This window comes from Aulonocara sp. 'chitande type north' Nkhata Bay, linkage group LG19, assembly GCF_057382095.1.
Source record: "Aulonocara sp. 'chitande type north' Nkhata Bay isolate Kocher_YH1m ecotype deep benthic linkage group LG19, A_spYH_male_GT1.1, whole genome shotgun sequence".
Classification (NCBI taxonomy): domain Eukaryota; kingdom Metazoa; phylum Chordata; class Actinopteri; order Cichliformes; family Cichlidae; genus Aulonocara; species Aulonocara sp. 'chitande type north' Nkhata Bay.
The window spans coordinates 26,417,837-26,667,644 of NC_141362.1; the positions used below are offsets into that span (position 1 = coordinate 26,417,837).

A 249,808-nucleotide genomic window follows, 5' to 3' on the forward strand; every position below is an offset into this window, starting at 1 on the left:
AGCAGACGTTTTGGCAGTTTGCTCCCTGAGCCATTTCTATGTGTTAAAACAATGCCAAGGAGGAAAAACATGTGCAGTGATCTTAAGTAATCATTGTTGCCCATCAATCTGGGAACGTCATTTCCAAACAATTTAAAGTCCATCATTACAATCTTCCTAGCAAATTTAACCCAAGGTCACGCTGTGAAATGCCAAAAATAAAAGGAAAACACCTCCTCTCTCTTTTTCCAACACAGCATATCAGCACAAATGCCTCATCCCAACTGTCAAGCACAGTGGTGGAGGGGTTATCATTTGGGTTTATTTGGTACCCACAGGAGAAGATCGCTTTGCAGTCAGTGAGTTTGACGAGTCCATGTGACTTTTGAATACATGAAAAACATGTGAGGCCATCTGTCGAACAGCTAAAGCTTGGCTGAAATCGGGTCATGGAACAAGGCAAGGATCCCAAGCACATCAGTAACTCTACAATGTAATGGCTGAAAATAAGAGAATCAAGGTGTTTCGATAGTGCAGGGAAAGTCCAGACCTCAACTTGTCTCACGTGCTGTGGCAGGACTTAAGTTTCACTGAACTTATAATATTGTAAAGAAAATTCTTATTAAGCTTGCAAATCATGGGTGTACTTTTCACATAGTTTCTGTATTTTGGCTTATTTTTACTAAATAAATAGTGACACTGTGCAATAGTTTGTAGTTTATTTGAGATTGTATTTGCCTTATTTTAAGGCCTGTTAAAGACTACATTATTAGTAGTAGTAGTAGTATTATTATATCCTGATGCACAAAACCTTGCTTTCTTTTTACCAAAACTGTACTATTAAATCTAATATAACATGGACAAATATTATATTATCATCCATAGTAGCTGTCCATTATAGTGTATATTTACTTTCCTGTTGAAACAAGTGAAGAAAGGTACTGCCATGGCTCAGCCTTTCATGTCATTCAAACAGGCCCCCATCTCTTCTCCCTATTTTCCAATGAGCCAAGTGGTTTATGTCAAGTGAAGTCAAGCATGGGCCAGCATATGAATCAAAATTTGTCAAGTTTGTTTTTTCCCACTCTGCTGTATGAATTGATACAGCCTTACTTTTTAATATGAATCCCCGGAGAGCGCCATGTTGCTTTTAACTGACTGTAGGTTCAGCAGAGCAATCAAACCCTTTGTTTTTTCACACCATCCCACAATCCCACCTGCTTCGACGATACGATAGAGGGCCCTTTGAAAAGAACGAGGCGGCATGATTTATTATTCTAATTAGGTGAAGTGAGACTTTTGCAAAGCCACAATTACACTAAATCGCCAAAACAGTTTTCTGGTTGGCTGGCTCCTGTTCTGTTTAGATGTTAATCAGAGGCAGCTATTGAGTTGAGGTGCAAACTGCTTGTGAGTCACACTATTGCTTGGTAATATCTTCAACAAACACACAAACAATCAGATGTTTGGAGTCCTTTACTAAATTGCAAATAGGCTTTTTGTCTTATTAAATAAAATTGTGTAAACCAGGTATGCAAGCCTGCTTCCCAACCATGTCGCCATCTAACAGAAGGCTTAACATGCAATGATACCGAGTACTGCAGTGTTTAATTCCAGGTCATTTCATAATTTCTTTGATACTCACTCACATCTGCACATCTCTTTGCTCTCACTCACTGACAATCAAGCAGCTGCAAGCTGGCATGCTCACTAAATCCTCTGCTACTACACACGAGTCACACGCCAGACATATGCAGTCGCTCTCCGCATGCATATATGAGCACGACCTGCACTAGTGCCCATTATGGAGCATGCACACACTCATGCGCACAGGCCCTCATACATGTTTACGTGGATGTAAGCACTCAGGCACAAGCAAATCCAAGTGCAGGCACAACTGAGTACTGCACTCATGGAAAAAAAAAACACTATGCATATTATTAGAAATTAATGTGTTGGCAGAATGAACATATATACTTTTACAGACTCAGACTGACACGCAGGAGGAAATTAACCCACAACACAGAGTCCTTTTAGATCCAATCCATTCCTGTGGTTCTCATCTTCCACCCCTTCTCCCCTTTCCACTTCCTACATTCCCTACAACACCCTGAAAACACCCCAATCATCCTGCATCAACAGGCATGTGAACCTTGTGCTTGGTTCATCTCCTTCTATCGCTCTCTTTCTCCCTCACTCCCTCTCTCCGCTGCCTCCTCTATTTTCATCCGTGTGCTTCCACTCTCCTAGCTTTCGGGTAATTACCTGGCATTTGCATTGCAAAGTCCCCAATGCCGCCCTCAGCTCCTCCGCAGGTGATTGAGCTTCATTTCCCCAGCAGATAAGAGAGAGAAAGAGGAAGAGGGAGAGGAAAAGAGGATTGCGGCAGGGTGTGATGTTATTCTGGATTGCAGGATATAGGAACAATGCCCCAAATTCTTTGTTATTCTCATTGTCTGGTTCAGAGCGCACACAAAAAAATTTTTTTTAAGTTTCCGCACATAAATAATCACAGTCATTACTATCGCATCACCTGGTCTGGCTGTATTTGCAGTAAAACTCTGCTTTTTGACTGTTGCAGACTTGTAACTCTGAGTGACTTTTTTTAGACTAATAGTTTAAATAGTTTTGTGCCTTTGCCTTTTTCTGTGGGTTATAATTGCAAATCACACATCATATTAGTGCCAGTTAAAGACAGTGAAGGACACAATGATTGTTGTTGACTCCTGGGTGAACTTTCTCCCAAAGTAGGAGTTTTATCTGCCCAACAGTCCTAAACTAAAGATTTAGGACTTTTTGTTTAACAGACAAAACCAACAGGTTCTAGAGTAGAAATTCTGGCACAATTAATTAGTTGTCCTTAGTTATCCATCAGCTGACCAATACTTTCAACTTTTCTTTACCTCTTAGTCTCTGTCTCTTTTGTCTGTTTCACAAAACTGAAATTATGTTCAGCTTTCAATCCAAGGCATCAGCTTTCATTGCTAATGAGATGTCAGATGATTGATAAGTATGCCTTTCTTGAAGACTTCAGACTGGAATTTGCGCCTTTTTAGTCATCGAATCATCATGAATGATGTCTCCAGACATAATATACGTGCACTAGTTGGGATTTTACATTCCCTCATCCAAGCATTTGTAAGTACACATTCTTCATTCTACATATTCTTCCATATGATTTTTCTAAAGAAAAATATAGGTGTCAGGTTTATAAGGCGGAAATAACCAAGAAGACCTGTGTTGTCCTCGGGATTCCCATATACTTGTTTGCCATTCACCTAGGGGTCATTTTTGACCCGAGGACAACACAAGGGTTTAAAGGGCATGACTTTTTCGATATTTTAGGATCGTTTATGTGGTCAGAGTTGTGTCCACGAAAACGTGGCCCATCTTCGTTTGCATTTCATTTATCCTGCAGGGCTTAGAGCCATTTTGTTAGATATTAACTGCGAGCTCTTAATGCTGTTTCTCATCAACGTTAACCACAAACGAGCATTACTTTATATAAAATACCACAAAGGGGAAATAACCTTCCATACATCTATATTCCAACCCGCTCCACCAGTAGCACCTCCTACAGAATGAGCGCTGATTACTGGCGAGTGCTCATTTACATGCTGGACGCCGTGGATATTTATTTAAATTTAATTTCTTTCCCGCACACGGTGCTGTGCAGGCTTTTGTGCCAAAGTCATATTAACCCCTTGACTAGTTAATATGCAGTGCACGGCGTTGCCCACGCGCGATGAATATTCATATTGATGGCGTTTTCGACGACGTCTCTCCATCCCTTCCTCCCTCCCCTTTATCCCGCTATGTAACGGAACGACGTGGCGCTATGGAGGCATGCCGGAAGACTCGGGCAACCTCACATTTACGCCCTCAAACACAAACACAGATCGTGTGGCTCCTCGTAGTTTACGTGTGCTTCGCTGTCGCTGAAACAATGAGCGATAAAACATTTGATAAAACTCAGATGCCGAGCAAAGAGGCCGCGCTGAAAGGAAGGGAGGAGAAAATGGTCGTGGCAGGTAAATATCGCACGGTGGTGAGTTTGTACCAAGATAACAGTTGGCACGGGGGTGACACCTGGTGCTCCAGGTTACCTGTGGCACACGCACACGAGTGACATCAGAACAGCTCGTGTGAAAAATAGTGACAGAAAACAGCGTCGTTGTTAAGAAATTTTAAGTTCAGAGCAAGCAAAGTAAGATGTGCAGTTGGTACTGCTTTATAAACTAATTATTAAGTGTATAGATAGTTGAAGTACACAAGTAAGTAGCTGAAGTATACAAGGATTAAGGTGACAGCTTCCAAACAGTCGAAGCCTCTGCTCCATCTGCAGAATACCTACCAGCTGAGAAACTTGTTCTGCTGTTATTTTCCACTCTTGGTAGGAGGTGCTGATGCCCTGCATGACCACAGGTTTGAACTCGTTCCATTCTGCAGAAAAATAGGGGCAGCACAAATGAAAACAGTATTTTTCAGATTATAGTTATCAAGGAAAACCCAGGTTTCAAGTGGGTGTTAGGTTTCGTTATTTAATTTTTATTTCTTTTTTCACTTGTAAGTCCTTGACTTCATCTTGGCACAACGTAGGTGTTGGACGTTTTGTTCAGGGATCAATCCAGCCATATTAAAGGTTGAGACATATCACAACAGACACACTGGTTTGTGTTAACTGAAGTTATATCCCTGCGCACTGCAGTGTGTGCAACTGATGGTAAGGGCTTGTGACTGTTTATCCCGGACATTATGGCTGTCTTATGACAGAAATTGAAAATATGATCAGATCCAGAATCACGTGAAAGTCTGTCTTGGTGGATTTTCAACAAGTAAATCTTCCTCCACTTTTGTAACTGACCAGACCTGTTGTGTTGTCAAAACTCTGCAGCACAGTGAAAAATAGAAAGGCTTTCAAAAGTCAGGCAAAAGGAAGAGTAAATATATATATATATATATTTACTCTTCTTCTTCTTTGCATGCAACTTATTAATTTTGTGAAGCTATTAGTTACTGTTTGATGAACACTTACTTACAGAAATGAATGCCAACACATTGCAATAACCCCAAGGTGACACTGAACATAGTTTAGCAAACCGTGCTGGTAAACAACAATGGTAAATGTAACATACACGCAATGGTCATTTGCTTTAAGATAACCTACTACACACACACACACACACACACACACACACACACACACACACATATATATATATATATATCATTTGTAATGTTTTGAGTGTTAAGAAAGTATTTTACAGACGCTATATAGATGTTGATAATGGTGGCAGTTTATATAGCAAGAGTTAGGCACCAGACATACATACACTACGATCATTATAGTAAGAGAAGATTATCAGATTTCGGGTTGATTGGTAGTCAAGAAAATTACTTAGGTTCAGGAAAAGCTCGGGGTTTGAATTAAACCACTTTCACAATGTTAACCACGTCTTAAAAAGCCTTCAGAAACCCCTGAAAGCGTACTTCTCCTGAAACTATATTTTTAGCTCATCCTGCCTGTGAACTTATTCCATGGCGGGGCATTTACAGTTCGTCCGTCCATCTACAATTCCTCAAGAATCGCTACTCCTCCTACAGTATTGGTCAGAATTTAATCAAACTTGCACACGTTTATCACCTAATGGGTCCTCACCTAAATTGTGCTCAAGGTGAAGGTCATACTTGTCGTTTTACGGGCAATAACATGAATTGCGATGGATTGTGAGCCGGATGAATTACAGTGTCATTGACATTCTGGCTCCAGTCTTTTCTCCACCTGAGCTGTAAAACTCAGCACAGCATCCTGAACAGTCAGTTTTTCAGTGACGGTTTTGGAGCAGCATTAATTACGGTGGCGTAAGAACAACACCAACACATTGATTCATTCTCCATTTGGGTTTTTCCCATGGAAGCTCTAGTATACTACAACCCTTCCATCCAGGCAGACTATGTACCGCCATATATAGTTTTAGTTTTGTTTTCCAAGCATTGCACAGTAAGTGAAGAGGCCATTTTACGATGACTAGAATGGATGCAGTATTTGTTGCTTAATTTATGTTGAATTAAATGTGTTTGAGCTGCAGGTCAGAATTATTTACTCTTTAAATTACAGTTTTTATTGGGTGGAAATAAAAATGTTAGTATTTGCTGGACTTTTGACATCACACTATGGGTTGCTGATATGGATACGATGACTAAGTAAATTGTATCCACAGAACTCTTGTGTTAGCCTGACATTTTCACAACTGTGGAGATATAAATATGGAGGTTTGGAGCTTTTTTACCTGCCCTGACATTAACTTTTCAAACCAAGTACCTCAGGATACATTTGCTGTGATACTATTTAGTAGAGTTGGAAATAAAAGTTATTTAATGTCTTTTTTTTTTCTACAAAAATGATAATAATCAAGCATGCCAACACCTGCCTTAAATGTGTCCTGAAGACGGAGCCAGTCTGCTATCAGTCTGCGATTGAATGGGGTTAAGTTAGCAATTACATGCAACCTGTTTCTGCAGCAATTAACTGTGATAGGTCATAGAAAAATCACATAACTGTTGCTGTCTACATGGACAGAAACTAATATTTAACTATTACATTTGTGCTCAGCAACTTTCCCTTTGTTTGAGCGGTTTGGTCGAGTAACATTATCTCAAGATGGTGGTGCATGAGATCAGCCCTCGCGTTTGTTGTATTTCCATAGTAGTTTGATTTAATGAATAAAATGTCGATATTTGGTGTCACTGTACTGTATCTGTATTTTTCCCCTCACCCCTCTGTTTAGCCTGTTTAGTGAATTTGTGTGATGTAGTCTGTGGACAGTAATAAAATCTTTCAGTCAACAACAAAATCTGTAGTGGCAGCAAAAGCCTGTTGGGATATGTGGTGGGATTGTGTACAAATAGTTGTTGATTAAGTCAGGATAACACAAATCTGTTTGGATCAAGTCCTCAGCTCTGTTATAGCCATCCTGGCACAGAAAATGTCACATTTAAACAACTGAATGAAATCATTTTACTACTTTTTGCTGAACTGTTCGGAATATCATTCATTCTGTGAGTCAAACATCCCTGCCTCACCTCAGCTCGTCTTGTCGTTTCATTCACTTTTTCGTCTTATTAATTCGGGACCGCAAGGCCAGTATCAGTGTACCACCAAGGAGAATCGTGGTGTGATATGAACATAGATAGCTCTATCCACAAAGTGCATTGTGGGACCTGGGTGTGAGCGCATAGGATGAAGCCGTGCCGCAGCGTCCAGAGGTCCATCTGGGCATTATGCGCATGAAGGCTCCGCCCCGTCGTAAGTTCCTTCTCCGTCTGTTGAAGCAGCTCGGAGACACCGCATGGCAGAAATCTGTTCCTCCCCTTTCACCATGGGGGAGCAGTTTAGATGGGGTCGTTCAAGTGTGTGTATGTGTGTGTTGGAATAGCATGCTTCTGTGTTTGACGGTGTGAGCCATTAAGCATGAGTAATTTAAGGATTGCAAGAACGGTCTCCACATATGCCCTGTGCTGTCCCAGCCTCGTGTGTGTCCGAGTGCACGCACTCGCGTCCTGTCCACAATGAAGATCGCTAATTTTGAAAGCTACTTCTAGCCTTCCATTTAAAGAAGCACCCCGTTTCTTGTTCAGATGTCCTGTTGTCCTGTGTTCTCTCCCTTCCTTGCTCCAGTCTGTATAATGTACTCAGTGACCTTGGCGAGAATGATCCAGTGGCAGATTGCTACATGGTAGGGGCACAGTAGCTATTATTTTGAGTCAGTGCGGGATAGACTGCCAATATTTCTTCTAAACAGGATGGGGGAGGTCAGCTGACTAAAATCAATCTCTGCTACATGTTTCACTATAACTCTTAAAAGCAGCTTCATAGAGAAGATATATTTCTGGTGTTATACCTCTGTTGCTTCTCTTCCGTCTCTTGATGCCCTTGGGTTCCTAGTTTTGGAAAGAGCTTGGAGGGGGAGAAAGCATGCATGCGTTGAGTAAACATATAAATTAAGTATCCAAACAGAAGATAAATAAATGAGAGATTTGCTTATGGGCGGTCCTGCAGCTCACTGATTTTTACTAGAATGTCAGCGCAAGAACATAACCTGAAATCTGTCATTTGATTCTTGTATGGTTTCCATACCACAGTCAGTCAGTGAATTGGAGACCTTTACACTCTTCATGCATCTTGGTCAGTGCACTCTGGAGTTAAACCCCTCTGTGACACTAGCTGTATAGAAAATCATTGGATTTGCTCTCATATATGTGTAGGGGGAGAATGAGCATTTTTCTTGGGCCACTTGGAGACTGTTTTATTTTTTTCCCATCACACCGGCTTGTGTTAGATTTACGAGCAGGCCCAAACAGGATGCTCCTCCATCTTTGAGGAAGGGGAATAGTGGAGCTGATGTAATAATCGCAATCTTTTTCCAACCCAGAATAGTGACTGTGTGAGGTGTATGTATGCATCACAATAACAAGTTGGGTTAGTTGTTTACAGGCCACAGCAGCAAAGTTTTCATTACTTACCTTTTAATGGTATTTTTTTTTTATCCCCCCCTCCCCAATTTGTTCCACTCTTTCTCGCCCCTACCCACCCTCCCATTCAGCAGAGGAGTAGTTGGCAGCGGCATAAAGCATCAGCCTGCTCCGACGACTCGTGCCTGAGTCCCTGCCAACCTGTGTGAAGCTAGGAAGGGGAATAGGAAAGAGGGAGGGAAGGGGACGAAAGAGAGGAAAGCGATAGAATGGATTTTTTTTTTTGGAAGGAAGTAAACAGAGCAGCCTGGAAATCAACCTTCCAATGCCAGTTTTGGCATCCAGGGATAGAACCTCTCCCGGGTCCCTGTGAGGAGGCAGGAGCGCTTGGACTTCAGTTTTACGGGTGAGAAACACGGGATCACGGGTAGAAGCGGAGGTTAACAAAGACTAAATACCCACTAAAACAAGTCAAACTGGGCTTTATTGTCCGCTAAACAACAGACAGATTGTTGTCCCCTTGACTGGTGGTAAGCTTGATTCAAGCAGAGTGGCAGGGTGTCCGGGTTTGATTTTTCTGGTTCTGGTCCAGCCGCCTACAACCGACATCCTAAAAGCAACAAAAGGTGACCAACGTATTCCGCTTCTGTCCTGCTGCACTGTATAGAAGGTGCAGTGCTTTTCAGATATCCGAGAAAACAAAGACACGCAAAAAAATTACGCCCATATCTCATCCAAGTTGGGAAAAAAAGCCTTTTCATGAATCCTTCCCCCATATTCAGCCTGTTTTCTCCTTTTGTAAGCCCAGTCAGTCACCCTCCCTGCTTGTTTTTTTTTTTTTTTTTGTCGTCCTCTGTTCTTTCTTTTGCTGGCGTAGTGAGGGAGCGTAGTGAGGGTATTCAGTTCTTTCTCAGTGCCTGCGTGTGTTAGATGGGGTAATTCTGGCAGAGTGGGGTGTGGGCGCTGGTCTGGAGGGGGAGGGCGGGGGGTGCTGGACCAGGCACAGTGCAAGGAGCCAGCCTGGCACTGTCTGGACCTCTGCCAGATGCTCCCTGGGAGAAACACCCACTGCAGAGGTTGGTGTGCAGGTGATTGTGTGGCTGGTTGCGTGCATGCAGGCAGCCGCACACATGTTTAGCAAGAAGGGAGTGAGGGATGATGGGAAGGTGGTGCGAGGAAGAGAGTGTGAAGTGAAGATGGAGAGCAGCTGACAGAGATGAGAGGGCGGGGAGATTTGGCTCTGAGTTTCCTTCTTTGGACAGTGCTGTGTCGGCATATTCTTGGCTAACTTTGTTTTTACCTCTCTCTCTCTCTTTTTTGTTTGTTTATTTGTTTGTGTGTTTGCTTTCTCCGTGTTCTCTTGGATGAAGTGCTTGGTCTTTTTATATAGCGCCCAAAGGCATGGTGGTCCGAAAGCCAAAAAGAATCCTTCACTGCCTCTCTGCTACCCTCATCTGTTGCTTCTCACTGGCTATTTACGCCTTTTATTGTTTTGGCAAGCTTGATCTCTCCTCCTCCCACTTCTCCTCCTTCTCTATCGCACACTCTTCTCCCTCTCACTCTCTCAGTTTCGCGCTCTCTTTCTCTCTCAGTCGTTTGGCAGCTACAGTACTTTTTATCGTCGTGGCCAGAAACAAAGGACAAGAGGGTGAGAGTGAGCGGAGGATAGAAACAATGCAAATTCACAGGGAAAAAACGGAAGATATCTAATGTTCTCACACCTCCTCAAGTCACCTCCATCGGATGAGAATATTTTGCCCGTACAGGCACTCATATATTTTGACTGGAGTTAACTGTGCTCGTGAACATGACCTAGCACTGCCAAACAACCTGCTGCTGAAAGACAGCACTGTCGCACAACAGGAGGGCAAGAAGAGACCGCCTTAGGGTATCCAGGCCCCCGTGACATTTTACTTCTTTGTGCTTGTGCAGTGTGCTACTCCACAGTAAAAAACAAACAGTTTTTTGTCAAGTAACAGAAGTGCCTTAGCACGCCAAGAAAGTATTATCAGCTCAAGTGTACTCTTTTATTGTGTAGTCTTCCAAACACTTAATCTTAAGGGCCCAAGCATTCAGAAACTGTTTCTTTTCTGTGCTCTGCTGTCTGGGTTCGGAACGATTTCTGGAAGCCTAAACTGAAGGTAGCTGCTGTTCTTTGGCCTTTTGTCGCAGAGGGAGATCATCCCATCTAGGAAATGAACTATTATGTCCGTATCAGATTAGAGATTGTTTTTATTCAGGTCAGTGTTGCACATAACATTTCTGAGCAGCCAGAAAGTAATCGCACATTGAACTCAGCGCAAGCGTCCATTATTGGGATGTGCCTAAGCTCTTAGTGTACCCCGTGGCCTGTTTATCTGTAGACTAATATTAGTGGTTGCAGTACAAACCAGCCTTGCTTAGTGGAGATTTGCACGCTAAGTCACCTCAGTCTTCTTAAACCCTAATCCCCCTCACACATCTGCGAGCTACACACTCACACACACACTTCCTTTTTAGCACTCTAATTCCACTCAGCACAGTTGGCAGTAGAGTGCTACCTCTCAGCACTCCAGTTTGTTTTACTTATTGGGTATTTTTAACATGATGAAGATTAGGGTGGCATTGAGTCTACTTGCAGTGCTCTTCCCCACATGTGAGGTTATACAGGCTCACGCCCTTGAAGTGTAGTCATCTTTTTTGCTTTGTGGACGCCCAGTGGTGTCGAGCTGCACACTAAACACGCTTTCATTCCACATAAAGTGAAGTAAGAGGGAGAGAGATCAGACAGAACTGCTGCTTTGTGTTTAATTGTGTGTATTGAGGAGAGGACAGCAGGGATAGAATAGCAGTCAAAGCTGTGTAATCCCTTAAATGTCTTTCCTGCACAGAAGCCTCTGGCTTTGATTTGCTGGCCCGGGGCAGCCTGTAAAGACTTGTGAGGCCAAATCGAGGCACCTAATAGGCCTCTTTGCTCTCGTATTGTAATTTGTACTGTTGCAACACTGTGTTATGGTCTGAAGACATATTTGCACACTGTTTCTCTTCACAGACAAGCATGCAGTCAATGGGAATCCAACTGTGGAGCCTTTCCCAGAAGGGATGGAGACCATCATGTTTGGTGAGACTGCACAATCACACTTTTGAAAAATCAGAAATAAACCAATATGGCATCCTCTTTTACCAGTTTGTGGTTAGTAACACATTTTGGCGAGAAGCTGGTTTTACTGTAGCGCTGAAGCAGGGGCGATTCATGCATTTGTTTGTGCGCATCCAGGAATGGGCTGTTTCTGGGGAGCCGAGAAACTTTTCTGGCGACTTCCGGGAGTCTTCTCCACACAAGCGGGCTATGCAAGTGGCTTCACACCAAACCCCACTTACGAAGAGGTCTGCTCAGGTACTGCGCTTTTACGCATTTGTGTAATTATACCTGCACTTTGATTTATAATAACCGATCATGCTACCTTCCCCTGAGCAGGACATTTTACTGTTACATCTATGGCCAAAATAAAACAGATAAACAGCTGGAAAGGTTGCTTTAAGTAAAGCTATCTCTTCCTCTTGCTCCTTCCCTTCATCTGCAGTCAACTACTCAGAATGCACCGCTCCAGATGGGCTGCACCCACCCGTCCCCACCCCCCCATGACCTACTTGTAAGGATTGGGCTCTGTACTGTGCTGTACTGCGGCGTTTTTGCCAACAGAGGTTACTGTGTATGAAGTAGTGAGTTTGATTTGGCGAACGTGCCGGAGATGAAGGCATAAATCCTGAGTATTTGCAGTCGGAGGCTTTGAAAATGTTTGGCTACCTGTCTGAATCCCTCTAAATTAGTCTCTCAGCGGTCCTCATCATGACAGTCGAAAAGATTTATGTAGGCAGTTGATGTATATATTCAAGAGAATATGTTAGATTTTACTCTCCTTTTCCCTCCCTTGTGTTTTAGGAGATATGAGTGTTAGTTTGAGGCTTCTCCATCACTCCATACTGGCATAATGTCTAGGTGAAGGCACAGCATGTGTAAAGGAAGGGAAAGATGCTCTGGGCTTAGTTGGCAGATTTTCTGAGCAGAGCCCTTCATAGAATTTCTATGTTTCTATCTGTTCTCCTCCCAGTCCTGCTTTCTGTCAGTTTCCCAGCAACACAATGGTCAGCTATGGAGGAAGATGGAGATGGAGACAGATGACAGAAAAAGAGAGACTGAGTGACGAAGCAAGTGGGGAAATGGGTAAAATAAACTTTTGAGGAAAAAAAGTGTGAGAAAGAATGGTTACCTGTCCATCGGCTGAGAGAGTGCAGGCGTCGCTCCATTGGCCATGACGGAGCAGAACACTGCGACGGCATGAGACCGAGGAGCTGTCAACACAGCCAAGGCAGGACAGACAGACAGACAGAAAGAAGGGGTTGATGGAACTGTCAGAAGAGCCAGGGAGGGATAGAAGGACAGGCTGGATGCTCTGACAGACAGAAATAGAAGAGGTTGAGGTGCAGTCAGATTTGACAGACAGACAGACAGCTGGGAGTGATGAGAAAATGATGTTATTATCAATGAGCATATTTGAACTAATTTGTAAAACAGTCCATTGCACGAGATGTTTGCGATACAGAATCAAAGGCTAATGCTGATACCTTTCAGTTCTACCGTGCTGCATGAAGATGAATCCAGTCCTCCAACCATAACAGTCAGATAGACTGCTGATCATATCAATGGATTTTTAAAAATCTCTCATTAGTTTGTTATTTTCTGCCAAACCTTAGTAAACTAACAAGTGGTAAAATTGGTTACAAAAAAAGGTTGGTGATTGTTATTAGAACAAAAAAAACCCATAAATTCCAGACTCCAGTGTTTTGCTTATATCCTCACAGCGACACAGCACCACTACACGACTTCCATGTTTTCCACTTTAGTTCAGTTTATATCTTACAGATAGAGTTAATGGAGGCCATGTGTAGATCTCTAAGGTATAGGCCGTAAATTCTATTTCAGTGCAGGATCTGAACTATTAATATCACAACCACTATAATAAATAGGAGTGGAAGAAAGGAGAAAGACTGTGACTGTTTATATAGTCTTTCATACACTTTTGATTTGGGTTGGAAGGTCAGTTGTGTTTTGTGATTAAATATAGGACTTTTCTATAAGGAACCACTGTGATTATGTTGTGTCATTCACTGTGACTTGGAGCAGTGAGCAGAAAGTTTGCAGTAAATATGGCTTTGCTATAGGGCCATTACTGCAATAGAGAGTGTGTGTTTTATTGCTTCATGCTGTTTTGGCTCTGGATGATTGCTACTGGCATAAGAAACTTGTAAGACAAATGTCAGAAGGCAGTAGCCCCAATGTGAAGTTATATTTTTCAAGAATGCATTCTTCAGCACAGGCGTAGCTTCTGAGTGCATTCATATAGCCACTGTGGGTGAAATAACAATAATTATACTTAAGACTCTTGTTTGCTCACTGAAGGTAATTCCAAGTATTTCTGTGGATTTCCAAAGCTTTTTCACTCATTGCTGTTTATAACAGCAGATAACAATTAAACTAAAAAGGCCAACGGGATGCCATGTTGGGCTTTGAGGTATTTTTCACCCAGAGGGCTGTTCACCTTGCTGAAGGGTCCTTCAGCCAAAAATTGAATCTCTAGCAGCTTTAGTGTTGCTGGCCTTTTCCACTTTCACCCCTTTCATGTGCGACAACCCTGAAGAGTCATACCACAGTCATATTATTTCAGATCTTAACAGCTATTTTTGCTCCAGCTGAATTTCTACCATTTTTGTTGAGTTGCTCACAGCATGACTGCCAGTCTGCAACCACACTCACTGTTCTGTGTTTGCAGAATGTTTGCAATCCCACAGAGTTAGAGGTTTTATACAGGTAATACATATTAAATATGCCAAGTCCAGTATTATGCATAGTCTCGAGCCACCCCTCATTTCTTTATATTTTGCTAATATATTTAGCTAACTGTGTTACACCAGATAAATGACATCTGAAAGTGATGTCATTAAGAAATAATCCAGACCTGACCTAACACAGGACCCAAGAGATGCATCTGGCCCATCAGCTGATCCACCAGCTGTTCACTGAAGTCATAAGAAATGATTTCAGGGTGAGGGTGGCTGTTAAGAATTCAGTTCAATTCAATTCAGTTTTATTTATACAGCACCAAACCCCAACAACAGTCACCTCAAGGCACTTTATATAGTAACGTAGACCCTACAATAATACATACAGAGAAAAACCCAACAATGATAAGATCCCCAATGAGCAAGCACTTTGGCGACTGTGGGAAGGAAAAACTCCCTTTTAACAGGAAGAAACCTCCAGCAGAACCAGGCTCAGGGAGGGGAATCCTGCTGCAACAGAGAGTATTTAAAGCATTTTTTAAAGTATTTAAAGGTCTTTTGAGACGATTATTGCAAATTTGCAATTTTTGGTTTAAATTGTCGTGTAACTGAGATCCAACAGTTAGTGTCTTCAGCCATCTATAAAACACAGTGGAGGATCTGTCATAGTGGTGTTGAGGATCGTATCATAATTGATGGAATAATGAATGCAGAAAACTGCCATCAGATTTTTATCCACTATGCAGTGCCATCTGGAAAGCATCTGAAAGCAGTGGCTCCATTTTCCAGCATGATAATGATCCCAAACACACTGCCAATGCATTTAAAGCATACCTGGATAGAAAAACACACAGAAAGCTTGACTAAGAGAGTTCAGACTGTGTTGAAGAATAAAGGTGGTCATATGAAATACTGTCTTTCAAGCTCCTATATACTGTACTTCTATGAGTATTTGCACATTTCATTAAATAGCTCCACCTGTTTCCAATTTTCCTTGCAAAATATAAACACTTGAGGAGTTTTGCTGCACAATATGCTTATATATTACAATCTAAATCTAAAAATATGCTTAAAGTTTCTAGCATCACCTTTTTTTTCAGAAATTAGTTAATACACACTCCTTGACTTTGGTAACAACAGTTTAAATAAACAAACTCCTCCATTTTCATTTGGCACACCATGTTCCTCTGAGCATCATTTAGAAAAGAGAAAGTTGGTTTCAAACCAGATGCATGAATTTGGCAGACATTCATCTATTATCTGCAATGCACCTGATAAATCTTTCTGTGTGGGCATCTTTTGTGTGTGTGCTGTATACTGTACTTACAGTTTCTTCTGAAGCAGTTCCAAGCTGACACCTCTGTCTTTATGTTTAGAAGAAAAATGTGTTTGCAAAGGGGTGCTTGGCGTTTGAGATTACCTTTTCTGCTCTAAATGTGTTTCCCGTTGCGGATGCACCTACATGTGAGACTTAAAGCAGCTCCTACTTTGTGAATGCCTGCAGGCAGCTTGTTGAAGCTTCGGGGTCCTGGCAGCTGCAGACAGGAGTGAGTGCTTTTGGCAACCTCCACCATAAACCCCAACATTGACTGCTTTCTCTCTTGCTCTCTCTTTCTATCTGAATCTCTCTTTCTGCCACTTTCTCTCTCCCCATTGTGCCATGAGCAATGGCTGACTGTCTTCTACCTGTGGCACCTGAACTCACTGCACAAGCATCCCACTCATGAGCTCTCCTTTGCAGTTTTCAGTAGGCAATTGTTTTAAATTTAATCAGCTGTTACAGTATGTCCAGTGTTTGTGGTGAAATGTAGGAGAACAGAGTGAAATAAGGAGAACCTGGATCGAGTGGACATCATAAGAGGGGATGTCGTGTCACTTTACTTAGATTAATGCAAATTTGTGCTTCTCCACTAGGTCTGACAGGTCACACCGAGGTGGTGAGAGTGGTGTTCTCCCCCCAAGACATCAGCCTTGAAGAACTGCTTAAACACTTTTGGGAGAAGCACGATCCAACACAAGGTAGCAGCGCACACATACACTCACAGACAAACCCCAAAGTTGCCCTCAAATAAGTCCTCTCCCAAGGGGCACAGGGTGTATTAGAGCAGAAGGATGATGCCCAGACGTGTGCCTGTGTGTGTGTGTTGTGGTGGGGGGAGGTCTCATGGGTGTAAGTCAACGCCAGACAGTGTTAATGTGTCTGAGATCCAGCCATCCATGGAGAGACCCACCAGTGCGGTGCATGTTCAAGCTCCCGAAAACCTCACTGAGCATGTGCGTCTTTCTTACTTTATTATATGTATACCAGCCTTTTGTCGTTCACTACACATATTGGATTCTGGGTGACGCAATGATGATACTAAATTCGCTCATTTCTAGGTTGAATAACGTCTTTGGATTTTTATGTTATTGTGCTCACTTGTGCTTCATCCGTGGGTTTAGTCCCTTAACGACATATCTGAAGTAGTCAGTGACAGGAAGCTGGTGACTGTTCAGAAACTTTGGAGCGACGTCGTAACAGCTCGCTTAACTAATTCAGATGCTTCACTTGTGATCGCTATTCCATCGCACTTGCACAGCATCGACAAGGACCACATCCCCCAAAAGCCATATCTCTTCTTTTCTTCAAGTCTGTTGCTCTCTTGTTTTCTGTGCTCACTGGAGGAGGTGATGTAAGAACATTAATGCACCGGGAGGATATGTAGAGGGTGTGTGCATCTATGTGTGTGTGAGAGACAGAAAGGACAGGCAAAGAGGTACTGTGCTCACTTATATTGAATGTAGGGAGGGGCATGACAACTTGGGAAGAGATGGATCAAAGATTCATAGGCCCGACCTTCAGGCTTGTGTGCACGCACGCAACACTCACAGTAACGTTGCCCGTGACGGTTTTGTCATCCCTTTTGCATCTGTCATGATTGCTCTCTCATGATCGCTCCTGGTGTGACCTACATACACTGGAATGTCAGCCATGTTTGTGCGTCTACCGCAAATACCCAGATAAATACAAGCATAAGCTTTTCACTTCGGCTGTTCTACATGAGGCAGGATTTTGGAAGGATGCAGGGGAAGAAGAAGCTACTGAGCGCTGAAGATCATCCAAGAGCCCCATCCTCCTAATCAGAAGGGATTCTTCTCCTGTTGACCACAGCTGAGAGCAGAGACACGTCTTACTGGGGGCAAAGAGTCGAGCTGACACACCACGGTGAAAAAGCAGTGAGGCCAAAAGACTAGTCATGCATTTCCCTTGACTCGCTGCCTTGTCTCATCTCATGTTTTATTAATAGTGTGCAGCTTATTGTCTATGCACTATGTATTTTTATTTTTATTTTTTTGTCACAGGTAAGATCAGACGACATATTTTGGAATAACCACAAACTCAAATGTACTTTTTTCTCAGTCTCCCTGAGTGTTGCTCCTTTGCGCGTGACTTAAATGTGAATCCCGGCCGTTTCTCTCTTCTCAGATTCCGGGTTCACGTGTAGCAGAAATTCCTCTGATTTGACAAATGTAGCATGGAGTGGTGGAAAAGGGCCCGCTGGCTGTGCCTTCACGCATGCTTAAGCTCCAATTTATTCTGTCCACCTTAGAGCTGGGCTTAAAAGAGAATGGAGAAATTAAGGAAGTTCACTCTTTTCCCTTTTAACTGCACACATTCACTAGAGATCGTATATGAAGACGAGCCCGGGAGCATTACGAATTCTGTTTTCTCCTGGCACGTATCAAAACAGCAGAGGTTTGATAGATATAGATATATATCTATAAAAACATATGCGCGTGTGTGTGTGTCGGGGGGGCAATGCACAGGTGCATATTCAGTTGCATGTAATGCTTCCCTTTTAATGCGTTCATGTGGGTGTGTGCATGCACATATGTGTGTGCGCGCGTGTATGTGTTTTGATATCTGTGCCTCTCTGCTTTGCCTCAGTTCAAAAGGGTTTAGTCCCGACAACGTGATGTCGGGCTGCGTCAGCTCCACCAATCCCAGCCTGGATAGCAACATTAGCAGCCAATCAGAAACTCCCAGCAGCCTTTGCTGTGTGCCCCCTTTCCATATTCAGCAACACTTGTCTCAATCTGCTGGCTTCTTTGGGATGTTGCATAAAGCCACCCCCACACCCCCCCATTCCAACATGCTTCCATATTATAAGTTTCTCATGTCTACGTTCAGTCAACTCTTCAGGAGCACCCCTCCACGCCAGTGAATGACAAACTCTCAACAGTCGGGTGACATTGCATGTCAGAGGGCAGCAGCCATTTTGTTGCATCTTGAAAGCTGAAAACGTGATTTCGTTGAGGATGATCACCGCTGACTTGCGAGCCCATCCAGTTTTTCTTTCGCTTTAATGCGGACTCCGGCGCAGTAAAATTTGACCTTATGCACAAGTGCCCACTATGCCTACTTTAAGCTTTAATTAAGCTTTGCTTCATTTGAACATACACTTAAGAGCACACCCATGCATACTGTGCATGCAGAGAGTGTACACAGCAGCATAGGCTGCTTGTCAGTGTATTCACTGGACGAGTCCTTGTTACAGAGGCCTGTAGGCCCGGTTTCACTCTCTGTTTTTGCTATCTCCGCACTCCCTGTGGAAGATAGGAGCACCTAATCTGGTCATTTCTTTATCCTGCCAACCTTTCAGCGCAAACCCCACTGTTTCTCTCTGTTACTTCAATATTTGCCTTACCACCCTTTTTTTTTAATCCTTAACCCTTTTAAACAAGCACCCCCCCCCTTTTTTTTCTCTGATTTCTTATTCTGTTTTCTATCTTCTTTCCTCCAATTCTTTCCTCTGTGTTTGCACATTCTGTCCCAGTTTCCCCCTCTCCTCCTGTCTCATCCTATCACCCCCTCCGCCTTCCCACCCCACCCATTTCACCTGCACCCCCTACCCCTGTCCCTTTTGCAGTGAGTGGAGCGGAGGGGCAAGTGAGAGAGCAAACGGCCCGGAGCCCGTCAGTACATCCGCAGAGCAGCACAGTGAGTCGACCGCTCCCTGAGGCCATCCGCTCATCACACAAACACACTCACATTCACTCACTCCTCTTTTATCTCTTAGTCACTCTCTCCTCCCTGCTCCTCATCCCCCCCCTCCCCCCCCCGCTCTCCTCATCTCTTCCTCCGTTCCCCTTGTCCCCCACCCTCTCCGCCGCCCTTCATCTTAACAAGCGAGGCTTTTCCCCTCCTCATTGTTTCCTCCCCATCTCTTTTTCCCCTTCTTTGCTTCCTCTTCCCTCATTCCCTCCATCCTCTCTATTTTTTGAGGCCATGCAGTATTTATGTTGTGGGCTGCTGATGCTGCGTCAGTGAACAGACATCACAGGCGTACGCCGATAGACACAAAAACACAAGTGTACAACTAAAATGGCCGACGCATCTGTCCTCATTTGATAGCGTCTGCACCATACATGCATGCTAACCTTTGTAGGTTAGATACTTTAAATAGTTTAGTTAAAAAGAAGAAAAGAAAAAAATGATTGTGAGGGGTTTTTTACATTTGAGCTTGGGGGTTTTTTTTTGTTCTAAAATCTATATTTTACAATATGAATGTAAGTTGCACAGCATTGTTGCTGCATTACATTCTATATGACAAGCTGTATTTAAATGGCTTATTGCCTATCACACATAAACATGATCTATTTGAGTCACCCTAGCAGCGGTTACTTTCTGACAATTGCAATGAGCATGAATATTCCTTTATGTAATATCTTCACCCCAGCTGGCGGCGACACACGTCAATTCCCTGTTGGGGTACCCCCATGTCCCCCCCGTGTCACCACATCCCTCAATTTCAGGGGTGCCCGTGCACATCCAAAGCCAAAATCCCACAGGAGATGACCTTGACATATAACCCATGACCTCTGCAACCCCCCACACTTCTAATCCAACCCTGTTTCTCTCCTGTGGTTGGCTGAGGTTGGCGGGCTCATTACCAGGTGTCGGTTATTACACCCTCACACATGCTGACGGCCTTAATTTATGGAGATTGAGGCACGTGTTTTCACAGCGTGGGGGTTGAGTTCTGCATGTCCATTTGAATATGTTAAAGTTTTCTAACATTTTCATACGTCAATATTTCGATGTATTTTTTTCAATTTACAAATTTGCAACCTTTCTTTCTGTGGGTTTTTGTGAACGTATTCATATTTCGTGGTAATAACCCAACACTGATGACAACTGGACTGAAAAAATATATTTAAAACAAACAGAGCTAGACATGAGATTTGGGGTTCCAAAGGTAAGTGTGGTTTCTTCTTTCAAAATTAAAGTCTAAACTAAAGTGTTTTTCAGAATAAAGAGTGATAGTGTCCTAAACATTTTAAGTTTTTTGACTGCCTGTCGTACATTTAATTTGACAGCACACAAAATGAGATCAAATTTATTAAAAGAAAAATAAGATGTGCAGCATTTGAAAAATCAATATTTAAAAAAACATATTCCCTCCAGGGAAGAGAAACTGCATGTACTTAATTCTGGACAGAAACTCAAAGAAGTTAGAGTGTTATTATTGTAACTGTTAATTTGGAGCAGTCAGGGTTTTTTTTTTTTATATTTCTGTTTACTTCATTTTTACATAATTATATAATATGTAAATTTGATCCCAGTAGGAGGTTTGGGTTTGCTGAAACTGCTGACCTGAACTCTGTCTAAAGTAGAGAGGGATATAACTCGAGGAATCCAACTTATGCTCTCAGTATGGACTGACTGGAGTACAATGGTAGAGCTCGCTTCACTGTTGGAGCAGCTAAAAATAAACAGCTCAGGGTTAGAGTCACAGTGGTCTGACAACATGCCCAGAACTATGAAGTGATCATGTTAGAGAGCACTGCTCCTGTATGGAGAAATTAAAAACAGTAAGATGAGGCAGCTTTTCAAAAGAGGTAACTGCAGCTATCTACCTCATGCATTGTCACATAAACAGATGTAGTCGCGGTAACATCCCTGAGAGTCACAGCTCTGATTTAAAACTACCTCCTTTCAGTGTTGTGTCACTACCTCACAGCAAGCTTTGCAATGGCTTATTTTTTTCCTTTGAATGGTTATGTTATATATGCATACAGTACATCTGTCCGTATGTGTGCGAATGCGTTTGCACGTGCAGGAGAGAGTGTGTGTCCGCTGGGGATGCTCTCCTCATCCCATCTCCGTACTCTGCCTCTGTCTCCAGCGCATCAGGAGCGTCTTACATAAGAACAGGGCAAAAATAGCATCTGAGAGTGGAGAGGAGGAGAGAGCTCTGCTGGCACGCACAGTCGTAACAGGACCGCGGGGCACGGCACAACCCTGAGTACTATCACACACACACAAATGCACAGGGAAGACTGCAGTTATCAGTCATTATACATCTTTTTGTGTTTCCGTGCGTGCGTGTGTGTACTTTTCTGACAGAATAGTAGAAATGAGGACTCCGCGAACACCGAATAATTCCCGATGATCTTTCAGCATGGGCACAGGGCTGTGTTAAACCTCCTCCGTAACCAGAGTTGTGTATGCATCGCACTAAACGGAGGTAGAGAGTAAGGAATCAAGAGTTGAAAAATAAAAAAGAAACTACATTAGTTCATTAGTTTTCACTGTGCTGCAGTGTAATTGGTATGTGCTGCCAAGTGCAGTAGTTCTGAATTCACTTCACATGTTTTTCCCGCCGTGTTCAGAAGCATGCAGAAAGTCACCAATTATGCAGAAGCGTTTCTTAATTGCAGACACCTACAGAAGCTTGACTGCTGAAATGTTTGTTGTTCTTTCTTCTAATGATTTTTTTGTGCCTCATTTTCTTGTTTTACATCTATTTAAGTGTCAACTGCGCGTTTGAAATACAGGGATGGTAGAGCAGCCGATGAAGACCGAAGGGGAGGTGGGAACGGTACGGGAAGCGGTGGAGTGCTACCAGATGAAGGATCACGGATAAAAAAAATAAGCCCCCACTTCCGTAGGATGGCGGGAAAGTGGAGCATGTTTAAAGTGTGCCACTCGCTCTTCCCTGGCTTGTAATTTCTACCTTCATCACTTGTTCGTCTCCTCCCTCCCTACCAGTTTGTCACAACACCAGCCTTCATTTTAATCTGATTACTTTCTTACTATTTCATCTCTTTTCTTGGCCTGCAAATAATTTTTTTTTTAATTCACAAGTCTGGCTACTCGCTGGTGCCAGAACACGCCCCTCTCTGCATCCTTTCAGCACAAAAAACATATATGTGCATATGGCAAAGAAAGCAAGGAAAGAAATCTGGAAACAAATTAGTAAGTGGGCAATGAGGCAAGAGCTAGAGAAAGAAAGTGAAAAAGCCCAGAGTGCTGAAGGAAGGAGGGAAAGTGAAGTTGGGAGTGGGAGAAATGGCGTGCTTTTATCCCCAACAGCCAGAAGGGACAAGCTGAGTGGAGCCTTTTTGTATGTGTGTGTGTGTGCAAGGACAAACATTGGAAGAAATTGTATAGAGTTGCAAGAAATCTCAGCAGGTTTAAACGCAACAAGACCCAGAAGAGTTTGCTTCTGCATACGCTGGTTTGTGTGCAAGCGTCTCTTGAAGAGAGTAGCTACTCCCTGTGAGACTTCCGCCCTCCCTCTTTTTCTCACTGTGGCTTCCATTTGTGTTAAAAGATACACTTTAAAGGTTCTCATTTGGTCAGGGAGGGGGGTTGGAGGTATACATCAGTAACCCAGAGAGGCAGTGTTCATATCTATCCATTCACTTCCGTTTATCCTTTCCAGGGTCGAGGGAGGTGCTGGATTCTATCCCAGCTCTCATAGGGCAAGAGGCAGGGTACACCCTAACACATAGAGACACAGACAACCATTCGCACTCACATTGACACCTATGGGCAATTTAGATTAACTGCAGGTTTTTGGAGTGTGGGAGGAGTACCTGGGGAGAACCCACACAAACACAGGGAGAACATGCAAAGTCCACACAGAAAGACCCCTGCCTGATGGTGCCTGATGGTGGAATTGAACTCAGGACCTTCTTGCTGTGCGGCAACAGTGCTAACCACCGTGCCAACGTGCTGCCCTATAGATATATATCTATATATACATATATATGTGGATGAGTGTGTTTGTGTGTGTGTACATGTGTCACCTGTAGCCCCTCCTCTTCTGTCCACCCCCATTACCCTCTGCTTTCAGAGGCAAGGCTCTCATGCATAATGCAGAGTGAACAGGGAGGCTCTCATTAATAATTACTGCTGCCTTTGATGGATGGAGAAAATAACGAAGGGGGCTGTTAAAAATGGAGAGACTGAGAGAGACGATGGAGGCAGGAGGGGAGAATCAAGAGTTTTTGGGGTGTTTCCCCCCCTCCTGTTTTTTTTTTTTTTGCCATCATAGTTGAGGGCTGAATGCTTATGGGGATGGATTTGGAGTTAGTATAATCAAAGGCTAGGCTCATATTTTGGATGGTGTTAATATTTTGATTAGGGAGTGACTCCTTCTGATGGTGGATGGATCTCAGAACTTAATTGTGTTGGAAGCTGCAATTACCACTCCAGGGTGTTTGTCTCTTGGCTTTTCTCTGATATTCCATATCGTCTACCACTTCTTTGTGATGAGAAGCCTTTTTCATCTTTACTTTTTTATGTGAGATATTAAGCTTCCACTGTTTCTGTAAGGTGGAAAATTAATTATGTTCAGCTGTATAAGAAAAAAAAAAAGCTTTAATCAAATTAAAGCGGAGTAAATTTCGAGATATTTGATGGTGTTCCCTGGCATAATTAATATATGTGTTGCTGCATACGACACCATGCACGTGCATATGCAAGCGGTGCTCTGTGTGTGGTCAGCATGCTCAGGACCACAGGTCAGCAGGATAGGTCAGAGGGAAGCGCCAAGCTGCAAAACCCCTTCGAGTTAACCAATCAGAGGAAAGACTCTGAGTGAGAAGCCAATGGAAGATTGAGTTGGTAGCCTTTGATAGAGGGGCAACCATTTACACTGAACAGCAGTGCTGGAGGGTGGGGGGTGCACAATGCAGGTTTACGGAAGATGGAGTTTGAGGGTATAGATGCAGTAAATGCTAAATTAAAGATATAAAAAGGTAAAATTAGAAAATATTACAAAATTGCAGAATATTTGTATTTGAGTTCCAAGCTGGTGGATCATAGAGAACATACACACTGATTCCAAGCAACAGGGTGACATTTTGAAACTTAATTACTATTAGTTGGTTTTTACTGAAGGTCAGAGCAGTTATGTGTTCATTTTATTTCACTCACTATCCAAGTTACTCCAAGTATGCACTGTCGTAAAATTTACCTGTATATCACTTTTACTTAGGATTGCCGATTTCAAATGTATTTATTTTAGTGCTGTCAATAGATTAAAAAAAATTAACTAACTAATCTCACAATTTTCTGTTATTAATTGCGATTAATCTCAATTACTTTATTAATAGCCTGGCTCCAATTACATTTTTTTATTCTTTATATTTTAAGTAATTATCGTTGTTCACCGAAGTCCAGTGGTCTCCGGTGAGAGCGACATTCCTTACTTGCACAAGCTTGCTGGACTGCTGAGCCCTCTGGTCCCCATACAAAGTGTGCAGTCTCGACACAATGGTTCCTCTCGAGGGCAGATTGTAACACTCATCTCCTGATGCAGCACGAATGACTTCTCTCAGTCCATCATCTTCTACTATGCTAACTGGTCGGCAGTTTTTAGCTATCCAAACAACCAAGGAATTGGTTACCTTTTCTCTCACATTTTTTGTTATTCGTCCACAAGCACCATACTCCTGAAGCGTAGACTGGCGAGGTCCCGTAGAGGTGGATTCAGTTGGGTGTTTTGCTCTCAGGTGATACGCCAGTGATGAACTGCTTCTGTGGTACTTGAATTCAGCGTTGCAAATTGTGCATCTTACTCTCGTTTTGTCCAACAAGCCATCAGGCAACTTCTTAAAGAGAAACTTTCCACCCAAAAGTCCGCCCTCGTCCATGCTTGCGTGTGTTAGCTAGTGTTAGCTAGATAGTAGCATGGTGTCACTTCTTCTTCTTCTTCTAATCATTTCTGTCAGGCCAAACGCCAGCATAGCACACTGTTGCCCCCTCCTCCAGAGGTGCTCATGAATTTAAAGGTCTTAGATTACAGGAAATTAATAAAAAAACAAAATCAGCGTTAAATTTTTTTAATGCATTAAACATTTCGCGTTGATCTTAACAATTAACGCGATAATTTTGACAGCACTAATTTATTTGTATTGCATTTATGATATGTATGCCTTCTTTGTTTTTAGATCATGTTTTAAGTGTACGAGCATTTGATATTGTTCCAGAAATATTCAGTGAAGCAAATTCCTCAAGGCAGCAACATTAGTAACAGTGAGTTTATTCAACGTGTGTCGGAGAGCAGTCAATGCCTGCTTGTCTGCTCTGATTTGAATGAAGACCAGATGAATACTTATAGCCATTATGCCTGAACAGACTGTGTCACAGATAGGTTGTGACACTCTATGATGTAAGGTAGCATTTAGTCTAAAGAGAACACGATATGCAGATCACTGTGTCAGGGAGATATCTTGTCCGTACAGTGAGTGGAAATTGTTATTCTGCCACAGTATAGATTGAACACCCACATCTGAGATGTAACAACAGACATCGCTTACAGTGTGTTGTTTTACCTTACACGTACAACAAACCTTACATTTAGTGACGTAAATATTTGAAGTATGACACGTTTTTTTGTCGTTTTGCCATTTTCATACATAGTTCCACATAATAGGCTGAAAAAGAAATTGGACAGTTGACTTACAAGAAGCTCTGTGACCAGGTGAGACCTGTACCTTTGTTTTTCCATGATAAATTAAGCGGATAATAGATCTGGAGTTGCTTTAAAATGTGGAATTTACATTTTCTATCTGTTTACTGGAGCTGTCAGCTCCAGGTCCAAAGAGCTATTGATGCAAGTGAAGAAGGCCATCATTAGGCTGAAAAGTTAAACCTATCGGGGAGATAGGAAATCTTTAGGAGAGGGGAAATTGAAAGTCTGATGCACTTTTAAAAAGAAGCGCTGCACTGACCAGCTCAGCAAACCAATCCCCCCCCCCCCCCCAAAAAAAAACACCTAAAGACAACTGAAGCCACCATTATTCAAACTCACAAGGCTGTAACCATTATTTTTACGTTAACAATTGGTTTGAGGAACACTTGTAATGAGAGCAGTTTCATTCTTAGTGACGAACTAGCCCTTATCATCTCTTTACCATCTTTCAGCTCATTGTTTTGGTTTGAACAAACAACACAAATGTACAATATGGGAATTTTGTTATTGTTGATGTCTGTAACGTAACTTCAAAAGCAAGACCATTCTCACCTTTGTTGGTTGCTTTTACAACTTGTGATTTTAGGGGTAAATCAGATTTTGAAGGTGGTTTACTTTTTGCGAGAGTATATCACCATGGTAACTTGTGCTGCAGACCTAACCTCCTCTGGAACAGGTAATGTTCAACATTAGAGATCTGCAGCTATGAAATCACCACATAAAGATCAAGCAGATCTATGGAAAATAGCTTTACCATTGCATTCATGGATCCAGAGATAGAAGGAGAAGCTGAATTTTTTAAGAGCGTCCAAAGTCTTTGCTTTTCCCTCCTGAGCCTTAGTGATAAATATAGATTCTTAATGCACTTTTATTCCTTTATGCTTTTTCCCTGTTGGCTGTAAACTATTTTACAACAGTTGTTTTGTTCTATAAGCATTAATATACAAATTTAAAACAGGACAGCTATTTGTACTTGTGGATCTTACACTAAATTTTTGAATGTGAAAAAAAAATCCTAAAACTTACTTACTTACATTAAAAATGTTAAAGGAATTTAACAGAATATTGAAATCAAGTTTTCTCCCACGTCTTCCATTTTAAAACTGTGATATCAATAATTCTCGTACCTCACACAGTCTGTATTTTTTCCGGCTTTTCTTCCCAGCTTCAAATAGGCTAGACTTTATTAATGTGGGAGGTGTTTTCCAGTCTTACTGACAAAAGTGCTTAAAGTGCTCACACATTCATACAGGGCTTTTAATACTAAACTACTGTTCAGCACTTTTCCTCTCACACACACACTCTCATACTAGCACACATTGTCTGTGGCAGTCGGTTTTATATGTGTTTATTCTCTAAATATTTTTCTAATATCATTGTATTATCTTTCTTTGTAAGATCAGTTGCTCTTCTGTCAGTAGACCTGCCCACATTTGCAATGCCTTTCATGTGAACACACTCGTAGCTAGATTTGGAAGTCCCGGGTTGACTTACTGAGTCGGATTGCCTTGCTTTGGTACAGGGCCCAGCACAGTTTCAAAATACAACACAAATGAGCAAAACTGTTGTTTCAAAATGTTGTGTGACTTTTTTCAAGAGTTGCTTCTTGCCAGATGTCTGAAGAGGCAGATGTTTGCCAAAATGTTCACGCCAGTTTGATCCCATGCTGCTGCTTTCTGGCCATGTAGGATATGGTGCCCCAGAAAAATCTGTGTTAAAACAAGAAAAAGAGAAAGGGAAGGAGACACAAAAGCATATTACCTCTACATGACAAAGACACAGCAAAATGTTCTGAATATGGTGACAGAAACATGACAAGCTTTAAAATGTAAGAATGAACCATTTGTTTTGCTTGCCAATCGCTGACCAGTAGCCAAAAGTGCAGTAAAATGAGAGTGGCTGGAAGGAGCAGTAAACGTGTTGTCCACATGAACTAATCCACCATCAAAATCAGGCTGAAAGGCATATCTGACAGGCCTCTAAACAAGAACACATGTATCAGTGATTCAAGCCCATAACAAAACGCCAATGACTGAAAAAGACAAGGATTTAGAAAGATAGAAGAAGACAAGAATGACACACTTCAGTAAAGAAAGGAAACAAATGCAGAGTGGGAGATGTGTCCACGGATGTCTGAGCTGCTCAGGAGTTTAGCATTTGAAAAGCATAGAAAGGATGGCAGCTGTTTGGCCCCCTAATCAAGTTACAGTATACCTGGATATCCTCCCAAACACTCTGACGTAAAGCTGATGAAAATGTTTGACACTGTCACATAGATGACAAAGAAGAGGAAAATGTGTCCACCTTCATTTGCCCATACACCTACACGACTCAGGCCTTCCTAATGAAAGCCTGAATCTGCTGTGAACTTTGAATTCATTCGGCCTCATGAATTCAAGACGCAGGATGATGACATAATTATGAAAGCCTTTTGCATGCAAATCACATTGTGTCTGCTCTGATTGTGGTGCTTCATGCATTTTTGTGGGGTGTCTTATTTTTCCTTTGTGTGTGTGTGTGTGTGTGTGTGTGTGTGTGTGTGTGTGTGTGTGTGTGTGTGTGTGTGTATGTGTGTTTTATGTAGGTATGAAGCAGCACAATGACCAAGGTACTCAGTATCGTTCAGCCATTTACACATCCAACCCCACTCAGCAGGAGATTGCGCTGAAGAGTAAAGTGGCCTTCCAGCAGGTATGATACCCCCTCACACACATCAGGAGGTTTTATTATTATATTTACTCAAGTATGGGATTGCATATAACCAAACTATAAGCCAAGTAAAGCAGTAGCCACGGAGCGACTCTTGAAAAATGTGAAGAAAGTCTCACACACCTTTCCAGTTAAAAGACTAACGTAATGCATGTATATAAATATGACTGAGTCATCATATATAGGTTTTATCAGTATATAGGAACCTTTTTGAGTGTTGCAGCAGTCTAAGTGGTAGTTTGGAGCTTTCTTTATTATTTGAATGGCAATTAAAAATTAGTGTCTGGAGTAGCAACCTCTTATGCAGTTTAGTCAAGCAAAACCATCTTTTTAGGTGATATGCATCTAAACCGTCTTTCTTAAACCGAAAGAGAGGAAGGGGGTCAAAAGGCCATCTTAACTGATTTCTAAAGCTCTCCCTTTCAGTGGCGCACGCGTGCTTCTTTTGTTCGTTCTATTGTTCTGCCCATCAGCCTGCCGATCCGTCCGTTGTTCCTGGCATCACCCTCTTCGCTCCTCCAAATGGTATTCATGGATGAGCTGGCAGGGGGCAGAGGGGAGCAAATTATGATCGTTAGGGTTACTTGGGGCTCCCGGGGTCAGCAGCCAGGCGCTGCGGGCCTGTTTTGTTGCCGTGGCAACAACCTCCCAACCTTGGCTTTGGGCTTGGGTCAGAGGTTAGAGAGGAGTGGCAGCTGGGACCATAAAGGTGGGGGAGGAAGAACATGAAAAGTACGAGAGAGCCAGTTAGATCAGAGAGTCATCGCTGACAGGTTATCAACTGAAGATGACCCTGCCCTTTGGCTGTCAACTGACCACGACCTCATCACACCCACACGCACACAAGCACACATACCACCAAGATACACCCTTGAAGTATTTTTTAAAAAGCTAAAGAGCATGGGGCAAATGGATGAAGCCTGTAACAGTCAACAAAGAAACAGGGAGAGAAATGCACAGATGGCACACATGCATTACCATCTGCATAGTAAGAGACAGGAGGAAATTACATGTGTATATTTTGAGTTTAAAAGTTCATCTTTGAACTTAGAAACGGCATTCGACCAAACAATCTTACCTGTGATCTGTTTGGCAGCTCTTTGGAGTTCACCCGGTTCACTGTAGGGCCTCAAATGCAAGTGAAAGTGAAAACTTTTAGGAGACCCAGAATAATCAGTAGTTGCGAAGTGCTTACATTGAATTTTCTTGTTACCTGGGACCAATAGCAAGTAGTTTCAATGACCCATTTTCACCTGGAATTTGAGCGTGCGGCACCCTCAACCTCTGGATGCTTGCAGTTGCAAGGACTGCACAGTTCACCTGGTGGGAGACAGCCTGTCTCATTTCAACCTTAACTGGCAAGAGTCAGTCTCGAACAGATTGGAGAAAGGCCTGCAACTAATTGCTATTCAATTTATAAAGGCAGACAGATTGGCATGTGCTCCTTCAAATAATGAAACACACAAACCTGAGTGACTAAGGTTTGTGGCAGGCAATTAACTGTAAATTATGCTTTTTACACCAAAAGCATGTCTTATTTTGTGGCTGATATGTGTGTGTGATAATTGCCTCTAGGAGTGTTTATTTATTTGGAAAGACGGGGGAGATGTTATCAGAATGAGTGTGTAATTGGCATGACTGGATGGCTCAAAGCTGTGAGCACAGTGCTAAAACTTTGGCTCTGTCCTGTCGCTCTTTATTCAGTCCCCGCTCTGAGTGTTTAGAGACGAGCCACATATTCCTGCTCCACAGTAATACTGGGATTTTATTGAAGCAGAGCAGAACTGAACTGAACTTAATGGAGCGATGGAGGGAGGGGAGGAGGAGTATCCTTGTATGCAAGGCACATACAAGGATACATCTTGCTTTCCTTTTTACAGTGAGCAGAGCCGGTTCCAGTGTTTCAGACATTTCTACACAGACGTCAGGACATAATTCAATCATCTCTCCATGGCTTTTTTTCCAGGGTTCTGTTGCCTTTATCCCATTTATCAATGCTCCCCGTCTAGCCCAAACTCAAATATATGTCAAAGGTAGCATCATGATGGTGTAAAATCTTTATAAGATCAAACAAAAACATCAAGAATGAGATTTCCATACCAGATCGGTTGGGGCCCGAGTTAAAAATGACCTCCTCCGGTGCTGTTTGCCAACAAGGTGCTGGTGGAAACTGATCTATTGTTGGCTAAAGACAAAGAAAGCAGAGATATGGAAGTTGTGTTTGGACTCAGTGAGAGAGAAGGATGATCTGTACATGAGAGTAAGAAGCAGGTGAAAGAGAGGTGGAGGCATGCTCTGGAGACAAGAGGAGTGAAAGTCTGTAGAAACAAGGCACAATACATGCGTGTGAATGAGAGGGAGACAGGTATGACAGTGAAGCTGCAGGTAGTGAAGGTATATTAGTTTGAATACCTGGGATCAACCATCCAGAGCAACGGAAAGGGCACAAGAGAGGTGAAGAAGAGAATGTAGGCAGCGTGAAGTGGGAGGAGATGAGTGTCAGGGTAACTTGTCACAGAAGGACAGCAGCATGAGTGAAAGGAAAGGATGTATTGTTTGGAGATGGTGGAACTGAGAAAAAGACCAGAGGAGGAGCTGAAGACAGCAGAGATTTTTTTGGGACTGACCAGACAAGATTAAAAATGAGTCCATCAGAGCTTAGCTGAGGTTGACCAGTTTGGAGAGAAAGTTAGAGAAGCAAGGCTGAGATTGTTTGGACATGTGCAGAGGAGGGATAGTGGATATATTGGGCATGTTAAATACGGAAGCTGCCAGAGAGGAGGAAAGGGATAGTGTGAGACGGAGGCAACCGCTAAAGGGAGAACCTGAAAGAAGAAAACCCAGACCAATGCACGCATTTGGTACAGTAACAATATCCTCATTAACACGTGGATCTTATATAGCGCTTGTCTACTGTAAGTACTCACAGTGCTTTACACAACATGGCTCAATCACCCATTCACGCTCCTTCATACAGGGACTCTTTTCTATACTAAACATCTGATATGGACGGCAACAAACATCCACAGATTTGTGATTTATCACAGTTAATCTCTGTTTTATTGCAAACACATTGCATGTAAGTGCCAACTTGACCCAATTCAAAGGAAAAATCAACAGCACGCCGACTGCCTCTTATTGCCGTTTTGTCCCTGTTTTATCGCCTTCTTGACACACCAAAGTTGCTTTGAAGATGGCAACTGACTGAGTAGTCTCAGATCTGGTCCCCGTCTTTGATGTGATCATTTCAAACATTGATGGTACACAGTCATAATAACTTCGGTCACATACGACTAAGACTTTAGATGAACGAAATCAGGCAGATATAAAAGGTTGCTTTGGCGTTTTTTTCTCCTTAAGTTCATTGTTAAATATCTCTTTTTTATTAGCGAGGATAGCAGCCATGCTAAATCTTTGCGTTATTGTCCAGCTGTTGTGTTTCCTTATCATTACTCAACACAAAACGTTAGTTTTAAATGGTAACTTGCTACTTAAGAGGACATGTTATGTCTGTATATTTGAAACTTTTCACATGTCATTACATTATTCATTCATTCATTTGTTACCAACTATGAGCAGGGAAATTATATCATCTATTTATTGCCCCTCCACTTTGAAATAATTCAGCCATCCTGAATCTCCTGTAGAACTTTCAGTCATTTTAAACATTATTTTGTACACCGAAAAGGCATAACATTATGATCACGTGCCTAATATTGTGCTGTTGCCTAAACAGCCCTGACCTGTCGAAGCGTGGACTACATGAAGGTAGAAGGTGTGCTATTTTATCTTGCAGATCCTTTTAAGTCCTGTAAGATGCGAGATGTTGGGTTTGTTTGTCCAGCACATCCCACAAATGCTTGATCAGTTGAGATCTGGGGAATTTGGAAGTCAAGTCAACACCTCAAACTTGTTGTTGTTCTCCTCAAACCTTTCCTGAACCTATTTTTCTTTGTGGCAGGGTGCATTATCCTCTCCATTAAGGGTGTACATGGTGTACAACAATGCTTAGATAGGTGGTACGTGTCAAAGTTTCCTAGAAGAACATTGCCCAAAGCATCACACTGCCTTCACCGGCTTGCCTTCTTCCCCTAGTGCATCCTGGTGTTTCCCAGATGAGTGACGCGCACTTACCCCATCATCTATGTGATACCCCAGACCAGGCTACCTTCTTCCATAGCTTCTATTGATCCATTGGTCTAGCCATCACAGTTTGGCCCCATTTGGCTCTGGTCCAACTCAAATCCTTATTTTTCCTGCTTCTAAAACAACGTTGAGGACAAAATGTTCACTTGCTCCCTAATGTATCCCACACAGTAACAGGCCCCATGACCACCTGTCAGTGGTCAAAATGTTATGCCTGATCGATGTATGATCCCCAGCAGGTCAGCAGATTAGGGTCATCTTTTCCAGGCAGCTCTAGACTAGAGAGGTTTTGTACATTGTACTCATTCAAAGAATATCAATATCACCCTTAAATATGTCATTGCATGATATGATATGTTATTGTAATATTATTAAATGATTTTCTATTATGAATTTGAGATTTTTTAAGACAAGATGAGATGTTTTTCTTTTTTTTAATAATTAAAATAGCCAGAAAAATTAAATGTAATTATTTACAAGTAGATGAATGTTAAACAAACAAACTGAGTTTGTATCACAGCACAGAAAAGGCTGTTATTGTCACAACGGGACTGAACGGACTCACGCGCAGGCTCTAGGTCTTGAAAGCACAAGAGTCTTTATTATGATGCACCAGGTGATTATTTACAAAAGTGAGGGGAAAGCCGGGCTCCGGGGGTCCACACACGAACGGGAAAGACACGCACACTCTCCGTCCACTCCTCTTCACACTCGCACACTCTCCGTCCACTCCTCCTCACACTCCACTCACTCGGGTAACACAGGGGTAGGTCCAGGGAATCTGTACACAGAGACACGAATGGGTAGTTAGGTAAATCGCTATGAAACACTTCTGAAGTCATTGAGCTGGGGTTACACTGACGAGGGTCGGCAACGGTCCAGCGACGAGAAACACAGGGCTGCCGTCTTATAAAGGAGCTGGATCACTCGTGATGAGCCACAGGTGCGTGGGCCAAGGGCAGGAGCCCGCAGGTGAGCTCCGCCCAGGCAGAGGGAGGAGGGAAAGAGGGGAAAGGAGAGAGCAGGAAAAAAATAAAAAAAGGAATACAAAACATATGTAGCCGTACTGAGCCGACCGGGTAGGCACAGGGACCCTGACAGTACCCCCCCCTCAACGGGAGCCACCCGGCGACCCACCGGGCTTACCAGGGTGCCGGCGATGGAAGTCACGGAGCAGGCGCCGACACAAAACAGCCGAGCGAGGCACCCAGGAGCGCTCTTCCGGCCCGTAGCCCTCCCAATCGACCAAATACTGGACCCCCCGCCCCCGGCGCCGAGAGTCCATAATGCGGGAGACCCCATACGCCGGCAGCCCATCAACGATCCGGGCGGGAGGCGGGGGCCCGGAAGGAGGGCACAAAGGACTGGAGAGCACGGGCTTAATCTGGGAGACATGGAAAACGTCGTGGACACGCATGTTGCGCGGAAGGTTCAACCGAACAGACACAGGGTTCACAAGCGCACCGATTTCGAATGGCCCAATAAAAGTAGGAGACAGTTTCTTGGACTCCGCCCGGAGGGGCACATAGCGGGTGGACAGCCATACCTTTTGTCCGACCGCATACTCAGGAGCCGGTGTCCGATGGCGGTCTGCGAGCTGTTTGTTACGTGCCGTCGTCCGGAGGAGGGCAGCTCGGGTGGCTCTCCACACCCGGCGACATCTATGCAGGTGGTGTTGGACGGATGGCACAGAGAGGTCACCCTCAACGGCCGGAAAGAGTGGAGGCTGAAATCCTAATGACGCCTCAAAAGGTGAAACTCCAGTGGCTGAGGAAGTCAGGCAATTGTGGGCGTACTCAATCCATGGCAGCTGGTCACTCCAGGTAGTTTGATTTGTGGACACCACACACCGCAGAGCAGCCTCCAGTTCTTGGTTCGCCCGCTCAGCCTGCCCGTTGGTCTGAGGGTGGAAGCCAGAGGACAGACCTTAGCGCCGAGGGCGGAGCAAAACTCCCTCCAGACCCGTGAAGTGAACTGGGGGCCACGGTCTGACACAATGTCCTCCGGAATTCCATGGAGGCGGAATACATGCGTGGTGAGGAGGTGAGCGGTTTCCAGGGCCGTAGGCAGCTTGGGCAAGGCAACGAAATGGACAGCTTTAGAAAACCTGTCCACAACGGTTAGAATGACTGTGTTACCTTTTGAAGCCGGTAATCCGGTGACGAAATCCAAGGCTATGTGGGACCAAGGCCGTCCCGGAGTGGGCAGCGGTTGTAGCAAACCGGAGGGAGGTTGGTTGGACGACTTGTTACGGGCGCAGGTCGTGCAGGCGGCGACGTATTCCCGTGCATCCCGAGCCAAAGTGGGCCACCAGAAGTAACGCTGGAGGAATCGTATGGTGCGGTGTACTCCCGGGTGACAGGTGAACCGGGCGGCGTGTGCCCATTGCAGTACCTGAGAACGAACAGAGGAGGGCACAAACAACTGACCTGGGGCCCCGGTCCCGGGATCTGGTTCTGTTTTCTGAGCTTCTTTAATCTGAGATTCGATTTCCCAGGTCACCGTGCCGATGGAGCTTCAGAGGAGTCATACAGTCGGGAGAGGGCGTCTGGCTTCACATTGCGGCTCCCGGGCCTGTACGTAATTGAAAAGTTGAATCTCATGAAAAAGAGAGCCCACCTCGCTTGCCGGGGATTGAGTCGCTTTGCGGCTCGGAGATACTCAAGGTTTCTGTGGTCTGTCCACACAATGAATGGTTGAGTGGCTCCCTCTAGCCAATGTCTCCATTCCTCCAGTGCTAACTTGATAGCCAGAAGTTCCCGGTCTCCAACATCATAATTGCGCTCTGCTGGGGAGAGACGGTGAGAGAAAAAGGCACATGGGTGGAGCTTACCCTCCCTCCGTTGGGACAACACCGCCCCGACCCCGGAATCCGATGCGTCCACTTCAACGACGAACTGTTGCTGGAGGTCGGGTTGGCAGAGGATAGGTGCTGTAGCGAACCGTTCTTTGAGACGTAGGAAGGCCTCCTGCGCGGATTGGTCCCACTGAAAAGACACTTTAGGAGAAGTGAGTCTGGTTAAAGGCAGAGCGAGTTTACTGAAATCTCGGATGAAGCGGCGGTAGAAGTTGGCAAAGCCTAAAAAGCGCTGGAGCTGTCGACGGTTTGGGGGTTCGGGCCAGGTAAGCACTGTTTGGACCTTCGCCGGGTCAGGTTTCAGATCACCCCGCTCTATTATGTATCCGAGAAAGGCCACGGAGTCCACGTGAAAGTCACACTTTTCGCTTTTCACAAACAGTCTGTTTTCCAGCAAACGCTGCAGAATCTGTCTGACGTGTGTCTCGTGCTCCGCCACTGTTTTAGAGAAGATAAGGATATCATCCAAGTAGACAAATGCGCACCGATTGATAAAGTCCCGGAGGACGTCATACACGAGGGCCTGGAAAACTGCTGGGGCGTTAGTCAGCCCAAAGGGCATCACCAGGTACTCAAAATGCCCCAGATGGGTGTTAAAAGCTGTTTTCCATTCGTCGCCTTCCCTGATCCGAACTAGATGGTAGGCATTGCGGAGGTCTAATTTACTGAAGATCGTTGTCTCGTGCAGAAGTTCAAAAGCCGAGGAAAGGAGCGGTAGGGGGTATTTGTTCTTAACCGTAATGTTATTAAGGCCGCGGTAATCAATGCAAGGCCGGAGAGACTTGTCCTTCTTTTCTACAAAGAAGAAGCCGGCTGCCACAGGGGAAGAGGACGGCCGGATTATGCCTGCTGCCAGTGAGTCCGTGATGTATTTCTCCATAGACGCTCTCTCAGGTTGGGAGAGACTATAAAGGCGACAGGTGGGGAGTGTGGCGCCTGGGAGAAGATCAATGGCGCAGTCATACGGCCGATGAGGTGGTAACGATTGTGCATGATCTTTACGAAAAACTTCAGCCAAGTCGTGATACACAGGTGGAACAGAGGTGAGATCCGGAGGCTCAGACAGGTTATTTGGAGGAGACGCGGAGGGCGGAGTTGCAGCCCAGAGGCAATTCATGTGACAATCCACTCCCCAGCCCACCACGCATTCAGATTTCCAGTCGATATGAGGGTTATGCTGTCGCAACCAGGGGTGACCTAAGACAAGCGGTGTTTGAGGAGCTTTAAACACGAATAGGCTTAGAACCTCGGTGTGGTTGCCGGAGAGTGTGAGTGACACGGGCTCTGAGACATGGGTTATATCAGGCAGCCGCTGCCCAGATAAGGCGGTGACATGTAAACGATGAGGTAGAGGGTCAGACCCAACCCCTAATTTTTCCGCGAGGGCTGAATCGATAAAGCTCTGTTCCGCGCCAGAGTCAATTAACGCCATCACAGAATGGGTTTTTGTGTGAACTGTTAACTTGGCCGGTAACATTAAGCGCGGAAGGGAGCTTTTACTAGACAGGTCGCCCACCAGTACTCCCTTAACTACGGGCGGGCGCCCCCTTTTGGTCGAGATGGACAGGTGGCAATGAAGTGGCCCTTACGGCCGCAGTACAGGCACTCACCAGAGACCATGCGTTGCTGACGTTCCGCGGGTGTTAGCCGTGAGCGACCCAGCTGCATGGGCTGCTCGCCTTCCTCGCTTAGCTCGCCACTGTGGGCAGCACTGGGTTTAGCCCTCCATTCCCCCGCTGGTGGGCCCAAGAGCGCCCGTGGCTCCTGAAAGGCCCGCCCCCGGAGGTCTCTGCGAGCCTGAAGGCGATCATCTAACTTAATGCACAGAGTCATTAGAGAGTCAAGAGAGGCAGGCAGGTCATGCATTATTAGTTCGCCTTTTAATTCATCACAGATGTTATTAAGCAAGGCACTCTTTAGCGCCTCCTTCCCCCACCCCGTTTGCTCAGCCAAAACCCAGAAATTGACAGAATAATCCGACATCCTGCGTCTACCTTGTTTAAGATTTAACAGGCGTTGAGCGGCGGCGGCAGCCTCGGATCCTTTGTCAAAAACGCTCTTAAACTTAGACAAAAACTCGGGGTAGGAGATGTCGGGGTGGGATCGTAGCACTGCCTGGGCCCACTGTAGAGCGCGATCACGTAACAGTTGCACAAAGAAGGAAATCTTATCTCCATTGCCAGGGTACCAGTGAATTTGCTGACGAAAAAAATAAGTGAGTTGTGTGAGAAATCCTGCACACTTATCCAACTCACCATGAAACAGTTCAGGAGAGGGAGGCTGATGCCCGACGACCACAGGTGTGGGGGGTTCGTGCCCGGGATGGGTTCGTCTGCCGGAGAGGCTGGCGGGGGCGGAGAGTCAGTCAACGGGGTCCGCTGGGCGAGAGCCAGAGACAAAGCGGCAACGTCTCCACTGAGCCGCATCAACATATGCTCGTGTCGCTGCAACAGCTCATCCAACGAGACCGGGGCTGGGGCGGGTGACGCCGAGCCTGCTGAGTCCATTGTGGCTGGACCGTTCTGTCACAACGGGACTGAACGGACTCACGCGCAGGCTCTAGGTCTTGAAAGCACAAGAGTCTTTATTATGATGCACCAGGTGATTATTTACAAAAGTGAGGGGAAAGCCGGGCTCCGGGGGTCCACACACGAACGGGAAAGACACGCACACTCTCTGTCCACTCCTCTTCACACTCGCACACTCTCCGTCCACTCCTCCTCACACTCCACTCACTCGGGTAACACAGGGGTAGGTCCAGGGAATCTGTACACAGAGACACGAATGGGTAGTTAGGTAAATCGCTATGAAACACTTCTGAAGTCATTGAGCTGGGGTTACACTGACGAGGGTCGGCAACGGTCCAGCGACGAGAAACGCAGGGCTGCCGTCTTATAAAGGAGCTGGATCACTCGTGATGAGCCACAGGTGCGTGGGCCAAGGGCAGGAGCCCGCAGGTGAGCTCCGCCCAGGCAGAGGGAGGAGGGAAAGAGGGGAAAGGAGAGAGCAGGAAAAAAATAAAAAAAGGAATACAAAACATATGTAGCCGTACTGAGCCGACCGGGTAGGCACAGGGACCCTGACAGTTATAGTGAGCATTATATCATCACCTGCCTGAGAAGGGCTGAGAATAAATAACCAGTCCATAGAAGACCCTTCAAAACACACACACTCACATTTGCAAACTTCTAGAATAGAAACAGTATTCACTCAATCTCCCCGACTCTCTGGAACGCTGCTGACTCCACCAATCTGTCAGCCACTTCAGTGGCACCCCAGTTCCATCTGAGGGCCACTGGGACCACTGGGATACGTGTCTTCCCAAAGCAGCTGACACACTCTGAACCAAAATGGCAGCTTCCTGCCCTGAAATGGTTGCCTCGCCACATTGATGCTGAGTCTCAAGAACGTCTGGCTTGAAAACAGCATCTCTACGGAGGAAGAGCTTGCTGTGTGTGTGTATGCGCTTGTGAGGTTGTATGTGAGTGTGTATTTTATCCTGAAAGCCCAATGCTGTCTGGGAGAGCATCAGGAGAAGTGAATGCATGTTCAAGAAGAGTGACAAGAGAGAGTGGGTGGAGGCGATCTAAGACAACCAGAGATAAGGCATCACAAAATCCCTATTCCACCCCACTGCCAGCACATGACTCACCCACACTCGCGTGTACATACAGACGCACACAGACATACATTTGGCACATACAGGCACAGCCCAATGAATAATTAACCCATACGAAGAGTCTCTTCTGCAGGGCTTTCAGTTTCTTAACTTCAGCATTGAGAGAGTGGGGGGGTGCATGGAGGCTTGGGAGAGTGAGGCAGAAAAGCTTGTTTAAGCGCGAGAGCAGAGAGGGAGGGGGGAGGGGGTGGGTGAGGGAGAGGAGGGGAGGGGAGGAGAAGGGGGTTCTCTATAATGAAATTTGAAATTTGCAGAACATCAAAGGCTTCTGTAGCCAAGCTGCTGTGGCAGCAGAGCAGAGAGGAGGAGTGCATCACTTTCTCTCCCTCTGTCTTCCCCCATCCCTCTTTTCCCCCCCATCTCTTTTTCTTTCTATCCCTCCCTCTCTGCTAAAATGTGTCTCCCTTGAGCTAGGGTGAGGGGCGTGGGGGTGAGTGGAGGGTGAGAGAGAGAAGGGATGGGAAGAGTTGATTAGGAGAGTCGGGGGGTGGGGGTGGCTTAGAGATGGGTTAGGGGAGAGAAAAATGGATGAACGGGGGGTTCTATATATATATACACGTGTGTGTGTGTGTGTGTGTGTGTGTGCATGTATGAACAATAGGTTTTATCAAGCCAGCTTGAATACTGTGTGCGTGTGTATGCGCACATGCATGTGTGCAGGGCCTTGGAGGGGTGAGTGTGCCCTCTGATAAAGCATCCTAACTTAATGAGCTTGAAATGGGTGGGGGGTGGAGGGTGTAGGGGTGGTGCGCAGGGGTTCGGATGATGGCTGGGAAAAAAAAAGGAGGAGATCATTTGAGGCTGGAAGTCTTGAGGAGAAGCCCGGGGGCTGTTAAAACAGGGCACAACATCAGCAGGTTTCAGAATCACGCTTCTCGTCGCACAAGCTCACGTTCCACATTTTGGAAAGTCGTCAGAAAGTGAGATTTACCCTTCCAGTGATTCCCCGGCTCTAGCGTTCTCAACCCAGTCTGTGCTGCACATTTTTTTTTAAAAATTGTTTAAATTTAGCTGCACGCCGAACTGATCAATATTAAAACAGCATTATCGGCTTAGATGAATTAATAAGTAGAAAAATTTTAGTGGAATATTGTTCACAGGCAACTTCTTTTTTTTAAGTCGCCGCCTGCGAGTGAGATGTTGCCGATCGCCTTGCAGCTGCGATGTTCGAAGGCGATCGCTTTTCACGGGAACGTCGAGCTGATCTTCTGCATTTGGGGTCTTCTGATAGCGAGCTACTTGTTGTCTGCCCTGGGAAAAAGAAAAAAATGCAGGAGCGTGCACCACCTTGCTCCGAGACTGAAGAGCGTGCATCCTCTCTCTCCCGCTCGAAATGTAGGAGTGTTTTTTTCTGCTCACAAAATGTAGGAGCCCTCGCTTAAGAAGCCCAGCTAAAATGGATGCCTGACCCATGATGACAGAGGGAAAGAGAGATGAGCAGAGCAGGCAAAAAAAAAGAAAAAGAAAAATCACAGTTGCACACATACAGATGCAGCGATGTGCATGATGAGTTTTACACTCATTGCATTTCACAAAACCTCACATGAACAATACAATATCCTTTTTTTCTGTTATTGTGTATGACCACACTCTGGTCACTGATCTTCACTCCATTTCTTCAAAAGTCGCTCTTTTGCTCCATTTTTTTCTCTTTTTGTATTTCCCTTAGAGTCCTTCCATCACTCCCACTCTGCCTCTCTCCCCGAGGTCACTGAGGGCAAGCATGGTGCCGTGGACTGGAGCATGAATATCACGTCGGGCTTTTTCGTGTATTTGCAGGCAGAGCCGCAGCCCGGCATTTCGCCACAGAGCAGGTTTGCCGTCCGTAGTACTCAGAGTGTATTTACATTTTTAAGATGTTGAAGAGCTTTTTGTGCTCCAGAGTTCATGTTTGCAGCTGCAGTCAGTGCCGTGCTGGCTTTTAGATCTGAGCGAAAGGAGATGGATAGCGGGTAGGAACGCGCAAATCTTATTTTGTCTTTGCGCAAACATGCGAACAACTGCTTTGCTCGAGTATTAACATTTTATGCTTCTTTATATTTCCATTTCTTTTGCCTTTTAGCTGTTACATTCAGTACATTTACACGATAAAACATTAATTCAGTATTATAGAATATATACTACCCAACGCTTCGTAAAAGAGTCAAAACTCGCCTGATTACGCAACTTTAAAGTCTGATTACACAGTAAGTCATCAACACAGACAGGCAAAGCACGATGAATAATTAACCCATACGAAGAGTGTTTTCTGCAGGGCTGCAATTTTGCTTAAGGTCTCAGTACTTTTTCATCCACAGTTAAACTATCAGATTTACATTGTAAATATACTGAAATTTATGGCAACACTGTACTTAATTATGATAATGGCAATAAAGCTAATTGGAATTAGCGACCAAGACGGAGGTGAGAGCTCAAAAGAAAAATGGAGAGACCCAAATAGCAGCAGTGACACACCGGTGAAAGTATAGCAGACTAAGTCATGATTACATAAATCACCGAATTGAGGTCATATCCCTCTTTCAAATGTCTTCACCATGAGTCACTGAGTGTCACAAACTCTATGTCAGTGCCTGACTCTTCCCCACCACTCTGCAGCCGTAGGCCTTCCGAGGGAAGACGACACAGAGAGACAAGGCAGTGGGGTAAGGAAGAGAGAGAGGGAGAGAGTACATTTTTCCTCCTCCACCTCAACCCTCTCTCGGGGTGTCACGTCCTATTTGTGTCCCGGGGCCGCCTCTCTAGCGATGGCGATGGTGCGAGGGGCTCTCTCGCTTGGATGGCGAACGGGGAGGACTTGGTAGCACGAAGCAAAGTCCTCTGTGCTCACATGGGAGAAAGAGCGAGAGAATCGGCAATGGAGGGAGATGCAGAGAGAGAGAGAGAAACAGACATGCACCCATTCAGCCATGTCTTTGACATGGGAGTCTTTCCGACAGGCGTGAAGAAAGGAAGGGCTGACTGGGCTGAGTGAGCTCAGCCCTGGACACACACACAAACATGTTTTTGTCACTTAAGAGGACATTGCATTGACTTGCGTTCATTAGCTTCAAATTTAATCCAGCGTTAACTGCGAGCCATGACTAGCCGCAATGCTAACTATGATCTTTGCTAAATAAAAACATATTAACCCTAAAATGCTTCGCTTTTTGGGGATCAGGTCCCCATGATGTGGATTTGTGACAAGATATCTGACTCCACAAATTGACTAACAGCACACACACCTTTTGCATCAGCCGTCTCACACTCATATACATATTTGCACATGCAAACACGCTTCTGCCTGTCTCTCGGTAACCATCATTTGAACGTCATCAACTTTTTCCTATCTAGAATTTTCTCCCCCTCATCTTTACATCCTTTCCTACCCTCCATATTCTTCCTTCCATGCCTTTGCTGCTGCCGCCGCTGCTGCAGTGAGAGAGAGAGAAAGCAAAGCCACATAAGGTTATACACAGTGGCATGACGCCATGCATTTTGATTTATAGATCTAAAATGGCCGCCGTGTTGTGACTGCTGTACAAGGCTGGATGGAGAGCGAGGGAGTGGTGTGGGGGTGTCAGGGTGGAGGTGTATGTATACTCAGAATAGCAGACCTTTGCTTGGACGTGGCGCTCCCTTCACACGGAGCATCCTCTGCCCCGGAGGGTTCTCTGCTACTGTGGTTTGGTGGTGATGGCGGATTAATTAGGCCATGATGTACAAAGCTCTTTGCTTGTGCCGGCTGGCTAACCACAGTGCTGGTGGATACAAGCAGGAAAATTGGTTCTTCTTTAGCAGACTGCTCACAGTTTGCCTTTTTAAAAGGTAAATACGTCTGTGCTCCTGAGGCTCGGGCTCTGTGTTAAGGACTGCATTGTGTTGTAGTTTGGATTGTGGACACTGGGTCCTTCCTGCAGGAAGCCCTCACATTGTAGCGGCAACCACTGAGGAGTTAGAGGTCAGCTGCTGCCTCAGCCTCTCTGTGGGATGCAGAGCTTTGATTTACTGACTCCACTGCATCACCTCCAGCAAACCCGAGCACACACGGTTAGTACCACACTGCCTCCATGTGGGCAACATCACACACTACCCTGCTGCTTTTCACTGACATTAGTCTCAGTTAGAAATGATATTTTTTTCTGATATTGTCTCACTCTCTCATCACACAATTACTGATGACCAAAGGTATGAGGTTAGCTTGTTGAACTCTCACAGCTAAATAGCTCTAGGCAGTGAAAAACAGCATACCGCTGCTTCATTGTGAGTTTTTATTGTTTCTCTTTTCCAACAGACTCATCAGCTCAGTTATAATTAGTAATTTAATCAAAGAAATTGTAACAGTTTTGATGATGGACTGACTGATTTAACAAGCAAAATCTGGTCATGTGGGTTTTTTACTAAGTATAGTCACTGTCTACTTCATTGGCTGGAGCTATTCAAGTGTTTGTTAATACAAATATCTAATCAGCCAATCACATGACAGCAACTGTATGTATTTAGGCATATAGACATGGTCAAGATGATGTGCTGAAGATATAACTGAATATCAGAATGGGGAAGAAAAGTGGTTTAAGCTGCACAGCCGTCCCTTGGGTTTAGCAGCAGTTCTCTGAATGACAATGCCTTGTTGATGCCAGAGGTCAAAGGAGAATGGCCAGATTTCTTCGAGCTGACAGGAGGGCAACAGTAACACTATAACAACTTGACACAACCAAGGTATGCAGACCTTCTGTCAGCTTAGAACAGTAACGTGAGGCTACAGTTCACAAAATCTGACAACATAGAAAATTGGAAAATGCTGCCTGGTCTGATGAGTCTCGATTTCTGCTGAGACATCAAAATTTGCCATAAATTCCTGAAAACACAAATCCTTGCCGCTGGTGGATGTTTAATGGTGTTTCGTGGCACACTTTAGGTCCCTTAGGACCATTTGTACATGGTTGCTAACCATGTACATCCGTTTATGACTGCAGTCAATATGGAGCAAAATCCCTGATTATGTTTCCATTGGCGTGAAGAATTAAGGAAAAAGGGATCCAGCCTAGTGCTGGCAATATGTACCCTATCCCTAACCCTAAAGTGACCGGCGAGTGTATAAAAATGTCAACTTACAGTTTTTTCTGATTGCTTAAGCACATTTTTTGTAACTATTGGCTAATTTTGCAAAACTCTTCACACAAATAAGAAAACCTGTCACCCAATCATCAAAACATTGTAGTTCTCTTGCAAAAGCGAACACAGCTAGATTAACTCTTCACACCTTTGTAAAAATGGTGTTTCCGTATCAAACAGTACACACAAGCCATCATCTACTAAGCACACAATGCGCCAACTGCACACTGATGGTATGAATACAAAACACATCTGGCTTTTGCTTTCTCTGTGCACAAGGTAGGCTATGTCAGTTTGAGCTCATACTTCTGTCATAGATCCATAAGCATAGAGGGATCCAAACTTCAAGTACTGGTGTTTATTCAAACACATCAAAACAAACACAAGTGTTTATTTCCAAGTATAGGATTATTTGCAATCGCCATAATGACTATATGGGTTACTTGGTCTGCAGTGAACATGCTTCCTCTGCCCCCAGCATCTGGTCATCTAGCAATTCTGTAAAGTAACAATTTCAGTATTTTTACATCAATGGTATTGTTGTGTTTCTCATTGGCATATGGCAGTGCTACAAATCTTTGTGCGAAGTGACTGTACTAACCGATTCTCATTTCAAGATGTCCTTATGATGCTTGCTACAGTGTAGCGGCTCGAGTTAGGCTGGACCCGTTGGCCAGTTTCCCTCAGGGTCATTCCACGGTTGATTACATGGTCCACTATTGTAGCTCTGATGTCATCAGCAATTCTATTTCTTACTCTTCCTACCCTTCCTCTCCCCCCTCCTCATCTTCCTCTCCCCCCTCCTCGTCTTCCTCTTGCTCCTCCTTGTCCTTGTCGTCCTCTTCATCCTACTTCTTCACCTCCACGTCCTCTTCCTCGGCCTCCTCTACTTCTCACTCTTTCTGCTCCCTCCATTGTACTCCGCACACACAGCTTACCTGTATTATAGTGCTTAGGCTGATTGCAAAGTGAACTAATTATCTAAAAAAGTTTTCACATGTGAAAGTGTGCCAGACAGTTGGCAAGTTAGTGTTAATGATAGCCATACATGTGTATACTTTTGCTAGGAGTGTGTTGGAAATTTGGTAATTGAGTGTTGTGCAGTGAATTGTGCCTACCGTTTTGCAAAGTGTGTGTTACAAAATTGCAAACTGAGTGCAAAGCAGTTTTTGTGCTTTTAGTTTTGCAAACTCAGTGAGTGGTTTTGCTATAAGTCTGAATAGTTTTAGAGATTGTGCTACAGGAATCACAGTTAGGGTTTAAGCATTCAGAAAAAACTGTAATCCATATTTTGTTTGTTGAAAATTGATTAGTTACTGTTACAGTTTTTTCTGATTGCTTAAGCACATTTTTTGTAACTATTGGCTAATTTTGCAAAACTCTTCACACAAATAAGAAAACCTGTCACCCAATCATCAAAACATTGTAGTTCTCTTGCAAAAGCGAACACAGCTAGATTAACTCTTCACACCTTTGTAAAAATGGTGTTTCCGTATCAAACAGTACACACAAGCCATCATCTACTAAGCACACAATGCGCCAACTGCACACTGATGGTATGAATACAAAACACATCTGGCTTTTGCTTTCTCTGTGCACAAGGTAGGCTATGTCAGTTTGAGCTCATACTTCTGTCATAGATCCATAAGCATAGAGGGATCCAAACTTCAAGTACTGGTGTTTATTCAAACACATCAAAACAAACACAAGTGTTTATTTCCAAGTATAGGATTATTTGCAATCGCCATAATGACTATATGGGTTACTTGGTCTGCAGTGAACATGCTTCCTCTGCCCCCAGCATCTGGTCATCTAGCAATTCTGTAAAGTAACAATTTCAGTATTTTTACATCAATGGTATTGGTGTGTTTCTCATTGGCATACGGCAGTGCTACAAATCTTTGTGCGAAGTGACTGTACTAACCGATTCTCAAAATGTCCTTATGATACTTGCTACAGTGTAGCGGCTCGAGTTAGGCTGAACCCGTTGGCCAGTTTCCCTCAGGGTCATTCCACGGTTGATTACATGGTCCACTATTGTAGCTCTGATGTCATCAGCAATTCTATTTCTTACTCTTCCTACCCTTCCTCTCCCCCCTCCTCGTCTTCCTCTTGCTCCTCCTTGTCCTTGTCGTCCTCTTCATCCTACTTCTTCACCTCCACGTCCTCTTCCTCGGCCTCCTCTACTTCTCACTCTTTCTGCTCCCTCCATTGTACTCCGCACACACAGCTTACCTGTATTATAGTGCTTAGGCTGATTGCAAAGTGAACTAATTATCTAAAAAAGTTTTCACATGTGAAAGTGTGCCAGACAGTTGGCAAATTAGTGTTAATGATAGCCATACATGTGTATACTTTTGCTAGGAGTGTGTTGGAAATTTGATAATTGAGTGTTGTGCAGTGAATTGTGCCTACAGTTTTGCAAAGTGTGTGTTACAAAATTGCAAACTGAGTGCAAAGCAGTTTTTGTGCTTTTAGTTTTGCAAACTCAGTGAGTGGTTTTGCTGTAAGTCTGAATAGTTTTAGAGATTGTGCTACAGGAATCACAGTTAGGGTTTAAGCATTCAGAAAAAACTGTAATCTAGCTGTGTTCGCTTTTGCAAGAGAACTACAATGCTTTGATTATTGGGTGACAGGTTTTCTTATTTGTGTGAAGAGTTTTGCAAAATTAGCCAATAGTTACAAAAAATGTGCTTAAGCAATCAGAAAAAACTGTAATTAACCCCAACCCTGATTACCAGCGGTGCTGGTTAATAAAAATGAAGCAGAAGAGCTCTCATAAAACCAAAGTGATGAGCCAAAACCTGCTCAGAAGGAGTGTAAAGTTTAGGGATAGATCTTTGAGGTTTGTACAATCACAACCTTCTACACAATACTCTTATCGGATATAAACAACATACTTAATGACTTACATGCAGAAGGTAAGAACATGCTCATCCTTCTTGAGCACATTCAGCTCTTGTTTTGTTGTACTTTCTGAGCCCATCTCACGCCCCCACAAAGCAAAGCACCTCAGTGCTGCAAACTGCTCTCTCTGAGGTGTAGCAATCTGTTGTACACACAAGCTACTTGTTGCCCACAGACAGTCCCAGTGCAGCTCAGACTTGTTGTTTGTCAGCTCTCAGGAGCACTGATCTAGAGAGGCCTGAGTGCTTGTATTATTAGATAGAGAAAACCACTCAGCACAGCAGGTAAACCTTTGATATATCTGTCAGAGGTGTTTTTCAAGGCGTTATGAGTGTCTATGTGAACGAGCGTGCTGCTTTAGTGGGTTTGAAGCCTTCTCTCAAGGTGTTTAGAAAAGGCTAAGTGTGAAAATGTCTTAAAGAGGCCTCAAAGAGAGCGGATACTCTTTGATGCTTTGTCCCACAGAGAGAGCCACAGAAGCACGCTGCACTACAAAACAAAAGATGTTCCTTTCTTCTGTCACTCAATCACCCTGCTTTCTAGTTGAGGAGCAGAAACCCTTTACTGTATGAGGGAGATGTATTGGAAGTTCACACGCAATACACTACAGAATTTGAAAAAAAAAACATTTAAGAGGTGTGTTCATTTGAGGAAGCTAAGGGAGTTGGAGAAAGCAATGCTGAATATATTTCATGAGTGTGGTAATGAAAGCAGTGTGGAGGATACAAACCCACAACGTAATGACAATGACTAACCTCAGTCAATGGCATCACTGTGCTGAGCATCAGCTGAATAACAAACAGTGTACACTATGAACAGGTGCTTTTTTTTCTTTTCTTTTTATTTCTCAGTTTGCATTCAGTTTTAACTAAAGTGGTGAATGTTTGTGTTTTGTCTCTAGGAGCTGGAGAAAAAAGGATATGGTCCCATTACAACTGAGATTCTGGTTGGGCAGCAGTTTTACTACGCTGAGGACTATCACCAGCAGTACCTGAAGAAGGTACCTAAAGGCTACTGTGGCCTCAAAGGCACCGGGATTTCCTGTCCCATCGGCGCCAGAAAGGATGAACTGTGAGCCACGTGTGGTGAGAGAGGGAAAATACTCAGCTCGCAGAATATGCTTCAAGGCACTAATTTCATTGTTCGCAGTCCATGCATCTAATTTATTTTCTTTTTCTTATAAATGGACTGTATCTACAATGCATCTGTCCGTATTTGTAAGATAATAACACATTAGTCAACATCATTACTGAGCCTCATATCTGTTATAAGCTTCAGTAATTCCTGGCTGCCTTCCAGCTATGGAGAACACAAACATGTGTAAAACATTTTTGAGAGATTTTCTAAATAAAACAAAACAAAAAAAACCTTGAAAAACTTGGAGAGCAATGACACAAAATAAATGTTTAAAAGCTGCATAAAAATTAATTTGAAACATGATTGAATTTTGTATTGCAGTGCTCTTTTTGACTGCAGTAACTAACAGCTTCCAGAGGGTGGCGAGATTTCACAAAAGAAATCCATACGTTATGTATAAATATACATATAATGTGGGATGAGTGTATAAACATTGTCTTGGTAAACTGGAAGATGAAACGGTTTTCTAACCTGATCCGTGTAATCCGTCTCACCTCCAACACTGCCACAGCACTGTGACAAAGCTCAGTTTCTTATACTTCTTAGCAGGCAAAGACACCAATACTAGCTTGATTTTAATGCTGTTTTTCTTTAGTTTTTAACTTTTCTAAACACTGCAATTTAATTCCTTTTATTACTTGTTGCCTTTCTTATTATTACACTGGAAATAAAAATGTTTCTCCTCCTACCTTATGTTTAGTGTGCAGGTGTTTGTGTATATATATCAGTATGTGTTAATTTATGCATATGTCTGCCCACAAAGCTCTGTATATATACACACACAGATATCTATATTTATAAAATAAAGAAAAACCACTGCGTAAAGTATTTTGTCCCCTTTTCAGCCCCATTTGAGAAGGGACGTACCACTGGGGGGACAAATGGGTGACTCACTGTGATAAACAGATGCACATTCAAAGGCCATTCATTCTGAATCACACAATGACACACTTGAATACCCGTGCATTCAATATGATACACGGTTTGCTTAAACTTTCACTCTACGCTACGTAGCCCATAATTAGGAATGAAAGGCTCATTATTTGACATACTTAAAAGAATTGAATTTCCGATTCTGCCTTGTGTGCAGAATTTCTTGTGTGTTTTTTATAATTAAACACATCAACATGAAAGTCTGTTTAAAAATGAAAATCACACACATGGTTACACTCCAAAATACAGAGATGATATCTAGAAAAAGCTTTCTGGTCGACCGCAGTAGTGTGATTCACCCCGCTCTTGTTCTTCCCCCTCCCTCTCTGCTATCTCTCTCTGTCTGTGTGTATGTGTCACATCCTGACACCTGTGTGTAGGTGTGGACCAGGGCACAGGTGCAGGTGCAACCTCTGTGGGCCTATTTTAGTATTGGGACAGATATTTTTGCATGTGTCTGCATGCAGCAGCTCTGTATGTGTGTGCGTGTGTGTCGAGGCATGTGAAGCTGTGGCTTGCTTGATCGAACCGCGCTGAGTGGTGTGTGGTTGGGCCAGCTTGCTGTTTTCCAGTGCCTGCTTATATTTTTGCATTCTGCTTTGCGTCTCAAGTGTGTGAGAGGAGATAACCTTTTAATGAAGCGAGCTTCATTTCCCCCGTCTTTGACGAAGAGGGTGGCATTAAAGCCTTAATCGCGCTGTGACATCAAGTTTTCCGCCATTTGTGATGATTTCTGACTGAAACAAGAGATGCCTGAGTGAGCCACGGTATGATTCTCCCACAAAGCAGAGACGCCGTTATCACTAACTCAGGTTATGAGTTGATAATACGTAGGGAGAGATTTTTGTGTGGAAAATTACCGGCTTTAACACAGACATGTAAAAACGAGTGCCATTTAGAGTGTAGCTGCGTGAGTAAATGTGTTTTCTCTGTATTCCTTTGTAATAGATTAAAATGGGGCTTGGAAATGCTTGGTACTCTCATGTACGCATCCATACACAAACACAGTGAGGCAGAACAGGACAGGAACCAGGCTGTGTGCGCCCTTCAGACAGAGCCTATTGTCTGCAGATGGGCCTTTAATGGCCCCACAGCTGGCCACAAAGGGCTCACCGCTCCAGCGTGCTGCTTTGCCTCTCACTGGCCTATACTCCAAGAGAGGGGGCAGCTCGCATCCATACCAGCATCACGCATTTGATATATTCTTTTTTTCTGTCACAAGAAATCTTTTTTGTGTATTACCCATCCGTTTTTAAACAACTGTGCTCATGAAAATCGTTGCCAGATGATTTGAAGAAAGCTTTTGCAAAGACCTGTGGCACTGTGGAACAGTGGGCTGAAGCTGGTGCTGGTTGTTTATGAGAGGTACTCTGCACTCTTACCCACACGTGTACACTCAACCCTCACAAACACAAGTCCCAACCGCTACCTCGAACTCCGTCCTGTACTGCCGCCTAATGCAAAAGGCAGCGCCCACGCAAAAGAAGCAAACACACCAAAAAGACACCTTGCAGAGACGTGCACCCACACAAATTCTTGCACTCTGATATGCTCTCTAAGGTGTCCTCCTTTCATAGCTTTTCATGTATCTTCCCTTTAAGAGCTTCAATCGAGCTAACTTTATTTATATACCATACCCTATGTGCATACACCATTGGAGAGAGCATTGTTTTATACCATTTCCTGTTTTAGATACCATGTGGTGACATAATCTATTGTTTTAGACACCAACACAGCTTTTCTTGGAGAGCTATATATAAAGAACAATAGCACAGAGCGGTGTATACTGGTGCTGTCCTACCAGCTGGAGGATTGTTGTGCCTTCTTGTCCTGCTCCTCACATAATTATGAGAATTTGGAGCGAGGCAACCATTTGGTTGTGTGGGGGTGCGTATCGTCTTCCGCACGTGTGATAGCGAAGGGACGGGAGCGCTTTGCTTTTCTATAGGGCCTGTACATTACTCCGTGATGATATGAGAAGTTGTGTGCGGGTTTTGCAGATGCCAGATGTGTTTGCATCCCCTCTGTTGCTCTCTCTTCCCCTCCCTCTGGTTCCTGCATGGGCGCAGGGTCTCAATCAGAGCATCAGGGCTCCAGGAACCAGAGCACAGCAGTCTCTCTGTGCTGCCCAGAGAAGTGCAGCCTTGTCTGGGTCGATGCATCTGTGGCCTGGGGGCGAGCTGGGGGAAGAGGGCAAACCCTGGTGCCCCTGCATGCCGGTTTCACTCGAGGTCGGCTCTGTTAGTGCAGCCTGACCCTTTAACTCTGAGAGAGAAACACGAGCATATTACCAAATACGGCAGATCAGCTACAGCATGCCAGTCATTGACAAAGCAGTGATGTTGTGTTTAAAAAATGTACTCTCAAACAGGTTACTTTGGTGCAGCAGAAACGCAGGCTCACACATGTTCACATACACATGTGTTTTCCCAAAAAAGACAGAATGTTATAACTTTGTTCTTCTTTGCCACTGGGAATAGCACTGGGGGGGTGGAGGCCAGCACGTGCTGCAGGGCCCTGTTGGCTGCTAACTGGCCCACAGGCTTTCTGGCTGACAGCCCACTCCGTGACACTCTGCACCTGGGAGCCTGTGTGTTGTCAGCCATGCTAGCTAGCTCAAGCTACCACCACATGACACACAGGAAACACAGAAATAACTGCTGAGTGTCTTCAGCACAGTTATCACGTACTGGGAGTGTGCTGCTGACAGAAAATGGTTGAGAGGAGCTCTTAAAAGAAAGCAGAAAGATGTAGGAGTAATGGCTGGAATTGGACTGAGTAATAGCAGTATGGAGCAAGAAGAGAGAAAAGTGAAAAGAAAATTGAAACACCAAGATGCTTAGGCTCTTGCACCTGTGCCTCTTTGTGTTAGAAGAAGATTCCACTGGCCTTGATTCAAACACTGCTGAACATTTCTCTGACACATGCAATGCATCCTGTTTATCATGTCATTTTTATAATCAAGCCACTACAGAGATGATTGTGTAACAATCAAAAGATTGACATTTTGCAGCTGGGGCGCCCATATAACAGATACATTTCCAAACCATCTCTCTTTTATGTAGTGTGTGTGTGTGTGTGTGTGTGTGTGTGTGTGTGTGTGTGTGTGTGTGTGTGTGTGTGTGTGTGTGTGTGTTTTTTTTATAGCTTTATCTGCTCTGTCCATCAACTGCTTGAGTCATTGCAGCTTCACATCGCGCAGGTGCGCAAGTTAAGTAAACTCTTAAAATTGCTAGCAAGCTCTCAATTAGAGCTCAGTGCAGGAAAGTATTGAGTAACGTTTGGGCTTTCAGGTGGCAATGTGCTGATGTGTAACCATTCTAAGGAAAGAGGGCAGAAACAGGACACACACACACACAGTCTTTGCATTGCAACATGCGCAAACTGTTTTCCGTGTGCTTGCCACAGCCAACTAATTTCTGTCAACGGTGCAGATTGAATCTTGGGTTCAGTTTCCTGATGAGACTCATCATAAAGATGGTGGCATGATGATGTTGCCTATTTGCAACTAAATATATGTTTCTGTCTAGGAAGTGGCGACAACAAAGGAAGATTAGAAATAAATGTGTAGGAAATGAGTAGATGGTGGGAGAGAAAAAGAAAAGGGAGGAGAGATGGTGCTCGCTGCACCAGGAGGAAGCTGGGTCTGATGCCACTCCATGCAGCTGCTCCCAAACACCCACACTCTTCCTGTTGGAGTGTGTGCATATGTGTGTGTGTGTGTGCGTCTATGTTTAGTTTCTTTGTATAGAAATTTACTTCCAACAGGTTCCAACACAGAATTATGTCATTCTGTGAAACATTTCAGTTGATGCACGCAAAAAGAAAATTATAACCTCCATGGTGTATGAAAGAGAAAGGGTTCAGCAGTGAGGCACGAAGACTCTTGGTATCCTACTGAAGACATAATTTTCTCCTGTGCGGCTGAGGCCCTCTGTGTCTTTTCAAAGAAATACTGGCCTCAAAAAACATCCGCTGGTGGAAACGCTGGCCTGTCAGTCAGTGAATGGAAAAGTTTGAGGTGAGAATGTGGCCACATTGAGGTGTCAGGGTGTGCAATTGTGTATGTGTCAATATATGAGTTTGGCGGTCTCTCTAAGTTTCCAATACAATAAAATGCAAAGAGTTTTCGTTAGCCACATTGCACTTGTGCTTTACACTGCACATTTGTCTCTGATCACACTGACCTCTGACATATACATAGTAACATGCACCATGTGCATCATTTCCTATTTATAGACCTCTGTGGGAGAAAAAAAAAATATCAATACCTCAGAACGTTCAGCATATACATGATAAGTAACTATGACATATTAGACTATTAATGGCTTTGCATTTTTCTCATTTAACTGAATATTAAAAGTAGCAAAGCTGCTTCACAAAGACTGACGAAAAAAGAAAAGGCAAAAAAGGTTAAATTTATGCAACTTAATGCGTATTTATCAGTGAGACACCATCAGGGCTGTTACTTTAGATGCAGCCATAATGTCCTATTGTGTCAGCTGATCAAATATTGTCCTATAACGTGCTATTAAATTGGACTGGGTCAGTCGGATGATTAGAGACTTGTGCTACTGATTTTTGTTGTTTTATTGCTTTTTTTTTTGCAAATCTCCTTAATTGTTCATGATGATCCGAGTACTGTGTAATAGTCTATAGTAGACTATTACACAGTACTGCAAGTTGGTGTGTGGTTCTTATTGAAGAGAATCAGATTTTAATCAATTAATAGCATAATATGTATGCCACAATTTAACATACATATGTTTTTATTTTCGATCCCTAAGACTGACTGTAACCATGCTCCAAAAACATTGTGTAGCAGCCTCAGATACGAGAAGTGGACTTAGCCTAGTCCAAGGCTAAAAATGCTTACAGGGCAACAAAAAATTGTCATTTAGTTTAGACTAGTTTTAACCAATGTCTACGAAATTGGCTATAAGGAAATAAAAACTAATGCATGAGGACAAAAAGTGTGAGGAAATGAACTGACGCTCACTGTGCATGAATAAAAACATCTCTGCAGAGATGAGATCCAATCAGAACTACTTAATTGCGTAGAAACATGGGACGAGTTTGGAAGTGTGCAGTAAGATTAGATGCGCACATTTGAGCTGCCCCGGGGAAAGGGTAGAGCTTTGTTTATTCTGGTAAAATGCTTTTTAAACTGTGTAAACTGTTACACTTTATATTTTATTCAAATGACTCAAGTTTAGATCTAAATTTAGTCTAATATAATCTCACGATATGCAGTCGACTAAAGCAGAGTAAAAAGAATTTAGATGACTAAATTACGGTTGAATAAAACTGACGTTTTAAATAAAAAACTATGACTAAACCTGCTTCTTTAGTCATTTAACCATGCATTTTATACACCTAAAGGACTTTGTCTGCTTACCTCACCTCCGTGGCCAATAGATGTGCATGTGTTTGGACTGTAGGAGGAAGCCCTAACTGGCACAGGAAGAAAGTGCAAGCTCCACGCAGAAAGGCCCCAGCTGGGGTTCAATTCAGGAACCTTCTTGCTGTGAGACGATAGCACTAACCCCTGTATCACCAGGCCACCCGTATATGGTAGCCTAGAAGACGCTTAGGTTTTAGGAAATCATGACTGGTGGGACTATATATGCTTTTTTTGCTTAAGAAGTAATCTTCTTCACTGTTGTATGAAACAACATGTATTGGCTCCCTTCCCAAGACCTCGTTCTGTGAGACATTTTATGAGAAGTGCAGTACTTTTGAGAAGAAACACACCAGCACCAGTACAAATGGAGGCCATCAAATACGAATTAGGCCAGCGGTGCATACTGATTTGTCGGGTATTTTCTAAAATCTCCTGTAGTGTGCAAACCTTTTGATGACAAATTTATTTTCCTCCACCTCATCAACTCGTTCTTTATCTTATCTGTATTTTCTGATCTGTCTTTCTCTTGTTCACTGGCTTCTCAGTCTGTCACACACTTTTTCCCCTTCTTCTGTTGGGGCCATGTGAGATGAGTACAAGACAGAGGAGAGTGTGAGCTGTGGTGAGCCACAGACCAAAATAACTGGTACTTTTTTCTTTTCTTTTTTTTGTTATAAAAACACATGTGCATCCACCCACACGTAAAGTCACACATGCGTGCGCTGTCCCACGCATAAGCACAGTCACAAAGAGGTCCCTTTTACTTTAGGATCCCTGGAGAGGGGTGTCACTGGATGTATGTTTGGCTCTGTCAGTGGAGATGCAAGTATTGGAAATGAACCCCCGTGAGGTGACACTGTTTGGTAGAGCAGCGGAAAGTCTTTTCGGCTGTCTCGACTTAATATTAGAAGGTACCATTTGGAAATAAAGCAATTATTTCATTCTTTCGGTTTCCTCGTTTTGTGCGAGATACTGCTCACTCAGTCGGGCTTGCTTTCTCTCTCGGTCTCCGTTGCCGTCTCTTGTGACAGATCCTGCAGCCTCCCTGTCAAGCTGGCATAGTGGCATCATTCTAAAACTGGTATTAGGCATTTCCTGCTGCGTCCGTTGGCGGGTGTAAGGGTGTGTGTGTGTGTGTGTGTGTGTGTGTGTGTGTGTGTGTGTGTGTGTGTGTGTGTCGGGGCGGAACGCACCTGGTCCGCGCAGCTGTGGGGATCCTAGCAGGGGGGAGAGAGAGAAAGAGAGATATAGAGGAAGGAGAGAAAGAGAGATGGATGGGAGGAGACGAAAAGGGGGCCCTGTGTGCTTTATCGGGGACCCAACAAGTTCAAATAGAAAGAAAGAAAGATGCGGGTAGAAAAAGGGGAGTTTTTTTTTTTTTTCAGTCTGTTGCCGTGGCTTGTCGCGCAGGTCTTACACCGTATTCATTCCACAAGCTTCGAACTTTGTGAAACTGCCCTCTTAGATTGAGGTTTTCGGGCTGTTGAAGACAGATTTGTGTGTCAAAGTTTCTCCGTCAGCCAGATGCAACTGTGATCAGCCAGATGCAACTGCGACGGAAATCTGTACGCTCTGTTTCTTCTCTCCTGGAATGGTTTGACAATCATCCCAAACACCCCACTTTTTCTAATAAATTGTTCCTGTGTGTATTTGAGAGTCATTTAAGTGAGACCCGTCCAAATGGCATTATGCATATCTCCACGAGGAAAGGAAAGGAAAGGAAAAAGCAAATATTAAATACTAGGTAGTGCGTCATCTATTTGGTTAACATGTAAAACTTAACAATATTAGGAAGTAAATGCAGCTCCTCTTTCGTTTGCCTACTCCCAAATGCCTTACTGTAAGTTGTGTCAGTCTGCGCAAATGCAGTTCCTCTGGTCCTCTGCAGAGGGGGCAAGGAATCTAGGGGGAAAAAACCTATGGAAGAACAACGATAATAGTAAAGATTCTAGCATGCAGATTTAGAGTGAGCAAATAGGCCAATCGCAGGAGGAAACCACGTAGGAACCCACACTGTGAGAAAACAAACAGATGTGTTTATGAGGCTTTTTCATTTAAAGAGCACAGAACTTCTTCAGGATGTAACCAAAGCGCAGATGTGCACAGTCTGTTTTACAGCTGGATGACCAAGGACGGGTCAACACTGGAAAGGTCAAGTGACCAGGCCGGAGGTCACGCTACAGAGAACCGCAACTCAGGAAAGATGAGCACAAAGGAATCTAGTGCACAATACACACTCACACCCTCTCGCACACATTCACTCAAGCCATCATTAAAACTGTTGCAACTCTTGACCCTTTGCTCCACATGGGTAGAGAAAGCGGATAGTCTCAGTCTGCATTCTGACGGCAGACACACACACACACATCACCACCCCCTTCATTAGGTCATTTGATTAGAAGCCACTGGGATGACATGGGTCAACATCAAAGCAGCATCTCAGCAGAACAGATGCAAATAAAGTTAACTTCATTCTCTGGAGATTAGATTGTTACAGTCAAACTCGTGCAATAAAATATGGAACATACGGGGAAATGTTAGGCTTTATGAGAAGAAGGTTGCAGATATCTGGTGAGCTCTTTCTAACTCAAAACTACCAGCTTTCCTTCACTTCCAGACATATTGTCACTTATAACAGCAGAAAAACAACCAAATGCTACCTTACTCACAACATCTGATCTAACCCATTTTAACATTGCTGCAGAACTTACACTTGTGCCCCTGGTACACCATGTTTTACCATTTACTCTTTCCTTAATGTCCCTTAATGTTACTTGTAGCTATAGTTACTACTGTTGAGCAGAACCTAAACTGTCTCCTTTTAACTAGTGTGCAAGTATTTGCAAACTATTAACTGTGACCTTTTTTTACATTCTCACACAACCTCGAAAAAGCTGCTTTTTAATGATATTCAGGAGATGTCGGGTCACAGCAGGTGAAATGAAATGTCGTAATTACATAGAGGTGACTGGACTAATGCATTACAAATTGTGGTACTACTAAGTGTTCTAATTAGAGCAAAATGGATTTAGCAGCTATTTCAATTTGCCTAATTGCTACCTAATTTGACCTTTCAGTAGTTAGACTTTTGTATGTATGTGTGAGTTACTTTTTGGCGTTTCTTCATGTGGGCGGTTAATGCTGGCCATCTATTTTGAGAAGGATGCAAAATTAAATTAGAGAGCATTTGTGGCCTCTTATATGCGTACAACATCCAAAACATCAGGGGGGGAAATTTCCTGAGATGGGAACAAACGCTGGTTGTGATTGTTATTGTCCAGTTACATGCATGAATGTATATACTTTGTGTTTGCATGGTTTGTTTAATTGCAAGCTACTTCCAATTTAAAACCTCTTGTTCTATAAACAGCAGTGAAACAATTGTGGTTATTATCACAGCAACGTGTGAAAAATGCCTTTGATGGTCTGTGAATGTCATTTCCCGTGACACCTTAAACCACTTAACTGTAGTCATTCCTTATTATGGCTACCTTGGGTTCTGTTTGCTGTTTTACTTTAAATTACCTGCAATACACACAACCACGCGTGCACACACACACACACACACACACACACATGCACACAATCTTATCAGTAGATATGCTAAGTAACACGGTCAGTGATGCGCGTTAGTGACCCTGAGTTCAATTAGCCTTGGCATGCAGCCTAATTTCACAGTGTGACCCCTGCCGATGCACAGACACACTCGCTCAGCGAAACCAGTACGACTCTCTTAAACTGTCTATCCACTGATGATCAATGTGCGCTTTGAAGGAAGCACTGGAGCGGGGGAACGAAGGAGGGGTGAGCAGTTGCAGGAACCATGGATGACAGTGTTGAGGAGGAGGAGGAGAGGTGCATTATGGGACAAGAGGTGAGGAAGGTGACATTGGGTCCACTTTGATGAATGGCCATTCGCATGCAGAGATAGTAACTTTAGAGGCTAAGTGTCCTTTGACCCAGCCAGTAAAGTGTTACGTGAAGATAACAGTTTTAGCATTTGTTTTAAAGCTAAGAGAGAGGGAGGGATTGTGTGTGTCTGAGGTGTGTGTGTGTGTGTGTCTGTGTGTGTGTGTGTGTGGGGGGGGGGGGGGGGGGTGTAAAGGACGCTAGGTTGTAACATCGTCCAATGCACTGAACTTCCATCAGTCTTTTCCTTACAATGCTCTTTTACTTTTCACATATAATCCTATGAAACTTGCCTTTTAAAAAGAAAAAAAAATATTTTATTTCTGCACCTACTGGCCAAAAATGTTGCTTATACTTAATTATTGTAAATACTACATGTAGCAAGCTGTAGTCCTAAACTATAAAGATGTGTCAATGGGCACTGATACTTTATTAGGTTGTACTAAATAAAACCTGTCATGAATAATGTCAGACAATAAATTGCATACTTTTGTTTGGTTATAAGGTGTATCAGAACTACAGCAAACTGTTATGTACAACTTTGTGAAGTTTTAGTCAAAAATATCTAGTTTTTAATCTGTTAAATGTTGTTTTAGCAAATCAATGCAACAATGAAACGTAAAATAAAAATAGACAAAACTGAAGAAAAAACAGCAAATGAGGACAAAGAAAATTGCTAATGCAAATGTTTTTTTGAAAGACGGAATTTTTTGTTGTTGTAGTGTTTTTATAATGAGAATTAAAACTGTGCAGAAGTCAAATTTCTTCATGATCATAAAATTGCACACAAAGGACAAAAGACACACACAAAAGTCCTCCCTAAAAAAAAAAGCTAACATTTTAAAGATCAAATAAGATCTGGCTTATAGTGAGGTGAATGACAGTAGAAGAGGTTATGAGAGCCAGTCTCTCAACATCTGGACTGTTGGTACAGCACAGCTGGAAAAATGGATAAGAGCAGGCGATTTAAGAAAAGAAGAAAAAGAACAGTAAGATATGATGGTGACAAAAGAAATATAATGTAAATTAGAAATATAGACTGAAGGGGAAAAATAAGATGATTAAATTATTTTCCAGAAAAGCCAAAACATCATAGCCATCCCTCCAATATTCATTTTAACATTTAGGTCTCATTCACTTTATAACAGAATAAAAGACCAACAGAAAATGAAGAAAGGGATAAAGAATCACAAGTAAGAGAGATTATTTTAATAATAAATTGTACATAAAAAAATAAACAAAAGGTATATAAGTAAAACTATGCAGCAGTTAATAACTCAAAAATGTAAATGTAACAAACACATTTTTCTTTCTGTTAAAATCATTTTTTACTAATTGAGTAACTGAACCAAATTACATGTTATTTATACCTGCAACTCTTAATATTTTAAGCATTTTTAATAGAGATTACAAAATGATCATTGCTGGTCAAAATGATGAAGTTAATTTCTATCTTTATTAACAATCAGTTTATGATTAATGAGCACAACCTCTAAATTGGAAAAGAAGGACTGAAGCGATTTAAAAGTCGGCCCATAGATTGTTGACAGTTCAAGATAATCTCATCATCAGGTTTATGTTTATTACTCTCAGTTACTGAAGAACGTGTCATTTACATGAAAAGTAAAAAGAACAAACCTCAGTACTGAGTCTTCTTGGACGCCCTTTGCAGTTTGCACAAATTCAACTGTAAGGGTTCCCATAATCAGACAATGCTGCCTGCCAAGAGATCACCTATATCAAATCTGAGAAGATCCCTGAAAAGAGGCGCAAAGTGTTTTTTTCTATTCAAAACACGAATGGTGTCAAAGAGCAGCAGTAATGACTAACAGTAACTCAACCGGTGTGTAAAATGTGCTGAGAGGAATAATGATGGAAATTCTATTATATCGCTAAGTGCGATAACTTCCACTGCCCTCATGTAACGAGACATTAGGGCACTTTATCCAGCCTTGGAAACTGATTGGTTAAAAATATATGGTTTGTAGCTGAATGGAGCAGATGACTCTATCAAAGGGTTGCCAAGCTTATCTTCACCACTGGAGTTCTTTAAATCTGCTTTGCTTTTGCATATTATATACACAATATTATATGTATATCTATCCATCTATCTATGTGTGTGTGTGTGTGTGTGTGTGTGTGTGTGTGCGTGCGTGCGTGCGTGTGTGTGTGTGTGTGTGTGTGTGTGTGTGTGTGTGTGTGTGTGAGAGAGAGAGAGAGAGAGAGAGTGTGAGAAACACAGATGCATAATCAAGCTTAACCATAACTCTGTTTGTGCTCTTGCATCTGTGTTTGTGGCAGGTGTGAGTGTGTGAGTGTGTGTGTGCTGATGATTTTCCAGTGATCATGTTCAATGCACAGCAGAGAGTGCATGAACACTGGTTAGCTTGTGTGGCGAAACACTGAGTGTGGCAGGAAACAGAAGAACCTGTGATCTCTGCAAAAACGCTAATGGAAAACCTCACTCAGAAAACGTCAGCGTGTGTCCATAAAGACTAAGTGTGCGTTCGCGTGTGTGCATTCCAGCACAGAACGTCTTGCAAAGTTTTCTAATTTCACAATTATTCTCAAAACTAAGCAAACCAAAGGTTATGTCAGGCTCTCCAGAAGAAGAAGAAGTGCAACGTACAGCTGCGCTTGCAGCAATTAACTTGAGAACCACAGACCTTCCTTTACAGATAACAAGTGAGACTTCCCTCACTTTGTACAAACAAAACAGACGCGATCACAAACCCTAACCTTTAAATAACATTTAACAAAAGCTTTTTTTAACAACAAAGATTTCAAAGATACTGACTTGTTTTTGACATTTAAGCTGCAGCTTAGTTTAATAACTAATTTTAGATAAGAGTTTTTAAAAAACTCTTATCTGTTGAAAGTGTGCTCTTTTTCATTCTCTGCTCATTAATCTGGCTTATACTGTGATTACTAATGGCATTTAGGTATATTGGTGACAATTTATATATGATAATTTTATGAAAACACTTGGCCCTGTTTTCCTGTAAACAGGTTGCTAAAGGTATTATCCCTGAGTTGTTTGAATAGAGGCACAGTAATCTGCTAATCTAGATATTCCCCTGGACTAAAGACCTCAGATGGCAGTGCTCAGTGACTGATCTGAGTGTCATGCTTTTGAACTTTAACTACTAACAATGACCTGAAAGTTGCTCTTTGAGTGGCGCTTGCCCTGAGAATTGAAAGTAAGCGTCCCATGGTCGTGTTCCAGCTTTGAATAACTCTCGATTCAGCGTGGAAGTTAAAAAGAGATTTAACTGGGTCACCAGCAGAAAAATCTGCATGCACCCACATTTACAGGTCTACCAATGTGAGAGGTGGTGATATGTGCGAATGTGTGTGCGTTGTGTGCAAGGGTGGGAGGTCACAGGGATGTTCTTGACTGTGTCATCTCCAGCAGCTGTTTCCCTCAAACCCTGCCTCGCCCACTCCACCCCCCTCCCACCCCATCTTCTCACAATGAGACCAATACAAAGGAACAGGAAGTGCCTCCCGTTAAATGGGGCCCAATCAAAGCCATCATTATTCCCGTGTCAGAATTTTTACAGGAAATAGCTTCTCAGAAAATATGCCAGCTGTGCAGGGAGTGTGGTATTATTGTCTTATAGGTCTTGTCTGTTTTCGCTTTCTTTTCCCCCCCCCCCCTTTTTTTTTCGTTCATCAGTCACTGCTAACAAAAGGGCACATAGACTCATCTCGACCACGTGCGCGGCACACTGTCACTGTTGTGCGTTCACTAGGCAAGCCAGGCACTGTGTTCTCTGGGGCTGGGTGGTTATTGTGCACTCTGTGAAAAGGGCATTCCTGCTGTGCCTGCTCCGGCTTCTTGGATTCCCATCCTGAACTGAGCGATTGTCTTTTAAAACCATGCGAGCAGAGCTGAGCCCAGAGAGTGCGCAGATGTGAGAGTTCATATATGATCACACGCTCTCACACACACTCACAGCCAGCTTTGCCTATTGAAGCCACATCTGTAAGAGCGCTGCTCAGATTACAGCATAAACGGTGGGTTCAGGTGAAGCCTAACGTTTGCCAGATGCTGCGATTAAGTCACCAGGAGGTTAGCCTAACACTGGAGTGTTGTTGTTGGTCGGGAGGGTGGAATCATCAGCCTCCTTAACAAGAGGGGCGCACATCTGGCGTGAAGCAAAGTAATTTATGAGCATTATCTTAAACAAGCGTGAATAACTGCACTGATGCTCTGGTTTATCTTCATTATTTAACCAGCACAATGGATCAGTAATCTCGGGATTGATTTGAAAAGAAAGGTAGCTTCTCCTGTTTATCTAATCCTCGGCTTGTAATCTCTCGGCCTCTGAGGCCCTGCAGACGTCTGGAGGACAATAATTAACTCAGTCCCTCAACACGTTGACACAGGTGAGCACTGCTCGAGTGGTTAAACACTCATTATGAGGTTGTTGTTACGTGAATGAACACATATGCACACTCACACACTCTGATCAGCTAACTTTGTCTTAGCTTGTCTGTCACGTCAGACTTTGGCCTAATCAGCTACAAAATGCCACTGCTGACTGTAGTAACACCGATTAGATAAGCTCCACACCTCCATCCTCTGCTAACCTTTAAAATATAACCCACAGGAAACCGAACATGTTGCACCCCTTGGATTTTATGAAAACAATGCAGAGCTGCAAAACTTAACGCTAACCTCTTAGAAACTGTTTCTTTCTTGAAACTGAGATGTTGCTTTGTGTCCTATAAAGTATTTGAAGTGTCGTATTTATGTGAGATCACGTGTTTCAAGTCATGCAATGTAATCTAACAAGTGAAAGATCCCTGGTTCAGTTCAGAGGTTGTGTCACGAAGGGCTTCTGGTATGAAAATATGCCAATTTAGACATAGCAAGCTGCCCAATGTGGTGAAAGTAGCATATGTGTGTTGAGCTCATCTTTCTTAGGCAGTGGTCTTTATCAATGTAGTTAATATACATCTCTCACTTCTGTCTTTTCAAATATTTGACTAAAAAAGAAAAAGATCTCAAAATCTGAGCAAATAAATCATCACCGATCACAAATGCTGAATCCCATACAGGAGTTGAGGGAAATAATCCTTTTATGTATCTCATATTATGCATTGATATTTATTGTATTCAAATTAACACATATATATTACATGTGTCAATTTTATTATGAATTTCAAAGTCTTTTTTTAAGTGCTTCAAGTTCATGAGAACTTTCTCGCAAAGGCCATATTCCTCTTTTGGCCATCCTAGGGGTTTGGAGGAAGCAACATTTTTAGAAATCTTCAGTGGCGTTGACCCTCCACTTTTGGTCAGACTCTTAACTTAGTGGTGTGAGGATATTTTCAGTAATTACAGAGTAACCAGGGAATGCTCAGCAGGAAATGTCCATAATACAATACACACACAGACCAGGCACGGCTAAACAGATATAGCAGTTTCCTGGTAGTGTATGTCTCCTCTGGAGTGAGTCATGCTTCTATTACTTCACCTTTTACTCAGAAGTAATACTTTGTACAGATTTCTAAGCTTTTCTCGGGGGGGGGGGGTGCTGTTTGTAAGCGGTAAAAAAACAACGGGTCACAGAGCCAGGATGGACTCACGGGGCCTAAAATGATTCACAGACAGAACACGAATAACAAAACACACTGGACCATTATATGAGCTGAGAGAGGTGACCTTTCAGCGATGGTGCCTGAACATGGCAATGCAATGATAACCAGCTGGTGCAGTATCCATTTTCCCCAAGTCTTTATGTCCATCCCGTGGTGGCGTTCACATCACAGCACCCCAATTAAAACCACTCGGGATAAAAAACATGTCTTTTTGGACTGATTAGATCTGAGCAGAAAATTCACAAAAACCTATGAAATATTTCTGATCACTGTACACATAAGTGGACAAGTATAAAACAACCAGAAAGTATTAGAAAAAGTCCAGTAGCTTGCCCAGGACGTGTGTCATTTGCTTGCTTGTGGAGATCACTAGTTTGTGTAAGAGCCTTTAATCAGGTCACTGAGAGCCCAGGCCTCTCTGCTCCCACTCTACGCCCTCCGTCTGGAGGGCTCCGCCAGGGGTGACCAAGAGGGGCACCGCTGACCCAGATTAGGAAAGGGTAAGTGTGTGTGTGTGTGTGTGTGTGTGTGTGTGTGTGTGTGTGTGTGTGTGTGTGTGTGTGTGTGTAAGAGTGGGGGAATCAGCTGTGCATCATGTCTCAGTCTGCACCGTTCCAATTCATTAGCAGCACAAGGAGCAGACAAGAGAAATGAGGAGGGGTGGATTGTGTGCGTGTATTTGTATATGCATGCATGTGGAGTGGGTGGGGGGGCAGAGAAAGGAAGAATACAATGTCAGTGACAGAAGGAGAAAGTCACTGCTGCGGTTCATCTTAGATTATCAGGCACCCACTTGACCTAGAAACACATGACACACAGGTGCAGAGATACCCACCAGGGACCTAATGGCCTCTGTATGTGTGTCTCTGTGAAGCCTGACCAGCTGAACCCCTGCAGCATCCGCCACAGCGTCAGACCCCTCTACAGCTTTCTTTCTCTCAATTCCTCTCTTTCTTTCACAGTCTGAGTGTCTCTTTCTCCTTTCTGTCACTCGCCCTCAAGTGTTTTCCTCAGACATTTTCCACACCAATTTTCTCTGCCCCTCTCAGCTCGCTCCCTTCATTGGACTGCTTTCTCATCACCCAAGAAAATTTCCTGTTTGTATTTCTCTATTATGTTTCCCGGTCCATGTGTTCTTCATACAAAACCACATGTATTAACTTCCGTGGGGTCTGTGAGGAAGTTGGACAGCCATATTTGACCCTGAACGCCTCAGCTAGTAGATACAAGTAGATGTCAGAATTTTCAACCAAACTCTTTTGTCTTAAAACTTCGTACCAATACCATTACATCATGTAATTGGTCACAAATGTTGGAATTAGTTTATTTCCATCTCGATGGTAGCTTGCAACCGCAACATGCCGGCTAGCACTACAGCAAGATAGATCAGTATAACAGACTTGGACCCCGACTCTTAAACTCTCCTCGTGGTACTGGCCACACTGTGTGGGTATGTCACAAGCGTGGATCAAGACAATCTTTAAATGCAAGGTCAGAACTCTAGTTCAAGTGAGTTTATAGTGCACCACAAATACCCCCTTTGCAAAAACTGCGAGAGGAACAGCTATTACACGAGAGCATTTGTATCAAAAATAATTATATAGTCATCATCTGGTAGTAATCAGCAAATAGTTGCCTGGATTGATTCTGGTTAAATGTTAAGATTGTAGCTCCACAATGGTGAGACCAAATGAAAACTGTGGATCAGACTCATTCTTTCCTAGCATTGTGGAGACAACTAGCAGACACAGCCAATTTGTGCTGTCTACAGAAGTGCATATTTTGCAACATTGAAAGCAGAGATTTGGGCCCAAAGACCTTCCATTAATGGCCAACCAGCTGTACAGTAAGCTCAGTGTCTGATGGAAGAGTGACTGTTGATGAATTTCTTGATTAAAGAAAAAGAATAAACCTACAGAATTCAAGTCCAAGCCCTTTTTTGTTTACAGTTGAAGACCAGTGGAAGGTGTTGTGACTAATCAGACCAAGTCAGACACCAGGTGGAGTTGGTGTAGATCCTAGCCACAATCACCAGGTCTGAGTTGTGCGCGGAAAGCCAGATGTTTATCCTCATTGAATGGCTAGAGAATAAACCAACTGTTCCAGTCTGTTGATGAAAATGACAAAACAGTAGTGTGACCAACACCTGGTCTCCACCCGCCAAGCCGCACTCAACATTATACTCAGCTTGTTTTGGACCAGTGTGGTGATCATGGATTTAAATGGCCTTCTGTGGCTTGTCTCCCACCTTCTATACAGTTCCACTGCCTGGATGGGTTCTTGCATCTAGAGAGCATTATTCATACCCAAGGACATCAACAGGGCCACCTGTCAACATAGTTATGACAACTACCCTGTTCCCGCAGCGAGCAGCACAATATTTCCTTACATTACCGACTTCTGGATTTTTTTTTAAACATAAACAGCAGCTCTACATGCTGTACTTCTGATGTATGTTTAATGGGACACATGCTGCTTAATCATTTGGCGCCCTCAGTGCTGGACAACGGAGATTAATTCTCTATTCAGTAGCAACAAAGACCCAGAACCCCTGTTCACACACTCCATTCGGATATTCAGCAAAACAACAGAAAAAGGCACATAGTGGGCGAGTGTGTGACTCAGTGAATGACGTATGGGTAAGTTTATCTTCTGACATATTATGTACCCTCTCATCTACAAATCCAGCAGGATCATTATGCGCAAGCTTGAACAAGAGACTCTAACATAGATAACAAGTGGCCAATACAAAACAACAATGTGCATAAAATGTCATGTCACTGCCTGGGTCACTAAGGCGAAAAGCTTGGGATCTGTAGGCTGCTCAAAGCTGATGGAGAAGACTGAGGCGTCTTTGATGAAGGACAGAGTGAAAACACACCAACAGTGCATGGCGTGTACTTGCACACACACACACAGACACACTTGGGATATAAAGAATTAAGTTTCACTGAGTTTCTTGCCACTTAATTATCCTCTCAAGATGAGTCTGCACTTGCAGATGAAAAAGATACCCTTCTGTATACAGAGCTACCTCTCCACGGGACAGTATAGAGGTTTATCTTTGCTGTCTTGTTCTGTTTCATCTCATTACCCTACACCCTGTTTTCGTGCAAAAGGAGGCACTTTGTTTATGTTAACACAAGGTGCTTTGAGAGATAAAGACGAGTGGGAGTGAGATCCTGCATGTGAAAACTGATTTTTTTTTTCATAGAAGAAGAACTGATGTTAATATCAGACTGTATTTTTGCTTCCTTGATAGTAATTGAATTTTTTTTTTTTTAAGTGAATTCAAATATCAGAGAGAAGAGAAAGAGAGAAGGGAGAAGAAGGGGGTGCTGCTAATTATGCGTGGCGATTGTTGATGGCTTGATTGTCTGCGTCCAGCTGCATGGAGGAGCAGGGAGAGGGAGGGCGGTGAGAGAGGCAGACTCACTGACGCCGGGCTCGGAATTCTCCCATCCATTGAAAGAGAGACCCGATTGTGTCCGGGGCCTTTCCGACAAGCACCTGATCCCTGCCCAGACACACTAGTGCGTGTGTGTGCGTTTTCACAGATTTACGCACTAGGAACTCTGGAATCTACAGGCCCCTGGCAATGAGTACCACAGGAAAATGCTATACTACAATTTTTAACAAGACAGAAATGGCTCCTTGCTCTCTAAAATGACTAAGAAAGTCATTTCTGTCAGATTAACAAACGCCAAATCTTTACCCAGACCCTGTCATGACAGCTGGCTCGGTCAGCAAACGCAAACAATTATTTTCCCACCAAGCCTGGGAATTTCAAAGCAATATTTGTCCTTCCCTTCAGCAAATTTAAGAAAGATACTTTAGGTCAAAGTCTTGTTTAGATACTCAGCGCTGCTCACACAATATGATTTTAAAATAGTCTGGATCGAAGTCCCGTCTCACGGTTCAATGTGGTTTGCGCTAAAGTGAGGTCTCTGAATGACTCCTAATACAGGGTCAACTGCCGTGAGGAGGAGGGGGGTGCCACAAGGAAAGCAGCGAGTGGAACATCTGTTGAACCTCTGGGCAGATGGGACATCTCTGGGAGCATGTTTGTGCACAGATTTATAAGATTATGAAGTTTTTGTATTACCCAGCTATTTTAATCAGCTACTCCTGTAGCATGCGGAGCGATGTTTTTTTTTTGGGGGGGGGGGGGGGGGGGGGGGGGGTTCAAATTGTTGCCACCTTCGCTACAGTTAAAAAGAGCCTATGATAAGTTTTAGTTCTCTGTGGTGGAGACTTTCAGAGTGGTTGCAAAATATCGCATACAGGCTACTTTTGTGGCACCCACAGACCACTGGGCAACACTATTGTTCAAATCATTTTTTTCTCTTCACACTGAAATGTTACATTTGGACTTCTTCATTAGGAACAGAAATAGAGAATCTACAGTGCTGTGCTGTAACTTTTCATGATTCATCTCTAGCTACAGTTGCGTATATCCAGCATTGCAAAAGCTGTGGATATTTAGAAATACTTTCCCTTCGACTTCTGTCTCGAGTCCATCTGTAGACCCAAGCAGAGAAGCGTGGACGCACAGAGTCCGGTTAATGAGTGATAGAAGCGCTCAGCCAATCCGATCTCCGAGCGCCTCTGCTTCCCTCCCTCCCCATGGTTCACGGGGGAGGGCGGGCCGTCTGCCAAAGAGGGGAGTGCGCGTCGGGGTGAATGGATGACGTCGGGAGGCTGGCGCCAGCATGTCTGGGACTGGCGCGTTAGATCAACACAGCTGGGCCGGGATAGGACACACAGCTGGCTCAGGCCTGCATTCCTCCACAAAACAGGATTGTGAGAAAAGAGGAAAATAAGACCCAAATAGGAGCAGAACGGGGCGTGCTTTGATGTAAACCAAAATGGAGCGACATTCTACATGGTTAAAATATAACTTTTATAAAGAGTCTCGCCCAAAAGAAGCCCGATTTTTACATTAAAGGACATCTTAAGCACACAAGGCTTCAATAATAGGAGTGATTTTTCGTTATTCATGGCACACAGTGAGACTAAACAGTAGGCTGTGAACTATCACTGTACCCTAAATGGACAGCCGGGGAATAAGTGGATGAGCCTGTGATTCTTGGAAACTAATTTCCTCTGACCTTTTGCCTGTAATCGGATATAAATTTCCAATATATTTGTATCTTTGTTAGGGAGTGTGTATCTAAAAATGTGGAAGTTCATAAGATTTAATATAGAGCTTTTTTGTAGGGCCGTACTGATGTGCTGAAGCGATTCAGAAGCCTGTGAGAGAGGTGTTTCCAGGGGCTGGACATAGACACATTTCCTGAAGGGCCAGTGATCACGGATAACAAAGTGTGATGAAAGAAGTAAAAGTCCAACTCTAAACCACGTTCCTTGCTATTATTCACAAGGCAGAACCCCATAGGTAATAGAAGCCCTCATTTACACGGTATTCTTCAAAGTGACCTACTTTAAAACCTTTCATCTGTTTAAAATAAAGAGCAATATCAGAAAACGATAGCTTAAAAAATCGATTGACAATTCCCTTCAGGCATCCCTACCTTATTTCCTCATACCTTCCAAACGCTTCCCCAATTCCGTATCAGCCAATGGGATTAGGTTTATTCTTTACATTGGCCAATCACGAGAAAGGGGGCGTCTGCAAGCGTGTGCCTTATAAAAACCAAAGTGTACGCCGCTGTCACTGCACTGTAGCTGTTCAGGACACTGATCGAAAAGACCTCAGCAGGAAATCTTACAAGCCGAGTGAATCGCTCTAGTTTCACCTGCGTTTTCACCATGAAAGCCATCAGTCCCGTCCGCTCGGTGAGGAGCTGCTACAAGGCCGTGTGCTGCATTTCGGAGCAGAACCTCGCCATCAGCCGGAATAAACACTCCTGTCTGGATGAGCCGGTGAGCGCCCTGTGCGACATGAACGACTGCTACTCCAAGCTGAAGGAGCTGGTTCCGAGCATCCCGCAGAACAAGTCGGTCAGCCAGGTGGAGATCCTGCAACACGTTATTGACTACATCTTCGACCTGCAGATCGCGCTGGAAGCAGAGGACACGGCCACGCCGGAGATGGTTTTGTCAATAAAGGTGAGGGGAGATGCGGGCTGATGCTGGGTCGCTTTCCGACATCCTCAGTCACTCGTCACGATCACTGGCAGGAATTTGCCTGCTGGTTATTTGCACTGCATGAATCTGGACTGCAGAGTCATTTAAAGTTCAAGGCCGTCCGCTGTGAATTTTCCAAAGTTTGTTCGCATGCGTACGTGCGCGCATCGCGCTGCTGTTCTGCTGTAGACCGCAGTCACACAGCAGCAGATGGTGCTCTGCGATGTCACACCTCTGCTCAGGCATTTATTATATACTTCTGTTATTGCCAGCTTCTGAAACTTGCTTCTCTTCTCTGTCCTCTCCATTCAGACTGCGGACATTAGTCGCAATTTCTCCAAAGAAGAAGGGCGGTTGTGCCATTAAGATGGAGATGGCATGTTATGGTACGTATATATTCCTAATTGATACATATATATATGTAAATATATATAATAATATAATAAATATATATATGAGGCAAATGTGCCCTGAAGCAAATCATCATATCTTGAATTACTCCTTTTTACTTAAGTTCAAATAAATCTATAAATGCCAGAGAGAATAATGTAAGTACTGATATGCTTAAAAGTGAAAGTCTTCACTCCTCCACTTTCATTATGCTCGCCAATTAGACAGGCCAGTGATTGTGTAGTGGATTCATTGCTATCTGCCTGGGGTTAATGAAAGTTCCATGCTAGGCGCCAGTCTGTCTGCTCCCCTCTGCAGGGAGGGAGAGAGGGAGGGTGAGAGATCTGACTTCACTTTTCTTCCTTTCTCTCCACGCAGGTGCAGGGAAACACATGTCTCCACTTCACTCCGGGCAAGAGGACAAGAGGGGCAGAACGGGTGGGATAGGTATTTGGGAGAGAAGGAGAAGAAGGAGGAGGGCTTGAAGAAAGAAAGAGGAAAAAGTGGACTGTTTCCTAGATGAGTGGGGATCAACAGTATTGCATGAGCAAGAAAACAGAGACTCATTCTTTGGCCCGTGGACAGACAAATCAACACACCAAAGTAGAAGCCAGGATTGGAAAGTGAAAGCTACCAGCTTTGTATGCCTTCCTCTTAAAAAAAAACAACCTGGGATTCCTTATAGATAGTCGGAGGAATTGTTCTTCTTTTCTTTTCTTTTCTTTTCTTTTTGTATTGCATTCCAAACAAAAGTTTTTGTGGACACACAACCTGAACTTTGTATCCAAGTCTCATATCACCTCACACAATTATCACCCCCCCCCCCTTTCCCCCTTCCCCAAAAGCAAAACACATGTTTTCTAATAATCTTGAGAACTAATCAAACTTCTTAAGAAGGTGTACATATCTGCTGGGGGTGTGAAATGTGAATCAATATGGATGTTTCTTTTTCTTTTGTTTTTTTGGGGGGATTGGGAGTTCGCGTGTCTTAGGTATAATCAGAACTCTATACTAGAGTCAATTGTAAATGTTTGCAGGGATTGTGTTATTTCTACAGACAATGTGCTGTGAGTTTCATAAACTCTTTATTATAAAGTTTGCTTTGTATGTACATGTATGTTTTTATGTAATGAAATAAAAAAAAAGAATGTGAAACCGTTTTCCTGGTGTGGTGTGTTTGGTCTAGAAAAATGAATGAGTTTGAACTAGTCGTATTCTTCTGAAGACGATGGGGATGCTGACGTGACTTTCTGGCTTTGGATGACAGTGAAATGCTGATACAACAGGATGTATTTAGATGAATCTTGAGGTTGAGTGGTTGGAAATCAAACAAAGGGAGTTTCCTCTCAGTGTTTCTATTTTTCCAAAGAAACCAGTTCATAGCGATTGAATTTCCTAAATGGTGTAAAAGAGAGAGGATGTTATGTGATTGTAAAACTGTGCATCTGATCATTCATAAATCCTGTTAAAATGTCACCTTCATGACACCAGTGTATAGAGGTACAGTATGCTGCCTAGCTAAAGCTACCACTCTTGAGGTAGCACTATACAATTTTTAAAAAAGAAGATAGGAAGATGTTTCCATGGTTTTTACAGAGAAGCTTTCCTTATGGAATCATATTAGAGAGTGAAACAATGCATGGGAAGTATGACTGTAGACAACTGATTTCCAAAAGCTGAACAAACGCTTGGATCTGTGTGGAATTTCAGGAATTAGATGTTGACACACACTACCGGTATCTCTCTAGAACAATAGTTACACTGAACGGAAGCTTTGTACTTTTGCACTTTTCTTTCTTTCTTTGTTTTTATTTATTTATTTATCTGAAAATAGAAGAAAGCTAACAACAACAAAACAACAAGGGAGAAGAGTTAAACATGATGACCCAATTCTAACCTTCCTCGTACAGCTAATAATGAAATAGCAACGCCATCTAGTGGTGCAAATGCGTTATTGGCTTTTCTCGCCGTAGGAAGTTATCACGGTGGAGAATATTTTGTGATACAAAATATAATTATTACTACCTATATGGACTTCATATTTAATATTATATATGTTCTATACTTTTAAAATGCTCATGTACGTTATTATTAATAGTAACAGCACCACAGCCTGAAGTTCAGGACAACAAGGTTACATGACAGCTTAACTGCTATCAGACTAATAAGTGGACAGTATGCGTCATAATAAATAGATAATACATGGATACAGTGCAATAGCTGAGCACACCTCAGCTGTAGATTCTATTTTGTACATATTATTTTTCTTCATTTTGTTTTCTTTGACTGAACGACAGTCTTTTTAAACCCTGTCTTGTTTTTATTGTGACGTTCTTGTTTTTCTCTGTGCATATAATTTTGTTCAGCAATATATCAGTGATGTAGTGCTGAACGATAATACAGGAATCAATAAAGGAATGCATTTTAAAATAACAGTGTTAGGATGGCTCATAGCAGGTGGCTTAAAATAGGAGGCTTGTGGTAGAGATGAGGTGCAGACCACCCACGTGTTTGTTCACCAAAGTCAAAAAATAAAAAATAAAAGCCAAAACATTACAAAAAATAAAACCACGTAGACAGTGGTGGGACCTGGTTCCAGCAGGATGTTAACTGGCAGCAGTTAACCCAATTAACTGTTGCTAATTGGGTCTCAAGCCATAGGAGACATACATGCTAAAGTAAAATAATAAACTGCACACAAATCTTTTCTAATAATGTTTCTTAACATCAAATCAATACTGTAAAAATAATTACAACTATTATTATGAAATATTTTCCCACTTGGCCTACCACCTAAAATCTACAATAAAACTATTATGGCTGTTCATTCCCCTGTTCAATCACTAGGTGCTGCCTGGAACCTTTAAAAAGCACTTAGGAAGTCTTGGGACTCTTTTGACTGGCAAAAACATTGGGAGAAAACACAAGTAGGACACAATCTTGTCATCAAAATAGTCACTTGGGATATAAATTGGCTCTCCTACCCATTAGAATACACACCAGGTAAATATCAAACCAGTATTTTCCACCAGTAAATTTACGCACATATTAACCAGTGCCAGCTGAAAGATTGCCAACAAGAAAAACCTACAGACAAATAACCACTAAAAAACACGTCAAACTTTTTTGTACTTATTCTTTAACACCAATGTTAAACATTAATCATGTATGTTAATCTGGTTAAGTAATGAAGAAGACTATTGCAAGCAGCAAACAACATGAAGATCAGCTGCCAGTCCACACTAGATGGGGCTGTTGGATGAGGATGGAGCCTCCTGACATCAAGAACTGTTGCTTTCAGTGTCAAAATGAAGCAGCCAACCTCAAAATGTAGGATTGCACAAGAATTAGAAAATGATCTTTCTTCTTTACAGCAGCACAGTGGACAAATGACTGACAAGCTGTCTCATGGCCAAGTAAGCCCAGTTCTCTTCTTATTTTGTGACAAATTCAGAAGGTGAAAAATCTGGAGTGGATTCCAATTGTTGAACTTGCTGGTGAAAGGTGCAAATCAGTAGTCTAGTATATTCTTAAAAATAATGAATACCCTGACAGGCTCAATAACATAGAAATGCCCAAAAGACTGAACTAGTGCATGATTATAGGATAACCTTCTTTGTTCAGAAAACGCTGAAGACACGTTGAAAACATTCTCAAACAGGTGGGTGTATCACTCTCAAGGTCTGTTATTAAATACAGAGGGTTTATAACTAACTACTGGTGTCCCTCCAGAACAATGAGGAGAGATTAGTCTATGCCAGGAAACAGCTCAAAGAGTTTGTACAGTACTGGGGGGAAAAAATGTTGGACAGATGAAACCAAGATTAACTTGTACCAGAATGATGGGAAGAGAAAAGCATGGAGAAAGAAAGGAATGGCTCACGATGGTGATAAATAAACTGGTATTATATCATGCTTTTCTACTTGGAGCACTCAAAACACTTTTTACTGTCATTCACCCAATCAAACACATTATTACAAGGGCTTTTTTTCTGTATACCTAAGCACCACGAACATTTGCTCTAACGTTGATTGACACAGCGGGGGTTCTCGCCCGAGGATACTTCGATACAGAGTGGAGTAGTCTGGGATCGAAGCACTGACTTTCCGAGTAGGCAATCTGCTCAACCTCAGCTGCAGCCACCCATGACCAGAAGCATACCACATTGCCAAACATGGTAGAGGGGATGTTATGGGATGAGCATGTACAACAATTAGGCATAACATTATGACTGCCTGCCTGATATTCTGTTGACCATCCTTTTTGCTGCCAAAATAGCCCTGATCCATGGAGGCATGGACTCCACTAGACCCCTAAAGATGTGCTGTGATAACTGGCACTAAGATGTTAGCAACAGATCCTTTAAGCCCTGTAAGTTGTGAGGTGGGGCCTCCGTGGATTGGACTTGTTTGCTCAGCATATCTCACAGATGCTTGATTGGATTGAGATCTGGGGAACCATTTTTGCTTTGTGGCACAGCGCATTATCCTGCTGAAAGAGGCCACACCCATCAGAGAATATAATTTCCATCAAAGGGTGTACATGTCTGTAACAATGCTTAGGTATTTGGTACGTGTCAAAATAACATCCACATGATGGCAGAACCCAAGTTTTCCCAGCAGAATGTTCCCCAAAACCTCACACTACCTCCACTGGCTTGGCTTCTTCCTGTAGTGGATCTTGGTGCTCGCTGTTGTGCCAGGTGAGTGACACCACGTAGTGGGCTATCCATGTGATGTAAAAGAAAACATGCTTCATCAGATGAGGCAATTTTCTCCTCCAGTTCTGATGCGCACTTGACCATTGTTGATGCTTTCGGTAGTGGACACAAGTCAGCAAGAGCCCCCTGTCTGACACCTTTCTATCAGAACCAGCATCAACTTTTTCAACAGTTTGAGCTACAGTAGCTCGTCTGTTGCATTGGATCACACAGATCTTCAGTCCCCACGTGCTTCGGTGAGCCTTAGCTGCCCATGACCCTGTCACTGGTTTACCACTGTTTCTTCCTTGGACCACTTTTAAAAAATATGATCACTGCAGAACAGGAACACCCCACAAGAGCTGCAATTTTGGAGTTCTAGCCTTCACAATTTCGCCCTCGTCAAGCTTGCTTTAATCTTTGTCCATATTTTCTGTTTTTGTCAGCTTTGCGGACAAAAATGTTCACTTGCTTCTTAAAATATCCCACTCAAAAACAGGTGTAATGATGAGGAGATAACCAGTGTTATTGACTTCACCTGTCAGTGGTCATATTGTTATGCCTGCTTGGTGTATGGCTCTAAGTGGAACTAGATCACTAGTGTTTATCGATTATATGAATGCCGATATAAGCAGCATGAATTCTGAAATGTGCATTACTATACTCTCTGCTCAGATTCAGTCAGATGCTGCAAAACAGATGAATGATGACCCAAAAGCATACAGCAAAAGGTACCCAAGATTTTCTCAAGACAATGAGATATCAAGGGCTAAGTTGGTCACCTGACTGGCAACCCCATCTAGCATGCACTTAGTTCACTAAGTACAAAAACAAATGCAGAAAGACCCATAAACAAGCAGCAGCTGACATTTCTGCAGTAAAGGCCTAGCAGAGTGTCTCAAGGGAGGAAAAACAGCATTTAGTGATGTTTTCTGGTTCTACTTCAGTCATCACTTGCGCCGTTACTGAAAATAGAGGACTCTGTATACAAATGGCTATAAATAGCACAGCCATTTGGGGGTGTAGGCAGCAAAGCTACAATAAATGTGTAACTGTCCAGACACTCATTTAACTCCACGTGAGTTTCATAAAACAAATTCACAGTTTGATACACTGAACACATTTTGAAGCATCACAAATTTTGATGTGACAGAGAGAAACATCACTAGTGATTTAAAAAAACAAAAGAAACAAACAACAAAGTTAAAAGTACAAAATGTACATCACTAGAATGCTGTGAGATGTTGCATGTCATGCAGTTGGGATGAAACATGAATCTGAATTTCCAGTATTGCTAGTTATGCAAGAACACCTACAAATTGTGCAGGATTTTGTGTGAAAGAGGAAGAAACATGAGGGTGGGGATAATATACGTTGCACTCTGTGGGCATCCAGTGCAGTAACAAAGCAAATTTCTTTCATCTGACAATTAAGAATTATCTCCTGATCTCTAATCCGGTGTAATAAGGAGGCAACTGTGTCAGCTTTTTTCTTCACCCTCGGTTTTTTAAAGGCACAGATGCACAACAAACAATCATTTTTGTTGTGCATTCAAACCACTTTCAACTTTGATTATTTCATTCAAAATGCAGTTCAGATTGACGCTGGACAATGGGGCTGCTTTGGTGGAGAGTCTACTTTGTCTTGGCCAAGGGGGTCAAGTCATATGGCTTGGGTTTGGTTGCTGCTAATGGGGGAGGGGGTGTTTTCTTTCAATACCTCCTCTGAGCCAATAAGCAGGAGTGGTACTGAGTGAATCCAATTATCATCTATAAATCTCCTTGTAACAGAGAACAATACACTTTGATCACATGGAATACAATAAAGCAAAATTGTCTTTATTGTTTACAAAAAACATACAGTGTATATTTAATTATATTTAAAAAATAAAACTTGTGAAAAAAACTTTCCAATCCTTTCTTGCCCTCTGATTTCTAATACACATATTTTATTATGTCCTGATTACCCAGAGAGCAATTCGGCACTATTTGAACATACTGTACATGATTGCACCGTTTGCAGAATCAGACTTCATTTTAAAACACTACAAATTTCATATAAACATATGAAGTTAATGTTTAACCGTTTTTGTAATCTTTGACTGTCAAGGAACTGAACTGGGATGCTGTAAAATGCAAGTAAGTGGTTACAAGTGGAGTTAAAAAGGTAATAAAAAGTGCTCCAACAACAATAATGCGCCTCTAACGTGTGATTATAAAGTCTGGGCTGGTCATTGTCTCCATATCCAGCCTGGCAATGAAAGAACACCATGTCTTGATGTGTGCTCCTGTCCCTTTAAGCAGATCACTCCCATCCCCGTACAACTGTTTTATGCAAATTAGACAAGCTGAACGTGTCATGAGCCAATCAGAAGCGGCTTTCAGCCGCGGGAGATCCGAATTTCGCGGGATGAAGTTTGGCGGTAAAAAGACTGTTCTGCCCCATCTCTTGCCCCCTTGTATGGAGAGAGGAGCTCTGAGGTGGACGGACAGGAGTGGCATACTGGGTCGGATTCAGCACCAGAGGGAGTCACAATCATTTGTTAATCTCCAGCTGGAACCGGATCTCAGTGAGACCTGAAAGCCTTGGAGAGTTAAGCTTTAAAGTTCTGGACGTTTGAAATAGTTTATTTATTCAGGAAGCTATTCTTTATAACTGGTAAGGCAAGTTTCCTCTACACTGTTACAGGACAAAGGATAACAACACCGACCAGCCTGTTAAATGTACTAAGGATAAACGTCACATTATAACATATAAGCCTGTACTGCATGTGTAATTCATGCGGCTTGCAGCTAATTCGGCAGTTTACGCTGTGAAAGTTGCTTTTGTTTTGTTTCTGTGTGTTACAGTATTGGCAGTTAATATATTCATAGAGGTCCCGCAGTAAGTGAAGCTTGCTGAGCGATTCAGTGTGCTCAAGTACAGGCACACTTCTGCCTTCGCCTCACCGGTCCGGTTAAATTTAGTCTACTCAGGAAAATGATGCGGATGCCTAAAGGCGTCTCGCCGGCATCGGCTCGGCAGGCAGTGGGGCTGCCTTGCTCTCAGCAGAAGATGAAGCTTTTGTCCACCGGTGGAGTGAAGACCGACTTCTTCCTCACCGGACTGTCCAGTCCGCAGATGAACACGGTACCGGCCGGATATTTCACCCAGATCTGCAACACCAGCGTGGCCGAACAAAGAGCCAACAGCCTGTATTCAACCCCCCATGGACCCGAGGTTAAACCCATCAGATCATCCTCCGGGCGACTGCCGGTAAATAATCACACAAATACAAGCCTGGGGTCGTGTTTCCTTACTGTTTAATATCCAGCGAATGATATGCATATGTCCGGGGGAGGAATATTTAACTTTTTTCATTGCTATGCATGTTTGAGAAGGGTGCATTCAGATATGTTTTGACGTGATAAGCCACAGAGGGGCCACTGTGGCTGCTCCTGCTGATGTGCATGACTGGTGTCTTCTCTCTTTCTTTCTTTTTTTTCCTTATCCATGCCAGGCTGTGTGACATCTTCTCCCGCAGTCCAGCTGTAGCTAAGACAAGGCCAGACGCCTTGTTCTGTGTTTGATGGTTTTGATGAGCCAGTAGGGGTGCTTAGAGAGAGGCCCCACTCTCTTGTGCCCAAATAACGAGTGTCCCCCCTCCTTGGTGCAGCAGAGCTAGTTTTTTTTTTTTAATACAAGCAAACAATGCAGGGGCTCGACCAAGCTGCAGGAAAGACACTTAAGGCAAATCCATAGCTTCCCAACACTTGTAATGGGAGATAACACACACAACAGATGCTCCACCCTCACTTCCCATTATGTCAAAACAGGGTCTGTGTTGGACTGTGGGAAGGAAGCATAGGTCAGAGGTCATAACCACAGAACAAGTGTATTTTCTGGAGTGTGAAAGTATTACTATCGGAAGCCCTAAAGCATCACCAATAAGTAAAGGATTAACCTGTTTTGTAAAACACATACACAGTTGGCTTTAATGATGTTAAGTAATGTCGTTCATTTTAAACTCGAATGCTGAAGATTATTTGAAAATCCTGATCTGAGAAGATTGGATGACACTCAGCAGCTTTTTAGTGCTCTACACCTGTTGTTGTTTGTTGTATTTGGTGTCTTTATTCCAGCTGACTCGTCAGCCCCGGAGTCTTTTTTTAGATTTAATGAATTGCAGTAACGCTAAAGGGGTTAGAGTGCGTACAGGGTTTTCAAATCTCATGTCAAATCCCCAGCCCTAATAGGCCCTTCAAGAGGATTAGATGGATATAAGTAAAGTGAGAAATAGGGTACCACCTGGCATATCATGTGCCAATGTGAACCTAACTGCTGTCAAAGTGTGTATTAGGGCTGCCACGATTAGTCGACTAGTCACGATTACGTCGACTATCAAAACCGTCGACGACTGATTTAATAGTCGACGCGTCGTTTGAAGCTTTGTAAGATCACAAAAGACGCAGGAATAAGTGGCAGGATTTAAGAGTGTAATAACGGACTGAAACAGAAGATGGCAGCATTGCATGTACAAGGATGTCAGCTACCGTTAAACCCCGAAGAAGAAGAAGCAGCTGTGTCCCAGAATTCATAGCGCGGCCCAGCGCAGTTTCCAACAATGGCGGCAGCTAGTTAGTTTTAATGTTACTCTTATTATTCTTTCTGGGTCACAAAATAAACGTTTAACATATTTTCAGGCGAGAATGTAGCTGTGTAAACCTCAAATATCTGCTCAGTTTATCAGGACACCACATATTTTCAAAAGTGCTCCGACGTTTTCGGAGACGTCTGTTACCCACTAGCTCGATAGCTAGCCGGGGGCTAGGTCACTAGCGCCGTGAGAACACCGGACTCCCGGCAAATTGTTTTCAAACCCACCGCCGTCTTTCACTACTCAGGTTAAATATATATGAGTCACTTAGATAAATTAAAAATGTTATTGTTTGGCTTTTTTTTAGTATTTTATTTGTTCCTGAGTAAATCAGTTTGTCTGAGATTAAAGTTATAGTTTTTACACAGCTGAATAAACGTCAAGCAGACAACTGATTATCAGAAGTGTGAGATGCTCCAGAATATACTCCAGTGTCCTGTTATATTTTAGATAGCAAGGAGTTTATTAAACTCCACCGAAACAATCTGAAAACTTCATTAAAATTTAATAAACTATCATCTTGTCTTTATTTTTAGTTAGCACAGACCTTAAACACTTAAAGCTGTAAGCTAATGATAGTTATATAAGAGCAGATGCTGCTGGTGCAATAAGCTGTAGTTTTACGTCTAATGGATGATGATCTGATTAGTCGACTAATCGCAAAAATAATCGGTGACTAGTCGACTATCAAAATAATCGTTTGTGGCAGCCCTAGTGTGTATGCATTGTTGGTTTCTAGAAATATTACGTGCATTCACGCTTGATAACCTGGTTTTCCCCTTGAAATCCAACCTTAAAGTTTGGCCATATAAGTGGTCCATACTGGATTTGATGTGGTTCAGTAGGCTTTATGACACGACCCCCGTGTACGCAGTCATGTCGCCTGTGTTTTTGTGCATGCACACTGTGACCACGGTAACTTCTGTTTTCAAGGGATTTGAATATTTTCAGTTGTTGCACATTGTCACAGGTGCACGTTTCAATTTACCAGAAAAACAGGAGCCTAGTTCGGGTTGACAGAAGTGACGGCACGGTTGAAAATACGGATGAGGTTTCAAAAAGCTCTCTGATTAAGAAACTTCCTCTGGATCACTTCAGTAATTTGGGTAAACTTAATCAAAGGGAGTGAACCCACCTTAAAGTTTCTGTTTTTAAACTTATCATTTTAAGTGATTTGATTCCCGTGTCTAGAAATAAGTGGTACAGTGGGCTTTAATGATGTTTGAGCGTATTCCTTCTATTATACGTTAGTTTTGTTGCACTAATATATATTTATGATTTTGACACAAGGATGTCATTATCATTATGTTTGGGTTTGAATGACTAAAAGTCACGACATTTGAGTTGCTCTTGTATGTGTTGCGATGGCTGGTGGTAGCTATCTTGCAGGATACATTTGATGTGATGATATTATGAAGTTTTATTGACGACAGTAAAGAAGCTGAAGATAATAATGTGTTGCTGACACAGCTGTTTCAGTGCATGTTCAGTCATGACTTCTCTGTTTACAGGAAGTGTGGCCTTTTCATGTACTTACGGCTCACTTCCTTTAACCTATACAACATTATAACCACAGCTTTTTTCTTTAATCTTTCCTTTTTTAAACTTTGACTGGGAAACCAGATTTTAAAGCTTAGCATTTATTTATTTTAAGTACAAACAATCTAAGCACATACAAAGTCCCACACGTTTGTAGGCACCTACCTACAAAAAAAAATAAAAAAAGGTTAATATTTGACTGATTTTAGTAAACTTCAGCTGCAGAGATCCAGTCTTTACTTATTAATCTTACCAACTCTAGAAAAAGGCAACGTATCAGCTATTGGCATGTGAATTTTAACCAGGGTGTGTAAACTGTTGATAAACTGTTGTCTCTGCTTCCTTTCAGCTCGATAGGGATGTAAATGTGTTACAGTATTCAGACCTACAGCCAAAGTCCAGGGAAGCCCTTTTCTCTTATTGGACTGCAGATGAATGAATTTGTCAGTTTAGGCAAAGTTCAGTACAGTCAAACAGCGGTATGGCAACAGGATGCATCTCCATAATATTCACCAGGAACAATGTCCCATTTATTCCCTGTTTATGTGACGTACTCGGAGTTTCACCACAACTGAGTGATTACGGATGTCAGCTAATGCCTTAGTCTTTCTCCTTTGGTAATTTTTAGGAACACACACGTCTCCTGCAACCGACCTTCAGCTCTGGTTTGACCTTCTTTTAGCCCCTAGGGTTAACAACCCATTCAGGCTAATGCTTTGGTGGGATATTGGACACAGTACCAACTGTATGCATTCTCTCTATTATCTGTTTTGTTGGTGTGTTTTCCATTTAACCCCAGCTTCAGGCAAATACCAGCCCTACAGGGCAATGCTCTCTATAGGGGGAGTTTTGCATTTCAAAGCAGCTTACCCTCATCAGGCAGGCAAGCCACAGTGGGGACGGATCCACACCTCTGTTTAACCGCTTAAGAGGCTGTTGTAGGGCAACTTTTGTTTTTCCTTTATGTCCAAGGGTGTGGTAGTGAAGGGGCTCGGTACAGAGCGGTAGGTACTTGTAGGCATACTGAAACTTGCCCTTTGCCTGGATGGAATCTAAGTCTGGTGCAGCCTGACTAGCAAGATCTGTTTGTTTGAGGAGAGGCCCGACTGCAGAAGCCCTTCACGTGATTATGATTACATGCGTGGAGTTTACAGCACAGCAGCAGAGACGGCGGGAACCGGCCAAATAATATACAGCAAACAGAAGGGGCCGCGTGCAGTAGATGGGCGTAACTGGGCAATCAGGCAGGGTGAGGTTATAGCAAACGTGAGTGGCGTGATACTGCCAGTCTTTGAGATAACGTGCTAATAAGGAGGCCAGCTGACTCGGGCCTCTCCCATCGTCTCTTATAGCTGCACCATACGTATGCGAGAGCTAGTTTTAGGGTGTGAAAGCTTTTGGATTCAGATTTTCACAATGTTGTGTTCTAACACCTTAAAAGTGATGTGTGCTAGGCGGCATACCTGTGCACTTTCTGTAAAATGTAACCATTTCTCAATAGCTGCACTTCTTCTTTCAGTGGTCTGTTAGTCTGTTAAGTGAGGAATTTAAAAAATAAAAGGTCTTTCCTCTAAATGACTTTGGGTTTGCGTAATATGGTTGAATCACCAGAGAAAGCACTCATGCAAATGAAGGAGCACCCAAGCCCTCACTCTGATGTACAGCTGCAGGGGGAAACCGCTGGTTCCATTCTTACAAGTCATCATGCATCAGGCTATGACTCAAATTGTACACGTGCATTAAAAAGTTTGACTTGACACACGTTGACCTGCTCGTTTTAAGTCATAGAAATGACAAGTCTTCAGCCTTATTTGGTCAAAAAATGCGACGTTTTTTTCTTTGTGCTGGGACACTGAGTCAATGGAAAGCTGTGGCAGTTTTTCTCTGGTTAAACCACAGCTGTCACGGCTGTAGGCAGTCCAACTGGTATCATCTGCTTCCTTTCTGCGACTCCAAGTGTTTGATAGCGACTTTCACGACCATCGGCCAATGAAAACTCAAAGTTTGAATCGTGCAAGAGGTCGTTTTAGAGGCAACAGTGAGCATTTTGTTCTTCGGTAGCTGTTCACCGTCCTGTTGCGGGTGTCTCTGTATGCCTGACTGTGTGTTTTAGGGATTAAAATCTAGCCTGCCAACAGCACGGGGCTGCTCCAGATGTCACGAGACAACAGGTGGACGTGTTAGGGAGAACACTGGGGGACAATGGCAGCCTTCATTATCCCTTTACTCGCACATGCGTAGGCACATCCACACGCGGTAACGTGAACTCCCTGCTTTTCCCATCTCTGAAAAAGCAATTTCCCTAAACCTGTTAACTAAAACAGTTCACTGGCCGCATGTACGCTGTCGTGGCAAAAGGGATTATTCGTGAGGAGACACGGTGAAAGGAGTTTGTGAGATCTAGCCATGCACTACAAATTACCCAGCAGCCAGAGTGTGCGGAGGTGAAATTGCCTCACTAGCTCAGTCATTGTGTTTTTGTGTGGGCAGTTGTTGGATTTCCAACTGACAGCAAACGTTCTCGTCCACCGTGAACTTTTGATGATGACAGCATATCTGCACGTGGGGTGTGGTGGTAATTTCCTAATCCTTAAGAGAGTAGCGCTTTCACTTCAGCTAAGTAGGCCAGTGGATGGCGGGAAAAAAAAGCAATGGTCATTTGAAGATTTTATATTGGGTTACAAAGGTTGTTCATGTGCTTTTGATTGTATGATGCATCGCTGTTATGGTCAGATAATGTTCTGCTTGTGTGCGCGCGTGTGTCTCTGTGAGGAGCCTGTGTGCTAAGCACAGAAGGAAGAGGGTTGAGAGGGGGGAGGAGAGGTCATTGAGTGATTCCAGGGACTTCCTGACGTATGTCAGGCAACGAGTCGGGCCTATAGACCTCCCGCTTCTGTTGACTGCAGACAAACAAAATCAGCCCCTGTTGAAGTGCTTGGGAAAGTGTGCGTGTGGGGGGTGCTTTGTTCCTGCACTTGAGGGTTGTTGGCACATTTACGACATGGTACTTTTAAACAAGCCCCTATTTAGCCGTCTAGCATTCATGCTACTGTTCTACAAAAGGTCTGGACTTGCCCTACAAACTATTTGATTCTTTCAGCTTTTTAACTAGCCATTATTTAAAGTCAGTAGGATGAGTTAAACACTTCCATAATGTGCTTTTGTTCAGCCTACACTGAGATTGGAAGGATTTCAGTCTTATACACCCTTTATATTTTCTTATGTAGTGAAACGGCAGTTAATACAGAGGAAGTAGTAGAGCTGTAAGTCACACCTGCTTTGTAACATTTGCATCTTTTTGTTAATCTTTGATAAATGTCTTCCCTTTAGGCCAAGAGGAAGCTGGATTTAGAAGACCCTCTGTATCTGCCAGAGTTTCGTACGCCAAAAGGAAAATGTAGCATTGCAGCACGGATACCAAGCCCAAGGAGTGAGTAGACTGTACATCTCTTGTTGTGTTTGTGTACAGCCCTTCGTGTCTGCTGTGACGGTGTTGAAAGTGCTCTATGAATAAAGTTGGTGTGGTGTGGTACACATCAGTGGGTGGAAAATATTTTTTGTACTATGCAAAGGGAAGAAGCAGTTCAACATTAAAAGAAAAGAATAAGAGCAAACAATGAAAAGAAGTTGATTGTACGGTACTCTTTAGCATTAATCTGAACCCAGGCAGGGTGGGTAATGCCAGGTTTGCATGACACGACCTCAGCCTGATTGCGTCCTGAACCTTTGGGTTGTGAGCAGACACGAACAGACCTGTTTGCTATGGGTCAAACTGACATGGCAGGAAGACTACTGCTGAAGTATTCCGCAATAGTTTCCTCACTTTCTGCGAAGTTCACCCATATGAGCACAGAGTGCGGTACCAGCAGCTCAGTTGCGTACAGCTTTACACATAACAGATTAAAAAAAAAAAGCAATGGTGTAGCCAGGAGTAGAGAGCCAGTATCATAAACTGGCTTGTTGACATTCTTTTCCTAGAATACACAAGCTAGCGCCTCCTTCCCAACGACATCTCAAATCTCACAGCTCAGCGGGAATGACGGATCAGGGAGGAATGTGCGGTCTGCCGTGTCTCTCAGTTATGAAATTGCAATGTCTTATGATTGTTTGATGGACAATTCTCTGGAATTAAGGAGCCCTGAGAATATGTTATTACTAAGATTATCAGACCTATTGATCCATTTTCTATCACCAGTGTGGTTATATGTCATTGAGTCACGGGGAGAGCACAGTAAGCAGAGATGCCAGGACCTCTTTCACAGTATTCTGGGAGAATACTTTAGTGTTCCCAAGACAACAGAGGGCCATAATCTCCGATGTGCCCCGAGTCTTACACAAAGATTCCCACCAGCTGGAGCTGCCTAAACCACCTAAACTTGCTCTTTGATGCAGAGGAGCAGAGACGTCCAACTAATCAAGACTGATTATTAAACCTGTAGCAGATTAAAGCAATATGAAGACACAGTCATCGGAGACAGATGCTGTTTCTGGTTTACAATACCGTACCCATAGCTCTTATTTTCATATTTTCCGTGCGAGGAAGAAATATTTCTGCTTGGAGGATTATTTGTAATTTCGAACATGATATCAAACATAGAAAGTAAAACATAAAGGCAGAAATAAATCTAGTTGACACATTCCAATAACTGTTTTCATGTTTCACTGTTGTCAACAGCTTGTATGACTAATACAGTAAATATTTGAATCAGTGATCTCTCCGCCAGCTCATCAGCCAAATAAAACACTTGAATGAATTAGTAAAAATCAGAGTTGTGTAACTCAAGCACATTTCTAGTCTTATGCGCTACTTTTCTGTGTGTTTCCTCGCAGCTCCAAAATCTCCGGGTGAGCGGACGCGGTACGACACGTCATTGGGCCTGCTGACCAAGAAATTTGTGGGTCTCATTGCTGAGTCTCCTGATGGAGTCCTTGATCTGAACTGGGCCACTGAGGTCCTGGAGGTCCAGAAAAGACGCATTTATGACATCACCAATGTTCTAGAGGGAGTCCAGCTTATCAGGAAGAAGTCAAAAAACAACATCCAGTGGCTGTAAGTAGAAATGCAGAAGAAGGTTAAGTAGCAGGAATAGTGGGAGGTTTATCAACTGCGTGTAGCTCACAGAAGCAAACCAGGGACTGCGTAACTGTTAAGTGAAGCCTTGGCATTTAGGGTTCCTTACAGACTTTCACAATAATGTTGGGCAAAGCATGGGCAGGACTGTTGACAGCAGCAATTTGGCCTTATTAACAAAGCTGTGTAACATAGTGCAATGCAGCTTGGTTCTTTTTGCTCGTGTCAAACAGCTGAGACAAGATATTAATATCTTATAAAAGTTTGCTTTTATAACATATTTACTCTAGATTTTTATAATGATTTTACAAAGTAGTGTTTTTATGCTGCACACTTTCTGGACTAATTAGTAAAAAAGATAGATGTATAGACATTTGCAAAAAACCTACCGATTGTTTTTGAGTCTATTTATACTGGTCTTTGATTGCATTCTAAAAATGTCTCCATTGCTTTTATTCTTCATGAAGTATTAAAAGGAAGAAAAACTTCATACTGGTACTCGCTTGTCTGCCCCCTAGTGGCAGTCAGCAGACATTGCAGTGCCAGTTGTAGACACTACCTAAACGTGTGGAGTTGTTTTGACTGTTACAGACTTTTATTATTCATAGACGTGTTTATTGTGTGTATGTGTGTGTTTCTCCAGGGTTGGAGACGTGTTTGAAGGTGGAGCGGGTGGAGGGGAGAAGGCCCGTGCCCTGAGGAAAGAGCTTGGAGACCTAGAGAGAGCAGAGAGATCTCTGGATGAACAGATTCAGTCCAGCACCACACAGCTCAAACAACTCACTGAATATAAAGAGAGTCAGAGATATCCTTTACATAGAGCACCGTGGTTATCCACGTCATTCTTTCATGATCTCCGTTTCCGCTTGTTGGCATGTTCCGCTGTAGCTTGCTTGGTTGAGTAGGTAACGCATATGCTAAAAGGCAGCAGGGGCGTTCGTCTTTCCCTACTTTACTATCAGATTCCTACTAATATCTTGCCAGATATAGCCAAAAAATAATAAAAGAGAAAAAAAGACAAGCACACACGCACGTGTATTTAAATTCCACTGTTGTTACCCTTAACCTCATGATCCACATTGGGCTATGTGACGTATCAAGACATCCGCTCCATCGGCAGCCTTCAAGACCAGACAGTCATTGCTGTTAAAGCCCCTGCAGAGACCAAGCTTGAGGTGCCAGACACAGCAGGGGTGAGATTTGGTTTATGTTTCAGTTTGTCCCCTTAACCCCTCCTTCCTTTAAATTGTGCATTTGTCCTGATGTCAGATTGTTTTGATAATTAATTGCTTCTTCTCTTGTTTCCTTACAGCAGGGGTCTTTGCAGATCTATTTAAAGAGTAGAAATGGTCCCATAGAAGTCTACCTATGTCCTGATGAGGGTCTTGAAGAAGCTAGTCCTGTTAAGAGTGTTGTCACTCCCAAAAAGGAATTCCCTCAAACGCAAGACCCTCCCGCTGCAACCCCAATAGGACCACCGAGTTACAGCGTCAAAGAGGAACCTGTTGACTGTAAGCTTTGAGTTTTGAACAGAATACCACCTTTATTTGAGCTACCCTTACTTTGATCGTACCCGTGCACTAGTCATAGACTGCATCTAGTTTTGCAACTAGCATTAATTTAGTTTTACAAGTTTTACAAAGTGATTTTATCCCAAGGCTTCCAGAACATTAAAAATGAATTGCACCTCTTCAGCTGGAGCCAGTCCAAAGGTCAAATAGCACCATTAAAGCAGAAAGGTCACACTTCTTTTTGGCGGTTTCATGCGATGCCATGATAAATCGGTGACAAATTAAACAAATGGCATGTTATTTAATCTGCTTTAGTTTTGCTTGTTTGGTTGTTGTATTTGTTTTGCATTCTGCAAAAAAATCTTGAACTGTTCCTTTAACTTTTTCATTATTTAACCCCTCAGCTGAAAGCATAAAAAACAACAAAAAACTTGTGCACAAGAGTAGAATAAAAATAGAACTTGTATGAGGATAAAAGATGTAAAAACTATTCCAATTTAGGAAGCTAAAAAGAAAAGTGTAGAAGTACACCACCTCTCTAAATGTTTTTTTAATGCAGTGCCCTTAGCACAAAATTAATTTCCAACGCTTTCTTCAACACAGCCAACATTTCCGCAGCAGCTCCAGCCGCCTCCTCAGCTGTGACCTCCACGTCCTCTCTGCTTGACGTAGAGGGTCTGCTGGGTTTGCCCCCGAGCCTGCTTCAGATAACCGAGGACCAGCTTCCTGGCACCTCCTTCACGTCAGACCCCAACACCCCCTTTGTCAGTTTTTCTCCACCTTTGGACCACGATGACTACCTCTGGAGCCTGGAGGACAGCGAGGGAGTGTCAGACTTCTTCGACACTTACGATCTCGGAGATTTGTTGAAAAGCTGAGGCTTAGATGAAGGGATGGGGCGGAGAAAATTCAGGGAGAAGAAGGGTAATATTTAATCGAATGCCTTCTTGGGACAAACTATTACACTATGAAGCCATCTGTTTTAATGTCCGATGGAGGAATCAACTTCTTTGTTTAAATTATAAAGTGAAAATATTTGTATATATAGTAAATTTGGGCAGTAAGTCGAGTAAGTCTCATAGAAAGCAGGAGTTATTGTTTATGTCGTATTGTCAGCGAAAGAACTGATGATGCATTTGTTTATCAGTCATTGTTTAGTGTGACCAACTCAGGAATTTTTTTTTTTACCCCTCGTTTCCAAAGTCTAAATAATTGTTTGTACCACTCTTTGGCCCATAGGGGGCAGCATTGTATAATGTCAGCTTTAACTGCCATGCAGCGTTACAGGATTCAATCACTGGATCAAAGTAAGCTAAAGCCATGAAGAGCCATACACACAGGGTCTGTTTGCAGTGTTTTCACCACTGATCAAATTAAGCTGTGAATGAACTTCAGTGTCGACATGCATCTACAGCTCGAGAATACACATCAGGTGAGATCTCAGCATAGATTTTAGACATTAAAACTGGTTTTCAAAGGTGCTCATGTTGCTTCTTTCATGCCTTAAGCTTTGTGTCAAGCCTTGTGTGCCTGAATGTGCAGGCTGTGACCCAGAGTCGAGTCAGAGGTCATGACAAATGGTGGCTATTTTTTTTTTCTTTTTATCTCTTTGAACATGTACAATCTTTGAGCGACGCCTTGTAGGTTTGGCAGCTTTGTTTCAGTTGTTGCTCTGTTGAGTTTAATAGTTGTCTTTAACTGAGTGGTTTTAATTTATTAGTGTAAAGCTACTATTGTATTTCTTAGGAAATAACCCAAAACGAATTAAATGCAGCATCTGTGTTGCAAGGGGGGTGAAGAGGGGTGGGTGATGGGGGAGAGGAGGGGGTTAATTGATGTAAATGAGGTGTAATTAGAGGAGCAATTTCTTTTTCCGCTAGTTTTAAAATGAATGAACTCTGTTACTTCAGCAGAAACAGAAACAATGAGAAATTTGTCTTTGCTGTTCAGGTTTTAGGCCCACAAATACTTTCCCTGCCTGCTGCGGCGTAACACTTTTACATGTCAGAGATGTACTCCTGAGGATGGAGTAGCTCTGACTTTAATCTGTTTGTTTGTTTTTAAAAAGTGTTTTTGAAGTGTTCTAGAAATATAAAATTTGGTATATTTTTGGCTTTCCCTCTACACTGCAGAGATAAGCTAACTGTCCTGTCCTATCAAAACTTGAAATTGAGTGTTGTGGTGCGTATTTGACAGCTTGGGAAATGGTTGTTGTGCGTTTGTGCGTGCAGTTTTTTTTACAATGTAGATTAGAGAATTGTGAATTCAGATTTTGTAGTGTGTGTGTGTGTTTTTTTTTCAATGAGCATTATTGTTTTTGGTATTTGTACATAACTTGTTTTGTATTTATACCTATTTTTTTCTAAAAAATTTTGGACTGTTGTAAGTCATTCAGCACTTAATGATTTGTAATATTGTGAAGTTATTAAATAAAATATACTGCAGCCATTGTTTACACATGAATTTGAGTTCCTCTTTTTTAATCATGTCAGAAAAAGCGGAATGCGTATGAATTGCTTTGTATGACGTGACTCTTGGTTTGATATTCTGATGTATCGCTAATTCTTCGACATCTGTGGAAGCCATATGAAAGTTTAAACAGTGCAGGCACTGATCTAATATATAGTGACATTTCCTAAAGAGTGACAATAAGTCTGCATCAATAGTTACAACGAAACTGAAACAGCTATAAACACATTCAGACAGGTGCACAAAGGCACCCATCATTCTTCACAAGCTTGTTGCTTTGGAAACCGCTCACAAAAGGGAGCAAGCAATCAGCAGGTCAAAGTTCAGTGGGTCACGCTGCAATGGTGTGTTGGGGGTGAAAAATCTGCAAGGAAAAACGATGTCATTAATTTTAGTCAAAGCACATTGCTGCAAGTTAGAAATGCAACTACAAGTTTCTTCAGAGATCGGTTTGTGAACACTTCTTTAGGAATAACTAAGCTCGCATGGAACTCCAAGGAGCATCCACGTGACTTTTATGATCAACACGAAGTTTATAAAGCTTTATACTCCTTACAATGTAGAGAGAGGGTGCTGGTTCTCTGCAAACTGTCTGTTAACGGAAACTACAGAACAGCTCGTGTTCTGAACAAGAGATCTTAAACAAGCATGTCAGGCATCACATGACAGCCCTGGCTGCAGGGTTTGCATGCTATCTAAAGAGCAAGCTACCTTGTTTCTGTTACTGCTACAGCAGCAATCAGCTGAAGTAAATCTTGTCAGCTGGATCGTTTAATTGCAGAAACTATAAATACCTCTTTCTGACTAATGTTCACCAGTTTGCAGCACATACCCACACAGTCCTTTAAAACACTACATGTTGTTATTTACGGCTCCAGGATGAGGAGCGGTTCTGCTTGGTTGGGAAACTTTGGGTGGACTTATAACCTATTAGTTACATGGATAGTATCACTCGTACGACTCAGATGACACTATGACACGCAATTAACATCGATATGAATCACAAACAAGTCTGTCTACCTGTTCCCACTCTGCAAAACCTTTTGTTACCATACCAACTGTAATAACAGGTACACTGGCATTGGCATCTGTTTGAGGGTGGAGTAAACATTGTTGCCTGCCCAGAAGCCAGACCACGGAGAACCTGCATGGAATGGCCCTGGACTGACAGTGCTCAGTCAGTAAGTCACAGATGATGTATTTTTCCAAAGCAGCAGCTGTCACTTAACGTCAGAGCTATTATTTATTTATTTATTTTTTTACATCAAAGCTGCTCTTCAATGCAGGTTCTTGAGGCAAATTAGTTTCAATGGAGCTCCAGTCCTATTCAATACACCTCATATGCCTATTCCAGTGGGAAACTAAAGCCCTGTGTTTTGCAATAAATCAACTTTACTTTGTCTCCCCAGTCCCCCAATTTTCAGTCATCCATGTCAACCAGAAGAGGGGGTATTTTACGGTAAGCCCAGGCCCCCCTTGTCCTGACAGGGGTAGTAAATTGATAGCAGTGCTAGTGGAGCTGAGTCAACAAGCAGCAAGATGAGGGAGATATTTTTTAGGGGGGGAGGGTGGCTGGAGGCCTTATCCTGCTCCTCTGGGCTGCTGGGAAGCAAGAAGGGAAATCCGGGCAACTGGAAGATGTTGCTGTAACCTCCAACGCCGTGTGTGCGTCACAGAGAAAGAGAAGCTGTATTCGATGTACATCACTTCCTCACTGCCAAAGTTTCCCTGCTCGCAGTCTCTGAGAGGAGTTTGCTCTAACACAAGAAATGATGTGGCATGAAAGGGAAGCAACCAGTTAAATCACCCTTAAGAGGGGAAGAAGAGAGTTTCTTAATATTTAAAAAGAAAAGGGCGGTAAAGGGTGGAGACAAGGAGGGAAAACATTAAGTGAGTCACATTTCCAATAAAGCTTTGATCTTTTTCTGCATTCCTGTGTTATTCCACCTTTGTCGACCTTCCTGCACACAAATTCTCACTGCTAAACTCCAAACATCACTGAACAAAAAGGAAAACAATTTTCCCCTGTCAATTTTTCATCTCTTCTCTCCTGCCCACCCTGGCCTTGGACTTGGGTTCTTCACTACATGTTAGTTCATTGCCTGAGTAGACCGGTTTGCTCAGTTTTACAATAGGACCCGGGCTCAAAGGCTGGCTGGCATACAAAGGCTCTGCTTCTTTACTGAGTGCTGCAAAGAAACTGAAGGAGGGTATTGTTTGAACACTGCAAGCCCCTGCATTACATCAGCTAGAAGTGCATTAAAAAAAAATGAGTGCATGCACAGTGAGCATGAAATCACACACGCTGCACATATGTCACATTAATAGATGCCAGCATGTATCCATGCAAGTTGCAAATATACAATATCTGTTTTCTGTCTTTCCCTGCTTAGCTTCCTCACACTTGGAGCCATGCAACAAACAATGACTGAATGAGGCCCTGCTAAAGTGGGTCGCCAACCCTATTTATGTGATGTGTGCCCTCACTTCCTTTCAAGAGTGCACATTTTTTCACAATGATTGAAAGGTTAAAGAGTGGGGTTTTACAGCTTTTCCTCTAGAGACTTTGGTCCACATTTTAAATTGTGTTGCGCCTTATCTCATAAGGAAAAACCAGAGATATGTTTGTTTGGACTCCAGAGGAACTTTTTTTCCCCCATAGCCCCCCCTTTGAGCTTTCAGTTTAAGCTCTGTGTGTGAGTGAGCGTGTGTGCCTGTGGGTGGGTGTGTGTGCAACACAACAATGATATCTTGTACTGCTATGCATGTACATTTTGGCCTGTCTGTGTTTTGGCTTAATAACACGACATGCAATTCAAAAGGAGCTTGTCTATCTTTGTGACTGCACACACAGTACCACTGTGAGCGCCCACATTTAAGACACTGCATCCATTCTGTGCTTGTTCACTGAGCGGCAGTAATAAGCGGGAAAAGAGAACAGATAAAATCCTTTAAACAAAAAGTAATCCTATTTTTGCTGATTGAATATGATAGAGATAATCAGTTACCTGTTGAATTGGCAGTAATTCAGTTTTTCCCTTCATGTATCTAATGTAGGCAAATATGTGGTTTTGTGGTAACGCTAAAGGGAGCGACTAAAATCAGCCATCTGCACTTCATAGTGTATTTTATCGCTGCTCAGCCTGAGGCAATGTTCACTGATACAACTCCTTTTTTCAAGTTGACAGGCTTAACAATAGCAGGCATGCAGGACTTATGTTAGACACACAACCCTTGCCTTTCCCCCCCACCTCTCTGATGCACTAGGTCTTCTTTTCTTTTCCCTTTTTTCCCTTTCTTTTCTCCCCAAACGACTACAGGAAATGTCAGTGAGGAGGGATATCAAAAATCCTCCCCTTTGAGAAATATCTTTTCATTAGATGAAAAGGAAGATGAAGGAGGCTTTGGAGCCTCAGCCAAGAGGATCAAGGTGCAAAGACGCAATGAGCCATATAATTAAAGAGCAGCGCACATAAAAACCCGAATCCTTTTCTCGGGTTTAAAGAAATACCTTTTCCTCCTTCCAGTGTTTTGGTAAAACTGCAAAGTGCAGTTTTGAAAGACAGCATTCAGTGACAGTCGATAAACTGTCCTATCATCCCATCCATTGAAATTCTTCTCCTTAAGTTAAGTCTGTGAAGGAGGAATTCTGCATCCATGGCGACCGGACTATAGTTTGCATAGAAATGAGAAGTATTAATGAAAGAGGTGGTGACAAGAACACACACACACACACACACACACACACACGCTTTTCTCTCTGTTTCTGGTTTGCCAGAAAGCACAAACATTCCCACGTGACGGTGGAGTTTGCTCCCTCCCTCACTGAATGCGCTCAGTAGCGCGCTGGTGCACCTTCACGCGCACACGTCCTCGGAGTCGCTCGGGACTTGCAAAGTCTAGTTTGACTCAACTTTCCACCTTAAAGACTTTGTTCAAAGGAACTCAAACTCAGATGAATACGGTGTTTTTTTTATTATATATTTTTTCAGTTTCCGCAAAGGAAGGAGGGAGTGACCGTACTGTTGCCCTTCTTCTTCTTCTTCCACTTCAAATGGGACTTACATGCGCGCGTGTAACTTTGCCTCACTTTTCTCTTCACTGACTGTCGGACCCGCTTCGCCCGAAACATGCCGGAGCGAATAAGCGTTTCGGACTTTGTGATCCTGACAAACGAGGATTTGTCTTCTCCGGGGACTTCAACGTTTCAGTCTAAAATGAGCGACTGTCGGAGCACAGTTTCAGCCGTGGAGGAGGTGAGAGTTGTGGAAGGGGGAGGTGTGTGCAGAAGACATACACCTTTGTTGTTTACCTGACGTTTTACCCCTACCTGTAGCTTGTGTTTTTTTTTTTTTTTTTTTTTTTTTTAAACTCAAGCTTTAATTTTCTTTTTGTAACACAGTTTGCACGTGAGCACAGGTTTCAGCAGTAAACTTGCGGTGTTTCACGGACCGGTAATTTATTTCCAAAAGGTATAGAACCTACAAATGCAAAGTGCTGTGGCTTTGTGTCGGAAAAAGCGGGACTGTCAGTGTATTCATTTTGGAATTTCATGGTTCCCAGTTTAGAACATGGGAGTAGGTTATGTTTTCTGAAATGTGCAAATTGATGGGTGCTGCACTTGTACAGCGTATATGAGTGCGTATATGATCTGTTCAGTATAAACCCCAGTGTCTGATTCAGCAAATAAGTGAAGGTTACATGAGGTTACAGTGTTTATGTCGTCGGTCTAGTGGGAGTCAGAGTGGTGGGACACTAACAGAACACACACGACACAGAAACATGCCTGAGTCACACAGAGTGATGGATTGTGTTTGTAAGGGTAAGCATGCACACATGCCCATAGCTGCAAGCAAGTCTGTCTGCATGCCCCTCTTCATAACTAGTACTTTGAAGACTTGTTTAAGGCTTCTCTGTGTGCACATTGGTGTTTTGTTTGAAATCTCTTCTCTCAAAGCTCCTCGCGCAAACGAGGAAGCAGAGGGAGCCCACTATGAACTTGGCCATAAAACAAATATTCCAAATGTGCATGTCAATACTTCCTTGTCTGTATTCTTTGTGACTAAACTTTGTGGATCAGGGTTCTGCTGCGGTCCATATGGATTTGTGTTTTTGGTTAGAGTCACATCAGTCTGAGTCACTGCTCCTAGCCTGGATATCTTGATGCCCACCTCTAATAAGAGGAAACCTCACCATAGCCTGAGAGAGATGAAGGATCTTCTTTAGGAGTTCCTTGGCTTGAAAGTGAGACTAAGTGGAGACTTTAGAATAAAGAAGAGCATTTTAAACAGCTGTGTGATGCATTTAACTTGGGCTCATGTCCTTATTTATCAGCATGACACGCTGGAAAATACATGGCTGGAATTGCTGTTTAGGGAGGGTCACGCTGGAATTCTACACATGTGAACACAACCAGATGTAAGGGCAGTTATTTATTTTCATAGATGCTCAGATTATAGTTATCATGTTCAGTCAGCTCATCCAGGACTAGGTTGATTAGTGGCAGGAGTAAACCACAAGAAGAAAAGCAGAAGTAAACAGTTTCACTTTCTTTAGCAATAGGCAACAGTAGGTCATGTCATTCCCAGACATGCTTTTAAGAATCAATCTAATCTTGATCAATTAGTTGATGTGTTGAAATGTTAACACTTTGTAACAGATCATATATCAGTCAAGTCATCCAATGTTAAAGTCTACTCACACACCCGTACAGTGGGAATACACAGCCATAGATAATGAAGCAAAGTAACTGTAAGTGACACTATCAACATGAGTACACATGCATTGTTAGTCTATTTCAGCTGAATGGTGGGTTGTCTCTAAAGTTTTTGCGCGCTCTTTCTCACATTTAGTTCATCAAAAGCAACCTGTTTCACTGACCTGCCTCAGCTTGTTTCCACTGTTTATTGCCATCTGCCAACCAACTCACCAGAGGAAACTCCAGCAACTCCCATCTCCAGTCTCCTCTAAATCACTTTCCCACTTCTTGACTATGGCGTCACATAACGGAACACACCCGCACTGCCTTTTAATTAATCAACTAACATTTAGGGAGTGGACCCGACCGGGAAGGCCTGTGGTTTGTAAACAACACCGTCCGATGAGGCAGAGTGTCTGTTAAGTCTAGATTGCTGGCTCATTAAAGCTATTTCTGGTGACGTGTAGGTGGAGTGTCGTAAGTGTAGTTCATTTAAACCAGGGCCCGCGAGAGGAGCATAAACAATATGTAGCTTCAAATAGTTTGGGCTTTGAAGAGTTATTGTTCAAATACAATGAAGGCATTTTAATGTCTGTTTCATGTCTTTGTTATGCAATGTTTTTTTTTTTAGTCTCACAGTGAAAACCTGTTGTTTCAACGCAGACAGTGACAGGTGAAATGCATATTGTGACATCATTTGGGACTGTACACGACAGTGAAACGCAGACTATCATATGCTGAGTGAAGGCTTACTCATCTGTTTTGGCTTTGTCACACATCGTGAGAAAATTAAACCAACACAGTTTCTCAATGTATTTTCTGAAAAGTGTACCAATACACTTGCTGGCACTTTATTAGATACACCTTTCTAGCATTAGATTGAATCCCATTCAGAAGTGTCTTAATTCATTGTGGCATCGATTCTACAAGTTACTGGAAACATTCCTCAGAGATTTTGTCTATATTACCACCACAACATCATAGTTGTTTTTACAGATTTGTTGGCTGCATGTCCACGGTGTTAATCTCTGTTTTACCACACCTTGAAGTTGCTCTGTGGGATTAAGATCTGGTGACTGCGGAGGCCCTTTAAGCGTCACAATCAAAAAAGCAGTTTGATATGATTTGAGTATTGTGAGGTGGCACGCTATCCTGCTGGAAGCAGGCATCAGAAGATGGATACACTGTGGTGATAAAGGAATGGACATGGTCAGCATTGCTGAGCATTGTTTAAATGCCAAAGGATACTTTGGCATTTAAACAATGCTCAGTTGGTAGTAAGGGGGAGAATATAGGTCAAAAAAATATCTACCACACCGTTACACTGCCAAAGACTTGAAGTGTTGATACAAGACAGGATGGATCCATGCTTGCATGTTCAGACCCCACTATTCACATTTCATAGCCAAAATCAAGACTCATCAGACCAGGAAATTTTTTTTCCAGTCTTGTGTTGTCCGGTTTTGATGAAACCGTGCGAAATTGTAACCTCAGTTTGCTGTTCTTAGCTGACAGGAGTGGCACCCGGTGTGGTCTTCTGCTGTTGTAGCCCATCTGTTTCAAGATTCAACATGCTGGGCATTCTTGGATGCTCTTCTGCTTACTTGGCTAAACTTGGTTATTTGAATGAAATTTGCCTTCCTATCTCATTGAAGCAGTCAGTCTGACATCAACGAGGCATTTTCACCCAGAGAACAGCTGCTCATTGGATGTTGGTTGGTGATGATTGTCGTATGGGTGGGAAAATCACAGTAGATCAACAGTTTTGAATTATCCAGACCAGGCACCAGCAATTAAGCAAAGTTCACATGAACTTAAATCAGTTTTCTTCCCCATTCTGGTGCTCAGTTTGAACTTAAGCAGGTCATGTTAATGATGTCTACATCCCTAAATGGACTAGGTTGCTGCCATGTAATTTTCGGTTTTAGATATGTGTATAGACAAGGAGACGAACTGGCGTAGCAAACAAACTGATGTAACGGAGAATTCAGTAAGCATACTTTTTGCTGTAAATGTTGAGTTACTGCAAGTGCAAACATCCTTATCTCTTCCTGATTTCTCTTTCTTTGCAGTCTCTGGAGACAGACCACATAGCCCTACAGAGGATGAAGAAAACAATCAAAGCTATACACACTTCTGGAATCTGTAAGTGCCAGCGTGTCACATGCAATTCTCATTCACTCAGTAGATTATGAGTTAAAGAAAACAATTCTACCTGCACTTATTACTTAGAAAAGTCCCCTTAGTTCTCTTTTTTTTGTACATGAAAAAGGTGATACCGGAGAAAATGCAACAGAAGCACAATAAATTAGCTTACACAAGCTGTAGTTGCACATAAGTTTGTATTTAAAGTGCTACAGTGCAAAAGGGAGCAACAGAAATGGGAAGAAAGTAGGGTAATTTAAAAACAAAATCCCCAGATAATGATTTCCATCTATACAGAAAGTAAAATAGCCCATCTCTCGCTAGCCAGCTGTCAAGTAAAGGTCAACCTCTATTTTGACTGTATGATCTGCTTTGTGCATAGGGGAGCCTTCAGTTCAATTCAGTTTTATTTATGCAGCGCCACGACAACAGCCACAACAACATTTCCTTACGTTGTAAGGTAAAAACCCTACAATATTAGAAAGAAACCCCAACAAACACGTGATCCCTTAAGGGTGAGCACCTGGCGACAGTGGGAAGGAAAAACTCCCCTTTAACAGGAAGAAAACTTCCAATAGAGCAAGGCTCAGTGAGGGGCAGGTATCTACCACAAGCAGCTGGGGGGCGAAGGGGAAAAAGAAAAGAGCAGTGACACACTATGAGAGAAAGAACCAGAGTTTAATAATTACTAATGACCCTTAACATAATTTCTGCTATGGATGACATCATCCGACTTGTGTTTAAGAGTGAGGCCCCCTATTCTGGCACCCAGGGATGATGTTTATTTAAACAACACACTCTATTGTTATGGACTGTGTATGCGTTGGATTCTGTGTTTAAAGTAAATGGCTTTGGTGGTTTCGGCAACTACAAGGCGCCCTCTTCATTGACCTCAGTATCCACAAGGTCACCAAGTGAGTGCTTTCTGAGTTTGTGTGTGTGTGTTGTGTAGATTTATGTCACTGTAGCTTGCCGCAGAGCTGTCAGATGTGGGCATGAATAACACATTAATGCTCACCTCAAAAATGTGTTGGAGAAACAGAGAAAATGCTTAACATGTCCCGAGTTTGTTTTTCTAAAGTTGCTTGCAAGCCTTGCTTCCCATTTTAAGGCATCGGCTTGTACTTTTTAGTAAAATGAGTCAGCAGGCTAGCTGCACAGAGTTAGGCAACCAGATGTATTCAGCTGTGCTATAGCATCTATAAAGAAATATTTTATTATTGTTTGCTTTGTCTAGTTTTTGTCTCTCTAAGTGGAATCATTACGGTTAGTTCCAGTAATCCGAGGCTGGGAGGCCCTTCCCTTTCACTCATTATGCTATTGAACCTATTTAACAGTCCTGATGTTAGTTGTGGACCAACAGTGTGACTCACAATGATAAAAGGCCTGACTCCCACCCCTCCCCCGTGCTGGTTTGATGCTCTGTTACTGTGTCACGTATTTGCAAATTAAGAGATTCTTTTATTTCTTTCTCTATTCCCATAAGTACTCAGCACTTGTTTATGCCAAGATGCTGTGGCCTGTGAGTCTGTGTGTGTTCTAGTAGAGCAGTGAAAAAGCAGAGTTGCCCCGGTGGTATCTGGCAGTTAAAGGTCAGCTGTAACGTCATCCTTTGAGCTATGCAGCGACTCAGCTGTTTGTTATTTAATAGTTGCACGTATGTTTATTGTAATAATTTTTCTTTTCAGCGGCCATGCAGCCACAACCTCTGCAGTTTTCATGCAAACCCCTAGATCTCATCTCCTCCATCCCGCAGTTTGTCTGCATTCCTTCCTTAATTCACAATTTTTCTGTCAGACAAAATGTTCCATTTCTGCTTTTCAGCCAGTGTTAGCCTGTCTCCCATCTGCAGTCAGTTTACCATTTTATATTTGTCTTGAAGTGGAAGTGGAGCAGAAACTTGCTGTGCTTCCTCCCCATGTCTACTTCTGTCTGTTTAGTCAGCTCTGGGTGCCTCTACAGATGTCAGGTCCACGTTATAAGGAGCCCATATTTGTTGATTTACATCCAAGATTTCCTAGCTTGCATTATAACGTGTGTTTGTTCATCCTCTTTCAAAAAAACCTGTAGAATGAAACCTTGTTTTATACTACGTAAGCAAAAGTCGTGCCCAGATTCTTCTCCATCAGCACTTGTTCATAAATATTCAACAGACCGAGAGTTTACAAAAGTTAAGAAAGGGACCTATAAGCCTCTTGGACAAACATGAATTTCCATATGTTCTACTCCTCCTCCTCCACTGGGTGTAAACCAGTGCTAATTTGTCCCACATGCTCGCCTTGTTAAACTATTCCCAAGACAACAAGTCAGTCTGCCTTTGTCAGATTTTCTGTGCCTGTAAATTACTCTGAGTCACTCCTTACGGTCTGTATCAATACTTACTATGTGTGTTGTTTTTCAGCACATGTGGACAGCAAGGAGCAGTATATTGAGCTGCTGGAGAACTTGGGAAATAGCCACCTGACTCAGGACAACAATGAAGTCTCCACAGGGTTCCTCAACTTGGCTGTGTTCACCAGAGAGGTCACATCCCTCTTCAAAAATCTGGTGGGTTAAAAAGGACAAAAGATGGGAATACAAGGGAAAGGAGACATTTGCTTAAATTCTGCTGCTCTTACTAGAGTTGAAATCATTTACACTAGTTGCATAGAACTAGGACTAAGGAAGACATGGCTCTAATATACACAAATATTTATATAATCAGAGAATTTTCAAAGGAAATGTGCCAAATTTCCTTTGTTGTTCCCCATAAGCACATATGTGTGCTCACATACTTACATGCTGCATGAACGAAGGTGGTTTTTAACAGCTGAATACTTGGGCTTTTTGTTTGAGGCAGTCCAGAACCCTCCCTCTGATAGTTTCTTTGGTGATGATAATTCATCCCAGACCTCTACGTGTGAGTCAGCACACACACACACACACACACACACACACACACACACACACACACACACACACACACACACACACACACACACACACACACTTAACATGTGTTTGTCAGGGCCTCACAGGGGCGACTACAGCTTACAGATGTTAAAGGAAGTGGGCCCAAAGGAGGGTGATTTAAGGAGTCGTACTGCAAAAAACTGCCTGAGCATGTCCCTTAATGCCTCGTTTGAGTGTTAGTGTACGTGCCCCACTGTCTCAGTGTGGGTATAAACATGAATCCATTGATCCATGTCATCTGTCCATTTGTTGACATTGGAAGCCGGAATTTCCCTGTGTAAGAACTCTATGTGTTATCTATTGGTTACCCCAGTGTTCGGCTGCCAACCAAAACAAACTTGCCACTCTTCAGGCTGCTGTGTCAATATATCAAGGTTAGCTCTACAGTCGGCTCAAGGATGTGGTTGGACATTAGTTATGTTAAGAGCAGGGTTCGGCTTGGTTGTAATTCACCAGAAGCCATAAAAATAAAATCTAGATGATAATTATCTGGGGATGTGTATCGGTGAGTCATGATGAATGTATGTTGCCATGCATGCCAAAATACTCATGTGATGTACTTAGATGGAGGAACTGGTTGTATTACAGTAAAAGCGACTTGTTGGGGTTATACAGGTTGTTTTGTGATTCATTCTTCCCAAATCCACAATGGCGTTAATCTAAACCTCATCCAAATCTCAAATGAATCTCACTTTACTTTATACAAACACTTCATCCAGAGTCATTGCATCATCCTCCAACTTGGATTCGAGCATTGTAGTGGTGCAGTGTTTTGTTTTTGATGACTCGTTAGTTCAGAATAACAATATCACCGTGCTTGTGAGTTATCAATTTCTCATTCCCAGAAATGCTCGTACAGACAGTCAGAGTGCGTAAAACTCAATGTGGGTGCATCTGTTTCTGCTTATACTACAGCAGCTAAAGGTCATCTGTGGCATTTTACGAAATATTTTTCCATTGTTTTTTTCCATTTTTCCATTCTTCACTGATTTTTTATTTTTTTTTTGTTCTCTTACATGCTTCAGGTACAAAACCTTAACAACATCATGGCGTTTCCTCTGGAAAATGTGCTGAAGTCTGAGCTTCGAGACAGCAGATTGGTGAGTCTGGATTTTATTACTTACGGTATAAATGAAATTCTCATTTAAATACTGCAACCTAAACTGGTTCACATGTGATAAAGTTTTATCGTTATTGTTTACCTAGCAACAGATATGTGGATTGTAATCCCTTTTTTGAAAAAAGAAATGCAGATTTTTGTCAAATATGTGAGGATAGCTCAATATTATAAAATAGAAAAAGATGTTTAGATGTTACAGTTCACACAGAAATCTTCAGATGAGCCAACCGAAAGCCTCGTGATGACTTTATATAGTCAAGATGCAGTGCTTTGTATGTGAGGAGGTTCTGTTTGTGTATGGGATATCACTGTCTGGAAGAATGATTCAACTATTGCAGTGTAAACTTTATTTTAGGGCAGATTTCCTCTGGCAGAAGTTGTATTCACTTAAATGTTGACCCCACTAAAGTATTCTTTAATATAAGATTATTTATCCAAATGAAATAGTAAGAGTTTGCTACGTTCCAGCACAGAACTTACCCGTCTTGCCAAGTATTTAACCTTTTGATTTGCCATGCTAACACACTAGTGAATAATAACTAGCCAGTGCTTCTGCAATCTCCCATCTCTGCCCTGTCTTTTAAACAGCTGACTCTGCAACTGAATATTGCTTCATTATAACTGTGAAAGAAGGCACAATGCCCCTGAAATCCTGTTCATCCAGATAGCAGACTAGCCGACTAATTGCATCACAGTGTGTTACCTGTCTCGCTCCACCCGCTTGAGCAATAACCAGGAAGAGCTGTAAAGTACAGTTATTACTGTGTGTAATGCAATGGGGATATATTATTAATCGTTTTCTCTCCTCTCCCCTCAAACAGGAGCTCAAGAAACACATGGAGAAGAGCTGGAAGGATTATGATGTAAAAATGTAATTATCCATACTCTGTCCATACTGTTACTTCACATTCATCTGTAAGAGTCAGACTGCAGTAGAGTTCTTCATCATTGGCTCATTGTTTTCCTGAGAGTAAACAACCTTTTAAAAGCTGCACTGTAGATATGATGTAGTAATGCCATAGCCTCATGTGACATTTTGATTTGTGCGATGATAACGGCGCCGTGAAATGAAAATGTTTGTATGTCAGAGGCTGTAATTGTATCTGGCTTGCAAGCCGGTAATCTTGGAGTGCAGCCTCATGCCTTTTTAATAGGATGGCTAATCCACGTATAGCCCTCTGTGTCCTTGTCCTCTGCATTGCAGCAACTTCAGCAAAAGTAACGTTTGTTTCACATTAATTAACTCCAGCTCTATTGCCTCTTCATATGCAGTTTTAGTTGCCATTGTCTGATGTTAGCAGATAAACACGATATATACACTCATTTCCAGCAAGTGTTTTTCTAGTGAATTTGCAAAATAATGCAGACACGAGGGTTCACAAAGTGTAAATGCTCATAAATTCATAGCCACTTGCACAGGCCTCACATTGATGCATGACAGAAATATAGATGAAGATGGTGACGAATGTGTTTGTTTCAAAAGCTTCATGTATTATATTTCCTTCTCATGTGGGGTTTAGGAATTTGTGTGGCAGCACAAGTTAATAAGATAATGATTCATATCCCAAGGTCATTTCCAGTTACTTTAAAAAGAAATCAAGCCCAAGCATTTGCACTTTACAGCCGTTATTTGATTTCAATCCAGCTCTGGTTCAAAGTGTTTTATAATGCTGTAAGGAGATTACATTTCATCCAACTTCCTCGCTCGACATGAGAAAGGGAAGCATGATGGTGGAGTTTGTGATGGAGTAAAAGCTGCACATGTTCATACAGATGGAGCTGATCAGATTTAGCTTTTGTGACAAACATCGTGTGTGCAAGTAAAGACAGAAAACCTTCTTTATGTCTTCTTTTCATTCTTTCTTCCATTCCCTTCCCCCCTCCAGAGTGAAGCTAGAGAAGGAGAGGAGGGAAAAGAACAGGCAGCTGGGACTGATCAGGACAGAGGGATCAGATGGAGCAGAGGACATGGAGAGAGAGAGACGGATCTTCCAGCTGCAAATGTGTGAGGTGGGGAATTGGTGCCAGTCAAAATACCATACTCCAGACTCCGTTGGCATATCTGAGCTGGGCTTCATTTACTTTACCAGGGTGGTCTGCTTATGTGGATTACATATTCTATTCATGGTGGACACTGGTGGTCACTCCTTTTTGTGTCTCTTCAATCCAATTCCTTTGATGGAAAAATATATTTCATTAGACTTAAACATGAGCATAGTTATTGAGTCTCAAAACTGAATTTCAGAATAGGTGGTGTCCTATAGATTAGCATACAAAGAAAATTCAGAAGCAGGTAATTGTGCATCATCATGCATAATCAGTCACCAGATTGGGGGAAATGGGTGAAAAATGCACTTGTGGTGTAGTCCTAACTGAGTTTGGTGGTGCACATGCAGCTGGAGAAAAGCCTGAGGAAAAGAAATAGTCTTATCTTGACTGAGACCAGCTGTGGAGACAAAGAGGAGAGGCAGGGGAAGATGAAATTTTCACTTGTTGCAGCTTACCCTAAACCCTCTGTCTATTAATCTTTCTTTCCACCTACATATATGTAAACTCAGTAAATCACACAAAATGTCACATGAATGAGCAACACAGAGCTGTTTCAGGTAGACTGTGATGGACGAATCCAGATGAAGGTTTTATGGGGCAAAGACTCGAGTACAATGTAGTCATTCAATCCACACAGAGCTAAAACCCCATCACTCAAAGTCTCTCTCTCTCTTTTTTTACATTTCATCATTACATACTGTGAATTTGTGTGTTTTTGTTTATCAATAAAGACTCTTTACATTCGAGCTGTACAGTTAAAATATGCAGTAAACACATTAAAGGTGTGCACTCAAGGGTGGAATTTAAGCTACTGAAAAACGGTAGCGTCATGCTTCGCTGCATGTTTTTACAGACCCATCGGTCCTTTCTATGGAGAGTGGTTTCAGAGGTGTTTTTAACTGTCTGTTTTTATTCTTTTAGTACCTTTTGAAGATCCAGGAGCTGAAGGTGCGTCAGGGTCCTGATCTTCTCCAGAGCCTCATCAAATATTTCCAGGCTCAGCTGAGGTCAGTATCTCAGCTGGCATCTACTTTCACAGATATGTTGAGTTTTAAGGGATTCTGCACAGCAGTCGGTCTTTTTGCAAAGCCTGTTGCGGTTCTTGTTAACCATTTACACTTTTTATTCCTACCTAGGCTTTTTTTTTTTTTTAATGTGGGAGTGAAACTGTTGTTACAGTTACAGCATGTGGTGTTTTAGTTGGTGTGAAATCAGATGTTTAAACTAAAGTAGCTTGTCTCAGCATTTGTTCTTTTTCTGATCTCAGTTTCTTTCAGGATGGGCTGAAGGCTGCAGAGAATCTCTCTCCCTTTATCGAGAAGCTTGCTTCATCTATTCACACGGTACACATGAAAGCTGCTCTTGTGTTTTTCACTCCTCCTGGATTATATGCATGTTTTTTCTTACCCAGTGTTGCTGTAATTTTAAAAGAATATTTGATTGCACTAAGAAGTCAAAATATGCACATACCCCACATATTGATGCTATCATTCTAACAGACTACTTTTCTTCATTCATTTATGTTTGGGAGGAAAATACTGTGCACATATAGAATTTTACAGTAAAACCCTGTGTTATGTTTCAGCATTTACTTTTTCAATGTTGGTCTTTCGCAACAGCCAACCCCCTCTTCACTGAATCCACAAGCAGCGACTGTTTAAAGGAGTCTCTTCCCAGAAATGCTTGCCCTGGTTTCCAATAGATGGAAATGAATGTATCATTCATTTTCATACTTTCCTTAGTACACATCTATTTCTCCAACCGCTTTAACTGGGTTTCTGCCTGCGCACTATTTGCCGTGCTCCATTTTTCTGGTTGGAGCTGCTGGAAACAGACTGTTAACTGTGATACTGGAAACGTTAGAGGTTTTTCTGGTTCTTCATGGGCAGAACACAGAGCCGTTCAGACATGCCAGACCTCAGTCTCGGGAAGGAAATTCAGATAGAATCTGTGTCATGGTTCTCCAGGAAAACAAAATACTTAAACTTCCCAGTTAAACTGGCCTGTGTTGCTTGTGAGTGTGGTCATTCTGCTTCTTAATTCAAAATGAAAAACCTCAGAAGACTACACACCCAAATACTGAACTCTGTTCTAGATCATTTAGATCGTTACACAAAGCTGTGTGTTGTCTTTCCACACCCAGAACAAATGAAAAAAGAAAAACATGTATGTGATCAAGTGAACATATTCTCTTCTTCCAACTTTTTTCTTCTTTTTTTAGTAAAAATATTTTCATGGTGTGTTTTGTAGGTTCGCCTAGACCAAGATGAAGAGGTAAAACAACTCACACAGTTGAGGGATTCTCTTAGATCACTTCTACAAGTGGAGGGCAAAGAGGTATGTTTATTTATGTTAGTCTTTATTTATGTCTGGTAAGTTAGCTTACTGTAGACCTTTTAATTTGTCTGTGTAAAACCAATATCAGCGCTATAAAAAGCCCAGGTGCACTGGCTTTAAGTTTCCTGCTGATTACAACAGTAGTGTTTTGCCACCGTTGTTATTGTATTGCTTTGAATTTTTATAATCTGGACAACTGGTTTGAAGCTTTAAAGTTAAATCCTTAAATCACTGTTTATATTCCAGGAGTACCTCAACAGGAAAAACTCTGGCAATGGGTATAGCATTCACCAACCGCAGGGAAACAAGAAGTACGGAACGGAGAAATCCGGTTTCCTGCTTAAGAAGAGTGACGGGTGTGTAAAGGCATTAGCTGGTGTCATGTATGAAGTTGGAACACAAGCATTTTGCAGGAATCGCAAGTACATACAGAATAAGAAGAATGGGGTAAACGGTGCTCACTAACATTGTAAAAGACAGAAATGATCTCAGCTGGGTGAAAATTAAGTAAGTATGGCACAGAGAAAGAAAGGCTAATGCAAACTTCATCTGCCCCAGCTGGTCTTCATTATTGTGAGATGAACATTCAAGCAGGGGCCCCTCCTGTGGAACTTATTGGCAGACTGGCTAGCTAGCTGATCCAACATTTGCGTCATGCGCATGCACGAACAGACACACACACACAGTCCTAGATTAGTGTGTGATAAAGAGAGGGGATGTGGTTCAGTAGGGCAAATAGGAGGCTTTGGGGGAGTAAACTTTTCTCAGGCCACTGACAAAAAACAGAACATGTGCTTTAGCAGTTTTACCTGATTCAATCAAGATGACGAAAACTGTACTGTGAATAGGAATAATCTGGGCCAGCAGCGTGTATCTAATGGTATCTGTTAACACGGCTTTCACTTAATGCACTGCACACATCATACAGAGAGTTAATAAATATATTCATGTATTTGATTGTTTTTTTTTTTAATAATAATTGGCCTTTTTCTTCTTCATTTGTGTTTCATCTCAAAGGATAAGGAAGGTTTGGCAGAAGAGAAAGTGTGGAGTCAAATTCGGCTGCCTGACTATTTCCCACAGTACGGTGAGGACTCATGATTGATACTGTGCTTTTAGACAATAAATGCCACATGAGGTAAACTGTCAGCAGTGAATACAGCAAATATGTGAGCAAATACATACTGATACAAATGTGTTTGTCTTCAGATCAATCGACCCCCAGCCAAGCTGAACCTGCTGACCTGCCAGGTGCGACCGAACCCCGAGGACAGGAGGACCTTTGACCTTGTCACTCGTAGGTTTATTTTTAACTTTTGACCTTCAAGCTTTCCCCTCAACATATGATCATTACAGACTGTAAACAGTCATCTGCAGCACAGATGACTTGGAAACTTGCCTCTTTGGTCCTCACATTTGAAATCAGGATCTGAGACATTTAATTTTGGTGTAAATGGCAGACATTCCCAGTGATTAATATGAAGTGCTGCGCGGTAAAACAGAGGTGGTTGTGTGCTTCACGCTTGTTTTATGCCATGTCTAGTTGCGCAAGCTTTATATTGACTGTTGTCTTTCAAGCCTCTCTGCTCCAATTTCTACTGTGTAATTTAGTTTTCAAGATAATATTTAACTTTTGTTTTTTCCCTCTCGATAGATAACCGGACATATCATTTCCAGGCAGAAGACGAGCAGGAATGTTTGATGTAAGCTTTGAAAGTCCTGTAGGCTGCATGCTGGCATTTTTGTCTGTTTTCTCATTATAAAGCAAGTTGTTGCATGCCATACCCTTTTTATGTCAGTGGAGTTATGTATAAGAAAGAATCTTTACAATGTACACATGAACAGCCAGGACTCCAGTCAGAGACAATAAATCGTTCCTGTAAGGAAAGGGTTAAACATGTTTTCATGAAACAAGAAACGCTATAATTTGACGGCTCATGCAGTAAAGAACAAGCTGAGCTGACAATTTACAAAAAGTAAGACAAACTAAATGATGCAGAAAGACTGTTTGAGTCTGACAGAAACCTAGTCTCTTCTGGGTGGGAATTTTCTTGGTAGCCACAGGCAGCAAGCAGGGGAACTTTGTGTGTTCTGATGTGGTTTTGGATGGGATTGCAAGTGGGGTTCTTCGTCCGCTGTCCTTCCCTTCTGTGTGGGCCTCCAGGCAGTTTCTTTGATGTGATGAGCTATGTAAGTTTAGGGGTGCAATAACAAATGGTTTAAATGGAAAAGTACCCGAGCTTCAGAAATGATAGATGTGAGAATCACTAACTCATATTTCTATATTACTCATAATTCAACAACAAAAAACATGCATAAAAAATAGTTTAGCATTTTTTGATGTTTTAGTGAAAGAGTCTTCTCGTTTCCCATGGTGTCGCTGACTCTCTGTGGTTTAAACTTCAAAATGAATTGTTACAATATATGAAATTTAATAACAATGTTCTAAATGTATATCGTTTGCACTTTAGTTGGGTGTCCGTGCTGCAGAACAGTAAGGAGGAGGCCCTGAACACAGCGCTGGGTGGGGATCAGCTTCACCTGCAGGACAGTGGGCTTCAGGAACTTTCCAAAGCCATTATTGCTGAGCTTCGACACATGCCTGGCAATGAGGCCTGCGCAGACTGTGGAGCTCCAGGTTGGCCAGTCATTCTTATATATGGTTACAGAAGTACAAGCATGCAATTACATTTGTTTTATGAGCATAATGAATAATCACCAGCTGTGTCTCGCAGATCCAACATGGCTGTCGACCAATCTGGGCATCCTGACGTGTATTGAGTGCTCCGGCATCCACAGAGAGCTAGGGGTCCACTACTCCAGGATCCAGTCCCTCACTCTGGACCTACTGAGCACCTCCGAACTACTGGTACTAAATAGACACATGGGAACAGACAGACATTATGCAACAATGTGCTATTCTTTGAAATGTCTTCATGTCACATATTTGTGGATGTATTGTGTGTCACTCCAGCTGGCCGTCAGTATTGGCAACACTCGATTCAATGACATCATGGAGGCAGGGCTTCCAAATGACTCTGTCAAACCATTTCCACAAAGTGACATGTGAGTCTGATTTATAATTTAAGTGATCATGAAAATGAGTTATAAATACACACTTCCTTTGACATTAAGAATGGCTTCAACAATGCCAGCTTATTAGTTTATATTATTGAATTGCATTTGCTTAACAACCAGGAATGCCAGGAAGGAATACATTGTGGCAAAGTACGCTGAGCGTCGCTACGTCCTACGCAGAGAAGAAGCAAATCCTAGCCTGCTTTATGAAGCCGTGAGGAGCCGTGACCTCGCTTTGCTTCTGCAGCTCTATGCTGAGAGAGCAGATCTGGCCAAACCACTCACACTCCCCGAAGGACAGGTAAAGATAACTTAAAGCCACAAGTGGATTACCACACATTCATTTCCTCCAGAAAGCTGCCCTGTTAGGGTGGGGAAAGCTTGTAATAAACCTTTATTACGCAGTGACAGATTTAAACTTTTGACATTCCTGCAAATGATGTGCGTTTAGTTTGAATGACAGCTACATCCTGACCGGGTCGTCCATCCAGTTTGTTTACAGGTTTAAAGGGAGAGGTTTTAAAATGCTGCTTTGTTGTTTTTACTTTAGAAAAGTTGACAGAAATAAAGACAGAAATCCACCTAATGTTTACAAAAATATATCATATGACACAGTGCTCATATAATGCAAGTAAACAGTTGCAGTATTTGAAATATATTTATGGGTGGGTCATGAGAGGCCCGCCCATCTCTTTTGACCTTTAATTTAGTCTTTACCCTCCTCTGTTGTCTCTCTCCAACGCCTCGCCTTCAAGTCTTTAATCATATTCTGCCCTCCTGTTATGGACTTCCTAGTCAGCGCATGTGCGCGCGTGCATGTGTGTGTGCTTGTTTGTGTTGGTTGGCTTTCATTTATTATTTCAGCTCTTAGTTCAGAGCTCATGTCTCTGGAGAACAAATAAGCCAGGCTCATTGAATTATGCAGGCTCTTCTGTCTTTCTTCTGCCCCTCCTGTTTGCCCTTCATATAAACAGATAAGGCCTGAAGCTTTTAGCAGTTTTTAACACAACAACATGAAACAGTTGTTGCATGGTCAACCTCTGACTTAAGCTTTAGTGTTATCATATTTGTAAGACTGATTTTTAACATAATGTGCAGCCACTTCAGGTGATTGACTGAAGTAGCTATGCAAAAAAATATGAAAACAATATGTAGTACAGATGGAAGATCTCTTTAAATGTCACCAATTTGACTTTATCTTTGCTTTCCACTAAGGGACTCAAGGAGACAGCGCTCCATCTTGCTGTGCGTCTGGAGGAAAAAAGCTCTCTGGCACTTGTGGATTTCCTTTGTCAGAACAGGTCAGACATTGATATGTAGCATGTTTTACTTACTTTGCATGGACAGTTTGGTTTTTGCTTTAGTACAGTTTTATGCCAGCTATCAAATCTATACATTCATCTTACAGTAACTGTCTGGAGAAGAGAACCGCAGAGGGGAACACGGCCCTTCACTACAGCGTCTTGTATCATAAGCCTGAATCTCTTAAGTTACTCCTCAAAGCGAAGGCAGCGCTTCAAACGGGTACATTTTACTCTGTTAATTGTATTTCTCTTTTGCATAGTGTCACAAGTAGAAAGCCGCTATTTTTTCTTTCTCCTGTAGTGAACTCGGCAGGAGAGACGGCCTTGGATACTGCCAGGAGATTGCAGCATAAACAGTGTGTCGAGCTGGTGAGATCTCACTTCCCCTTTAGCTTTTAAAGTTTTTAATTCATAATACTCAGAACACACACTGGCAGGAAGTAAGTTCAGCTGAGGAATCAAGTGGCAACATTATAATACCTACCAGAAATCCAACTCCAGAAGCAAAATGACCCAATTTCCACAGCTGGAAACACTACCTTGAAATAACTCCCTGTGCAGCAGAGCTCAGCTAGGGAACCCTATCCTCATTGGATCCCAGTGTGTATCATTCATAAACTGGTTTTATTTTCTTACCGGCCATCTGCCCTGCTGAATCAGACCTGCCTTGAGTAACATCCTGTTTGATTGTGAGAAATCTTAGAAAAGAATCCTTTGTGGAACAATTAAAAAAAAAAAAAAAAAAAAGTTAGACGAGTAAACTACAAAATTCTTGCGTTGCATAATCGGCTGTACAACTTTTAGCTTGCAATGACACACGACTGTTTATGTGGAAGGATGTAGACAGACTCTTTGGACTTTTGGTTTCACTTTGGTGAAAAATGTTGACCCAAGAGTCAAACTTCCCCTTCATGCCTTTTTTCCTGCTAGCTGTATTTTTTGTCTTTAACATAACAGCTAACAAAAGATTGCAACGTTTACTATTATTAGTAGTAAAAACAAACAAACAAAACTACATTACAGCAAAACGTTAACAAGCAAAATAAAGAGAAGACGACAATCAAGTCAGCATAGGAGTGAAATAAATTAGGTTTGATATGACAAAGTTAACCGATCAAATAAAGTCGTGTGTACTAATGTAGATAGTTAAATATTCTTTTTGTGCTCTTTTGTGTTTTTTAGTTGGAGCTGGCGCAGAGTGGGACGTTTAACTCTCAGATACACGTAGAGTTCATGTGGGAGACGCAGTCTCAGGAATTCTATGACAGTGAAGATGACCTGGATGAGAGGGTAAATGCCACACACACTAACCACAGTCATTACTGACTTTACCTTTAAGTCAAAGCTTGGCCTTTTTCCTTTCATTTTACATTATCCATTTTGGAAAGTTTATAAATAAAATTTAATGAAGAAAGATGAGGCGGCGCTATAGAAATTAATGTTTTGTTTATTATCTTCTAACTCCAGGTGAGCCCATTACCCAAAAGCCGGTCTCCTCTGTCATCAAATGGAGGTGGTGGACACTGGAGTGTCAGTTCTTCCGCTGCTAGTACAAGTAGCAGACCTTGTCAGGCTTACGAGAATATAGAATTTCTATATAAAAATCCACCAGTCAATAGCGCCCCCTCTGGAGCTTCAATGCCTCCGCCACTGCCAGCTAAATCCATCCAAAGAGGTAAACTACGTTATACAGATTCTCTAGATTAAAAATAAATGAATGAGTTATTTAAGCCAATGCTAGTTTTATCAATTTACATTGTTGCTCTTGTTCTTCTTTTTTTGCCCTCCACAGGCCGCTCAGACCCACAGATCTCAGCCACATCGCATGAAGGAAACCAAATTCCACGACGCTGCTCGAACCCGTCCTATCACTCATCCAGTCCCCAGATGCAGGCACGACAGAGTCCTCCTTCAGGAAATACAGAAAACCAAGGCCAAGGTGGGAGACCCCCTAGGTCTCCAAATGGACAAGCAAGCCTGCTCAGGGCACATAGGCAGACATGGGATGGTCATCTTGGTTTGAGTTCTGGATCTCAAAGTGGTGCCACATCAGGTTTTTCTCAGAATCACATAGGGCCTGTCAGGTGAGGAAGAAGAATGTGAATCTAGCTCCTGTTGTTTTAATACTACACAGTTTAGTATAATTTGATCTTGTTATTTCTGGGTTATTTTTCCAGTTCGGAGAAGACCACGTCATACCGCCGCACGAGCAGTGGAGGAGGCAGCCAGGGAAAGTGTAGCGTTTTGTCTTCGGCCTGTGTGGGCAGCCAGGAGGATCTGTACTCCACCCCAGGAGGGAATAGTAAAGCCCTTACCCCAGCTACTGCTCCAGTCCCCGCCCCTTCGTCCTCACCTGATTTGACCTGTATCCCACGACCTCGCAGGAATGCTATGGTACAAATGACAAAGACACCTTTTTGTATTATTTTTAAATAAGTTCAAGTTCTCTATGTCACACGCTTCCATTTCAGGAGTTTTTCACTGGGGAAAAAACGCTTAAGAGATTTCACAGTCAGTGTATGAATTTGCTGGTGGCACACTGAGAAGCATAGCTTACAGAAGCATATGTCTTTTCCAGGTTTCTAACAGCAGGCCACATCAGAAGCGCGTCAAGGCTTTGGTGGACTGCCGAGCTGTCAGTTCTGAGCAGCTCGCCTTTTTCAAAGATGAAATTATTGTGGTCACAGCCACTAATGACCCCCACTGGTGGGTAAGTGTAACTACAGATTCATTACAACCTATTTCCCACTCAGTAGCAGCTTTCTGCATGAAGGCCCAGCCATCAGTCTAAGATAACCTTGTTTATTCACCCACTACATACTTTTTCTGTCAGTAGTTTACTCAGGAGTCAATCCAACAGTTATTACTATTTGGCATTTTTGTGGATTTGTATATTTATAAACTCAGAGTAAAGTACAGTAAAATTAATTACCAAAGTTATAAAAGTTAAAATAAATTGACTGGAAATAGTACATAGAGGGATTTGATTGACAGACATATATTTTTCCTAACAGACTGGTCACATAGAGGGGGATCCATCCAGGAGTGGGGCCTTTCCTGTAAACTATGTACACAAACTAACAGACTGAAGAGGGAACACAGTATTCTTCAAAATGGCAAAATCAACCATTTGATCCTTGGAAGTTGATCATCACAAGTTGGAATTTATCCAGGAGTGGACTGTATTATTTTTCTTGGATACAACTGGAACTGACAACATTCCCACATAACGATTTCTTGGCAAAGGGATATGTGAACATTGCGACTTTAGGATTTTAAACATTTAGTCATCCCTAGAAGGCAATAACAAGAACTGAAAGCTTTCATGCCACCCTTTCTAAAACCCTAAACAGCTATTAAAAGGAACGTGTTGTGCATTTATTGTCCAATGTTCATTTGACCATTAATTATATATTTGTATAGCAAATGCTGAAGTTGCTTATGCTGATCTAGGACTTGTACATAGAGGCAATATTTACTTGTAGGGCAGAAACCCTGTAAGGCACTTTAAACTCTGAAGGAATCTTCAGAAAAGCTGGCACAGCTGTAAGTGTGTACATAGCCAGCTACTGAATCGGGATGTAGCTTCCCCCCCTTTTCCTTTGTTCTTAATGGAAACCGTTGAACTGTTTGGAATCGCAGTATACTGTGACTTGGATATAAGGTTCAAACCTGCTCAGTGTCTCAGTGCCGCCTTCCCGGGAACCTGCCAGCCAGTCTGCCTCCTGCAGGCGTCTGGACACCCCAAGGAGAGATCAGAAACTTTAGCCCAGCCGTGTTGACTCTCTGCATAGCTCTCTGGCGGCATGGAGAGCAGAGGATCCGGTTTCTTTTGGCTGTAGGCACTATTCTCTGGAGAACATGAAATAACGATGGTGTTAAGAAAAAAAAAAAAAAAAAGACTTCTGTATTACCAGAAAATGGCACTTTAAGAGGGCTTGTTAAGAATAGCATCCTACTGCAGTAATTTGTTCAGTGAACACTTCTTTTCATACACACACAGTGGCCTTCAGGATCCTTTAGGAAAGAAAGGATAGGAAAGCAGAGAATGGGAGAGCTTTCACTGCCAGACGTAAATCTTCAAATCTAACACATTTCACAGAATTTAACCCACAACTTCTTGTACATACGTGTCTGAAATGTCTATATATGTGCACTCATCCAGAGTATATAACACCATTTTTACATTTTATGTATCATAAATGATTATATCATTACAGATAATCTTACTTCATGTCACGAATTTGATGTCCTCTCATTTGACATATTTTGTCTTCTGGTGTTTTGTTAGTTGTTAAATGACTGTGGATGGGAGCGGATGGACACAGATGCATAATATATTCATAAAAGCATTCTTTCTCATTAAACTAAAAACTTGTCACAGTTTCTTCTGGCAAATAAATCATGGGAGAAGCAGGTTATCAAAGATGACAACAGTTTACTGCAGCTGTAAGTAGGAACTAGCAGATTAGCTAATTTCATTGCGTGTATTTGACACATACTCATTAAACTTCTTTAACTCCTGTGATGTCTTTTATACTTTTACATAAGGTCAGATATTTTGGTACCAGGGATGTCATCTACTAATCATAAGGTTGGTGGTTCGATCCCTGGCTGATTGAGTTATTGTGCCAAACTGTTACTGGGCGAGATTCTGAAGCCCGATTCGCTCTGGATGTGTTAATCGGTGTGCAAGTGATATAAGACATGAGTTGCATAAAGTACTTTGAGTGCTTAAGTGAAGTAGGGAAGTGCTATATACAAACCAGTCCATTTATTTCAGCACATTATTAAAAGTTGGTGGAATGGTAACTCGAGACAGCAATCAGGGAGATTAAAATGCACTTTACTGTCTTGTCTCCAGCTGCCTGTGGCTGCGACACAGTATAATCTAGGCTCAACACTGCCAGATTATGAAATGTGTGACTTATAATACTTAAGAATACACTAATCCCTAATAGTCCATATTCTGAAAACCTGAACTCATTTAAGATCTTTAGAGTCTAATATAAGACCTGCAAAAAATTACTTTGTTCTAATCAACAGGTTAAAACCTCTTTTTTAAAAAAAAGAATAAATTGAATTTTAATTTTGACATTTGCTTTTCCACCTTTTTCTTTTTCCGATATTACCCCCCATTTTATTCTTAAATGACTTCCTACAGCTAAATCTCTTCAGCCGTCTCTCTTGGCTGTATTCTCTACAGTTCTGTGTTATTCCAGCTTCACTTACTCTCCATCCAGATGTTGCTTATCCCCAACCCTCTGTCCCAGAGCCAGGATGACCAAATTCCAACCTGTCACTTACATAACACTTAACTAACAGCCAGGATAATAACTCACTCTACCACATACTAGTCTGTTCTGCTGGCTGAGCAGCCCTTGTGTAAACCCATATCCGTTGTCCTGTCTGGCTGTACTAGTACACCCAGAGTATATAAATGTCAGCTGTAAAATATTATTTTCTGAAAACCTTTAAATAACAAACATCCGTTCGCTAATAGGCTTATCTATTTTATCATTACATACACGAATACAAGAATGCACAAATATAATTTAATGTAATACACTGAAATATTATAGGCATCTATAAAATGTGGAGTAAAATTAATGATTCCAAAGCAATTTTTTGTAAATATAATAGGTTTGAATATAAATTTGCAAACTCTTAAAATTAATAAAATGTAATGGAGATTATACTAACTTCCTAATACTCAAGATAGTGAAATCTGTGTAAAACCCATACACATGCTTCTTATTAACTGAGAAGCAGTAAAATCACTGGCTTAAAGTGATATAAGACATACTTGTTTGCAATAATGAGCACTTAGAAGTGGGATATATTTGAGTAATTATGCAATTTCCCTGAACAGAGGGTTATCAAGCTTCCACTTAACTGCATAATGAGCTAAGAAAGGACTCTAATGGACAAGCAAATGGCTAAATGGCACACTCACTGGTAAGACATGCTAAATGTATTTGCTGGATGATGCTTTCACAGTTTGTTCCTTTCTGGCCTGCAGCAGTTACGTCAAAAAAGCAGTTTTCTGCTGACCTGGGCCTACACTGCTGTGAGCTACTGCAAGCTGCTGCTGCAAGGTGACCCTAATAGTTCTTAAACCTCCCACGCAACGAGAACACAGATTAAATTTAGAGATTCCATCTGAAATTTGAGCACTTTATATTAGCAGGTTCTGGGGAAGGAGGAAAAAAAGCAGCCCATTTCTGCAGCATTTGAATCATTAAGTCCATTTATTCTAATAATTCAGGCTATTTTACAAAAAAAAAAAAACCACCCCTATAATGCTTAAAATGAAATCATACTAGCCTTGCACAATGTGGCTCTGTGCCTCAAGTTTGTAACAGTGTCAAGAGAGCAAAAAGAAGTAGTAGCAAATTCAAGCAAAATAAGAAAACAGGGCAGAACATTCAGTATTTCACTTTCCAGCAAAAACCACAAGCCTGTTTTTCAAAAGTACATCAGTTACATCAAGGTTCAGGAGATAATTAACTTCCATTTCAGCTCAATTTTTAACACTGAGAGAAAATCAGTGGCCACAACCCTGCAGTTAAGCATATAACATTGACTAAAATCTGATTTAACATTCATACTATAGTAGAATATACAGCTCTCAATCAGTAAAAATATCATACTGTGAATATTCGACACCTGATTTACCGGAAATGAAAAGCTTACAACATAAATATATTTATATATATATATGTTATACCACATCACACAGTAACAAACACAAAATATTAAAAACGTTCTAAGGATGAATAGCAATCAGAAAAGTAGTTTTGGATCTGTGGTCGGCCAGCGTCTGAGTCTGTAAAGGGCTGTAAAGAGATGCAATTGTGGTAATAGTTTCCACATCTTCAAAAAGAGTTAAAATCCCTCGTATCAAAAGTTTAAGTAATTCCAGCAGTACAGAATGAACACAAGAGCATTTTTCTGTTTTGTTTTTTGCAAACCACAGGTCCAAAAAAGATACATGTACGGTAATTATTATATTGGAAGAAAAAAGATAACAAACAGCAAAAAAAAAAAAAAAAAAAAATAGCAATAAACATTACATTCATTCTGCAAGTGGGCCCAGAGATCTTTGGGAAACATAGTTGTTGTTATTTTCATTCATAGAAAACACAAAAGGTGCAGTCCCACAGCAGTGCATGACTAGTGTGGGTTTTTTCCTGTTCAGACAAAGATGCTTCAGGATGAGGTCTATGATGGCCATGAGTTAACCTGTTCATATATCATTACCATCGGTATAGGAACTGCCAATGCACACATACTGAATAAGGCATATTGAAAGCAATCTACAGTATAGGTCAGCTGGATGATCAGTTATAACTCAAGCTATATACATAGGACCATGAATACACGTTTAAGGCCTATGAGACCGTTTTGTTCTGCAAAGCATTTTGCTATCAACTAGCAGAGCTGAATATCGTTTGGTATATGTGCACAAGCAAGCAGTAGATAAATACCTTAGTCATGTGGAATGCTTAAATAGAGTTAGTCAACATTCAGTGATAAGGTCGGTTGCTCAGCGGTAACACTGAAGATGCCGTTTCCTTTGCTTGAAGGGGTACTCCAGTGATTCTGTAAGGTAACAAAGTTGAGGAGCTTTCTTGATAGACCTCTTTGTCTTCCAAATCAGATTTTTGAATAATCTCTCCAATTTGCATCAGTTTTCACAGTCCTAGTGGTTTTCTATTTACAAGCGAGCTGAAATTTATGTGTAAAATTCATGGAGTACCCCCTTTATATTGTGCTGAAAAGAAACTTAGACAAACAGACCATTTAAGCCTTTAAAATGAAAGTTAGAAAATACCCCAACTATTTCTCTCACTGCTTTCAATCCTATAAAATTTAAGCTTATGCTTTAGTTGTCACATCTACTTTAACATGCATCTTGTTTTTTTTGCTTGTTTTTTTTCCTCACATTGACTGCATGATTCTGAAACTGAACGCTTTACGAGTTTCTTTTGAAATTCCTTACTTTACAGAGTCACAGACTCTGTGATGCATCATCTCTGAAACATTTACAACAGGAATGCCTAAACTCACGGGATTTTGTAGAAACCTACAGAAAGCAATGACACCGTCACATGACGAGCCTGTTTTGTAAGCAGCCCTGCTCCTTTGTTCTTCAGAGAGGTCGTTTATAATAGGAGAGCAAACAAAGCACCATCAGGGATTGTGAAAACCCTTTTTTGATTCTTTTGAAAAGTAGCACACGTAGATGGAAACCAGCACGAACTCACAGCTCTATACATGCTTTTTTTCAACATATGCTGCACTGAAATTGAGTTCTTGCTTCTTTGCTATAACCTTCAAATGCCGGAAATAGATGTCCCCGGAGTACTGGCTGTGAATTCTGGACACTCAGACCTAGCTGAAGCAAGGGATTGGTGGATCAGGTGAATACAAGAGATACTTTGTCATTGTTAATCCAAAGACAAAAGAAATGGGTGGAATGAAATGAAGAACTGGGGCAAAAAAATGAGAGCAATCTATATGTAAAAATTAGGTCACCTTCTGCACATGGGACAATGCTTTGCAGTGCATTAAGGATTACAATGTAATTACAGGTTGATCGCTTAATATAACGAGACAAATATATATATTCTGGATGTTCATACACATCTCACAAATAAACCCTGAATGTGAACTACTTATCTAACTTAAGAGTGCAATCACAGGGGGAGCCGCTGCAACTCTTACAGTCACATGCAGCACCAAGACACAATCAGCAAATGGTGATGCTCTAGTTTTCTAAATGATAGATACATGGGTGTAGCCCCAAATCATAAACCGTGTTAGCCACAAGCTTTTATCAATAGTATTTCCTCCTACGCAGGCAGTTCTAGTAGATTTTTAAATAAGTAGAATTATTAGCGCCTAAATCCTTCAGTAGATCTCTAAAGCCAAATCATAGTGTTGTAGTTACAGCTCTCTGCTGGATACATTCTGTATGTTTGCGCAAGAGGATTTAGGATAGAGAGACAACTGGTTGCTAGGTGACTGGATAAAAAGAGGCCACAGGTGGAACTCTTCCAGCCCGAATTTCTTTCCTGCTGTCTTTCCTTGTTTATGCTGCCAGAAGCAGATGCTGTGGTAGTGGACGAGTGGTCTCAGAGAAGCCAAGGCACGTTTACTTTGTAGGTAAAAGCCATCTAAGTTCTAGATTTGTTCCTTTTCTATTTTTCTGGTTCTTACATCTCCTGTTCCTGCATACTTGGTTTTACATAACACTGCAGCAATCTTTAGCTTGCTCTTTCACTGCCCTTCACTTCCCTCACAACGAGCCCGAAAACGCAGATGCTTTCATCCTTTCTTCATCTTTTTTTTTCGTAAATCAATTCACAGAGTTGTTTCTTTTCCATTTTGTGAATGGGTAAATATTACATAATTCTCATAGCCGTATAACTTAAGCCATATACACGGAAGCTCTCGGTACCTCACAGTCTAAACCTCTCCTTGCACATCACCTGAAATATGACTCATCCATGCACCACAGATAGATTCTATCTGAATCTCTCCTGTGCAACTCCAGCCTCACAACAAACTGCAAGCAGCAAACTGTGTGCGGAAAAAATAGAGAACTAATGACATCCTGTACACATTGCACTGGTACTGGCTTGATTAGTTTCCTAATCAAAAAAATTCCTCAGTAATACACTGAAAGGAAAGCTCTTTACTAGCAACTGTGATTATTGTAGGCACTCTAAAGCCCCCCGAGGACCAGCCTCAGGAAACAAGAAAAGAAAAGGTGGAAACTAGAGAGCAGCCGTGTCAATGAGTGATAGCTAAAGAACGGAAGTCTGTCTTCCCAGTTATTTAAAGCACATTTCTAAAGTTATGGATGAAATGTTAGCTATTTTAGCTTCATAGACCAGGGGAGGCACGTGCGAAGTCCAAGCATAGAGGAAAAAACGATGGTAGGCCGATGCTTCTTGAACTTCAGGCCTTTCTTGAGCCGTTGGCTGTTCTCCGCCACGTACAGCTCCCCCTGCTGGGCTGCACTTGATATCCGCGACACCAGTTCCCCGTGAAGCACCACCTCCTGCTCGGAGCGCACAAACACTTCCCTGAGCTCTTCCAGTCGCTTTTCCATCTCTCTGATGACACGTTGGCGCTCCTCTACCTCCAGGAGGCGTCGCCGAGCTGCCTCGAACTCCATGCTGGAGCTGGGGGTGACAAGTTTGGAGGAGGGGGCCGTGGCAGAGGTGGACGGGGGTTCCGAACCTGCTAGCAGAGCCCCTGTCACCCTCCGGAAGTCTCCCATGGAAATGGAGCGCCTGGTGGCTGGAGATGCAAGAGCCAGGAGAGCTGAGGCAGATCCAGAAGGTGGCATGGCTAACGGAGGAAGAGGGGGGGAAGATGATGATGATGATGACGATGGAGAATCCGGTGGCTCAAGATCAGGCTCTGAATCCGGGCTTTTAATGGCTTCCGTCATGTACTCAGTTGTGTCTTCATTGTGGGTTTCTGTGTTCTTTTGTCGTCTCTTCATAGCCAGTTTTTGACTCTTCCTGTGCTGCTGCTGTCCTTTTTGTCACTGTTGATGTTTTCTCCCAGTTTTCCTGTGTCAGTTGAGAGAGCAGCCGAGCAGGGAGTGCAGAGGTGTGCTGTGATGCAGCCTGGGAACGGCTCCATTCATTAATAAGAGATCTGAGCCAGGCTTGTGCCGTCTCTGCGTCTGAGTGGTTGTGCGGCATTTCATTGGCTGCTGAACTCATGAGCATGTCAGCTGATGATTGGGCAGCCTCCCGCTCTACTGCTGATGTTGGCAGGCTGTCTCGTCCTCTGCTTGACTATTTTGCTTCGTCGTCGTCATCATCATCTGGAGCACAGCTTTGATCAGCTCTGCTCACTCAAGCGAGAGATGCAGTAGTATCAGGTCGCTCTCTTTTTTTCTGCACTCTTTCACTTGCTTCCTATTCTCCCAGCCTCTCTGCTGCCATCCCTCTTACAAGCTGGTCTCTCCATTTTCCTTTTTTTCCTTTCTTGCTCGGATGGTTACCCCTAGCAACACCGCCTTGACATAAAATAGCAAAAACAGGGGGGTGGGGGTTATGTTTCAGTTTCTCCCTTCTTTTATTGCCTGCTGCTCAGTATCACTTCTCCCTCACACCCTGACGCTTGTTTTACTCATATGTGAATGTGCAGTCTTTCCAGCAAATTGCATAACTTTGTCTGTTAAATTGCTTCACCTTCATGTCTGTAAAAGATGAATTTGAGAACAAACACTTTTGTGAATTTTACCACTTATAGGTCTCCTTCAAAGATTTAATGCAGTAATTGACAGAAAACACAATGAATCACTATGATACAGCACTGAAAAGTAGTTGCTTCCTTTCTAATTTCTTCGTTTTTTGCACATTGGTTGCACGTGGATGTTTTAGATCATCAAACACATTTTAATATAATACAAAGATAACCCCAGTAAACCTCTGAGTTCAATTTCAGTGGCCGCACCCAGGCCTGATTAGTGCCAGAACTGTTGAACCAAGAAATCATGCCAGAGTCATTAACATCCATCAGTCTGAAAAGGGTTACAAAGCCATTCGTTAGGCTTTGGAGCGCCAATGAACCACAAGGAGAGTCATTATCCACAAATGGAAAAAAAAACTTGGAACAGAGTGACCAGCCTACCAAAAATATTCTGTGACCATCAACTACATCCAACAGTATCATCATGGAGATCACAAAAGAACTCTTCATTCTTTTGAACTGGAAATTATTTTTAACATTTTTATTGTGTTTATTTCTTAACTTAAATTTGTCATATCGGTCGCTTTTATCATTGTTGAGGACTTTGTAACTTTTTTTAAAGGTGCTTTATAAACACAAAGGTAAAAAAATTTAACTAGGAAAACAAAGAGAACTGAAAGCCAGCATCTAACATTCAGAGTGCCAGTGTCTTCTTATTTTTTTGTATTTAAGATAAGATAAGATAAGATAACCTTTATTAGTCCCACACGTGGGAAATTTGTTTTGTCACAGCAGGAAGTGGACAGTGCAAAAGTTATGAGGCAAAAATTAGAATACAATAAGAATAAATACAGTACACAACTGTACAGAATAGAATAAAATACTATATACAGTAGAATACAATAAAATAAATATACAATAAGATAAAAATAGAATACAAATACAAATACTATATACAACTGAGTAAAAATACAACGATGACAGAAAGGATTATTGCACTTAGTATTATTGCATATGTATGGATGTGTGTGCTTGATCAGTTAAAGTCTTTATTATGGAGTCTGACAGCAGTGGGGAGGAAAGACCTGCGAAATCTCTCCGTCCCACACCGTGGGTGCCGCAGTCTCCCACTGAAGGAGCTGCTCAGTGCTGTCACAGTCTGCTGCATGGGGTGGGAGACGTTGTCCAACAGGGATGACAGCTTAGCCGCCGTTCTCCTGTCACTCACCACCTCCACTGGGTCCAGAGGGCATCCTAGAACAGAGCTGGCCCTTCGGATCACCCTGTTCAGTCTCTTCCTGTCCCCAGCAGAGATGCTGCCGCCCCAGCAGACCACACCATAAAAGATAGCAGAAGCCACAACAGAGTCATAGAAGGTCTTCAGGAGTGGGCCCTCCACTCCAAACGACCTGAGTCTCCGCAGCAGGTACAGCCTGCTCTGCCCTTTCCTGTAGAGGGCGTCTGAGTTATGAGTCCAGTCCAGTCTATTGTTCAGATGAACACCAAGGTACCTGTAGCTGTCCACAGCCTCAATGTCCATACCTTGGATGTTCAGTGGTTGCAGTGGAGAATGCTTGTGCCTGCGGAAGTCTACCACCAGTTCCTTGGTTTTACTGGCGTTGATCTGGAGGTAGTTCAGCTGGCACCAGTCCACAAAGTCTTGGGTCAGACCTCTGTACTCCTTGTCGTCCCCATCAGTGATGAGGCCGACTATTGCAGAGTCATCAGAGAACTTCTGCAGGAAGCACTGGGTGGAATTATGGGAGAAGTCTGCAGTGTAGATGGTGAAGAGGAACGGAGCCAGAACCGTTCCCTGTGGGGCCCCCGTACTGCAGACGACCCTGTCCGACACACAGCCCTGAGTCCTCACATACTGTGGTCGGTCGGTGAGGTAGTCCAGGATCCAGGTAGTGAGGTGATGGTCCACTCCAGAGTTCACCAGCTTGTCCTTTAGAACCGAGGGAAGAATAGCGTTGAAGGCACTGGAGAAATCAAAGAACATGATTCTCACAGTGCTTCCAGCGGTCTCCAGGTGAGCGAGGGAACGAGGTAGGAGGTGAATGACGGCATCATCCGCTCCAATGCCAGGCTGGTAGGCAAACTGAAGTGGGTCCAGTGATGAGCTTATTAGGCGCCGAAGCTGAGCCAGGACCAACCGCTCCAGGGTCTTCATCAGGTGGGATGTCAGAGCCACCGGCCTGTAGCTGTTGAGGTCCTTGGGGCGTGAAGTCTTTGGCACTGGTACAACACAGGAGGTTTTCCAGAGCTGTGGGACTCTTCCCAACCTCAGGCTCAGGTTGAAGAGGTGCTCCATCACCCCACACAGTTGGTCCGCGCAGGACCTGACGACCCTCGAGCTGATGCCATCTGGACCCGCTGCCTTCTTGCCATTAATCCTCCTCAGTTCCCTCCTAACCTGGGTGGTTGAGAGAGACAGGCTGGAGCCTTGTGTTGAGTGTGTATTGGATGCTGCAGTTGGGGGTGGGGGGGAGTGAGCAGGGTGAATAGAGGAGGTGTGAAGTGTCTGAGGTGGAACAGCAGCAGTGGGGGTGGGTGAGTCTGCAGCCGATGTTGCAGACTGCCTCATGGCTGAATCAAATCTGTCGAAGAAATGATTCAGTTCATTTGCCCACCTCACATCCCTCCCAGGCAGAGAGTTCTGCTGTTTGTGGCCCGAGATGGTTCTGAGGCCTCTCCAGACTTCACCAACGTTGTTTTGTTGAAGCTGGTTCTCCATCTTCTGCCTGTAGCTCTCCTTCCCATTCCTTATCAGTCCCCTCAGCTCTCTCTGCACCCTTTTCAACTCCTCTTTGTCTCTGGATTTGAAGGCCCTCCTCTTCTGCTTGAGGACGGTTTTAATTTCTGGGGTAATCCAAGGTTTGTTGTTGGAGAAACACCGTACAGTCCTGGTAGGTACAGTGTTATCCACACAGAAGTTTATATAGTCAGTAATGCATGTAGTAAGGCTGTCGATGTCCTCTCCGTGGTCATCACAAATCACCTCCCACACAGTCGACTCAAAACAATCCTTAAGAGCCTCCTCGCTCTCCTCTGACCATCTCTGTACTGTGCGGGTGGCTGGTGGCTCCCTGCGCACTAAGGGCTCATACACAGGGACAAGGTGCACCAGGTTGTGATCAGATCTGCCCAGGGGAGGGAGAGGTGATGAACTGTATGCCTCTTCTGCATTGGCATACAGTAAGTCCAGTGTTTTATTGACTCTGGTTGGGCAGGTCACATACTGGGTGAAGGTGGGCAGTGTGGAGTCCAGTGAGGCATGATTGAAGTCCCCTGATATTATGAGAAGGGCTCTCGGTGATTGTGTTTGCAGTCTGCTGACCACAGAGTGGAGAGAGTCACAGGCTGCATCCGCGTTGGCCGAGGGGGGGACATACGCTGTTATCGCGATAACATGCGAGAACTCCCGGGGCAGGTAGTACGGACGCATGCTAACGGCTAACAGCTCAATGTCTCTGCTGCAGAGTTGCTCTTTAAACTAAACTATTGCTGCAGTGTTGTAATCCTCATTTTAAACACGTCATTCTTATTAAATTCATATTAAACAAATATGTAGGACTGCTTTCTTCCATTTGTGCAATATCTTAAAAATTAGAAATATCCTCTCTCAGAGTAACGCTGAAAAACTAGTTCATCCATTTAATACTTCCAGGCTGGACTACTGTAATTCATTATTATCAGGATGTCCTAAAAAGCCTTCAGCTAATCCAAAATGCTGCAGCAAGAGTACTGACAGGGACTATCTATCGCGCCTCCCTGAGCCTGGTTCTGCCGGAGGTTTCTTTCTGTCAAAAGGGAGTTTTTCCTTCCCACTGTTGCCAAAGCGCTTGCTCATAGGGGGTCATATGATTGTTGGGTTTTTCTCTGCAGGTATTATCGTAGGGTCTACCTTACAATATAAAGCGCCTCGATGCAGTTGTGATTTGGTGCTGTATAAATAAAATTGAATTGAACATCAATTCTGCAAACCGAGCACATTGAATTGGATTGAATTGAACTTTCTACACGTTTCACCTTTTTACTGCAATGCAGCAACATTAAATACTGAAAAATACTCTCATGTTTCCGAGCTGTATTGTATGTAAACTAATGACTAGTCTAACCATTTTAGTCAGTATGATCTGGTTACATCATCGTGATAGAGTACCCTGACTTTTCACCCCGTCTTGCTGTGATCCCTAGTGCACACCCTCTCTGTCTAGACAAGTATTGACTCCTTCATCCTGTGGTTGCAAGTGATATGATCAGTGTATATGTAAAGTAAGACACAGGGTGAGTTCACTCAAACACACCTGAAAGGACACGCATACTTAGACAGTTTGAAAGGGTAACACTGCTGCATTCAGAGCCTTACAGTAAGAAGTGATGCTTTAAATAACTGCCCTCTGCTAGATTGAATCAACAACTGAAGCTTTTAGCAGGTCAGAGGTTGACTTGTATTTCTGCGAGCATCTACGTGCATGCATATTTCAGTGTTCACTCTGCTCTTTGCTTTTATCTGAGGATTGACAATGCATTAGCAGTAACACCAACTGCTCTCTTCCTGCTCTTAGCTTTACTCATCTCCAGAGAGAAGACAGAGCAGGATCCAACACAGAAAATTACACAGATAATGAAGCAAACAAGAAGCGAGAGTGGAGGCAGGATTATAAGTGCTTATAGGAAGATTAAATGCCAAAAAACCCCAAAGATGCTCTTCAGGCTTTTATCCTGCTATTTAAAAAAAGATCTGAAACAACAACATGACAGAGATTGCAGTTCTGAAGAAGACATTGTGATTTTCGGGAAGAGATGAAAGGGCTGAGAGAAATTTAAAGGCTCAGGATAAAACTTTGTTATTATGGAAATGTTGCATGGTGTTAAAGTGTCTACATGAAACACCATATGGAGCTAATACATGCTTTACAATTTCTTTTAGATATACATAAAAGAAATATATATACAATAAGCACGATGGCTTGTGTGAGTAAATCCTTTAGGGATCAAGGGAAAGATTCCTCAGTGGAGTTTTCTTATTTTTTCTCCAACATGATTTCCATTTTTGGAAGACTCTACTGGTTGTGTAACATTCCACAGTTAAAAACCACTCACTCCACTCCAATCCCGAATGTTGAATACACAGCTGTACGCGCGCTTTGCCATCATCACTGGCGAACAATTTGACTGGCAAGACGGGGCCTGTCTGAGAAGAAGAGGAAGCTTCTTTTTTTTTTTTTTTTTAAAAAAGCCTCATGTACTCACACATTTTTCACACTCAGAAAAACAAGTCATTCTGTCACAGAATATACAGAATTAATTGAGTCTAAGTGCAAAATCCTTCTCAGAAACAATTATCTTTCACCCCATTTCACCAATGTCTCTCCTCTACCCGCGAAACTAAAATTGTGATTAACGTCCGTTCTCAATCTCTGTTCCAGATTACTTTAATCTGTGTGCTGTGTTTGTATTTGATGCGTGCACGTGTGAGGAGTTAGAGGATCTGTGTGCCTTCTGATTGCTGAATCTATTTGGGTCAAATTAACTAGTATTAGAATTGTATAACAGTATTGTGAGCTTCTTTTTGCGGTTTGTCTTAAGGACAAGTTATCTGTAGTGGGGTATGTAGCAGTATGGATCCTAAGGATATGGAAAATATTATAAGGCAAAAATGTTGGATATGGTTATACATGGAACACAGATTTGAAGTACTGGATTCTCAGTTTTATTTATTTTTATATTTAACTACTGTAATGGTGACTCTTAGGTCTCTACAACTGCAGTAGTGGTGGTTAGTTCCTTTATAGCTGGAGCACTCATTGTCACAGACATTATTGGACACTTTATTAGGTACACCTGTTCAGCTGCTTGTTAAAACAAATATCGAATCTACTAATTGGCAGCAATTGAATGCATTTAGGCATGTAGACATAATCAAGATGACCTGCGGAGGTTCAAACTGAGCAGCCATGGCATGGTTGTTGTTGCCAGACATGCTGGTCAGTAATTCAAATAACTACTCGTTACAGCCAAGGAAAGCAAAAGAGTATTTTGGGAGATTAAATAGGTTGCAGCAGAAGAACACACCAAGTGCTGAGGCTGCAGTTTGCACAAGCTCACTAAAACTGGACAACAGAATATAGAAAGAAAAAAGTCTTACTCCCAATTTCTGCTGCGAAACTTGGATGGTAAATGGCCTGTATTTATATAGCGCTTTACTAGTCCCTAAGGACCCCTAAGCGCTTTACATATCCAGTCATCCACCCATTCACACACACACACACACATTCACACACTGGTGAAGGCAAGCTACATTGTAGCCACAGCCACCCTGGGGCGCACTGACAGAGGTGAGGCTGCCGGACACTGGCGCCACCGGGCCCTCTGACCACCACCAGTAGGCAGTGGGTGAAGTGTCTTGCCCAAGGACACAACGACCGAGACTGTCCAAGCCGGGGCTCGAACCGGCAACCTTCCGATTACAAGGCGAACTCCCAACTCTTGAGCCACGATCGCCCGGCTCAAGGGTTAGATTTGACATGACCATGTCCATTCCTTTATGATGAAAGTGTACGCATCATTTACCCATCATAATATACCAAATCATAAAACTCAAGTCATTTCAGATTGGCTCCTTGAACATGTACTCAATCACTGTACTTCTGTTATTGATAAGTCACTGAGACGAGACATACCGCCATCGTTCCACACCAACACATTTGTGTTTTTATCTATATGTGGAGGTAAGAACTAATTATAAATGTGGTTATTTTGTTGCAATAAAATTTTAAATTCACGCTGGAGGCTGCTGTGTAGGATAGAAAAGACAAGATTAAGATTCAATAATAGATTTTGTATTTATTTTAACAGAACCTCTGGAGATGCTCGAAGCAGCACTTCACAACCAACTCACATCAGACAGAATAAAACAAAAACACAGCCAGAAAGACATCCAAAAATAGCGAGGAATTTCACCTAAAATATTCATCCATACAGAGTGTCCTCTTTTACAGCTCAGATCAGACAAGAATGCACCATCACATACACCCACAGACACTTCCACTGTTGTAAAAACCCAGGAAAATTCAGCATCTAAGAAGAGCCACTCCAGCTGACAGCTGCTGTAAACTAAGGAGACAGGATGGGGATAAAAAACAGCACCACTTTATTCTCTACTGAGATGGGAAACAGATGATGGTTTTCTGTTTTTTTGTAATCAATATCAGTGACTTCTTTCTGCTGCCGCAGGCTGAGTCAGTCAGTCTGTCTGTGTGTGCGTGTGCGTGTGTGTAAGTGTAAAAGAGCAGGAAGTCATTCGTCGCAGTGTGACTTACTGGTAAGATGACGTCAAACACAGACCAGTGGGAATATATCACACTATGTATGTGTGTCTGTAAATAAATAGCTGCATTTGTCTCTGACATGATGGTGCACACCGTGTCAGCATAAATCATCCTCCCCCACAACCGCTGAGCAGCAGTGGCTGTTATGTAAGTGATTGCATCTGTGCATACAGAAGCAGGTAACATCAAGTACAACCATGAGGCGATACTAAGAGCTGATACTAATAAAGCTGAATCTGCCATATTGCTGAAGGAGGGAAAGCTGGGACACGACAGTTAAAATGCTACAAGCAAGAGCAGATGGAGAGAGGCTGCAGAAGAAAGTCGTTCACACACTGATATTGTCTCCAAGCGAATGCATAAATATGAATCACAATATTTAATGTGGCTTTAATTTGGTCTACCAACTGATGCTTTTCATCACAGGGAAAAAGTGACAGCAGCAGTTTTAAACATGAGGTTTGAATAATTAAACATAGTGGAATAATAAAAAAAATAAAGAAGTACAGTATTCATGTTGACAAGCCTTGACCTTTGCCTCAATCTATCTACTTATGCAGGCATGGATTGATTTAACCTATGTTTGTATGTTTGCACTTTATCTCCCTCCAGTGACCATCTGTGGAAATACACCAGGCTTTGGTCTGCTGAGACAGGAAGTGAAGGTCATTAAAGGCACACATCAATGCACCAACCCAGCCCAATCGAGTCAAGTTTTTCACAAGCAGGGACAACATCCTTAATTAGATTCACAACAATCAAGCAGATGGTGACAGAGGGAAGAAAGAACCCCTTTGAACAGGAAGAGCCATTGGCAGAAAAATGCTCAGAGAGTGGGGAGCAGCCATTTGTCATAGTCACTCGGGGTATGAGGATAAAGAGAAGAGGGGGAAAAGGCCGCGAGGGCCGGTGTCCTGCAGGTTTTAGATGTGTTCTTTATCCAGCACAGCTGATTTAAATGGCTAAATTACCTCCTCAACATATCTTGAAGTTCTCCAGAAACCTGGAAATGAACTAATTATTTGATTCAGGTGTGTTGACCTAGCATATCTAAAACCTCTAGGACACCAGCCCTCGAGGCCTGGAGTTAGACACCCCTGGCTATTCAATTTTATTTGTAAGGCGCACCAATCACATCAGTCTCCTCAATGTGCTTTATATGGTAAGCAATGTTCCCTCTAATTTTTCATGTGTCTGAGCGAACACACAAACACTGACCCACGTTAACATATGGACTGAACATACACACACCCACAATGGACAACTGTACCCTCAAACACACAATAATAACATGGACTGAACCACCACTCACAACCACTAGCACTTTATATAGCCTCTGTAGAAACTATCTACACCCTCACTTATCTTAACTGCACTACTGTATAGCTCTGTGTAAATAATCATTCTGTACATTCGATAATCTTTAATTCTACAACTGTTTACAACTTGCATAGTTCACATTTCTGTATAGCTGTATATCTCAGATTTCTGTAAAGTTATTTATTTCATATTCTGTATAGTTTTTCATATTTATATCCTGTTCATAGCCTGTACATAGCTTGTACTCACTACAGCCTGTACATACTTATAGTTATAGCATATTCACAACATACTTCATACCGTGTACATTATAACATACCATAATAGACCCATTTCTGTAATATACTTACATATCTATACTATTGCTAATATATATTGTAATATATCTATATCACTAAAGCACTTCTGGATGGATGCAAACTGCATTTCGTTGCCCTGTACCTGTGCATGTGCAATGACAATAAAGTTGAATTCTATTCTATTCTATTCTAAACTCCCTGAGCGGTCCCTTGGACCTCTGTGAGCAACAGCAGACGTGTGCACTGTGGTCACGCCAGCATCGAATCCATCCAAGTCACATGGTTTATTAAAATAATCCAATTACAGCATTTACATTTATGTTAGACTACTTTTAATTAACTGCTTTAGCCCACTTACAATGAAAACTTTAAAAAATCTTCTTCATGACCTGTGTATGTTAACACTATTGGAAGTAAAAATATCTTGAGCTCCAAATTTGAAAACACAACTTTTTTTCTTTTCTTTTTTAAAAATAAATAAATAAATAAATAAATAAATAAAGCTCTGACTTGTATTATGAGTCTGTGGTCTGGGAGAGAGTCCTGTAACTCTGTCTGCAAAATACAGTAAATAATGACCAATGTTGGGCAGTTAATTATATCATTACGTCTTCAAAAAGGTAACTGAGTTATGCAAACAACAAAGTTTTTTGCAGCTGTTTACCTAAAAATGCAGCCAAGTTTTTTTTAAATAAACATTTCAAACTATTTACAGAACAATCAGCTGTTCTGCATCAAATTTGATGCCATGTAAATTATTTGTGACACTCCAAAAATAATTTATGTCCACTATGAGATAAAAGAGAACAACAGCCTGACAACAGCAGATTTATCACTCCTGTAACATTCAGTAGTCGCCTCATTGTTCTGACACACACAAGAAAACTATTGACTACACTACACACCAACTACACAAGATTTGCGCTGAACATCGCAAATATCTCACATCTCAAAACACTGCCGTCACTCCTAAAACTTCCCCCTTCCTAAACAACTAAATGCCATGTTGCCATATCATTTTTTGATTGGTCGACATGGTAGATTTTTCCACCAATAGGAAAGGGTGGGGTTTTCTTTGGGTTTTGGGCACAGGCGGAGAGTGCTTTCGAAACATTGCATTTTTTTTTTTTTATCATAACTCTGGTTTTACACAATTTAAAAACTGGTATAAAGTCCACACTTTTCCCGTCAATTGTTCCGTCTGTCCTGCTCACGTCTCCAATGGTTGTACACATTGTCATTAACGTGGCTTCACTCCACATCAGCCACGCCGCTTTGCTAAAACACCGGTGTCGGCACATAAGGACGCTGTCATAGCCTGTCAACAACGTTGATTAGCTGCATATATACGAATGTGAATCGCATCATTGGCTGGACTATGGGATAAAGTGGCATCGTTCTAATCCCATACGGGAGCAGCCAGTCACTTACTGACTAACACTGCAAAACAGAATTATTAAAGTATTAATTTTAATTTCAATTCAGGTTAGATTTTTTTTTCCTGTGCGCAGAGACCGTGCCAGCCGTGCGCAATTGCGCACGCGCGCAGCTTAGAGGGAACGTTGATTGGTATCTATAACATTAGAAAGAACCCCCCAACAATCACATAACCCCCTGTGAATAAAGCACGTGATGACAATGAAAACTCCCTTTTAACAGGAAGAAACCTCTGGCAGAGCAAGGCTCATGGAAGGTCCGGCCGTCTAGCGCGACCAGATGGGGGTGAGGGAAATGAGAAAGGAACAGAGGGAGACAGGACAAAAGGCGAACTATAGGAGAGAGTCAGACTTTAATAGTTACTAATAATTAAATGCAAAATGGTGGATAAACACACAGTGTGGAAAGAGATCAGTGAAGAGGAAACACTCAGTGCATCATGGGAGCCTCCCGGCACACATTATGAGAGAGATGACATTTTAATTGGGTGCAGTTTTCTTGTGTAAACAACTGGGGAGTGAGAAGACGGGAGTGGAGAAGTACTCAGTGTAAGGAAGTCAGCAGCCTGAGCCAACAGCAGCATAACCAAGTGATGGGTCCAGCACCAATACTTGTTTGTGGATGAAAAACAGCTACTCACAAAAAACTGTATGCATAAAGAATTATTAGTTATAAGAAGTACTACTGCTCTTACAGTATTATGTGTTCTTTGTAGGTTTCAAAATGTGATATTTTTTCATATTTCTATATCTGGGAATTGTGTTTTTTTTATACACTTGAATGTCACTTGAAGTTAAAAAAAAACAATAAAGCAAGACAGACACTTTGTCATAGCAACTCGATTTTTAATATTGTAAGATATAAAAATCTTCATCTTTATCATACAATAACATCTTACCATAAATTTTGACAAAGGAGGGAGATTTTTTGCCACCAAACAAGAATTATAATATAACTTTGATTTCTTTTGAGGTAAGACAGCTGCTTCATAGATTCTTAAGCCACACGGGTCTTTTCTTCTACACATGCACAGCATCTTCTTATCCTTACGGTGTGCTTTCCATGCAAGACATTCCGCCTCACCTGTAGGCCTAGGCACTGAGCTAAAAGCAGGACCTACTCCGTGGAGAAGCTTACACTGAGACACCTTTAACTCTAGGCCTCGTATTCAGTGTCAATAAAATACCAATGAGTCAGATAATCAACAAATGGAATTCCAATATAATGAATGAAAAAAAGATAATCCACAATAAGGGCAAGTATGTGTGACATTATAACCAGTGATTTGACAGAGATTTTAACAAGTGCTTATTTCCGTAAAGACAGCAGCCAGCCCTGACTTATTAAACAGAAGAAGAGACCTGTGCGGCATCAAGTCCACAGGCTGCGATGTGCTCAGCATGTCTTTCACTATTTTAAATCACTACTTTCTTTGGATAAAGAGAAAAAAACAAAACAATCGACAGCAAAAACAACCAACACAGGAAACAGTATTCAATAGGCATTATCCAAGAAACACAGTGAAAACAACTAAAAAAAAAGAAAGAAAACAATGCAAATATAGAATTTTTAACATGCCACATTGTTCCTTGGGCAGGGTTTCTTTCACAGAAAGCCATCTATGTTACTAGTTTTTATAGTAATAAAAATAACAGACATCTCAAATGGTTGCCAGCAGATTGACCAAGCAGAGAAGAGGAATAGGAGCGAAACGAGAAAGCCACATCACCGGACCATGCACATGACTCTGCAGCATCCCGCGAGACAGTACAGACACACACTGCAAGTCATGCAACTGACACACACGCCCACACACACACGCACGCGTCCGCACACACTCTCCATAAAACAAAACGCAAGCATAGATTGACACTAACCAAAACATCAGCAACTGACATTTTCTAGAATGCACATATTCTGGCTGTACCAAAGCCAAAGAGGCATTTATGGCAGAAATGTTTTAATATTCATATCAATAACGTTCTCTGAGAAACATTTAACAGCAGTTTGGACAGTACTGTGGTTTTGTGCTGTCAGCACAGGTTGAATTGGCAGCACAACCGCTAATACGAAGCTCAAAAACCCTACAAAAAGAACGGACAGACGGCAAAAAAACCCAAAAAACAGGCAGATGGATAGGCGTGCAGCGAGAATGACAACCAATTACAGCAAAGATGAGAAGAGAAAACTTTCATTGTCACCATCAAAAACAGGGCTGCATCGACTCTGTAGCGGGTCATGCACAAACACGCTCACACACTCGCACAAACACCCACACGGCGCCAGAACATCTGCCAAAAAACCTGCACCCATTTTTTTTTACATTTTTTTTTTTTCGCCCTCATTGCCCCCATCCATCGTCATGATATTTTGATAGGCAAAAGGAGATCGGCTAACAGCTGCAGCTGGCGAGCCCACACAAGGAGGATGATAGCTAGAGTGGGACAACTGATGTCACAAGATGGGGGCAGGACCACAGTCAGTGTTCCTTGGCTGGTATTGGCGGGTCGACACCAAGTCCCCGAGCAAGCTGACGGGGTGGTTTGGAGCCAGGAGGTGTGGTTTTGATCAGACTCCTGTGACCTGTTTGGCTATTCAGAGTCTCTACAGAGATGTGGAGGGAAGTTTCTTAACACGCCTCTGAGCAAGGAAGGAGCTCTCAATGGGCTTGAGCTCTGGAGTAGGTTGTGAGTTCTTCAGGGCGGAGTAGGTGGCTGCCATTGCACCCTGTGCATAAAGAGCAACATCATGATTGAAGCCCAGATGAGAGTATGAATTACTGATATGTTGTCTGATTTACTGCAATGCAAAAAACCCGCTCGTCTTGTGTTTTCTAATCGACAATGCAACACACGATGCGAGTATATTGCAGTGTACAATCATATTGGTATTTTGGTGACACTAAAAGGAACTGATATGATATAAAAATCATTCTACATGTTGAGTTTCAACTACTAAAACTTCAATGAATCAATGAATTCCTTTAACCTGATTCCAGGCAGTTTTGTTACCTTGACCAGCTTGGGGTCCTGGTGTGGGAGCTGGCTGTTGGGCAGCTTGTCTCTGCGGACAATCCATGGGTGTTTGAGAACCTGCTTAGCAGTCAGTCTCTGATGGGGGTCAACGTGAAGCATCTTGGACACCAGGTCCTAGAAAAAGCCAAATAATAATATTATGGAAAACTTGTAGGTTGACGCAAATACAACAAAAAATTCTTTCTAGGGAGTAAAAGAGTTGTCTAACAAATATTGACTCCTACCTTGGCGGCATCAGACACAGAGTCCCAGTTACCACCAGTCAGACTGAAGTGGCCGTGGCCTATCCTGTTCAGGATTTCATTTGGAGTGTCTTCAGGTCCGTTGGCAAATGGAGTGAAACTGGTGAGAACAAAAGTAGACAGACGGTAAGGTTAATGCAAAGAATAATGAGAGAGAACAAAGTTCAAAGAATGATTTCAAGTGTTCCTACTAACCCAGCCAGCATGGTGTACAGCAAAACCCCGAGACTCCAGATGTCACATCCCTCATCATAGCCCTGACGCTTCAGCACCTATAGCAGAGTCAGAAGGAATCACATATTACTATATATCACAATGACTGGGGGAACCTTGACTTTTGTGAGTATGTCTTGCGAGCGCACTCGTCACTTGCTCACCTCAGGAGCTACAAAGTTAGCAGTATAGCACGGGGTCATTAGCAGGCCATTGTTGGCACGCAGTTGCTTAGCAAAGCCGAAGTCACAGATTCTGATTGACTCGGGATTCCCCGACTCGTCGACATAGAGGATGTTGCTGGGCTTCAGGTCTCTGTGCACTACCTGAAACACAAGAGGGCAAGAGTGGAATGGAGGGAGAAAATTAGGATTGAAAGTGTCAGTAAACACTCTTGGGTGGAATTCTTTCCCATTTTTATCTGCTTTAAAAATGTCTTCTATAAATTATTTTCAATTTTATTCTAATCAGAAGTTGAATTATTTACCGAGGTGCTTCAAGTGATTATTCCCCTATGTGCTGTTACTAAACCAAAATAATTAAAAGGATGAACACAGTTTGACATCTTCAAGCTAGAAATTCATAAAAAGTAAACAAAAGTAGACATGTGTTGTAAGTTTTTAAACATCAGGAAACATAAAAAAGTAAAAAGAAAAAGAAAAGTAAAGACTTTAGCCTGGTTTTCAAAGGCACTACTATTCAACAGTTTTCTTAAAAAAGCAAAATGAACATCAAATAACTAAACTCTAATAGCACCTTAACTAATATTTCTAAAAGACAGAGCTATTTCACAGCAGTTATTTTGATAAAACACTATTGCTCAAATACAGCTCCAGAAAATAATTTTAAAAAACCCCATTGTGTGCTTCACAGGTTTGCCATTTCAGAATAAAAGAACCGGTTCAATAGATGCCATTTGACCTCAAAGTCACATGATAGGGTGGGGCTAGGTTTCACAGCGGGTTCACCCGAAACCTTGGCTGATTGTGACCTACACCCATTTTCACACCTTGGCTCGTGCGTTTAGGTAGAGGATCAACAAGGGGGTTCATGACCCTCTTCGGGGGACACTCCCCGAGGACTTCAATCTGGGACTCTCCACCATTTGACCTTAGAACTGAGAAGCTTCTCAGGTGAGGTGAAACGTCTTCAAGGAACTCAAAGAAGTCCAAAAGGCTTTTCTTTTCAAGCTCCTTAGACAAAACATACATATAAAACAGGACTAAAAGTCCTAGTGGTCTTAGTGGTCCTCACCCCTTGTGAGTGGAGGTACTCAGCAGTCTTGGTGATAGTGTGTAGCACAGCGCTGGCCTCTCGCTCCGAAAAGAACTTCTGCTTGAGGATCCGATCCAGCAGCTCTCCTCCACGCATCAGCTCCGTCACCATGAACACCTGCTTACCGTTGTCGTACACCTGCGACAGAAAGACAAACAAACATCAGCGAGTCTTATTACACTCAACACCCAAGGCGAACAAAAGTTGTCAGACAGAGTGCGTGTTTAGACCCACATCCTTGAGTGTTATGATGTTAGGGTGCTGTCCGTATCTAAGCAGAATCTCTATTTCCTCAGAGGGGTCTGTGCTAGTCTTGTCAATCATCTGGAAATCAAAAGCACAACAACGGCATTAGGATCATGTTTTTGAAAGGCTGCATATTTTCCTCCTTCTTTTACTGAAGAACTACTGAAAAACATATTTGTTAGATTTTGCTGTCCTGTATTCACAAGCTAACTTTTCCCTGTGTGTGTGTTTATGTGTTCATACCTTGACAGCGTATTCAGTGTTGGTGGCTTTGTGGATACAACGTTTACAGACGGAGAAAGAGCCCATCCCTATATCTTCCTTCAGTACGTAGCCATCGCTGAAAAGGACGTTTTTCCCGTGTAGTTGCTGCAGAGGAAGATTTGAAATTGTGATGAGCGTTGGAGGAGTGACGGACTGACAAGAGCTCATGTGGGGGGAGGTTGATGATGTTGGGGAAGGGGCTGAAATCTATTTCTGGAGTCAATTTCTTCCTCTTTGTCAAAGTGTCTCTTCAAATCTACCACACACGCAGTAGAAAAACTGCTTTTGCCAGGCATTACACAAGATTTGAAGCCGTGTACCTCATCTGAGTCGTTTCTTTCTAATCGTGTTCCTGTCTGCCTTTCGCACACCGTACACACAGAATCTGTCTCTATTTCATGCCATCAGCAGTCAGAACTCGACAGAAATATAACACACTGAAATAACTTTGTCCACACCTTTAGATTACAGTACATGGGCATATTCACCGACTACTTCATCAGGTACTAATTACTAGGCTCACTTCCCTTTTACTTTCAGAAATGCTTTAGTTCTTCATAGCATAGAATCAACAAGGAACTGAAAACATTCGTCAGCGGTTTTAGTTCATAGTGACATGATTTAATCTCACAGCTGCTGCGCATTTTCCAGCTGCACACCCATGTTGCAAATTTTCGAGTGCACAGATGCTCTATTGGGTTGAGATCTGATGACAGTGGAGGCCATTTGAGTACAATGAACTCACTGTCATGTTCAGAAAACCAGTTTGAGATGATTTGAGCCTTGTGATGTGGTCTGTTTTCCTGCTGATAACAGCCATCAGAAGATGGATACAATGTGAGAATAACTAAGGGGCCTGAAGTGTGCCAAACCCTACTATTCGAATTCACACTCATCACACCAGCCAATATTATTATAATCTTCCATTGTTCAGTTTTAGTGTGTCGAGTTACTGTTGATCATGTTGCGGGCAGCACAGTGTGTGGTGGTTGGCACGGCTGCCTCACCACCATCTAGCCGGGGAATTTCTGTGTGGTGTTTGCAATTTCTTCCCATGTCATGAGTTTGTTCTTTCCAGGTATTCCGACTTTCTCCCAGGGTCCAAAGACATGCACTTAGTTGACTGGACACTCTAAATGACCAGTTAACCTAACTTCCTCCCATCACCTCCAACCAGTCGCAGCAGATGGCTGCCCCTCCCTAAACCCGGTTCTGTTGGAGGCTTCTTCCTGTTAGAAGGGAGTTTTTTCCCCTCCCACTGTTGCCAAAGGAGTCATAGGGGAAATTTCTCGGTTTTCTTTGTGTCCTGCCAGAACAGGCTCCAGTATCCAGTATTTATCTATCCCAAGAGTGAATAGCTACTGACCTGAACCACTGGATGTGGTGGGGCCTGCACTGGCTCTGATGAACCATCCTCCTCTAACAGAGTTGATGCAACAAAGCTGAAGCCTCTGAAGAGCTGGTGAGCTCCAGCACTGGGGGGTACACCAGGGGAGTCTGCAGGATAATAAATAAAAATAAAGGCTTCGGAAAAACAGACAGGTTTATTGCAGTAATGTTAGAAAACAAAAAAGGCACTGCTATAAAAACTTCACATTGAGGTATTATTGACAAGCACAGCTAATCACAAATATGTTAGTGCATCCCAATGTTGCTGTGTCTCCTTTAAATAAAAAAAATGTGTATTGATTTTTGATTTTCGACCTTTAGGTGTGCGGGAGGTGAATTCGGAGTCGAAGTAGAAAGTGTCATCCGGACGTGCGACCGCTGGTCTGAACGGAGGCTTTGCTTCTTTTCGGAAGAGTTTCTAAAAAGGAATAAAGAAGCTTAACTCACGCTGTGCAGTTGAAGTTCTGAATGCCACCTGTGATGGTTGCTATAAATTCAAACACATATGTAATCACACAGAACTCACATTCCAGTCTATGGTTGAGAAGAAACCGTGCCGCTTAATCTCCTCAGCGCCATCGGCATTAGATCCTGCAAAACATCAAATAGAATCAATCACAATAGAAAACTACAAACCAATGTAAAGCACAGCCTTTCCCTGTGAAATCAGATAGAGTGTGTACCGTCATTTGTCAAAGTCATGTTCCAGAGCTGATACTAACCCAGTCTGTTGGCAGGGTTCCTTTTGAACAAAGCCCTGAGCAAAGATTGGGCCTCTGCACTCAGGAACTGAGGCATTCCAAGACGAGCCCTGCACAAACACACAAAGAGGGCTTCCAGCTTTAATTATTGCACCGGATATAGAATGAGGCAGTTGGAATATGTTGGAATAAGTACATTTGGCAACAGGTTTTTGTGTTGAATTGAGTTTTTCCGTGTTCTCCATGTGCCTGCAAATTTACTCTCCGGGTTAGTTCTTAAGCTGAGAGCCTGTTTAGGACGTCATACCCCACCTGACCGCCTATGCAGGTTGGGCATGGACAATCTGGGAAAACAACTGAATTAAAATAAGTTGGTAAAAGGGATTCCTGAGCGAGGGAGAAAAAAAAACAAAAAAAAAAAAAACTTTTTTCAGCCTACAAATGGGGGGCGTGCCACAAAACGTTTGAGAGCTACTTAGCTGGTCATTGTAAATTGACTTCAGATGTAGTTGTGAATGTGCCTGCTCAGCTGTCTAACTGTGTTAGCCCTGTAATTTACCGGCTTCCTGTCCAAGGTGTAGCCCACATCTCTCACCCAAAGTGAGGTGGAATAGGCTCTAGTCCACTCACACGCTTTTGCTGATGGACATGAGTAAGTAGTTAAAAGAAAAGAAAAAATGAGTGATGTTCTTGAATCCAGGTGGTACTCACTTCAGAATGAGATTCATGGTTTCTTTGCGGTCCTTCCCTTGAAATGGCAACGCCCCCGTCAGCATCTCAAACTGGGAGAGAAAACACAAAAAATGTAATCGGCATATTTATTTACGTAATATTTACGCTCAGCCAGTACGTTTTTTCCTCCTTACCATTAGTACCCCGAACGACCACCAGTCAGCGCTGTGGGTGTGTCCCTGCCTGTTCACGACCTCTGGTGCCATGTACTCCACAGTGCCACAGAAGGAATAAGCTTTCTTCTCATGATCAATGGCTTCTTTACACAGGCCGAAATCTGAAAACACACAAGACATTAACCAAGGACCTGGATCCTTATATTATATTATATAGCAGCACGATAATAGCTACAAAAAGCTTTAACATGAAACAGTTTTCCCACAAGAGCTCTGTTAAGGCGACTTCTTAATTATCATTCGTTTCCTCTGGTTGAGGATAAGAGATTCTAAAGAGGTTTATCACAGATATTCAAGACAAAGTATTATAATTAACTTGGGGAACATATACAGGATGTTATGGAGATACGAGTCAGTGAGATAAAGCCATCACTGCTGTGAATCAAGGTCAATGTGGTAGAGGAAAGGAAAGTGTGTGTGCAAAATGAATAGTGAGAGGTAGATGTAAAAGAAACAACAATGAGGCTCACCTGTGAGTTTGATGTGTCCCTCCTCATCCAGAAGAATGCTAGGAGAAAACAATGTCACATATAAGACAAACTAAAATCTTACAGAGTCTGAACATTTTACCCATCTGGATTGTACAAAGTAAACTTTTCTTTGCTGTATGCTTTGCTCAGTTGTAGTATGTCTTGGTGTCAAAGTATACTCGGCTGTCGGATCATTAGGTACCCTTAAAAACAACTGAAGGCTAATATAGCAGTCTGTATGTGGTGGTCAAAGTTATAAAAACACGTTTCAGTTTCAATACAACATGTTAGCATTCAAAAGCACCAAAATTTAAAAAAGCAACACATAAATGAATCACCGGCTCTTTAAATTAGCGACCGTGTCGGGTCTTACATGCATACTATGAGATCGAGTGCTGTGCACAGCACACGCTGAGGAACAAGCATCGACAGCTGGTGGCAGCAATGTACCATAACAAGTACCGATGTGCCAATTACAGCAGAGAGTGAGGGAACACAAGCTAATGAAAATGGTGCAGGGTTCAACAAGTAAAAAATACTTTGCAGTGAGTGCAATAGAAATATGACAGGAGGAAATTGTTGCACTTTGAAGTCATCACTGCTGTCTGGGGTTGTGGCTACAGGTCTGCAGCAGGGAAGACACTTTTCCCACACTCACTGAAATGCATGCTGTTCTTCTGGATTAATCTAACTTGGAGACGTTTATGACTGATGCACTGTGTGTATATTTTTATATATATTTGTCATTATACATTTCCTGCAGCATGGCATGCAAAACGCTTGGTTTTCCACTCTTACTTTTCAGGTTTGAGGTCCCTGTAAATGATACCCAAGCTATGAAGGTGGTCCAGTCCTAATGCCAGTTCTGCTAGGTAAAACTTCACATCCTCTTCTGTGAACATCACCTGAGGGGTAAAGGAGACAAAGAAGAGAGAGGATGTGACACACAAAGAAAAGGAAAATGAGACAATAAGAGAGCATAACACCGCAGAGTGACACAATGCAGAATAAATGGGTAAGCACATATCAGTTTATAGGATAAATAAGTGGACATAGGACTGAGAAAAAGAAATCCTGACCTCAGGTCAGCATAACAACACTAAGTAGTCACTTCTTTTTTTTCTTTTTCTTTTTTTTTTTACCTCTTTGGAGAGTCTAGTAAAAAGATCCCCTCCTCTGAGAAAGTCCAGGATCAAGTACAGCTTCCCTTCAGTCTGGAATGCTACAGATGCACAAATTCACATTTAGTTCAACTGTAAATCAGGAAGCATGAGTTAAGCTTCTGGAAGTTGAAGTAATAAAACAGTAAATCAAGTCAGTACATCAAATAACATTAATAAGAGGGAAGGGAAGCAGAGTCTAACAAAAGCATCAGGCTGACTCACCATAGTGCAGTTTGACAACAAATGGGTGATTGACGTCTGCCAAAATGTCTCGCTCCATCTTGGTCCTCACACGGTCTCTGACTGAAGGCCAATGATCGAGGGTTAGTGTGATAGTATGCATTAAAGATTTATAACGTGTCTGTACGTAAGCACAGAGTATGGTAAAAGTACTACAACACACTAAATGCTGGTGCTGATGAGAGTACAATTCAACTTGGACTCATTAAGCTGCAATAGGAGAGGATCCTCAAATTAAAGCATAGCCAAACTTAAATAATGGGGTCAGTGCTGAATGTTAATGATGACCTAAATTTGGGGATTTTGTGCATGCAACTGCGACTCTGAGCACAGTAGATTAACTCAGCTGCTGCTTAAAAACTTCACCATGGGCAGCCAATCAGAAAAAAGCTGACTTCAAGCAAAAGGGAAGGAATGTAAAATAGCGAATTTCAGACAGAGAGGAGCTGCACCCAAAATAAGGCGAATTATGATCAATTTGACCTGCTAGTCATGAAAAGCTGTTAAAGAATAAAAACACGGAGATTTAAATGAGAGTAACAGGTCCCTGTTAAATTTGCAAAGCTGCACAGAACCACCCACGTGATTTTGGGAGATGATGAGAAGAAATCTGATGCCCCGATGTTTGCAGAAGGTGAGACCACAACACCTGTTCATAGGAACCCACTGAAAGCAGTGGTGGTCTTACTATGCACACATACCACTGCATGTGTTACAGGAAATTCATACACCCTTTTATATGAAACTAAACAACCACTTGAAAAATGAAGTTGCCAAACACAAGGCCTTTTCAAATCAACATCACCGGAAAGGTAAAAGGTGCAGCTCTACAAAAAAAAAAAAAAAAAAAAAAAAAAAAAAAAACCCAACTCACTCACTTTTCTTTGTTTTTTTTTCCCTGTCAATGAAGCCAAAAGCCAAAACAGAGAAAAGTAGCAATTCTTAAAATTTCACGACCATAGCCAAGCCTGACGTTGCTGTACCTTTTAGTGTGGCCTTCTTGAGGACCTTCATGGCATAGAGCTGGTTGGCATCGGGAGGAGTCACCTTTCGTACCAGGAACACCTGCAAAATAATTTTTTTTCAAAAAAATTCCCCCCAAAAATATAACAAACACCAAAAACACTGTTAAAGATGCAACGATTTTTGTAGGTTGGGGAGTAAGAGTAGCAAAGGAGGAAGAGAAAAATAGACATGTAGTCAAAATAGAAAGAAACCGAAAGAGTAAAAGCAAATTACCTTGCCAAAGGATCCCTGTCCCAGGACTTTGAGCAGTTCAAACTGAGAGGCATCAGCTTTCTCTGAGCCCTCCTTGACCACATGGGTGATGTTGATCTCTTTGATGTCTCCATCTTCCTAAAGAGTGAAAAGAAAACAGACGGAGGGAAAGCAGTCAATGATCACAGAACGACAGCAATACTGCACAGCTGCAAAAAAAAAATAAAAATTTCACAAGCCGCTTGCTTATGCAAAGATAAGTTCTCCTGTGGAGGTGCCTCCTGCTGTCAATATAACACATTTCAAAAAAAGAGGAAGCAAGGTAAGAAGTGAGATGTGCACGTGAGCACAAACAGTTGCTTATCGATGCGTTTATTTGCTTTTAGCACACGGGAACTGGTGGTGTAAATATTCAGTGGAAGTAGATCTGTGTAAAAGCAAGTTCACAGCAAGCGCACTCTCACAACTGGGTGGATCCCAGCTGAAACCGCTCATAGCTCCACCAAATGAACACGCTCAGCTGACTTGGTGTCAGCCTCACCCAAAACTCAACAACAATAACAACGATGCAGAGAATTCTCTTTCAAGAGTGTTCCCCTCCCTTGATAATCTTCCTTGAATTTCACACCTCGGGCCCTGTGATGAAGCAAAGTACAGTAGGTACCCTGCTGGGAGAATTTTAGATTCACCAGTGCAGTTTCAGGGGAAAGACTTTTCCCCTACTTCTGCCTATGAAATCCAAATCTCAGGGATCAGAAAGCAGAACATCTGGGCTGTCCTGCTCCTAATTTCTCCTTTATAGGCATGTTCAGGTTTACACTATTACCATGGATCCTGAATAAAGTTACACTTGGCAATTACAAGTTATTTAAAAAAAACAACCAAACAAAAAATAAAGTGCAATCAGCTGACCGTTGCATAATCAATATTTCAAAGAAGTGATGAAAGACATATTTTCAGCAGTCTCTTCTTTCAGCTTTTTAAAAGTTTCTACAAAACAACAGCCACCGCCATCACCACAGACCACTGCAGCCTGGGACTTAATTTGACAACAGGAAACCAGAGTTGGCTGAACACAGCAGGCTTTCAGTTGCACCTTGTTTTCTGAACAACCGCGACAAGAGCGAATACAAAACCTCGTTTGCACTTTGCTGTGCTGATGAATCCCTCTTTTCTCCTCATTTTCTTAAAACTCAGTTTCATTAAGACGACGCCACTGAACGCTCTGTCGACGACTTAACTACTCAAAGCTGATCGAGATGTCAATATCAGGAGGTGTCACTTTACCGTCCAGTGGTTCTCCGGCGGAGGTAAAGTGCCAGTGTCGTTGTCCGTTGCCGCCGTGGATCTGTAGGTGTTACAGTGAGCAGGGCTGCCAGTCAAGGATTTGTTCTTTTTGAACAAGTAGATGGACAGCATGCGAGTCAGGTTGAACTTTCTCTTGTCCTTCTCCATCTCAGCATTTCCCAGAGTGTTGTATCATCCTACCTTCATCCATAACAAGGTACACACTCTTCTACCTCTCATATAATCATCTCAAATCTCACCTCATCTCACCGAGAGCACACTTTAAGATCGTTTGTGCTTTCATGTTAGGATTCGTTGTGTGGACTGCAGATAAATATTGAAAAGTCTCTCAGCCTCTGCTCTTTAGTCGACTGCAGAGGCCTTCTGCTAAATTTCCTTCAGTGCTTCATCTTCATGTTCTCTTCCATTCTATCTCCGGTCCTTGCTCGCTCCCTGCCTCTGTGTCTGTCTGATTAGACCGGTGTGCCTTCGGTGAATGACTGCAGCTGAAATGAACTGGAACCGAAGCGAGCAGGAAGGAAGAGCCTGCTATATTCTCACAGTCCTGCACCCAACTTCTTGTCACACTCTCTCTCTCACACACACACATGTGTGCGGCTGAAAGAGAGAGAGAGTGAGAGAGAGAAAGAGAGAGAGAGAGCAAGCGAGCAACAGGAGTACACTGAAACTCAAAAGAAGCACAAAAAAAGAGATAGAGGTGGAGAAAAAGTAAAAAGAAAATGCCAATTAAATGCTTTCTTGAATAAATTTGCTTGCATTATCAGTAATTTTACAGACTCAAGAACCCAACTCTGTGCCACTTCCCTTTACCCATAATTCAACACAGAGGCCAGCGTGGAGGAGGATGGCAGAGAGAGGATGATGTGTCCCCTCTCGGTGTCAACACACCAGAGAGGATTCAGACAACTCACTGCCTCTGGATGACAGAGATTTTCCTGTCTGTGGCCAGGCATGTTGCTCTCTTCCCCCTCTAAACAGTCCTGTTCCTGCTCATCCTGTCTCCTAACACAGCTCTCGCTGCTCGTAAAGTGGTCTTGAGATCCTCTTACTTTCCTCCATTGCTCACTTTATTGCCGTTTATACAGCAAACACTTCTTTAACCTGAGAGAATACGCCATTACGCGCCTGTATATAGAGCATGAGTCAACTCCTCTTGACCAAAGAGCAGCGTTACTTGGCTGGCAGCGAACCTGCACTGCAGCCTGTGCTCAGAAAAGGTTATTTGCTTAACAATTTTGTGATGGGAGAGTACATTTTCCAGAGGGTGGGGAGACGAGAAAAAAAAAGAAAAAGGAAATACAATGTGACATGGATGAAGCAGGATGTAATGTTTGTTTAGCGAGGGAGGAGCTGCAGAATGAACGGATTTAAAAGCAACAGTACACAGGTGGTGAGAGCTTACCTGGGCTCTAATAGTGGCATAGTCCCTCTCTATCCAGGTGATATGAGACTCGTTCTAGGAAGTGTTTGAATGGAGCAGTTAACATGAGTTACGTAAAACATGACGGGTTTTGCAACAGGTACATTTGTACCTCTTCATACAGGCTTGCTGCAGGTACATCTCATTAACACATGCACACACGCACACACACACACACAGAGAAGAGGGTAGAATAGGGCCACATTAGTGACAGGAAACTTCTCTTCCCTCCTACTTCTCACTTCCTCTTTTCTTGAACTGATCTCACATCCTTCCTGCTCGATAACTAGATAACCAACTACACAGGAGAGCTGAGTTTACAAGCATGACAGCTGTTGCAGAGAAGAAGCTGAAATTCAGCGTTATGACTAACTATTTATAAAGGTTCTCGTGTTATCCGGAATCTAGAGTACTCAGGAACAGCTGTCTTTTGAAATGAAGTCACATGGTGTGTGGGAGATTAAAAAAATGAAAAAGAGTATTCACACTTCATGGCCTCACACATATTTTTTGTGGTTTTGCAGATCAGTTTCAGTTTGATTGCATTAATACCATGACTTGGCCAAAACGCAAAGATGAAAAAACTGAGCATCTAACTTTTAAATTTGCTACACCGGTTGAGTGAAAAGGCAGAATCTTCAGTGAAGCATTAACCCTAGCATTGAAAATAAAATTTTTTATGATTTTTGAGGTTGGAGGAGGTGGAAGATCCTCCATCCACATCCTCCTTTGTTTCCCGTCAATTCACAGCTGGGAAGATGAAAACTCTCACATCCCTCACAGAGGAAACCCCTTCATCCCTCCCAAAATATCACGCAACACACACACACACACACACACACACACACACACACACCAAGCACTCCCTAAAGCTTTCGGCAAGTCCCCAGCACATTCTTCACCTGACCACACTCACACGCAGCTGCCCACTTTGTAACAAGCGGAGGTTCATAACACGCACACATGAAATAAAAGCATCTACTTGCCTCTGCCATGCGGGTTTTGGTGCGGAATAAGAACCTCCACATGTCTGTGTCCAGATACTTCCATGTCACTGATGCTGTCACTGGGTGTCAGTGAACCTCTGTGACAGTCACACTTAGACACTTGCTTCTATGTGAGCCTGTGTCAGTTAGCCAACAACTCTGTATGCAATACCGCAACAGATACAACCTTCCTGTATGCTAAGCAAAATGGGAAGTAAAGTTATAAAAAATGCATATGAGCAGGGGACCGATTAGCTGTGGACAGCGTAGAAGGAAAAGGCTCAACTCAAGCAGGAAATAGCTCTTTCTCAATGGGAAAATGAATCAGAAGTCTATACAAGAGCTTCAAGGACAAGTTTACGGAAACAATGAGAAGAACTTGAATCTTTTGTGTCATTTTAGGCAAAAAGTGGGGAAACTGACTTCATGCTTTTTCTTCAGTTTGAGATTCAAGATAGCAATCATGCGAGGTTTTCAATTTCCGTTGACACATCATCTGACTAAAAGTCTAACGAAGCCTGAAAAAGGGCACAGTAAAAGTTTAACAATAAGAGAATCCTACAGTCATGATAATCTTTGGTCGAATCGAAGCTTAAACGAGCTAACACAAATGCTTCTCTGAGTCCGCTTATGCAACATTTGATCACCTTTTCAGACTGCTAGAGAACAGATGCGTCAACTGTGAGAGACAGATATGGTGTAATGCCCTTTGATTAACACAAGGGGCCAGTGCAGGTCTGCAGCCAGTCCACTGGTAGGTGTTCCAAAGAAGGATGTCATAAGATAGGAGCTTTAGCCAAGTAAGGGCATGCTCACATTGTTAGCTCATGCCTCATCCAAATCCTAGTGTTGGCTCTGACACCAATTACAGTAAGGGAGACAAAGTGGGACAGAAAGGGAGCATGTGGGAGATGATAGGCTGGAGTGCTGTCCAAACACTGTCCATTCACAGCAGCAGAGGTCAAACGAGTTTAAACCCTACAACAGTCACGTCTTGCGTCAAAGCAACGCACCAAAGCTCGAAATGATGGCAGAGTTCAGAGGAGAGAATCATTACAAAAAAATAAGACAAGAGGAAGAGTCAAGAGGAAAAGAGAAGTCACTGGTCAAATGGTGCATGAGCCTGGAAGAAGGAGTTAATTTAGGCTGTTGCTCTCCTAGTGTTTGTGTCTTGCACTGTAGCTTCTGCTCCTTCCTGGAAAATGAAGCGCAAGCACCTGTACGTTTTCAACTGCAAGACAGCTCCGACTGCACAGACAGAGGATGACGAGTGAAAGCGGGAAGGTCCAGAGAGGGAGACGGAGCAGTCTAAACATTCATCTGTAAAAACAAATACCCACACTAGACTTTGCCTGCAAGAGCAAACACACTCAGAGGGGTAAAAAAAAACAAAAAAAAAAAAAAAAAAACAACACACTGCAGCGGTACCCTCACAATGACGAAAGAGTCTGAGATTATATAAGAACTGAAGACAAAAAGAGACTGTAGGCAGCATGGACCATATTTTTAGGCATTTCTAATAAAAATGCTTTAAGGTTATAAACAGGAACTGCTTCTTTTGTTAATGCCTAATAAAAGTCCTTGTAGTGAAATGTTGCACCCTCATTAAAATCTGCAGCTGCATAATCAGTTGATTGAGGTTAAATCAACTTTTAATGTATAAAAATGTCTAAAAATTGTCAAACACTGATACTTAAACCTGAGTAATATGTATGTGAACGTAGAACTAGTTTCATTTAAAACTCACATGTTTTAGTAATATTGGCAAATACTCCCATCACTTGCACGTGATTAACTAACCATTCAGTTCAAATATTAGTGTACAACCCTCTACGGGTCATTAATGAGAAGACATTTTTTGCACTCGCTTCATCGTTTATTGCTTATTTAAGGAGGAAAACTTAAAAGATCAGAATTCAAGCCACAATCTAAAATCACGACCACTTAAGCCCCTTAAGCTCGACACATACTGTCTGTTCTGACTATCATCTGGACCCGAATTTTAACCCTCATAAGCAAGTTCCCATGACTTGCAAACAGATATACACTCAACAAAAATATAAACGCAACACCTTTGTTACTGCTCCCATTCCCCATGGGATGGACGTAGAGACCTAAAATTCATTCCAGATACACAATATAACCATCCCTCCCAAACAGTGGTCACAAATCAGTCCAAATGTGTGGTAGTGGGCACATCTGCTATATTGAGATAATCCATCCCACCTCACAGGTGTGCCACATCAGGATGCTGATCTGACATCATGAGTAGTGCACAGGTGTACCTCAGACTGCCCACAACAAAAGGCCACCCTGGAATGTGCAGTTTTGTCTCACAGCAAAATGCCACAGATGCCACAAGCAATGAGGGAGCGTGCAATTGGCATGCTGACAGCAGGAATGTCAACCAGATCTGTCACCCGTGTATTGAATGTTCATTTCTCAACCATAAGCCGTCTCCACAGGCGTTTCAGAGAATATGGCAGCACATCCAACCGGCCTCACAACCGCAGACCTCGTGTAACCACACCAGCCCAGGACCTCCACATCCAGCAGGTTCACCTCCAAGATCGTCTGAGACCAGCCACCCAGACAGCTGCTGGAACAATTGGTTTGCACAACCAAACAATTTCTGCACAAACTGTCAGAAACCATCTCAGGGACGCTCAACTGCATGCCCGTCGTCCTCATCGGGGTCTTGACCTGACTCCAGCTCGTCGCCGTAACAGACTTGTGTGGGCAAATGCTCACATTCGATGGCGTCTGGCACGTTGGAGAGGTGTGCGCTTCACGGATGAATCATGGTTCACATTGTTCAGGGCAGATGGCAGCTGAGAACGTCCCAGTTCTTGCATGGCCAGCATACTCACCGGACATGTCACCCATTGAGCATGTTCGGGATGTGCTTGACCGGCGTATACGACAGCGTGTACCAGTTCCCACGAATATCCAACAACCTCGCACAGCCATTGAAGTGGAGTGGACCAACATTCCACAGGCCACATTGTCAATCTGATAGACTCCATGCGACGATGTGTTGCACTGCATGAGGCAAATGGTGGTCACACCAGATACTGACCGGTTCTGGGTCCCCAGACCCCCAATAGCGCAAAAAACTGCACATTCCAGGGTGGCCTTTTGTTGTGGGCAGTCTGAGGTACACCTGTGCACTACTCATGATGTCAGATCAGCATCCTGATGTGGCACACCTGTGAGGTGGGATGGATTATCTCAATATAGCAGATGTGCCCACTACCACACATTTGGACTGATTTGTGACCACTGTTTGGGAGGGATGGTTATATTGTGTATCTGGAATGAATTTTAGGTCTCTACGTCCATCCCATGGGGAATGGGAGCAGTAACAAAGGTGTTGCGTTTATATTTTTGTTGAGTGTATTAGGTTTCACAAATGATTACATAAAACTCATTTTTGCTTCCACATTTTTCCCATAAAAGGGCTCTTGCCTAAATGCTAAGCAGCACTTTTGTGTTGAGAATGATAAATGATACGAAAATTATGAAATATGGCTCCCTTTTCATCAAATCCCAACTGTTTTATACTAATTACTGGTTTTCATGCCCATAGCCTTGAAGAGAATTACATATCATTAATAAATGAAATATTAACCACTTTTAAAAGTGGTTTTCTTTTTATCAACTGTTTCGCACAAAAATTTTCGCACAAAGATGTTCAATAGCCTGGCATGTTTTGAGAAAGAAAACAAATGTATAAACACTGTTTAAAGTGAGGTATTTAGAGCTCTACACTGTAACTATGCATATGCACTCATGCAGGATTTCAATGCAGGAGGTCTAAAAGTTTTGTATCCGACGATCACACCATGAACTCGGGCTAGAAAGTGGCTCTCTGTTTTTAAATCAGCCGGAGCATCTTCCTTCTCCTCTTTAATATCTAAAGGTGGGCACCAAAGAACGGTACTATATTTTGGAGGGCAGGGAATTCATTCAACACCCTCTTCCTCAAAAGGAAGTTGAAGGGTTGCAGTTTTGATAAAGTGGACAAGATCCAGTGCATGATGAAAACACAAGAAAATCACAGCGCAGCCCAGGAAGCCTACTACAAAGGGAATGTTTGCCAAATTAAAGCACTTATTTAAGCTATGTATTTATTTGTTTATTTTCTCGAGAGAGATTTGTAATTAAGAACCAAATTCAGAGTACACTACACAACATGGCATCATTAAATTTGCATCCACACTGAAGGCGATTTGCTTATCACGCGTTGTTTTGAAGCTGACGATCAGTCTCTTGTGGACATTCCAGCCTCCTGTTGCCTAGGTAACCCTATAATGTATTTACTACCAGGTTATATGTCAGTCAATAGTATCCTGCAATCTCACTGGTAGTCTCTTCAATTGCTCATCAGCAACTCAGCTCAAATGAAGTTGCTGAATGTCTTTCCCTTTTTGTGGTTTCTGGTTGCCACGTTACTTCCTGATTGGATGCAGTTTTTGTAACAACAGAACAGCAAATGTGTAAAAAAAAGGAGAAGCATTCTATAGACTTTTAAAACAACTAATCACATGAACAAGTGGAAGGTAGAGGCCAGAGGAAATGTCCCAGCAGGAGTATAGGATTAGCACAGATACTGCAGGAAATCCTGTCATGGCATCTGTAATATTTATAGCAGCAGCATGGATAGCCGTCAGATGATTGGCAGTTCAATGGGCCAGTTGACATCGGGTTAAAACGGCCTTGTGTAATATCCACAGTGGGAGCTTTGGTCAATAAATGCATTAAGAAAAGAACGAAAAGAAATGGCAGAAATGATTTAGAGAGAACAAAGGGGCGGGATAGAAGGATAAATGAGAGACGGAAGAGTGAATATACACAATGAGGTCATCGATGTTAAACCTAAGCTGCATGGCTGCGGTGGAAATGTGTAGCACTCTGGACCTGGTTGCAAATATATATAAAAAATAAATAAATAAAGAGTACAAGCCAGAAACACCAAACCTCAACATCTCCTGAGCATTTTGTCACTCATCTATAATTTGTGTGTCATCACACAAACATTTCTACAACATCTAAAATAGCAACTTCAAGTGCTACTCAATCTGCACTTCCTGCTTAGTCCCAGGTTTTTCCCCTTTAGAAATCCGCTCAACCAAATGCCAAATAAACCCCCAAAATTCACATACAGACAGACATCAAAGCTTTTTTTGTATTGTATGTATTGTAGGTATTTAAATGCAGGAACAGAGGGACACCAATACAAGACTTTAACTTGAAAAGATAAACCGACAGAAAAAAAGGATAGTTTTTGTTAACTTGACAGAGAGAGAGAGGTGCAAAAGGGCAGAGCATGGAGACGACACAATCAGCATCCATATTGATGAGAACTATAAAGGATGAGTGGAAATGGTCGGAACGTTTTCCTTAATTGACCCTCAGAGGCAGAAGTGTGAAACTATGGCAACTGCGTTTTTGCAGTCTCCGTCTCCCAGCATCCTCTTTGCAAGACAAGAGGTAGTTTCAGAGGCAAGGCCATTCACATAGGAAACATCTTTTTAGATGATGCTTCCAGGTAACACTTGCCAGCCTCCATCTTCACAAATGGAGCACTCCTGTTCACACTCTACTTCAGTTTGGAATCTGATGCCAGAAATGTCTTCTACTTATCACCGATGCAGCATGAAATGGATTATACTATGTTTATTTTGGAGGTAATATACGATGATGGCCTTTAAAGGTTATGTAGCTTGAGACTCTAATATCAGAGACCTTTCAGAACACACAGACGTATCAGAGTGCACACACAGACTGGATGATTAATGGAGCTGACTTTCTGTCAGAGCATCCCTGTGTATTACCATGACCATGTCTGAATGTGATAGAAAGAGAGAAACAGACTGTCACTTTCTCTGTGTGTGTGTCTTTAAACCCAACTGGTATATGAATGAAAATCCCAATGAGCACACCCATTACGATTTACGAAAGTATACGTTTGTGTGAGTCTGCTCTTGTGTTTATATGCATTATCATTCTCCTCCTGGCAGCACAAGTCACAATCGGGGCTTAGTGACGCTGAGGGCAGAGTAACCATGACGACTAGGCCAATAGCAGACATGAATGGATGACAGAGGGGATGAAGTGAATAGATGGATGGCTCAAGCATCTGAGGGGCATCTGCTTCAAGTTAAGACTTTTCTTTCTTTTTTTTTTTTTTTTAATCTGTTTTGTCATTCGTATAGATCAACAGGGAGGGAAACAGCTACAACACATGATAACCCTTCAGGTCGGGCAAGATTGTTGAAAAGGGAGAAAGAAGTTGAATGATAAGGAAATTGAAATTCTGATTCAGCTTTGACGTAAACTACCAAAAAGTTAGAAACAACATTGTTTTTGAAAGAAAGCACATCTAATATGACACTAAAAATTGGATAAAAGGACCAGAAAAGATGGATGGATCCCTTGTTTAAAGAAATAGATGTGATTTCATGAGGCCGACCATGAACACCACAGTCTGCTCTACATCATTCCAACATGTCGCATTACTTCTCGACAATAATGAAAACTAACCAGTGTAGCATGAACTAAACTGCACTAAGACTGCCTGTATTTTCATGCAATTTTTAATAAGCTATAACAAACCTGTTTTCAAGAGGTTTTACAATATGGAAAAAACACAACTTCAGCAAGACATCCTATATCGATTAGATGCACATCTAAAAAACACTTTAAACTCTAAATTGGACTTAAGGCGTTAAAAGTTAGCCTTAGATTTCCATTTTAATCAAGTATCTCTTTCTGAGCAGTGCTTACTTTGAAAATATCTCATTGCTTCTTCTTCATCTCTGAACGTCAAATGTGATTTTTCTCTTTTGGGGAAATACAGCCCTTATCAAACTATTGTTCTATTGTACAATAGATCAGATCTAGATGCCTAATTGTCACATCCTTACAGTTTAGAACAGGCTTGCATTTTTTTAAATGATCAGTTGATCCTTTATCATAAAAAAAGCTTGCATTAGGTAACACAATGTGCCAGTGAAACACATGCATAATGTTGTAATTTTGATGAATCACTACATTTACTTTAGTTAATCATTTCTCAAATTGATTGCAAAGTTAGTAGTGCACTTAGGCACAGAATGCCTAATCATTCGATATGAATTCACTGGTCGAATGGACTATTTCCACATGGGCACAATCAGACATCACGTGGACTAGAATCACACAGGTTAAATAGTGTTTAATGCGTACTGTGACTGCAATGCACATTTGGTTTCTCACCTGCACCTCCATCGGGTAATGCCTACAAAAGTTCAAGGCTGCAGTGCATGTACATAAAAAACTTTTTTGTGGCATTAGGCAGACAGAGGCCTCTAATATAAATTTAATATTAATTTTCAGGTAACATATGCTGAACTTCCAAAAACATTTAGGTGTTTTTCACCGCTTCTTTTTCTTGGCAAAACTGGACCTTGAACACTTTTTGTGTAACACCATCCTATGAAAACCGAGCAATGAGATCAGCTATATAGTTGCAAATCAAGAAGAGGGAGAGGGTAACAGAGATTCCCATGTGTATGACAAAATCCAAAGATTTAGAGCCCCCTTTTAGAACAGAGGCAGGCTGCAAACCACATCTCCTAGTGTCTCTGTTTGTGTGTGTGTCTGTTTATATGCTCATCAGATCTCTAACGCACCTAAACTGAAACTGCAATCTGCATCTGTTACTGCTGATGACAAACTCAGATAAGAGGATACCCGCTTGACACAAACACACACACACACACAAACCACACCTTCCCCTTGGGTCTGCACATGCAATCATAACAGCGTCTGTTAGCTACTACAAAGAATAGGGGGGCATTTTAATTTGCATTAAAACCTTCTGGAGAGGCTCAATTAACCTGCTGCATAAACAACTGCATGACTGGGACTTGATAAGACGTGAATGATGGTGCGCTTTTGCGTGTTTACTTGTGTCTGCGTGGGCCTGTGTGGATAAGCCTTGCTAATAGATCATTTTTTATTGTACCTGATGATTGTGTGCAAGGCTGTGTCTCAGCACAAAGTCCATCTTGCGTAATGAAGTCAATTTTCCATTAAAGAATCTTGTTAACTGACTAACTTGCCATGAAAAGGAACACCAAGAGTAGTTTATGCACAACATATGAGCCAGACATCGTTGTTAACACTCATGGAAAGCCAAGTTTACCTGAACCCTTTCAATCGGGCTCATCAATGCCAAACATCCTTTCCGTAATACTTTGGATGACCTTGTTCAAGAAGAGAGAGAAAAAAAGGATTCATAGTCACAGAAAGGACTTCTAGACATAGTCGCTTTAAAAAAAAAAAAAAAAAAAAAAAAAAAAAAAAAAAAAAAGGCAAAAACAGCCTTGAAAACAACTAACTTCATAGAAAAGAAGTTAGACTGAGAAACTTCATAACGCAAGTTTGATTAAAGGGAGATGAGTCAAGGACAAAAGCTTAACAAATCATTAGTTGGCCTTTATCTGAACTACAAGACATGATGATGAATTACACTTTGCTGAAGAGTGCAGAGAAGTAGTGATGGAAGACAGGGATGAGGAAGAGAGGAAGGGGATGATGTACTGGAATGTACCAGGTAAATGATGAAGGGCAGAGTAAGAGAGAGAATGAAGGAGGGCATCTTCAAGCCTCAGTGCTTTTCTCATTTAGCAGGGCTGTGTGCGTTCGTCCATGCGCACACGTGTATGTGTGCGTCATCAGGGTTCCCTCCCTTATATCATCCAGAGTGCCGTTAGAACAGCAGAGCCCACTTTAACAGAATCCAGAGGCTGTTTGCACTTGTTATCATCACAGTGGCTTTTCAAAATGCGTGATGTAGAAATGAAGGCAATTGACAAGTCCGGTTGTTCAGCGTCGGCCTGCTGGTGAAATAATCAAATGAGCCTGACTTTGTTGCCTCTGAAAATGACACCTACAATCACATTTCTATGTGTGATGTGACAGGGTGGAGAGACAAATAGGAAACAGGGAAAATCAAACAGATTGAGAGCACGGGAAAGAAAAGAAAGTTGACATTTCCAGGCCAACACCCATATGGGCAGCCTGATAAGATCAAGTCTTTGTGATAAGAAGGTTTTTACACAATTCTTTTCTGGAAAAAAACAAGAATGAAACATGTGTATTTCCTTTCTGGACAATGACAAATCAAAATTCGAGCTACCTTATTCTCAACCACTTAGAGAGCTTTTTCACGCAGTTTAATGGGATCGATTGCAGAACAGATGCTTGAAGGAGGAGCTGTAATTAACTTCCAGAGAAGTGATGCACTTTAGATAAAGACTCTAAACCATGCAACACTGTACCTTCTGTTTTAAAGTGAGCAATGAGTGTGCCTGCTGCCTGCATGCGTGACCACAGTGAATCTGCAGCACACTGCGGCAATTTATTGCAAGTCTGTGGTCGCCTATCTTAAATATACCAGCAATAGCATGCATAATTATACATAGTATATGAAAGTAGTAGGAAGTTGCTTTCTTGAAGAGTGCTCTTCAAGAAAGAGGGAAAAAATCCCAAAGAAACACAACTAATTTTAATTAATCAAATCACTTGTGCGTACACAGTTAAATAAATCAGAACTAAATATTTCAAAAATAAAAAAACAAGATGCAGCTCACTTACTAATCCTTTAATTTCCATTCCATAATCCAGGCTTTTCAACCTCTCTTTTCTCGTAAAGGTCACTTGCTGTGCCTCTCATAGGCCCGAGCTACTTTTTATTAACACACAGGAACAACAACTGCTTAAAGTCTTGTCTCAGACTTTGACATAAACTTTCAGGATGTGGCTTACTTGTGAAGTTCAGACAATTGCGGAACCTCAGCCAGAGCCATCGGCTCCGCTCGTCTACAAAACAGCAATCATATCGACCGTCTTTAAAGAGGTTTCCTGAGCTGAGGTGGTTCTTCAGCATAAAGTTGACTTAATTTCACGGTTCGGAAAAGGTTGATTAGAGCTTTTCAGCATCTGAGTAATATTAGGTTGATATAGTTACAGAAACAGTTGCAGCGTTTTTATTTTGACATCTTACTCGATTGCCGTCACGTGAAAATATCTCTTCATATGTATCTAAATGTCTTCGCATCGAGTTTATCACAGCGCGCACACAAAACTCCCTTCCTCAAAGAGCCAATTTATTATTTAAATCTTCGGTTTTTAGCTTTCCCCTTTATGCAATTGCAGTTTTTCGTACTTCAGAGTCTAAGGCAGAGCCGCTTTACAGTTGAGCAACACTAACTGAAGCTTCTGTATTGTGGTGTTTCATCTATCTGCTGCGCCTTTATCTTTCAGCTGCATCTAGACAAATGTTCAATTAGGACGGAAACCTCATATCATAATCACGCATGAAATGGAATATAAAAAATGGTGTTGCAAGATGTGGAAGTCATGTGCTTGTGACTTCCACTGAAGAAATAAAATGATAAAATTGAAAAATCATGTGCTGATAATACTTATGTTGCCATTTATGTATTTTTATAGTATCAATAAGAGGTTTATTGACGTGTAACATCATTAGTGTGCAACTTTATGTCAGCATTTTTATACTGACTCTACAGTGACACAACAGATGACATGAAATCATATCACCAAGGTAATTAAACACGTAGAAATAAGCCAAATAAAAAAAAAAAAGAAGAATAGATGAGAAATAACAACATAATGAAATATTATTTCCATTCATTCACACCGAGTCCTATGAGAGCAGAAAGGACAGCGGGTCAAGCTAAGTGTTGTTACAATGAATGAGTAAAGAATAACTGTAAGTTATGGAAAGTATGCAAAGAAAGTCACAGGCCTATTGTCACATTTATGCAAATACACACAAAGCAATCACACGCTGGCCTGAAAAAAGAAAAAGGGAAAAAAAACTGAAGTGTTAGCATTCAGCGTCTTACTAACAAACAAATCTTTTGCAAAAGGTCACAACAATGTGACAAGGTAAACTGAATGGGACTTCTGCATCCATTCAGAAGCCTATCGAGTCTCATCATATTCAGTTATGCATATTCAAAGCGAGTTAGAAAATGCTGGCCTGTTCGTTTTATTTGAGGACTTTGGCAAAGCAGGGTGACAGGATGCATAAATCTTTTGGGAGTGTGCTGATTTTGTCGCTAAAAGCAGGAACAGAAAGGAGCACAGTATGTGATGCCTCAATCTCAATGCAGTCTGTGGCCGAAAAGCCCTTTAAAAGAGCTACCACAAATTATGCTGAAAGTCCAGCATTTTAACCCCTTCTGGTAAAAAATAAATAAATAAATAAAAACAACCAAATAACATTAAGCTAATGGGAATTTTGGAATATATTGCCTCAAGTGCACTTTACTTTATTAATTTACACGAGATGACCTCACACTGAAGGAAATCAGATGGTGTTTTTCAAGCACAATAGCCCATGTATAACTACCATATAGCCAACAATGACAAAAAAAAAGAGGCTTCATCTAATTTTTATGTGCTTCATGTGACTAGTTATTCCTACTGCTCTAATGTAAGCTTAATGGATCATTATTTTGATGTCACCCAAATATTTGGCTGTTGCACTTGTTATTCACCAATAGCTAATGAAATGCTGATCGTGGTGAAATCCAAATAAAAGGCTTTAAAAAGCCTAAAAAAAGGAGAGACACACAAAAAAGACACATGCTGTTCAAACTGAGCATCAAGACGGGGAACGAAAGGTGATTTATGTAACTTTGGTTGTTGGTGCCAGATGGGTAGGTCTGAGTAAAGTTCTCTGGGTAAAAATACCTTGACAGGAAGGCAACAGTAACTCAAACATGGTAAGCAAAAGAGCATCGCTGAATGAAAAATACATAGAACCCTGAAGCAAATGCGCTACAGCAGCTAAAGAGCACACCGGGTGACAGCAAGAACAGGAAACTGAGGCTACAAATCGCAAGAAGTCACTAAAATTTGGAGAAGATTTTAAATATATTGCTAATACGATAAGTCTCAATCTATGAATCTACATCGCCCTGTATCAATGGTATATGACCTTTATAACTATAGCATATACATATTTTGATGACTGCTTCTAGCAGGATAACATGCCATACCACAAAGCTCAAATCAGCTACAATACTATATTCTGCTTTATCATGACATTGAACCGTTTTAACTTTGTATTAATTTGATTTTTGACTGACTGAAAAAGAAGACCAATGTACGAATATTTCAGTATTAATAGAAAAAAAAAGTGTTATTTTGTTTTGATGGAGCATTCATGACTGCATCATAAACAAACAAACAAAAAAATTTGCTTATTCTGATGCATTTCCAGTTTACTATTCAGTTACACATTACAGCTTTTACCACATCAGCATGATTTAGCCACGCTTGATTCACCACAGCTTCACAAGGACTAGCATAAGCAACACAACCACATGGCTAATTAGCATAATATGAGAGCTTTGCTGAATGGGCCTCAGGTAAACGGTGGTACACAGTCAGTCTGCGTACAGTAAAGACAAGAAGCCTTAGCTTATTTTACAGAAATTTAGGCATTCTCCTCTAATTTTGGACTTGCACATAAAAAAAAAACAAAAACACAAATATAAATATATATTTTTAAAAAATCCCAAATTATGTGCTACTACTTCTCAACTGCTAGTTATATTTATATACGTTTCTACACATGCTTTTTACATACAGTCATGTAGAGATAATGTATTTAGATTGAAGTATCGTATCCTGACTTGAAAAGCTGGCCCCAGAGACGATCCAGCTACGGAGGCCGTCTCTTGATTTCAATCCTACGTTTCAATTCTGTTTTTGCTACGTCGCACATCGTCAGTAGTGGTGTAGCAGAAGCTGGAAGTGAAAGCAATTAAGATGGCTAGTTTATGGAGGCAAAAATCTCAATAGAGGAGAGTCAAGGAAGCGAGCTTCCCACCCAGAGAGTGCGTTATTCTAGTCAGTTTAAATGGTGGTGTGCTATGTTGTACTGTTGCTGTAGGCGGGATGAGATATGATGAGTAAAAAATTATAATTTCAAGGAAATAAAATAAAGTGAAGCAGAGCAGGACTGGAAAGAGCAATAAGTTCTGTCAACTAATAATCACACTCAAGAGGCTTGTTAACTCTGTGAGTCACGTATGAACGGGAAACAATCTGGCATCAAGAAACAAGGATGAGCAGTCCAACGGAAACAAACAAAAAGAATAAAATATTCCACTAGAAGCAGACAAACAGCACAGTATCGGTGTCTGTGCTGTATCAATGCATGTGTATGAGTGTGTGCATGGCTGAAGGCTTCCACCTAGATGTCGTATCACAAAGTGTGATCAATGACAGAGCTGTCAGCAAAACAGTGCTATAAACATGCAAACCAAATATGCACACACAACCCTGGTTGTTAAAAGTGTGTGTGTGCCGGAGAAACATTTGTGATGGGAACCGACGTCACCTCTGAGCCTGAGTCACAATGCTGCCATCAATAGTCCAGTGAACCTGGACAGTTTTTATTCTTTCCGTTGTCGCATCCTTCAGACGAAACACAAATCTTTTGGAAAATGCGCATTTTAACACCCTGCATTTGCACAAATACAAACAAAGTAGATTTACAATTCAACAGAAATGAATAAATGCAGAAAGCTGCAACATTATAGTGTTTATTCGGCAATAGGAAGATGAGAGTACACAGTTGATTTAAAAGCAAATATCAGTAAAGTTAATCTGATTTCAGGACTAAAGTGTTGTGAATTTACCTACACAGCCACACTAAACCATCAGGTGTGCATTTCAGGCTACGTCCCAAAGCAGAGTGTGACATAATCAGTCCCAGTCCCCCTCCCACCCCACCCGCACTACCCTGTTAATAACCCCTTCTTCAAACCCTGCAGTGGAATGTGAAGTGTTTAGCTCTGCGCAGCTCCAAGGCTTGTCCAGACCTTGTTAATACAGGCCTCTGCTCACTGGGGATCATAGCCAAGCAGATGCCGGTATAATGCATTGCTCCTCTGGCAAGATTTCATGCGCTCTGCAAGATGGTGCTCAAGTTTTCTAAGAAACGTCAAACTTTGCCCATATAGAAAAGCACTATATGAAATGCTTTTTCTATCTCTTTGTGATGCACATTTCAAGCTCTGAAAAATTAAACACAGCAAACACAGGTTCTAGCTGGAGGTACAGCTCAGTAGCCGTCTGCTGTACTAATTGTCCATTTTATTAAGTATTTATGGAGTTTCTTACATATTTCATGGCGTTTATGTTCCAAACCTGGAAAGGCCAAGAAAAATAACAAACGATCATGGCTTCTTTTTTTTCTTTTTTCTTTTTTTTTTGTTAAGCAGAGGTAACGTATGCCAGTCAAAAGTCTGCATTCTTATTGGACAGCTGAATAAAGCAGTGCTCTTTCTCAAGGTAAAAAGGGTAGGAGGGGACGAGACAAGACATGCTAACAACACAGAGTTGAAAAAAGAAATAAGGAGCTCAAAAATCAGACATTTTCAAATGCAGGATCAGAGATCTGCTGTATCTGCAAATAACTGTTTGCCTTTATTATAAGTTGGCAAACAGGAACACATGGAACAGATGGTTGTAGAGTTTTATTAAGATAGCGTTGTGTTATTAATTAACACAAGGAAACTGACGTGTGCTCCATGTTGCAATCTTCCACTATCTAGCACTACATGGAGTTTAACAGAAATGCAACACAGCATTCAGATGTGAAAATAAAATCCAATAGGAGCCTGGGGTAAAATTTAGACCTCTTCTGCAAAACACCACATGGCCATGTTTTTTTTTTTTTTTTTTTTAAACATAAATCCCAGTCACCAAATCCCAAAGGAAGTAGAGCAGTCTAAGAAGATAGAATGCATCTCAATGAGAGATTATAATGCAGACATCCCCTGCAGGGATGCCATCCCAGGAGAAAGGGAGGCATCTAAAGTAGCAAGATAGAAACAGACAAGGAACTAAGAAAAGGAATGCTGTTACCTTTTCTTTCTCCTTTGTATTTGCACCCTCTGATGAGAGTCAAGTGAATTTTCCAGACTGAAAGCCCTCAAAGGAATGGTATGGCTACTAAAAATATCCCCCATAAAAGAGTATAAATAAGAAGTCAAGAAGAGAAACTATATGAAAACATTTCACTTCGAACAAAAGCAGTTTTGTATTTGTGAAATATGCCCATTTTTTTCGTGTTGAGACTTTCAAAGAACACAGAAATATGAAGCTTTAGCTTACAAATGGTTAGCTTATCATAGCTTATCTCATCTTAGCTTAGAGGCTAAAAACGGTAATCAGCATTCAGCCTGGCTCTGCAGCAGCTTGCTAATTAAACCCTTACATCTCAATATCAAACAGTAAAACAAACAATTGTGGTTTACTTGTTTATAATCTTTATGCTAACTTAGGCTGATAATAGCTTCATATTTAGCATAAAGAGGAAGTGGTGATGGCTGTCTTATTGCAGTCTATTCCATAGTTCTTATAATTGTTTTGTTTTGTTTTATCCTACACTGCAACATATGCTCTTTAATGACCAGCTGAACCCACTCAATTTCTCCCACCCATAGCGAACAAGTGTTGGTGAGATTTTAAAGAATTGAATATTTCTGTAGTTCTGAGTGGCACACTGCAAAATGAACTCCCTTCTTTGCTGTAAAAGGAAAGAGTTGTATAGTTTAGTCTCTCCATCCTCTTTTTTGTCTCCCATTATGTTTCCTTCCCCTCCCACTTCCTCTCTTTTTCTTTGCGCCCAAGCTTATATATGGCTCCAACTACCACAAGAATCTTCTATTGTCTTAATTAATGTGACTGACAGTAGCAACAACAACTATTCATCTACAACAAAGAGGCAGGGATTTGAACATGTTTTACCCTTACATAAATCCAAGCACAGTGCAATGCAGTTCATATACACTGCAGTTCTGGGATCTTGGTTAAGTCTTCACCAGTCTGACTGCCTGTAGAGTTTTATTGCTAATTAAAATGCTGCAATAAATCTGTTATACTTATTGTGTAGGAATTGTTGAGGTGAGCTTGGTGTGTTTCAATGTGGGGGGACAGGCAGAGCCACGTAAATCAAGTCCAAGGTCAGCTTTGCAAAAAAAAAAAAAAAAAAAAAAATGGGGAGAGCAGTTGCCATGCCTACAACATGCATGTGCAAACAGAGGCTCACAGTTATACAAACACATGCCACAAGGCTACGCAGCCATCAGCCATCTTTCCATTTCCTGACTCGCTAGCCCAGCTGAGCTCTACAGTAGCCCAGAGGTCAAAACACAAATCATGTAAGCTGCAATCCCTGCCTACGCACTCTCACTGGTAAATATTTAATCGGTCTTGAACACATTTTAACACCATTGCTGCAGGATGTCCATCATATTAAGACACAAATAATTATATTTGCAAAGAAGCATTGCATGTGCACGCTTGTGGTTATCCAACAAAGGGCAAATTAGCCGCAGGTACACTGGATCGCAATGCACCAATGCACACTGCAACAAGGAGATGCCTGAGTGTGTGTGCATCTATTTCCCAAAAGACCCGGAGAGTGTGTTTGATATGCCGAGTTACTGCCACTGATTCCTTTTGAGTTTACTGCACGCTGAGTTTTTCTTTAGTTGCAAAGCTCAGAACTATGACTGTGTCTGGAACCCCAGCTAACTGACTTGATGAAGAGCTACGCAGGAGGTGCCTCCCGTTTCCTCCCCTCTTTTCTCTCCTCTCTGTACTCCACTTCTGCAGTCCTATGCGGTTTTCTCCTCCCTCCATTCCCTCTCTTCTCACGCTCTTGACATCTCCTCGCTCCCGCTTGCGCTCCGCTACGTCCTCTTGTCCCTCGGCCACTGAAGCATAAATACCACTCGCTCAGCACCTAGCTGCAGTAAAAAGTCATTACCTACATTAGGGACAACAAAAAGTGTCACTGACACCAATGGAAAAAGCAATACCTTTTACTGCTTTGCTGCCCTCGGGCTTGGTAGGTGGGAGTTCATACTGAAGTGGAAGTCAGACAAAAAAGTGCACACACAGACACACACTCCTGACCATATAGTGAATGTTACTCTGCATTTGCCCACGGATGACTGTTTCAATAAAACACCCATGAAACATCTTCAAACAGCTTATTTTGAATGTCAGAAAACCACACAGTGCATTCCTCAGATGCGCACATTTAAATGTCATGCCCACGAGTTTAATTACAAGTCAAATTTCGACTAAGGTGTGACGACGCCACTCCTTTGTTGCACTTCAATCACGCTGACCCAAAATGTCAACAAAACACTGACATCCCACCTTGCTGCAGGCAGTAACATTTTTTTCCATCCTTGAAGTAGTTTCCTTTCATCTTACCCCCCTCTCTCTCACTCACACTGATTTTGTTTATAATTAAAAATTCTCTGGCTGTAATAACTATCTCAGAAAATGTCCACCATTTACAGGAATGCAGAAAATTATGTGTTATCTACTTATCACTCAGCTGGGCTGGCTGTCATTTGCTTTGGCTTATACTCAGGAAGTATAACAACTTCTTTAGGTCACAGTGATTTATTGTTGTGGTAATAAAATATAAAACCTAAAAATATTTTTTTAAAATATACACATAAATACATTTTAATGGCAGGTCACTGTTAAAATATGAAGCATATCCCCAAATGCTTCCCCTGAAATGAAAGTTGGATGATTTGGAAAAATATGAAGCAGTACGGCCTTTTTGTGTCAATAGTTTGAAGTTTGTGAAAAGATCATGATGCGCAGCACCAATCATGATTTCCCGACATCGGAGTCCAAATCTAATGGCAGTTTGTGGGTTGTTTGCTGTCAATTTCAGGCTCCTATCAATCAAAGCACACCCACAAATCCCTGATAAAACAGTTATGAGCTTAGGAGGGTTAAGCTGACGCACACACACAGCAAGTAAATCAGCTCCTCCAATAGAGGAACGTCGTTAAAAATGGGAGATTCTTGTTACTTTCCTTACACTTCTAGAAAACAAAATATCTCATTGGAGAAGGTGGAAACAGAGCATGGTTGGTTTTTTCCTTGAAATGGATTTGGTGACCTATTGCGTGCTCGGCAGGCTAATTAGTTTTTATCTTCTTTTGACAGCCCTGTGGTAGACCTCTCATCACTCACTGCACAGTATGCGATGCCTTTTTCAATTTTTCTGTTTGAGGTTGTTATTGTCTTATTCATTGTTTCAGCTCTTTGAACAAATCTTCCTCACTGGCATCCTCAAGGGCAATGGAGTTGATGTGATCTGTTGCTAGAAATAGGCCAAATGCATCACTTCTGTGGTAGCAGATCACTGAAAGCCTGGCACCCTGCCAGGCACTAAATTGCTGGGTAAGATCATCCCCTTGCGACGACACGACTAAGTACCCTCCTTTCTCAGGTGACTGTCCACAGCTGTCTGATATCATCACACCAATACAAAGGCTGTCTTTTTAACTGCTACTCTAATGTCACATCAAAGTATTGGAATTCTTAGTTTTAGCTGGTCTAAAGCATATGCAATAATACAAGAAATAACTTTTACTGCTTTGACAGAAAGTAATGAAACAGAGAAGGCCAGTGCTGATAGTATAGGCTAAATAATCTATTCATTATTCATAAGAGTTGTTTTCCCCTAATGTAGCAATTGAGATAATGTATCATTTATGTCAATTAGGTAGCAAAATATTATTTCTCTTTGGAATCTCAGATATGAGGATTTGCTGCGTTCCTTTCTTTTCTCCTTGAGAAAACGTATCATTATGTTGGTACATTGTAGACTGATGGTTGAACAAAAGTGCGTCGCAATTTTCTTTGCTCTTATTAACTATTATTAATCATCTTATGGCCTCCAGGATTAATTCAATCTACTTAATAACATTCCACTTGTAAATAAAGAAACTGATTATCTGTGTCAGTGTGAAGAAGAAATGAGTTTCATCTTGCTTCACCGAGAGAGACAGATATTGATCATGATTACTATCAGTTTAATGGGTCCAAAAATAGCTTGGGAAGCTCTACTAGGCAAGAATCATATGTCGCTCAGCTTTTACACAACGAGACAAAGGAGAGAGCAGATCGCTCATTAGAGAGAGAACCCAGTTGAGCTCACCACCCCCAGACCCAAACACTCACGGCTTAATGCTGAGGACCATCACGTTATTGTTTAAAGCCTGTTATAGGTTTTAACATCATTGAACGACAAGGACAGGTGCTCTCTTTCCCAACACTGTGCTCTCTCTTTCTCAGTTGTTGCCTCTAAACCCTGCCTCTCTCACACCATCCATTCCTCTATTAGGTCTGCTGGAGGCAGGTAACTCCCATGGCTAGAGTAGATAACAGCCGCCATTATCAGATTCCCAGCATTAAAAGAGCAGCTCAGTATTGATCGCTGTAGCGCCTGGTTACAACTGCTCTGCCTGCGCGATGCTATGACAGTCTGGGTATGAGGTCTACCTTCAACCCCACCAACATCTAGCATTTCACGGTGTGATTCATTATTTACATACTACTTACATTTTTAGCTTTGTTGACTGTGCAATAAAACCTTTAGTCAAATGATCACCTAAAATGATCACATAAAACAGCATTCCTAATATTTTCCCAATCCTATCATTCATGAAACTGGAAAAGCTTTCCAAGTCTTGCTAATGTGCTAGAGTAGAGCATGCTTTCCCTGGTGGATCATATGGCTGCAATATTTTTTGTCCACTTGAAACCGTTTTGGGCTTGAGCACTTACTTCACCTCGTGAAAATCCAATCTCCTCCAACTCTGCCATCTATATCCTTCACCAGATGGTCTTCGGCCTGCCCCTCTTTCACTTTCCAACACTGGCCCATCTCAAGACAGCATTTGAAATTCTCTGAATCCATAAAACACAGCCAAGCCATTTTAGCCTCTTCATCTTTAGTTCCTGGCCATGTGCTGCTACCATGTTATGGTGGGTAGGCTTGAGGAAAGTGTTTGAATTCTGGAAACCGTACTAGTGGAGATTTAGCCCTGGTAGGGTCAACCACGGCAGGCAAACAGCGATATCATTGCTATACTAACACTATATACACCAATTCTCAAGTAGGCATAACAGTAAGACAAGCCCAGGCATGTCTGAGAGCAAGAGTGCCTCTGATGATGATTTAGTACTTAAAGAGCTACTTCAGCAAGCTCCAAGAAAGCAGAGTTCACTAGGAAATACAAACCTAACGTGGGAAAAAAAATACATTTGTTTCAAAAGAAAAATAATAATGATAAAAAACTAAAACCGTCAAGTACAACCAGGCTACGAAGGAGGAGATACCAGCAGCTTGTGATGTGTGACCTAAATGTACACAAATGACTCAGCCAGGCTTCGCTAGCTGCACCAGCTGGTTGCACTCCCTATGACAGTAAGAGCAAACATTGATGGAAATTACTTGTGTGGATACAAAAAGTTCAAGTCCCAAAGCCTAAGATAAAGAAAACATTAAATTAGGTTAAAATATATATATATATTTTTCAGTTTTTATTATCGGACAACATTGTTAGGGTTCCTGTCGAGCTACAAGGTCAAGTTATTTTAGTCAATGTTGAACTCCAGTGTTAAGCAGTTTATACTTTTAATTAAAATACGTTTGTACTCACAGTTGACTCCTCTTGTGTTGCTATTGCTGGCCCCTTGTTCCAATAGATTAACATTTTAATTAAGTAGTATGTCAGCACTGACAGCTGACAGTAGCTCATTAGAGAAAAAGATGGAAAATGTATTTTACGTCCTTACACTTGCAAATACAGCTGCATTCAAAAGTTATTGTTTTTTTCCTGGATCATGAGATATCGTGATCTAATTTTGAGGCTATACTGCCCAACCCTACATGGGGCTAACAAACCCATCTCCTAAAGACTCCACCAAGTTAGAAAAACTACAATGAGAACACTAACACAGAGATGCAGAAGGCACTACGAGATCACTACGCCAGCTTTAGATGAAAACTTGTCTAAGGCAAGCAGGAGCTCGACAAGGACCCGAATTCACTATGCCGCTAGGAGGATGAGACGTGTAACTATGTCTGAAGCATCAAAGACAGCTCAAGGCATCAAGGAGATTAATAGGTATCGGCTGGGCATCCCAGGTAAGAGCGAGAGCAGGTTGAGTTCCTAATATAGTGGTCCATTATTCTCAGCATATTACCAAAAACCCATGATCATCTATCATGGTGTGGAAGAAGCACAAGATAGCACTGCTGCAGAGTCAGAGGAGAGAAAAATCCAGCAGCCTATTTAAAGAGATTACATAATTGATCAGATTACTGGAATGCACCGGTTAATTAGCAAAACATGTAAATTATCACAGTGCTTACCAGGACTGAGTCATAATTGAATATCAGCCACTTTTTGGAGACTCATATTGACATTATATGATTAGGGATGTAGTAATCTAATATGCTGGATTGGTACAATTTCCAATAATGACTTCATGTGGCCAGATGTGCTGTGACATGACAAATCTGGTTTCATTTTTGGTGTCTGGGTTGCTATTATTACAAGTTCAGTGAGGTACAAAGATAATATCCACAGTGTGCATGATCATTTCCAAGTTCATTATTTAAAGGAAGTTGGAGATAAAATGAAAAATCAGTTGTTTAAAGAAAAAGGGTTTGACAAATCTGTCCTCATGTAGTTCACAGGAGCAGAACAGAGTGGTTCGAGCACAAAGATGATTTTTTGGGGGGTAAACTTGCATAGATTTGCCATTTTCTTGTATGCGTAAACACACACACACACACACACACACACAAAAAAAATCCCCAATCCTTGATCACGTAGCAGTAAAATTCATAGATAAAAGAACAATCCTTTGTTCTTTTAAATTCTTGTCCTCAAACGTTAATTGCCTTGCCCAGTGTGGCATATGTGCATGGACTCCTAAAGCAAAAACCTTTCTTATTCAGCTCGTCCACGGTCACAGCACATTGTGACATTGCACTGAAAGAAAAGACGACACGCTCTTTAGAGGCTCTTCCCCTTGAGAGTGAGGCCATAAAAGAAGAGGCTAGCTACGCAAGAACAAACATTTCCTTGTCCTCTGCTACATGACTGAACAGTAAGAGTGCAAGGGGAAGCGGGATCATATTTCAGAGCCGGACAATACGGGGCAGAGGCCAACCAGGAGGCACAAAGGGCTGACGCGGTGTTTTTTCACCGAGTTTCTGTAAGTGCGAGCTGATGTGCGTTTGTCCCTGTATGACATGTTGGCATGTAAGCGGGCCAGATCAGGACGTGCACTATGTGTAACACTACATGGCCTTTCTATTCTAGTCAACCAGACTCATCACTATACCCATTAGCCAGACTGCTGCTCAATCAGCCTCACTCAGGGAATATTCAACACATCAAACTTGAGCCAGCTAATACCCTCTCAGGGCTGTCAATGCGACTGCTAAATGAATAAATCGACGCACAGTCACACACTTGCAAACGCCTGACACGTGACAGAGCGCCACGGCTTTCTTTTTTGCTACAGAGATGGAAACGGCTCAAAATGAAGATTCGCACAAAAATTTGCCCTTTGATGGAATTTCGCCTTCTGCTGCTCGTCTTCACAGAAGAGCGCGCGCAAAAGCCAAGAATTCAAAACAAGACTTGCGTCCAAGTTCTCGCTGTAATTTATTGGACGTTAAGCTGCATGAATATTGAGTCACATTTGTGCATGTTTGTGCGAGTGCGTGTCATTGTTCCAGAAATGCCACCTACCTTGACAGCAGTTGTGACTCCATCCTCTGTAGTGCTCTGTCCATTCTGTCAAGACAAGCAGATGAGAAAAAGTCGGTCAGTGTGGATGTTAAGTGCATATATCACATGTGTCTGGATGGGTCTAAAGGAGGAAGAAGCGAGGCACGGCGATATTTGCAAGACTGCGTGGGCGGCAGCAGTCCACTGTATCCAGCACTTTGCTCCTTCACTAGCAAACCTAATAATCTAAGGCCAACACACAATTGCATATCCTCAGTAGGCAAGTCTCACTGAAAAGGGTAATCATTGGTATTTGGAAAACAATGATTCAATGGTAGCTATTGTGAAAATCAACATGCTGTTCCCACAGAAGAAGTGAGTGACTAACTTTGAACATATGGTGGGATTTCAGACAGATTAGTTGATTAGATGTGGATCTTATTCCACTGCAAACAAAGATTTAAAAAAAAAAAAAAAAAAAAAAAAAAAAAAAAAAGAAAGAGAGAGAGACAGAAAAAGCCACAGCAGAACGATAACAAGAGGAGAGTGATGTAATGTTTTACATAGCAGGGGCTGCGATGATGTCAGTCCAAATCAGGATCATTGGTCAGAGAGGCCAGGCAGACGAAGACCGACTGTCTAGCTGGCTAAGAGCATCTAGACATTTAATAAGAGCTTGCATGAGGTTCAAACACCTCTTCAAAACACAGAATAGTGTGTTTAAACTCTTTCATCTTTATCTCAGGTATCCAGGCCTGAGGTGCACAACGCCAGTCTAGAATTTGTTGCAACTGTATGCAAGTTTAATAACTGAACTGCATTAATATGCAAAGTTACGACTCATAACATCTTGACATTATGGCGATATCTACACAAATATGTCCATATTATTTTTTTGCATTCTTTCATTTTTAACGAGACAGAAGAAGTCAGTGCGATTTAGCAAAAATGAAAGACCCGTATGAAATTGGTTATTATTTAAAACTGTTTTGATATAGCTTAAAACCCACAATAGGCACAAACTTCATTTTAATGGCATAAGCGATTAACTGTGCACTCCGGCATTACTAATGTTCATCAGAGGCTGTCTCGTCAGAAAATGTGTCTCCTAGCTCCTGCATTTTGCATTAGAAGAGAGTTCTATCTCAAAGGCAAGTTCTATTAAGTTCTGTTTAATGTGACACTGCACTGCTAGGTTCAAATAACCTGACCTCAGTTTCTTGCATGATCCCACTCTTTCATCAGATCCACCCTTCATGCTCAGGGCCTGTGTACTTTAAACTCTACTTTTTGAGATTCCTTATAACTGAATGCTTTCAGTGATTAAGGAAACACATGAGTGAGGACTTAAAAAAAAAAAACCTCCCCACCCCATTTCCGCTTTATGCTTTGTTTTTCCCATTTCAGAATGAGACTGTTCACTTCCTTGATGCAGTCTTCCTCTTCCCTCAGACTGCAGAAAACACAACAGGGAGTCAACACAATGACAAGCAATAAACAGAATGGACGTAAATTGTATTGAAATGAACAACCCTGGGAGTTTCTTTCTATAGGTGCTTACTCTGATGATCATTAGACTCATTATCCAGTGCAGAGCTGGTTTATAGACCAAAATGTAATTATGAACACAGAAAAGTCCCAAAAGATTTTGGTCCACCATGAAATACCAGCTGGAAAGCATGTGATTGCTTGATGAACAACTTTCTTTTTTAACGTGACCATGATCTCAAACACAGTGCCAATGCAATTACAGCATACCTGGAGATCAGTCATGGATTGGCCTCCCCAGAGCCCAGACCTCAACATTATTGAGGCAGTATGGGATCATCTTTACAGGCAACAGAAGAAAAGAGAGCCAACATCCGATGGACAGTGTTGATATATCCTTCAAGAAGCCTGGAGAACTATTCCTGAAGACAACTTAAAGAAGTTACCAGAAAGCTTGTCTAAGAAAGTTCAGGCTGCGTTGAAGAATGAAGGCAGTCATAACAAAGATTTACTCTCAAGTTTATTAGAATTGTGCAAACTGCTTATGTCTTATATACTGTATTTCCAAGTATGGTTACACATATTTACCAGTATCCTGGAAAAATATGAAAAAATTAGGGGCGACTCAAGACTTTTGCCCAATACTGTTTAAATACATTGTTTTGTTAACTGTAGACTTAAACAGCATATATGTATACATGCATTAAACAATTTTATTTATTTTTTATTGCTATGATTTAATGCTTGTCTGAATCAGGTCTCTCTTGTAAATTAGACATTAAATAAAGGCTAAATAAATATACCTGCTCAATAATATACCCATGTACATTAAATATTTATTTTACTTATTTATTAAATAAGAGGAAATAGAGAAAAAAAAACTGTAAAAGGTGACAAAACAGACAATTATTCCTTAAACACTTAACTGTAAAGTACACCACTTACAGCTTTGTTTTACTTTTACTTATCTGTTCTGGCTGTTCCTGTATAGAAACGCTGAGTGCAGTAGGGGAAATTTCTTGTGTGTGCTGATTAATACAGCTTGATTTTAAGATATAGGCACAGGCAGCGACAGCAGAGCAGCTTTGCTACTCTCGTTTGCTGAAAGGAGAAAAAAAAAAAAGGCCCTCTGACAGAAAGCACGCAGACTGTGGATTTAGTTTACTGTCGCTGTAATACCTCAGAACACATTCGCTCCCGTTCTGTAAGACTGGATGTGCCTGCCGACCGAATGAGATGGCTCATTTTCTGCTTTGAGTTTTATTCCAGTAGTACTTCTAAATTGCAGGGATAGTACAGCTCTGTACACCTCCAGGAATTTTTACAAGTTGGACTTTAATCATGATCAAGGGGGGGGAGATTTAATTTAGCCATACTGCACCACTCATAAAGATTTTAATAGCCGTAATGTGAGGGGATAGGGTAGAAAACTGAAAAATGGAAGCAATTAAATGGCGAAGTACAGTCAAAAGTTAGGCCCAGATGTGTTTAAGGAATGATAAAGGAAATCTTGAGGAAGTGCAGAGTCTGTTGGTGTAATAGACACATCAGGCTACTTTGAAGGAACTCTCCCCGCCTTACTCTGGTATTCCCTATATCGGTGTGGCTAGCTTTGTTTGTACCAGGATTGGGGATTCTATTTGTGTGAATGTAACTGTGTAAGTTTGTGTGTGCGGTTCGCATCGTCTTTCTGACGTTGCTGCTCAACACATTTCAACCTCATTAGCACTGCATGGCTGATCCAAGTGGCCCAGTTAATGGTGCTTTTCCCCCCCAGTGGGTTTCCTTAGTGAGAGCACAGGCACACAAAAAAGGGCATATAAATATGCTCAAAGTGTGCCGTTTAAATACAAACACAGAAGCAAAAAAATGTGCAATGGGAGAAATATTCAGACCACAAGCATGCTGTAAACCGATTTAAAGACCAACGTGTTAAGCAAGTCTGAGCCAGACAGCAGAAATTCACATTTTTCTCACAGGACTCTGTATGATTAGGCAAATTAAAAAAAATCTCAGAGCACTGTTGGTCTGTGTGAGTTTGACAGATAAGTCCACGTTTTACAGTGTGAGCAGTACAGCCCTGTAACTAGGCAACTAAGAAATACAATAACCACTTATTCTCTATGCCTGTAATACTATCTGAAATAATTTCTCGTAATCTCATCAGTGAATATTGACAGCTTCTAGTCAGTTCCAGAAAAAGGATAATAGGTGTTTCTCCTTTTTACTGTGTGCCAAGTAGTTCCTTTCAGAAGTCGGCAACCTTAAAAAGATAGAGAGTAGCACTACTGCCTACAGGTATGGCTGAGGCTGTGCAATGTACACTTCAGGCTTTAGTGACTTGATTAATATTTACCTCTAAAAACCAAAAAAGGTATTAGAACACAATCTTTCTTTGAACCTATCAAGCTGAGGGTTATGTTATCACATGCCTTCCTCCACTCCCAGGTGCTCAGGTGCTCCACAGATCACACCCAGATTAGCTGCAGCTAAGCCCGCCAGTGCGAACACACACACACACACACACACACACACACACACACACACACACACACACACACACACACACACACACACACAGCAAAGCATGAATGTGAAATGAACTCTCAAGAACCTGACAGCACACTGCTGACCACACCTTGCTGGGAAACAGCACACATTCCATCTATCAATCTTACTTATTTTAACCTCCTTCGCCACATAAGCTTGTGGAATCCTGCTCTGTAAGCCACGGCTTGAGAAGTTCTTATAAATAAACACGCATGTTTACATTTTAATTTTAAGCCAACAGATGTGGGCCCAGATCTGGACTGAAATACATTCTAAACCAACCTGGCCAGCTTGTACATGACAACTTTCTGCCAACATCTCACCGCACTTATGAGCTATTAAACCTGAGCTGACACAGAAGCGAGAGGGAAATCTTGTGAACTTAAAAATTAAAAATTAAACAAAACAGAAGGTCGACGTGGAAAATATGTCGAATATGAGTGGAGGAATTTACTCATTTGGATCGGCGCAGTTTTTCCTCTATTTGAAATCCACAATTACCAAATACTGACATAAGCATGACTCAGAACTTTTGGTGGACCTGCCTCAACGTAGTAGTGACAGGGGCTCATGCAGGTGCTAGTGACTCAGCTGGGACAGCATGAGCATATTTGTTAAAGTGCCTTTATCAGGGATGAATCACTGAAGTTCATTCACAACAGATATAGGTCTCAATCAAACACTTTTTTTCCCAAATCGCTCACTTCACGCGTTTCTCTCTTGCTTGCTTGGTCGCAGAATAAAGCACAAAAGCGAATTTAACCAATTTCCATTCATGGCACGGTGATGAGCTCCAAACACAAGTACTTTTATTATGAGTGATGAAGGGAAAACAGACTTCCCATCAGTTGGTGTATCAGAGCACATCATTCTCTGTGTGGGTTTTTTTTTCCCTTTTTTTTTTTTTCTAAATCATCCAAAAGTGCGTATCTCTGTCTGTTCCATCTGCCCATATGACTCGCATGTTCACTGGCACGGCCTCCTGTCTAAAACTCAAGCTTTCTGCTCAATCAATCTGATCCCAAAGCTATTTGAAACCAAAGTGTGCAGCTGGTTGGTAGGTTGGTGGAGATAAATGGCAGAGATCCCATCCTGACTGGCAGTGTTTGTCTGATCTAACCAATTACAGATCTTGGATTTCAGTAACCAACGCTGAAACACAATAAAAAAAAACAAAAAAACAAAACAAAACACCAAAATATAGATATATATATATATATATATATATATATAGAGATATATATATATATATATATATATATAGAGATATATATATATATATATATATATATATATATCATATATCCTGATTTTTATTTTATTTTATTTTATTTTTTTTTTTTTACACACACACACACACACACACACACACACACACACACACACACACACACACACACACACACACACACACACTTTTTTTTAAACCAGGAATTGCACAGATTTGATTCACAGAGTTGTAACTATAACACGTTCCAAAGGCAGGGCATTTTCACAGCGTTAAACTTAGCACTCTTCACAGGCTCTGCACCACCATCTGTTCAGCTGTGATATGCTACTCAGCCAACTCACATGCTGCAGAATACTGTCAATAGTGGTGCCTGCGTGAACAAACGATGTCAAGATGACTCTGTTTGAATGTTAACCAAAGACTTTTCTTTCCATTCATTATACTCTTAGACTCATATTTCTCTCCTCCAACAGTAACTGCCGTAACTGAATCTGTAGGGGGAGATTTTTCAATTTCCAAATCTTCATATTAACTGCAGGGGTCTAATTTGTGAAGACTTGTTAAGCTGTCTGGGATATTTCTTGTGTTGCAGTTAGGTTAATAGAGCAAATTTAGACAATTTCACATTTTCTCTAACCAAGTTAAATTCCCACTGCTATCACATCAGAATGATTATGCAGACTGAGAGGTAGAAAAATGAGCTTCATTTCTAAATGACAGATCTCGCAAAGCTGATTGAGGAGACTTGCAGTAGTATGCACAAAGCTATTCATTGTAGAGATCAGGCACCTGAAACAGGAGCATCACATCACTTTACCCACTTAATTGCAGGGGTAATTAAAAAGAGCAAATCCAAACAACCAGACTGTGCCTACTGTCAGTATCATTACTACAAGCCAGGTTTTGTTTTAAAACACAGCAAACTAGAGAGACTAGACTAGATTGCAGTCTGATTTTTTTTCCTTCATAACCATAAATGTGGTAGCTTGCAAGCAGCACCTGAAGTGCTCATTAATAATAATGCAACAACACAATTACAGGAGGGTGGACAACACTGTGGCTACAAATCTCTCTCACTATTTCCCTAATTCTATAAGTTCTGAAGTGAAATATGAGGAAAAAGCATGCTGAACACTGATATGCATGCATTTTTGATTATATTGCTTTACATGCATCTTGGGTGTGTATCGTGCACTTTTTTATAGCTTATTTTATATTGTGTGCACCTCCCTAGGGCTTACAGATGGACACCAGATAGCATTCAAATCTGATAGCAGGCATCCTCCCTCGTGTAAGCAGGTTGTTTCTGTGCACTATGCCGGACAAATGTTTACAGTTTAACCTGCAACTCATTAGCATTAAATTATAAGAGTCAAACTTAGACTTGAAATCTATCACCCACCATAATCAGGCTACAGCTTCTCCCACTGTGATTACCCTATATACCGCAAACAGCGATCTATAGAAGCCACTATAGAGGTGATAACAGTGAGAGAGTGTGAAGATGAGCCTTTACACGGCACGACAAACTAATCTACCCTGTGGAGTTGAGCTTTGCAATTGAATTGATCGTGAGCTTCAGTGACTGACTAGAAGGTGAATTAAACTGGGGGTGGGGGTCTTTAAGCTACTTTTAGGGAAATCCAAAGCTCTCAAATGAACTGATAATAATGAAGCATTTTTCTATTGGTTAAGGGAGCCCGGCAAAGCTTTGGATTGGTTCTTTTACCCCTCCCAAAAACCTGAATATCAGTGAAGATTTTTGAATGGACAAGTCAGTCTGATTGCAAAACTTGTGTTACCCCAATTACAAATACACATTTTATTCAGTCGTTTCAAGTAACTTTACTCTCAATCACTTTTTATAGAAAGTAGTGAATGGTGAACACAGTGGATGTGGGGTTGTTCGTGAAAAAGCACACGCAAATGTTGGCTATTTTAATCTGAAAACAAAATGCGCAAAAACGCACAAAAAATCCGCCCAAGCCATGCACCCAGTGCCAACACTGTCACCTCTCTTTACCTCCGTTTCGAGCTGCACTAGTTCCATTGTGGGCCATGGCTCCGCGATTTGTGCAAGAGGCATTTTCGCCGGTTTTTCAGTTTCCCCCTCAGGTGCGAATTTTGGTCAGTCCTGGTTCGTCCCAACCGCTCCTGTCAAGTGCAGTTCCGAGAAGCTCCTCACTCAGGTCCCGAGTCCAGTCACAGGAGATTTATCAGCACTTTGCTCTCTACACAGCGGAGGGGGACACACATACGGTCTCTGCAGTCAAGAGCTTTGCAAACAAACGTAATCCCCGTGATTTGACTTCGGCGACGATGGGTAACTCGTGCGTATTTGTTGAAAGTGATTATCCTGTTGGAAACAGCACAAACACACACCCAAAGCAAGCGTGTCCTTTCAGGTAAGAGCGTTGGCTTGCTCGGGATTTTGGTTTGACAAGCGGGAGAGAAGAGCGCAGAGAGCAACACTGATCCAAGCTCCTTTAATGAGGCTGTGTGAGAGTCTAATGCCACCTAAAGGAATTATCCGGAGCACGGGCTGTCCTTGCAATCGACGCCGTATCGGATCTTTATTTACGTCTTCCTGTGCGCTCGTGAATTCATCCAGTCAGAACGGCAAGACTTCTTTCTGTCCGCCAGCTTCCTAACGCTATGCGATACGCGCAGAGACCTCAGTGTGGCTCTGTAGTACGAGCGGGGATGCAACTCGAGCTGTTATTGGCAGGCTCCGGCAGGATTTTATCCAGCCCCCTTCTGTGCTTGTTCCGCCCAAGTCTGATCGCGCCATCATCTGGTAGAGAGTGGATCTGCAACTACGTAATGCGTACCGGGAGCCTGCTGCCGATGGAACGGCCTGCTTTCTTTGATGATGTGGTGCAGCAGGTGCATCAGAGGAGTAAAGATCCTTGGCCTTTCAAAGAGGAACCTTTAAATCACCATCAGCTAAAAGCATTGGAGGAATATTGGATTGCACAATATACTGATCACAGATGGACTTGCCAGTGCAGAGTCCAATAGAGTTCTCCTACCCAGAATGGCACTGCTTTCCTCAGCCAGGCCTCTCAAATTTTTAATTCAATGAAATTACATTTAGTGCACACTGGCTTTTGGACCTGCATCATCACTTCCTCTGGGTCTAAAAATGACATGCACCGTTGCAAACATTACATAACATTTGTGGTTACACAATGATGTAAAGAATTCAAGAGAAGGGAGCAGAAAAGACTAGAATCAAAGGTCGTGACCGGTGGTGTTTTATTCTTTCCGGCCATTACTCTGATGCAGCATTCTCTTCATTGACAACAGCTCTTGTGAAGGTCCTTGTAATCTTCAGCGATATAATACAGCCCTCCACCCTCAACACTTCTCCGCTTCATTCACTGCTAAGTGGATTTTGCTCTTGGCCAGCTTTGGTTACTATTGGCAACTGGAGGGCATAAAAAAACGCCTTGTGTTGTGGATCTGATAAACTTTTGATTCAAACCAAGATGGGGAAGGCAATGCATTCACAGAAACACAAATAAAAAATTAAGTGGAATGGAAAATTGCTCACAATTTGGCACCTTTCTTTCAGTGGCGGCGTTATCTAGGTCTAAAATTCTACTGCTGCATTGATGTAGCCTGTTTATCTAAGTGCTACAAGATGTTAAACACAAAAGAAATGAACTAGAGAAGGAAGCGCTTCTTCTCTTGTGTAGCTGCACTTTGTTTCTAACCTGTTGGCAGCACCTCTTCTGTTTACTCAAGAAAAACTGCCACACTAATTAATGTCTCAAGGGTTACTGCAGTTTTCTATTAATATTCATACTATATAACAACAACAACAACAATAAAAAATACACATGCATATACCCACACAAACATTGCCACACACAGGGGTTTGAAAGGGGGGGGGGAAGGGAATATGCTGACTGTCCTTTTCCCTTCAAATATCGCAGTGGTTATGTGTAGCCTATTTATCGTGTAACAAATTCATACCATCAAGGAGTGACCAAAAGGTGACATCGCCCTTCCTAAGTGGAGTATTATGCATCATGCTGACATTGTATGCAATATAGAAAGTCACAGCTCACCCAGAGATTGCATTAACCCATTGATTTGTCTCCCGTGGTAAAAAGAGCTGCTAAGAGAAAGCTCATGGCACCTCGTAATGGTGTTTGTCAGTGAAGCCATACGACAGACCATCCTTTTCTTTTCATCATCTCTCATCCTCCCTCTCCTCATTATTCCTTGACCATTATGTGCTGGGCAAGTGTCGCTCTCTCCTCTTTCTCTCTCTCCACCTCTCCAAGGATACCAGTCGAATGATCCTGATGGTTTGCCACTGTGCACGGCTCATCCTGTGTTATATGACATTTTTGGTGTGAGCCTTCAGTGGAAGTGAGGGGTGTAAATAAAGGCAATTTATAGGAGGAAATAAAGTGATTATCTAGAGGGTTGAAAGGTCGCATCAAGAGATTTAGGAAGAGTGCGGATGACCTAAAATCAATACAATGTAAACTGCAAATTATAAGCAACAAAGGAGGCAAACCTGATAAAACAAATAACCGAACAAATGAAAGTCGAGACTGTCTTTGTGTTAGGAGTGCTGTACACTGCTATACTAACTTACAAGGAATCTCTTATTCTGTTCATGATGCTGTGGTGATATCACATCTTACACAGATGACTCAGAGGTGTTTCCCATCCAGTGACTCTGGGAATGCCCTACCCCCACCTTCAACAGGAAATGGGTAATATGACTCTATACAGCTTCATATGCACGTGCAGCGGAGCAAGACTAGCTTATTGGAAAGATGACTAAATCGTGTTTGTTGAGCTGTTGAAGCCAAGAAGCAGCAAAGTAGATGGCTTGTTCGGCCCCCCCTAAAGGGCTGCCTGCAAAGTAGACAAACGGATACAAACCTGACCTTGTTGATTAACCTCATTTTCATTTTGAGCTGAAATCACAGAGGTAAAAAGGAGAGAGAGCGAGACCGAGCATGCGGAAGGAGAAACAATGAATTGTGTTATGTAAGTCCCTGTAAACAGGGCAATTAAAATGCAAATACATGGATACTCCAATTGTGAAGTGGCAGTCGGTTTCGAAAAAGCATCTCAAAATAAATCTGCTTATCTATTGCCTTTGCTTTTCTCTGATTTATTATTTCTATTGCTCTTTTAATTTTTTGTATGTTTACATTACTATTGTGCCATAGATGTACATCAATTTTTTATCTGTATTTTGAAGTGTTGCGCTTCTTTAACATCAACTGAGTGAACCAAGCACTTTGTCTGTATTTACTGTATTTCAGCATTTATTAAACGTTTTCTTTCTGCTGTCGAAATGCGACATATAATAAAAATAAACAGTAGACATAGCCTATTTTATTTACACAAGACTGATACCACATGGGTTTCTAACAACTCCTTTATTCTTAAACTAGGGAGGTACACAGGAAAAATGGTTAGCAACACATTATTAGTAGCAGTATTAGTATATTTCTGTTTGTATATGTGTGTATGTTGGAACAACCTTACATATAACCAAATGATATATGTAAGGTTAATAGATTTTAAACAGTTATGTTTTATGTTTTCTTTCCTACTCAGCTTTATAACAATGAGTAGATCTGCAACAATCTAAGGTTAAGTATAATTCTGTTTATGGGTAGTTAATCCAAAGGATTAATTTGATTATGCAACAGAGACACCAGGAAATTACTGCACTGAACAAATTAATTAGCTGCTCAATAGTGAAGCAAAGCTAATTATTCAATCTCTGCTGACTGACTAGAGAAGGACAAGATGCAGTTGTAATGACTGAAAATACATCCTGGCTTTGTGTCATGCACAAATCATGAACAAAGAGAAGAAAGATTTATTATATTTCAAACATCTGTGGAATTTCCATTAAGAAATAGTTAAAAGGACAGAATGATTAAGGATAAAGCCCACTGGCAATACTGATTGGGCATAGAAATTTATAAAAGAAAATCAAGCAGAGTCAAAATACTTTAATAATCCCTAACAAAATTATGTGGGTTACAGTTATTCCAAGAAAAGAGTGAGGAATAAAGAAGAGAAGACAGGTTATAGATCTAAATGACACAGACACTTTTTTTTACACTAACAGCTTGAACACCTCTCCGGTCTACAAACAGCAAATCTTCACTGTCGAGTAAAAAAACAGCATGTTGAGGCTTGAAGTTGTAGCCCAGGTATTTGGGCTTGGCCAGTAGGTGGGCCAAGGACATGCCTATACAAAAATATATATTAAAACAAAAACAATCCCAGACACCAAAGTCAGCAAGAACAAACAACTATCTAAGATTGTGATGTCAGTGAGTCAAAAGTCACGATGCGAAAGGCTATTATTAGGTTTTTGTAGACTGGAAAACAGGAAAGCCAAAGAACAGCTTAAGCGATCCATGTCCAATAAAAGTGCTCTTTCTAAATTTAAAAAAGCCCCAAAACACTACAGGATAGCCTTGATCTTGATCTAGGACTTGATCACAGAGCAGTACTGGGGACAGGTTCAGACTTGATTTGCCAGGCTAGTAGAGTGATGTGTTACACACAAGTTTGTTTCTTCTTCCTCTCACATTTTCAGCTGAGAACATCTTAACCCAGCAAGAGTTGGATCAGCTGTACTGACCAAGTGTGTCTACACATACAAGGGGTTTGGCTCTGGTTATTTCTTTGTTATCAGTGCACGTAGTAGAATATACAACAGACAGTTCTGACAGTAACAATAGCGGTTCAGTCAGCAATAATCACAAATTGTTGTGCATTCGGAAATGCTCTTACTGTTACTATTACTGTTCCATAATTTCAAAACAATGTGGCCATTCTCCAGCAAGACATTTTTAGCCAGAGATTTGTTGCTAACTCAATATTTTCTTTTCTTCAAATCATTGTCTGTTAACTCTAGACATGGTTGTGTGGGGAACATCCCAGTCAATCAGTTTCTGAAATACTCACACCCGCCTGTCCGGCACCAACAAACTTGTCACATTTAAAGTCCCTTCAGTGACTTTTCTTTCTCATCCTTAGGTCTTCTTGACCATGTCTGCATACCTAAATGCACTTAGTTGTTGCCACATCTTTGGCTGATTAGATATTTGCATTAACAAGCGGATGAACATGTGTACCTAACTGAATAGCCACTGTTCATATATGCCACATGGATATGGGCACAGTGTCATTTTGCCTACTGACTTATGAGGTCAGCTTTCCCCCTGCCTCTGCCTCTTTCTCTTGGTTCAAAGAGGATAACAGCAGAGGGTGCCAGATATCAGAGGGTAGCTCTTTGATGCCAGTAGCCTTTCCATCAGGTCTTGCCCTTTAGCACACTTGATCAAAGTACATTTTGATCAAGAGCACACATTCTCACGGTGCTGTTTTGTACTCACAGTTTTCTTTAAGAGATTATTTACTGTAGAATTGGAGCCTATGGTGAAGAAATAAGAAGCCAAAGAGGCCATATTAAAGTAGATAACTGCATCATATATTCAACTTGATGCATTATAATAATCTGTGCGGTTTCTTGTGGGTCAAAAATGTGTTTACAAATAAGCTAAGATATTTCTTCTTCCAGGAGGATGATCCTAAGATATTTATTTATACAATAAATAAATGAGCAAGCGGAAAATGTCTGACACTGCAAAACTACTGGACATTATTACAATATTTATAAAGTTATAGCAATGTCACGTTAACCTATCCATAGCTAAAAATAACTAGTCAGCTGAGTTCAAATGATGAAAAAGGAAACATTTCCGGAAAATTCCCGGGAAAACCGGCTAACAGTTATTCTTGGAAGACAGGATTAAGTCTGCGTCTCAGTGAACAAGTTACAGTTTCTGTGTTTTTCAGCTATTTTGAAGCTTTAAGAAAAAGGAAATCAGCAATGGTGTGAGTTAAAGGGCTCATAATATTTCTATAAACCTAATTTTCTATACAGCATCTGCGGTTTTTTCTGTGGGCAATCAAAAGGTTGAATCAGGTCCAGCCACAAGTAGCGCAGGGCTATTACAGGATTATCGCATTGTTATTATATTGCATTGTACAGGTGTTGAGGTGTTGTGTGCAATACATACTTCCACATTGCTGCATGAGCCGTGCGCCTTTTTTTGAGCGGCGACGTGAACTGCGCATGAAAGTAAAGTATGAGGGAAGTTCTGAAGTCTTAAAGCCGCAGTAAACACACTATTCCTTCAGGTAAGGAAGGGGTGGGGGATAGGTGGGAGGGGTCTTGCTCCTGGTGCAGGCTGACAGTTCTGTGTTATTGGCTGACAGCAGGTGAGAGACTCTTACCTGTACCCGAGAGAAGGAGTGCCAGTCGTCGTCGTCGTCGTCTGATTCCAAATCAGGATCTACTTTTTCTTCTTCCAGCCACCCAGAGAGGTAGAAATCGGCCAGGACCGCTGGGAACTGAACGAGCGACTGCAACAGGACTCCGAGCATGGAGCCTATAACGTCGTGGAGCGAGGAGAGAGTGAGCAAGTGGCTCCAAGGTGAGACACATATTGCTTTTCCTTGTCTAACGCCTTGATCACTTCACAGGTACTTTGGCTCGCACGGTAATGTTAGAAATAGAATCGCCACACAAATCCTCTTGGAGGTGGAAGGTGAAGGTGGAATGAGGAAGTGGCCCGTGCAGAGGGAGAAGCCAAAACAGTGTAGCTCTGATCAGTGTCAACAACTAAAATAGTGTCCTCATAAACAATAGTTTATATGAATGCTTGTCATGTACATTTAGATCTCGTCATATAAACAGGCCTCCCCAGTTGGTATGTTAAAGCGTGTTAAAGTAGTGGAGGAAAGTAACTGAGCACAGCTTTGAGGTAATTGATTAACTTTAATATTCTGAATTTATGGTAAGCTCCTTTTTTGTAATTATAAACATGTTACTTTTTTATGGATTACTGTTGACAAGGAGTCACTCTATATATTATACAGCTTGAACAGTAAAAGTACATTTTGCTGTAAATACTTTCATTTTAGTGTTAATTTAAAAGCAGTATTTGAGTATTTAAAAGCATATTAAAATATCCTTACATATTACTGATATATTGTAGTTATATATATATACAGAAGTGTTAATGATTTCCATGCTTTAGAGATAATTCTAAATATCATGTTTTTGACTTGTGCTTTTTACTGATGTGGTTTTGATCATAAATCATAGCTTAATTTAATACACAGTTAATAGCACAGTTAATACACATAATACAGGTATTACTTTGGTACCACTATAGTGTTCAGATATTAGTAAACTACTCGTGTTTCACAGTCAAGTCTTTACTTTTTCAAACGTAATTACTCAACATGTGGTAGAGAAGAAGAAGAAGACCATTTTCAAGCCTGCACATGCATGGGACTTTATGAGTATGTGGACTTTTCCAGTTATACTTTTGCCATGTGTGCAGCTAAAGCCTGTTGTTTTTTGTGCCCTTCGGCAAGGTTTGGATACCCCACTGCATCAGTATCCAGTTGCACAGTGGCATCTATCAGGGGTGGACCTGCTCCAGTTGACTTCTCAGGACCTGGAGGCGTTGGGAGTCCATAAGATTGGACACCAGGAGCTTATACTGGAGGCTGTGGAGAAACTGTGCTCTCTGGTGAGTGAGCAATGAGAATTACATATTATAATACATGTAGACAGTGATGGTGAGTGTATCTCTGAGTATCTCTTGTCATGTTTTTGCTATGCTGCGGATTGTAACGGTGCAGTAATCATGCTATCATGTTCTGGTGGTGCGTATGTTCTGATACAGCAGCACAGAGATATAATTTTGCCTCACTGCTGTGTTTTTACACCTTATTTTTGTTTGCACAGTGGAATGAGCAGCTGTTGGTCAATCGGTTGCAAATCTAGCCAGAACATACAGCCAGTACTTGACTTTTCTGTCACTTTTACAACAATCCAACATATCACAGTAAAGTACTTACTTTGGTTTTCTAGCTAAGATCAAAGGACTAGTCATGCATCAGCTGTAAGCAAAGCAGATTTAGAATACAAAAGCTTGGGCTTAATAGTTTGCATGCAAATTTTAGGGAAATCGTGCAGTCAACTAAAAAAAAAAAACTTATGCATTCCCTTTGATTCTCTATCCCATTTTTTCTGCTGCTTAATTATTTACCCTGCTTGTCCAATTTTAAGAGCAAGTTTTAGGAGACTTAAATTCTGTGTGCGTATGTGTTTGTGTGTGTGTGTGTGTGTGTCTGTGTGTGTGTGTGGAGGGGACTCCAGAATGGCCTTAGGACTAATTGAGGAGGACAGTACCAGGCCGGGTTCCAGCTCTTGTGGCGTAACAGCCTGTAAACATCAGCCTAAGACTCAGGCTGCTTAAACTGCCGAAATAACTAATACTGATTAGTCGTTACAACATGAACAGTTCAAACCCAAAGTCTGTGCGAATGAGGGTGCAACACTTAAGTAAAAGCTTTGCTTTTCAAGCTTCCATTATAGTGTGCATGTGGCTTCATGTGCCCACTTCCTCTCCTCCCTCCAGGACTTAATGCTCCACGAAGCGCTAACACTGCGCTCATTCATAAAAACACCCATCAGATACTCACATGGAGTAGACCAAACAGGTTCACGCGCATGGTTAGATAATTACCAGCTACAGTGTTGAAAAGGCCATGAAAAATTCATGGCCACTTGTTGACAGGCCCAGTGTTCCGGCTGGTTGTGTACCAACAAGCCTCTTGACCATGGGTGAGTGGGTCACGACAATTGCATGCTCCTCCTTCAGTGATTTTAAAGAGTCACGTCTCATGCTGCTGGCCAGCAAACTGTGATGACAAGCATATGATTGTATTATTATGTATTGATATTACTCTTTGTTACAGTGTAATCTATTTGCTTTTCTCCCCTTTTCACTTGTATTGCATTGTGCTGTGATTGATCATTTATGCAGTTAAGGGTTCAGGATAGACTGTTTATAAAATGCTGTGCTTCTTTTTAATTGCTCTGGGTGGATTAGATCCATGTGGGCAGTTTATGAAAAACAGGTGTTTAATGGAATTTTTAAATGACTCATTATGGTTCTTTATAATCGCTCAGACAATTGCTAAAATACCTAAAACAGACATGCATTTTTTCATAACAGCTGTGCTATAACACAATATCAATACCTTGACAAAAGATTACATATAAAATATACATACACAGAGTCATGAAGCGTAACCCTGTGAGAATAAAAGGTTTGAAGTTTGTCTTTGAATGTAGATACGGTTGTAATTGACCTCAGGTCAGACGAACGTGCAGCTTGTTCCAAAGAAAAAAACCACAGAAACTGAAAGCACCCACACTTGTATCTAATTCTGGTTCTGCACCTGATGACCTGAGAGGTCTGATTGGGTAATAAACAATTCAATTGTCATGCTGGTAGTAAATGTTCAACAACAGTAACTTACATGGTCACTTTTTCACATATCTTAAAACAAAACAGGAAACAACACACATTTTTCCATCAACAAGAAATGCTGGATTTTGTGCAGGTCGCACAGCCTTTGCTGAGCATTCATGCTACAATACCAAGAAAAAAGTCTGTATAATGAATTCTCTGAACTCTCTCCCCACAGCTATATTGAAATGACATGCTGAGGATTGTGTTCTAAGGATTTTAGATGCATTTTTTTGGCTTTGTTCAAAAATACACCGAATAGAAGCGACAGGAAATGACGAGAGAGCGGGGGGCCGATGTGCTACACACAGCAGGTTCCATCCAGTTCAGAGTCAAAGGGACATGTTGTGAACACTATATCAAATGTATCTTAAGCGATATATTGTGTTAACTGTAAAGGGACAGTAGAAACGAAGAAGGGGTGTTGTGAATTAAACATTCAACATCATTAATGTAACACATTGTTTTTTGAGTGAAAAGGGCACTGTACTAGTTGGATTTGTGTTTTTTTTTGTGCGTGTCCAGACCTATGGTATAGGCGGTGAGAACCTACGTGGTCTGATAGAGAAGCACCGCGCTGTTGCTCACAGCCTACAGATGGGCATCCAGGCCCGCTGGCGCCTCAACAGCTACGACGGACGGAGCACTACCAAGCTGACTCCCACAATTCTGCAGCTCGTAGTGGAACTCATCGCCTCAGCCAAAGGCCTCTTCTCTTTGCTCAACAGGTCTGTAAACAGAAAGCAAGCTAACCTTTTTATTTTTAAAATTTGAAGTTATTGTAAATCAGGAAGGTCCCCTGCTGTTTCTTAAGCATATTCTGGTTTTTAGAGTTTTTTCTATATAAACTGCAATCATTTTCTTTTCAGATATCAATATTCCCAGCTCAATACATACACCACCACCAAGAACATATTCAGTTACTGCAAAGAGCTGGGAGACATTGTGCACAAGGTAGGCCCATTTTTTCTAAATAACTGCATCAAAGTCTCAGCATGAGCTTGTGAATGGCATTATTGCAGTAAAAGAAACCAAACAAACTAATATATAATATATACTAATATATATTTTTTATCAGCTGTCTGCTCTTACAATACAGAGAATTGAACACAAGTACTTCACAGCACATGTGCTCGTGAGTCCACACAAAGTGTATACTTTTAAGAGGAACCAAACACTATTGAACAATGTTTCCAGCAGCACTCTCATGCACACTATAAACCTCCAAAGGGGAACTGCAACCTGTTGTGCGATTTATTTATTTATTTTTCAAATCAAAAAGCCCAAACGAGCAAGCCAGAAGCACAAACACACTCCCTGTTCCTCAGTTTAGCCCGAGTAATGCAATTTTTATCTTTACATTCCTGGCATATTTGGAGGCAGCTGTAACTTGAAGACGCTTAGGTTAAAAGGGCTGGCAAAATGAACGGCTTGGTTTGGTCTGTGTTTACCCCGGCAGGGTGCGATTGAGAGAAATGGCGGTGGGGAGAAAGAATATTTATAATAGGATACATGTAAAGGTGGGTGAAATGTGCTCACAGGTAGCAGGAAAGGCAGGCCTGGATATGTTGTTGTGCCTGTGGGAGGGAAGGAAGGAGGGGGGGAAGAGCTGAGTGGGAAGCAAAGGGTATGGGAGAGAAAGGGGAGGAGACTGAGAGAGGGATTGCACCACCGCTACTAAATGACTTTTGACTCCTGAGGGAGTGTGGATTGATAGACGCGCTGCAAAGAGCAACAAGCAGAGAGAAGTTATTAGCTGGGCACTGTGGTGACATTAGAGATAAATAGCCTGACAGAAGTTGAGAAGAGAAGAGGAGAAAAAGAAAATGGAGCTCCAGCGATAACATGAATGGAAGATAATTCGAGAGATACAGAGACAGTAAGCAGTAGAGAGAAGCTGTGGCTGAAAGAGAACTCTGAGTATTTAGAGAGGTTTATTTAAAGCTCCTGGACACCTGCCCACCACAACAGGTAGAGTTCTCATCTCTTTAACTGGATAACTCTCCACATGTTGATCCTTTTTTTCTTTTTTCCTTTGCTTGAATGCTTAAAATACCTACACTTAGATATAAAAGCAAGTGTATTTTCTGCTGGTGTAGTTAAAAATCAATCTCTGGGGTCTAGAAAACAGGACATTACCCTAATGGGCTTCAGTGAGCAGCAGGCAAGGAAGGAAGCATGGATTTAAGATTGATTTTAGTTGTTGACTCTGAAGGGATTTTTTTTGATCCTATGAGCTGAATCAGCGTTGTCCCCTGTTGTTTTCTTTCATTGTCCGGTTGATCACCATTTGTTATCGACGAGCTTTTGTTTGTTCCTGTTTTTAAATTTTGAATATAATCAGGTGTTTTAAAGCTAGGTGTTATTTTATATAAAACTGCTCAGAGCTGCTGAGACTATTCTGTGAAGTAAGGTCAGAGGCATGTGAGGAAATTATTAGTGGGCTTATGTGTTAACCAGAAAACAGGATGACTATTGTTTCAGGTTCCTCTTCTTAAACATCAGCCACATCTATTGTATAAATGCTGGATATCAACGGTTTTGATAGAAAACTCTTGGCAGATCAATTGTAAGGTCAGTTTTGAGCAGCGTGTGTGCACACGTTCTTGTACTGCTGCAATCGCATTAGCAGCATAGCATCACTAAAAGCATCCATACAGACTAGCATTTTCAAAGATTTTGCTTCAGGCTCGGCTGGTATCACACACCCCACCCTGTGGCATTTACTGTCCTGTCAGGAGGCCACCCTTTAGCATGACGTCTTTTCTAAAGAAGGGCTTTTAAAGAAGCCAAACCACATCCTTTGCATCAAAAAAGGAGTCTTATTTCCTGTGTGCTTGTGTATATTTAAGTGTGTGCGTGTTTCTTTTCTCTCACCCTGAGGGTGCTCGGGGTCAGTAGTCAGCTGGTGTCGTTGAAGATGCCGCACTAAAGTTGTCAGGTCTGATTTTCACAGTAGCACAGGCTCAGTTTGCTTTGAAGCAGCCAAGCAGCAAGCAAAGAGAGAGGGACAGAGAAGGGAAATTGGTGGTGATGAACTGAGGAAATTCATTATAAAACGGTACGTGAGTATAACTGGAATTCCATTTCTTCTGGAAAAACAACAGTCAGACTTTTAATAGTGCCTTTCACATGAGAACATCAAGGTGAAGGTGTTACTCAAGAGATTTTAATGTTTAACTCTTGAAGGACTATGCCCAGGGTGGCTGGAGCCTATTGAGCTGTCAAAGGACGAGAGGCATTGTACACCCTTTTGTTTTTATCTATTTAATTATTTTTTATTTTTTAATCTTGTGTTTTAAAGCAGACACATAATAATATAATATTAAGCACTTTGGTACACCACTGGTTTTTAAATGTGCTATATAAATAAAGTTTGTTGTTGTTGTATAAAACGAATTGTAGGACACAACTACTTCATCTTTAAAATTAGCATTGGGATCTTATTGCTCACCGGAATTAGACTCAGGATGAATTGGCAAGAGGATGAAAAAGTCATCATGCATGAGAGCTGTCAAACTATAGCTTGTGTTATTTTTAGGGTTAAAAAACAAGAGCAGAAGAGAAATCCCAAAAAGACCAGAATTTGAAAAAGGTATGGAAAAAAAAAACAAACAAGGAAAAGAGCAACAGGAGTGGAAGAGATCTAACATAGTTATGTCTTCCAGTCTTTTTATAGCAAGTCTGTGAGTTGGTGGTTAACACAGGGGTAGTCCAAGTATGTAAACATGCGTGCTGAGGCAGCAGAGGTCTGTCTCAAGAGATCTTGTGTAGACTTTTGATGTAAAGTTTGGTAGATTTTAAGGATCTGTAATAGGTTGCACAGCCTCCAATCAACAGTCCATGTTTGAGCATACTGTACATTCCTGTCATCTCATTTGTTGTTGGTTTTAGCCTCCTGTTGTGTGTGTGCCCATGCATGGCTGTGCCCATTCTTGTTTTTCTGAATGTTACACCCACATAAAAGCGTGTCATTGTTTCCTAGACAACTATGGAGCAAACAGCTTTAAGGCACAGGATGTTGTTCCAAAGTTAGCCCAGCACCTGATCGGGCCACACACACCATGATCCACAAGACAAGACAGCTCAGCACTATTCCTATTTATTTCTATGTATTTATTTATATAGCGCTTTTAATTACAATAGTGGTGTTCATCAAAGTGCTGTACAAACATACAAATTACACAATAAAATAACACACAATAAAATAGCAATATCAATTAACATCAATGCCAAACAGCTAATAACAAATAAATAAGTAAATAACTCTCATGCAGTATTAAAAGCCAGTGAGTAGAAATGTGTTTTAAGATAGGATTTAAAAAGGCTGAGGGTAGGAGCCTGTCTAATGCGGAGAGGCAAATCATTCCACAATTTAGGCACCACGACCGCAAATGCACGATCATCTCTAAGAACCAGCCTCGACCTTGGTGTGGCCAAAAGCAAAACATCACCCGATCTAAGAGCTCTAGGGGGCATATAAAGCTGCAGTAGGTCTGACAGATACCCTGGGCCTGTCCATTCAGTGCAATATAAGTCACAAATAAGATTTTATAATTGATTCTAAAATGTACAGGGAGCCAGTGAAGTGAGGCAAGCACCGGGGAAATATGTTCATTTCTCTTCGTTTGTGTCAAAAGACAAGCAGCGGCATTCTGAAACAGCTGGAGCCTTGCAAGACAAGTCTGACTAATGCCTACATATAAAGAATTACAATAGTCCAGTTGTGATAGGATGAAAGCATGAATTGCCTGTTCTAGGTTTGTAAAAGACAAAAAAGATCTCACCTTGGATAAAAGCCTCAGTTTAAAGAAAGACCGCTGTACAACTAAACTAATCTGTTTCTCAAAGGTGAACTTATTGTCAAATATAACCGCCAAATTTTTTGCATGCGATTTGATAAACGGTTCTAAACTGCGCAAATTAAAATGTGAGGTTCTAGAATTGCAACTTGGTCCAAAAACGATCACTTGGGTTTTATTTTTGTTGAAATTCAGGAAATTAGAGGCCATCCGGGCCTTAACTTCGCCGAAACACTGAAATAAAGGTTCTAGCGAGGCAGAACTGTTTCTCTTTAGCTGAAGATAGATCTGAGTGTTGTCAGCATATGAGTGAAAACTAATATTATATTTCCTAAAAATAAGACCCAGAGGCAACATATAGATAGAGAATAGAATTGGCCCCAGTACAGAACCCTGCTGAACACCACAAGTACAGGAGGCTGTGGAAGAGGTAAAATCTCCAATCTTCACTGAGAAAGTCCTATCAGAGAGGTATGACCTGAACCACTCTGGAGTGCCTTTGATGCCGCATTGCTCCAACCGAAAGATCAAGATGCTGTGGTCAACAGTATCAAATCCAAAAGCACAGCTGAGTCTAGTAAAAGATCATTAAGGACTTTTAAAAGTGCAGTTTCAGTGCTATGAAAAGCTTTGAGTGCCTTGAAAAGCGCTATATAAATCCAATCCATTATTATTATTATTATTATTTAAAACCAGACTGAAACCTCTCGAGAACATTGTGACCAGATAGAAAAGATTGCAGCTGAACAAATACAATCTTTTCCAAAATTTTGGACATAAAGGGGAGCTTTGAAATAGGCCTGAAGTTTGCAAGAACAGAGGAATCAAGATTAGGTTTTTTAAGCACTGGCTGCACAACAGCATCTTTAAGACAGGCTGGCACAACACTAAGCGCAGTATTGCAGCAGAACCGTGCGGCGACGCACAAACTACTGTTCTCGTTCATTAAAGGTGAGATGAAGAAAGATTTGTGTCTCTTTTTTTAAAGTTTGCTGCTCTTCCTAACTGGGATTGTCTACCATTTATTGATGTCTACACTGTGGCTAATCTGTAACTATTATAGTTGGAGTAATGTTAAAGGTTAGGCTTGAGAATCTGGCTGCAGAATAAACTTGTTGTTGCTCAAAACTTGGTGAGTGCCATTGCTGTGTTTTGTTGGCAAAGTCACAGTTTATAGGCCTGCATCAATTTCATTGTTTCAGTTTTGTGGGCATCTTGTTCTGCTTTTGTTGATGGCGATCTAAAATTGATTCAACTCGAGAGTGACAGTACAACATGCTGTTGAAAACTAAATGTTTCCCACCCCTTACGTCTTATCTCATTTCCTCTCCTCTGCTTCTTTCTTTGTCAGGTCTTTACCACAGACAAGCTCGCATATTCTTTTTATAGATTTGTAATAATTATTCGTAATTTCAATGCTCACTTATGTTAGAAAGGGGTGATTCATTGTTTCTATTTGCACGAACACGCCCATGCATACAGTTTTGGTGCCCGTAATTGATTCTTAGTGTGATACCAGCAGTGAGAAATGTTAGTTTGTGGTCTTTGTTTTCCCACCACGCCCAGCTGAGTTTCACGGCACAACTGTACCTGTCGCCCACCTGAGATGTGTCATTTCCTATTCTGGCAGAGCTAGAAAAGAATGCAGAACAGACTGCATTGCTGAAGGGAAATAACCTGTGGCGTGACTTTAAATACAACAGAAAGTAGAGGCGTTGGTTTGGCTTTATTTTTACCATATTTCTATAAAGCTATGGTGAGAGTTTTTACAGGAAAGAACCTTATGCAGAACAGATAATGTGTGTGAAAGGTGGCACCAAATTAGAACCGCAGCTGCTGTTGCTATTTACAGCACTGATTTGTACAAACTAAGTTCTTCAAATATGTTAAATTAAAGTCTTAAGCCATCCATAATGCCTTTATATTTTGCTTCCAAGGAGCAGACTTTCTTGCATTTCTTGAGCAACAGTTCTCTAGGATTTTCAGAGGATTTGTCTTTGTTTTGTGTTGTTTTGTTGGACAACATGGACATAAAAGTCATTCAAGAATAAAATGACACCTAACTTTGGGGACATTCTTTTATATGATGCTTTTAAGTTCAGCAGTAGATAAAACTTTGTTTAAGTTTAGGTCTATGTGCAGAGCATCCCATTTTAAAAGATGCAAACAAAATGCTGTTTTCCCCAAATCCATCTAAAACTTCTGGACATAAAAAAGCTGTTTGGAGGAGCGTAGCTGGTAACTATTGGAGCTTAGAGAGATACAGTGAACAATCTCCAGCCAACCACATCATAACTAATGCAGTGGTGAGTCCTTGTGTTTGTAATAAGGATGTGTTTTGGTAAATATTACATATTCTGTGAGCATAACTACGAAACTGAAGGCATCAGTGTGAAGGGAGCGATCAGGCAGTATCTGAAAAACTCAGCTGTGTTTGTTTGTTTGAAGCCAATTGTTAATAATGATGCTATACAGATTATTGTGAAATGTCCCTGCAGAAAGTATCAAGCCTTCTAGCATGGCTGTAGATGCCTCTTGCGATTATCTTAATTTTCTTGTGGTATTGAGGGACATGTAAAACTTCTGCAAATGGCTTAAATTAGCACTGCATCTATTTTTTCCTAATGCTTTGATCATGCCTTTATATGATAATCATAATGCTTTGGTTCGCATCTTGCTTACACATGATGCAGCTTTTGTGCTTTAGGACAAGGCACTCGTTGATGTTCTGCTTTCTGCATCTTTTCTTTGGTTTATTTTGTGATTTAAGCCTGAGCAACTAACAAACTTATTACACATTTAGCACCCTAACTCACAAGCAATGTGCCATGACAAGACTCTGTTGCCGTAGTAGGGATCAAAATAAAGATCTGAATATCTGAATCTTTATCGGTTTGTTTTGGTGTATATAACAGTTTGCAGCCACTCTCATGCAGTAATCCCCACGGGGAATAGCAGCATACAAAGAACACAAGCACAAGCGGACCAGTTGAACTGGCCAGTAATCACGTCGTACCTCTCCCTGCAGCCTTGTGTCGCAGCCTTTAATTAGCCCAGAAATCCAGCCGTGTTCACTGTTGATCCCTTGCTACATTTCACAGGGATTAGTTTCCCCTTGCAATCCATTATGTAACCCATTACATCGCTGGCCATTGCAAATTAGCTTAGGGCAGTAATAGTGTGTGGCATTAGACGAGTCAGTGAATATTATATGGTGTGCAAACATATGCCCTATTCACCTTTAACCCCTCATTTGTCCTCCATTGTTCAAAGCCTCTGCTTGTTTCTTTAGCTCCCAGGACTACTCAGCTACCTCGCAGGAAAGCTCATAGGAAGGCGTTATTAACACCCTCATCCCAGAAACCAGAGATTAGCCAACATACATCTGTCGCATGAATTCTAGTAACTGTGATACTGACTGTGTGTATGTCTGTGCGTGCATGTGTGCATGTTTAGATGATCTGTTTGTAACATTAACATTATAATGTTTGCAATGTTTCATGTACAGTAAACGAGAGCATTTGTCTTAAAAGATGGGTTCATCTTGCGTGACAGTTATGAGCAAAAAATCAGTGTGTTACCCACTCTGGATAGAAATGTATTAGCAGAGTGTGTACTGTTTAGTACAGTATGTGAACTCCTGGGTAATAACGCCAAGAAATCTGAAAAATGAAACAGCGCAAACAAGGCCAAGGCCACTTTGATATTCGTCAGAGATTTTCAATTTTCTCCTCACAAAACGTATCTGCTGACGCGAATCAAATAAAAGGCTGGAGTTGAGGAATATCTCTTTTTATAAGTCTGCCATTTGCAAATTTTATAATATAATAATAAAAAAAATCCTGTGCACCCACGAGTACTGGACCTTTTAAATTGTTAAAGTTTCAGTTATATTGAAAGAACTCATTTCGTTTAGCATAGGAAAGGGGAGCTGAATATCAGCATGGGCATAGGGGCAGCTGTGGCTCATGTGGTTCAGTGGGTTGTCCACCAATCGCAGCCCCAAGTATGGCTGAATAGGTGAATGAGAATCATCATAAAGACTGCTGTGGTAAAAATGTGCCATTTAAGTGCACAGTGTGGGGCCTTTTGGGCCTGTTTGCCATCATGGTATCAAGGCCAAGGATAAAATTACAGGAAAAAAATTAGATAAAGCTTAAAACTGGATGACACAACAGAATAGGTGGACTCTAAAAGAATATTGTGCAGATCTGATCCAAAGATAACTGACTCGTCTGTATGTGAAGAGCAAACATTCATTCATTGTAGAAAGCCAGAAAAAACACACTAAAGATCTCCAGGGATGCTTCTGTGTCCTCTAAAAACCCGAGGCCTTTCACTTCCTGACTCATGCTGTGAAGAGGAAATGGGACATGGGTTTTTAGTCAAACTGTCCCATTTCCACAAATCAATAACATTAGCATGTCGTACATAGGCTACAGGGTGTCATTTGGTCAGCCTTCTGCTCATATCATTTCTTTTAATTCATCCAACAGAACAGCACTGGCTACGAAAAAGAAAAGGACATCATCTCTGTCGTAAGTTTCTCACTTATTTCTATGTTCGTCCGTTTCATTGTGCCTTGGAGTAATTTAACCTGTTTTGCTGTCCTTTGTTTTACTATGAAGTAAATGAGATATTCTGAATGGCACGTGTTTCTTTCCTCAGTGCCGTCAGTTGGTGGCGGTTTGTGACGAGATCCTGAACTGCTGCCCCGAAGCGCTCCTCAATCACACCGCTCAGCTAGAGAGTGTCGAACTGATACCCGTGGCACCCGGTGATCAGCTGGTAAAGACATCTTTCGCTTTATAACTGTAGAATTTTTGCCTTCATTGAATTTAGAACTCCTGAGAGGACGTATTGTTTCTAATGGCACACAAAGGAAAACATATGTGTACATGTTTAAAAAGGAGTAAGGTAACTTTAGATTTAGTGCATTAAATCCAGTTATTTATACTCATTCTTGAATTTAAACCTCACTCGCTAAAGTTTTTCCTCTGGTCCACTTTCCTAATCATCCATGTCTCCTACTTTTCAAATCTCATCTCTCTGTTTCTTCACTTCCCTTTTTTGTCCTACTTTTTTCTCGCTGTTTTATTTTCAGTATTCATTTCCTGTCTTCATCATTACCCGATGGTTTCCATCATCATCACCACTTCTTCCATCTAACTCAAGGTTCTCCTTGTACCTGTTCCTATTAGATTCACGAGAACCCTTATCTCAGTTGTGTACTTTTTGTGCCGCTTCTTCTCTTTTTTCCTCCAAGTCAGAACATCAAGTAGTAAAATTACAGCTCTCATCTTTGTTTGTGATTTACGTAATCTTGTGTCCCTTTAGTTTCATTTTAATCCCTACAGAGAAATGCGTTTAACCAATTTCCTTCCCTTTTGTGATTTGTGCTTAACAGCGAGCGTCAAAAACTGATTGTCCTCGACGGAGGGAAATTGATTGGAGCACGTCAGCAATAGTGCTTTCTGCCTGTCGACAGATTAAAGAGTAACGAGAACTAAAAAGAGAAACCAAGGGAAGTGAGGGACAGGAAGGATGATGATTTATGCACTTTCAGTGTAGCCAGTATGACGTATACCCGCTCAAGTCATGACGTGCACACGAGTCCAAAGCACACAAAAAAATAAATTCTCAAATTCACATTTCTGTCAGTAACAAACAAATTGTTTGCAGTACATGACTAAGAGAAAGTGACTCAGTCTGGCTCCTAGTGTTCATTATAGGTAGATTTATATTTTTTGGACTTAAGAAAGAAACTAAATATGGCTTTTTCTAAGCATATTATTAAAATGGACTATTTATTTCTAAGCACTGAAAACATTTATTGAACAATGAAGCTGTTTGCAGCTTTCATTGATTATAAAGGCAGATAATTACTGCTGCGTTCTGCAATTCTCTCTTTCATTATGCTTTAGTCATCACTCTCATCCACACTTGGACCGTATTTACTCCAAACTACAGTGCGTTTAATTATTAAATGTATCTATAAATGTAATAATTTGATTTATTGGTGGTTGTGACTCAGGAGGTCGTCTACTAATCAGAAGGTTGGTGGTTTGATTCCTTGCTCTTCCAGTCTCCAAGATACCGAACCAAGAATTTTCCCATATGCATCCATGTGAGTGTGTGAGTGTTAGGTTCAAAGTGCACATGCTTTAAAAAAAAAAGTACTTTTATGAATGTGTACGTGAATGGGTGAATGAGGTTTGCAGTAATAAAGCTCAAACTGAGTAGAAGAGGACTATGTGAGCACTGATGTGCCTTTTAATTATTAAATCACTTTTGAGCTTTTTAGTCAAAAATGGATCAACTCCATTCATGTTTCCACAGTTTCTGTCGTGATAAGTATTTATTATGTGATCAGGGCTTTCTGGAATGCAATTATTTGTCTCCCCATACGCCCATTATATTAAAATGATCAGTCACAGCAAGATGACAGGTGGAGGCTGACACCAATATCTTTATGTACATAATCTGATAATGACGGCAAGAAGACGCAGTAAATTTATCTGTCCATTACGGTGAATCATTCTGATTCAGCGATGTGCAAAATTAACATTCTGTGTGGCAAAGTTCATAAATTTATCACTCGGAAAAGTACGTAACATTTTTCCTTTTTTTTGCTTTCTTTCAGGGCATCGAGATAACATCCACCAACTCCAGCAACCACTACGTGACTGGAACTGCCGCTGAGGTCAGACTCTCGCCTTTATTTTTCTTTCCTCATTGTTGACTCAGCCATCAAACCACACACTGTTAACCATCGCTGCCTCACAAGTGCTCGTAAGCAAGCCACTTATCGTGAACTTCAAACTAACCTGTCAACAGTTTGTCTCTTTACAAGAGCCCCGTGCAGATTCTTTACAGTGCCTCTATATTTCTTAACCAGCTCTGTTAACATGTACTCATGTATATGTGTACTCACTGATTGGCTACAAGTGCAGGAAAATATAGCAGATGGGATTTATTGCTTTAAAAGGATCATTATGATAGCGTCGTGTTATGCTGAGCTCTGCCAGATATTTTTGCAGGAGCTGACACTTTCATACTCATTTACACTTCTTCTATCAGAAGGTTTTGTTCTGCTTAGGACAGAATAGCACAAGTCTGTCTGAGTTTCTTATCTAGAAGGAACTGGAAGTATATTTCCAATTGTGAAAAGCAAAAATAAAACACGAGCATCATTTGGTTTCTTGTTTTTGATTCTTCTAAAAAAGAAACTTTTATCTGATTTCATAAAACTACACCATCCTCTTTTTCCTTTTTAAAGTCACATGCAGAATCTAAATCAGGCTATCCTCTCATCTGCACAGTTAAAGTATAAAATTAAGATTTTCATCGATTTCTTGTGGAAACATTAGTTCTCTACCAGGCAGAAATCCCCTTGGAAGTACTTTGTGTGAGGTATTATTTTTAGCTGCTGGCTTATCTTTCCTTGCTTCGCTGTCGCCGAAACTGACACCAATATCAGTCCTCGTGCTGCAAATACTGGCATACTGTTTATTTTTAAATCTCTACAAGGCTGCTTGTTCCAACCATAAGTAAGACTGGATGTAAACAAGTTTATAACACATTGTGACTCACAGGATTTTCCTATGTGTGTCAGATATTCAGTTAAACACCGGCTGTAGCTGAGCGGGAAACTGGAGGCAACAACAGGGAGATCTGGTACATGTGGTGCATTACATTACAATAGTGGACTTCATTAGCTTTACTTTGTAACCATTTGGCTTTTGATGTGGATAAAAGCTTCTCTGAGAAAAATGAAATCATCTAATGGATGCGCCGCAGATGAACGAATTTCTGAGAAAGCCAAAGATCCTTTGTATCGGGAGCTTATAAAATGTATGAGGGAGTGTTTATGAGTGAAAATAAGAAGGGCTTGTGAAAGGATGAGGAGGAGAGGGGCAGAAAGATGAAGATGTTATTTTTCCATGATGTCAACCTCAAAGGCTCCCCTGCTACTTGTAACATTGCTGTGGCTGACAGCTAATAAGAGATATGGCCACTGTCCACAAATACAGATAAACTGCATGAATGTGGGAAGGATCCATGCACTGCCTTGCACAGACAGGGCCTTGGCTTATAATCACAATATCGACCTTCACAATATCAGCAGACTGTCTGATGTCGAATTCAGTCCCAAATTTGCTATATTATGAATGCAGTCACAAACAATATTTATAGTTTTATTCAGTCATAGTCAGCAATGCTTGATTTTTGCACAGATATGATGCTGTATGCATTTAATTTATTGGAGTGTCCATATATTGAGATTTCTGTCTAGTTGTTTGACCCTTAAACATTATTTTATGGAAATTTGTTGAAATATTCCTCACAAACTGATAACATCATATTGAATTAAATGTACCAGGATAGGAAGCCATAAACACAACTTCTGTCTGGTTACTTGAATACACATTACAGGATAAACATAGATGATGTACTTTATAGATAGCTTCCAAAGGAGCCAGACTAATTAAGTGGTTTTGATCAATGGTTCTCCTGGTTTTCTGAAGGTCTTTCAACGTTACAGTAAACCACAATACACAAGAGTTGGACTGAACATCAGTATCAACGGTTTTATGGAGTGATAAATGCAAGTTAGAAATTTATGGAGAAAGAGATAAGGTGAACAGGTCAACTGTGATTGTGTATCAGAGCTATAATGGTTTTGTAGTTTCTAATTAGTTTTTATTATTCCACTTTGAGTTAGTTTCCAGAGTTGCGTTGCTTGTTTCAGTTCAGTTTTTATTGCTTGAAAATGTTTAGTTTTTGTTGAGTTTTTATTAATTTCGATATTCGTTTTAGCCTTTTATTGCATGGAGGCACATATGCAGGACGCACAGTTTAGTCTGAGTTAGTACAGATATTCTAATAAAAACTAAAACTTTTGAAAGAAGTTGACTCTCAATAGTCTCAATAAACAGGTCCGTCAAAGTTTCATCAGCGATTTTTTTACAAGATAAACAAGTACTAAAAGTAAAGATAGCACCTCTTTATTATTATTTTATTTTAATTTTTTTATTATTAATTTTTATTTTTTTAAGTTCACAAAATAATTGGTGAAAAGTTAACTAAAACATGCAAACATCTAAAGATGAGCTTTGAATGTCCTTCAAGAAGACTGCTTAAAGAAATTACAAGAGTTCAGGTTGTGTTGAAGAATTGTAAACCTTAAGACTTTTGCATTATAATATGTATATATATGTATATATGTATATATACATATATATAAATTAGATGGGTTCGGCATTTTTATATGTGTTTTTTAAAGTTATTATGTTATATGTGGTGTACATGTATATATATAAGTATACATATATAAGTGGGAGGGGGATAGGGGAATATGTAATAAAAGTACAAGTATTAATAGAAATGCACAATGTGTCGCTGCACCTGTATAATATATATACTATAATAATATAGTACAGAATATAATATAATACTATACTGTATCTAATCTAACATCCAAACAAAGAACAGAACTCTCCCTATTCCCGACTCACAAAGGCTGAATAAAATCACACAACAAGAAAACATAATAAAACAAACTACTTTAAGTGCCAATTACAAATTTATGCCGCTGTCTGTGAAAAACAAATCGTGTAATTGCTGAAATCTATATCTGGTTTGTTTAAACCCAAATATAGATGTGTTGATTGTGTTGATTTTCTCTGTTTCTTCAGCCCTCTACTGATGCCTACGTGAAGGTCTTGGCTGGAGATGAAGTGATCCAAGTCAATGATCAAATAGTGGTGAGTGATACCGTACATACAGCACTTAAGGGCCTAATGCTCTGCACTATAAATATGTGTGTGTGTGTGTGTGTGTGTGTGTGTGTGTGTGTGTGTGTGTGTGTGTGTGTGTGTGTGTGTGTGTGTGTGTGGTCCTGTTAGTCTGAGACAGTTCTCCTCCTGCAAAGTCTGAGTGTCTTATACAATAACCTTCACGGTGAAATAACCACCGGTGTTGCTGCCTCAGGTGGGCTGGAGCAGAGTTAACCTTGTGAAGAAGCTGCGTGAGAATCCCAGTGGGGTGACTCTCGTCTTGAAGAAGATCCCTGGATCAGTGCAACGCAACAACTCAGCCCCGCTCATCTCTACACAGGTCCGGGCTCATTAAAATCCTCCTCCACTCACTTCTTCACTCCACAAACTGTACAAACTTTCTTCAAAATAGTCAGTGAATTAAAAAAAAAGCCCCAATGTATTTACCTTTTTATATATTATACAATACTTGTACTTTCCACATAATTTGGAAAACAGACTTCACAGGAAAATTATGCTAAGGCCTGTGAATAACACTTCAGAATCTATAACAATGGCGTCTCAAGCTACTTTCACACTCACACAGTGGCCCTGAACGTCTCTAGACATCTGCGGGAGCTGTATGTGAGAACACAAATGTCCAGCTCAGTTGGATCTAATATTTTTAATGGTCTTTACCCTGCAAGCTCTCTGGTACAAAGTCTGTGTGAGGTCTGATTGAGCCTCTGCGAGAAAAGAGAAGGTAATTGTCCTGTGAATGCACAGCCAGTGAGTGTCACCGTGTCCTGCCAGCTGTACGCTCTACCCAGGCTCTAACTTCACCTAAATGACACAAGAGTATTTCCAGCAGGGAGAATGTGTCTGACCCTGCCATTTGTTTGCTCAACCCCACAAAATGTCATGATTTAATTCTCCTCACGTAGTCTCAAAATTAAAGCTGTGAAATTGATGGCAGATACACTATAGATATATCATGGGGGAAATCTCCATTTTTGTAGCAAATCTTCTCAGAAGCTTAGAAAAGGTTATCTATAATGACTGGATGCCAGCATTTAATACGACACATTTTACGCCCTCACGGTGACTAGAACATTTTTGAATTACATTTTTCTCCTCTCTGTCATGCTCATACTTTTAATCATTTGTGAAGCTAAACAGAAGAAACCTCAAAGGCAGCAATATTCTGCTTTCAAGCGTCTGCTGTCTGTGTTCATTTTAGGATAATTACATCCAGGGGTGAGAGTTGAGCATCAAATCCTCTCTTAGAAACCTGATTGTTTTATATCAGGGGGATTCTTTTATGAGAATCCCCTCTTTGATTTCCGTTTAACCTCATTTGGGATCTATTTCCATAAACACTTGCGCACTCTCAGTAGTCACCATGCCAACTGTTGTTTGTCTTTGAACAACACCCTGAATTACACACTGCATCTGATACAAACGCGCACGCATGCACGCACGCACTGTGAGCATTTCACACCCCCCTCGTGACCATCACCGTGCTAATCTCAGATCTAGCTGGCGGCATAGGATGAGAAAAACATTTAAAAGATGTGAATCAGCTGAGTGTATAAACTCCATATTGTCCTCAGAAGATGCCCTGCTTTTCTTCCAAGAACTTCGCCGGCTGTGTGTGTAGAGTTGTGTGCACGCGGTGTCTGTGTGTGTGTGTGTGTGTTTGTTTGCGTTGCCGTCTTGTCTGCTAAGCCACAGAGCACACAGATGGCAGAGCCTAGGAGAAGGTTGCAATTAGAGTCTACCGTGACATCCAGCTTCTTAACCCTCCACCGACCCCTAGATGCAGACAGTTCAACCTGCACACTCACACGCTGTTGTGTTTTCAGAAAGAAGAGGACAAGGAGGAGAAGTCAGAGGAGGAAGAAGAAAAGGACGATCAAGAGGGTCCACGGCATTCATTACTCAAGAGAGTGGCAGCATCTGTCAGGTCCTTGTCTTTCAGTTGAGGGCATTCATTTGCTTGTCCTTTAATAAGATGGAACTGCTACTTGTGTTTAATATTCTAAACCATACAGCAGCACCTGGGTTTGTCTCTAAAATAAACATCAAGAAGAAATCCAAGCTCCATTTAAAGTTAGAATAATAGATGTAGATTTCTGAGGGGATGCATGGAATCCCATCTGAAATATAAACCTTTCTACCCCCCAATTTAGAACACGTGCATTTGCCCCCTCAGTAAACATTAAAAAGGAATCGCTTAGAAGAATTGCTGTAACATTAGTCAGCAGCATAACAATGGCTCCCAGACGGGTGGCTCTTTTTCCTTCAGCATTGTTTTTGTTGCGTTTTGTTTTTTAGTCGCATTATTTTCTCACCAAAAACATTGCGATTTTGTTTTTTCCTGCTTTCATTGTGTTTTATTCAGCTTAACAACGTTTGATCTTTCTGGGTCACCACATTGTAAAACCTTAACCCAATAACACAATAAAGTCACCACTGCTCAACAAAGTTTAAAATACTTTATTAAGGAGTAGTAAGTCAAATGTAATGTCCCGCAACTGGGCCCCAAAAGGATAAAGAATCCAAACTTTTGTTTTCAGACGTGATGTACATGAAAACATGGTTTAAACATTAACATCTCGATTTTTGTCTATGGAAAGAAAAGGTTTTGTGCATACACCCGAGGCACAATCCACAAATAGTTTGGCCATATTTAGCAATCCAAAAAGTGAGAATGCTTTAAGAAAGGTATCATTACATCGCCTAAATGCCTGAGAATAAGAATGAAAGATTAAAAAAATACATAAACAAGAATGCAAACAATGCAAAATTGAATAAAATATGCAAAATTGTAGACAGACGTCTAAAACTGATTTAAAAAAAATATTTTTTTTTGCCAATTGTCTAATATTTTCTGAATTTAAATATTCTTTTTTGCTTTTTAAAAAAAATTGTCAATCACTTTGTTTGCATACATGCATGAGAAGTTGAATACTGATCTGGTTACACAGCATTTACTCAGTAGAGCTGAACATCCCTGAAACCCTTTTGACCTTGTTCATCTGCCAGCACCCGGCAGGTTTCCCATGAGGTCACACTGCAAATGCCACAAATTCCACTGCGCACTCGCAACACACGACTGACTGGAAATGAGTTAAAAGGAAGAGATGAGGAGAAAGATTTAAAAAATGCAGGGAAAAATTAGTAGACGGGAGGAAAAGAGTGATGAAGAGGCAAACAGGGACAGCGAGAGCTGATGAAGAGCAGGCGGACTCTAGCAAATGGATGGAGTGGGCGGTGATGGTGCCTTGTGGTTGTAAATAATTCTGACACATTCTAATATACAACAGCTACATTTTAAGAAAAAAGGGAGAAACTGGCAAGTAAAGTCATATTTTATCACTTTAAATTACTCTTTTTAAGGACTTGTAGTTTTGTAATGTGCTGTTAGTGTTTTCCAGCTAGAGGTTTCACTTTATATCAGCCACATGTGGCAACTGTGAATATAAAGTAAGATAAAAATCTGTATTTTTGCAACATGTTTATGTAATTTCCTCGCTGCTCATTCTTTGCTCAATGTTTCTTTTCATTTGGACTTTTAATTTTATAATACCAGATGCTGCATCAGTGGAACCCAAGTGTTTTGACTGATATTTCTATATATTTTGTTACAGACGAGCTGTTCAGGGGCCAGAGGTGCAACAGCAGCCCATGGGACAGGAAGAATCTGAAATATCCTCAGTCAAGGAGCTTGAGGAAAATCTGAGCCTCACTTCATATCAAAGCCGACAGGGGGCGCTTTTGGCACCAGGTAAGACAAATTTGCAAGATTTTATCTTTTCTTATAACTGATTATATTTTAGTTACTTTGTGTTTTTCTTTTCAGAAGGATTTTAAACTGTTGATTACAACACACAAAGTGTATTATCGCGGCATGCCACACTGTAATAGTTTCACTATCATTTGACCTTCTGCACAGAAACCACAATGTAACTGAGGTGCAAAGATGTGGGTTTATTTAGAAACTTCATTCTGTTTCCCAGCAGGGTCAGAGAGCTTGACAGGTTCAAGGCTTTCACTAAATCGCCTGAGAGACCGCTCGCCCTCGCCTGTAAGAACCAAACAGGACAGAGCTAGCATCAGTTCCTGCCCTGATATGGTGGGACACACGGTGAGGGGAAATTGAGAACATTCACTAACAATTGTTTTTGTTACAATCCAGGCAATTAATGGTGATTTAATTAAAGTAAGCTTTTAAACACTGAGTGATCGCTGTCTGATTATCTTTTCAGGGGAACAAGGATGGTAAGAAGACCTCCACTAAAGGTACGATTTTCTTTATCACAGGACAATAAAATAAACAAAACACTGAAGTGTTTTTGTAATGACAAAATCAGCCCCGAACTGATAACTCCTCTGTAAGCTGTGGCTTATAGAAGAGTGTCTGTAAGACCAGGAGCACAGCAAATCTCCCTCACCAGGCGTGGCAGATGGACTGGTTGTGCCAGGTTTCTGCCTGTTAAAAAGGAGTTTTTCCTTTCCACTGCTAACAAAGGGCCATCTAATTACTGTGTTTTTCTCTCTATTATTATTATAGTTTCTTAAGCTCACAATATAAAGTGGCTCGAGGCAACTGTTGTTGCCATTTTGTGCCACATGAAATGGTCACAGAATGATAAGCATGTCCAAAACACAACTAAGACTAAAGAAAAACAATGAAAATAAAGCATTGCAAAGGAAAGAAGAGATAAATAGCCAAGAAATACATGCCTAAACAGAAACAAGAGGTAAAATATAATGATTCTTTAACAAAAAAATCCTGACTGAGGATGTTTTATTCCACTGAAAACCTGTAGAGTGCCTGAAACTTGTCCTGCAAAGGTTACTGGAAAACCCGATGGGAACAGTATGTACGGGTTAAGCAGTTAGTGAACTGTGTAACACAGTGTAACACAGTGTCAAATGTGAGAAGCGATGTGAGTTTGTTGGAAGCTTTATGGATGATACTAAGACAACTCAGCTGTGTGATACAGAGATTAGGAGGGTTCAGTTGCTGTGGCAATAATGTAGCAGTAAAGAATAACATGAATTGAGTGCTTGGAATTGCAAAGAAAGATCAAGTCGAATTCCCCCCAAATAAAAACTGCTTCGACTTAAATATTAAATCGTAAATTTTCTGTGCTTTTATATTTCCTGGAATGGTTTTAAAAGGATCTAATACTGGAGACATCGCAAAAGTCCAAAAAACCCCAAGAAATACCCAAAAATTTAGTTCACTTATCATGATCATTATCTCCCTTCTCTTCCTTATTTGTCTTTCAGGAAAGACGACGGCTATGAGCCGGCGTCGTGTGTCCTGCCGTGACTTGAGTCACCCCGACTGCGATGGTTGGCTCTGGAAGAAAAGAAAGGAGAGCAGTGTCTTCATTGCACAGAAGTGGCAACGGTTCTGGTTCGTGCTCAATGGGCCTCACATTTACTGGTACAAGAGTCAACAGGTGAGCAAAAAATCAAGAAAAAGGTCATCATCGCTGTTAGTTCATATAATACCTAAAGCACATGATCTATCTGAGTTAGTGCCACATGCATTATTAACTATCAAAATATTTTGCATTCATCTAATTGTCAGTATGTCTAATTTTCTTCAATTGTATTTCAGGAGGAGAAGGCAGAGGGGTTTCTCAATATATCCAGCTATGGCATAGAAAGCGCCGGAGAGCACAAGAGAAAATAGTAAGAGTGAACCCAGTGATGAGTCACATAATGGTGCCATAATGGAAAGCCATGGTTTAAAACAGCAATTATATTATGTATGCACATGTTCTGCATATTTAGGTCTTCATTTTTGTGACACCCCCGCTCCTTCTTTCTGTTTTCTCCCTACCAGCGTATTCCAAATGTGCCACCCGAAATTTCAGAACTTTATTTTCGCTGCGGACAATGTCAATGACATGAGCAAGTAAGTTCATACTGTATAATGATATAACAATGTCACAATCGGCTGGTTGTGTCGGGCACTAGCTCGAACACAATGCAGTTATTCATTCCTTTTGCTAACAGTCTATGTTAGAGGTGGTAAAGTTGTAACAGGTGGTGGTGTTCACTGCCCCCTGCTGGTTGCTTTTTTCAGGCTTCTCTAGTGAGACTGTTATGCATTGTTTAAAGATGTTATCCTCAACATACTCTCACTAGACACTTTATTAGATAGATGCTGCAAGTATCAAGCTGGACTCCCTTTTACCTTTTACATCCCAAAGGTGCTTTATTGAATTGAGATCAGGTGACTGTTGGAGGCCAGTTGTGAGTGCTGTGAACCTGGACACAGACCAGTACAGTACTTAATAATAAAGTGTTTAGGTAAATGTGTATGAATATTGGTGACATAGCTTATCCCCTTTTTTTTCATCAGATGGATCAACTGTCTGATTACAGCCATACAGAAGCACAAGAAGTTCAACAAAGGCCCAGATAATGAGGAAGGTGTGGAAACATTTCTCTTATGCTTTTAAATTTTTACTCTAAATCACTTAATTGTATGTGCACAATACAATTCATGTTTTCCCATATATTTCCTACGGCATTAGCAATAATGCATCGTGATGTGTCCTGCTTGAGCAAATAAATGGTAGATATAATGATATTTTCACCATAAAAAATAAGAGCAAATTGTAGTCTCATAATTATCTAGTAACACAGAGCATTATTGTTAATTACTGTAGCTTTGCCCATTTACAAATGGCAGTCCTGATGCTTCACATTTTAGGTAATGGCATTACATTGACAGCTGTGTTCATTTATAAACAGAGTGTTACAGTGAAACTGAATCAGAGAGCGAATCATCTCCTTCAACCCGCAGGAAAAACAAGGTTAGCTCGGTAAGAGAGTTATATATTGCACAAATAATCATTAAAGCATGCACATACACATCCAGATTACATTCATTTCATATTTGTCTTGATTATCTTTCTCAGAAGGTACAGTCCAGCACCCTACCTCTCCCCAAGGGTAAGAACAGGGCACCATTACCTAGACCTACAACAGAGGGCAGCAAAGGAACAGGTATTTGTTATGTCACACTGCCTCTCTCTTGTTCTCTCAGTAATAAAAAATGTCTTTAATCACAGCGTAATGAGTGTTAATATTTTAAGACTCATTAAGTTTTAATATTCTCTGAGAGAGTAAATAAGATTAATTGTGTTGTTTACTTACCTTTAATCCTGTTTTGGATAGATGGTTCACAACAACTGTGTGACTGTGTTTTTTTCCTGTGTGTTTCCTCCCTTCTGTTAGAACCTGGTCAGGTAGATGAGATGGGCATGATGCTAAACAATCTAAAGGAAGGGGGAGTTTCTCTGATCGGCCACGAGCAGCCGTTCACGCACGACCACTTCAGGAAGTCATTCATTCGGCGCAACAAAAATCCCGTCATCAATGAAAAGGCACTCACGCTCCGAGCTCTGCAAAGCACTCTAAAGGTGAGGAAAGGTCTTATCCAGTCTTACCTTTCCTTGTGTCTGCATGGAAACCCATGCGATTCAGCATTAACTCCAGCAACTGATACACAAAGCTGCGATGGTCCTGGGTCAGTGACCCAGTGTTTTCTGTTTTGTATTATTGATCTTTGATTTCTTGATGTGTCTTTGTTAATGCTTAGAGTTTTGGTTCTTGTGTTTAGTGTTTTGTTATATCTATCCATGTCCTCCCCTAGTGCTCTGTTCGTGTTCCTGAGTTTGTGTTTGTAAAACAGTTTGTAAATTTCCTGTTTTACTTTGAAGGTCTGTGTCTCTCATGTCTAGGTTCAGCTGTGTCCTCCCCTTGTGTGTTTATATAGTGTGGTTTCACCCGTGTTCATTGTCGCTCTGTCTGTGTTATTTGGGGAATCTCGGTGTTTTTCCCTGCGTGTCATTCCGTGAGTTATGGTTTCAGGTTTTGTTTGTTTCTAGTTTTCCCAGTTTAGGTTTATCTTTAGTTCTGTTCTCGCTTTTGTTGTTTTCACCTTCCAAAATAAAGCTCCTTCGCATCACAGCCAGTGCCCACATTTTGGGTCCTTTCTAAAAAAAACACCACACGACTGCTGCTGCAGCCGTGACAGTAGCAGGTACATTTATCACTGAGTGCATGACAAATGGCTCAGCTGGTGAATTAACCAAGCATCTTAATTATCGAAAGTTGCTCTGGCAGGAGCTATATAACAAAATTAAAAACTCAGCTTTTATTAGTAACTCGCTTTGGCCGTAGGGAACATGGAAGACATGGGTAAAACCACTCCTATTTAAAACTGCAACGCACTGTTTCCCACAGCTTGAAATTCACTCGGCGGTGATGGATGGTGTATATATGACAGATATTCCTTAAACTCCTCACATATTGTGAAATGAGAAAGTCTCATCCAAACACCTTCAAATTCAATACTGTTCTTGCTCAGTATCACAGGTGATTTATACTTCTAGTAAGTCTGTGCCGTAGGTAGATTGTAACTGCAAACCTCTCTGAAACCCTACGCCATACCCTGATGTGCACTTTCCTGGAAATGTAACTACACATCTCATGTTCATCTCCTGCTGTTGTTTCAGTTTTTAAATTAAAGAGTGGGAACCCAGGAGGGGAAAAAAGTCCCATCATTCTATTTATTTCTATTGTGGCTGGCACTTCATGTAAAACTGTCCACATAACCGCAAGGTAACTGAGACATAGCAGTGTTGGCCACTTATGCGTTGGCTATGCAAATATTCACTGCAGAAATCTAAATATAGGAAAAGAACATTGCATATATGCGCATACAGAGACTCCTCAGTTAAGTAGAGTGTTTGTGCAAGTTTTATGAAATGAGGCATGAATGAAACTATATCAAGAAACTGTCTTGCTCAGAAAGGTTTTTGTGTTCAAATGGTCAGAGGGTGATATTAAAATTCATCTGCATGGTCGCTGACTGGAAATGCTTTTTCTCCACAGGCCAAAGAAGCGGAGTTGCAGCAGATCAACAAGATCCTGGGCGACTCCGATCTGACACCTTCAAAGTACCGTCAGTGGAAGGAGAACAACGAGGAGCTGTTCAAGGAAATCAAGAAACTGGTCTCGCTCAAGGCCTCCAAAGCAGGGGACCATGCACCTGAGCAGGACACGCCCACTGAGGAGGTTGCCCTAGAAACTGTTGCCAAGGAAACAGCCGCCGCAGAGGCAGAAGGCGCATATAGACTAAGCCTTAGCGATGGGGAGCAGTTAGTCGATGCAGAGCCATCTGACGTTCTTCTGGAGATGTCACAAGCGTCTCCGAGCACAGACAGCAGCCCAGTATTAGAACTCTCTCTCGGCTCGCTCCAGGATTCAATAAACAAACAGCTGAGTGAAATGGCACAAAGTGGAGACACTTCAGAGAGCTACTTCTTCATTTAAAGCCACACCAGTTCAAAGTTGCTCTGTTTAATAACAGTTAATAATGTTAGACAAATGAAAGCTTTTCTTCATGCAACAATATGAGACAGCGCAGACAGTTTTTTTCATTGGGAGCAGTTAAAAGTTGTATTAAAAATGGCCACAAAATCAAACATTTTTAAATCATACTTGTTTGTCTTTTTGTTTAGGAAACAAATTTCGATAAATGACAAGTTTACAACAGCAAAGAGAACATGAAATTACCAAGTGTCACAGTCTCAGTTTGGTATATATTTATATAATTTTAAAATTATCATTCTTCTTCTTCTGTGGTTAAAAATACCATCAAGTATGACTTTGCTTGGAACTTGTGATATAAGTTGTACCTTTTGCAATGTGATATGTATGTACAGTTTTACTATAAATACTCTATGTATTTGTTTATTGACATTACCTTAATAAAGGTCCATGTGAATAATTTTGTACACAACTTTTACTCCAGAAACACTGCTATTGCTCGTCTGGGTAAGTCCTTTTCAAACTCCCTTCATGACCTTAATGAGAACCTTTCACCAAAAATTATATATTTAATGAACTTAAACCTCCTAAGACCTGAACTCTTTCATGGCATGCATTTTTAATTTCTCTTTGCTATTTGGGCTGATTGAGACCTGTTGAATGTAAAAACAAAGAAATATCTTTTTATCTGATTTTGCTCTTCAAGGGCCTGATATGCACCTATGAGGTCACTCGTTTTCAATTTCAGTAGAACAGTGGCAGTATAATGTCCTCGTAAGTGGATATCCAGCCCTTGTAGAGCAAAATTTAGTATTGTGGTCTAGACAACCCAAAATTTGGACACCGGGTCCTGGATCCTAGGAGAATAAAGAACAGCTGCGTGACAGCCGAGTTTCTCGATTACCTTTTGCCTGGATCTGCTGTAAATGCACTAAGACAGATGATGTCTTCCTGAATACTAAGACATCCCATGCGACCCTGCTGCTTTATACTGTAACCTTCACTTGCTCAATTAAAAAAAAGAGAGTGTAACGATCACTGAAGAGTGTTATGATGTTTTGTGATTTCCCGCAACTGAGTGGGAGATAACTGCCCAGACTTGGTAAAGTAGTGTGTCTGTGTTTCTAATAGAGATGGCACGATACCACTTTTTTATGTCCGATACCGATACCGATATCATAAATTTGGATATCTGCCGATACCGATATGAATCCGATAGTGTTTTTTTAATCAACAAAAGTGTTTTTTAAAATATCTTGCTGCATTTTGCAAGTCTGCAAGTTCATACTCAAGTTTAAAACAACAACTACACTAAAGCTATTCTGTTATACCTGTATGCAAAAAATTTTTTTCATAGTTCAGCAATACTGATCAATCTAATAAACTTAAACCTACACCATCCTCCCTATTCTGGTATTTTAAAGAGTACTTAGCGTAAATATTAAGCAACCTAACTAATAGGGTTCCAACTCCCAGCAACAACAAAAATAAATAAATAAAAAATAGGGAACCACCCCTCACGCTCCACCTCATGATGCTTAATCGACGTAATCAACCTTAATTTGATGCAGTGTGAAAAAAAATGCACAGAAATCAATTATTTTTCAAGAAATATTAAATAGATTCAACATCTTTCTTCAACAAAATTGCAGACTGCACAGATGGTACCTTCCCAAAGGAAAAAGTACTATAGCTTACTAGGGTATATATATTAGACTTAATAGTCACTATATACAGTAATTGACTTCTATTCCTTTTACATCAAATTAAAACTTTGGGTGTCAGATAATTATTTATTAAAAGCTCGACATTTTAAATGAGAATAAGAAAGAAAAGTGTGTCTTTGTGCCCCCTTTTCCCTGTTAATGCCCTATCGGCCCCCCTGGCTAAACTTTGCTAGATCCGCCCCTGCACAGTTACCAGCGTCAGCTATGAGTAGAAAGTAATATTAAATACATTCTAACAACAGCTGATCAAGCTTAAACGTGCTGCTGTTGTTCAGCCGCTGGTTTCCTCTTTCTGGTGCAAAGTGGGCCAAAAGCAAACTAGAGACACGGACTCGCGACAGAAAAGCCGATCAGCTGATCGTTAAGCAGTTTCACGATTGAAGTAGCAGCAAGAAGAGGCAGTCGCTCCATATATCGCTTGTTAAGCTTAACGCAGGAATCCTTTACAAACATTCAGAGATGGACTTACACACTTGCTTTACTTCTCTCGGGGATAACTTTGTCGGAGATGAAATGCCGGGTTGCTAGCGAAGCTCCAAATGCTATCCAGACCACAGCCGCTCTATCACGTGATGCATACTGCTCCGACGTGCTAACGTTCTGAGGTGAGTTACGGCGTGTTGCAAGTTTTGTGAGGTGCTTTCGTGATATTTAATGGATCGGATTACATTTTTTATTTTTCTCCGATATCCGATCCAGTAATTTAGGTCAGTATCGGACCGATACCGATACGTAATATCGGATCGGTCCATCTCTAGTTTCTAAATGTGTGTGTCTGTCTTCAGTGCATGAATTACACCCTCCTCTGTGTCTGAGACCTCTTTTAAGCCGTCCACTGACGTTTACTACTAAGTAGATAAAATGTTTATTTATGAGCTACTTGTTCTGTGCGAGCAGGTCTCAAATACCTGCGTTCTCAACCATGATGTGAATTTCTCTCCTCTCCTGAGGTTGTTTGTTGCCAGCTGAAGCGATTGAATTGGTTATTCTCACATCGGATTGCGATCTCTCCACGTGGCTCCAGGCAACATTCACATCTAACATCTATTCACATAATGTTGCTTGGTTTAAATGCAGTGAACTTGTCTGCCGTACAACATGTGAGATGATCACTCTGGCTCTCGGCCTCGTCTTAAGACAAATAATGTGAATTTATTTCCATATTAAACATGTAAATGTATTTAGCTTCCAAAGTTATCTTCATAAGTGAATTGCATGTGCTCCTATTTCCTGATTTCGTTTTTCTTCATTGCAGCATAACCTACCTAATCTGAAAAGTAATAAATAAATAAATGCAACAGATTGTGATAAATAGTTTTTTATTTAGTGCAACAAATATGAGCACAAAATGACAACACAAACCAGTCATTTGCAAGGAATAGAAAATACCCTTTTGTATATCCTCCTGTGACGCCTTCTTTAATATTCATAGTGCTCATCTTATTCCAGAAATATAATGTTACCCAGTGAAAGCTCCTCCTGTGCTCAAGAGCAGCAAATTCATCAACAAAACAGGATATCACATATAAATGTAAAGCTTTTTTTTCTGTTAACAACCAGCTTAATACAGATGAAACCGAGTGTGATGACCTTAAGAATTTAAGCTATTTTTTTAGGCTTCTGCTGGCATCATCTATGATTCACAGTTCTGTTCAGACAATTTTCTTCTTAACAGTACAAATGCATGGCTACAACGTAAAGGCAACACAAAGCAATACTTCAATCGTATTTCACCACATGTTGCATTTAAAGGCAGCGTGATGTTGAATCTTTTTCTAACGTGACATTCATCCATTTGTTTTTATTTACACCCCCAGATCATGTTTGTTCCTGTGTTAAAGGAGAGCTACATCCATTATGTTTAAACCTGCATGACAGTTCATTACTAAGCAGCAATGTCTGGTAGTCCACAGTCATTTATGAATTTATGACTTTTCATTACATAAGCTACACACTGAAAAGATAAAAATGGGTTTAGAAAGTGCCCTTAATGCTATTTTTTTTCTCTTTTCTGTCCACGCTTTCTTAAAGTTTAAAATGTTGGACAAGCTTCTAACAACTAACTTCATATACATCCATGTCAGGCTTGTTGGTCATTTCTGGACATGAGTGGCAGGGAGACACAGACAGCTCATGCCTAGATGGGCAGGTTGGGCATCGTGGTCGTTTGAAACTGAAAAGCAAAGCGGCGCCTCCCAACACCTGTAGACACGAACCCAGCCACCCAAAGTAAAGCGAGCCAGCTGGATGCAAGTTGAGGTGTGGGTACCGTGGGTTATGAATCCTTTGACTTGGATCCATCCCGAGTCTTTTAAGGTTGTGGGTGTAAACCCCTAACGCAGTCAGGCTCAGCAGCCCTGCTGTCACCACCAGAAGTCCTCCTGAGGCTGCTACACCTCTTAGAGGGAGATCTGCCCAGCACCGGACCCCGATGCAAGCCAGGACAATGCCAGTGCCGCACAGGAACAATGAGGTTAGCACCAAACCCTGTGCCAGACGAACCCTGGGGTCTCTCTGATACGGACCAGCCACAGGCCAGCACTGCCTCAAGTCAGAGCGCTCCACCTGCAGGCAGCTCTCCCATAGTCCATCAGAGCGCAACAAGATCAGTGCCTCCACTGAACTGGACCTGGTCCCATGACTTTTTGTTCCTGACCGGAGCAGACTTCCCGGTCCTGCCATTCCCAAATGTGCCTGTCCCTCTCTCCACTGGGGGGTGATGGCAGCAGTGAAGACTAGGACCAAACCCAAGGGGGCAAAAACGATCCCCATCACCATGGAGGCTGGAGTGTGCATCTTTTGTTCTCACAAATCCAGCTTGTCAGGAATAAAAAAAAATAGTACAGTACCAGTGTTCAGTATGCTACAAATATTTTACAAAACACAAATAACAGTGGTTGTTTCTCCAGACAGAGACATCGCCTGCTGGTCAAATCTTGGCATGGTTTACTCTGCTCTAAAAGAAGAAGAAGAAGAAGAACAGTTAGATAAAATCCTGTGTTTAAAAAAAAATCAATTTGTGTCACAAACATCTCCTCCACTTTCTGACAAGAAACACAAAGAGCTTTAGAGAGCTATAAATAAGACTGTGGCAAATGCAAAGACAGTCACTACAACGATCACAACATTAAAGATTTAACACGATAAAATAAGAAAAAAGCTCGCCCAGTACCTCTTAAACGAAAGTCTCATGTGTTTAATCTGCAGGCTCTTCATTCTGACTGCCTGAGTCAAAGAGAAGGTCAATGCGATGATGAGAGACAGAGAAAAGCAGAGGCAGAGCTGAAGTGGAGTAAACACAAGTGCACGAGCAGACGGAGAAAGCAGAAGGAGGTTTGGCTTCACTGCTCCTGCGCTGGACAGGGAAAAAAAACACACACACACAAAAACCCAGAGCAGTCGATGGCTGCCTCTGTTGCTAGGATACAATAACCTGGCCAGGCTCAACGTGGCAGTATGCGTGTGCGGTTGTGTTTATCACAAGACTTCTCTCTGCACAAGATGTGATGATCTCATGTGTACAAATGGTACAAATGTTGGCATACTTGAGTTTAGTGTGTGCGTGCGTGCGTATGTGTGTGTATGATGAGTGTGCCACTATTTTTTTTTTAATGTTTGAGGATTGATGGCCAGCTGTGACCTTGGTAGAATTCAGTCAGGTTAGTAATTATGTGAGGCCACTGTTTGAATGCAGAGTGAGTCTCAGACAGAACAGTAAAGAATGTCCCAGGAGAAGAGGACAGAGTGAAGACGTAAGTGAATCATGCAGACAAACAAGCCGGACATCTCTGTTAAACAAACAACGTCTGCAAAGATGTTATGATGACAATGCTGTAAGACGTGGCTCACTGTGTTTTTGCAAAGGAGGACGACTAGAAATGTTGAGGCTGTTTCTTATAATAATAATAATAATAATAATAATAATAATAATAATAATAATAATAATAATAATAAGCAGAAAATTATTATTATACCAAGCAAAATGTGTTTACACAAAAAAGTTTTTAACAAAGAAAAGTATTTTTATCTAAGGGACATGATGATAAAGTGTCACAAAACATGCAAGCTGTTAGTGAGCTGTACACATAAGAATGCAAACATTTAAAAAGTAAAAAAAAAAAAGTGCAACTATAGTTTAACATATTAGATATTACACAGATTCTTATCCATCATTAATTGTTTAATCATCTTTTCTTTATTATTACAAATTATATATATATATATATATATATATATATATATATATATATATATATATATATATATATATATATATATATATATATATATATATATATATATATATGATCCTGCATCTGAAGGTTAAGAAAACAAAGGAATGCCTATTTTTAAGCTTAACTTATAACTTACAGGAAGATATTGATCCAACAGCAATCACATTTGTAAATCTGACCTATAATTGATGGCGAGATATTACTTCCAGCAATGTCGCTTGGGAGCTGATGACATATAGCGTGACTGAGTCAGTCTTGTTCCTCTTTAATTTAATCGGAGATTACACTTTGCAAAGAAGCAGCTGTGGGCAGGAAAGGACAGAACGTACTAGAAAAATATTGTTTTAAACGTGCAGAGACAATTGTAGAATTTAGAGTAGAAATTTTGCATGAGAATGCATGTCTGGATGTGGATGCGGGACACAAGCTTCATAAACACAAATATCACTTGCTTGACTTTAGTGACATGACATAAAAATCATAGAAGATGACAGAGACAAGAATCAAAGCTCTGAGCCACCTGTGAGGGCTTTCATGTGCACCACAAAGTCTCACTTAGGTATGAATTATGTTCTATACACACTTGTTACTCTTGCAGCTGTCGCATTGCCAAGTCCATTGATTACTGCCACTGTAATGACTGTAAATGCAGTGCAGCTCCCTGAGGTGCTTGATTAGGTTTGATGCAGAAAAGAAAGACATAAAAAGGCCAGTCATGAGCCAAAAAATTCCAAGCATGCAGTACATTTTTAATAGCATTTTCCCTCATGAAGGCGTATTTGGAGCAAATACAAACACATGCACGCACACCGACACAGTCCATGAAGTAGCAGTCACTTACCATTCAGGAGGGGTTTGTTTGTATCTCACTGCAGATCGCTGGCTGCCTCCCTGCTGTCGTCTGAATGGCTAACATGTTTCTCTCTGTGGGAGCAGATGGTGCGACGACTTCTTTATTGTTCTTTTCCCTCTTTCTTCTCATCTGCCCTTGCTTTAAAAATTTCTCCACTTGCCTCTGCAACAATTTCCTCTGTCTTCATGTCTGTGTCCTTGTGTCTGCCCCCTCCTCTTTTTTTCCCCCCTGGCTGCTTCCTCAGCTGTCTGCTTCTCTTCCCCGCTATCCCACTTTCTCCTGGATGTGTTTCTCTCTTTGACTTGCCAATGTCTGTGTTATATCTAGGACAGTCCCTCCCTGCTTTTCCCTGTCGCTGTTGCCAAGTAGGGAATGTGGGGAGCTTTCTGGGTAATACCAACACTTCAATCTGCCTGTTTTCGACCACATAGAGGTGTTCGAAAATCAAAATCTGACTGCTTATTGTTTGCCTTTTTATGAATCCTGTTTTGTTTTGAGAACACGGACATAGGGACACAAGCTTGCACAATCACTCCCACACTGGCAGGTGTCCCAATTTATGTGGGACTGCAGAGCATTTTTATCCTTTTTCCTTCATGCCACATTTTGATTGGCTGAAACATGAAGTAAACACTGCAAGACAGGCACTGCAAAAGGGAAGAGAAGGCAGTCATAGTGGTCAAAGGGTAGTTTAACCTGTAGGTGTCTTTGGCTGGATACACTTTGAACATGGAAAGGTGTGAGCCACTAAAAAGTCACAGTTTGTGGAGATGCATTGGAAACTACTACAAACCTAGAAATGTCTTGATTGTTAGAGTTTTAATGTCAAAAAGAGATGCATACAGCTGCAACCCCAATAAAGCCTCAGGACAAAGAAGTTCCGTCACATGCCAGATCTATAACTCTTTCAGTTTGTGTGAAAAAAGTACATCCAATGATTGTTAATTGACAGAAGCACCTACAGCAACATTGCTTTCTGTATGACCTTTACTCTCAAGGTCCTGCCACAGCATTTCAATTGGGTTGAGGTCCAGACATTCTGTTGTTCCTGGGATCACTGTCATGTTGTATGACCCAGTTTTAGCTTTAAAATTAGCTGTTGGACCGATGATCACATACTTGATTCTAGTGTAGACTCCAAGCTGCCTCGGTCCGAGTAAAAGGCTGTTAAACAATTGCAAAACAATTCTTCATACCTCCACCACTGTGCTCTACTGTTGGACAGTTGGTATGAGGTGCTTCCTGTGCTTCCTGCCTCTGTTTATCATGCTTTCACATCTCCTTTCCTAAGGACTTTGATCCAGACATCTTGTTGTTCATATGCAACATTGTAAACCTAAGATGTATTTTTTTTTTAGCATTGCACGACCTGACTTTTGGGTGAATTTGCAAGGACATCCATCCCTGAGAACATTGTGGCAATTCACCCGAAAGACAAAACTCCTAAACACAAACTTAACAATGTGGTGTATGCTGTACAGTGCAGCGAGGAATGCTCAGACCTCTACATTGGAGAGACCAAACAGCCACTTCACAAGCGCATGGCACAACACAGAAGAGCCACCTCCACAGGACAAGACTCAGCAGTCCATCTGCATCTTAAGGATAAAGGACACTCTTTTGAGGATGCCAATGTTCACATTTTGGACAGAGAGGACAGATGGTTTGAAAGAGGAGTGAAAGAAGCCATCTATGTCCACTGTGAGCGACCATCTTTGAACAGAGGCGGGGGTTTACGACACCAACTCTTTGCCATCTATAATTCAGTTTTGAGTTCCCTTCCCAGACGCCTTAACGCCCACTCACATCCTGGGCCATCTGACCTCAGGAATTCGCATGATAAGGTGGGGCCAGGTTTCACAATGAACACACCCGAAACTCTGGCGGACTGGGACCCACACCCAGTTTCACACCTTGGCTCAGGCAATTAGAGGATCATCAGGGGGTCCTTTTGTCCCTCTGTGGGGGGTTACTCCCACTAGGTTTATATCTGGGACTCTCCACCATTTGACCTTAGAACTGAAGAAGCTTCTCGGATGAGAGGTGAAACATCTTCAAGCAACTTAAAGAAGTCCAGACGCTTTTCTTTGCAAGCTCCTTTGACTACGATGACCTGGATGACTGAGAACCTTCACAGACACATTGTGGCAATGTGTTAACACACACCTGAATCTTCTGGACCAGCAAACCACCAAAACATCTGCTTTTACAAAGGTTCTCACACTTCCTGATGATCAATTAAAACAAAGCAGCACCTAGCTGCTACTTAACCCCTTAATTCCTATGGAGGCAATTAGACAGTACTTCATTTTTTTTTACAGGACTGCAAAGTCTTGTGAAAACTTTGTTTTTCAATGCTTTTCACTTTTATTGACACCTCTCACAATGTCTCATGCAAATATACTATTTTCTGCACATTTTGTCTGTTGGAGTCTGAATAACACACACACACACACACACACACACACACACACACACACACACACACACACGCACACACACACACACACACACACACACACACACACACACACACACACACCTATTTAACATTTATGCTTTCAGAATATGAGAGGACCAATCAGTTTCATGCTTTTGTTTGATGTGTAGAGAGAGCAATCAGCTCTTTCTGAATTTTCCAATATGCACTTAATCTCCTAGGCTAATTGTAATTATTCACACCTCCTCTACACAAGTGGTATCTTTTGTTTTTCCCACTGCTAATTTATCTCTTTTTTATTTCAGTTAGAGCTGTAAAAACAGAAACAGACCCCAAACCTCTTATGCATTTTCTTTATTTTCATACAAAAGGGCCAATGCTTGACCAATATAACCTGATTGTAAAATTATGAAATAACGCAGGGATACATGCACGCTTTGAAATGATGCATAATGTATAAAGAAACAAACAAGTTTTTACACATGCATATACATGCACACAGTGAAAGTCCTCTGGCTGGGTTGAGGGTGTTTTTGAAGTGTTTCCAGAAAAAAAAAATTTGTGATATCACCATACAGTCAGGAAATGTCCACAATTTAGGGGCTAAATGATGACCAATACTAACTCATGTGTGGTTTTAAGGGTGGAAATGTCTGACTTTAGGTTCTGAATGCAACCCAGTGTTGGGTGATCTCGGTTGTGAAACTAACAGGAACCTAGAGGAGGATACTTTTGGCAGTAAAAAAAAATAGTGACAGCAGACTGAGAGTAAGAAAAAAACGCACCATTGTGTTTTTATAGAAGAAATGATGAGTACATCGCAAGCAGCTAGAATAGTAACCTATAAAAATGCTTAAAAAATGCTGTGCACAAATCATGCACGGAGCTCTTTCAATAAAAATGAAATACATAGCAGTTTATGGAAACTGGTATTCTATATGTACACAGATAGCTCATACAACACTGTCTTCTTAAAACCTATTTACATTAAATACATAAAGGGCCGCTGAGCATTATTGCTCTGACGTTAACACAATCACAAGAACGGGGAAGAAGAATGATATGTACAACATTTTAGGCAGAAGTAAAAAACTGGGGTGCTGCTTTCACTTCAGTTTTCTTCTCGCTTTTTGGAAGTCCACATCCTACATTCTGTCTGCTCAGGCAGTGCTTCAAGAAATTGATCAAACTGGCATCTTTATTTCTTCATCCTTCAGCAGAGTGGGTGGCTGATTCTTCTCATACTTCAACAAGGGTAACCTGGAACTGACCGTTGCCCAACTCGGAAACCTCGATGAGGAATGCTGACTGGTTGGTGTAGTGTTGGATGATGTTGTCATCCATGTTGACAAAGATCCTGTTGGGGAGACAAACAAAAAGACAGGGTTACTCCGGGGACTGTGGAGAAACAAGGTGCAAAACCATTAACCTATTTAGAGAAAATCATATTCGTCTCTAAAACTGCGGTGTTCAAACAGCCTAATAATGTGTTCAGTGTACTCAACCTTTCACCCTGGTGTGACACAAACAGGTTGCCAGGGTTAAAGACAACATGTCTTTTGTTTGGAAGAAGATCTCAAGTGAAAGACATAGAGGCGGTATATCTCCTGCATCAGTAGGAGTTAAAAATCAGGTCACCCTGTTCTTCCGCCTCCTCCTCCTCTGCAGCACTAACACTAGCCTTTAAGGCTGTAATGACTGAACTAACCACTGGCCCGTGCATTCTGCCTGCAGGGACAGGATTGATTGAAGACAAGAGCAATAGACAGGGAGGGAACTGCAGGGAGAATGTAACCCAACCTGTTAGTTTAGCTGCTCCCCCTGCAGTGATTGCTTCCAGCAAGCAGCAGGAAAATTACCCAAAGGTGTTTCAGCTACTGACAGTAAGTCTCAAAAAGAAAAAGCACAGACTATCAACAGTTTGTCAGCCACATAGAAATTCTGCTAATTATTCTTTCGCGGCTAGTTGTAAACCCTTCCTATCTAAAATAACAAGCATCCGTATTCATCGTGGAAAAAGCGCAGCTACCTGTATGACCTTTCGCCATTGAGCTGAAAGACGCGTGACAATTGTAAACCTGACAGACAGCCTTCAGCTAGCGAGTGGAAACATCCAAAGCCTTTATCATATCAGGAATTTCGTCTTTCAATGCCGCTTTCTGATGTTCCAAAGAGATAATGTTATGAAAACATAAATAAGTACAGCCATTGCCAGTGACTCAACAGCAGGACTTAAAAAAATCTTTTCATCTTCTTTCAGTCATATAGTTTTCCTTTAGAAGAGCTGCAATTAAAACATTCCAGGGCCGAGCCAACTAACCTACCCGCCCGGTTTGTCAACAAGCGCTTCCTTAAGGGAAGATAAGATTAAAACAACAAAATAAGCCCAAAATCAATGCAAATCATGGCGACAGGTGCACTTGGTGAGACTAACTAGTCATCCATCTGTCTGCAACACAGGAGCCTGTCTGAGATATCACAGGGTGAGAGGTAGGGTATCAGCAACCTCGGAAAGGTTGGAGGGCCAAGACAACCATTCACTTTCACTATGGTTAATTCCTCAAAAAATGTTTGGATTGGAAAAGAAAGCTTCTTAGTGCCACCAATGATCTCTGTTGTTTTTGGTAATTTGTAAAATCACAGTGCAATAGTCATAACAAAAGAACAGGACGCTCACCCTCTCCTGCATTTTTTGTAGATTTTCCCGATGGTTTCTTTTTGCAGGCCGTACTTTTCTGAAATCTGAGGAAAGTAAAGGAACGAGAAGACTGTTAGCATGATCTGATGAAAGAAATATGATATTCACTTTTGGCAAAAAGGTATGGTACAAATGTTCCAGTGAATACAGAAGTAAACAGGTGAAGGTGCTTTTGATCCCCACCTCAGGAAACTCAAGTCAGAGGACTCTGGAATGTGTTTTTGTGTGTCTTTAAAGCAATCATGTGATACTTACAGCTTCTCGCAAGCCCGACAGCGTTGGCGAGTTGAGCATGAGGGCATCAAACACCTCTTCAGAGTTTGTCCTCACGTACAGAAGAACTAATATAAACCAAGAAAAAACATTTTTTAACACCAAAGAGGACACTTTTTTTCAATTTTGATTTAACTTAGATTTTTTTATGAGACTTGCATGTTTCTATCTACCTCTCTGTGCATCTTCTTTGCGAGCTTGTTTGTTGGTTGGGGAGCTCGTCTGCTCTCTGTCTGGATACAGCCTCTTCAGAGAACTCCTGGAAGCGCAAACATTTGCATTAGACAAAAGCGGCCACTTAGCTTCTGTTTGAAAATGCTGACTGTGATGGCTAAATGTTATGTTTTTTTGTGCATGTGTGTGCGTAACTATGCTTACCTTTCCGCTTCGTCCATGGGAGTGGCCTATAGAGACAGGGAAACCGAGAGGAGACCAGAGATCTGATTAGACGCTTCTCTACTGATAAAGGCATTGCCTAATGTCCCACCTTCCCAGAGCTGTCTATGCTTAACACTTTAAAAGAAAAGGAATGTTATCATCATTTTAGTGCTGCATTTCCCATAACCTCTAACGGAGCAGCGGAAGTGTGGACACTGATGGAGAGACACTGATAGCACCATCCTACGCTTAATCATACTGTTAAATCAAAGATATTTTCTGCTTTAGCTATGCAATACAAAACTGTGATGCGTCACATTGTTAAGCAATTTTGCAACTTCCTGTTCTTTATTTTTCTTTTGTGTTAGCCACTGAAAATCAGGACTAGCTGTATAATGGACCTAACAGCAATGACATCTAACCCATGAACCCTCTTATTATTGATCCGAACATATTGCATGCTCCTCTAGGCTTCCTGGCGTGGGAAAAATGTCCTGTCTGAACAGCACTCTCACCACACTACTAATGCAAGTGTATCTGAGTAGAAGAAACAGAGGATATGAGGGTGTCTTGCCGCATAAAAGGTGTGAGTGCTGTCTCACCAGGTGCGTGCGTGCATGTGTTTCTGTGAAAGCGCTCATAGCTTAATCTCGGTGTCAGCAGCTGTAGCTGCTTGTACTTGTGTCTGGTTTCGACTCCAATTAGCTCATCGGATCTCAGGCCTGTGTTTCACCTCACTTTCTCTGGCACCACTATCCCCCCACCCTCCCACTTTTCCCACCGCATACTTTCCCACAGTTTTTTTTTTCTCCCCTGCCTTGCTCGTGCCTGCCCTATTGCCTGCAAGGATATGGATGGGTGGGGGTAGCACTGTTGTTAAATGAGGACCTACCATGCGCTGTAAGCTGGACAGGTGTGTCTCTGGAATAAAGAGAACTGGCTGGGTGGTGTGGTCATCCAGGGTCTGGAAGAAGGTGCACTCGTTGCCTATGGAGCTACTTACTAAAGATTTAGCTGCAAACAAAGGAGGACAATGAGGGATGTTAGATTGGACTTTCACAGATAGCATATTAAAAAAGGTCCTATAAAGGTTGTGCTGCCATTTCCAGTGCTAACTGTTACCATCATTAGTGTTCTTTCCTCGCCTCTTGGATCTCTTCCTCTCCTCGTCTCTCATCTTCCTCTCTGCACCCTGACGACACACAGTTACACCATTAGATAAGTCATTCTGACTCAATTAACGCATGTTTGCTCGTATAAGAAGATGAATGGAATGGAAGCGAGTTACCTTATCACAGAAAATCTTGACCTGGAGAGCAGCTCTCTGTATCATTTGGCCGTTTCCTGAGCTTAAGTCGTAAGTGTCGATCTGAAGGTTCAGGGGCAGGCCTTTCACTCCTTTCTGAGAGGAGAAATCTGTGCTCAGGGAATTGATCCCAATGTACACCTGGAGGAAAAGAGAAATGATTATTATATGTATACATCACTATGGTGTCGGGCAGCTTTTACTGATGTTTTTCATTTGTTGCTCATGTGTCCCAGTAGGATCATAATGACATGTTTCGTAGACAGATTTCTTTTTTTCTGGCCTTTACACATTCTCCCTGTGATCATATATACTAGAGACAGTTCCCTGCCTTCCTGCTCCGTGCCGTTTGCAGTAGGTTCGCCCCACCCCAGCGCCTTTGGGCCACAGAGAAGCTCGCATAAGCTGTCGTGTCTTTAGCCGGTTGTTGTGACAAGAGCCTTAGGGCCAAACACATTTCTGGGATTCCTCCACTCCCACCACAGCCACTCCTTTTCTCCTTCACCTACCTGTTCTACCTTTCCACTATTTTCCTCTAAAACTTCCACCTGTTCTTTTATTTTCATAGAACTGGCCTTACAGTCAGAGGTGTCTGTGCATTCTTGTGTGATAGTGATGTGGGTGCATCTTTGTGCCGGTCTGTTTACCTTGGCCTCCTCGCTGGGGTTCCACACAAAAGAGAGAGCATTGAAGGCCACTTCTTCAACATTGCTAACATTGCTGAACACTTCCTTGTAGTCCGCTGTTAAAAAACAAAGAGAAACGGTTTTTTAACAGCGGTATGAAAGGCACAACAGAAAGTGGAGTATTTTTTTTGTAACTTTTTTGGTAACTTTCCATGTGCAAAGAACATACCGATGTCAATGACCCTCTGCTTGACAGTTGGCTGGCGTCCGTGCCAGTGATTCCAGAAGCGCAGCTGCATTTCTGGGCTCTTGTCATTCTCAAACACGGCCATCACCACTGTCTGAAGTGGAGAAAGGAAGGTGACAAAAAGAGCAGGAAAATTAGATTCATTTGTCTAGCTGGTACGTATTTCTTTACACCTGCACGCATATCTAAGAATTCTCCTTCATCGCACGTCATCCATCACTCCAAATCCTTCCTTTCTCCCAAATTGTCACCAGTTATTTGTGTTGAGCTAGCATGTGTTTTTGTGTATTCTTATCCTCCGATTCGTTTGACAAAGAAAACGGCTGTAAACCGCACCACACCTTCCTCTCTCCTTGTCCACTCCTTTTTTGCTTTCTGTTCTGCTTGTGTCACATCAGACAAATGTAGCTGAGGTGAGCTGTACTGCGCTCTGGCCTCATTGCCCTGAGGTAGGAATAAATTATAAAGGGCAGGATGCTGTCATTTTAAATGCACCAACTTGGTGTGCAGGGTGTCAGCAGGGTATTAGTCATTAAAGGAACTGTCTCCAAGGGAGGGACAGATATTTGGGAAGGGTTGCCTTGTTGGCACGCAAAGAATTCAGGTGTTATTTGGCTTGATGGAAAAAACAAAATGCCCGAAGGGAAGGATGTAACAATAGTCATCTTTTTTTTTTTACATAAGACACACACAGAAAACAAAACAAATCTTGGAGAATAACTTAGAACAAAAGCAGTCCTTGCTTTCCTGATGATGTGTCACGATGACTCACCTTGACTTTGGTGGCAGTAATGCAGGTGCTGCTTTCCACCCCATGGAGAGTGATGGGGTAGAATTGTCCCTTGTTCAGATACACCATGGGGAGCTCGCTGGGCTTGTGAGAAGAAGCTGCAGGAGCCCCAAGAGAAAACTGGAACTCACTCCTGGATCTCTCAGATGGGGAACTGGTGTAGGAGCGGGAGTAGACTGGGCTGGAATGGTTTTCAGGGAAGGGGTTGCTGTAGGGAAGATTCTGATAGCCACACAGAGATATATGGATTAGTGAAGGAAAAAAAGAAACAGCACAGAGCTTTTAAAACTATATGGGAGACAGGGCTTTAACTTTAAATTATGGTACTAAGTTTACCTCAGTGCTGGGGTCAGGGAAAGCAGTGTTCTCTGGCCACTTTTGCAGCAATTCAAAAAAGTTGCTGAGCTCCTGTTTGTCATAAGTATTTTCCACAACACTGGTCAGCGAGGTGTATGTTTCTGAGGTGGCGGGAACGGAAATCTGCGGGATCTGCTTAGATCCCAAAACATTGCTGGGCTGGATGGGAAGGTTCTCAGAGAGAATCTTCATGGCGATAGCGGACGTGTCCAGTGGAGAAATCTCATTGGTCTGGTGCAGATTCCTGGCAGGATGGGGAAGTTGGGGGGGGGAAGATTAGCTATAACAGAAAATCCACCTTGTTGATGTCATCATGACTCAGGTAACAACACATCAAGGAAACAAACATAGTTGAAGTGACTGGCTATTGTGTGCCCTTAACCGTTACAGAAGCTTAAAGGCTGCCAGAGTAAACGTACAACGGTCAGTAAAAGCACCTCTTGCGTCTCAACACACACACGGCTACTGCAAACTTGTAGAAAGGCCCGGTTTGACTCTGGGCGGGAACTGTTTGTCTCTTAATCCAGTTTTTTCCCCCTCTTCTCTGTGTTTGAGTTTCTCGGATAAAAATGTTTGAGGGAACAACACTGAGCCCCAACAATGGCCTTTCTCACATACCTAACAAGGAGTAGGAATATAAAGACCAAAATGAGAAAAAACAGCTACCTGTCCTCCTGTTGTGAAACTCTTTAAGAAAGGCAGAGAGGATGATCAAGGAAGGGTAGATGAATGGAAGAGCTTGAGAGGAAGACAACAATCCCTCTGACTGTGTTTGACTAGAGGATTACCCACTCATCAGTTTACGGCCTCCTAAAGCCCTGCCTTTCTCTTTCTGTATTATTACTCGAATAACTTCAGTTCAGTGACAACTGATTGAGTATCTGAGTCATGCTACCTGTCACAGAAATGACAAAAAAAAAATGGACTGAAATAACTATTTAAAGCTGTGCGGTGAAGAGTGACATGACTATGACTATGAATGACTATAGATACATGGAAACAATGTCAGAGGCATGACTGGTTTGTGAAGCGTGAGTGAAAGTGTGTGTGTGGGAGCAGCTGCAGAAACTCTGTCTTACCTCTCTGGTACTTTGCACACGTTGCCTGTGCGGCTGCAGGCAGCGTTCACTTTTGGGGTCTGGAAAAATAGGAAAAAGGGGGAAATGCAATAAGTGTCAGGAAATTAAAATGAATCTTTAGGTTTACTCAAGATGAACTACTTTGGTTTAACACAACTAGTGCTTATACATTATTTACCTTGCACTGTTCATAAAACATCGAGAGGGCTGTTAGCTCTTCGGGCAATCTGGATTTTGAGGGGTTCGGCTCAGTTATGGAGTTATCCAGATAAGACCAGGAGTCCATGGCGTAGTTTGAGTAATTGTTATAGCTGAAGTTCTCGCTCTGAAAGACCAGTCCCAGAGTCCTACAACAGGCCAGAAAGGGTTTAGATTAGCAGGGTGACTTTCAAATTAAAATATACACTGAAACAACTTTAAATATCAAACTATAACTATTTAGTTTTAAAGTCCTAATTAATAGCAGACCCACTATGTTTCCGATCGCTTAGCCATCAGGATTTGACATTTACCATGGCCCTGGAGCACTGCACATACTTGTCCTGTAGCCTGTAGGGTTTCGATTGCAAAAGCACCGTGCTGAGTAACATCTCTCAGACGTAGCGGTGTCAAAAAGGCTTAAAAAGCCAGGGGCCACCCATAAACATGCACACACACACACGCATAGAGTTTTTTGGTTTCCAGTGTTGTGAAAGAAAGAGAAACTACATTTGTGAGTCCTATATAAACTCTCATATTTGCTCAGATCTTAAAAGAGATGACAAGATTTTCTTGCTCAGTAAACAGAAACCCACAGCTGTCACAGAGGTGAGCTCTGGTTTTTCATTTCACTTGGAAACACACACACACAGAGAGCCTGGGGTTCTGGGGATTGTATTTGTTTGTAGAGACTCACATCGACACTGAATTGTTAACATCAGAACTGTTAGGATAAGCCCCCTTTGGAGTTTGTCTTAAACGGCTAATGAACAAATAGCTGCAGTGTAACCTAGATAAACAGTTAATCAAATGTGATGACATGAGGCAAAGACCACAGGTGTGAACAGCCGCAACAGAACTAACGCTTAGGGAGAAATCCCACGACTTCTCACACGCATTAATGGATGACTGCTGATTAATGCAATTCAGCCCAGTATCTGTAAAGCTAAAAATACATTACATACATATGAGCATGGAAAACTGCGTACCTCAAAATCTTTGGTTGCCAGATTAGAGCCTCAGTTTATACTAGTGTCCTTTCAAATTTTAGCTATGCCACAAATCCTTAAGCAAAGCCGGTACACCTGTTCAGAGGTGCACCTGTCTCACACTCAGCAGCAGCCTCCCAAAACAACAAACACAAGTTATTCTCTGCGTATTTCCCCCAAAACAAGCCGACAGCGCTGGTTTTAACTTTGGTCCATAGGAGGGGGGCGGGGGGGGGGGGGGGGGGGGGGTGTCTCGTGTCTTGGGTTTCACCATTACGTAATTCAATGCAGCGCATGCTGTCATTACCCCTTGTCTCCAACACCTCAAGAAGAGGTTCTTATTTTCTGCGCTCCTTTTGTGCTCTGTGGCCCCCTAGGTTAGTGACAGCGCAAGTAGAAGCAGACCCACTACAGCAGAAAACACCAACTTTGTGTGTGCCTATCACAGCTTGTGTGTGTGATAAATTTATCACACACACAAGCTGTGATAGGCACATTTTCTCCTGAAAAACGCTCCCTTTCACATGGGGTACCATTGACAAAGAAGAACGGGGGATTCCAGGCTGGAATCTTAAATAACCCATTCACTGTGTTATACCAAGTCCAAACTAAAAATGTTTTTGTCTTGTGGAAAGACAAAAAAATACCTAATGGGAAAAAAAACTTGCAGTTACAATAGCTAAAAAACACCTAAAACAAAACCCTTGAAGAACTTACTCAGTCTCTTTGGTCATGTCTTCAGTCCAAGTCAGCTTGAATAGGCTCCTTTAATCTCCACTCTTCAGTTTTCGTAGGGGATTCTCTTCTTCTTCAGTCTAACAGGGAAGAGCTGTGAAACGCAGATGAGTCAAGTGTTGTGATTCTCTCTGAAGAGGACCCAGATTTATTTCATGCCCGGACAAAGTTTCCTCTCCCCTCTGATTGGCTGAGAGGTGTGGAACAGGTGTGTGATAGGACAGGTGAAGAGGGGAAGGTGTAGATCTCTTCCCAAATTGGAAAGAAACCATGACTGTGAATGTGTAAACCCGGAGTTCACTTTGCATGACAATCCATGGCAGGAGAGCTTTGAATCTCATTAACATTTTGGATTAAAAAGAAAAGAAAAGGGGAGACTGGTGATCCCAGAGGTGTGAAATGTTTGGTAATGACTCTGAGAAAGGCAGCAGAGGTCAGGAACTCAGCTTTAAGATGTTAATAGTTTTTCAGTATCATTGCTCACTCTCACCCCTTCATTATTATTTCACTGAAAGGTTTTGGTTTCTTTACTTTTTAAAAGCTACATTGCATTTATAAATGCGTTATTGCAGAGAGCAGAAGAATCCTGAGATTTAAAACTTCAAAAGAAATCTTTCATTTGTTCCATTGTTTTTATAATGATCTGAAGTGTTTTGAATTTTCAGAGCAAACTATAGATTTTTCTTTCAAGAATATAATGAAAAAATGAGAATAACAGAATAAATGAGCAAATGATGACCAAGACACATACGGAGAGGAAAAAAAACTTTAAATAAACAACAATGAGCCCTGAGATAGGCTCTAGATGTAAGTTTTAGGGCCACAGTTAGGAAAGTGGATGGATGGATGGATGGATTAAAAAAATGCAATCACCTGAATCTGTTGGACTCAGGACTGTCTGGGCAACTTTTTATGCTTTGCATTTGGAGGGAGGATCTACATCTGAAGAAAGAAACATGGAAATGATGAGAAAGAGCTTCTACTTTGGTTAGAATCTCTTTCACAATAACCCTGTGCAAGAGTTTTTTAAGAGTAAGATGCAAACTCCCTAACCAAAGCTCACACATCGTGCTACCAGGAGTCATATAGGCGCTTGTCGCTAAGGGATTTTATCTGTAGCTCAGAATCTGCCGAGCCTTTTACACGAACACACAGAGCGAAAGCTAGAAAAAGCAAGGATGATTATATGTACCTGTTTATCTGTTCATCCACGTGTGAGCCCCTCTTGTGGGACACCTGAGGGAATCTGGCGTGGTAACACACAAGGGTGCGTGCTGTGCAGTCTGCCCACACACTCATGCACACCCTCACTGGATAAGAAACACACGCATACATGCAGAAAGCCCTGAGGCAAATTGGCTCTGAATCAAAAGAGAAAAAGAAAGAAGTCTGTGAGTATGACGCATCTTTTATTACTCCAAAGTAAATATGACCTAAAACGTCAGCCGCATACAAAAAACCCTGTAATTTAAATGAAAGCCAGTTATAAAGTAATAATAACGCATGAACATGGGGATAAGAAGTTTACAGACACGCCACGGTAACATGGAAGTGGATCTTTTCTCACAAAGCAATTATCAACTCTTCTCGTTGAAGGTGTGAACTATTTCTCCAAGTTTCTCTCTCTCACCCTGTCTTTCTTATGCTCTCTCTGTTTACCCTCCATTAGAGCTGCAAAATTAGCATATCAAAATGCTTGGCTCCTTTATCCTTGCCTTACTCTCACTCTGCCACTCTCACCTCTTCTTTCTGCCTTTTTATCTTATGTGTTTACCTGACATCAATCCTTCTGCCAATGCAGCGCCCTCCCACCCCCACACACACCCCAGTGTTCAGCAAGTCTACTGAGCAATCAATCAATTTCCTGAATATCAGGCGTGATCATCTTTAGGAAAGAAAGTGCATCTTTGTGCAAACTCTATTTGAAAGTAAGGTCTTCTGTTTATTGTTGGACTTCTTGTCAAATGTAGCAGTGCTCCCCAAACCCCCCAAAAGATCTCTTCCAATCTGACAATGCAGGGAATTGGAAGATGGATGGCGGTGTCAAGATGTTCAACGGCCTGCCTCGAAACTTATCCGTAGAGTAAGAAACCAACAAGCGCCGGGCTGCTTTGCTGTGCTGTGTGACAGCTTGTGTGGATGTGAATGCAAGCATGCAGCCATGCATGCTAGCACACAAACAGACGTCAGCACCAGCTCTACGCACCACTGCTGCTGAGAAGGATCATTCTCAACACCTCTCTCCCACCATAAATCTCTCTTTCTCCTTTCCCAATCTCCTACTTACTCTTCCTTTCACCTCATGTTCCTACTTCTCCTTTCCCTTGTGATCGTTTGACCAGTGAGTCTTATCTGTTTCTGCCACTTAAGGACTTTGTGGCCACGACTAAACCCCTTCACGCAACGATCACGCACACCCACAGTGATAAACCAAAGTGAAGAAGTCATGCAGAGAGAACAAAGTAATGAAAATAGCAGCCCTTTTGTCCTGTGGCTGATCCTTCTCATTAACTCCACACTATACATATCTCCCCATCTCTTTCTCTTTCTGTATCTCTTCATCTGCCCTAATGCCTAGTCTGTCATGTAGGAATGTGTGTCGAGGATTGAGAGATATATGCCTCTGGCGTGATACTGTCTACTGACTTCTTCATACTGGGAAATCTGCCCTTATGCTAAGACTGTGCACCTGTTACTGCAAGGGCCCATCATGTTTTCTGCAACTGCAAGGAGTTCCCATTTCTGCTGCTTCTTTTTAAGCACCAGTTTTCTGCTGTTACCTGCTGTGTTCTCATAAATATTCAATTTCTCAGTATTGCTGAAAAAAAATCCAGTCATACAAAGCATTGTCAGGCACAACTGATTCCATCTTAAGCATTCAACATTATGAGTGAAGGTTTTCAAGGTTTTGTCATTTTTATGTTTAGGATTGTGAAAATGAAGCAGGATTGTGTTTATGGCAGAATAGTAAGAGATTGCGACACAACCTTAAACATTATTACTTTGGAAAAATTAAAGCAGGAAATCTAACAAATTATTTTATAATGTTGAAGATGCACATGTAATTACTTTTATATGACATTTTGATCTCCTTTGCACTCCACTGTCATTTTCTGAGTGTGTCTGGAGCCTTAAATTGCTAGTATGATTTATTAAAGTGCCTTTAAAACACATCAGCTGCACTGAGAGGATTTTACTGTGAAATATCTTGTGTCGTATACTGTGCATACTAATAAATTATATATTTCCACATTTCTCTTGGCAAAGCAGCTGCACAAACACACATGCATGCAGGATATGGGTTAGACACCTAACCAGCTTTGACAGCAAGGATATTTGGCTCAGCTGACTTTGCTATGTCCACACAATAGAAGTTATAAAGAAATTCAAGCAAAAACAAGGTACTTTATACCACACTATGAACCGATGTGTACAATCACAACCATGCATGCATAGCATGGCCAAAGGAAAATGTAGCTACAGTTATAAAAAGCCAAAATTATCCTCCTCAGATGGCATAGGGTACTAAACTAGAGAGACATTTTCTCATGTGCAGAAGTGGATTAATGAACTCACCACTCACACTGAGACATTTAGGGTCACTGACTGTGAGCGCAGAGTATCATCAACATTTTCCGTTTGCTCGACAATTTTCAACTGAGCTCATGCTTTAAAACTAGCTGATAAATGGCCACTGTAGCTCCTCTTTCATAGAATAAAATAGAATAAACCTTTATTATCCTACAAATGAGAAATTTTGGTGTTACACAGCTCTTATAGCAAGGGAGATATAAACACAAGTAGTCCTATACGCACAAGCAACTCAAATTCGAACATATAAAAATATGCAGAAAATATACAGAGATATATACACAAGTGTGGGTGTGTGTGTTTGAATGATGCGAATGAAATATACAGTGTACAAAGATGTTTCAAATAAGTAGCAGCAATTAAAGAACATATGATATATCGATTAAACAGGTGATGAGTAGGATAACCATGTTAAACTGTGTTATAGTCTGACAGCTGCTGGTAAGAATGACCTGCAGTAGCGCTCCTTCCTACACTGTGGGTGTAAAAGTCTACTGCTGAACGAGCTGCTCAGTGCTCATACAGTCTCATGCAGGGGGTGGGAGGTGTTGTCCATGATGGATGTTAGCTTAGACAACATCCTCTCCTCCCGAGCCTGCTGATGGACTTCAGCAGACAATCAAGGACAGAGCTTGCCCCCTTGACCAGTTTGTTAAGTTTCTCCCATCCCTCTTTGCCTTTTCACCACTCCAGCAGACCACAGCATAAAAGATAGCCACCATAGAACATCCTTAAAAGAGTCCTGCTCACCCCAAAGGATCTCAGCCGCCGTAGCAGTGAAGACGACTTTGACTCTTTTTGTAAAGTGCATTTGTATTCGTGGACCAATCCAGTTTGTTATTGAGGTGAACACCCAGGTATTTGTACTCCTCCACTATTTCAAACCCTGGATGTTCACTGGTGTAATAGGGAGTGACTTCTTGCTTCTAGGCTTGCTGCAGATGCGCTTAGCTGAATAATGAACATGAGATTAGTTACTGCAATAATCATCAATAATCACTTATGTGGGTATTTAACTTTTTTTTAAATAGCAAATAGCAAAACTGTTCACTTAACAACTCAAAACACACATTAGAAAAAAAGACAAACTGTCAGCATCAACCACCCCTGTGCAGGCAGGTACTCACATTAACTCCAGTGGTACTTTATCTGAGTGCTCCATTTTCTGTTAATTGACTGTTTCACTCCACTAAGCTTGATAGACAACTACTACAATTTATTACTGTGCTCATCTGAAAGCTGTACTCTAGGTTCTGGTCATTTCTTTGAGCCTTGAAAACAAACCAAAAGAAAAACCAAAAGAAAAACCTACTAGATAAGATAAGATAAGATAAGATAAAACTTTATTAATCCCTCTGGTGGGTTCCTCTGGGAAATTCGGTTTCCAAAAAGCACAGCACCGACAGAAGTTACAGAGTTACAGAATATTATATTTATATATATATATACACACACACACACACACACACACACACACACACACACACACACACACACACATATATGAATACAGAGACAAATATAAATAAAATATACAAAGGGGATAAATAGAATAAATAGGAATAAAAATAAAAATACAAGTGAATTGCACATTTCAAGTATTGAGGTCTATTGCACCGTTGACTATTAACAAAAGTATTGCACAAAAGGTATTGCACAGTGAAGTGAAGAGGCACTACAGCTTAGTTGTTCCCCCCTCCTTTGTCCTCCTGTTTCCCCTCCCTCTCCCCTCCAGAGAGGAGTTAAACAGTCTGATGGCATGTGGGACAAAGGAGTTTTTAAGTCTGTTAGTTCTTGTCTTGGGGAGAAGCAACCTGTCACTGAACAGACTCTTCTGGTTGTTAATGGCCGTGTGCAGAGGATGCCCAGCATTGTTCATAATGTCCAGCAGCTTTTTTAGTGTCCTTTTCTCTGCCACTGTCACCAGAGCGTCCAGCTTCATGCCGACCACAGAGCTAGCCTTCCTGATCAGTTTCTCCAGCCTGGATGAGTCCTTCTTTGCTGTGCTACTGCACATTCACCCAATGTATATACTACTGTATATGTATATACTACTGTATATACATTTTTGCACATGTCGAGGAGCGTGTCAGGCTACATTTCACTGTGTGTTATACTTGTATAACTATGCCTGTGACAAATAAAGAACCTTGAACCTTGAAACCTCCTGCTTTTTGTGTGTGCGTGTGTGTGTGTGTGTGTCTAGAACAAGCCTGGAATTATCTTTCTTTGACTTAGTCCAAACAGCAGAATTAGGGTTAGTCACCTATAATTCAGTAATTTAACATTCTTGCACTGATACTTGATGCTTAGTTCGTCATTGTTACATTTCTATTATGATTTTGTTTTCTTAGTCAGCTAAGCCTATTGTATCCATGAAAACAGCCCTGCATATGAGCCGGTGTGTGTTCATAATAATGTTGTTTTTGCTAGATTTATTTGAACTTTGTGCAGCTAGTTTCCCAATATGTGTTTGGTTTGCATTATTGAACTCTGACAGGTATTTGGACTCCTTCAAACCCGTTGTACTGATGAGGATGAGAGATGAAGAGCTCTTTCTAGCGGAACACTCGGGTCACTTTGTTTGACCTGGGCTAGAGAGGCTCCAGGAGTCTGGAAAGCTCCTCCAACCCCCCCTCTATCGATCCCACTTTCCTTAACAACTGTTTCAACCACCGAGCCATCAGCAGCCACTCCCAGAAACTCCACATTGCCCAGCGTGAAGGATCATAGTTGGGAGGAAGTGAGCGGGGGAGGGTTAGGTGTAAGGGCAGGGGGTGAAAGTGTAAGATTAAGGGAGGGACAGCTAGAATATGGAAAAGCAGCATATGTTAATGTCAGAAGGAACAGGTCAAAGAAAAAGACTGGGAATTTACAAAAGGAAAAGTTGAATTTTAGGAATTTTACAGCCACTTTAAAGTTTCAGCACTTTACACATTGGCTAACTGCAGTAAAGACAATACTCGCCTCAGGCAAGGGGAAGCTCTGGAAGGCATCATGGTGGTTGAATTGCTCAATAGAAATGCATTTCTCCGAGCTCTGATCGGGACAACTTGAGAAGGAGAATAAGCCTGGTTTCCTTCAGTTTCATGCAATGAGCACAACGTAATAAGCAAGAGAAAACAGCTCTTTGGAAGAAATGTAGTCTCTGTAAAAAGATTGACTTAAAAAAATTACAATGATGTGGAAGTGAGAGGTTTTTAAATATTGTTTAAAAAATGGTGCTGTGTTACATTTCAACTGATAGTTTACTAAACTCAAATGTGACACCCTTGAATTTAATTAGACCATAGCCATCGTCGTAGAAAACAGACAAATGATTTACAGAATGAAGCTGTGGACCTGCTTGGATTTCATTATCTTTCTATTATTTCTGTAGCAATGTTTGCTGTTCTTCCAAAGTGCGTTGATTATTCTTTAGCAGGAAATGCCTGCAGCATATTGTGAGTTCAGCGTTTTGGAATTGTACACAGTGATTGGTCTTTTATTTCATTTATTTGCAACAATGGTAGTAACATAACTGTAAGAGCCTTTAAGATAACAAGTGCTGTGGAATAACACTTGTACCAGGACACACACACGCAAACAGCAAAAGGAACACAAAAACAAAGATGGTAGATACAGACGAGCGATAATCATGTCGCGTCACACAACCCATCAAATCTAAGATCTCTCCGCTGTGCCATATCAACTAACAGACAAACTAATGAAGAGGAAAACAAATGCCAAGAAATTCAAGTTGAGTGTTGAATGTGAAGATTTAAAGAAACAAAATCTTGCAGAACAGTAATTAGTGGTAATTGATCCTGGCAGCTTTTGATTTTGGGGACTACACTGAAATCTTAGAGCCGTGTGATCTTATTTACATAAGATAAATAAGATGAAAAGTGCATTGGTGTGACATGCAGGTCACCCCAATTCTGCGGATTCTGAACATATATGAACAACACTTCCCAGCAAAGGTTCAATGTTTTAGAATCTGGCAACATTGCAACACCAGGTTAAAAAGTCCAGCTGTGGATGCTGTTAAAACAATACAACAGAGTCATGGTTTTACTCATCTCCATATCTGGTTTCACTGTAGACCCCTGGAGCAGAGGCAGATACCACCTCCCATCATCAACGACCTCTGGGGAAAATCTTCTCTACTGTAACGACCACATACTTGCAACTGTGCATAACTGCACTCTGACCTGAAGTGGTGGAAGATTCCAGGTAAAAGTCACTTTAGAGAGCATACAGTAAATAGCATTAGCTTTAATGTGTCATAAACATATAAGATAGTTTAAAATATTAGGCTTCTGATAATAGATTTTGCCGCATAGAAAATACAGTCAATTAATGACCACAATCTGGGAATCACACTACCCATAGGTAGTTAGTTGCAAAGCCATCTGTATGGTAAATATCAAGATACAGTCAGTAGTAGGTTAGCTTAGCTTAGTTTAGAATAAGGAGTGAAAACAGCTACCTAGTTACAGCATCATTAATGATAACTTATTTAAACTGCATATCTTGTTAGTCTAATACGCACAAACATAAGTGAGAACATGTTTCTTGTCATGACTAATATCAGCCACTAGCTACTTGCTCCCAGTGCAGACTTTAGCTTTTCCAGCCTGATATCGCTGCCTTAGAGACACAATATGAAGGCACAGAGTTTTGTGTGAACTAATAAAACATTTTAAATCTTCTTGTTAGACCATCCCAATGCAAGAATTATTCTTTAGCTGTATCTTTGTGAGTCTGACTTTATCATCAAACAGAGGAGAAAAAGTCATCAGAAATTTAAATGGAAAAATACCTGCTGGTACACTTTTGCTGTCCCCGCAGCCTGAGGCTCTTGACAGCCTGAAGTGAATACTAAGCTTCATATTTCAGTAAACCATTTCCTGCAGGCAGTAATACCACGTCTTTTTCTAGGAGATACTGTACAGCTCATTTTTCCACGAAACATCATATTGCAAACAAGCTGCTCTTCACACGGCACTGCAATTAAAGAACAACATTTTTCTTGGTTGTTTGTGAGGTGCAGATGGGTGACAAATTAAATGAAAACCTGAGTGAATACAAGAAATGACACAAAAACACCATCTGCGTTAGGCCTGCTAACTAGCTAACTAGAATTAGCAAGCAGCTACTCATTGCTAATCACACTGTGGGCTTCTGTATCGTGTGAAATGTAGATACATCTCAACCCGAGTGGATCCCAGTGGTGAAACACACAGTGTGAGCCAATTGTGACCTTGCCTATAGAAAACCCATATAGGGGTCCAAAACTGCTGTGTGCTCTGTGTGGGCACATCGACCTGGGGCCTGCATGGGATAAGTGTGGATTTGTCCACAGAGCCCCACAGTTCACCAACAGCTACCCACTGTGGCCTCACACGGACATGTTTGCTGGGTTAGTTTCATATTTATTTGCAACATTGTATGAGATACATTGTCACATAAAACATATTTAAGGCACAGGGACACACCCCAAATGTTCCCCTTCCTGTTGCATGTTTATATAATTCGTATATCTACTCCACACATAGTTTCCGTAGTTGGCAGGAGCTTTAAAAGCAGGTAGAGTGTGTGCCTGGTGTGAGAATTGGAATGTAACTTAAAAAACTGCAAAGAAAAAAGGCAAAGAAAAACTGTCAAAATGAAAGTACAAGTCAAGGTCGACTCCTTTGTCACGTGGTGTGAGCAGAATCATCTGCAGCTCAACGTGGCAAAGACCAAGGAACTGATCGTGGACTTCAGGAAGACCAGGAAACACTTGACCCCTGTTTCAATCCAGGGGGTCAGTGTTGACATTGTGGAGGACTATAAATACCTTGGAGTACACATTGACAATAAACTGGACTGGGCTAAAAACACCACAGCACTTTACAGGAAGGGCCAGAGTCGTCTCTATTTTTTGAGGCGACTGAGGTCCTTCAACATCTGCCAGAAAATGCTGAGGATTTTCTATGAGTCTGTTGTGGCCAGTGCGATCCTCTATGCTGTTGCATGCTGGGGGAGCAGGCTGAGGGTCGCAGATGCCAACAGACTTAATAAACTGATCCGTAAGGCCAGCAATGTTGTGGGGATGGAGCTGGACTCCCTCAAGGTGGTGTCGGAGAGGCGGATGCTGTCCAAGATAAAGACAATGTTGGATAACACCTCCCACCCACTCCATGACATGTTGGTCAGTCACAGGAGCTCGTTCAGTGAGAGACTGAGATTACCGAAAAGCACCACTGAACGACACAGGAAATCATTCCTGCCTGTGGCCATCTCCCTGTACAACGCATCCACTTAACACACTGTTTGCTGCTACAGCTACACATGTTTCTTTTCCAACTATTTATTTATAAGTGACTTATGTATGTATGTATGTATGTATATATATGTATATATTGTACTATTCTTAGTTAGCGTATTGTCTGTCTTGTCTTAATGTTGGTTTAAAATGGAGCACTGTAACAAAAAATAATTTCCCCCAGGGATCAATAAAGTATTCTGATTCTGATTCTGATTCAATTGCAACTACTTTGCCTTACCTACATGGACTTTTGTTGCAGTTCAACACTGTACTTTGTTTTAGTTCTCCAAAAGTGGAATGTTCACCAGTGAAATAGAAACTGTAGTACTTTAGTATGCAGTTTTGTGGGAATCTAAATCTACCCCTTGATTCTATAGCTTGTAGAAACACCTTTTGCAGCAATAATTTGAAGTAATCATTTTCTGTATGACTTTATCCACTTTATTAATGGAGGAATTTTGGCTCACTCTTCTTTACAACACTGCTTCAGGTTAGGTCCTTCAGGTAAGGTTTGCAGGCTTTCACATATGCACAGCTCTCCTGTCACAGCATGTCAGTAAGGTCGAGGTCTGAACTCTGACTGGATCATTGCAACACCTTGATTTTTTTCAACAGGTTTAACTGTTGGACAAATGGCCCACAGGTACCCAGGTCCTGTAACTGCAAAATCAACCCAAAGCATCACAGCTCCACATATGTGCTTGACAATTAGTACGAGTATTTTGTTTTCTTACACACAATTGCGTGTAAGGAGACAAAAGAGCAACTGTCCCTCAGATTGATTGTGTGAATACAGGATGTGATCAGGTGGTGTTGAATAGAATTTAAAATTAAAGCTGGACAGTGGTCTATAAAGATATGGGACATGTGGAAAAATGATATTTGTTAGATTTATCTTGCACAATTTTTGCAGGTAAGTGCATATTAAAGTTACATGTTCCTTGGAAACAACAGGCATGTGTGGGGGTTTGATCAATTATCACTCTTAAATAAACCAGGAGACACATCCTTACCTTTCCCTGTCGATAAACATCTGTCTTTCTCTCTGCACCTTCCCATCACCTCCTCCTCCTTCTTTTCCTCATCCACCCATCATCCTCTGTCCCAGTGCTTCTATGGATGAGTGGTGATATTCCCGTGGGATAGTGGAGGAGGAGAGCTTTCCAGGGCCTGTTGCTTCATCCCAAATAATGCACGGAACATGTTCAGACCACCTTGCCTTGGGTTCACTAATGAAGCGCTCACACAGAAACTCATTTTTTTGCTGCCATTTCATCCTTGTACACACATTCCCTGTATTTACAGTGTGAACATTATTTATTACACTTACTCTACTTCACTTTGACTTTTTTGATGTCCTCCAGTCTCTTGTGCAATCTGTTAATATTAATAAGTTACTGCCTAAACTAAATATTTGCACAAAAATGTAAAAAGTGATCTCTTTACTTTTTTTTACATGTTTATATCCTATTTTAGAAACCAAGAACAAGTATATTTTATACTATTTAGATAATATTTAGATTTACTGTTACTTTGCATTAGTTTTCTTTTATTAGTTGGAGGATCATTATTTTGACATGTTCACCTGTGATACTTCCCTGTAATCTATTTCTCTCTGTCTCCCTCCCTTTTCCTTTCTTCGCCTCGCGCCCAGTTTCAGTCTACAAGTCCTGGCTTGTCGGAGAATTGGAGGAACCGTGCACTCCTTTTTTTCTCAATAATCCGGAACAATCACAGAGTGCAATGCTCAAGAGACGAAGGAGGGTGCGCCTCATTGCAGACAGGGAACAAGGAAGATTGACGTGCTGGTGCACGGTCCCTGTGACCTCTAGGCTTGGTCTGTAGCCAAAGTCTGCTACCATAGTTATAAATTATTTGTTTTTTGTCATTTTACCCCACTGCAAACCCATTTAGATCAGTTTTGTTTTTAATTTTTACTTAATTTTTTCCGTTTTGTACGTTTTGTAAGCTCTTACTTTTTAAAAACTGAATCTTTCAAAAACTTCCACGCTTTATATGCTCAATATTTACTTTATTTAGGTCACCATGTTGAGCTAATTAAATAACATTAATAATGAGTTCGGGTATTTATTTTGCTTGTAATAAGTGATATAAAACCATCATTTCCAACATCCAGAGTGGGCAGAATTCAATGTTTACAAAACATGGATGTATCCACCGTGTTGTCCCACACCATGTTGAAGCCTCAAAGTTAACATTTAGCTTTTGCATTCAAAGATCCATAGATGGGTTCAACATATACACACAGTAATATCATACCGATTAACAAAGAATCACAATAGCCAGCAAAATTGGAGCACAAGAGAGCCTCTTGGAGAGGTTGTCCCACACAGGAGCCCATATAGTGTGTCTTTTCATTCCATTAAAAATGCTCTAAAAAGCACCCAAATGACAAAAATGCTTTAGAGGTTTCATTTCAGTGACTGGGATTAGTTGCGATGTTGTCACTGCACCTGGATTAACGCAGCTGTCAATCAAAGCTGCCACACCTCAAACTTTAAGCCTTAGCAACATGCAAATAAATGAGTTCTAAAATCAAATTAAACTTGTCTGTAGAGACCAAAATCATTTTTTTCAGGCAGAATGGCAATTACATTTTTGAAGCAGGGGACTCTAACATGAGAGTCTATCTGGATTGGACCCAGCCTCAAGTGGTCATTGGAGGAACTGCTTGGTGGGTAGTGGGTCATTTTCTCATGGACCTCAACAGACTCACTAGGCTGGGCGAATTAGTGTGATTAGTGTGATGTGCTGATGGAATTGAAAAGTTATGTCGTTGAGCTACTAATCGTGCAATGATTGATATACAAAAACAGAGCCCATTCAGTTTAATAATGACCAACCAGAACAGAGGAAATTAGTGGTTTCAAACAGAGCAGAATAGATGAGGATGTATGGCGGAGATTAAATTTCTACTAAAAATATTACATTGTGATTATTTTTTTTATCTGATTTGTGTTTCCGTCTGGAAATTGTGTTTCCAGAGAAAAGTGAGAAGCGGCTGAACAAGAATCAGCACTTTTTTGATAGATTTTCCCTTAAACTTGTTGTTGCAAACAAAGGAATCACTCTCTGCTGCCAAAAAAATAACTTCAGCCCTGACCTCACTTTTATGTCTGAAAAACAGGTTACACTCATTTGTACACATCAATTTGCAACAATGCAGCCAGCCAGCAGTAATTTGAAAATGGATTTCTGTGAGTATTACTGAACCGTGTAAAGGGTAAAATCTGACTTCTTGTAATGTGTTAAGTTGCCAAAGAAGAAAATGAGAGTTATGATTAGCATTTGTGCCAACAACAAAATGAGTGAATGACGGGTGAAACGCTCAAAACTGAGATCTGTCAGATCCGTTTGGGGTGTAGGCATCAAAAGCGTGCAGCATCATCTTCTGACTGGGATAGCAAGGACTGAAATGTTTTGATTAGATCATACTTGGATTTGAATTTGCCATGGCAAAAAAACTAACATTTTCTAAATAACTTAAAGCAGGTAAAAAGAAAAACGGTAAAATATGTAAAGGAGACGGTTGTACAGGGAAGCATGAATAATTGAAGATCCTCAGAGATCAGGTATCAACTTCAGAAACTGTAAATGGACATGTGTATATTGTTGTTTTAATTAAATTAAGCTTGAGTCCATCTCAGCACAGTCTTTTTGAATCATATCTGGGAGATATGCACCTGCTATTGTGCGACTTAGGTCTTTCCTTAAAGGAGAGTCACCTGCCAGTGCAAAGGGGGGGTAGAGAAAGAAGAGGACGCAGTCATGCCTTTAAGGATAAAACCAGCCTGTCACCTGTTTTAAAAGAAACACAAATTACAGCATGAGTGTTAATGGAAGCCTGGAGAAGACACGAGGAGGAGTATGTTTGCGTGTGCCCGTGCATGTGCCTCCACCCCGTGTATGCGGGGGGTGGTGGAGGTAGGGGTGAATGGAAGGAAGGAAGGAGTCGTCACCTCCTGCAACAAGTTTAACCAGAATCCAAAGCTAACAAGATGCGGTGATTACAGGGTGCTGAAAATATGAAGGAACAACCAAAGACAACAGAGGAAAAAAAGAAAATTAAACAAGGCTTTTGTTCGCTCCGCTCTCCTGTCTATGCTCAGATTTCAGAGAGACAAGATCTCTCTCTCTGTCTCTCTTGCTTTCCATTCTTTCTCTCAGCTTCACACAAAGACAAAAAGCTTGTTTTTTGTGTGGTTTTTTATTTATTTATTGCAGCTGGCTGTCTCACCAACCACCAGGGCAGCATGTGCAGGGTCATGCTGTCTATACACACAGATACATACACACACACACACTTATATGTAAACTCCTCCACACTGTATGGTTTCATTCCAAGCCTGAGAAGAACGTTGCATACATTTGTACAACATGCACACCTCAGGACACTTGTGCAAACCTCCGCATTACACAATGAGCCACTGGACCATACCAGTGGGAAGCTGTAAAGTAAATAATATATTGCAGCACAAGCAAACCAAAGAGAGAATAAGGAAAGTCTTCATCTCATCCATAGTCACCCCTACACACAATATCTTACTGCTCCGATCTGAGACGTGTAACATACACAGTGCGTCGGGGTCAAGAGTTTAGAGAAAGTGTTATCTTACTCTTCTCATAACTGCAGGTGAGAATAGAAAGAACAAGGCTGAAGACCATGTTGAATGTGGGTTCTCACAACACTGTGTAGGTTATTATGACAAAAGATGGTTGGGTCAATTGCATGCCGATTCACAGAATTACCCGGGGTATATGATGCAATAACTTTATAGCCAAAATACTGTAAAGTGTGAGATCAGATGTAGAGGAACAGTGCAGGAGTGTTGCAGTTTTTTATGTAACAAGTACACAAAGCTGCGAAGGCGTTATCAGAGGCAACGCAATACTGCACGGTCATAATCCATCATGAAGCATTAAGTAGTTTAACTGTTGAGGGATTGTTTAGAGTTAAGCCTTTGCATCTGAGATGTGAGTCATGACTTTGTTCCATGACACAAACGTGCTTGTGATATCTAATTCTCTGCAATCAACACTCACATAAGTCACTAAGTAAAATATTTCTGTGAGCTCGTAAAACTCAAACGCCAGTTTTACTCGTTTAGCTAAAAAAATCCGAAGAAAGCTTAAGATTCAAAAAACAAAAACCAAGCTCAAAAACAAGAGAGGGGACTGAAATGACAGCAGTAGAATTACAGAAAGCCATTATTAGCGATATCATGCACAAAATTGCATTAAAAACAAATGGACTGACTGCAGGGTGCATGTATTTTGTACAATAAAAAATAAAACAAAATAGTTTGACTCTAAAGTGACATGCAATTATGTGACATCCTCGTAGATATGAGGCCCCCATGACCACAGACTATAGAGCCATTTAATCTAGACTCCTGCTGAGCCTACTAATACTTTTCTGCTGCTTGCTGAACATCTTTAATGGAGTCCAGGAGGAAATGTCACATTCATCCTTTGTAACCTCTCGTTTGTGTCTACGCAAAAGAAATCCCTAATTACAGCTATTATGTCACACGGTAATTTTCCTCTCACACACTCAGTGTTAGTCAGGTATGACACCCACATAAAACGATGTTCTTACTGAACACAGCATGCATAGTGCCGCTAGAATGTAAGATTAACTCTGTTTTTTATGCTTTGTCTTAATTAGGGTCTCTTCCTGTATAAATGGGCCTGCACATGTGAAAGAGTTTAAGGTAATTGGGTTGGCTGAAGGGGATAATCACTGTGAATTGTAACAAAGCTTGAAACGGATAAGTGCTTCTGTTATAGGCAGAAACAGGATTGGAAGCTTTGAAATGGCGCGCTGGTTGTCAGAAATTGTGCTTGACATAAAAACGTGAGCAATAAAAAGTGCAATTTTAGGGTGCGATTTCTAAATAGTACCTACCGTCTGTTTCCCAGCATTCAGCCCTGACGAAACGGCCTGAATTAAAAACCTATTGTGATTACTGGATATTTCTATCTCCTCATCCTCCTCATCCTGAGTTGATATCCGTGTTTTTATTCTTTTTAAAACCCGCTTCTGAGAATATCTTTTGTCACACAGCTTACTTGATCCGGTTTAGACGATGGCTCAAGATGCGCACAATGTTATCGAAACCAGAGTCTTGGATGGATGCCCAAAAGACTTGACTTGTTAACGCAACCAGCATTACACCCGGGGTCACAAGTTGTACTTGATTACACTCAAATATTAAATGCAGCATTCTTTGTAAAGTTGTCACTGTCACTTTGGGTTCATTGCTACAGGTGTTCTCCACAAGCCCAGACTTGCAGAGGATTTAGGAAAAGCCTGCTCTTCTACCACCACTTCATAACGTGTTAACATTCCTTAACAACTTGGAGTATCACCTTATGGAGAAGTGATTCCAGTAACTAGGGTGCCATACAACAATGAATGCATCCCGTTCATTCCCTTTTCCTATCTAACGTACGCACATTCTTCACCCATTACACAAGGATGCTGGTCTGGTTGGTTTAAAACAGGCCCAGCAGTTATTAAATGCACTCTGCCACACTAACGTTCATGCATTCCTTCAGAGATGGTGGACAGCACCCACGCATCACATGGAGCCGGCAGAATAGAAAGAAATTTATGAGACTGTTTGGAAAAGTAAACACATGGACATAATAAGATATGTTTTAGGGTATTGAGAATAATGCTAAAGTATTTTGGAAAGTTTGAAATGTAAATTATAGGATGCATTACCAGGAAAAGCTCCACAGCCCTTGTATGCTATGCTAAAGGTTGTTTTTGTTGTTTTAAAAAACATGCAGGAACTGTAACTTGGCAGTAAAGGTGCAACAACGTCTAAAAATATCACAGAAACTTCTCTGGAACACAAATCGAAAAAAGAAAATAAGTAATGATAAATCCCGTTGTCTAGTTTCAACACCAAAACAAGCAAATGTAAAAAGTAGTTATGCCTAATAACTCCTGATAAAGAAATTAAACAATGTGTCCAAGAACAGAACATTCTGAGAATTTGTTTTTTTATATATTTAAAACCACAGAAGGAAAATAATAGGAATAAAGTGCCTATTTTTTTTGGTTTTCTTACTTATCTTTAGCAGTTATCCTACGCTGGGATTAAACGAACGTAGGCAAAACAGTTATTGAAGGACTTTATTTTTAAAAAAGAGAGAGAATGAATATTTTCTTCATTATTTTACGGAAAAAAACAACCCACAAACATTTGCTGCTGCTAAAACATAAAGATCTGCTGCCTTTCTTTAACACATATATTTTCAAATAAATAAATAGCAAAATGCGTTTGGATTGATGGTCACAAATTTATGTTTTGATTCTTTGCTTTTTACTTTCTCCCTTTTCATTAAAAATGAGCTAATTAATTAAATAATCAAGAGCAAATGAAATCAGTATAATTCAGTATAATTAAAAGAATAGTTTTCTCCAGCTGTGGATGCTTTAAAAATGCTGATTTGCTGATTCAGTGATTTATCCACAACAGCCTGTTAATCCGTTTATTTGCCTACCTTCAAAGCTATCAGAGGTGTCATTGAACAGGTCTGCCCACTAACCACGCATGACCACTAGTCTTAGGAGAGGTACACACCTTTGCCTACAAAGACCTCTGACCGAGCTGGGTCTCAAGATGGAAAAAACAGATTATAAGTCATTTTAATTTTTTGTTTGAAGAGCATTAACATTTTTTTCATTAAAACTAATAAGTAACTAATGGAAACTGGTAAGTTTAATTATCTGATATATTTATGGCGATGTTTGTATTCTATTTATTTAAAAAAGAAACATATAATGTTTTTAATGTTTTTAAGTGTGTTCAAATGCAATAAGGCACTGCACTGAATTACATTAAATGCGACACAAAACAATCTTTACTTTTCCTGACAATATGCAAAAAAATTACAATGAAATGATTTAAAAATGACAAGGGATCAGTGAATCTTTATGTGTCACATGTGCACATTTACTTTGACTCAGTTTCTGACTTTTCATCAAAATTATTTTTTCTACTGTTTTTTTTACACTCTTTACAACTGTATCATTTATTGTTAATTTCCAACTTTTTTGCATATCTATTTTATTCATTAAAAATTCAGATTGCAGTTAAATCACATGAGCTTTTCAATTAACTTAACTGCGAAGTAAACCTAAACAAACAAGATGCTAAGCAGCACGGTGGTTAGCACTGTTGCTACACAGCAAAAAGGTCTTGAGTTCAATTCCACTATCTTTCTGTGTAGAGTTTGCATGTTCTCCCCGGATACTCCAGCTTCCTCCCACCATCCAAAGACATGCAATCAGTGGGGATAGGTTAATTGATTAATCTAAATTGCCCATAAATGTGAATGTGAGTGCCAATGGTTGTCTGTGTCTCTTTGTGTTAGCCCTGCAACAGACTGGTGACCTGTCCACGGTGTACTCTGCCTCTTTCCCTATGACAGCTGGGATAGGCTCCAGCACCCCTGAAAAGGATAAGTGGAAGCGAATGGATGGATGGATACACTAATCTTAAAAAAAAACCTAATTCCCCACAAAATTTAGTCTCTCAGTGCTCCTATTAGTAAACATGATTATGCTAATTAATAATGGTTACTTTGCTTTAATGCCTTCCTTTGCTTTTTTTATATATATAAATATTTGCTTTACATTTTGAAGCAGCCTCATAATTCATTCTTTTCATGAGGCAACACTGTGGAAAATTTCACCTGCATACCTGCGTGCACCTGTTTACAGCCTAAGGATGAAGCACCTGCTGACAGCGACTGAGCTGTAATCACTGTTGAAGTAATAAATAGCTGCAGTCCATAACACCATGTCTCTTTCCCGTAAGTCAGTCTTTAATGAGCTGTTGTCATTAATCTGCGGCACGCACTAAAAGCAAAGAAAACCCTCTTTTGTGTGTGTGTGTGTGTGTGTGTGTGTGTGTGTGTGTGTGTGTGTGTGTGTGTGTGTGTGTGTTTGTCTGTGGTTTAAAGAAAAAAAATATTTGTACGTTGCATTAACAATCCACTACAAGTATATGCACAAAGAGCCCTGCAATTGTGCAACTGTTGTCCGTAGACTTCATCATAAGGTTTTGGACGTTCTTGGCAATTGAAAGTGGAAAATATCAGCAAATAGGCATGGAAAAATGATTATGACATGTTCACGCAGTACGCCTGTCAGTGACTGTTAGAAGACTGTCAGAAACTCATGTTTATTCTCTCTTTCATGCATTCTAGTATTTACACTGTGAGGTTGCTGTAAGCGAACCGTGACAAAAAATGCCAAACAAACCTCAAAGAACTGTAAAGCTCCCATAGATGTGGCGTTTCTCTCCCTCTACTGGTTAGCAAATAAAATGAAAGGAGTGTTACTAACAAATTTAAACGTTATTAATTAATTTGGAGCGTAAGGCAAGATTCTGAAATTATCATTTGAAGATTAATGAAGGTATAAATATAAAATTATATCTTTTTTGTGTTGAGTTTGTAATTTTGGCAGGCTGCTTTAGTTTAGGATAGTTCT

At 41.5% G+C, this 249,808-nt stretch overlaps 9 protein-coding genes across 30 annotated transcripts; 5 read left to right on the forward strand and 4 right to left on the reverse strand.

The window, feature by feature from the left end:
- The first annotated feature begins 3,709 nt into the window (after positions 1 to 3,709).
- Positions 3,710 to 49,372, forward strand: msrab (methionine sulfoxide reductase Ab). 7 transcript variants are annotated; one of them, XR_015126462.1, is made up of 7 exons: positions 3,710 to 4,010; positions 11,483 to 11,551; positions 11,708 to 11,827; positions 16,186 to 16,290; positions 28,606 to 28,712; positions 41,082 to 41,226; positions 48,312 to 48,447. XR_015126462.1 is itself a non-coding variant. In XM_086275699.1 (6 exons), exons 1-6 carry the CDS (start codon positions 3,725 to 3,727, stop codon positions 48,483 to 48,485), a joined length of 918 nt encoding a protein of 305 aa, XP_086131825.1. In that variant the 5' UTR covers positions 3,710 to 3,724; the 3' UTR covers positions 48,486 to 49,372. The 7 variants fall into 7 exon arrangements, 5 of the variants coding, with proteins under 5 accessions (XP_086131825.1, XP_086131829.1, XP_086131828.1 ...); XR_015126463.1 differs by lacking the exon at positions 41,082 to 41,226 and adding an exon at positions 19,089 to 19,252 and having other exon boundaries at positions 48,312 to 48,337; XM_086275699.1 differs by lacking the exons at positions 28,606 to 28,712; positions 41,082 to 41,226 and adding an exon at positions 19,089 to 19,252 and having other exon boundaries at positions 48,312 to 49,372.
- Positions 49,373 to 70,062: 20,690 nt separating this feature from the next.
- id3 (inhibitor of DNA binding 3) lies at positions 70,063 to 72,043 on the forward strand. The gene is made up of 3 exons (XM_086274975.1): positions 70,063 to 70,475; positions 70,806 to 70,879; positions 71,262 to 72,043. Exons 1-2 carry the CDS (start codon positions 70,176 to 70,178, stop codon positions 70,857 to 70,859), a joined length of 354 nt encoding a protein of 117 aa, XP_086131101.1. The 5' UTR covers positions 70,063 to 70,175; the 3' UTR covers positions 70,860 to 70,879; positions 71,262 to 72,043.
- A 5,972-nt stretch (positions 72,044 to 78,015) lies between these two features.
- Positions 78,016 to 90,138, forward strand: e2f2 (E2F transcription factor 2). 3 transcript variants are annotated; one of them, XM_086275534.1, is made up of 8 exons: positions 78,016 to 78,241; positions 78,433 to 78,838; positions 85,089 to 85,188; positions 86,589 to 86,808; positions 87,473 to 87,634; positions 87,908 to 88,022; positions 88,142 to 88,340; positions 88,944 to 90,138. In XM_086275534.1, exons 2-8 carry the CDS (start codon positions 78,563 to 78,565, stop codon positions 89,216 to 89,218), a joined length of 1,347 nt encoding a protein of 448 aa, XP_086131660.1. In that variant the 5' UTR covers positions 78,016 to 78,241; positions 78,433 to 78,562; the 3' UTR covers positions 89,219 to 90,138. The 3 variants fall into 3 exon arrangements, with proteins under 3 accessions (XP_086131660.1, XP_086131661.1, XP_086131663.1); XM_086275535.1 differs by having other exon boundaries at positions 78,550 to 78,838; XM_086275537.1 differs by having other exon boundaries at positions 78,016 to 78,838; positions 88,145 to 88,340.
- Positions 90,139 to 94,634: 4,496 nt separating this feature from the next.
- Positions 94,635 to 116,016, forward strand: asap3 (ArfGAP with SH3 domain, ankyrin repeat and PH domain 3). 2 transcript variants are annotated; one of them, XM_086274479.1, is made up of 26 exons: positions 94,635 to 95,065; positions 98,580 to 98,652; positions 101,054 to 101,199; positions 102,630 to 102,704; positions 103,546 to 103,595; positions 104,611 to 104,734; positions 105,695 to 105,780; positions 106,041 to 106,116; positions 107,024 to 107,110; positions 107,357 to 107,466; positions 108,128 to 108,197; positions 108,320 to 108,407; positions 108,765 to 108,813; positions 109,582 to 109,748; positions 109,846 to 109,979; positions 110,085 to 110,176; positions 110,309 to 110,489; positions 111,404 to 111,489; positions 111,597 to 111,712; positions 111,794 to 111,861; positions 112,675 to 112,782; positions 112,960 to 113,167; positions 113,285 to 113,576; positions 113,670 to 113,886; positions 114,071 to 114,198; positions 114,507 to 116,016. In XM_086274479.1, coding segments are annotated over exons 1-26 (2,958 nt in total). In that variant the 5' UTR covers positions 94,635 to 94,939; the 3' UTR covers positions 114,508 to 116,016. The 2 variants fall into 2 exon arrangements, with proteins under 2 accessions (XP_086130605.1, XP_086130604.1); XM_086274478.1 differs by having other exon boundaries at positions 94,636 to 95,065; positions 114,071 to 114,202.
- Positions 116,017 to 117,724: 1,708 nt separating this feature from the next.
- Positions 117,725 to 122,202, reverse strand: LOC147307167 (uncharacterized). Its single transcript, XM_086275018.1, has one exon. The coding sequence runs from the start codon at positions 122,012 to 122,014 to the stop codon at positions 121,376 to 121,378; it is 639 nt and encodes a 212-aa protein (XP_086131144.1). The 5' UTR covers positions 122,015 to 122,202; the 3' UTR covers positions 117,725 to 121,375.
- Positions 122,203 to 133,924: 11,722 nt separating this feature from the next.
- On the reverse strand, positions 133,925 to 184,594 carry rps6ka1 (ribosomal protein S6 kinase a, polypeptide 1). Of its 4 annotated transcripts, none has more exons than XM_086275560.1 (22): positions 184,430 to 184,594; positions 170,881 to 170,925; positions 144,494 to 144,610; positions 144,238 to 144,319; positions 143,237 to 143,317; positions 142,994 to 143,073; positions 142,650 to 142,756; positions 141,852 to 141,889; positions 141,340 to 141,482; positions 141,185 to 141,255; positions 140,495 to 140,583; positions 140,299 to 140,363; positions 140,088 to 140,190; positions 139,750 to 139,880; positions 138,363 to 138,488; positions 138,108 to 138,197; positions 137,853 to 138,011; positions 136,763 to 136,924; positions 136,581 to 136,657; positions 136,368 to 136,485; positions 136,120 to 136,257; positions 133,925 to 135,835 (listed from the first exon to the last, which is right to left on the reverse strand). In XM_086275560.1, exons 1-22 carry the CDS (start codon positions 184,577 to 184,579, stop codon positions 135,713 to 135,715), a joined length of 2,295 nt encoding a protein of 764 aa, XP_086131686.1. In that variant the 5' UTR covers positions 184,580 to 184,594; the 3' UTR covers positions 133,925 to 135,712. The 4 variants fall into 4 exon arrangements, with proteins under 4 accessions (XP_086131686.1, XP_086131683.1, XP_086131684.1 ...); XM_086275558.1 differs by lacking the exon at positions 184,430 to 184,594 and adding an exon at positions 178,152 to 178,838 and having other exon boundaries at positions 133,926 to 135,835; XM_086275559.1 differs by lacking the exons at positions 170,881 to 170,925; positions 184,430 to 184,594 and adding exons at positions 147,183 to 147,236; positions 148,187 to 148,310 and having other exon boundaries at positions 133,926 to 135,835.
- On the forward strand, positions 182,753 to 212,753 carry cnksr1 (connector enhancer of kinase suppressor of Ras 1). 6 transcript variants are annotated; one of them, XM_086275552.1, is made up of 22 exons: positions 182,753 to 182,771; positions 184,508 to 184,629; positions 185,579 to 185,736; positions 188,053 to 188,255; positions 188,397 to 188,481; positions 196,826 to 196,867; positions 196,998 to 197,117; positions 198,973 to 199,032; positions 202,028 to 202,096; positions 202,323 to 202,448; positions 203,953 to 204,053; positions 205,741 to 205,877; positions 206,110 to 206,237; positions 206,359 to 206,392; positions 207,389 to 207,564; positions 207,726 to 207,799; positions 207,954 to 208,025; positions 208,476 to 208,546; positions 208,871 to 208,941; positions 209,038 to 209,125; positions 209,357 to 209,541; positions 211,019 to 212,750. In XM_086275552.1, exons 2-22 carry the CDS (start codon positions 184,578 to 184,580, stop codon positions 211,457 to 211,459), a joined length of 2,493 nt encoding a protein of 830 aa, XP_086131678.1. In that variant the 5' UTR covers positions 182,753 to 182,771; positions 184,508 to 184,577; the 3' UTR covers positions 211,460 to 212,750. The 6 variants fall into 6 exon arrangements, with proteins under 6 accessions (XP_086131678.1, XP_086131677.1, XP_086131681.1 ...); XM_086275551.1 differs by lacking the exon at positions 182,753 to 182,771 and adding an exon at positions 184,365 to 184,414; XM_086275555.1 differs by lacking the exon at positions 182,753 to 182,771 and having other exon boundaries at positions 184,392 to 184,629; positions 206,113 to 206,237; positions 208,871 to 208,932; positions 211,019 to 212,753.
- A 1,732-nt stretch (positions 212,754 to 214,485) lies between these two features.
- cldn23l (claudin 23-like) lies at positions 214,486 to 218,511 on the reverse strand. Of its 5 annotated transcripts, XM_086275562.1 has the most exons (4): positions 218,260 to 218,511; positions 218,002 to 218,087; positions 216,356 to 216,538; positions 214,486 to 216,139 (listed from the first exon to the last, which is right to left on the reverse strand). In XM_086275562.1, exon 4 carries the CDS (start codon positions 215,977 to 215,979, stop codon positions 215,236 to 215,238), a length of 744 nt encoding a protein of 247 aa, XP_086131688.1. In that variant the 5' UTR covers positions 215,980 to 216,139; positions 216,356 to 216,538; positions 218,002 to 218,087; positions 218,260 to 218,511; the 3' UTR covers positions 214,486 to 215,235. The 5 variants fall into 5 exon arrangements, with proteins under 5 accessions (XP_086131688.1, XP_086131691.1, XP_086131690.1 ...); XM_086275565.1 differs by lacking the exon at positions 218,002 to 218,087 and having other exon boundaries at positions 216,356 to 216,408; XM_086275564.1 differs by lacking the exon at positions 218,002 to 218,087.
- Positions 218,512 to 221,050: 2,539 nt separating this feature from the next.
- On the reverse strand, positions 221,051 to 230,509 carry grhl3 (grainyhead-like transcription factor 3). Its single transcript, XM_086275387.1, has 15 exons — positions 230,370 to 230,509; positions 228,644 to 228,812; positions 228,466 to 228,524; positions 227,366 to 227,630; positions 227,012 to 227,251; positions 226,222 to 226,333; positions 226,014 to 226,108; positions 225,349 to 225,507; positions 225,183 to 225,252; positions 224,953 to 225,074; positions 224,061 to 224,086; positions 223,856 to 223,941; positions 223,665 to 223,750; positions 223,389 to 223,453; positions 221,051 to 222,068 (listed from the first exon to the last, which is right to left on the reverse strand). Exons 1-15 carry the CDS (start codon positions 230,384 to 230,386, stop codon positions 221,951 to 221,953), a joined length of 1,689 nt encoding a protein of 562 aa, XP_086131513.1. The 5' UTR covers positions 230,387 to 230,509; the 3' UTR covers positions 221,051 to 221,950.
- Between the last annotated feature and the right edge of the window lie 19,299 nt (positions 230,510 to 249,808).

Coding starts and splice junctions, on each gene's coding strand:
- cnksr1 (XM_086275552.1), top strand. CDS start 184,578: ATGGAGCCTATAACGTCGTGGAGCGAGGAGAGAGTGAGCAAGTGGCTC. Junction 184,630..185,578: donor AGTGAGCAAGTGGCTCCAAG/GTGAGACACATA, acceptor CCCTTCGGCAAG/GTTTGGATACCCCACTGCAT. Junction 204,054..205,740: donor AGAGTGGCAGCATCTGTCAG/GTCCTTGTCTTT, acceptor ATTTTGTTACAG/ACGAGCTGTTCAGGGGCCAG.
- msrab (XM_086275699.1), top strand. CDS start 3,725: ATGAATATTCATATTGATGGCGTTTTCGACGACGTCTCTCCATCCCTT. Junction 11,828..16,185: donor TTACGAAGAGGTCTGCTCAG/GTACTGCGCTTT, acceptor CTTCTCCACTAG/GTCTGACAGGTCACACCGAG. Junction 19,253..48,311: donor TACATCCGCAGAGCAGCACA/GTGAGTCGACCG, acceptor TTTTGTCTCTAG/GAGCTGGAGAAAAAAGGATA.
- grhl3 (XM_086275387.1), bottom strand. Junction 227,252..227,365: donor TCCCTGACCCCAGCACTGAG/GTAAACTTAGTA, acceptor TGTGGCTATCAG/AATCTTCCCTACAGCAACCC. Junction 222,069..223,388: donor TACAAAAAATGCAGGAGAGG/GTGAGCGTCCTG, acceptor TCTCCCCAACAG/GATCTTTGTCAACATGGATG.
- cldn23l (XM_086275565.1), bottom strand. CDS start 215,979: ATGCACACTCCAGCCTCCATGGTGATGGGGATCGTTTTTGCCCCCTTG.
- e2f2 (XM_086275534.1), top strand. CDS start 78,563: ATGATGCGGATGCCTAAAGGCGTCTCGCCGGCATCGGCTCGGCAGGCA. Junction 85,189..86,588: donor ACGGATACCAAGCCCAAGGA/GTGAGTAGACTG, acceptor GTTTCCTCGCAG/CTCCAAAATCTCCGGGTGAG. Junction 86,809..87,472: donor AAAAACAACATCCAGTGGCT/GTAAGTAGAAAT, acceptor GTGTTTCTCCAG/GGTTGGAGACGTGTTTGAAG.
- id3 (XM_086274975.1), top strand. CDS start 70,176: ATGAAAGCCATCAGTCCCGTCCGCTCGGTGAGGAGCTGCTACAAGGCC. Junction 70,476..70,805: donor AGATGGTTTTGTCAATAAAG/GTGAGGGGAGAT, acceptor CTCTCCATTCAG/ACTGCGGACATTAGTCGCAA.
- rps6ka1 (XM_086275560.1), bottom strand. CDS start 184,579: ATGCTCGGAGTCCTGTTGCAGTCGCTCGTTCAGTTCCCAGCGGTCCTG. Junction 143,074..143,236: donor TGTTGTCAAACTGCACTATG/GTGAGTCAGCCT, acceptor GTGCATCTGTAG/CATTCCAGACTGAAGGGAAG. Junction 141,256..141,339: donor GGTCGTTCGGGGTACTAATG/GTAAGGAGGAAA, acceptor TTTCTCTCCCAG/TTTGAGATGCTGACGGGGGC.
- LOC147307167 (XM_086275018.1), bottom strand. CDS start 122,014: ATGAAGAGACGACAAAAGAACACAGAAACCCACAATGAAGACACAACT.
- asap3 (XM_086274478.1), top strand. CDS start 94,940: ATGCCGGAGCGAATAAGCGTTTCGGACTTTGTGATCCTGACAAACGAG. Junction 98,653..101,053: donor TATACACACTTCTGGAATCT/GTAAGTGCCAGC, acceptor GTTGTTTTTCAG/CACATGTGGACAGCAAGGAG. Junction 104,735..105,694: donor TCCAGCTGCAAATGTGTGAG/GTGGGGAATTGG, acceptor TTATTCTTTTAG/TACCTTTTGAAGATCCAGGA.